A 284,054-nucleotide genomic window follows, 5' to 3' on the forward strand; every position below is an offset into this window, starting at 1 on the left:
CTACGTGTCCCACCCATACATACACCCTCATACTGTGTGGTAAGCAGTTTGATGGGAGAAGCTTCTAATACTGCTTCAGGGCTCAAAGAAAACTTGTTAGAAATAGGGCCCTTTAGACTGGGCTTTGAGGGATGCCTAGAAGTTCACTAGGAAAGACTTTACAGAGGAGGTGACATTTGGTCTGGGTCTTGAGGGATGCATATAAGTTTACCAAGAAAACAAGAGAGGAAACTTCTCTGGGTACTGGGTTATTTTTAGGGACTTGTGTAGGCCTAGTAAGACCTAGGCCCTGCGCATCCATGCCAGCCTCTCCCATATGACCTGTGTGTGACTGAATGGGACAGAGTGTCTCAGTTGCCCTGTCCTAGAGGGGTGAAGATTGACCCAGTTCATGTGTGTGCTCAGCATATAGCAAGTACTCAGCCAGAGTGGGGGGCAAACCTCAGAAATGATTCAGCTTCAGGCCATGTCCCTCTTTTGGGCCTCTCGTTTGCATACCTCCAGTGATGTGTACTCACTCCCTTGTAGGGAAGCCCTTTCCCTTTTCAGACCCAGCAGTGTTTTCAGAAGACGGGCATCCCTGCCAACCAAGTGGTGAGGTTTGGAAGCAGCTGGAAGGCTGGTGGGGAAACGGGCTTGCTTGGATTTCAGCCCTTAGCTGCCTGTCCATCAACAGCTCTGATGCTTTCAGAAATGGCTTCATCCCCACCACGGTGTCCCAGGGAGCATCAAAGGTGGGGAAAAAGTTCTCAAAAGTTTATTGGGACATAAAGGGGGTGGGGCTTTCGCAAGGATTGGCTGGGGAGTGTCCGGGGCACAATGGGTGCTCAGCCCACGTGACTCCCCATCCTCCTCAACTCTGGCTTTCCTGTCTCCCTGTGGCTCCCATCATCAGGGACATTCATGGAGCACCTACTGTCTGCTTAGGGACCGCCTGCCCCTCAGCCCGCCCTGGGTGCTGTCCCCTGGAGATGGCGGCAGCCTGGGAATGTGGGTGGGGATCCCTGGGGCGGAGGCTGCTGGACAGAGGCCTCAGTGTGGAGCTGCGGGGTCCTTTCCTGGGCCCAGACCCATGACTGGATGTCTGAGAATGCCTCCCATTATCCAACTCACAGAGCACAAAGGGGCCACGCGGGGGCTTGGCAGGCCAGGCGCCTGGGATGGGTGCACGGGGCCTCTGGTTCCCCACCATAGAGGGCAAGGATGTGCCCAGAGTCCAGAGGGCAGCTCTCACACGCAAGAATGAGAACCATTTCCTCCAGCCTTGGGGGAGACAAAGACAGAGAAATGACCAGGGGACTTGTCCCCTCAGGCAGGGCAGGCCACTCCTCCTGAGCCCTGAAAGCAGACCTAAGAGGCCACTACTCCCTCCTCACCCCTGGGGGGAATCCAACAGAGGCAGGGGAGAGAACACTCCAGAACTCTAGAGGAGGCAAAACCCCCTAGCTTCCTGTGGCATATGCAGTGGGGAAATGCCAACAGAGCCATACTAGCAGCACCAGTTGTCTGTAATTTAAACACATTAGTGTGATGGGTGCCATGTCTCCTGTCAGTGCTTCTACTTGAGGGTCACCCTGGCTCCTCCTGGGCCACTCAGTGGGATGCGGTGGCAATGACAGGATATCTGGTGTGAAGGAGCAAGGTGGGCTAGAGAGGGAGTAGGAGTGACTTTGGGCCACTTATTTGCTGTGTGAACTCAGGCAGACCTCTAGGCCCCTCTGAACCTGGATGTCCATGCTTACAAGAAGAGAGGAGGGAGATCCAGTGGAGGTTTAATTAAACAGGTGATCTTGTGCATCTGAACCCTTAATGGGGGCGGCACTGACAACTTGCCCCAGTGGCAGCTGCCATGAAGATGATATCATTATCTGTGTCCGGGGGCTCTCCTGAGGGGGTGCAGATGATGAATTTCAGGAGTGTCGGGGAGAGGAGCAGTGTTTCAGAGCTGGAAAGACAGTGGATGCCACACTTCCTGACATGCTGGGTGCTGTGACATGTGTATGTTTTCCCCTCACAGCAGCCTTGTAAGGTGAATTATACTCCCTTTTTTCCAGATAAGGAAACTGAGGCTCAAAGAGAGGTGGGGGTCACCAAGGCCACACAGGTGGCCAGAGGCAGAGCTGGGCCTGGAGCTCAGGTTTCAACTCCAAGGCAAGGAGTGGAGGGATGCAGTGGTCAAGAGCAGGGTTTGGAGGCCAGTGAGCTGTGTCCCTGCAGCTAAGTAGTGGCACTTCCCTGATACTCAATGTCCCCATCTGTAAAATGGGCTGATAAAACCCACCTCTCAGGCTGCTCCCAGGAGGAAACAACAGGAGTAAAACCTTGAAGAAGCCTCTGTGATGGCTCCTGGCACTGTAGAAGCCCAGGCTGGGGTGCTGAGCTGTCTGGGAGGATTCTGTTTCTAGCACCTTCCTGTCACCAAGGTGGTGCTCAGAACAGTCAGTGTGTCAGGAGCATTTTCTGCAGGAAAAGCATTCTCTGATGCCAGGCCTAAGGGCAGGAGTCTCCTCCTTCCAGCACAGCCCTGGCCCCGCTGTTACTTTTTCCAGTTGTAGAAGAAAAACATTTCCTCCTCCTCACAGCTCTGCTCTGGGCAACCAGAGAGCTGAGGATGGACAGGGCAGGATGGGGAGCCCCCATGCAGGCTGGGGCAAAGGCCCAGGCCTGTCTTCTCTGGGCCAGCGTGGCCACTGACCCTTCAGTGCCCAGGCAAGGTCCTGCCCCATCTGAGCCGCCAGGTCCTCATCTTCAAAGGCACTATATTGAATCAGTGTTTCCCAACTTTCAGGCGTTTCATACCACCTGGATTATGACCTACTTCATATTTGTCTTTAAATTAACACGCATTTTAAAAACTTCAATACATGCATTTATTAAGCAAACTTTACAGCAGTACTTTACTTGCCAAAACCAGAAAATAACTGCAAATATAAAGAAAACAAGAATCTACGAGTAAATTCTAGAAATCTGATGTTGACATCGATGAGCTTCAGACCTTCCTTCTATTAAAAATGGACAATGACAAATGTTAGAGAGGCATTAAAGACACATTAGCTCCAGACAGAGACCTTCTCCTTGATATAATCAGAAGGCCTGAACAAAAACTGAAAATGGCCTGAATCACAGTGTGATCCAAGGTTAGCTAGTAGATAATCCAGGGTTGGATAATCTGAGTTAATTCAGAGTTAGTTAATGCTGGGTGCCATCTAACCCCACCTCCCCAGTACCCTCCATCTCTTCTTGGTTCCCTCTTAAATTCTTTCTGAGAGGACACCCCACTGCATCTTAGCCAGGGAAGATGTGGGTTCCTTCCTTCCTTCCTTCCTTCCTTCCTTCCTTCCTTCCTTCCTTCCTTCCTTCCTTCCTTCCTTCCTCCCTCCCTCCCTCCCTCCCTCCCTCCCTCCCTCCCTCCCTCCCTCCCAGAATTATCAGCACCTCCTCTGCCCAGCCAGGGGTACAAGGTGCTGCCACCATGACCCATCCTAGTCTGAAGAAGCTCCCGGCGCCCAGCCGGGCATGGCTCAGCGGTTGAGCGTCGACCTAGGATCCAGGCGATCTGGGTTCGATTCCCGGTCGGGGCACATGCCCAGGCTGTGGGCTGCAGCCGATCAATGACTCTCTCATCATTGATGTTTCTATCTCTCTATCCCTCTCCTTTCCTCTCTCTGAAATCAATAAAGATATATTTAAAAAAAAAAAAAAGAAGCTCCCAGCTAATGGACAGAGAGAAGAAAGCACGGGATCTAGAGACAGATCTGAGTTTAAATCCACACCTTGCTAATGCCCCTCAGTTTCTCCATCTCTAAAATGGGTTCAATAATCCCAGTTTTGTCAGCTGGCTGTGAGGATGGCATGAGATTGCACAGGGCAGTACTGGACTCCATTAACTGCTGAGAAGACTCATGGCAGGAAGTGGAGCCCTGGTGTGCCATTGCTCAGTGCAAGGGGAGAGAAACTGGCATTTGCCCAGTGCCTGTGATGTGCCTGGCACTGTGCTTCCTGGTACATTATATTCCTCACGCCTTACAATCTCCCAGGGACCAGTGTGCTATTATGATTGTCCTTATATTGCGGATGAGGAAACTGAGGCTCAGAGAGGGCAAGTGCCTTGTCCTAGGCCACATAGCCCTTCAACTTCCAGCTTATGCCAGGATACTTGGACCCTGGCTGAGCTCTTTGTAAACTAAATTGGTCCTGCATTCCCCCAGCCTGGGGTGGCTCCAGTCCTAGTGCTTAGTTTGGCAGGTAGATTTGTGTTCTAAGTGCCCAGAACTATCTTCCACTGTGTGCCAGGCTGAGCTTCGAGGACACAGAGCATTATCCTCAGGGCTCAGTGGGGGGAGCTGCAGGATTCTGCAAGATGAGCTGGAGAAAGGAAGGAAGCTAGGAGGGGCAAAAGAGGGAGAGAGGAACGGGGGATAGGGAGGGAGAACAGAGAGAAACACAGAGAGATAGAGAGATACACACAAAGAGACAGAGAGTGAAAAGAGAGGGGGTTGGGAAGAGACAGACAAAGAGAGAAACAAACTGGGTGGAGCAAGAAGACAGAAACAGATGGGGTGGGGAAGGCTAGAGAAAGATAAGACTGAAAGGAGACAGACAGACAGACTAAACTGGGAGGGCGAGGAGGAGGGGGTGGGGCGGGGTGAGGTGCATTGGAGCAGGCAGCCTCCTGCACCTCTGCTGGGCTCCCTAGTCTGCTTCCACAGGTGGTTCAACATGAGCCCTGGAGGTGGGGACATGGGTCCTTCCCGGCTGTCCCCTGAGTGGCCTTGAGCCCAGGGGGGTGGGGCCAGAAGCAGAGCCTCTGATTTCCTACAGCTGAACACTCCAGGCTATCAAAGCAATGGCAGGAACCGGGGATGGGGGAGGGGGAAAGAAGAGGGTTGGAAAGGCAGGAGTGATGGGCAAACACTGATGGCAGGAAGGCAGGAAGGCGAGGGTGCTGAGCTAGGGAAGTAGGGGACTGCTGTGGGCCTGGCTTTTCCTGCCTACCCTGTGGGGCCCAGAGAAATGCCCTGCCCTTCCTGGCTAGGTGCGAACAAGTGAGGTGAGGCCTGGCCCCCCTCAGAGCAAGGGCCACATGGTACAATGTGGCAGCCAGAGGTCTGATAGGGGCCTTCCTTCCTGTTCTGAGAGGCTAGTGCTGGCCTGGGACTGGGGGTGGTTGGGGTGGTTTCAAAGCCAACAGATTTTGCCTTTCAAACATTGCAGTCCTGCTCCTTATGAGCTGTGCCTCTCTGGCCAGTCCCTTCACCTCTGAAGCCTCAGGTGCTGTATCTGTAAAGTGGGATCATTACAGTACCAGCCTCAGAGGGCAGCTGTGAGGAGGAGGAAGTGAATCTATTCATATAGAGCTCTTGGCACAGGGCCTGGCACAGGACAGCCCTGTTTGAGCGCCCACCATTGCGAGGTGCCACGGAGGCCCTTCTTATGGGCTCCGTGACCTGGGAATCATGGCTGCCTGCCTCCCAACCCAGTGCCTACCTGCTCCTTCCAGGTGAAAGTGGCCCAGTGCTAACTAAAGGGGCTGATCTCCCACTAAATCTGAGAGGATTTTAGGTCCTTCCAGAGTTCCCCTGCAAAGGGGAAGTGCCTCCTGGTGAACTGTAGCGGGCAGGAGAGCAGCAGTCTACAGGGCTGGGCCTCCACAGGAGCCTATTCACCCTAAGCACCAAGGCCTCACTGGGTGTGGCCAGTGCAGACCAGGCTGCCCCACAGCCTGGCACATGCTTGAAACAGTTCCTCTCTCCATTTTCCTGATTTGTCTGTCTCACCCTTGAGCTCTGTCCCTCTGTCCTGCCACTTATAAAACCCCTTTTATGGGGCTGGGGTATGGGGGAACAGGTCTTGGGGACTGAGGGGGTGGTGTCCCTGCCTAGCTGGTCCTGGAGATGCCCAGGCCTGGGGGCCTAAGGCCTGGACAGAGCCCTGCAAAAGGAGGTAAAAGGGGGGTGGGTGGGTACTGTGAGGTGGGGAGAGGGAGGGCTGTGGATCAAGAAGGCAGAGAGAGGGAGAAGGGGGGCAGACAGAGATGGAGAAGAGGGGGGTCCGAGGGATGAGAGAGAGACAGAGAGTTCCAGGGGGAGGGAGCGGAGGGAGCCACGGAGAGAGGGAGAGCGAGCCAAGGACAGAAAAACAGAGAAGGGAGAGAGAGACAACACACACCGGGAGGGGGCTAGAGACGGAGGCACTGAGAGACGGAGGGTGAAGAAAGAGAGGAAAGAAAACAGAAAACCAGCCCGAGCGGCCAGGAGGAAGGAAGGAAGGAAAGAAGAATAAACGGCGGAGGCGGAGGCGGCGCCGGGAAAGGGAACCTGGAGCCAGGGACGCCCCGCGGGTGGGCCCTGGAGGGCGCGGGGCGGCCGGACCCTCCGACAGCGCAGCCAGGGCCGGGCGGCCGGAGGGCGGGGCGGGGCGGAGGAGCGGCCCCCGGAGCGCGCCCCGGAGCCCGGGAAGGTGGGCGGGGGCGGGAGGGGGCTCGAGGGCGGGGCGCGGCCGGGCGGGGCGCGGCGCGAGGGCGTGTCCGCCGCGGAGCCGCCCCCGCCCCGCCCCCGGCTTGCGCTGCGCCGCTGAGCCCGGCCGGGGCGCCGGGGCCGGGGGCGGCAGGCGCGGGCAGGAAGCGCCTCGCGGCCCGGGCCCGCCCCCCGCCTCCTGCCTCCTCCGGGCTCCCGGCTCCCGGCCGCGCCGCGCCCCATGCACTCGCCGTGCCGCGCAGCCCGCGCACGCCCGGATGGCTCGCCGCGCCGCGGGCGGCGCACCCCTTAGCGCCCGGGCCGCCGCGCCCGGCCCCCTGCCGCCGCGCCAGCCATTCCGCGCCCCGCTGCCGTGCCCGCCGCTGCTGCTCCTGCTGCTGCTCGGGGCGGCGCGGGCCGGCGCCCTGGAGATCCAGCGCCGCTTCCCGTCGCCCACGCCCACCAACAACTTCGCCCTGGACGGCGCGGCGGGCACGGTGTACCTGGCGGCCGTCAACCGCCTCTACCAGCTGTCGAGCGCCAACCTGAGCCTGGAGGCCGAGGCGGCCGTGGGTCCGGTGGCCGACAGCCCGCTGTGTCACGCCCCGCAGCTGCCCCAGGCGTCTTGCGAGCACCCGCGGCGTCTCACCGACAACTACAACAAGATCCTGCAACTGGACCCCGGGCAGGGCCTGGTGGTCGTGTGCGGTTCCATCTACCAGGGCTTCTGCCAGCTGCGGCGCCGGGGCAACATCTCGGCGGTGGCCGTGCACTTCCCGCCCGCCGCGCCGCCCGCCGAGCCCGTCACGGTGTTCCCCAGCATGCTGAACGTGGCTGCCAACCACCCGAACGCGTCCACCGTCGGGCTAGTGCTGCCGCCCGCCACCGGCGCGGGGGGCAGCCGCCTTCTCGTGGGGGCCACGTACACCGGCTACGGCAGTGCCTTCTTCCCGCGCAACCGCAGCCTGGAGGACCACCGCTTCGAGAACACGCCCGAGATCGCTATCCGCTCCCTGGATGCGCGTGGCGACCTGGCCAAGCTCTTCACCTTCGACCTCAACCCTTCCGACGACAACATTCTCAAGATCAAGCAGGGGGCCAAGGAGCAGCACAAGCTGGGCTTCGTGCGCGCCTTCCTGCACCCGCCGGACCCGCCGCGGGGCGCGCAGTCCTACGCGTACCTGGCGCTCAACAGCGAGGCGCGTGCGGGCGACAAGGAGAGCCAGGCGCGGAGCCTACTGGCGCGCATCTGCCTGCCTCGCGGAGCTGGCGGCGACGCCAAGAAGCTCACCGAGTCCTACATCCAGCTGGGCTTGCAGTGCGCGGGCGGAGCGGGCCGCGGCGACCTCTACAGCCGCCTGGTGTCGGTCTTTCCCGCGCGCGAGCTGCTCTTTGCGGTCTTCGAGCGGCCCCAGGGGGGGCCTCCTGCCCGCGCTGCCCCGGCGGCGCTCTGCGCCTTCAGCTTCGCCGACGTGCAAGCCGCCATCCGTGCCGCGCGCACCGCGTGCTTCGTGGAGCCTGCACCCGACGTGGTGGCGGTGCTCGACAGCGTGGTTCAGGGCACCGGGCCAGCCTGCGAGAGCAAGCGCAACATCCAGGTACGCCCAGGCACGGGGGTGCTGGGGCCCAACTCAGGGCGCCGAGGAAGAGCGGGCGGGTCACTCGGCGGGTTATGCGCTAGCAGGTTACTGGCGCCAGCGTACCGGGACCCAGATGTGCCCGTGTGGGGACACAGGTGTGTACTCTGGGCCACACTGCATTTGCGGGGACTTAGGTGTACTCTCGAGGATACAGGTGGGGGCACTAGCGCGAATATGGCCCAGATGTGCGTGAGAAGTCATTCAAGTGAGTGCTGGGTTACAGGTGCGCTTAACTAGTTGTGTGGGAGGGGTCCAGGTTGTGGATGGGTAGGTGCTGAGAGCTAAAGGTGCATATATAGCTCAGGTGCGCACCTGGGGGTAGGCCGTAAGCGGTGAGCTGAGCACACAGCAAGTGAGTGCCTGTCTGACCAAAGGCCATGGCCGGGGGTGCCAGGGCCAGGAGGGTGTGCAGGGAGTGGGACTGGGCCCTGAGGCTTGGGAGGGAATGAGGAGGGACCAGGTGTGGGGGCACACACCAGCTGGGTGGGAAGGGGACCCAGGTGTGCCTGGGGCTGTGTTGGGGGATCAGTGTGTGTTGAAGTTGGGACACAGAGTGCTGGAGGGAATTTTGTGCAGTTCTCTTCAAGGAATCACACCAGCAAGGGGTCACTTCTCCAGAGGGCCTTGGGAAGTGGACCCCTGCACCTTTTCCATACTCTGCATCTGGGTCTGAGTCTGGGGAATCCATTTGAACTCCAGGCTCTGCCACTGCCCTAGGAAGCCTCCGTTTCTCCCTCCGCAAATGCCAAAGTCAGACTTCTGGTGATTACAGAGCCCTCCTTGGGGTCTGGCCATGGGTGGCCCTGCCCCATTCCTTTTCTCTTTGGTCCTCAGGCTGTGGCAAGAATCTCATGAACCTAATTATTCTCCTGTGGGTGTGCCCAACACTGGGGCTTAGAGAAAACACAGATTCCTTCTCCTATAGTCAGGCTCTCCCGGCTGCCCACCACCCGGCTGGCTGGCTGCCCTGAAAATAAAGGTCATGGTGGGTGAGGAGGGCAGGGAGCAGCTCTGCCACCGGTAGGGGCCAGCCAGATCAGTGCTGGCTGCCCAGCTCCGTGGTTGAGACGTCTGCCATTCTCCCCAGAGCTACATACCCCAGTGGGCTGTGTTTGAGGGGGTGAACTTTGTTTCTGGGGGTCTCAGGGCTAGAGGAGTGAGTTGGGAGTCAGCCCCACTCTGTGGAGGGAAGACCCTACTGGGGGGCTAGGGCCTTTCCTCCACCTTTCCAGGCCCTGTGTGTCCATCCAGGCCCTCGGTGAGCCTGTCCCCTCGGGCCTCCGCAGTCTCCCCGCCCTCTGGCAGGAACCTTTCCAGTTCCCAAGGTCCCTTATTTTCAGCCTGGCCTCGTGTAGTGACTCATTCTGCTACAGGGGGCTGGAGCTTCCTTCTTTTAGGGGAACAGGGCCTCTCCAGGGACACAGCCCCAGGAACAGAGTGGCTCAGGACCTCCTCCTCACCCCAAGGTGAGGTGGATTCTCAGCCCTCCTCAGTCACTCTCCCTGTGTCCCCCCCACTCCTCTTCCCTTCCCCATACCCAGCTATAGGCACAGGCCAGTATCACTGGGTAGGATCTCCAGATATGTCCAAGGCCCCATGGTGGGGTTGGGGAGGGTGGTCATTATTCTTGCTCCAGGCTGTTGCCAGCTCCCCAGTTACAGCTTAAGGACTTGGACTTTGCACCCTGGGTTAAAACTCTACTCTGTCACTTCCCAGCTATGTGACCTTGGCAAGGGACTTAACCTCTCTGAGCCTCAGTTTCCTTATCTGTAAAGTGGGAATAATAAAAACATCTCTGAGGACTAAGTGAACTAACATAAAGCACTTTGTACCTGGCACATAGTAAGCACCTGGTAGAGGTCTGCTGTTCTTGTTATTACTCCAGGGGACAGTATTAGCATAAATCTGGGCTTGGTCCTGAACAGCAAAGAGTGACCTATTTTGACTTATGCAACAGTGAAGACTCCAGCATATCCCACCTCTGAGTACCAGATAGAAACCTTAGTAAACATTTCCTAAACCTCTGCTGTGTGCCCAGTCCTGTGCTGTGCACTGGGGGACAATGGTGACTCAATTTTTGCTCTTGTGAACCATGCAAGGGAGCAGAGAACTGACATATAGCCAGGCTCTTACAGCCCAGGGGGATGAGGGAGCCAGGAGAGGGGCATCAAGGCTTCCTGGGGGAATGATATCAAAGCAGAGATGAATGGATGAGCAGAAGTTAGTAGCCACATGAGGCCCACAGAAGAGGAAAGAGTCCAGGCAGAGGGAACAGCTTGTGCAAATACCTGGAGTTAGGATACAGCAAGGCCAGCTAGAGCAACTGAAAGGTAGTCAGTGTGGCTGGGGGAGTGGGGAGGTGGGTGGGGCCTGTAGGATGCAGGTTGGCTGTGTTATGGAATCGGGACTGTATCCTGGGGATACAGGGGGCCATGAAGGGTTTTAGCCAGAGTGATATGACCTGAATGAGCATCTGTGTGTCTTCCTCTGTGGAATGGGAATGATAATAAAAGTACCTACCTCATAGGACTGTAGTGGAAATTCAATAAGATAATACATGTGAAGCTCTTAGTATAGTGGCCAGAACATGTGCTTGAAATTACAATGATTATTTTCATTTATTTTATTTTTATGAAACACTTTTTAAATTAAATTTTATTTTTTTTGTTTATTGATTTGAGAGAGAGAGAGAGAAGAAACATTGATCTGTGGTTCCACCTATTTATGCATTCATTGGTTGAGCCTTATATGTGCCTTGACCAGGGATCAAACCAGCAATCTTGGCGTATCAGGACAACGCTGTAACTAACTGAGCTACCTGGCCAGGGCTTACTATGATTATTTTTAACATAATTATCTTAGACAGTCCCTAGGTGAGAAAGACTGGTGAAAAGATGAGAGGCAGGGAGAGTAGTTGGGAGGCTGGTGCCATCTCCCAGTCAGGAGGTTCACTCGTTCATTCGCAAATATTTCTTGAGCGTTTACTGTGGTGGGCACTGGGCACGGCAGTGCAGGCAGTGAGCCAGGCCTTATTTTTGGGCATGTGATGGGCCATCGAGGGAAGCAGTGGATTGGGACAGATTTGCTGCCAGGATGTAGCCCCAGAGGTGGGGGCTGACAGGATGGAGGGGGAAGGAAGCTGCCCAGTTTGGCCCAGCATTAGATGGAAGTTGGTGCCATTGGGCTAGGGGACAGCACCTTGTTCTTCCATCTGTTCTCTAGGGACATCTGACCTCCAGGCAAGGGAGGTGGCTTGGCCAGGCCTCTGGAAACCCAGCTTCCCAAAGTTGTGGGGGTGTTTTTCTTTTTTTAATCCTTACCAGAGGTTATGTTTTTATTGATTTTGAGAAAGAGAGTAAGAGAGAATCATCAATGTGAAAGAAACATCAATCAGTCGGTTGTCTCCCATATGCACCCTGACCAGGGATCGAACCTGCAACCTAGGCATGTGCCCTGACTGGGAATTAAACCCGCAACCCTGTGGTATACGGGATGACACTCCAACCAACTGAGCCACCAGGCCAGGGCCTGAGGTTGTTTTGGGGGCCTCTCAACCCCATAGCCTCTGTTTGGGTGACCTTGGACATCCCAGCTCCTTACCTGGCAGGTTGCCTTCTGCTCTTCATCTTTAGGACAATGAAGTCTCAGTATCCGTTGCCACCTTCCATCTGGGGGTATGGCAGAGAGGGGAGGAGCTGCTGAGGTGTGAGGTCAGTGGCAGGGAACCTCAGTTTCCCCTAGCCCTCAGAGGGCCCCAACTTTGTCCCTGATTGATTTTGGCATATTTGGGGCTGTTGGACTATTTTGAGAGAGAAAGTGAGAAAATTAGCCTTCACTGTGTGTAGCTTGGATCCCTTTCGTCACCTAGTGTTTGAGGTGAAAGCAAGTTGGGAAGTTGCCACAGCTATCAAGAGGGGAAACTGAGGTACAGGGTTACCCAGCAAGGCAAGGGGAGGCTTCCTTCCTTCCCTGATCTCCCCCATGGTCACCTTTGAATGACCATAGTATTTGAATTTTTAAATAAAAAAGAAAACTGACAGGGAAATGTCAGTGCTGCATTTTCAAGGTGTCTTTTTATAGTAAAGGTGGAAAAAAAACCCTCAGGCAGTTTTAAACTGGCATGTGGTGGGTGGGTGCTCGTTGTCAAGAAGGCGTTTTTTTTCTGAACCAATTTAGGGGCTGAAATGCTGGGTGGAGGTGGAGGTAGGCAGAGCTTCGAAGATGGGCTTCACATTTGGAATTGGGATGGGACTGGGACTGATCTTCCCGTGGCCAAGGGTACAACCAGAGACACTTGGTAGGACTTAGGGAAGGGGTTCCCATGGGATTGGCCAGCATGACCTTCTAACCTAGAGAGACAGACAGGGCTTGGGCCAGGAGACTGTTAACATCCCTCCCCACTCTGGGAATGTCATCCATTTGGATTCCTGAGTAGGTGAGGGTAAAGCTGACGTTGAGTTTTGTTCTCCTGCCTGTATGCTGTGTGACCCAGGTTAAATTATTTACCTTCTGGGTCTCATACTTTCTCATTGTAAAATCACCAGTATCTTCTTCTGAGGATGTGGGCAGAGTAAAATCTCACATGCAGTGCCCAGGAAATAGCAGGGAGAGGAAAAAGATACACCCGGGAAAAGTGTGTTCAGTGTGTGAAATAGCCAGTGGGGCAGGGAGTGCTCAGAAGAGGGAGGATGCTTTAGAGCAGAGGTGGGGAACCTTTTTTCTGCCAAGGGCCATTTGGATATTTATAACATCATTCACGGGCCACACAAAATTATCAACTTAAAAATTAGCCTGCTATATTTGGTCAAACATTTAATTAACTCACCCCTTTGGTGAGGCCTTGGCAGGGCCAGACCAAATGATTTTGTGGGCCATACACAGCCTCCGGCCGGAGGTTCCCCACTCCTGCTTTAGAGGCTCACATGGCCCTGAAGGTGAGCAGGCATGGGTGAGACAGAGGGGTGAGGCAAAGGCAGGTCTGGTGCTGGGGGGACCCCAGCCAGCTCAGAGGCAGGAGAGCACAGACTAAGATGGGAAGGGTGGGCCTGTTGTCACCGCTGTTGGTGGGGTTAGATGCTGAGCTTCTGGTGTACCTGAGGGTGTGTGGAGGGTAGGTGCCATCTTGGTTCTCTGAGGTCTGATTTCCGAGCAAGTCTGATTGCCTGCCCTTCACAAACACCAATGCTTTGATCTCACAGTCCTCTGCCCTCTTGAGGCAGGAAGTGCTATTACCCCCAGTTTACACATGAGGAAACTGAGGCCCAGAGTCATACAGCTGATTAGCAGGAGTGGGCATCTGCAGACTGGCTGGCTGACTACAGAGTCCACGCTGGGTGATGGCTGCTGTTAGCTGTGAGCTCTCTGCTGCAAGTTCTGCAATTACCCCTCCCCACCATGCAGATTTGGGTGTTGCCCTTCCTACAAACCCTTTTCTGTGATAGCACCTCCAAGCAGGCCATGGATGGAGCTGGGACTGAAACTGCAGTGACTCGGATCCAGAGTGGGGTGTGGCCGCCTGGGGCATCTGCAGAGGCCAGGCCATAAGTTGGGGGCTATTGCTGATGAGGCCTCCTGCGGAAATGGGTGAGGCAGGGGAGTACCTGGTTGCATTCAGCTCTGAAAATGGGATTGTCTGGACTCTGGAAGGAATGAGCCCCTGGCCTTTTGGGTGTGCAAATGAGGGATGTGGTCAATTTGAATGACTTGACACATCCCTTTCACCACTGGCCCCAGCCCTACCTGGTACAGACCATGTTGGGGACTGGGGCTGGGCAGGCTTCCTCCTTCCCTCCAGGGCAGCATCTCACTGGCATTTGCTAGGAGAGTGGATGGAGGATCTGTCATGGCCTTGGGCATGACCACAATTAAGACCTGCCACACCCAGGCAGGCCCAGAGTGTTGGTTGAGTGCTGGACCCTGGATTTCCCCATCTGTAAAGATGACTCAGCACAGGGAAGAATGGGGCATCCTGGCATTTGGTGGAGGCCATGTGTGAGTCGGTGTCAGCCCCTGCAGAATACCCTCTACAGGAGTTCATTTTGCCTGCCCACTGCTGCTGGTTTTCATGGAGATTTAGGAAGTAGGCTGACTCCAAGTTCTGGTTGCTGTAAGGAGAAAGGCATGGTGTATATGGAAGAAGCATGAGGGCCTGAGCCTCCAGAAATGAGGGGTCCCTTCCCCTTTCTCAGTTTCCTGACCTAAGTTGGGACATGAGGTGGCAAGGAAGCCCTCACTGTATCACCAGAACTGTTCCCATCAGCATCATTTTTATTCTTATTGTTGTTTCTTGGGAACTTATTCTGTGTTGGGCACTTTCCAAAGCACTTTATATGTAGTATATCTTTTAACACCCCCCAAAAGCAGAATGAATTGTTATCCCCAATCTACAAAAAGGAGAAATAGAGGCCCAGAGAGACTAAGTGCCTGGCCTGAGGTCACACAGTGGGTAAAAGGTGGAGCCGGTGCCTGGCTGCAGAGTCTGTGTTCATCACCTTTAATCTTTGGGTCCTCTGAAAAACACTGACCTAAAGGAGTGGGAGCCAAAGAGATCCTGATGTCACAGTGAGGAGGAGTGAATGGGTCCATTTTAAAGGTGGAGAAACTGAGACTCAGGGAAATTCTGCTCCTGCTGGGGCTGCTCTTGGGAGTATTGAGAGCTTCCCAGTGGGGCCTGTAGAACTGCCCAGCCCCAGGGCCCAGCATGGTCCCAAGCTTGGGTCAAGGCCCCCCAGGTGTGGGGCTCCTGTTCCCCAGGACTACAGCTGTCTCCACCTTCACCCACCAGAACCCAGCACCTTCTAGGCAACATCTCTTGCCTGTTTGTTCTCCTGGTGGAGGGTGCTCTGTAGTGTGGCAGTATGGGGGTAGGGGGCTCAGCTTTGTTACATGGCAGCCCCCCAAAATGGATGAATCAGACCCTGTTCTTACCCTCCAGATGGTCAGGGAAGAGATCGTGACAGAAGACATGCTGTAGCCAGAGCTGCATACTGACCAGCCTCATATGAGGGAGTCAAGGGGAAGGCTTCCTGGAAGAAGGTGACATTGGAGCAGGACTTTGATAGATGGGACTGGGAAGGTATTTCAGGCAGAGGACACAGCAGGGGCTGAGGCCCAGAGATGTGGTAGAACATGGCTTGGGTAGCAGGCAGAGATGAAGCTGAGAGTGTGTGGGGTCTGGGGTGTAGGCCAAGGACTTGGTACACTGTCCTGTGGGCTGTGGAGAGCCAGCAAGGCTTTGGGGGAAGAATGAGACAGTTAACCTGTTTCTAGAAGGGACCCGTGGGTGCTGTCCCCGAATTAGTCCTGCCAGGTGCTGGCAGAAGCAGGAGGCTCTTTCTCAGGGCCCCCACTGCGGCTGGACCAGGTGAATCCCCAGGGCCTCTCCAGCACTGACAACGGTGTGGGAATTGCCATGGAAACCAGCAAGTCCCCGCATGGGGACAGGCCCGGAAAGTCTCCTGGCGCCAGCCACGTGGATTTGGATCCTGGCTACTACCTCTGGAGTGAGGTTGTTTTCTTCTTTCCAAAGCCCATGTTTGGGCCAGGGTGGATGCTACAGGCCACCAGGACGGGCCCTGCACTGCCCACTCTCCTGCTGATACTTGATGCCACCTGGATCTGCCTATCTCTGAGCCAGTGACTCCCCCCACCCAGTCCACTGTCCTTTACCCTGAAACACGATAAATCACGTGCTGGAGGAGGGAGGAAGCTCTAAGCTCCATTACGAGGCCCAGCGAGGCCCCAGTGGGGCGTTAATCATGTAGCACTTTCTGCTGTGATCGGTAAATAATGGGGGGGCAGTGGGCAGAGGCCTTGAAGTGGAGGCCAGGCCTGGGAAGGGAGCTAAAGGGGATCAGCATTCACCCTTGCCCACCCATGCCCCTCTCCAGATGCGTCCACTATCTGTGTTTGAGGTGATCGAGCCCTTCAGAAGTAGCCATCTCCTTGATGGGCATCAGCCTCCCCAGCTTCCACCCAGGGCATTTCCAGCTCCAAGTGGCCACACTCCCAGCAGCTGTTGGCAACGCCCAACAGAGCAGCAGAGAGGCTGTGGTGAAGGGTGAGGACTCTAGAGCCTTCCTGCCTAGGCTTGAGGCTCCCATCTGGACATAATGGCTGTGTGACTTTGGGCAAGTCACTTCACCTCTCTGTGCCCCAGTTACATTTTCTGTAAAGTAGCATCAACTCATTAGGGTGTGGCGAGGGTTAAATAAGGTTATAGAGGCAGAGATCTCTGATCAAAGTAAACAGTACTGATTATTATTGTTATTGTCATGTTGTTGATACTACTGTATTGTTACTATTCAGCTGTCACTTCCCAAGTTGGGGTTGGACTCTGCACCGGGATCTGGGTAACTAGAGAGAGGGACCCATGTGTCATCCCCCAGCACATGGGACCCAGCCCAGAGATGTTTCCTGGGGGCCCCAAGCCAGCCGTGTCCTCTCAGCTGTGCCCACAAGCAGTTGTACAATGACTCTGGGGCCAAGGCCAGCACCCCCAGGGGAAGAGAGTGTGAGTTCCAGTCTCTAGGGCCCCTCAGCCCCAGGAGGAGGAAGGCGGCCTGTGCCGGAGAGGCAGCTGCTGCTCTCAGCTTCTCCTGGCCGGCATCCCTTTCAGGGAAGAAGCTGGGACAGAAACTGTTCCGAGTAAGGAGGGGCCAAAGCCACAGCACTCACCACCCCGCCCCCCATTAGAGCTGGTGGGAGGGAGTGACTTTTCACTGGGGCCAGGGCCCGTCCCACACGGTGCTCCTCTGGGACCCTGGGGGGAGGGCTGGAAATGGGGCCAGGCTGGGCTGGAATGAGAAACAGCTTCGAGAAGGGGCAGCTGGGTGTCTGGGGGGCCACGTCCAGCTAACAAAACAATGGCTGCTTGAGTCAGTGGCTGTGGCCTTAGTTCCCAGGCAGGCCCTGAGCAGAGCAGGCCCGGCCTAGCTCCCAACATCCTGCTGATCTGGCCGCAGATACTTCACTTTGGGAAGTGATAGAGTGGCTCGTCCTGGGGGCTCCCCAATCCTCAGGCATCCCTGAGCTTTTGCCCTGTGGCCCGCAGAGCTAACGGGGAACATTTGTTATGGGGGTTGCTGTTACTGTCCCTACTTTATAGATGAGGAAACTGAGGCTCAGAGAGGATGGGGCACCCCACCATATTAAGAGCCATGAAGCTTGGTAAATTAGGAGCCTTAGTTTCTGTCCGTAAGGGGCCACAACAAGAGTGCGTGCAGGCTCCCCAACCCGCCTATCCCAATATAGCCAAGCCTCTGACCTCAGCCTGGGGGCTGTTCCTCCCGCCTGTTGGCAGGGCCTGGGGTGTTAGTTGTGGGTGGGTGGACATTTCGTGTTCAGCCTGGTTAGCTGGTTCACATAGCTCTTCCTGATGGTGCCCAGATGGCCTGGATAACCCCAGTGCCCTGAGACTGGGTGACTTGCCTCCTCCAGAGAGGGGTTTGGGGAAACCAAGGCAGACCTCTCTGAAGCTCTGGAAGGGTCTGCCTGAACTCCTGTGTCCATTCCCATTTGCCAGTTGATTCTGCTTGATTCAGGCAGCCCGGGGCAAGGTGGGGAATTATTACTCTGTGTGTCCTGAGGAAGCCTCTGCCCCTCTTTGCGCCTTGGTTTCCCTAAGACATTGCTTTTCCTCTCCAGCTCAGGGCTAGGCCTCCTGTTGTTTTCTGGCCTGTTGGCCATCCTTTCCAGCCTAGCCCCTCCAGGAAGTGAAAATCTTGATCACCCACAGGAAGATGCTGGTGTTTCCTCTCTGGCAGCAGGCAGTTTCCTCCTTGGCATGGGAGCCATTGCCAGAGGGCCACCAAGATGGAGTCCATTCTGACCCCTCCTAGGGCCAGAAAACGGTAGGCCCATAGCTCTTTCCATGCCTCAGTTTACCTTCAGTGCAGGTATCAGCTCAGTGGACCCATAGCCCAGTAGCTAGTGTTCAGAGAGGCCCCACAGACTGAAGTGGGAAGGTGGAGTTTGGGTTTGGGAGTCATAGGTGTGCCTTCAAATCTTGACCTGACCGTGTGCCCTTAGGTGACCTTGAGAACACTTCCTCCTTTAACCTCAGAGCTTCCTAAGATGTGGTGGGGAGGAGTTACTCTATTGGGCTTTGCAGGAAGCAACAATCTAGGCCGTTTTGTCTAGACCTGGCTCTTGAAGCTCCTGCAGACTGTACCAGTCAGACCCCATTACATTGTACCCTGCCTGGTCCCTGCTGGCCCCTTTTCCTCTACTCCTTGTCTCTGGGGCATCTTCTGGCCCCTCCTCAGCTGTCCAAACCAAGAAAGAAGGAGTTGGCCAGGACAGGGGGTTGGGGGAAGCAAAGGGGCTGGCCAGATCCAGTAGGGCATTGAGGGCCCAGGAGCAAACTTTGGGTTTATGTCAAGGGCACTGGGGATCCATTGAAGGCTGTTGAGCTGTGGAGGGGGTACAACCTGCTTTGCGTGTGTTTTTTTTAAATTTATTTTTATTTTTAAATATATCTTTATTGATTTAAGGGAGAGGAAGGGAGAGGGAGAGGGAGAGAGAGAGAGATAGAAACATCAATGATGAGAGAGTCATCATTGATCAGCTCCCTTCTGCATGCCCCTGACTAGGGATCGAGCCCTCAATCCAGGCGTGTGCCTTGACCAAAAATCAAACTAATCTCCTGGATCCTAGGCCTATGCTCAACTGCTGAGCCACTCCTGGCCGGGCCGTATTGGGTTTTTTTTAAATAAACTTTTTATTTTGGAATAATTTTAGATTCACAGGGAAGTTACAAAGATAATTCCTACATACCCTCTCTCAGTTTTCCCCATTGCCAAGGTCTTCCATTAACATAGGACATTTGTCTAAACTAAGAAACCAACATAGGTAATTTACTTTCAACTAAACTCCAGATTTTACTTCATGAATGTCCTTTTACTTTTCCAGGATCCCCCTTTGCATTTAGTGCTTTGCTGTTTTAAAGGTTCCCTTTGGCTGCTGTGGAGGGTGAGTGGAAGGGTGCTCACCTAGCCCTCAGCCCAGGAGTGGTGAGAGGTGGGCTGTCTGCAGTCGGCCACTTAATACTCAGTGTGCTTTCCATTCCTGGCAGTGAAACCTTACTTGCCCAAAATCACAGTTCAATAACAATTGAAAACTTGAGGCAGGAAGGTGCACAAAGTCCCAACAGCCAGTGTAGTCTCTACCTGGGACGGAACCACTGGGTCTTGCAACCTGCCATGGTGCCCACCATCGACGCCTCATCCTTTGCAGAGTGCCACCTGCACCGGTGGGACTGAGGTTTGGTGGGGTATGCGGGCAGGATGTGGGAGGCCTAAGAAGCCAGGCTCTTGAAGCTCTTACTCCAGCTGGCTTCCTGGGGAGAGAAAGTCAACACAATTACAGTTGGTAGTGAAATCAATATGTTAGAGTTTTAATGGGAGAGTGGGCAGAGCTGAGCTTTGGCGCCAGGAGGCAGCTAGTTGGAGGGGTCAGGGCGCATCCTACTCTCAGAAAAGAGTTGAGACCAGAGGCTGTTGCTCATCCCATTTTAGAGATGGATAAACTCAGTTCTTAGAGGAATCAAAACTAGCAGCCAGGTATTGTCTGGGCCTGAACCCCTGCCTCCCTTGTGTTGCCACACGCAGAGTAGGCATACAGTTGACCCATAGTTTTCCCTTAGTTCTCCAGCACTCAGCCTTGGCAGTGTTGCTCTCAATCTGTGCTTGGAAAGGAAGCAGCCCAATACAGTTGCTCACAGTTTAGTCAAAATTAGTTTTCTTTCTTTAGTAAACACTCAGCCCAGTCCAGTCTCTGCCCTGGAGAAGCTCATGCATATGCTGTCGTGATAAATGAAGGTGATGACGAGCACGGAGAGCCTTCACGGAGGAAGGCTTTGAAGGCTGGCTAAAAGCTTACTGCCTGGGCATGCCTGGCAAAGGGAACAGCATGGATAAAGATAGGGGACGGAAGGGCCAGGGGAAGTATGAGTGGCTCAGAGGTGTGTGGGAAGGGCACTAACTGCTGAGGAAACAACATTATGAAGGTTCAGGAGCCCTGGCTGGAAAATGTGGCCACATTTGAGGAAATGCAGAGATTGGTTTCTTGCCGCAGAGGATGGGATAGAGGAAAGAAGTGAAACTGGAGGTCTGACCAGTTGGCAAGAGCTAGATCACAAAGGCCTTCAATGCCGGGCTTGATCCTGAGGACAGCTGGGAGCCAGAGAAAGGTTTTAATCCGGGAGAGGCTGACTAGTTTTGGTCTCGGAAAGGTGGCCCTTGTGGATTGGAGGGAGCTGCTAGGACAGTCCAGCTACCCCACCCCCACCCTCAGGGGAATTATTGTTTCTGAGAGACCAACGCTGAGTGAGACTTGAAGGAAGGCCGGTGCTAATGAAGGAATTTCAAGCAGTGTCATTTGGTCAGAGTGGTATTTTGGGCCTGTGGAGCTGACTGCCCCAGGAGACCAAGTTCGGCTGAGGCCACACTTGGAACAGCTGCCTGGTCCCCAAGCCCACTGTCTCTGTGTCCCGGGCCTGCAGCCCCCTCCCCCAACAGGGGAGGCATTTCCCGCCTGCCCAGCTTCCATTCTTGAGCCAGTTCAAAGCCTTGTGATTTCCCCTGGTGGTTGGGGAGTCAGCTTCTCCCTCAGAGCACAGATCATTTGGAGCAGCCGACGGGTTACTTCTCCTTTAAAAAAACTTTTTTTTAATTTTATTTTTAGGATGAGAAAAAAAAGCTGGAGGAAAGGCTTTTTAGAAAATTCCTTCAGCACAGAATTAATGGCTTGTGAACGTCAGGGCAGGCAGGCGAGAGCCGAGTTCCCAACATGCTCCCCCCTCGTCGTCTCTGCCGCCCTGGCCCACAAATCACCCGGAGCTGGGCGCCTGTCTGGCTTTTCCCAGGACCCCCCAACCCAGGCTGGCTGGGGCCCCCCATCGCAGGACCCAGGGCAGAAAACCCCAAAGGTGACATCAGGGCCTCCCAGGTCTCCCTTCCTTTCCACGCCTCCTAGAGCTCAGGGAGGAAAGTCACGTCCTCTGGGCAATGGTTTACAATTTTAATTTTAAAACAACTTATTGTTTAATGATGCTAGTAATCTATATTCAATGAAGAAAAGTTATATAACCCCTAGGAAAAGAGTCCCTCCAGAGCTTGAGTGCTGACAGAGCCCGCCTCACCTCCTCCCTGCAGCTGAAGGATTGCTGGGAGGAGGGCCTGGGACTGGGAGAGGCAGCTGGGGAGATGGTACAGAGCCCTCTTTCCAGGGCTGCCCTCAGCTCAGGCACACACACAGGATGAAATCGGGAAGGGTAGGTCTGAAGCTGAAGGACGAGAGGGAGCCAATTACAGTTGACCCTTGAACAACATGGGTTTGAACCACACAGGCCCACTTATATGCAGATTTAAAAATATATATATAGTTGGCCCTCTGTATCCCCAGGTTTTAACCAACCACGGATCAAAAACACTATTTTCCATCTGTGTTTGGGAGCCTGTGGGTGTAGAGGGGAGACTGTATGCATTATTCTATGCCATTTTATATAAGGAAGTTGAGCGTCCTCAGATTTTGTAATCTGCAGGGTGTCCTAGAACCAATCCCTTTCTGATACCTAGGGACGACTTGGGAGTCAAAAGTTATGCAAGGATTTTCATCTGCACAGAGGGTCAGTGCCCCTAAACCCTGGGTTGTTCTAGAGTCAGCTGTATATGACAATCTGGGAAATCACACTTCAGGCAGAGGGAACAGCAAGGGCAAAGGCCCTGAGGCAGGGCTCAGCTTGGAATGTTTGAGAAACAAATGAGGCCTGTGTGACCGGAGGGGAGGAGTGAGGAGGGGAGGGTGTGGGATGGGCTTGAAGGTCCCAGGGGCCTGATGAGAGGATTTGGATTCAGGGTTTATTCTGTGTCACCACTGGAGGGTTTTAAACTGGGAAAACCTGCTTTGAGTTTTGTTTATTTACTTATTTATTTATTTATTTTTTTAATATATCTTTATTGACTTCAGAGAGAGGAAAGGAGAGGGAGAGAGAGAGATAGAAACATCAATGATGAGAGAGTCATTGATCGAGCCCACAACCTGGGCATGTGCCCTGACCTGGAACCAAACCCCGATCACCTGGATCCCAGGTCGACGCTCAACTGCTGAGCCATGCCTGGCTGGGCCTACTTTGCGTTTTAAAGGGCTCACTTGGCAGCTGTCTTCAAGGGGAAATGTGGGGGATGAGGGTAAACCCAGAGAAGAGGGGACTGGGAGAGACTCCTCTGTGAGAGGATGGCCACCTTAAGGTGGTCAGAGGCAGTCAGGTTCAAAAGCTTTTGAGGTAGGCATGATTTGCCCCAGATTCCACTTTATAATGATAATTGTATTGACAATCATATCAAAAACAGCAATAGTATCAGCTAACACTCTGGAGCATTGACCGTAGGCCACATCCTGTGTTAGTACTTTATAATGAATGATCTCATCCCAGCCCCTATGAGGAAGGTGCTATAGATGCACCCATTTTATAGTTGAGTATACTGAGGCTCAGAGAAGTGACTTGCTCAGGTCACCTCCAGTCATTCCATGGAAGACTACCCCCACTCATGGGTTCTTACCCAGGGCACCCCCAGCTCTACCCCATCTCTAGGCTGGGGGCTCTACCCCTCAGGGTTGCTCTGGGAAACTGCCCCCGCCTGGAAGCCCATCAGGCCACAACCATGTTTATTTGCTCAAGTACAGAAGGATCCAGTATTTATTGTTTTCTTTTGAAAACTAGCTGAGCTTTTGTGCAAACACCACAGAGGCACACAATCAATGGCTTAGGTTTGCAAAGAGCACAGATAAGGGGGGAAAAAAGCCTCACTAAAGCTGCACCTTAAAGCCAGATTTTTTTTGTTTCTTTAAAAAATATTGTAATTATTGATTTCAGAGAGAGGAAGGGAGAAAGGGAAAGGGCGAAAGAGAAACATCAGTGATGAGAGAGAGTCATTGATCGGCTGCCTCCTGCAGGGCCCCCACTGGGGACCAAGCCCGCAACCCGGGCATGTTCCCTGACCGGGAATTGAACTGCGATCTCCTGGATCATAGGTCGATGCTCAGCCACTGAGCCATGCTGGCCAGGCTTAAAGCCAGTTTTAATGCTATATTCTGGTGACCTTTCGAGTCCCTGTTTGGAGCCTCCAATGCCCACACCCTGGCATCTGAAGGCCAGTGTGGGCTCAAGTCTGCTGCCAGCTTCAGTCCTAGAGGCATGGCATTGCAGCTGATGATCTCAAGCAAGCCCCTTCCCCTCTGAGCCCCAGGTTACCCATGTAAACTGACATGTGACCTCATAAGGCTTCCAGGATTCAGGGAGTTGATGCCCAGGCCTGGTCCACTGTCTGTTGCCAGTAAACCTGGCCTGTTACTATGTTTACTGTCGTAACTTTTACTTTGTTGTTTATGCATCTGTTTTACCAAAATGGCCCCATGAAGTCCTGTGACTTTTCTCAACCAGATGTCTTACTTTCGTAATCAGTACAGATTGGTGGTGGTATTAAGGGGTGGGAGTGACTTTTCTGGACAATGTGCCATAATTTATGTAATGTACGTGCTCAGTCCTGTCAGATATGAGGTTGTGTCCCCCGTCTGCTCTTCTGAACTGTGCTTGTGTCTGCGTCCTTGTGGATTTGCACAATCATCTAATCAAAGGTGCTTCCTGGGGGGTCTGTTTTGTATTTTTGGAAACTTTGAAAGAACCACCAAGACCCGGACAAGGGTGGGAAAGGTGGGAACAAGTCTGGGAAATGTCCGGGGACTGGGATCTGCAGCCACAGCCGTCACGCTCCTGTGAGGTGGTGCCAGTTTGCTACTGGAGGTGGCACTGGGCCGATATGGATGATGGGACTGTGGGTTTGGACACACCTGGCCTCCCTTTGCCCATCAGTAGTGTGGGTAGCTGAGGGGATGTGTGCTTGAGGTGAGGGGAACGCCTCAGTTTGGGGAGGCCTCAACCTGGAGTCCGGTGAGCTGTTGGGAATTTGGGGGTGGTTCTGGGGTCAGAGGAGGGAGCCTGGGAGGAGGGAACCTCATGGCTGTGGAGACATAACCGAGGCAGGAGGGATACCCCTTGGGTGTCAGCAGGTAAGTTGAGGCAGAGGATGGGTCTGGTGTAGGCTAATCTGCTCTGCCAGGCTGTGCCCAGCCAGGAGGAGCAGCCTGTTATTGCAAGGGTGTGAAGGTATGTAGGCTTCACCCTGTCCCACCCTCCCTGGACCCCTACACACCTGACCTTATCCCCTTGCCAGCCCTTGTTACCCCCAAGCCACAACTCCTCCTGTGTGGTTCCTACATACCTGAAACATCATCTTGGGGCAATTCTTTGACTAAAGCCAAGGTCAGGAGTCAGTCTGGAGTTGGGGACGGGACCCTGCTTGTATTTGGGTCTCAGCCCAGAGCTGGGCCTGTAAAGCAGCAGCAAGACTCTAAGGCTCTGATGCTGAGCCCTGAGATGCACACAGTGCAGGCAGGGAGCGGAAGAAGGTTCTGGAGCTGAGGTCTGATGTGCTGTTTCTCTTCCAGCTGCAGCCGGAGCAGTTGGACTGTGGAGCCGCCCACCTGCAGCACCCCCTGTCCCTCCTGCAGCCGCTGAAGGCCACACCCGTGTTCCGAGCCCCGGGCCTCTCCTCCGTGGCTGTGGCCAGTGTCAGCAACTATACAGTGGTCTTCCTGGGCACAGTCAGTGGGCGGCTGCTCAAGGTAGGGCTGGGGGTGATGGGGAGGCTGAGGTCCAATATTAGCCTTCATTTGCTCCGATTTGCCTAGCACTTTACGGTTTACAAAGCATTTTCCCATCTGTTTCTTTCCTTCCTGCTCATGACAAGCACCCCATCATGCAGAGGGGGGAACCAGTTGCCAAGGTCCAGCCCTTCTCTCAGGGTCTCTGGGACCAGGTCTTTGAGGCACATGGAGCTGAGCTCAAGTCTCTGGGCTCTGCCACTTTCAGGCTGTTTCACTTTGGGCAACATACCTTCTTTTTCTGGGCCTCAGTTTCCCCATCAGTGAAGGGCTGTAAGCCCTGCCTCTTGAGGCTGTTGTAGGCCTTTGGCAGGGGGAAAGCCACATCCTGGCAAGTGGAGGCACTCATCCCATTTCCTCCCCTACCCCACCTGCTACCCTCTGAAGAACCCCTGCCCCCCCCCACTCCCCCCAACCAAGCTTACTGGTTTTTGGAGGTAATAATACCTGGACCTGGGAAGGTGAGAGGAATCTGATTCCCACTATGGGGCAGGACGGACAGGGCCTGTATCGGGCCCCCAGATGAGGGCCTAGACCTGCCCCCCTCAGCCATTTCCCATTCCCTCCTTGTCGGGAAAGTCAGCTGCTTGGAACAGCTTCAGCTTGCACCAGGCCCTGGCCTAATTGACTCGGATCTGATAATCCAATTCCCTCAGCTTCCCAGGCAGGCACCACAGGCCAGGGGTAGGGCTGGGTGGGGGTCGGAGCCCAGCCTACCTGGCCCAGGGACCCTTGCTGTACCACTAACAGTATGGGGGAGATGCCAGGTATGGGAGTGGGAAGGGGTGTGTGTCATCCTTAGCCTTCAAAGCCCCCGTTAAAGGTCCTTAGACAGTGGGGCTCATGTTTTGGGGTCAGATACTTGGATCTGGATTCTGGCTTTGCCACTGCCATCTGTGTGACCCAGGGGTGGTTGCTTCTCACCCTGACTGAGCCTCAGTTTCCTTGTCTGTTAGGGGGAAAATGAACTGGGCCATCCAGAAGTGTGGTCAGAGTCTCCTGTGATGATGCCTGTGTGTGTGGGAAGCAAGGAATCTCCCCACCCCCTGCCCATGAAGCTGCAGTTATTAGGTACCCACTGTCTACCCAGCCTCAAAGGGCATATCATAGGCATTATCTTGTTTGATTTTCATACCCCTGCAAGGGAGGCAGAGCCATGAGTCCCATTTCACAGATGGGGACACTGAGGCTCTGAGATGGAGAACAGTTGCCTCAAAGTCACAGAGTAAGAGCTAGGGTTGATTTCAGGTCCATCTGGCGCAGAGCACACACTACCCCTCAGCCCAACCTCTTCACCCACCATCCTGTGCTGTGAGGACTCTATCTCCTGCCAGCTTGGGGCTTAGATCATAATACCCAGCCCAGGCCCTGGAGTACAGGAGGTGCTCAATAAACATTTGAAGGAGCAGAAATGAATTGAGTGTCTGCTGGATGCATGGGGGTGGGGCTGGGGCAGCATATTGAACCTGGGCCAAGCTGCCTGGGACAGACTCTGCCAAGAGGCCACCTGGGACTGGCAATGTCTCAGGGGCTGTAACAGAGCCTGTGGGAACCTGGGGAGAGAGTAATTTCATTTTGGTGTGTGGAGGGCTTGTGGGCAGCTTTTCTGGAGGAGACGTTAGGAGAACAGAGCTTGGCCTCATTTGCACATGGGTGGGAGGGGGAGAGATATTCCAGAAGGGAACACAACTAGGACAAAGGCCTAGAAGTGGAATTTGTGAGTTGGGTTGAGTGAGTGGAGATGAGGCTGGCAGAGTAAGTTGGGGTCAGATCATCAGGGCCTTGAATGCTTGCACAAGTTTATTACATAACCAGGAAGGAGCTACGAAAGGTTTTGGAGCCCACAGAGGAGGGGTGGGCAGTAGGAAGCCTCAGGAAGGCCCTGGCCACTGGTTCCAGCTCAGGGCCTGCTGGGCCTTTACAAGGAAGCATGCCGGGAATGTGTGAGGCCCATCAACAAGAGCAGTTTGATGGGGACTCTGAAGGACATTCAGAGGGGCCGTCAGCCAGAGAAGCTTCCAGGCCCCAGCTAGTCCTCGTTGTCTTCCTGCCTGGACATTGGACCATGACCCAGCCCCAGCCTTGGACTGTAAGGTCACGCAGGCTGAGGCTTGTGTCATGACCCTTAGGCATCTTCATTTTATGACCCTTGCCAAGTCCCTTGGCCTCCCTGGGCCTCAATTTCCTCATCTGCAAAAGGTGTGAGGGGGGAGGAATGTGCATTACGGCCCCATTAGCACTTCGCATGCATCTTCTCATTCAGTCCTCTCCACAGTCCTGCGGGACAGGTACTGTCATTAGCCCCGTTAGCTCAGGAAACTATGGCTCAGAGAGGGGGAGTGCCTTGGACAACTTGTCTATTTGTATAGCTTGTAAATGTCAAAGCCAGAATCCAACCCAAGTTCTTGCTCTTAGGAGGGATGCCAAACAGCCTCCCAGAGAATGTTTATAAACTGTAAAGCCCGCACATATTCACAGGGTGGGATGTGCTGGCGAGGAGCAGAGAGGGAGTTCCTAGTAGGAGCACAGCAGAGGCAAAAGTGTGGCGGCTGAACCCATTGCCCTTCCATGTCTGTGATTTCCCACCAGTCCTGGAAGGGCCTGAGAGGGTGAGGAGACTGAGCCCCCAAGCCTGGGTCAGATCCCCTCCACCAGGTGACAGCTCCCATGTTTGGCCTTCCCCTGCCATGGGCACCCGCCCGCCACACCATCACCCTGACAGCCACCCTGCCCCCTTGCCCCACAGATCAACCTGAATGAGAGCATGCAGGTGGTCAGCAGGCGGGTAGTGACGGTGGCCTATGGGGAGCCTGTGCACCACGTCATGCAGTTTGACCCAGCAGACCCTGGTTACCTTTATCTGATGACGTCCCACCAGGTAAGGCCAGTGTCCTGGCCTGACAAGGTCCCCGGATGAGCTGAGCTGTCTTGCTTGCTTGGCCTTTGCACACGCTGTTCCTCCCTCCAGGAGCACCCCCCTTTCCCCCCTCCTTTTCCTGCCCATCCTTCACTTCCCAGTGTAGACATCACCTCTATAGGGAAGCCTTGTTCCCATGTTACCCCTGTTATAGTGTTGAGCCTCAGTTTCCCCATCCTCTCATGGCCCTCACCAGGCCAAGTCCCCAGAGAGAGGCTGGCAGTCCCACTGAGCTGGGCCCCTGCCTCTGCCTCCAGATGGTTAGGGTGAAAGTCGCTGCGTGTGCCGTGCACTCAACCTGCGGGGACTGCGTGGGTGCGGCCGATGCCTACTGTGGTTGGTGTGCCCTGGAGACACGGTGAGGCCCTGGGCAGGGGCAGGGGCTGGGCCTGGGAGGCTGCAGCAGGGGAGGAGCCCACCTGGGTCCTGATGTGTGTCCTGCCGCTCCAGGTGCACACTGCAGCAGGACTGTGCCAACTCCAGCCAGCAGTATTTCTGGACCAGTGCCAGCGAGGGCCCCGGCCGCTGTCCCACGATGACAGTTCTGCCTGCCGAGATTGATGTGCGCCAGGAGTACCCAGTGAGTTGGGGTATACAGATTGGGCCCACTTCGGGGGTATACAGATTGGGGAGCTGCCCTTCACCTGGCACCCAAGCCCTGAGAGGTGGGGACTCCTGCCCATAGTGCCCCAGGGACCTGGAGACAAAAAAAATGATACAGTGAGAATGACGGGCTTTCCTGAGCACCTACCAAGTGTCAGAACCCACTATGTGCATGATGTTTGCCTCTGTTCAGCCTCACACAACTCTATGAAGTGGATGCTCTTAACATCCCCATTTCACAGATGAGGAAACTGAAGCACAGAGGTAAAGTGACGAGCTCAAGTTCATATAGCTAGGGGGTCGCAGAGCTGGGATTTGAACTCAAGTGGGCAGGCTCTGGAGTCCCAGGAAGGATGTTGCAAGTTGTAGGATGGGAGAAGAATAAGCCCCCCTACCTCACCTTTTTGTCTTTTCCTGACCCCAGAACAAGTGAGGGGGTGGGATGGAGGGACCACCAAGTACCAGGCTGCTATTTCTCGTTCTCAGAAACAGATGAATATGTAGCGTGGGGGCAAGTGGCTCCCCCTCACCTGTACCCAGGAGGGCCTAGAACTGCCTCAGCCCCCTTCCCAGCCATAGCAGGCAGTGTTGGTTCCAGACCCTGGCAAATGGCTGGAACAGAGGGACAGACAGGCCTGAGGCCCACCCAGCCCTGCCCTCAGTGACTTCTCTGAGGCTGGGTGTCCTCATCTGTCACCTGTGGGAGATGATGGTTCTGATGGGCCAGATGGGGCCTGGGGTTCCTCTGCACCCCGTCCATTATTACATATCACAGAGTTCTTCACATGACTTATCTTGTCAAGCAAACTGGGCATAGATTTATCCATCCATTCATTCATTCATTTAGGGTATTATTAAGCACCTACTATGTACCAAGAGCAGTTCTAGACTCAGGCACAGCAGTGAACAAGACAGACAAATCCCTGGCCCTTGAGGGGCTGACATGCTTACGGGGTCAGAGAATAAACGAGATAAAATGTCAAGATGGTGGTGAAGGCTACGGAGAAAAGGAAAGCAGAACAGAGAGAGGGGTGGAGATGGAGCCGGGGGGTATTGACGTTTTAGACCAGGCCAGGATGGGGGGCTCACTGCAAGGGTGACATTTGAGCAAAGATATGAAATAGGTGAGCCAAGTCAACTATCTGGGAAGAGTATTCTAGGTAGAGGAAACTGCCAGTGCAAAGGCCCTGAAGTGAGAACAGGATTGGTGAATGTGAGAGAGTAGTAGGGGATGGGGTCAGAGGTCATAGGCCTGATCATGCAGAGCCTCCTTGGCTACTGTAAGATCAGTTTCATTTTGCAGATAGGGAAACTGAAGTCCAGGGGGTCACATGTAGGCTGCAACCTAGAGTCCTAGCCACCGGCCACAACCATAGGTTCTCCCAGGGTTGCTAGGCTGGGGGCGGAGCTGTGAGGGGAGGGCCTGCCCCTCAGCTAAGGGTCCTTCGTCTCCAGGGCATGATCCTCCAGATCTCTGGCAGCCTGCCCAGCCTCAGTGGCATGGAGATGGCCTGTGACTATGGGAACAATATCCGTACTGTGGCCCGGGTCCCAGGGCCTGCCTTCGGCCATCAGATCGCCTACTGCAACCTCTTACCAAAGGACCAGTTCCCACCTTTCCCATCCCACCAAGGTAAGCTCTCCATTCACTGGCCTGTGGATTCAGATGCCCAACCCCGAAGGGGTTAATAGTGGATCTCAGGCATGGGGGTCCTGATATCACAGCCTCTGATGTCAGTGGAGACCCCCTGCCTCCTTGTCCTTCTCTTCCCGGCTCCCCTGATCCATTCCAGACCATGTGACTGTGGAAATGTCTGTGAGGGTCAACGGGCGGAACATCGTCAGAGCCAATTTTACCATCTATGACTGCAGTCGCATTGGACAAGTGTACCCCCATACAGCGTGAGTGGGTTGGGGTCTAGCGTCCAGGTAGTGGGAGGAGGTTTTTGCTCTTGGGGAGGCCTTTGGAAGAAAAATGATAGTGTCCTAGAGTGCAGATGGGACTCTCAGTTGCCAACTCATTTATTCAGGCAACAAACTCTTAATATGCAAGTGCCTGGACTCTGTGAGTACCTAGGCGTAGAGAAAAGTGCTTTGGTTACACTTAATTTAGTCTCCTAAAGGTTCTGCTTGCCTTTTTCCTCCTTGCATACCTCTTGCAGTGGGGAACTCACTACCCAACAAAGTGCACAACCCTTCCTGGCAGCTCTGATGATGAGAAAGGTCTTCCCTTGTGCTAGGATCTGCCTCCTGGGTTGCAGTTGCAGGGGGAAGGGGTGAAATGAGGAGTAGGGAGCTGAGTATCTGAGGGGCCCCTTGTCTTCCAGCTGCACCAGCTGTCTATCAACACAGTGGCCCTGTTTCTGGTGCACCCAGCAGCATGCCTGTGTCTCCAACCAGTCTCGGTGTGAGGCCTCACCAAATCCCATGGTAAGCCAGGGCTGGGGGATGCCCTCTGCCTCCATTGTTTCATTACCGGTGTGTTTTTTATTATTATTTAATATGTTGACATTTCCACATCATTAAATTTTCTTCTTTGGCACCAGATTTCATAGCTGTGCTGGGCTCGTCACATAGCAGCACATTTAACCAATCCTCTGTTGTTGGACATGCTGATCACTTCGCATTTCTTTTTTGCGTGCTGATGTAGCCAGGGCACTCTACACGTCCTTATTATTCCCTGCAGACCAGTTCTTAGAAATGGCATTTTGGGTGAAAGTGTGGCTGTTTTTTTATACCTTTAACTTAGCTGCCCTCCAGAAAGCCTGAGCCAATTTGTACTCCCACCTGCAGTTGGAGGGCCCCTTTCCACACATTGTGCCAGTATTGGCTAGGTTTTAATTTTACCTTCAATATTTTCAGTAACCCTAGGGAGTCAGTGCGTACCAGACAGGGCCTTGAATTGAAACCCCTCTGTCACCCAGCTGGCGTGGCTCAACGGCTGAACATTGACCTATGATCCAGGAGATCTCGGTTCGATTCCCAGTCAGGGCACATGCCGGGGTTGTGGGCTCGATCCACATTGGGGGGCGTGCAGGAGGCAGGCGATCAATGACTCTCATCATTGATGTTTCTATCTCTCCCTCTCCCTTTCTCTCTCTGAAATCAATAAAGATATATTTTTTTTTAAAAAGAAGCCCCTCTTTCAAAGCCTATATTGTTCCTGTTTCCCCCAAAGAGGAGATGGGCTGAAAGGTCCCTGCCTCGGTCTCCCCACTGGCACTGGGGACACAGGGCAGGGCATGCCAGGCTCTCCCTGGATTGAGAGGACATGCTGCCTTGGGAACCACATGCTCCCAGGTTCTTCTGCTCATGTTGGTCCCTTGGGCTCTACAGGCTGATTCTACACTGGCTGTGGGCCAGGCCCTCCCAGGTGCTGTGGGACAGCTGAACTTAATCAGTTACACCAGGACCAAGTGTGGTGGTAGAGTGGGGAACAGAAGGACAAATATAAACAGAAATGCCACATACTGTCTGTTGGTTGTTTCCAGGGTGTGTTCACTTGCAGGGTGACCTCTCATCTTTGCCAGGGATGACCAAACAGGATTCCTGAGACTTTGGCTGGAGTGGTAATAACCAGCCAGATGGGATGGCTGGGGGGTCCCAGGGTCCTGAGACCACAGCTCATCTCCCATCAGACCTGACTGCTGGGCCCTCTGTTTTTGTTTTGTTTTGTTTTATTTTTTGTTTTTTTAAAAAAATATCTTTATTGATTTCAGAGAGAGGAAAGGAAAGGGAGAGAGATAGATAGAAACATCAATGATGAGAGAATCATTGATCGAGCAACCCAGGCATGTGCCCTGACCGGGAATCGAACCCCTATCGCCTGGATCCTAGGTTGATGCTCAACCGCAGAGCCACACCCGGCTGGGCGGCCCTTTGTTTTTCATCAGAGCTTCAAGGGGTCAGAGTGAGGTCCTTAGTACCTGCCTGCAGCTCATCTCTCTAGGAAAGGGATGTTTCTGCTCATTTTCCAGATGGCACAACTGAGGTAGTCAATATGACCCAGAGGCCCTGGCTCCCAGCAGAAGGAGGTCACTGGGGCCCCAGGAAGCAGCCCCAGTCTCTTGGCACAGCTCAGAGAACCTTGTCAAGAATCTTTCAGTGTCAGCCCCTTTGCCTGAGCCTCAAAAGTGCTTTGAGACGGGGAGGCCAGCAGGAGCAATGCTTAACTGAGAGCAGTGAGGCAATGTGAATTTCTGGTGCTGGGAGGTGTGGCTAAACATACGGGAGGCCTCAAGCTGCTGCACTGGACGTTGGGATTTCCAGCTTGGGTCGAACAAGACTTCTGCTCTTGTTTGGGGTCCACATCTTCCAACCTCCGGCCCAGAGTTGTGTACACAGGGACTCAATGAATGTCAGCGGGAAGCATTTGAGCTGGCAGCCTGCCTTCTGCGCTCTAACCTAGAGGGGTGGTGGGGTGAAGGGGACCCAGTCGCATCACAGTGTGTCCAGCATTTATTAAATACCAATTGTATACCTGAGTCTATGTTAGGCACTGGGAAAGAACCCAGTTAGACATAGTTCTGCTCTCCCTATCATGAGCCAGGACCTGAGTTGTGAGTTGTGGCACTATGGTTCTGGGCAAGCCACCAAACCTCTCTGTGCCTGTTTTCCCATCTGTAAAATGGAACCTTTTTCAAAGGCTATGGTGGGGATCTAAAATTACACGCATAACGCACTGACCTCATACTTGGCACATAGTAGGTGCTCACTAAAAGGCTAGGTGGGACAGGAGGACTTCTTTGGGGAAGGGCCTATGCACCAGGTCCTGACATGTATAGGAGCTCACCAGCCTGGAGGTGTTTCTTTGGCTGTGCCCTCATAACCCACTCATACCCACTCTCTCCCAGGGCTGTGGCTCTGTGGGTCAGGAGTTGGGGTGGGGGCACAGAGAGGGCCTGTCTTAAAGGATTATGGTAATCCAGCAGGAGAAGAGACAGCCCCCTCCCTGGGCCTGCGGGAGGCTCTGACCAATGCTTAATTTGCTATTTAATTGAGTGCCAGTTAGCTGTCGAGGCGCCATGCCTCTGGTAGGGCGGCGGGCAGTGGGGTCTAAACATCTTCCTGGACCCTCAGGAGCTGGGAGAGGTGGTGATCTTGGGCAAGGCCAGGGCAGTGCCCCCCAGGAAAGGCACGTGCTGGGGCCTGAATCTTGGGTAACTTCCCTATTTCCTCCTAGGCCCCAGAGAGCAGTAGTGGGGGCATAGAGGATGCTGCGAGCTTTTCCGAGGAGGGGAGGAGAGTGAGGAATGTGGCTCTATCTTCCGCTTTTAGTTGTCTAAGGGATGGTGTGGCCTTCCTGAGGGTGGCTTCCCCAAGGAAGTGTGACTTTAGGCCTTAGAAGCAAGGAGCGTTTGGCAGATGGAAGGGCGGGCTCCCTTGGTGGGGAGCCTGGATGGACACCTCCAGGTCAGCTTCATTAGGAGCCAGTGGAGAGAGTGGTTTGGTAGGAACGTGCGGGCAGTTTAGAGGGATTATGGGGGTGAGGAAAGGTAGGGAGAGGGAACAGGTCAGGTGGTTCAAGGTCCCTGGGCTCGTCAGTGCTCCCCTTGATTGGGATACCAGTTCTCTACCCTTGAACTTGGTAGAGAATGTGGTAGAGTCTGTGAGCTCCAACATAGGGGCAGGACAGTCCCTCTGTGAAGCAGCACATGCTGGGCTCACATTGGGTTTATTGTGGCTCCCCGCATTGCTACCCTGGCATCTGTCCCTACTTCCTGTCTCCTGAGCCTTCAGGCCATGCCCCGTACCTCCCTCCAGCAAAGGGAGAAGCCACTTGGCTTGGTTTGGTTGCAAGTAGGGAAGCCCTAGTTCAAAACGGCCTCGGCACCAATAGAATTAGTTGGCTCATGTGAATGAAAAGTCTGGTGCGTGTGACATCACCTTCAGGCACAACTGGATCCAGGGGTTCCAGCAGTGTGGTCAGGGTCCTCCCCACCCCCCTGGGTGGGCTCCATGCTCAGGCAGACCATCCCTCCTGGCAGCAAGATAGGCTCAGCCACTTCAAGCTGATCCGATCCCCTGTTAGCCCTGGGAAACAAGAAGAGCTTTCATTGGGCCCGGCTGGAGTGGCTCAGTTGGTCGAGCATTGTCCTATGCACTGAAAGTTTGCTGATTCGATCCCCAGTCAGGGCATGTACAGATGGGAACCCATCAATGTTTCTCCCCCCGCCCCTCCTCTCTCTCCCTTCTTCCCTCCAAGTATGTCCTCAGGTGAAGATTAAAAAAAAAGAAGAGTTTTCATTGGTTCTGCAGAAGTTCCGTAGTTGAATCCACTGGTTGAACCGGGATTCCATACATACATTCCCCGAACCATTTGCTGAGGACAGGCACTGAGGCCAGCGTGGTGTGGGGCACCCGCCCATCCCTGGCCCTAGGGTGTCGAGTCAGTCTTCCCAAACCAGAGGCCTGGGGTTGGGGGAGGTTGCCTAAAGGCCAAGCCAGAGTTGGAGGCAGATGGTAGGGGCTAGAGACCAACAGCAGACACACCAGATGCCCCCATGTAGGCTTAGCTGACCCTGGGAAGGCATTGGAGGGGGCAAAGTTGTGCCAGCACTCTCAGCCTTGGCTCTACTCAGAATGGGTATAAACATCCAAGTGGCCATGGATTATAAGGGTCAAGAGGAGTCAGGGGGCCCTCAGAGGTAGGCCCACATCATTCCCTCTGGGAGGCCTCTTATGGGAGCCCTCTTCCCTTGACCCCCATCCCCCCACTGTCGACCACTTACCCACTGGTAGGGAGGAGCTTGGGGGACAGAGCCACTGGGTCTCCAGCCAGCTGCAGAGCAGAACTGCCAGCGGCTGTGAAATCTAATTGAAAACATGTGGGTTCCATTCCCTGAAATTCCATGGCGTTCACATGAGATGGCACGGGACAGTGGCTCAGAGAGGGACAGCAACTTGTGTGTGCTCACACAGGGGGCTGGACACCAGCTCCTACCTCCCACCCCTGCACTGTGGTCAGCTCAGGAGGCCTCACCTGGGTTTCGCTGTGTTGCTTCTTTAGCCAAGGCCCCTGTGCTCTGCCCCAGGTACTGCTCCCAAGGAAACCCCTCATCTGGGCAACGTTTCTGGCCTGGTCAGCAAGAGATCTAGAGCCCTCTTTTGCTGCACATTCCATCTTGGGCAAACCATTTTGCTTCTCTGTGCCTTGGTTTCCTGTCTGTCAAATAGGTGTGATGATACTACCTACTTCATAGGGTTGCTGGAAGGAGGATTTGGTGAATTAATACAGGGCCAAGAGCTGAGAACTCTCCAGGTGCACAGTGAGGGCTGTGTGAGTAGTGACTGACACTGTCATCAGCATGATCATTAGTTATTGGCATTGGCATCCCCTCGAGGTCTGGTTGGATGGTAGACCCTGAGGTTCCCCTCAAGAAGCTCCCTGTCTAATAACAATAAGGAGAAAAGACCCTAGGAAGGCCTCCATATTTCAGCCCTAGACACCTCTGACCCTGGCTGGTGACCTCAAGGTGACAGATGGATCATGGTGTTTCCAAACCCTTCCCTGACCAGACTTGGGCAGGAGGAGTTCAGAATAGGAAGCCCCTGTGTTCAAGGGTGGCTGGCCCCTTAGTATGGCTGTGGTTGCTCCAGAGTCCCCAATGCTCCCCTCTCTCAGGGTCCCAGCAGGTCATGCTCTCAGAGTGTGAGGAGGCAGGACATGGCCCATCAGGAACCCAGGGCAGGATGGGAGCTCCAAATTTTCTAGCTCAGAGAGGCCACTAAGTTGGCACGGTGGGCACAGCCCTGCCTCTAGCTCTGGGCCTCAGTTTCTGGCCCGAGAGTCAGACAGGTGAGAGTTCAAAGACCTGGTCTGCCCTTTGACCTCAGGCACCCCTGCCTATCTGAACCTCAGGTTCTTGCCTGCCCAACCTCCCTCCCTTCATTTTTTGAAGTAGCCTCAGTAGCTCCACCTCTGCCATGGGAATGATGATGCCTACGCTCTCCCCGGGGACTCTCGGAGCTGGTGCCTCTGCCCAGGGTTGTGACTTGAACCCAGGCAGTGGGAAAGGCTATCCACTGGAGCCTGGTGGCACCAGGGCCCTCACAGCCCCTGTTTTTCATGGGCCATTCGGAAGTCAGGTTTCTTTTCTCCGAATCATTAACCTGTGTCATCTGGAAACCGGCATTCCAGAGCCGGGTGAGGTCTTGGAGAGTGGGCGCAGCCCTCAGCCTCCTGGCCTCCTCTAAGAGGCACGGGAGGGATCCAGTTCTACCACTGGGCAGGTTATTTCATCTCTCTGTGCCTCAGTGTCCTCATCTGTAAAATGGGGTCAGTAAACCCCCCTGCCTGTGGAGTTGCCATGAGGATCAAATGAGATGGTTGGTGTGTGGGACTCTCTGGCACATTGCCCTCAGTGCTGGTGGATCTTATGATTTCATCACTAGTGTTTTCTCACACCAGCTGACTGACACCTCCCCGGGAGGCAGGACTGCATGGTCAGGCTGGGGTGGTCATGAAGCCTATCTCTTCTGAAATCCCCCCTCGGTCAACCCCACCTCCTTGTGTTTTGACTGCAGAGCCCTCAGGACTGCCCCCAGATCCTGCCTTCACCCATGGCACCCATGCCCACAGGCGGCTCCCAGACCATCCCAGTGCGTCTGGCTAACGCCGCCTTCTTCCAGGTAAGTAGAGGTCAGGCCCAGGTGGGATGGGGGTGGAGGGCTGGGGGAGCTAAGTCCCAGAGGGGGCCCTGTGCATTGGGCCCACCACCTGTGTTTTGGTTTCCTTGCTCTGAGTTTCCAGGTTCTGTTAGAGAAAGCCCCACTCTGGTTGCATGGGAAAAGGGGGAAAGGGAAGTGGGTGGTGAGTACTAGCAGGGGACAGTAGGCCACCAACAGCCTAAGGGAAACCCTGTCCAGGACCCCCTGGGTATCAAAATACTTTGTCTAGGACCTCGGACTCCCCTACCCTTTTAAGATGTCCTGGCAGAGCTAGGCCCCAGCCCATCATGGACACTGCCCATGTGTACCCCACCCTGCCCCACCTCCAGGCTGAACTGTGACCCTGGACACATCTTCCCAGTTATGACTGCCAGGTCTTCCCTGGAGAATGGCTAGAGAACCCCTTTGCCATCCTACGCTCCATTGTCCAGATGGGAAAAATGAGACCCAGAAAAGGGAAGTTGATGCCTCTGGGTCACACTGCGTTGGGCTAGACTTGCACCTTAGCCCTGGGCTCCTGATCGAGTGCTCTTCCCTACAACCGGCCTTCCCTTCCCCCACTGCCCATCTGGGCTGGGGGAGGGGATATCACCCCTTTCTGGGTCCCTTCTGGGTGGGAAGCGTTGATGAGTCCTGGAAGCATGCCAGCCACCCCCTTCCCCAGCTCCTGGGTACTCGCCATCTGTCGCTTTCACGGGGAAGCTGAGGCCTGTTGTCACTTGTGGGGGCCACGTGGGGCCACGTGCTGGGCATCTGGGATGTGGTTGGACTGGAGCTGTGGGGGGTAGGGGGGGCCCTGCCCTTGGCCCTCAAACTCCACCCTGCAGTGGTTGGGGCTGAGCCTCCCAGAGCTTCCAGGGGTCTAGGTCCATGTAGAGGGCAGTGCTGCTTCCCCGGGCTGCAGGAATCTGGCATCAGGAGGCCTAAGCCCTGGGTTTGGGTCCTGGCTGCTGCTTTCTGGCTGTGTAATTGGAGGCATGTGTCTGCCCTCACTGGGCCTCAGTGATCCTGTCCCTCCTGTCTCCGGGCCTGCTTCTAGAACACTGAGGGTGGGCATGGGCAGAGCCCCTTGCCTGGGATCTGCAGCAGCCCTGTTTGCTGAGCCTACACCCTGGGGACCCCAAGGACAGGCTGGACCTGCCGTCCCCAAGGTGGCCAAGGCCTGAGCTCAGGGACTCAAAGGACAGACCCACCTCTCAGCTCAGCATGGCAGGGGACAAATGAGCTTTCAGCCCTGTCAACACCCACTTTCCTATGTTAACTTGAGAGCAAAGAGGGGAAGGGGGCAGGGTAGGGGAAAGGTTGCTGACCTGCTTTCTCCTCAGGGTGTCACATCTGCCAATGATAGGGTCATAAACAGGAAGTCCTGCCACGTGGCTGGCCTAACACTCATGAAACCCGAGTTTGTTCACTCAGCAAATATTTACTGATGCTACTCCCCAGAAGCCCCATGCTGGGTCAAGGGCAAGATGAGACTGGGGAATTGGGCCCTGTTTACTTATTCAACAAACATTTATTGAGTACCTTCTGCGTACTAATAACAGCCAGCATATATTAGGCACCCAGAGTGTGCAACCTACTAAATATACATGAACTCCAGTTTTCTCAGCAACCCTGCAGAACAGGGAAGCTTGTTTTGTTGCAGAGTTTAAGAAAACCAAGGCTCAGAGAGCATGGACCACATGCATAGGATTGCACAGCTAGGAAGTAGCAGAGATGGGATTCAAACTAGGGTCTGTGTGAGGTAGAACCCGAGCTCTTTCAGCTGCTGTCAGCTGCCCTTGGAGGTGTCAGAGGGGCCAAGACTCAGTCCCAACCCTCTCTAATGGGTGAGGGGACAGGTGAGAACAGAGTCTGGGCATCGAGATAAGGGTAATCCTTGGCAAAAAGGGGGGGGGGGCACACTTTCAGAGCTTAATAGAGCCTCAGCACACACCCAGATATTTATTGCTGAAGGAGTAAATGGGTGAATGATCAAACGAGGGTGCCCCCCTGATCTGAGGGGGGTCTGGGAAGGCTTGGAATGTGGGACATTTGTGCTGGATTTTGAAGACTGTGTGGTTTTGCTGGGTGATGAAAGGAGAGACAGGTTTTTGGGTGGAAGTACCGGCTTGGTCAAAGGCCTGAGGGTGAGACAGTCCATTCTGTGTCCAAGTGTCCTGGTTTATCTGTGGCATGGGCCTTGTGGGGCAGAGGTGGGGGGTGTTAAGGTTCAAAGAGCAGGTGGAGTCTCACTGGGATGAACCTTTAATGTCGGCCATGCTAAAGAGCTAGCACTTTATGAGCTGAGTAAAAGGCATTCGTTTTGGCCATTAGGGATGGTGGAGAGGCTTTTGTGACACAGAGTGCACAAGGCCAAAGTTCTAGGTTTTCATGTACTCCTTGCCTCCTTCAAGCATTGGACATCGAGGCAAAAAAGGACATTCTGGAGGAGGGCATGGCCCAGGCAAAGGCCTGATAGTAGGACCAAGCCCTTTGTCCAGGGCAGCAGTCTATGATGTCCTGATGGGAGATGGAGGGCAGTGGGTGCTGACCTGACTCTCCCTATCTGACCTCCTTGTTTCCCACAGAGTGCATCCCTTGAATGTAATTTTGGGCAGGAGGAGATCTTTGAGGCAGTGTGGGTGAATGAATCCGCTGTATTCTGTAACCAAGTGGTGGTGAGTGGGATGGCTCCAGCGGGGGGGCTTGGGGAGGCCTGCACAAGTCCTGATGCTGCACTGCCTTCGTCCCATCTAACCTTCCTCCTCCTTTTGGTCCCCCCATTCCCAAAAGCCCTACCCTCATCTATCTCCATGACATCCTCTCCCCTAGCAGAGACCTGAACATCACCTACACCCCTCATGCTTTTTCCCATCCTTTCGCAGCTGCACACGACCCAGAAGAGCCAGGTGTTTCCACTCAGCCTCCAACTAAAGGGACGGCCAGCTCGATTCCTGGACAGCCCTGACCCCATGACAGGTTGGAGCCCCCATCCACCCAACCCAGGGGACTCAGCCACAATGGGTAGGGCTCAGCCTTGGAGAGGGGTCTCATTCCAGTGCTCACTATATAGTCACAGATGTCCCACCTCGCCATTTCCTAATACACACAGACTCTCAAATGCCAGTCCTGCCATTCAGTACCTGGTCATTTAGTACATATTTATTTATTTATTTATTTAAAACAACCCAAAGATTTATTTTTTTACTCAATTTACATACTCATCATAGGTTGGCTTGGGGCTCCACTCTGTGCCATTCTTTCTTTTTAATTAATTTATTTATTTTTGTTGAATTTATTGGGATGACATTGCATTATGTATGTATTGAGCAGCTACTCTGGTCCAGATACTGTGTTCTTGTGGGGCATCTCCATGCCAATGCCTGTGCAACCTCGGGCATATACTTACCCTTCCCTTTCTGAGCATCAGTGTCCCCATGTGAAATGAGGGCACAGGCCCTTCTGCAGAGGGCTTGGTGAGTATTTGCTGAGATGATGCACACAATGCCTTACGAGGATGCCTAGGGCACAGTCAGCACCCCAAGATGGTGGTTGGTGCCCTTATTGCTATCATATGTTTGAACTCTCCAAGGGCCTGTCTGTTCATGAGGAGTCTCAGACATCCCTAGTGAACATGGGGCTCCCCACACCCCCACCATGAAGGCCTCAGACCCAGCCTGCACACTGAGGCCCTGGAGAATCCTCCCTGTATGCCTCCTTGGGCCACTCTCAGGGTCTGTGGCCCGCAGAGCCCACGTTGCTTAGTATTTCCCCAGCATCCCGGAGCTCCGCTGTGGGGTAAAGAGACCCACTCAGGCCTGGGTGTGAATCCCAGCTCTGCCACTCATAGGCTGTGTGACCTTGATCAGTCACTCTACCTCTCAGCTTTGTCTCTTGCCTGCCAAATGGGGCTAATAAACAGCTCCCATCTGATAGAATCATGGTGAGGATGGTGATATTAATGAGGCTGTGGCTGCACTGGGCTTAGCACATGCCCCAGAGGGTTTGGAGAAAGTACTAAGAACCTCATAGGGTCCTGACCTTCAGAACCAGGACCTGCCTCTGGGTGGGACACCACAGTGACTGGGTGAGTATGGAGGGGACAGCAGTAATGGAGGGGTTGACCCATGCTGCCTCCATGTCTTTCCCAGTGGAAGTCTATAACTGTGCCATGGGCAGCCCCGACTGTTCCCAGTGCCTGGGCCGGGAGGATCTAGGCCACCTGTGTGTGTGGAGTGACGGCTGCCGCCTTCGGGGGCCCCTGCAGCCCCTGCCTGGAACCTGCCCTGCCCCTGAGATCCGGGCGGTAAGCACATCCCCCCCTGGAAGCCCCTGCCTGTGCACCTGCAGAGCACGTGTGCTTGCACACACCCAGGCACACGCATGCACTATTACCTACTGAACACCTGGGTGCGAGGCTCCTGTAGTGGAGACTTAGCTGTGAACAAAACAAAATGCGTGCCCTCATGGAGCTAATGTTTTAGTTAGGGATAAGTAAGGAAATAATTTTTATATAGAAGGTGGTAAGTACTATGGAGAAAAATAGCAGCGGCACTGGGAGTCAGGTGGAGGAGATGCTGGATTGAGTGTCTCTAGTTTTATAGTGAGGGCAGGGACCCTTGCTGATACGGTGACAACTGAGGATGCCAGTTACTCCCAAGCCTCTGTTTTAATTAAGAAAAATGTCTCAGGGAAGGATTCTAATTGACTTAGCCTGGGTCATGGTAGGATTCTGATTATCTTAGCCTGATCAGGGCCAGTCAGCTTTGGCTGGGAGGCAGGATCGTGTGGTCAGACGTGACCACTGAGAATGGACCTCAGTGTCCTCAGGAGACCCCCCCATACCAAATAGCATTGACTCTGTCCATACACTCTGTGTCCCCATACCCTAGTGGGCTTAATCACTCAAATCACTCACATACACACGCACATCCTCACTGGCAGTCCCAGTGACCTGCCAAGTGACTGGCAGTCCCGACATTCTCAGAGCCTCCCCTAAGTGGCGGTCTGCATGGCCCTGCCTCCCTGTGGGTGCCTGTGACACTGGCAGGAAACCTTGCCAGCATCTCAGCCTCAGAACCCCATTTGCCCCTCTCTCTTCGGTCACCTGGCAGATTGAGCCCCTGAGTGGCCCCTTGGACGGTGGGACCCTGTTGACAATCCGTGGCAGGAACCTGGGCCGGCGGCTCAGCGATGTGGCCCATGGCGTGTGGATTGGCAGCGTGGCCTGTGAGCCACTGGCCAACAGATACACGGTGTCAGAAGAGTAAGTAGCGGGCAGTCCCCGGGGCTGTTTGAGTGACCTTTAGGCCCCACCCCACCTGGCAGTGTCAACCACATCTCTGCCCTCCCTTCTTCCCTTGGCCACCATGCCCTCCTCAGCAGGCACCCTTCTGCCCCCCAGAAGTTGCTCACTCCCAGGTCTCTTGGACTTTGCTCAAGACATCCCCACCATATATCATGCCCTTTTCTGCTTGGGGCACCACTCTTAACCTTCCAGTGCCTTCTCCCCTGGGAAGCCCTCCCATGTTCCCCTAGACCAGCTCAACTTCTACAGAAGCCTCACTCTGATGAAAACAAATGCGCAGTTAAGAAAGTGTGGGGGCTGCTGGTGAGGTACAAAGATCTAGGCCTATAGCTGTGGGGCCTGACCCAGAAGGGCTCCAGGAAACCTTCGGGAGCAGGGAATGAATGAAGTGGATTTCCTTTCAGGAGCCTGTACGTCAGGCTTGCAGATAAGGCTACCAGCCCAGCAAATCTTGTGGTCACAGAACTTTCAAGTGTCCTAAGAGACTATCTTGTTTAACCTCTTGTCTCATATTTGTAGAATTGTGGGAAAGTTGTAGAGTAGGGGGTGGTCCCTGGGAAGAGCCAGGATGACATTTGGGGGACTCAGTGGTTCTTTTCCAGGTGATAGGGAACTCAGGGTGTAATGCCTCAGGCGTGTCCCAGTTGAATGCCAGCCCCAGCTGTGAGTGGGGGGGCAGGTGGTTGGACGCAAGGATGGGGAGCTCACATACCCTGGGGTGCAATGGGGGCATTGTTCTTGGGAGAAATAGGGTGGCGCCTGACAGGCCCCCATGATCTACTAGCTGCTCCCCTGACCAAAGCTGCCTTCTCCAGGATTGTGTGTGCCACAGGGCCAGCCCCAGGGGCATTCTCAGATGTGGTGACAGTGAACGTCTCCAAGGAGGGCAAGTCACGGGAGCGCTTCTCCTATGTGGTAAGGAAGGCTGCAGCCCACTGTCCTGCCCACCCAGCCAGGCACATACCCAGGGGCTGACCTGAGGCCTCACCACCTCCCTTCCCCCCCACAGCTGCCCCTGGTCCACTCCCTGGAGCCTGCCATGGGCCCCAAGGCAGGGGGCACTAGGATCACCATCCACGGGAGCGACCTCCACGTGGGCTCTGAGCTCCAGGTCCTGCTGAATGACACAGAGCCCTGCACGGAGCTCATGTAAGCCCCTTGGCCCCAGCTGTCCACTCTAGCCCATAGAAACCATGGGGCCAGGAGGCTGGAGGGGTGGAGGTGCTATCCTGGCATCAAGCATCACCCCTTGGCCAAGCCCTTTCCCCTCTTTGAGCTTCGGTTTCCTCTTCTGGTAAGAACAGTGCCAGTGGGTTTTAGGAAGTACTCTGTGCCCAGTATATAATAGGTGTTCCATAAGTGACAGCTGTAGTAAAAATAGTGATGATTGCATATGCTCTGAGATCCTTAGCCCTTGGTGAAACAGCTCTATCTTAATTATGCACTTTCTGTGTACCAGGCTCCATTGATGGGCATTGCTGGGGACACAAAGATGAACCCAACACAGTCTCAGCCCTCAGGAAAAAGCAGACACTCCCATAGGAAGTGGAAATTTCCAGTGGGGTTAGAGTTGGGAGAAAAGTCTGGACTTTCAGAGCCTTGACACAGGGCCCTCACCAGGGGCAGAAATTGGAAGGGGGGCTCTGGGAAGGCTTCTTGGAGGAGGTAGGACTAGGCAATTGGGAAGTATAGGCAGGGTCAGAGGGGAGAAGGGAAGATATTCTAGGCAGAGAGGACAGCCCAAGCAAAATGTGGCAGTGGGAATATGGAAATAGATTTATGTACAAAGGGGCAGAAAACCACATTGGGGCCAAGTGAAAAGGCCTTAAACCCAGGCCAAGTGCACAGGCCTGTGCCCCTGGGCATTGGGGCCAGAGCATGTTGGGCAGAGGCAAGCAATGGGAGGTGGAGGACCTGCTGACAAAGCCCGCTGCCCTCCCACAGGCGCACAGACACTAGCATCGCCTGCACAGTGCCCGGAGGCACCCTGCCAGCCCCTGTGCCTGTGTGTGTGCGCTTTGAGCACCGGGGCTGTGTGCGTGGCAATCTCACCTTCTGGTACATGCAGAACCCGGTCATCACAGCCATCAGTCCCCACCGAAGCCCCGTCAGGTGAGACCCTGACCCTGACCCCCAGGCAGGTCTAACTCTGGGGCTGCAGGTGGGCTTATGGGGCTTGCTGTCCCCACAGCGGTGGCAGGACCATCACAGTGGCTGGTGAACGTTTCCATATGGTGCAGAACGTGTCCATGGCTGTGCACCACATCGGCCGGCAGCCCACGGTGAGGGGGTCAGGGACTGAGGTGGGTGGGGGTGGCCTGCAACTCTGAGTGACCAGGCCTCACTCTGCTGCATCTCCCCATCTGTCTCTCCTTATCTTTTTGCCTCTATCTCTGTCTCCTGCCTCCCCATCTCTTCTTGTCTCTCTCTCCCTGCCTCCACCTCTTCCCCTCTGCCACTTTATCTCCTTAAACCTCAATCTCTCCCCATTTCTTCTTGTCCATCTGTCCATCCCCCTTTCCCAACCTTGGCCCATGGCCCTCTCCCACCAGCTCTGCAAGGTTCTCAATTCCACCCTCATCACCTGCCCATCCCCTGGGGCCCTGAGCAATGCTTCAGCACCAGTGGACTTCTTCATCAATGGGCGGGCCTACGCCGACGAGGTGGCAGTGGCCGAGGAGCTGCTAGACTCTGAGGAGGCACAACGGGGCAGCAGGTTCCGCCTGGACTACCTCCCTGACCCCCAGTTCTCCACAGCCAAGAGGGAGAAGTGGATCAAGCACCACCCTGGGGAGCCCCTGACCCTAGTCATCCATGTGAGTGCCAGTGGGTGCTGGGTGGGGGCAGTGAACAGGTCGGGCTCAGCCATGGACCTTGGTGAGCACTCCCTTCCTCCCCCACAGAAGGAGCAGGACAGCCTAGGGCTCGAGAGCCACGAGTACCGGGTCAAGATAGGCCAAGTGGCCTGTGATATCCAGATTGTCTCTGAGAGAGTCATCCACTGCTCGGTCAATGAGTCCCTGGGCACAGCTGAGGGGCAACTGCCCATCACGGTGAGTGGATGGGGCACTAGAGATAGAGGTGGACATAGCCCCCAGCCCAATCTGCATGGGTACCTTTCCTTGACTTAGCACATTGGATCTGAGCATTTTCATGCTCTATAGCTTAGGCAAGCAGAGCAAAGGAGAGCTTTACATCCCCACTTGACAGATGAGGAAACAGGGCCAAGAACTTAGGGACCTGCTCAATGTCAGTGATTGGTCTCATCTGGCCAAGGTCAGTGATAGGCCTGATGGGGCTGGACTCCGAAAGGCCATAGAAGTTGCCCCTGTTCTACTAGGTGCTCCACCCAGAGTCTGGGCTGCCAGTCACCACACAGAATCATGGAGGGAAGGAAGCAAAAAGAGCGGAGAGAGGGCCCAGAAAGTGGGACCTTTTCTGCACTGTACCTGCTTGCATGCATCCCGGGACGGGGAGCTCACTTTCTCACAGGCAGCACTTACCACCTCCAGACAGCTCTGACTGGGAAAGCTCCCTTTCTTCTGCACTTCTGTCCCAATTCTGCCCTTTGAGTCCTTAGACACCACCTGTTCCCCTGTTCTCAGGACAACCCTACAGATACTTGGGGACAGCAGCTATGCCCCGTAAACTGCCCTCGCTCCTCCTTCACTTCTCCCAGGCTGTAGTAATAATCACAGCCCCCTGTACTGAGTTTCCCCTCTGTGCCAGGCCCAGGACTAAAAGCACGACAAGCATTATCTCGTTTAGCCCTCAAGCATCCCCAGGAGGTGGGTGTGTTATCTCTGTGTTATAAACATAGTATCTGAGGCTCAGAAGGTTAGGTGACTTGCCCCGGGCCACACAGCTAGTTAGAAGAGCCCAGGCATAAGTCCAGGAAAGCTACAACCCCCTCCCCCTACCTTTGTGCAGATCCAGGTAGGAAACTTCAACCAGACCATTGCCACACTACAGCTGGGCGGCAGTGAGACCGCCATCATTGTGTCCATCGTCATCTGCAGCGTCCTGCTGCTGCTCTCTGTAGTCGGTAAGGAGCCCCGCCCTTGTGACACCTTGGAGGGCAGACCTACCCCACCTTGCCCCAGCCCCTCTGAAGATGGGCAGATAGAAGAGAAGGCATAGTGGGCTGGGGTTACAGCTTGAACATAGGCTTGGGGGTAGGAACAGGTTCCACACCCAGAGGTGGGGTGAAAGGTGTGCCCAGCACAAATGGGTAGAAGAAAATAGATGTTGGGAGGGCATGCTTTGGGCCCTAGTGCCAGGCAGAGGAATTTGGAATCTTGCTCTCTAGCCAATAGGGAGCTATTGAAGATACTCAAGAGAGAGTTATTTAGGGAAGTTAACCTAAACTATACCACTATTAAAATAATGGTTATAAAAGTAATATATTCAATGTAGCAGAGAAATTGGGACCCTCATACACTGCTGGTGGGGTTAGAAAATGGTGCAGCTACTTTGGAAAATACTTTGGCAGTTCCTCAAAATGTTAAACAAAGAGTTACCATGTGACCCAGCAATCCCACTCCTGGGTGTCTACCCAAGAGACATGAAGACATGTTCATACAAAACTTGTGCATGAAAATTCAGAGCAACATTATTCAGAACAGCCAAAAAATAGAAACAATCCAATGCCCACCAACTGATGAATAAATAAAATATAGTATATACATACAATGGAATATTATTCGGTCATTGAAAGGAATGAAGGTACAGACTCATGCTACATCATGGATGAACCATGACAACATTATGCTAAATGAAAGAAGCCACTCACAAAAGACCACATATTGCATGATTCCATTTATATGAAAAGTCTAGAATAGGTAAATTCATAGAGACAGAAAGCAGATTATTGGCTGTCAGGGGCTGGGGGAGGGAGGATGGGGAGTGACTGCTAGTGGTTATGGGTCTTGAGGCAATAACAGTGTTCTCAAAGTAGATAGTGGTGATGGATACACAACCCTGTGACTATACTAAAAGCCATTAGAATTGTATTCTGTAAAGGGATGGAATACATGGCATGTGCATTGTATCTTTTTTTTTAAGTATATCTTTATTGATTTCAGAGAGAGGAAAGGAGATGGGGAGAGAGAGATAGAAACATCGACGAGAGAGTCATTGACCGGCTGCCTCCTGCATGCCCCCGACTGGGGATTGAGCCCACAGCCCAGGCACGTGCCTTGACCGGGAATCGAACCCCGACCGCCTGGATCCTAGGTCGATGCTCAACCGCTGAGCCACGCCCGGCCGGGCATGCATTATATTTTAAAGCTGTTTTTAAAAAAGATTCAATGTAGAAAGTTTTAGGGAAAACTGGATGAAATGGAAAAATAATCATTAATACCCTGTATATTTTGGTATATTTCCTGCCAGTCTCTTTTCTTAAAATTTTATACATATTATATGTATAACATATACAAATATATGTTGTATATAAAAATATAAATATTTTAATATTACATATATTCCCTCTCCCACCCCAGAAAGGGATTATAAGTATAATACTGCTTTGTAATCTGCTTTTAAAAGTTTCTTAATTCACAACACTTGGTCATTGGAGAAATAATTGAATATGCTAAAAAAACAACAACCAGAAACCACCCATAATTCTCTCACCAAGGGAAAGCCACTGTTTTACATACACTTCTTTTTATAAGAATGGGACATTGAGCCTTATTTTACTGGTCATTCTCCCAATGCTTTGCCCCGTAGGAGTTTGTCAGCCCACTGGGAAAGGGAGGCCCGGGAGCCACCTTCCCACACCTTCCCCACAGGAGGTGGAGCTGAGGCGAGCAGGCAGGACCTCTCCCTCCAGGCCCAGGCCCTGCACACAGCAGGTGCCAACAAAAGCTTTCCAAAGGGCTTTCAAGGCCTGACCCCTCTCCAATGCCCACAGCCCTGTTCGTCTTCTGCACCAAGAGCCGCCGAGCCGAGCGCTATTGGCAGAAGACGCTGCTGCAGATGGAGGAGATGGAATCTCAGATCCGAGAGGAAATCCGTAAAGGTAGCGGGTGGGGACCATGCAGGACCATGGGCCTCGGCTTTCCCAACTGGGGAATGGGCTTGAGATACACTCACCACCACCCGCCTGTCACCAGGCTTTGCCGAGCTGCAGACGGACATGACGGATCTGACCAAGGAGCTGAATCGCAGCCAGGGCATCCCTTTCCTGGAGTATAAGCACTTTGTGACCCGCACTTTCTTCCCTAAGGTTAGCCTGTGACCTCATCTGCCACCTCAGGGGCTCTGAGACCTCTCTAGGTTGTGCCATGCTAGCGAGCACTTTTATGCATATGGAGAAACTTGGCTAGTGCAGTATGGGTCCCTTGACCAGTGCAAAACCTGCCCATAGGGCCTTCCAGGGAAGGGCCCAGTTTTCCCCCCACTTTCCTTCTCTACTCACTCAATGTTTAACTGTCTATATAGAAGCTGGCTGCCAGCCTCTCTCCCCTCCTTGGGTGCTAGGCCTGCCTCTCCCCTCAGTGATCAGGCGAGCAGAGGTGGCCCAGGTGCTCCCATGCTTCACATGTCCTGCCAGCCTCTCTCATCTCTGGCTTCTTAGCCAGGCTTCTCTTGGTCTCCACATCCCCTCTTCCTGCCCACTGGACTCTGCCTCACCCCTTCCATGCCTCCCATGCCTCTTTCTGTTCCAGGGGCTACTGCCCTGTCCCTGCCTTCCCTGGCCGTCCAGAGCATTTGTACTGATGGTCAATGCCCTCCTGTTGACCTGTTTACACCATTCTCCATGCAGCAGCCTCTCTGCCTCAGTTTCCCTTATTCCACACCAAGCTGCTTTTGTTTCCTTTTAAGCCTTGTGCCCTCTTGCATTGCCACAACTTGGCTTATGCTGGTTCCACTTCTTTTCCTCCAGGAAGCCCCCTGGGACACACCTCCCCACTCCTCTGGAATCCTATGATTCTGTGGTTGTGGCCCATTGCCTTTTCTTCCTCTATAAAGTGTCCCTTTGCTTTTGTTGAGCGACTCTTGCATGCCAGTCGGGGGAGTCTGTAGCCCTGCTGAGACGCTGGGGTCTGCCTCCACAGTGTTCCTCTCTGTATGAAGAGCGTTATGTACTGCCCTCCCAGACCCTCAACTCCCAGGGCAACTCCCCGGTGCAGGAGACACACCCGCTGCTGGGAGAGTGGAAGGTGAGTACCCTTGACATCCCTCCCTCAGGCTCTACTTTCCAGCTCATCTGATCCATTGATTCTAATCATGGGGGGCTGGGAGGCATCTGCCATTAGAAGGTAGTGAGTACTTCATACCAGGAGGCATTGAAGCATCCCTTCAGGGTGTAATAAGTGCTGACCCACAGGACAGGTAGAGAGGGGAGAGGAATGGGCCTCCCTGAACATCCCACTCTGCCTGCACCTTAGAGAGTGGAAGTTGAGAGGGTCCCTCACGGGGATGCTGGGTTATTCTAGGCACCCTTGCCCTTCTTTGTGCTCCACTTTTCAATTCAGTTGAGCCATTGTTCACAGTCATGGGGAATTAGGAGGCATACACCATTAAAGGTAGTGAACTCCCCATCCCAGGAGGCATTCAAGGAGCCATTCAGGACATTATAAGTGCTGACTCCTGGGCCAGCCAGAGGCACTGGACCTCTGTGGATACCCTATCACAGATTACTTCTGCAGATCCCTGAGAGCTGCCGGCCCAACATGGAAGAGGGAATCAGCCTGTTTTCCTCACTGCTCAATAATAAGCACTTCCTCATTGTCTTCGTCCATGCCCTGGAGCAGCAGAAGGACTTCGCAGTTAGAGACAGGTCAGGCTCTGAGGCTCTGGGGGTGGGTAGGGGCTTGTCTGAGGTCATAGCGCTGGTCCTGGGTCAGCCTGGCTGGACCCTACCTAGGCTGGGGCAATTTGCAAATCACCATGTTCTCTGGGCAGCTGGCTGGCCTCCAGTCTGAGGCCTGGGCACTGGGGGTTCTAAGACTCCGCATTCCTCCCCTTCCTGGGCCTGGATTCTACCCTCATGGGCACAACAGTGATAAGGCTGCCCGTAGCCCCCACTGTGTGGTCCCCAGATCCCATGGCCGTGAGGTGTGGCCACAGCTGACGCCCAGTGCTCACCCACAGGTGCAGCCTGGCCTCCCTCCTGACCATCGCGCTCCACGGCAAGCTCGAGTACTACACGAGCATCATGAAGGAGCTGCTGGTGGACCTCATTGACGCCTCCGCCTCCAAGAACCCCAAGCTCATGCTGCGGCGCACGGAGTCTGTGGTGGAGAAGATGCTCACCAACTGGATGTCCATCTGCATGTACAGCTGTCTGAGGGTGAGGCAGGCGTGAAGGCGCCACCCATACGGCAGGAACCACCACCTCCCAGCCTTCCCACGACAGATGGAACTTTGTTTTTTTCTTCCGCCAACTCTTCCAGGAGAGTTATCACCTCGTTTGTGCAGATGTGGAGAGAGGGGCAGAGGAGGGCTGGGATAGGCCCAGAGGATCCATTGTACAGATGGGGGACTGAGGCTCAGTGAAGATTTGGCTTCCTGTGAGGGCTCAGAGTCAGCTGGGGACAGAACAGAGGCTATATCAGGGACCTTCTGGATGATTGTCCTTAGTCATCAAACCCTCCCTGGTCTACCTTTGGGCCTCTGCTCTGAGTTCAGAAGATAAATGAGACCCAAGTCCAGCCATTGAGCCTCTCCCAGCTTTAGTGGAGAGAGATATGGAAACATTAAAATACAGCGGAGCTTGCCCTGGCTGGTGTGGGTCAGTGAGTGGTTAGGGCAGCAGCCAGTGCATGGAAGGTTCCTGGTTCAGTTCTGAGGCAACCAATTGATGTGACATTGATGTTTCCCAGACACTCACTCTCTCTTCCTCCCTCCTCCTCCCTCCCTCCTTCCCACTCTCTCTAAACATCAATGGAAAAAATATCCTTAGGTGAGGATTAACAAAAACCAAAAAAAGTTGGCATGCCACCTTCATCATGCCAAATCTGCCTAACACTATTATGTACTTAATTTTTTCCTTAAATCAGCCTACCATTTTTACCTAAATTTCTACCATCAGCGCAATACTCGGTCACTTGCTATAAAATGATCATGAAAATCAGCTCATGGCTATGGATAGCAGCCGAGTCCCTTTCTGGCTGTGCACTTTATGGAAGGGAGACTACCAAGGGCAGGGGTATCTGAGGCCCCTGTTAAGCCCAAGACTCTCCGCACTGACCAGGCTGTGATTTGGGTTGAGACCGTGTCCGTGTTCTGCTTCTATCTGAGCTTACCTTGGGAGGCTTAGCAGAAAAAGTCATAGGCTTGGGAGTCAGCCAATCCAACATTCAAGTCCAGCTCTGCCACTTCCCTGCTGGGTGACTCTGGGCTGGTTGCTTGCCCTCTCTGAGCCTCGCAGTGAGGATGATATCTGGAAGGGTTTTTGGGATGATGAAATGAATGTGCCTGCCCACAGCCAATGGTGTTCGACCTTAGAGTCCATGGAGACTTCAGGAGGGCTGGGGGAATGGCACCAGGATCCAAAAGGAGGATATTAAACAGGCAGCCACGGAGGTTTTGGTGGAAGGGGGCAGTGAAGGTGTTCCAAGGCTGCAGCATGGCCAGAGGCTTGGGGGCTGGAATGTGGAAGGTGGGCAGGGAGGCTGTGGGGATCAGGCAGGCTGGGCTTCAGCCCCTGACAGACCCTGCCCATCCCAGGAGACAGTCGGGGAGCCATTCTTCCTGCTCCTGTGTGCCATCAAGCAGCAGATCAACAAGGGCTCCATTGATGCCATCACAGGCAAGGCGCGCTACACGCTCAACGAGGAGTGGCTGCTACGGGAGAATATTGAGGCCAAGCCCCGGGTGAGCCGGTGTGCAGGTGGGGCAAGGGCAGCTGGGTAGTGAGGTGTCTCCATTTCCCAGACTGGGAGGGGGTCCCCACATGCCTGGAGGCTATGATCTTGTCCAGCTTCCTCTGGTAGGTTGTCACCCTGCCAGGGCCCAGGGTAGTGATGGTAAGGACTTGCTAACCCTTCCTCCCCTTCTCGTGCAGAACCTGAACGTGTCCTTCCAGGGCTGCGGCATGGACTCTCTGAGCGTGCGGGCCATGGACACCGACACGCTGACTCAGGTGAAGGAGAAGATCCTGGAAGCCTTCTGCAAGAATGTGCCCTACTCCCAGTGGCCTCGCGCTGAGGACGTCGACCTCGGTGGGCAGGGGTGGGGTGGCACAACTTGGTGGTGTTGGGCTGTTTTGGTAGGAACCAGCCCCTGCCTTAGTCATACACTCCTTTCACTCAGCAAATGTGCACAAATTTTGGGGACATGGAGATGGTCAGATGAAGTGTACCCAGCAGCAAAGAGCTCCTATTCTGGTAGAGAGACAGTGTTCAGGAAAGGCTTTTCCAAGGAGGGAATGTTCGAGTGGGTTTTGAAGAATGCGTAGGAATTTTGGTTTGGCCAAGAAACTTGGGCCATTTATTTTATGATCATGGGCCTTTCCTGAGCACTTGGTCTGTGTGGGGCTCCCTTATAAGCACCAGGCTGTGATGGTGAACATGGAGGCTCAGTGACTATTTCTTCAGAGCAGGGAACTTCCGGTGGCTCACCAGGGCTGTCATGCAATGGGTGGGGCAGGCTGTGAGATGATCTGGGCAGGTGCTCAATCACCCAGACGCTGGAAGGGCAGAGGTGGCATTTGGGCTTTACTCTGACAGTGGGGAGCCATGGAAAGTGTGTGACCCTTTCACAGGTGGTACCTCTTTTTTTTAAATTGATTTTTAGAGAGAGGGGAACATTGATGTGAGAGTGCACCCCCTACTGGGGATCAAGCCCGCAACCCCGGGCATGTGCCCTTGACTGGGAATCGAACCGGCAACCTCCTGATGTATGAGATGATGCCCAACTGAGCCATACTGGCCGGGGCTCGTGGTACCTTTTCTTATTTCATCAGCAATAACAATAGTAACAACCCTGAGGATGAGAACATTTCTAGAGCTCCTGCCCTGTGCCCACCACCATGGCACCCTGTTCCCCAGTTTTCTCCCCTCTCCCCATTTACAGATGGGGAAATAGAGGCTCAGAGGGAAGCATGGCATGCCCCAGGTTCCACAGAGGGCAAGCAGCCTCTCCCCGTGTGGCCAGGCTGGTGCTCTCCCTTTGGGCCGGCTCCCTGCCCCAGCCCTGATACCCTGCTCCCTGTCCCCAGAGTGGTTTGCCTCAGGCACTCAGAGCTACATCCTCCGGGACCTGGATGACACCTCAGTGGTAGAAGATGGTCGCAAGAAACTCAACACACTGGCACACTACAAGGTGGGCTCCCAGCTGCACCCAGCCCCCACTTCCAACCTCCCTAACCTGACCTCTGACCTCAGCCTCTCCCCTCCTGTCAGATCCCTGAAGGCGCCTCCCTGGCCATGAGCCTCACAGACAAGAAGGACAACACACTGGGCCGAGGTAGTGCTGGTGGACATGGGGAGGGTGTCTAGCGCCCCTTCTGAGCAGTCCCAGTGGGGAAGCTGAGGCTTCAAGAGGCAAGTCTGAGCAGGGCCAGGCCAGGCCCCTCTGACCCAGTATTGCTTGGCAGGGCCTGTGGCCAGGCCTCTCAGGCTGATTTCCTGTGGGCAGCCAGAGAGAGGCCCCAGGAGGGCGGGACATGGTTCCAGTAGGTCTGGGCAACTGCCAGACCAGAGGGGTGGTTGGCATTCCTATCTGGGCTTTGGGTTCTGTTTCTGCCTCAAATCTTACCATCGACACCCTCAAATGCCCTAGACCTAGCTGTCCAGCTGCCAGATCTGAAGTCCTAGGCTCCTCTGGGTCTCAGGCTTCCCTCCTGAGGTCAGGAGCAGGATCTTTGGTCTCTCCCAGCAGCTTGTGAGGTCTGGTAGTTCTGAGGTCGGGTGATGGAGTGAGGGCTGCCACACTCCTATCTGGGCCTCTCCTCTCTCCGTGTGTGACCGTGTCTCTTTCTCTCCATCTCTTTCCCTGTTTCTTCTACCACTTTGCTTTGCATGTCTCTCTCTTAATGCCTCTGTCCTTTTCGCTGTCTTATTCTGTGTGTCTTTCTGGATCTCTCATCTCTTTCTTTGCATTTTTCTCTTTGATTCTGTCTCTGTCTCATTTTCTCTGTCTCTTTGGAACTCTCCATTTCTCTTGGTTTCTTTCAGTCTCTATTTCTATTTCTCTCTCTCCCTCCCTCCTTCCCCTCTCTTGTTTATTTATTGTGTGTGTTTTTCCTCTCGTAGTGAAAGACTTGGACACTGAGAAGTATTTCCATTTGGTGAGTGCCCGGCCTGAGGCCCTGGGGCCTCCCGCCCCTCACTGGGTGTGGACTTGGCTTCCTGCCACCCTGGCCCTCTGAGGAGAGTGCTCCCAGGCTCTGGGAAAGGCTGGGGGTGGGGAGCGGAGATGGGACCCAGAATCAGCAGGGAGCCTGGTCATTTGCAAATTGTGTGCAGAGCTAGTGCCTATGGGAGGAGGACAGTACCTTCCCTGGGATGGTGGAGGCTGGTGCCTGGCGCCAGCACTGACCACCACTCCGATCTCCCAGGTGCTGCCCACGGACGAGCTGGCAGAGCCCAAGAAGTCCCACCGGCAGAGCCACCGCAAGAAGGTGCTACCAGAGATCTACCTGACCCGCCTGCTATCCACCAAGGTAGGCCTGGCCTCATCTCCTTGTCTTGGAAGGGTCAGCTGTGTGCACATGCCTGGGTGGGGTCTGGACCTCTTCCTATGTGGAGCCAGATGGGCTCCCAGGGTGAGAGACTAAGGGCTTAGGGTCCTGCCCAAGGAGTTTTTGCTCACAGCCATGAAAGGTATGACAGACAACTTTTATATTAGCCAATGTAACAGAGAAGACAGCAGAGGCCCAGAGGGGTCAATGATATCCCCAAGGTCACACAGCATAGGTAGCAGTCTGCACCCCAGAGACCACGTCCTGGCTCTGATTTCCTGCTCTATGCCCCATACTTTTCAGCACCCCTATGAGGTAGGTTTCACTAACCCATTTCACAGATGAGAAAACTGAGACCCAGAGAGGTTAGGTGACTAGCCTGATGCCACATGGCTTCCACATTCACCAGCTTGAGCACCGCAGGTTCCCCAGAGCCACAAGAGGGTCTTGCTTACTCTCTACACGTGGTCCCGGGCTGATGGTGGCCACCCTGCTCCCCTGCAGGGCACGCTGCAGAAGTTTCTGGATGACCTGTTCAAGGCCATTCTGAGCATTCGTGAGGACAAGCCCCCTCTGGCCGTCAAGTACTTCTTTGACTTCCTGGAGGAGCAGGCTGAGAAGAGGGGGATCTCAGATCCTGACACCCTGCACATCTGGAAAACCAACAGGTGGGCGGTGTGCGTGTGGGGAGGGCTGTGCAGCTTCCACGTGTCAGTGCAGACAGCAGTAGTATCTCAGAGCACCTGCCAGGGTTCAGTCCCTACTCTGCCACATCTGTGTGATCTTAGGTGATTTAACCTCTCTGTGCTTTAAGCCCCCCCCAGCTGTAAAACCAGGGCAATAAAAGTAAGTTACCTTCATTATAAGAATTAACTAGAAGTGAGCTTTATGTAAGTGTTGCCCTTACTTCATCCTCCCTCCATTTTTCTCAGGGTAGAGCACTATCAACTCCATATTACAGACAACACCGAGGCTCACAGAGATGTGACTGCCCAAGATCATGCAGCCCTTGTGATGGCAGAGCCAGGCTCAAAGCCACATAATCTGACTCCCATACCCAGTTTGTAGCCTTCTCTTGAGGCATGGTTTAGCTTTTGGGGGGTCACAGATCCCAACAAGAAATTGAAAACCTCAGCCTGACCCTCAGAAAAAATGCCACAGGCCCAGATGTTTCTGTGTAGTTGTAGGGGCTTTTTGGAGCTCTGGGGGTCCATAAGCCCTGGGCTGCTGAGTCACTGGGAGGCCCTGGGGTAGGGGTGGGGGTTTTACCAACCCTCTGGCTCTTGAGGCCAAGGCCTAGCATCCAGGCCCCGCCCTCCTTCAGCCCTTGCCTGCTGCTAATGGTGGACTTCCTGCTGCCGTGAGAGGCTAAGGGAGGAGCCGAGGGCTGCCAGGCAGGGTGGGGGTGCTTCTAATGAGAACCAGGACCTGGCTCAAAGCTGCTGCTGGAGGCTCTAGGGGGATGGGGATGGGGAAGGCAGTAAGGATGGACTCAGGCCCTGCCACCCCAGCCAGGCCTGCAGCTCCTGATTCAGCCTCCTGCCCTGCTCCACGCAGGAAACCTGGCTCCTAGCTTCTCTTGGCCTAGTCAGCAGGGATGGTCATCAACCCCATTTGTGGGTGAGCACACCAAGGTTCCTAGAGGTTTCCCTTTGTGAGTAGGCTACACCAGCCTTGAATGGTAAAGCCAGCCTATCCTCTTGGCCTGGCTGCCCTACCCTTGGGGTGGGCTCACACTGCTTCTATTGCCCCAATCCCACAGCCTTCCTCTCCGGTTCTGGGTGAACATCCTGAAAAACCCACAGTTCGTCTTCGACATAGACAAGACAGACCATATCGATGCCTGCCTCTCGGTCATCGCACAGGCCTTCATTGATGCCTGCTCCATCTCTGACCTTCAGCTGGGCAAGGTCAGCTGCTCCCAGGGGCAGGATGGGTGCTAATGATGATTCTGAGATCTTTCTGGGAGGGGAGCCATAGGAGCTCAGGTCTGGGAGACATGGGGATGAACTGGGACATTCTGACTGGGGGAGACTCCCAGACGCTGGCACCTAGTCAGAAACTGCATCACTGAAGACCAGCTGCACCTGCCTTAGGTGTGCCCAGCACCAGCTCCCAACATTTAGGCCATAGAGCCAGGCCTAGGAAGCCAGTGGGAATGTGGAAAACCTGCTTGGTTAAGCACAGCATCATCTGAGAATCAGTCAGGCTCCAGGCAGCAGTCTTGATGGTCAAGAGCCATCTGAGTGGGTACTGAGTGAAGGGGTGTGCAGAGGGGATAACAGGTGACCAAGACCTCTGAAATACACACAGGAGGAAGCCCCCTGAGGCATCTCTCTTCAGGGAGAGGAGAGAGAATGCAGTTCCTGACAGGGGGAAAGGCATGGGCAAGGCAGGGAGGCATAAAAGAGTACTGGTTGCTATGAGTATTAAGGAGATGATATAAGCAGATCTGGTCGGGCAGGATGGAAGCTTCATGGCCCTGCATTTAGCCCGTGACTTTCAGAAACGGGCCATGAGAGATAGTAAATGCCATCACTTCTTTACACTATCTCAGAAGGCAGGATGCCTGTGACAAAGAACTGGGAGTGTACTTGGCACATTTCACTTTCGGGCGTTGGAAACATGTGGTGGGAAATATTCCACTGAGCCAGCAATCAGGCTTCCAGAAACCTTAGCCACCAAGACCTATAACCCTAAGCAAGGATGTAAACAAAACAGCCTGTGTGCAACTAAGAGCTGGCACAAAGCCCATGCACTTTTCCCCCTAAAGGAAGTAGGTCCCCTTTCAGGTCATCACCCTGACAGTCCCATAGAAGATAAGGCAGGGGTTCAATATAAAAGAACAGCAGAGGGAGGGGGGTGAGGAGCCCTGTCTAAAGCTGGCAGAGTGGGAACACTCAGTGATGGGGCCATTAGTGTGGCCATATGGACAATGGCTCGTCCAGAAAAAGACAAATCCTTTCTTTCTTATTCCCTCACTCCTCTCTATGCAGGATTCACCAACAAACAAGCTCCTCTATGCCAAGGAGATCCCAGAGTACCGGAAAATCGTGCAGCGCTACTACAAGCAGATCCACGACATGACGCCACTCAGTGAGCAGGAGATGAACGCGCACCTGGCCGAGGAGTCCAGGGTGCGGCTGGGCTGTTGGGGGTCTGGAACTTGACTGTCCAGTGAGGGGCTGCAGGAAGCTGTGGGGTTTGTTTATAAGCAGCAAGGCTGGGCCCAAGTTTGACAGGTTAACCACCCTTCCCAACTCCTGCCTTTTTCTTTGCTTGCAGAAATACCAGAATGAGTTCAACACCAATGTGGCCATGGCAGAGATTTATAAATATGCCAAGAGGTATCGCTCACAGGTGAGTACCCCCAGTGTGAAGCACCCACCCCCATTTCACCCAGGGAGAGGTTCCCACTCCAGCATTTACATCCCAAGATATTGGTGCTTTAGGGGCGGGTCACCAGCATTGGAAATCCAGGCAGGGTGTTCTCCCTGAAGATCTGCAGGGGGACACACTGGGGCCCAGGACTGGGGTCCAGCTGCCCCTCTGCTTCCCCCTCAGATCATGACTGCCCTGGAGGCAAACCCCACGGCCCGGAGGACCCAGCTGCAGCACAAGTTTGAGCAGGTGGTGGCTCTGATGGAGGACAACATCTACGAGTGCTACAGTGAGGCCTGAGCCCGTGGGAGACGGTGCTGGGAAGGAACCAGGCACCCGGCTTCAGCTTCATTTGGTCCCCAGTGCCTCTGACTCTGGCTGGGCAATGACTGAGCCGAGTCATTGGAGAGAGGGGAATGAGGAACCTCTCTGAGCCAGGCGGAGGAGCCCCCAGCCCTGGCTCCTTGGGCACCTCTGTCCCCTCCTACTTGTCCCCATACCCAGCCACGGATGGGGACTTGAATGACACAGCCAGTCTCTGGTAAGGCTTCCACCATCCACCAGCACAGCCTGGATGGTGCCCCCACTTGCTCTGTCACAACCAGCTGCTAAGAGCCCCACCGACTCGGCCCAGCAAACAGAGAAGAGGCTGCAGCCGGAAACACTACCTCAGCCATTCTGACGGAGGGGAGGCCTCCTTGAACCAGCCCTTGATTGGTTTCTGCTTTAACCACCGAAATGTCTCCATCTCCCCTCACGCAGGGAGGACCCTGGCCACGCACAGTTTCAAGAGGTGTCAGATTTTTGTTGCTTAAGCAGCTACTGGTGGAGTGGGCAGCACCCACTGCCTGTGGGGAGGCTCCTCGGGCTTTCCCTGAGCCAGGAGGGTGGAAGACAAGGGGACCGGTGCTGGGCGAGCCTGGTCTGGGGGGGGGGGGGGGGGCGCTAAGTTGCATCAAGGCTGTAGCTGGGCTACTTGATCTTGCTGGAAGTGTTTCTAAAGATAGCACCACTTTTTGTTTTTTTAAGAAAGCTTTTATATTTTAAACTTACCACGCTCCAACTGTGAATAGCTGCCGCTTGCGCGGAGGACCTGGGGAGGGGACAGAGGGGCTCCCAAACGCAACACTGGAAATGACTGTTCCAGAGAACAGGCAGACCTGGCGGAGAACCCCCTCGCCACCCTGAGAAAATCACCCATTCTGTTCCTGTCACAAGTGACCCTCTGGCTGACCCGAAACCACGCCCCCCTGGCCCCCCAGCAGCAGACCCAGCCAGCGCAGTGCCTGGCTTGGAGCCTTGGGGACTGGGCTGGAAGGGGCGGCTGGGATGCTCTGGAACCTTCTTTATAATAAAAGCCTGATGGGGAAACCTGCTGTGGGCTCCAGCCTTTATCCTGAGATGGCCAAGGAGGGAAAGCAGTGCTTGTAGCAAGAGGGAGGGAACCCTGGCTCGGAACCTGCCGCAGCCTTTTGAGAAGGCTGTCGGCAGTGGGACAATGTGGCTGCCTGCTTGCCCTGGGCCTGACCCACAGCTGACATTCCCTAGGCTCTGAGAGCACCCACAGGACCTCCAGGAAGATGCTGTGTGCCACCTACCCCTGGGCAGGCCCTGCTCCTAACTCACCTTTATTTAACAAGCCCCTGAGGAATGTAATATTGTCCTCATTTTACAGATGTAGAAACTCAGCACATAGGAGGAATATCCCCAAGTCACAGAGCCAGGGAGCAGCAGAGTTGGGGGCACAAACTAGGTTATCTGGGCCCTCATTCCTAAGTTCCAAGCTCCTGCCAGGCTAGAGTCTCCACAGCAGCCTCCAAATGCGAGGGGAGGTCCAAGGTGACCACCCTGGAAAGAGAGTTGACATTTACACACTCACCCTGAATGCTTCATCACTCTTAAAAAAATAGGTATCATTAACCCTTTTTCAGATGAGGAAACAGTTTCCCCCAGGCCAGCAGGGCAGGCTATTCCTCACTGTGGCCCATGAGGACAGTTATCCTGCCTGAAGGTCAGCAAATACCCCGAGACCCCCAGCCCACCCAGCTGGGCCTGAGCTGGGGGTGAGGTTCACCCCTGACCCCCTGGGAAAGGTCACCAGAAAGCAAAGCTGCCTCCAAATTAGAAGCGACTCAGGTTAAATGTTTCCCTTTATGAAAGGAAATAAGCACACACATTTATCAAGGGTAAGAGCTAGGACAAAAATTCATACAATTTAAACAAAATCCCACAAATACCAGTTTTAGAATTAATGAGAACAGAAAAGTGAGAAAAGTAAACAATTTTTTAGCTTTAAAAATAGCCTTTTCCTGTAGTGGCTTCTGGGTAGAGAGAGATTATCTTTTCAAACTTTCTATTCTGAGCACTGATTCCTTTTTATTAAGCAGATTTTCTAATTTAAGTTATTGACACATTTGACAGGGATTTTTTTTTTTTTTTTTTGGTGTGATGCTGGAATTAAATACATTTCCTGCAGAAACATCAGGAAGTACAAAAGACATGAAGAAAATAAAAGCTACCCTAACCCACCCGTAGTTAATAGTTCAGAGAACGACAAATCATGTACTTGCCTGGGTTGGGGGCAGAGGAGTGAAAATCGGGAAGAGTGCGTACACACCATTTTGAAACCTGTATTTTCCCCCATGCAACAATATGTCAGTAACATCTTTCTATGTCATTAAATATTCTACAACCTGTTTTAATGCCTAATTAACATGCAATTCCTTCTTGACATTTAGAAATGTATTTGCAAATGGAAGAAATCTCTAGTTTCCAGGGTCATTTCTCAGCATGGAAGGTGGCCAACTTCTGTGAACCACCCACCCACAATCCTTATCTGGGGCCCTGAAGACTTGCCTTGCAGCTACAGGCATCCCTTCACTCTGAGGTGGGGGCCTTTGGTGTGTCATCATGCAGAGGAAGAGACTTGCCCGCCTTTCCTGGGTGCCAGATTATGTCCAGCCTCTACCAGGTCGGGGTACTGGCCTGCCCCCAGCTCATGGAGGCAAGGTGCCCAGTGATGCCCACCCCCTGAGACCCTGCCCAGGTACCTCCCATGGCCCCTGGCAAAGCCATGAAAAGAGCAGTGACAAAACCAGACCCCTCCACCCCTGTGAAGTGCCAACCCAATCTCCTGCTGTCAGCTCATGGTGTCCCTTGAGGCCCTAATGGCAGCCACATTACAGACACACGAAGGAAGCTGTTGGTACAACTAGACAAAGGCTTGTGAGAGATTTTGAGAAGAGAGACTGGGGTAGAGAGGGCAGGTCTCTGCTCTCATGCTGGGCCGCCTCAGTTTCCCTTGGTGTGCCATCTGCTCCCATAAGTCCCGTCCAGTTAACCCCTGGCTCCCTTCAAATCCACCCTTTACTTCTCTGTCCCCAGCCTGACTAAGCTGTCACCCTGCATCTGGACCATCTCTCAGCAGCCTCCTAACCAAGCTGAGTCCTCACACCAGGGGATGGTTGCCATGCAGTCACCTAGCTCAAACTGATTCAAACTGATTCACTATTAACTCCATCCTACATTCAGTCCCTCAGCAAATCCCATCCGTCCTGCTTCAACATCTATTCACATTCCACCCCTCCTAACCCCTCCCTCCGTAGCCACCTTTCACCATTGAGAAGGACCAGTGCAGGGGCCTCCTCACTGGCCTGGTGCTGCAGCCCATATCCCTCTGAAGTCACCCTGCTGCTCACTGTCCTCTAATGGTTCCTTATCACAATAAAAACAAAGCCCAAAGTTCTTACCCTGGCTTATGGGACCCTTCAGGATCTAGCCCTTGTCTACCCTGCAGCCCTTGTTACGGTTTTCTACCACTAAGTAACAAACCACCCCAATACTCAGTGGCTTAAAACAACAGCAATTATTTACATTGCTCAAGCACCTGTGGTTGGGGCATGGCTTAGCTGGGAGGCTTGTCCCTGTTATATGTGGTGTCAGTTGGAGCAGCTCAACTAGGGCTAGAAGATTGAAATCCAGAATGAATCAGTGACCTGGAACACAGACTAGTGGAAATCAACCAATCAGAACAGCAAAAAGAAAAAAATTTTAAAGATGAGGATAGAGTAAGAGACCTTTGGGATACCAAAGTGCTCAAATATTTGTTTTATAGGGATCCAAGGAGAAGAAAGGAACAGAAACTTTATATATAAGGCAATAATGGCTGAAAACTTTCCTAACCTGGGAAAGAAAACTGGCATCCAGGTCCAGGAAGCACAGAGAGTTCCAAACAAGATGTACCCAAATTGACCCACACATAGACATACTGTGATTAAAATGACAAGAGACAATCTCGAAGGAAGTAGGGGGTAAAACAACAAATTACATACAAAGGAAACCCCAAAAGGCTATCAGATGAATTCTCAGGAGCAACTTCACAGGCCAGAAGGGAGTGGCAGGACATCTTTGAAATACTGAAAGAAACAAATCTACTACCTAGAATGATTTACCCAGCAAGGGTATCATTCAGAATTGAAGGAGAGATAGTTTCCCAGATAAGCAAAAACTAAAGGAATTCATCACCATCAAACCAGTTTTATAAGAAATATGAAAGGGTCTTTTTAAAAAAAATCCTCACCCAAGGATATTTTTTCCATTGCTTTCCAGAGAGAGTGAAAGAGAGAGTGAGAGAAAGAAACATTGGTTGCCTCCTGACTAGGGCCAGGGATTGAGCTGCAACTGAGGTATGTGCCCTTGGCCAGAATCAAATCCAGGACCTTTAAGTCCACGGGCTGGTTAGGGCTGAAAGAGTCATTTTTGTTTTTAAAAAAATATATATCTTTATTGATTTCAGAGAGAGGAAGGGATAGGGAGAGAGATAGAAACATCAATGATGAGAGAGTCATCATTGGTCGGCTACTTTCTGCACGCCCCAGACTGGGGATTGAGCCCTCAAACTGGGCATGTGTCCTGACCAGGAACTGAACCTTGATCTCTTGGATTCTAGGTCGACACTCAACCACTGAGCCACACCAGGCCGGGCTGAAAGACTCTTCTTTAAGCAGAAAAGGAAAGGCCATAAACAGAAATATAACAATATGAGAAAGATAAAAATCTCACATGAAAGGCCAAATATTTAATAAATATAGCAAATCAGACATTTAAAAGCTATAAAGGTCAAAAGAAAAAAGTTTCAAACTACAATAAGTAGTTAGGATATATACAACACACAAAAAAAGATCTAAAACATGACATCAATAACATCAAGCATGGAGGGGGAAATAAAAATGTAGTCCTTACAGAATATAATCAAGTTTAAATGCCTATCAGCTTAAAATAGACTGCTATAGATATAGAATGATATACATACACCTCATGGTAACCACAAACCAAAAATCTACAAAAGGTATACAAAAAATAAAGAAACCCAAATGAAACACTAAAGAAAACCAGCAAACCACAAGGGAAGAGAGAACAGAGGAGAACTATAAAAACAACCAAAAAGCAATGAAGAAAATGGCAATAAGTACACAGTTATCAATAATCACTTTAAATATAAATGGATTAAATTATTCAATAAAAAGCCATAGGGTGGCTTAATGGATTAAAAACCATGACTCATCGCCTGGCTGGGCATGGCTCAAGTGGTTGAGCACCAACCTAGGATCCAAGAGATCGAGGTTCAGTTCCCAGTCAGGGCACATTCCCAGGTTGCCGGCTCGACTCCCACTGTGGGGCATGCAAGAAGCACCCGATCAATGACTCTCTCATCATTAATCTTTCTCTCTCTCCCTCTCCCTTCCTCTCTCTGAAGTCAATAAAGATGTATTTTTTTAAGCCCCCCCCCCCAAATAAAACACCCGTGACTCATCTATATGCTGCTTACAAGAGACTCACTTCACATTGAAAGACACATACAGACTGAAAGTAAAGGGATGGAAAAAGATATTCCATGCAAATGGAAATGAAAAGAAAGCTGAGGTATCATTACTCATATCAGACAAAATAGACTTTAAAACAAAAATATGTAAAAAAACAAAAAAAGACAAAGAAGGACATTGCATAATTATAGAGGGGTCAATTCAAGAAGAGGATATGACAATCATAGGTATCTATGCACCCATCAGAGGAGCATCTAAATATATAAAGCAATATTATTAGTGGACACAAAGGGAGAAATCCACAATAATACAATAATAGCAAGGAATTTTAATACTCCATTCACATCAATGAATATATGAACACATCCATAACGAACAGAAGATTAATATGGAAATAATGACTTTAATGTTACATTAGATCAGACCCACTTAATAGACATCTATAGAACATTTCATCTCTAAACTGCAGAATACATAATTTTTCTCCAAGTGCACATGGAACATTCTCCAGGATAAGTCACAAATTAGGTCACAAAATAAGCCTCAATAAATTCCAGAAAGATTGAAATCATATCAATCATCTTTTCTGACCACAATGACATGAAACTAGAAATCAACTACAGAAAAAAAAAACCCCACACAAATATGTGGAGACTAAACAACATGCTACTAAACCATTGGATCAAAGAGGAAATCAAACAAGATACAAATACATGAAAGGATATATCTTGCTCATGATTTAGTATGATAAATATTGTTAAAATGTTCTCATTACCTAAAACAATATACAGATTCAATGCCAGCCCTAAAATACCAATGACATTCTTCTCAGAATTAGAACTAATCCTAAAATTCATACGAAACCACAAAAGTCCCCAAATAGCTAAAGACATCTTGAAAAAGAACAAAGTAGAAGGTATCACACGCCCTGATATCAAACTATACTACAAAGTTACAGTAATCAAAACAGCATGGTGCGTTAGGGTGAGAAACACACAATATACAGATGACATATTGTAGAGTTTTATACCTAAAACCCGTATAATTTTATTAACCAATGTCACAAATAATTGAATAATAAAAAAAAACCCAGCATGGTACTTGCTCAAAAACAGATATATTGATCAATGAAATAGAATAGAGAGCCCAGAAATAAATCCTTGTTTATATGGTTAATCTATGACAAAGAAAGCAAGGATATACAATGAAGTAAGGACAGTCTCTTCAGTAAGTGGTGTTGGGAAAAATGGACAGATACATGCAAAAAATGAAACCGAACCACTTTCTTACACTATATATAAAAATAAACTCAAAATGGGTTAAAGATTTAAACGTAAGACCTGAAACTATAAAATTCCTAGAAGAAAACACAGGCAATAAACTCTTTGACATCTCTTTTAGCACTATCTTTTTGAATATGTCTCCTTGGGCAGGGTAACAACAGAAAAAATAAACAAATAGGTTTATATCAAACTAAAAGTTTTTGTACAGAAAAGGAAACCAGCCTGGCAGGGCATGGCTCAGTGGTTAAGCGTCGACCTAGGATCCAGGCGATCAGGGTTCGATTCCCGGTCAGGGCACATGCCCGGGTTGTGGGCTGCAGCCGATCAATGACTCTCTAATCATTGATGTTTCTCTCTCTCTCTCTCCCTCTCCTTTCCTCTCTCTGAAATCAATAAAGATGTATTTAAAAAAAAAAAAAGAAAGAAAAGGAAACCATCAACCAAATGAGAAGACAGCCTATTAAGTTGGAGAAGATATTTGCAAATAATACATCCAATAAGAGGTTGGTATCCAAAATATATAAAGAACTCATACAACTTAACACCAAAAGACCAAACAATCCAATTAAAAAATAGGCAGAGGACCTGAACAGACATTTCTGCAAAGAGGACATAGAGATGGCCAATAGACATATAAAAAGATGCTCAACATCACTAATTACCAGGGAAATGCACATTAAAACCACAATGAGATATCAATCACCTCATACCTGTCAGAATGACTATCATCAATAAGTCAATAAATAAGTGATGGTGAGGAGAAAAGGGACCCCTAGTATACTGTTGATGGGATTGTATATTGAACATAGTATGGTGATTCCTCAAAAAATTAAAGCTACAGCTGCCATATGATCTAGCAATTCCACTTTTGGGTATTTATCCAAAGAAAACAAAAACACTAATTTGAAATAAAAGATATATGCATCCCTATCCTATGTTCATTGCAACATTATTTACAATAACCGAGATATGAAAGCAACCTAGGTGTCTATCGATAGTCAAAATGAAGAAGAAGATGTGGTATATATGCAATGGAATATTATCCAGCCATAAAATAGAATAAAATCTTACCATTTATGACAACATGGATGGGCCCAGAGGGTATTATACTAAGTGAAATAAATCAGAGAAAGACAAACACTGTGTGATTTCACTTACATTTAGAATCTAAAAAAAACAAAACAAATGACTAAACAAAACAGAAACAGACCCATAGATAGATAGGACAAGCTGATGGTTGCCAAAGGGGTATGGGGGTGACGGAATGAGCGTTTATTTATTTTTTGTTAATCCTCACCTGAGGATATTTTTTCCACTGATTTTTAGAGAGAGTGGGAGGGAAGGGGGGAGAGAGAGAGAAACATTGATGTGAGAGAGACACGTTGATTGGTTGCCTCCCAAACGAGCCCAACTGGGCCAGGGGTGGAATCCAACCTGCAACTCAGGAATGTGCCCTTGACTGGGAATCAAACTGGCAACCCTTCGGGGCAAGGGCTGATGCGCTATCCACTGAGCCACACCAGTCAGGGCAAGGAATGGGCATTTTTAAAAAAACACATGAAGTAGAAGCTGCCAGTCTCTTAAGGCCTGGGCTCAAAAACTGTCGTCATGTCATTTCCACTATATTATATCGGTCAAGCAATCACAGAGCCCAGATTCAAAGGGCAAGGACACAGGCTCCACCTCTCCATGGAAAAGTGTCACAGACATTTTTAAAGCACCCCAGGCTTCATGTCCCATTACTGTTCTTCCTCATTGGGCTGTAGCCACATGGGCCTCCCTGAAGCTCCTTAAGCCTGCCAAGCATGTTCCCACCTCAGGGCCTTCACATGTTCTCTTCCTTCTGCTGATCAGAGCAGGGCCCACAGTAGTGCTCAGTAACTAGGTGTTGAATGGTCTCGAACTCCTCTTAGCTCCTCTGCTCTCTCCTCTCCACAGCCAGAGGACTTCTTCTAAACATACACACCATTCTTTCCCCTGCCTATACCTCCTTGGCTCCTCACTGCCCCTGAGAGAAGGTCTACCTTCCCTAGTCTGTCCCATCCCCCATGGCCCCGTGGCTCATGCCAGTCCTTCCCCCATGCTCCTCTCAAAGCCACAAATCCCCCCCTTTCTACCTCACCACATGCTGCTCCTTCTGCCTGCAAAGCCCTTTCTCTCCTGTGTCTTGACAACTCCTGCTCATCCCCTTAAGAACAAAAGGCACCTCCTTCAGGAAGCAGTCCCGGATCTCAGGCTGCATTCGTTAAACACCTCAGCTGTGCTCTTGGATCCCTGCACCAGTCCTTTACATTGTACAGTCTGTCTCCCCCGGGGAGGGAGCTTCTATCTGGGCCCTGGCCCTGAATGGCCAAATCCTTAGGCCTCAGTCTCCATCCACACCAATTTGTGAGGGGGAAAAAAATTCTTTATTGATAAATAGGTTACAATAAAATAAATAGAGTGATAGTTTGTTGGGGAATAAAAACTCCAACAGAATCTTAGTCTCTCTCCACCCCACCTCTAGCTCTTGGCTTCTGCCTTCGTATTGGTCCCTTTGGATGATGACACCTTGGTGGGCATGCCAGGCTTTCTTGGGCCCTTGGGGACCTCTGTCTTCCTGGGCAGTGGTACAGGTATCATCTTCGACCCACTGTCCTTAGCCTTAGGAGCAGCAGCAACCTCGGCTTTCGACCCTTCCCTGGCCCCCTGGGCAGTGGCCTCTTTAAGAACCTTGGTCCCTGTCTTCTTTTTGGCTGCGGAAGCAACACCATTCTCACCCTATAAGAAAGCAAACCAAGGAGCAAGGCAACAAAGCTGGGTGGGGTGGGGCTCAGAGCCCACAAGCATACAGTTGAAATCCCAGCCCTGGGTGGCTTTGGACAAGTGACCTCACCTCTCTAAGCCTCAGCCTCTTACCTGTAAAATAAAGATAGTGATTCTCAGGGCACTGGAGGGCCAGAGAGGAGGAGAAACTGAACTGTGCTTTGTAGGAAACTAAATGACCCTCTTCCCCAGCTGACTCTTCCAGGGGCTGGGAAGGAGATGCCCAAACTCTGGCCTGTGCAGGGTGAAGGCCCAGACCAGGAAAGTCACACCTACCTTGGTGACTGTGGGTTTTGAACTCTGAGTTCCAGTTTTGGTTTTCCTGTGGGCCTTGGCATCTGCTGGAAAGTAGGGGAGGGTATGTGGGAAGGACCCCTTACAGGAGGAGCTGCAGGTGGGCCCAAAGGTTCAGGGGCTCCAGAGCCCTTGTTCTGCCAGGGCCCGACCTGGGGCAAGTGGCTTAGTCACTGAGCCTGGTTGCCCTAGTCCGCAAACTGGGAATGACAGTTTCTCCCTCATGAATTGTTGCAGAATCAACTGGACCGTGGATGACCATCCCTCACTATCAGCCCAGCACCAGTGTGGACCCCCTGCTGTTCACCCACCCACAACAAAGGCCCCTAATAGGCTTATTAGCCTATAGTCTTTAGCTCATCTTCCACATGGCAGCCGAGATATATTTTTACAAATACCTCAAACCCTAACTGCTCCCTGCTCTGAGTCCTTCCATGGCTCCTCATTGCTCTCCAGATAAATTCCAGTCTCTGGGCTGCCCTTCCCAGTCTTGTTGTTGCCCCCCCCCCCCCCCCCCCCCCCACTGCACACAGAACCGTTTTCACTTCCTCAAAAGCTTTATCTTCTTCATGTCTCCAGGCCTTTGCATAGGCTGCCTTTCTGCTTGGGACACCTGCTCCAGGAAGCCTTCCCTGACCCCTCTCAGAGATGAGTCAGTCTCCTCCTTCCCACCCCCATCAGCATGAGTTCTGTCTGTCCAGGTCAAGCCTAATGCTCAGGGCACATTTACCAGATAGGAAATCTCCCCAGAGTCTGCCTCTCCATCCTCACATCTGGTAGCTGCCCACCCCCTCCTCTCACCTCTCACACACCTACCTGGGCTGTTCTTTCTGCCTTTAACCTTTGACTTCCCATGGGGCCCACTGGCACCAGGAGGGGCCTTTGTGGCTTTGTCTGGCTGTTGGGGGACCTTCTTGGCCTTGCCCACTCTTGCCTCTCCATCCTTGGTCTGGCCACCTTTCTTGGGGGCCTCCTCCTTGGCCTCACCAGGTCTCTGGCGGGCCGACAGGGTGGACGTCTTCCTAGGCTGGATTTTTTTCTTGTGCTTGGGAACTAACTGGCAGAGGAGAGAATGGGGTGGGATCGAGAGTTGAGGTTCTGGGTGCTCGTGTCCCTATTTCCAACATAAAGCTCAGGGAAGGAGATGGTCGAGGGCATGGGAAAAGATACATGACCACCTGCTGCCAGAAACACATTTAATCCTTTCTTTGCTCTGCAAGGGAGGGCTGTTGCCACTTAGGAGCTGGGGGACCCGAGTCTCCCAGACTCACCCAAAGTGTTCTTCCTGCTTCCTAAGGCCACAAGCACACCCTTCCCACCCCAAATCCTACATCTGGAAACATTAAAGCCACGCTTCTGGGAGCAAATGGTGCACACTGTGAGCCCTGACCCCATCCTAAGAAGCTAAGCTCTGAACTTCTTTTGGCATCCTCCCTGCCCACACCTTCCCATGGACTGTGGCTCTGACTCTCCCCGCTTCTCCCCAACAAAGCCAGCCCCACCTCACACCTCCATGTCTCCAAACTCCCTGCTTTGCCTGTTATACCCACCAATGGAACGTGGACTTCAAGGTCACATAGCCCAGAGTTTATAACTTCCTCCAGCCTACCCCAGCTGTGCAACTTGGCAAAGTCTTTTCTGCCCCAACTAGCCTCAATCTTCCCATCTTTACAATGGAGCCATCAGAGAGGGTATGAGCATCAGGAAGATGCAATTGTCCCTGGCAAAAAGGTGGTCCTTGCCCTTCTAGAGCCCACCTGTGACAATGTTGTTCCCCAAACCCCAAGCCCTCATGGCTCCCCAATTCCCAACCAGACCAGAAACAATCCCAACTCCCAGTACACACACATCCCTAACTCTATGGGTGTCCTAGGGCCCCTTCCTTGCCTCCCATCCCCTCAGCCCACTTTCCTAACGAGTTCCCAGGCCCTGCAGCTTAACCCAGCACCCCTCTCTTGCTCTCCTCACCCCACCCTAGCGCAGGGCCTTGCCATGGCTGTGTCCAAGCTCTGAACCACGTGCAGGAGTTCTACAAAGATGGGACTTCCTGTGCTCAGCCACCGATTACCACAGGGACTAGAACGCAGTAGGCTGAGAATGTTCCATGGCAACTGTCAGAGCAACTGCTACATGCTGGGGCACAGCAATGACAAGACAGACCCCATGTCTGGTTCCTGAGATTTCCCTGGTGGCAGCTGGCAGTCATGACGCTGGAGTTCAATGTTGTGACAAATCTGACCCCCTCTGGGACCCTCCCATTTGAAAGAAGAGGACATGGTGCTCTGGCAGGTGCCAGCCCTGATTTGGAGCCAGACAGCATGGGGACTGAACCCCAACTCTGTGACCTTCCAGACCCCAAGGATGGGCCACTTCGCCTGTGGTGAGGAGTTCCAGGAATGGGTCGTGGGCAGAGAGAATACAGCTGAGATGGTCCCTGGTCACTGAACACACCCAACAGGGATGAAGGTGGACACAGAGGGTGACCAGAGCTCTGTGAGGGCTCAGATGAGGCAGGCACGCCAGCCTTCCTGGAAAAGAGTGTGTCTCTGAGAACACACAGGAAAAACAGGAAGAGGAGACAGGGAGAAAGCCTTCTGGCAGGTGATGGCACACAGGCCAGGAAGAGAGAGCCGGAACTGAAGTTTAAACCCTGGCCAAGTCTCCTCACCCTGTGGCCTTCCCCCCGCCCCCGGTAGGCTCACCTTGAAGCTGCCAGTGGCCCCCTTGGCCTTGGAGTTGGTGGGCCTGCTGAGGAGGCCGCGTTGCATGCCCGTGTCCAGGGCCCGCTTCAGCAGGTACTTGAGCCGCACGGCGTCGACCGTCGGGTACTTCTGCAGGATGTAGACCTTGATGGCCGCCACCGAGGTGCCCCGGCGCTGCTCTCCCGCCTGCAGCGCCTCCAGCACCATGCGCAGCATGGGTGGGTTGCGGCGTGGTGCTGGGCCGGCACTGTGGCTCGGGCCTGCGGACGGACAGCAGGACATTAGCCAGGACCCAAGCCGCCCTCGGGCCCAGCTCACCACAAGCATGCCTCGGGGAAGCACACTCCAGGCCCCAGCCAGGCCCCATCGTGGGTGGGCAAGGGGCCTCGGGGATCAAATATCCCCCGTGTCAGTGCCTGCGAGCACCCCAAGGACAGGACACGCTGCTTGGCCAGCGACTGTGTCCCAGTGCCCGCCGTGGGGCTGGGCGCACACCAGGCACTCTATGGAGGCTCATGGAAAGAATTCAGTATTCCTTTTGAAAATCAACCTGAAATAGGGTCAGGTGTCTAGATCTAACTCCCAGTCTGCAGGGAATCCAGGGGCTCTGTGAAAGGGCCACAGGGATAAAATCAGCAGAATCCAGACTGGGAGGCTCTCTCCAGGAACAAAGTCCAGCTTCATCTACACATAAACAAGGGAAACGGAAAGGGGCAGCGGTCCCAGGACGAGAGATTCTGGAGAGACCTCTTAGCCAAATGCGACGTGGGGCCCTTGCTCAGATTTGGGATGTGATTTGAATGAGCCAGCTGGGAAAAAGAAAGCCAACTAGATAAATGGGAATACTGGAAACATTTGATGATATTAAGGAGGCTATTGTTTCAGGTATGCTAATGGTATTGAAATTCTTTTGCAAACAGTTTTTTTTTGTTTTTTTTAATCGTCACCCAAGTATATTTTTTCCATTGATTTTTTTTAGAGAAAATGGAAGGGGGGAAGAGACTGATGTAAGAGAGAGGCATTAATTGGTTACCTCCAACCCAACTGGGGCTGGGATTTGAACCTGCAACCCAGGTGTGTGCCCTTGACTGGGAATCAAACCAGCAACCCTTTGGTCCACAGGCTGATGCTCTAACCACTGAGCCAAACCAGCCAGGGTAAATTTTCTTATTTTTTTTAAAGATACATACTGGTGATTATAGATAAAATGGTAGCTCTGGCACTTGCCTTGAAATAGCCCAATACATGAAACAAGAGTAGCCATACACGAATAACTGTTGAGGTTGGATAATGGGTGCTGGGGGTGGGTCTGGCACGGGAGTCACTGTACCACTCTGTCTACTTTTGTATTAATTTGGAAGTTTTCACAATAAAAAGTTACAAAAGAATTCCACTCCTAAATATATACCCAAGAGAAATGAAAACATATGTCCACACAAATATTTTTATACAAAATGTTCATAGCAGCATTATTTATAATAGCACAAAAGTAGAAACAACCCATATGCCCATAAACTAATGAATGGGTAAACAAAATGGGATAGCAATAAAATGGAATGTCATCTGGCCAAAAGAAAGAGTGAAGTGCTTCCTTGAAAACTATGCTGAGTGAAAGAAGTCAATCACAAAAAATTGCATAGTGTGTAATTTCATTTATACAAACTGTTCTGAATGGGCAAATCATAGGAATAAAAAGTAGGTTAGTGATTACCAGGGGCTGGGGGCGTACAGGGTGGGGATGGGAATGACTGCTAGTGGATGCAGGTTTTCTTTTGAGGTGATGAAAATATTCTAAAATCGACTGTGAAAATGGATACACAGCTGTGCATATACTAAAAGCTGTTGTACACTTTAAATGGGTGAACTGTATGATATGTTAATTATTGACATATCTCAATAAGCTTGTACAAAAAAAAGTTGCAGAAGAGCATAGGATCAAGGGGTGAGCAGGGAGGAAATGTGAGAAATTGTCAGTCCCTATAAGGTACATAAAAGTGGTTTAAATATAAAACCTGATTTAAATATGGAAATTAGAAACGTTGCCTTCTGATCAACTTGCAAAAATTAAAGATTCAAAAGAGAATCAGTTGGCTAAAATATATATATTTTAAAAACACCCCAAAGCTCTAGATCTTGAGCAAAATTGTAAAGAGAACTAATCCAATTGGACCACTGCTGCCTCCTAACCAGGAGAGCCCAGTTTGTCTGGGAATATTCATTTTGGGGCCAAAGCCTGTGAATTGGTGGAGTCCTGAGTCAGCCACCCCCAGGACCTTGGGAGTTTTCCCCTCCTCTCTGGGCTTCAGTCTTCCCATCTGTACAGCAAGGATGGGGGCCTCTAAGGAGGTCTGCGCCATCCCAGCTGCAGTGTTAGAGGGTTTCCAGAGGGGTACTGAGGCCTGGCCTGGTCTGACACCTTAATAACCCCTCTCCTATCTCCCCCAAACCATGCCCTGTCCCAAGGAGCCACCCTCAAGTCTCCTCCCTCCCCAGCCCCTCCAGCTGAATTCAGCTCCTCATTTGGCAGTTATTCAATACTGGGATGTCCAGAACTCACACCGCCCCCACACCTGCCCTCGACTTTTCCTTCCCAGGAATGTCACCTCCCCCCATACCTACCCAGACACCCCAGCTAGAACCCAGGGGACATCCTGAACCCCCTCCCCTTCACCACCGCACCTACTCCACCCCTCCCCCTAGGCTTCTCTCCCTCCATTCTAGCCTCTCCTCTCCATCTGGGGCCCCAGCCTCCTCCCTGCTGCCTCCTTTCCCTTCCAATCTATTTTCCTCACTGTACCTCACACCCCCCACCTCCGTATTACCTTCAGTGTAAGGGCCAGCTCACCTGACCACAGCCTGGGAGGCTCAGTCTGGTGGGTCCCGCTCACTCACCTGTGTTCTCCTGTCTCTGCCCCTAGCCACACGACTTGCAACTCCCCAAATGCTCCACCAGCATGCCTACCTTTGGGTTTTTGGGCCTTTGCCTATATTGTTCCTTCCGTCTGGGTGGCCTTCCACCTTAGTCACCCAGGCAGCTTTTGCTCGTCCTTCAGGGCTCAGACAGCACTGTGATTTGAACACCTGCCCCGACTTCCCAAACCAGAATGAGCAGCTCTTCCCTGTGCTCTCTGAGGCACCTGGAACCCACCCCCCTGCTCCAAAGGAACCTTTGCAAAAACTCAGAAAGATTTCCCTGCCCAATCCTCTTTCTCTTGGGTGAGGTTTATCCTTCCTTCAGGGGTCACCTCCTCCAGGAAGCCTTCCCCCACCTCCCAGGGTGTGTTAGGTGACTTCTCTGGGCTCCCTCAGCCCTCTGGGTTCCCTCCATTAAAGCCCATGCCAGATCATCAAATGTCATCTATTAATGAGACAGGTTTGCCTATCAGACTGGGAGCTCCCATAGGGAATGAACTAGATGTGTCTCAGTGGACCACATATCCCGAGAAACCCAGAGGCGTTGTTTATTGAAATTTGGGATGCAGCCCTAAATCCAAAGCCCAGCCCTTTATCAAACACTGGCTACTCTAGCCCCTTCAACTAGCTGCCCTGCAGCTGCAGCTGGGCTAGTAGCCCTCCCAGGAAAGAAAAGGAGCTCCAGCTGGGGAGGCCTGCTCTGGCCTCTTGCCCTGAGCTGGGCCAGCCTCAGCTCTCAGGTCCTGCCTGGCCCCTGCCACTGCTGGCATCTGCCAAGTGGGCAGTTGAACTCAACAACCTCTAGGATGGGTTCTGGGGCGAGGCTGGGAGAGGAGGAGGGTGGAGGAGGAAGGGTCCGGACACCCAGGGAATGTACTTGCAGGGATGAGGGAGGAGTTGCCTTTCTTTGCTCACCTGGCTTTTGAGCCCCAGACCACCCAGAGGTGGAGGTCATGGAGGTCGTGGAGGTCGTGGAGGTCATGGGGGTTAGGGAGGCCGAGGAGATCAAGGTGTCACTGGAGGCTACGCTTCCAGGAGCCATTGCACAGGTAGACAGACGCAGAAGTGAGGCTGCCAGGCCAGCCTGCTTGTCTTATATACCAGTGGTCTGGCCCCATGACGCCAATTAGTCCCTGATTGGGCTGGGACGTTCTGAGCTGCTGATTGGGGCGGGAGGGTAGGATGGGGCACTACCGCCCTGCCTTGGGCACTGACACCCCAGCTTAGTCACCTACTCCTGTGTGACTTTGCATGAGTCACTTGACTTCTCAGGGTGTCAGCCCCTGTGGTGAAATGATGGGGACTGAGACTCTTGGTCCCTCTTGCACCCTCTGCTCACCAGGGGCTGGAGATGCTGATGGGGCATTGGGCACAGCTGGGTCGTACAGGCCAGGCCCTCCAATCCCACCACGAGTGCCTCACCCTGTTCCCTGGCCACTGCTTGCCTAAATTTCTCAAGAAGTAGCAGCTGGAGGCCCACCAATGGGGTTTGCCTGAAGCAGATACCCGTAGGTCAACCTGTGGCCATCCTTGTGTGTGTTTTTTTGTTTTGTTTTTAAGAAAGAAATATTTATGGGATGAAAGAGCAATTTTAAAATAAAATTGCTTAGCAAAAGTCTCCAAAAAATTTGACAATAGCCATGGGAAAATGGACAAAAAAATATAAATAGGCAATTCACCAAAACAGTTGATAAACACAGGAAAATATCCTTAACCTCCTTGGCATCCAGGAAAATTCAGACTGAAACAACGATGAGATATAATTTTCCCATAAAAATGACAAAAATTGAAGACAAAGTGTTGGCAAAAATTCAGGGAGCTGGATGCAGAGGCTCTCTCTGCCCCTGCCAGGGGTGTAAATTGGGGTGCAGCCAACTTTGAAAAGGTTTTCCCTTGAGCCCAGCAACTCCACTTTTCTGTCCTAGAAGTGCATTAGCTAGGAAAAGAAAGTAAAATAGAACTAACTTCCAAGTGAATCCCTTGGGCCTGACTAAATTACTCCCTTACTGTAGAACACTCTGCAGCCATTTAAAGTGATGAGGTGGATTACAACAAAGATGAGGTTGTATTTCACACCCAGTAGAATAACAAATATTTAAATGTCTATCAATGCTGACTGCTCAGGACATGAAGAAGTGGGTAACCATTAGGAGGATCAGTTGGGAGCCACTTTAGAAAGCAATTCAGTGGCATCTACTATGGCTAAAGATGGACTCATGCCACATCCCACCCATGTCACTCTAGGTATGAATTGGAGAAACTCCTACGTTGATATACAAGGGTGCTTACTGCAATCTTAGTAAAACTTCAAAGCAACCTAAATGCCCATCAGGAGGAAGGTGGACAAATAAACTGTGGTCTATTCATATGTGGAACAGTACACAGCAGTGAAAATGAAGGAGCCAGAATATATCTGAGAAATATGCTCTCCACTTCTGAGAAAACGTGTGTGTGTGTGTGTGTGTGTGTGTGTGTGTGTGTGTGTGTGTGTGTTGAAGGCACAAAAGGCCTGAAAGGATTTACACCAAGGTAATAGCAGGGATTACCTCTGAAGAGGGCACAGAATTTGGAGGGGATGGATTTAAAATAGATTTAAAAATTTCTTTCTACAGTCTATTTTTGGAATTTTCCCAGGGGACTCTCCATTGCCAGAGTTCTGGATCGAGGGAGGCAGTGGTCACCAAAGTGTTCTAAAGTGAAACCAGAGATCATTCACCTGCCTCCTCTGGACTGTTTCCCACTCATCCTTTTGGCCTCAGTGTAGATGTCACTTCCTCAGAAAAGTCCTCCCTGACTCCCTAGGAGGTTATGGGCCCCTCCTCTGGTTGCCCAGCAGCCCCCGGACTTGCTGTCTGGGAGCCTCCAGCATCCTGAGTTACAACTCTGACTTATTTCTCCTTCATTAGCTCTTGAGCTTGGTGGTAGTGTTGGGGGTGTTGGGGGGAGCAGGGCTGTGTTATCTTGTTCTTGGTGGTATCCTTGGTGCCCAGCACAGCGCCTGGCACATAGTAGGTGCACAGCACCCATTGCTGTGGAAGCCCCAGTGTCAGAGCTCAGTTTGACTGAGTGTAAGAAGGCCTGAAGACAGGAGGCAAAGAGGCACATGGAAGCTGGTGCAAACGGAGGCAGCAATTTTTATCACATTGTGGGGAATTTCCAAGAATTGAGAAATAGAAAAAGACTCAGTAATACAAACATTCCCACGAGCTTACTCTGAAACCTTGCTTCTGGGCTGTGCCAGGATAGAGGTTTGCATTTGGAGGGAAGAAGTTCTAAAATGTACTGCGTGATCTAAAAATTCTTTTAGAGGATTGCCTTTTTACAGGGAAATAATCATTGTGAGGATCAGCCCGCTGGAGAGGAGCGGTGGCTTGGTGTGCTGATGGGACTCTTTTCCTGAGGCCTGTATGGAGTTTAAGTTTTGTCGAAAACTTCTTTTACCATCTTGGAACATTGAAAAGGGTCCACCCGTGCGGGAACTTTCTGATGGTTCTGAGGGTTTCAGTTCTCAACTTTCTGAAGTAGTGATAGGGTGGTTGTTTTGTGTAACTCTAGCCTCTGTAGCAGCAGGATATTTGTGATTTTAGGTCAATAAATGCATAGAGGGCAGAGAAGAAGTAGTAGTAGCTGCTACGTTCGATATCTATGTTAATATTTTATGTCCACTGTTTTATTTACACATGAAGAAGCAAAAGTTCTGAGAGGGCCTGCTCTAGATCTTCCTGAGTCCAGACCCTGGGCTGCAACCTGAAAGCCCTCTGTGTTACTTAAGAAACTAGCTACGATTCCAAAGTAACAATGGCTCAACAAGAAACCATGAGACCATTTCTCACAAAACTCTTCAAGAGTAAGTTGTACAGGCTGGTAAGGTAGCCTGGGAAACCCAGGGTCCTTTTCTTGATACTGTGCTGTTCTCTGACCATAGATTCTACCTCATGATCCAAGAGAGCTGCTGTAGCTCTGGTCATCATGACCACATCCCTGCTTTCAGAAAGAAAAGAAGAAAGGAAGTGGAGGACACCCCCATTCTCTGAAATGCAAAAATGCAAAAGAGGTTGCAAACATTACTTCTGATTATTACTTCTGGCCAGACCTTAATGTCATGCCACTGCAGGTGCAAAGGAAGCTGGGAGATGCAGTCTGGTGCTGGGTGGCAAAGTGACAGCTAGAACTTGGGGTGATATTACTAAAAAAAAGAAAGGGTCTGGCTCAGTGGTTGAGCATCGACCTATGATCCAGGAGATCGAGGTTTGATTCCCAGTCAGGGCACATGCCTGGGTTGAGGGCTCAAGCCCCAGCAGGGGGTGTGCAGAAGGCAGCCGATCAATGACTCTCATCATTGATGTTTCTATCTCTCTCCCTCTCCCTTCCTGTCTCTGAAATCAATAAAAATATATTTTGAAAAAAGAAAAGGCAAAGAAAGAAAGAAAGAAAGAAAGAAAGAAAGAAAGAAAGAAAGAAAGAAAGAAAGAAAGAAAGAAAGAAAGAAAGAAAGAAAGAAAGAAAGAGGAATGAATATTGAGGTAGTTAGCTCTTGTTTCCCGCTCTCCTGAGACCCCCTCCATTATTTTAATCTCTTCAATGCCTATCTCGACCACAGCTGGGGCTGCTCCTTTGAACTTGATTCAGGTCTCTGGGAAGGGAACTCACATTTATTGACTACCTACTATGCATCGCATCTTTTATATCAATAATCTCGGTCCCTTTAGACAAATCTACCAACTTGGATAATTCTCCCCTTTTAAAGCTGAGGGGCCTGAGTCCTAATGAGGTTCAGAAACTTGGTATGAGGTCACACAGCTGGAGAGGACACCCACCATCTCCCTGGGGGAAACGGGGTGTCAGGAATGCACATCTCTACTGCGGGGCAGAGGGACAGGCTGCCATCAGGCCCTGCTGCCTTGGGGCCTGGGGTAGGGTTCACACAATCTCCTCCCAGAGGCACAATCAGGGGTGAGAGAGCTTTGTGGCCCTGGGGCTAGCTAGGTCATAGCCCAGAGATTTGGTCCCTCCAATCCAATTCTGGAATTTCCGGCATGTCCTGGCCTAGGATCCACCTCCTTAGATTGGGTTGAGTGGAGACACGACTGTATACAGCAGGCATTCCATAAACGTGTTGGCTGCCAGGAGCCTAGAGATGAGGTGGATAATAACCTCTTCTCAGGCTGTCAGTAGCTCTTGCCTTCCTATGGCAAGTACCCCACACATAGCTGTCAAATCAGTTGTAAATTAAGGAATTAAAGAGGTTTTCCTCTCTACCAGGAAAAACCACAGGATGTTCTGGTTTCAGAGTAAATTTTTTTTCTCTGGATGTGAGGTTGAGATAAACATACCAGTCTTCAGAATATGTGAAGTCGGGTGGGGGAGTCCCTGTAAGGCAGGGCAACTAAAATGCCACTGTCCCTCCCACTGCCATGCCTGGCCCAATTCAGCACCTGAAATGGAGAGTGACCTGCAGGACCAACCATGGGAACCTTATTTCTTGTGTCCCCAATGTGGGAGGGAGGCCTGGTCTAGTCAAATATCAGTGACTTAGAGTCCATCCTTGCTGGGCCTCTGTGTCTCTGCCCACCCTGCCTCCCGCCCTCCTACTTCTGGGAACAACACTCCCAGGGTTTCCTTTGGGCCCCTTTCTGTCCCCTCTCTCAGACCATCTGGTTTATGTGGGGTTAATATTGGGCTGCAAGGGCAATCAGGTGACCCAAGCCTGGCCAATGAGGGCGCTACCTGGAAAATCTGCTGGAACTGAGGGAAAAGAGAAGCCAGCTCTCTGCAGGGCTTACTGGGCCTGAAACAACTGGTTGCCACCTTCTGCCACGTCTTGGAAACGGCCTGTGCTTGAAGCCAACACAGAGGAAAGTGTAGCCAGAAGAGACACAGAAGCGCAGTAACATCATCTGAGCACCAGTCTCTAGCTGTTTCTAAAGCCCTGGGCTTTTCATTTATTGGAACCAATGATTTGCCCCTTTAGTTTCAGCCCTAAAGGGAATTTCCTGTCATTTGCAGCCAAAGGAATCCTGACCGACATCACCCAGGGAGACAGAGTGAAGAGGGACAAGGGCAGAGAGCCCGACTCTTACCTGCCCCAGCCCCACCCTGGCGCTAAGGATCTTCCTGCCATCCTTTCCCACCTTGGAGAATGAGGCTAACTCTTGGGGGCTATACCTCCATCCTGTTTCCCTTGCAGATGGGGTGCCCAGCAAGGTGAGCACTGAGCTGAGGCCCCAGTAATGTCAAAAGTCTCCCACCATCTGCTGTATGTCAGGAAGCGAACTGGCTACGTAGTCTGCAATCTCATCTAATCCCCTCAAGGTCTGTTTTAACATTCTCTTTTGCTGATAAGGAGGCTCAGAGAGGTGACAAAACTTGCTTGCAGTTTCGCAGGTCATCTGGGTCTCTGTGACTCCAAAGCTGGGGCTTTTCCCATTCCTGGGCTGGCTCGCCCCTCCCCTCCCCTCCCCTCCCCTCCCCCGCACCTCTGCACCCCAGGAGGCTCTGCTGATTGCCCAATCCAGGCATCCCAGGGTCAGGGACCAGGTGGATGCTGCCCAGTTTCAATCCATCCTGCCGAGAAAGAGCCTGAGAATGACAAAAACCACCACCATTAACACCAAGTACAGGAGCTGAGCTTTTAATGCCCCAATTTGCCTTAGCCTCCGGTCAGGGCTGGGAGAGCTAGAGCTTCCGGCTTTTGTTATGTGAAGAAGGGCTCAGTTCAATTCCGATGCCCCAGAGTTCCAGCCAGCTTCGGAGCAAGGACTCTCCAGAATGGAGAATGCACTGGAGCTGCTGAAGACAGGCTCATCCAGGCAGGGAGTAGGAATCTGAGACCTGTGAAAGTCCCCAGGGAAGGTGGGCCCACTCTTTGTTTCTAAGCTATTCTAGGCAAGGGTGACATTGGAGACTCAGCTCTTTATTAAATGTGGACTGGTGAGCATGGCTTCTAGAAAGCTCCATACTGGCCCAGGTATGCTGTGGCCCAAATGCCGGGGAGGAGAGCACATGGTTTCTGGAAGTTGAAAGGCCTCTCTTCACAGGTTGCACTGGGGAGGAGAGGCCCTGGGCCTTGGCTCCAGACTCCAGTCTGATGTTGTTCTGTCAGGTCTGATGACTTCATTCTGCATTCACTCAACTGTCCCTCCCTGCAGACAAACCCCCAGGTCTGGCTGACACCTGGCTAATTTTTAAAAAACCTGCTGAGGCTGGATACTCGGGGGTCTGTCCAATCTCAAAATAGTCACTATCAAGAGGAGATGATAATAGTAATTAATTAATTATATTAATTGATGTTATTCATAACATTAACTGCAATATGTACACTCTACCATTTACAAAGTGCTTTAACACACACACACACACACACACACACACACACACATCTCATTTGATCTTCACAGCAGCCATGTACGGCAGGACCAGGGACTCGGGATTCCCATTTTATAGGGAAAGAAGGTGAGGCCCAGGGAGGAAACAATTGCTCATGGTCATCAGCCATGGAGCTGCTGCTGCTGCTGAGGTGGTTTTGAGAGGATAAATATGCTCTCCCTGCCCATTCATCCCTTCATTTATTCCTTCCTCCATCTAGCATTTATTAAGCACCTACTGTGTGCCCCACTCTGTGCTAGACACTTATCCCTAAGCTGGGACACTTTTCCAGACAGCAAGAGTTCTTCTGTTCCTGAGAGACGAGTCAAGGGAGGAGGGGTACAGCTCCACCGGCCCCTGGGTACTCAAGACTCCAGGTCGAGCAGTCCTCGTCGAGTAGGGAGCCTCATTTTTCTCTCATTAATTCTTTGTTATAAACTCACGGAGCCTGTGAGACCCGGTTCCGACAGGCACAGGTCCTGGTGGGGCAGCTGTTGCTGAGGGTGAGTGTTGGGGGATGGGAGACTCCTATAGTCGGCAGCAGAGTCCTTGGCAGGGCTTAGGCTGGTGCCACCTGGCTGGTCTCCGTCTTGGAGGCAGTGGTGGATGCTTCGTCATCACCCAGTGGGTTCTTGCCACAGCAGAGGGTGGTGAGCATGCAGTTCCGAAACTGGAAGGCAAGGGGCATGAGTCAGGGTCAGGGTCCACTCAAAGGGTGTGCAGCAAACTGGTGTGGTTGGCAAGATTCGCCTACAACCCCTTCCCGCTCTGGCCCTCACAGCCCTCACTCCCATGTCAGATCTGTCTCTCTGGAGGGAAGTTACTAAACATGTGACCCCACGCAGAGATGCCAGGGACCAAACCCAAGGGGGCTTTGTCACTAATGACATTCCATGATGCCTTCTGTGTGCGAAGGGCTATTTGTAAATTATCTTGTTTAACTCAAGAGTTTGGAATTTTACCCCTTCTATGGATGAAGAAACTGAAGCCCGGAGAAGGGAAGTGACTTGCCCAAGGTCACACAGCTAGTCAATAGCAGACCTGGGATTTGAATCCAATATGCCTGACTCCAGAGACCACATTTTCCCCACTGGATCATGGATTCTTCAGAGAAACTACTGGTCTATGTTAAAGGTCTGGTTTATCCCTTTATCCCTCAGAATAATACTTTTTAGCTCCCCCCCCCCCCCTTCCTTGATGGAGACTGGCACCATCCCATTTCCAGGCTTGGGACTTTGACCACTTGACTTTTAAAGTGAATCTCCACAACCATCTTATTTGAGCCAGCCCCAGAGTCACCTGGAGGGCTCATTAGAAATGCAGGTCTGGGTGGGGCCCAGGAATCTGCTTTTCTCCCAGATGACTCTGATGACCTGGGGGAGACCAACTGCCCAGTCCAATTTTGCAGATGGGAAGATTGAGACCCAGTCAAGGATGTGGCTTGTCCTCCACAGGCAGTGCCTGTGGCTTGAGGGACCTGGACCCTCCCGCCCCGCCACCTGGCACCTGCTTGTTCATCATGATATAGATGACGGGGTTGTAGATGGAGGATGACTTGGCAAAGAATGCCGGGAGGGTCATGAAGATAGGGCCAAAGTTAGAGCCCTGGTGGGTGAAGATGTAGAATGCCACGCTGGCGTAGGGCAGCCAACAGATCAGGAACGCGATGACCATGATGATGACCATGCGAGTGACTTCCTTCTCGGCCTTCTGGGTGGTGGCTGACTCCTGCTGCTGGGCAGCTGCCTGCAGAGATACAGAGCCTGGTGTCCAGACTGGAGTAACTCTGGGCCAGGGGCTGGGCTCCATCCATTCAATGCATGTGTCCCCGGCACCCAGCACGAGGCCATACCTCCTTTACTGTGAAGACCAGCTGTCCATAGCAGAAGAATATGACGATCATGGGGATGGTGAAGTGGACCACGAACATGTAGATGACGAAGGACTCGTTGTTGACCTCTGGTTTGAGCGTGTAGTAGTCAATCCCACACGAACACTGCAGGCCCTCTGGGATGTACCTGATGACCGGTGGAGAACAGGACAGGAGGGGGCATAACAGAGACCCACGTGTGAGGAACTTGGGAACAGGCCTCATAACCAGAGTGACCTGCCATGTGGCTGGCCTCGCTCTGGTCCTCACTTTCCTCTCTGCACAATGGGGGTAATAAAATGTCTGCTTGGCTGTGTGACAGTGAGGATCAAATCAATGGAGAGAAGGGACTCAAATGCGCCTTGTGAAAACAGTGTTGTTTCACTGCTGTTTAGTGGCCTTGTTATCAGGACACAACTCAGTCTCTGGCCCCACCTCTCCCCTGGCAGCACCTGCATACACTGGCCGGTGCAGGGTTTCTCACCAGACCCAAGCCAGGCCTCAGGCTATGCAGGGCAGAGGTGGTGGGGGAAGGGAAAGAACCCCAAACTCTGTATTTGAGGTAGTTTGTACAAACTGGGGTCTTACTAACAACAAGGTGAGAGTATTTTCTAGCCCTAAGATGGGCACGCAGGGTAACAGAGATCTTTGCACAAAAAAGGGGGAAAGGGGGAACAAGAGACCTCTGGGGTATGTGGTTAGGATTTTTCAGTAGTTCTAGAGAGGGGGTGACATCAGACCAACCTCAGAAAACATGGAGTGTCCGTTGGCTGCGCCTATGGGATGTAACTGGACCAGACTGGAGCAGACAGGGAAAGAGGCTGGAGGGGGGTGGGCTCGAATTTAGCAAGGGGCAGAAAAATGACCCTAGGGAGACTGAGGAGGAAAGGGAAGAGAGTGGGAATTTCCTGGAAGCAGGGGAACACGAGGCCTCTGGGAACTCATAAAGTCACCAGTCAAGTTTCCCAAACCACTTCCTGCCCTTTCCACGGATCTCTCATCTCAGACAGTGGCCTGCAGACTGCACAGGACCTGGGTCCCAGGGACTATAAGGTCATCACCTGCACTAGGAAGGCTCAGTCTCCCCAGGTGCTGAGGCCCAAGGTCAAAGGAAGCTGCCCACAGGGCACTGGACCAAAGAGGATTGGAATCTGGCCCTGGCTTAGTTGAGGATTAGGGGCACAGCCAAGGTGAAAGGTTGGGCTTTTGGGATTCTCCTTGACATGGGGACTCAGGAGGTGGGACCAGCCCCACAGCAACATTAGGGTCTGATCCTCTCTTCCCCTGGCCTAAACGCCAACCCCAGAAGAGTTGCCAGCTTGGTGCCTGGAACCAAACAGCCCCAGGTTTGAGTCCTGGCCGGGGGACCCTAAGAAGACCCCCCGAGACCCATCCCTTCTGCTCAGTGCCATTACCTGGACCAGCCGGCTAGTGGGGGCGCGGCACAGGCCAGTGCCATGACCCAGGTGAAGGCGAGGCCCATGATGGCGTGGTTCTCCCCAAAGCGGAAGTTGCTCATGGGCTTGCATACCACCACGTACCGCTCGATGGCCAGGACCACCAAGGACCACAGGGCAATTTCACCTGCAAGGCAGTCAGCTGTCAGTCAGCATGCCACTAGCCTGGACTCACTCTGTCTAAGGCGGCAGCAGCGCTCCTCCTACGTGGGAGAGGGCAGCTAGGAGGGTAGCTTGGGGTAGGCCCGGAGTGAAGCCTCAGGCTGGAGCGGGCTGAGTCACGGAGAAGGAGAGGGAAGGGGGTGCAGGGCCGAGGGACCGGCATGCCAGGGAGAGTGGAGTAACACTCAGAAGTTTAGCTCAGTTAGAGCTCTGGGTTCATGAGGGACACAGAAATCAAATTAGGGGTCATGATTGGACTGGGAACCCTGAAGGGAGTTTTTACAGGAGAATGTGTCCTTCCTGGGACAACAGGCAGAGTCCCTGCTGAGAGGCATTGCAGAGGCAGGGGAAACCTGGAGTTGGAAGTCCTTCCCTCCCTCCAGAGTGATGGCCTCTCCCCCCGAGGGAAACAAAATAACCTGGGCATGTGGATCCCTCTGCTAGGAGCCAGGAAGATGAATAATGTTTGGCTCAGAAGACAAAGGAAGAAATAGTGATGGAATTCAGACATTTATGCTGCATATCACTACAGAAACTCATAGAATTTATCAACCTAACTGGGCCACTTCTCAGAGTGAAAGGAACACTAGTAATTATTCCAGGACAATAGTTGTAAATTAGGACCAACACTGCAGAGAAGTGCCTGCCTGTATGTGGCACCCCTGTCTCACCCCTGGCTCTGGCCTGAGAATGGATGATCTGTGGTCACTGAAAGTGACACCCAGTGATGGCCAGAGATTCTGGGGAATGGGGCTGAGGCAGCAACCTGGACACACAAGGGTGAGAGAAGACAGGCAGCAGAGCCATCCTTGTGGCTGGTGCTAGGCTCTCCCCATCACCCTGGCTTTGTAATAATGACCACTGGTGTCTCCTGCTTGCCTGGCTGGCTGTGTGTCCCGGGGGGACATTCTTGGGTCTGAGCCAGGAGACCTATGCCCCGGTCACTGCCCTGCCACATCCCTAAATGAGTCTTCCCCTCTCCATGTCTCAGTTTTCTCATCTGCTAAATGGGATCTATTGTCTCTGCAGCACTCTCATTAGTTTTCCGGTCAAAGAAATATTTAAAAGCATCTTTCAAAGCTACAGGTCACACAGCTCTCATGCCTCCTTATGGGAGGGGTTTTTTGAAGCAGATGAGTTCCTCAACACAAAAAGCATTCATGTATGGCAGAGAGGCTGGAGGTGGGTTGGGAGGGACTGAGCCCATGGCCCCGCACAGGTAAAATCCAGTGACTGGAGACTGGGAATCTGCATCCCTAAGATTATGGGTCGTGAGCTGGGAGCCCTGAGCACAAGGACCTGTCTTGTCCAGCACTCTCTCCAGTGCCTCGCATGGGTCTGACCCAGGGCATCTATTCTGAGGGAAATTGAACATGGCCTGAGGGGCCACATAGAAGTGGGCTTGAAACACAGCTTTGGCCCTGCCACGATGTGACCCCTGCAAGGCCCTTGACTTCTCTCATCCCCTTTCCTTGCTGTAAAGCAAAACAATGGCACCATTCCAAATGAGATAAACAGTGCTCAGTGCCTGCCCTCCCCAAATGGCAGCCTAGATCATCATCAACGAAGTGTTTGTTGCTTGAATAAGTGAGAGCTTTAGATGATGCCAATGACTGCAGAGGGCAGGAGGCCTCTTAACCCCATCCTTAAGCCTGGGCTGTCCCCAGACACCTCCATGACCCCGACTCCTGTGCCCCATGCCCACCCGCACCACAGCTCATACCGCCCAGCGTGGCAAAGAAGCCCTCCAGATTGCATCCTGTGGGTCCAAAGATGAAGTATCCATGCAGAGAGGTGTAGAGGGTGGTGGTGAAGCCTCCAAAGACCATGAAGAGGTCAGCCACGGCCAGATTGAGCAGAATGTAGTTGAGAGGTGTGCGCAGCTTCTTGTGCTGGACTGTGACATAGAGAGTGAGGAAGTTGATGGGGAAGCCAAGCACAATCAGCAGAAACATGTAGGCGGCCAGCATGGAGAACTGCCAGGGCTCAGCCAGGTAGTACTGCGGGTACTCGAAGGGGCTGCGCACCACGCCTGTCTTGTTGGAGAAGGGCACATAGAAGTTGGGGCCCTCCGTGCCGTTCATGGCTGAGGTCCTTGTGGCTGCCCCACGGGCAGCTCTGACCCGAAAATGCTGCTGGGGCCTGAGCTTGGCCACACAGGGCTCTGGCTGAACGACTTCAGGCTCTCACCCTCCCATAGGCCTTTATGAAGACACCTCCCCTCCCTAAGCTCCTGGCTGAATCAGCACCTGGGAGATTGGGGACATTATTAATCATATTAATTCCCAGTGCTACAACTAGGGGCCTAATTGGCTTCCCAAGAGGGGCCAAGGTGACTCCAGGTGGAAGCCTGGGGTTGGGGAGGGGAGGTGCTGGGGGCCCTAGGAAAGGGGAGGATGCCTGCCCCCACACTTCTGTCCCCCAGGAATTTCAGCCCATCTCAGCCTGATGGCCTTGGCCTGGCATTGGGACCTCAGACTTCCAGGCCATTACTCTCTGGCTTAGTGTGAGCTGACTTTGTCTTCCTCCTGATTGGACCATGAGCTCCCAGAGGGCAGAGGCTCTTGTTATACTCTGTCTCTCATCCCCTCACTCAGCCCCTTACCTATGCCTTCCCCACCTAAGTCACCTCCTGGCTCATCCAGTTGCTGGACACTGACACTAGCCCATCTTGCCAACTTCATGAGGGCTGGGGTCACATCCTGCCAGACACACAGCCTGGCATAGCCCAGGAGCTCAAGAAATATGTTGCATTGAATGGGAATTCACTTGCTCAAGTGTTAATCAAACATTTATGTGTAGGCCACTGGGGATACAAAGATTGAGAAAGGAGGAACTTACAGGCTGAGGAGGACTCTGATATGGGAAGAACAAATCCCAGCCCAGGGAGGGGAGTCAGCCTGCTTGGGGGAGGCATCAGGGAGGTGATGTTTGGGTCTTTGAGAGCACTTTGCCAGGTTGCCAAGTTGGGAAGAGAGCACACACTGAAGACAAAGGCCGGGCAGAGGCCTGAGGCCCACCTGGGGTGTGGCTGCACATGGGCTGGGGCCAGCTCTGATGCCAAGCTGGGGAGCCTGGCTTTATCTGAGAGCAGTGGTCAGTGGTTTGGGTAGATCCCAGGGACAGAAATGTGGCACGAATGCCCCCATAGATGGATTGGAGGGAGTAAAGATGGAGGAGGGAACAGGGAAGGGAGTGACTGAAGCAGGGAGGGGACAGAGGCTCTCAGGGATCCTGAAGCAAGGCCTGGCATACAGGAGGCAGATCATGTACCAAGTCCTATGCTGGGCACAAGATCACTGCAGTAAGCGAGGCAGGTATGGTCCCAGCCCCCTGGGGGCTTCAGTGTGAAGGGGAGGCAGACCCTGGAAACAGAACTGGTTGGATACTGCAGCACACAGGGCATGTCTGAGGATGTCTGGTCAGGCTGGGCTAGGACAGTGGTCTTTGGATACCGTGTGACAAGTAACCCCACAAAGGTGGGTCCCAGAACAGCAGGATGAGCTTTGGGGCTAAATGGAGGCCTGATATTGATGGGCTCCCGTTATCTGTGACAGGAGTGCTATGACACCTCCTAAGAATAAAGGTAGCTGGGAGTGTCTGGCATGCAGGGTACTTGATGACCATTGTCCAGCCACAATGTGTATTGACCAATTTTCTTGGTTCTGGGAGACACAGTGGACAAGGAGGACCAAGGCCCTGCCTGCAGGAAGCGTTTCATTACAAACAAGCAATGAAGCAAAAAATACATATATAGGAAAAGTTCAGATCATGATCCACTCCCAACACACTGTTATCTAGCAGCCCAAAAGTTCTCTTTGAGAAGGTAAAGTTTGAGCTGAGAATTCAATGATGGAAGGAGCCAGCCCTGCCAAGGTCTGGGGCTGGAGACATCTAGGCAGAGGAAACAGCAAGTGCAAAGGCCCTAAGGCTGGAAATTCAAGGCCAGCAGGAAAGTGTCCTTATCTCTGAAACTTTTATCCCTTAAGCTTTCTGACACCCAGTCACTCTTCCCACCTGGGCTTCCTAGACCCCTCTGCTCAAAAAAGTGCCCCCTTCCCTCCAGCCCTCCTGGGGCTCCAGACTCCTGCCTGTCCAGTGGTGTCAGGGCGCACACGAAAGGCTGATAAAATGTGTGTTGGTGGGATGAACACAGAGGGTGGCATGGCAGGGTGGGTAGGGTGTGACCTCTTGTAGTTTAAGGCGCTTGGCTGAGTGATTAGGCCCAATGCTAATGAGGTCAAGGTGGAGGGTTTGATTCTGACCCGGCCTGGCCCCCGATAGCCAGATGGAGGGAGGAGCTCTGGATGCCCTGAGTCAAAACTAGCCCCCACACAGCCCCACCCTGGCTGGGCTGAGCCATCACCCCTCCACCTCAGCACCTTCCTGTCCCATCCTTATGCTTATGACAGCCTGGGAGCTTTTAATCATGTTCTGCTCATGTGTTTTTGGTCCATCTCCCAGGTGTAATGTGAGCCCACAAGCGTGGGCTGGGGTCTGTCTTGCTCACCACAGGACCCTCAGAACCCAGCACGGTGCCCAGCATGTGGCAGGAGCAGAATCATTTCCCTGGAACTAGAGAGAGCTGGGGTTCCTGTCTGTGTTGTTCACTGATGTATCCCCCAGGGCTTGGCAGGGAGTAGGTGCTCAACAAATATTTCTGGAATAAGTGAATGTGTCTAGGTTACCTCAGGAAGTACTTCCTCTCTCTAAATCTCAGGTTCCTCCCCTGTAAGAGTTGAATAACTCCCCCCACATGGCGAGGTGATGGGGAATTAAAGGCATCCCTGAGGTGATGGTGCTCTGTATCCCATAAGGCATGACAAAGAATTTTTTTAAAAAACAAAAAATGCTCTTTGTTCAGAGCAACAAGCTCAGGGAGTGAGCTGAAAGGTCATTAGAAGTCACGTACTCTGACCCTTCCTGCTGCATTTTCCATGTGGGGAGACTGAGGCCCAGAGTCAGCAGTGAGTTGCCCAGGTCAAATGACAGATCAGTGACAGCCCCAGCTATAAATGCCTGGGGACTTCTCCTCCAGCGCCAAATACAGCGCTCAGGAAAGACCTGCCAGTTCTTCACACCATGGTATAAATGACAAAAAGAAGAGAAAATGTTGTACTGGGTGGTGAAAAAGGCCCTGAACTGAGCCACACAGGCCTGGAGCAGCAGTGGTGGCCCTGAGGGCAGGGGGTGCCACTGGCTGTGTGTTACCAGGAGAGCCTGGGAAGTTCACTTCACCCCCTCTCTGGGCCTCAGTTTGCTGGGCCTAGGAAATCTCAGGGATCCACACCTGTCTACAGGGTAAGGCCGAGCTGCTTTCCCTACTAGGGCCTGGCTCATGGACCTTCAGACCTCACAACTTAAGGTTCATGATCCTCCCTCTTTGGGCACAGCCCGTTTATACCTACCTTTTCATTCAGACTGAGGCTCTGCAGCCACACAGCCAGGGTGCAGCCCAGCCTCCTCCCTTCCCTGTGCCTCAGTTTCCTACTCTCGTGCCTGTCAGTGATCAGTGAATGCTGCTAAAAGTGTGATCCTCTTCTGAATCTCACTCAGGTCTCAGCTCATGGATCACATCCTTGGAGAGCATCTCCCACCCCCAAGTCTACAAATGAGCCCCCTCCACACCCCTAGTTCATTTTCTACTCACTACTCGTTACTATCACCAACAGTCCCATTTGTCTTCTCCCTGACTCTCTAGAATGCAGAGCTGGCCCAGTCTCTTCTTTGCTGTATCCTGAGCTTGCAGCCCAGAGTAGGTACTCAATAAATATTTGTTGAATAAATGAACAGCTCCTCCTGGCCCCTGTGGGGAGGTCTCACTTCCCTTTGAACACTGAGGAAATATGCTCAGAGGGTTGAGGTTCCTCATCAGAGCTGGAATTGAACCCGGGCCATCTAATGCCTCAGCCAGAGCTCTTTCATCTACATGTCAGGCGGTCCAGAGAGGGACACAGAGCACGCCAGTGGAACAAGCCTGAGTGTGGGTGACTTTCTGAGCCACTGCCCCCTTGCCCTCTCTCTCAGCCAGGCTGAGAACAAGCTGTGAGGAGCTGTGAGTGATGGGAACAGGGGGCCTGGGTTTGGCTGTCTCTGAAGACAGACGTAGCCACCTCAAGGGCTTCCTGGCCCAGTCCCTCTGGGAGCCCAGAAGCAGGGCTCTGACTCGGCCATGGAGGATTAGGGTTTAGCAGGTGGGGCACAAATAGCTCTTAAGCCTCTGCATGGAGGTGCTGCTCGGTCAGCAGTTTCCTCTTACTCCTTCCTGCCTCCCCTCACTGTCTTAGCCCCACCAGGCTGGGTGAGGCCTTAGACTGACCTGAGAGTGTCAAGAGGGAAGAAAGGAAGGGGACAGAATAACTCTCCTCCCCTTTCTCCCTCCTTTCTTCCTCTCTCCCTCTTTTCCTCCTACCCCAACATTTGCCAAACACCTCTGTGCACCAGGGCTGGGTGCTTGGGACACTGAGATGAATCCTACACAGTTCCTGCCCTCAGGGAGCTCCTCAGGAAGCAGCAAACAAGGGAAAAACTAATAACCATAAGTGGGAATTTGCTCTCAGCCCCAAGTGCTGTGGGGACACAGAGAAGCAAGATGTGGACCAGGAGGGAACCTGGGAAGCCCTTCAGCCTAGACAGTGGGCTAGCTGGGCCAAGCCCCAGGGAGGGAAGGGCCAGCTGGTGTGGAGAGGCTGGGGCCCCAGGATGATGGGTGGCAGGGGAAGAAGGGAGGACCAGGAGTAGGGTGCTAGCTGGCTGGCAGCAAGGGACCCTGATGGTTGCAAGCAGGAGAGGGGTGTCATCAGGTTTCCATTTTAGGATGATGTTCTGAAGTCTGGGTGGAGGAATATCAGGGACTACTGGGGTGAGTGTCTGGCCCAGGGTGAGAGCCCTACCCAGTGGTAGCCTCTTTTCTGGGGCTCCTACTTTTCCTAATGGCAGGACTGGCACAAGTGGAAGGTCACCTGGTATTTGCAGTTGGCAGCAACCTTGGAGAAGGGGCATCTGTCCACCTGTTCAAGAGCCACAAGAGACTCCTGGCTTCAGTAGCCTTGCTGGGGATAGATGGAGACACACAGCTGGCTGAGGTTAGGCTAGAGCCAGGCCCACTTAAAGTCTGGCCTGGGGCTCTTTTTGGGCCACCCAATTCTCCCTTCCCTACTTTCTCCTTCCAAGAATGTGGGAACAGTGTTGAAGACTGGAGACAAGAGGTCAGGACAAGGTTGTAGCCTCAACCACTTCCAAGAGGTGCAGCCTCTGGCAGCCACTCCTCCCTCAAGGCCTGTCTCCTCTTAATGAAATGGGCACCTTAGGATCCCAGTACCTCCACCCACCCCCATGGCTGTAAGGATTAAATAAGATGATGTGTGGAAAGTACTCAGCACAGGGACTGGCACTCAGTAAGCACTTGATTTAATGGGAGCTACAGTGATTGTTTCTCAGACTCAGGCCCCTATAGCTCAGCTTCTCTGTGGCAGCAAAACCTGGCACAGCATTCAAGTGTTATTCGGCTGAAAGGATGCATGCTAAAGTCTCAGTCTGGGCCCCCTCCCTCTGCCTTTAGCCATGGACCATCTGATGTGTCACTGTGATTGACACCTGCCTCTTGAGTGACTGGGGCTGTTTTCTCTCTCTCTCCCCTCTTTTTCCTAGCCATATGCAAATGATTTCAGGTCAAGTAATGCGCTAATGGAAATCCTAACACTTTAATAAATGTTTAGTGAGAGAGAGCATGCATGATCGTAAGTAATTAGACACTCAACGAAGGAGTTCTGTTGGCACAACTGTCTGGCTCCCTTTCTTCATTTTCCTTCATCATCTCCAAAGAGAGATGCAGAGGGAGGCAGGGAGGAGGGGGTGGGGCAGGGGTCCAGCTCCTGCACTCATCACTGGCTGGCCTCTGCAGCTGCTCCTCTCTTTATCCTTCCAATTGGGACCTTTGTTGTACTCTGCCCACTTCACAGGTGCCCTGTAAGGTAACCAATATCTAATCACAAGGGTGGTTTTTGGCATGTCCCCTTTCTCCTGCTGTGAGGACTTTACAGGATGTGCTTGCTTACTCCCTCCTGGGAAGGTAGAGTGGAAGCTGAAGGGAGTGGGGCCTCAGGGATGGACAGATCAGGGCTTCCCACTCAGGGCTGGGTGAGCTCCGTGGGCCCCAGTACCTCCACCCACCCCCGTGGCTGTATAATGAAAATCATAACCCTTCCTCACAGAGATGCTGTGAGAACTGAGACAACATATAAAACATGCCTGGCACAGACAAGGTCCCCAATAGATATCAGCTCTCCCTCCCCAGCTTCCCATCTGCTACCCACCCATGCGCTTGAGCTCCAAATTGGGCATCACTGATGCTCAGGGGAAGAGACATTAGTGGGATCACAAATGGAACCCACTCGCTTCAGGAGCTGGATGGAAGAGGAAAGCCTCAGGTTGGGTTGGGGCCTGGGTGTGGATGGGGGGAGGGGGCAGAGCCTGGCCTCGGATGGGAAGTGTAACCTCCAGGGAGGGGCCCTCTTTGTCACCTTCTTTGGAGCCAGGTATCTTACTTTCTTGTCAAAATGGAGCCCCGTTAAACCAAAATATATAAATAAATAAATCCTGTTCCCCTACTTACTCCCATATTGCCATTTCAATTAGATTAAATTTTAAGAGAACACAAATATAATGTCCCTCTCAGATCAAATTAGAAACAGGTGCACTTTTGCATAAGGAAATTAAATTGCAGACAATATGAAGATTTGCTAAAATGCAGACACTGATGAAAATAAGTAGCCCCTTTATTTGTAATTATTGAGGCAATCTGTTTGCAAAGTGTACATGTTAATGGTCTGACAGATCTGTGGGCTCCAGCAGGCTGCCATGAACAACTCAGAGCCATTCTGAAAGTAACAGACTTTTTTCTTAGAAAATATATGTACATTCTCTTCTTCATCTCCTGGTGCTATTTACAAGGTATGAAATGCCATAAATAGGAATTCTGTGGTTACACAAGGCCCCTCCCTAAAATATAAACTTCATCTAGGGAGAGCATACATTCTAACAGTTTAATTCTTTCTTCCTTCTACTGCTGACGACAGGAAGCCCAAAGGGAGAGGGTGGTTCCCAGGATGCCAGTCATGGGCTGGGGTCGTCGATGTGCCTTCGGCAATAGGGGCAGCGGGTGTGCTGAAGTACCAGGAGCTCATAGTCCTCCGAGTGGAACATCTGAGGAGAGATGACATGACTCTGGGCAGCACCTCTAGGTGTGCATCAGCCCCAAGCCTGGCATAGACTGTTGCCCTCCCAAGAGGAAGTGGCTTGGCAGTGAGTCAGGGATAGAACACCAGATCTAGGACACCTTTGTTCAAGGACTGGGAGGAAGGGAGAAGGGTCTGTGGCCCCTATTTTTCTAAATGAAGTTGAAAGGTGAATCACACTTTCCTGGCCCTCCCAGATTAAGGGCAGGTGCAGAAAGCCCAGGGTCAGTGCCAAGATCTTTCCAGACAGCACATGGGATGCAAACTAGAGGAGGGAGGAGCCGAGTCTCTTCTTCCAACTGGGCCTTGTTTGCTCAATCACTTGTGCTCCTCCCAGATGCCTGGCCTCCCCAAGGGGACATTTGGGAAATGGAAAAGGAACAGAAAGGAGAAATTGGACACGACATATGAGCTGCAAGCAGTGGACATGGTACCTGGAAGCAGGAAGGGCACATGGTGATGGAGGCGTCTGGCAGGAGTGAGCGGAAGTACTGCCACTGCAGGGGTGGGGGCCAGCGCTTTATGAGGACATCCCGGCGGCTCATGGAACGCAGCACCGACCGGTTCACTACCACAGGCACGAACTCCGAGCCACCTTGCTGTAGGGTAGGCGGGTGGGAAGCAGGGGGCACTGGTGCCTTCAACTCAGCTACAGTGACACGTTTATGTGGGCCATGATCCCAGAATCTTTGGGTGTAGCCAGTAATGACCCCAGAGATTTCCCTGCCCAGTACCTTGACAGAACCCCGCCAGGTCACATAGCCCCTGCTGGCCATCTCTAGTGACAGAAAGCCCACCTCCTCCTCCTCCCTGGCAGCCCTGACAGGAAGCAAATTCTTCCTCACACCAATGAGTGTATACAGAAGAGACCTAAGACCACCCTCCCAATAGGCTTTGCTGGCCTCAGCAGCCCATCACTCACAAAGGCACCCTCACCTCAAAACTCAGCTTTGCCGTGAATGGGTCGTCATCTCCCATGGAGTTCATGGTCTCGTCCAGTCTCAGAGTCTGGGAATCTGGAGGAGTCTGGTCAAGGATAAAACCTGAGGCCGAACAGGAAACAGGTTCCACCCCCCACTCAACAATGTTGAGACTCACAGGAGCTCCATCTAGGACCCATGTGTCACCCTATAGCTCTGGGGAAGAGCAACAGGGTTGGTGGGACAGGTTTCCAGGTAGAGGAATGGAGGGAACATAGACCAGGGAGCAGAGAGCATGATCACAGAGGGTGGGACTAGGCCTCAGTGAACAGGTAAGGTGGGAAAGGAGAGAAATGGGCTCTGATGGGCTCTCTGCTGCCCCACAGGGACTGTGCCATGGCTCATGTGGGCCTGCCAGCCAGAAGCACAATGTGAACAGAGGCAAGTGGGCCTGCTGTGTGTGGCTATAGAAATGACAGGCCAACAAACTGGCGGTTCCTGGATAAACAGTCAGCAGTAGCTGGGTGGTTTGCAAGTACTTGAGATGTCCTTGCAGGTCATATTTCATGGAGAAGAGGGTGAGAGTTCCTGTAGATCCTGAGGCTGGTCAGATTAGGCTGAAGGCCCCCAGGGAGCGGCCACCTCTGCCAGGCAGTGGTGGAGCAGCTGATGTGAGGCCAGGGCAGAGGGGTTCCCATGAGAAAGGACCCCCAACCTAGAGGCTGCTGGTGCTGAGTCAGGTACAGGATGTGGCCTCACACGGCAGCAACAATCCAGCCTAAGCAGATGTGTGTGTGCAGAGGACTGATGTGTGGACATAGTTTCTGTCTCCCTTCTTGAGCTCCTTGGGTTCCCCTCCGTCCTCTGCTCTTCAAAATGTGGTTCATGGGCCAGTGGCATTGGCATTACCTGGAAGCTTGTAGAAACACAAGCTCTAGACCACCCAGACCTGCTGACCCAGCTGCCATGTGCTAGCAAGGCCCAGGTGAGGAGGGTACACACAGAAGCCCTCCTCCTGTGTTAAGTGGGACAATGAACACATTCCAGACCACAGTGAGAAGCTGAGGTGTGGCCTTTGGCCCCAGTTGTTCCAGCAAGGGTGCGCTGAGAGTTTTGGCTGACATGCTGGGAAAAGTTTTGGTTGACTCTTGCCTAGGCTGTTACAAGGCTGATGGGATGAAGGCTGGTACTGTTAATGGGGATTGGTGGGTGCTGCCTAGGAATGAAGCCACCCAGAGGACAGCAGAGCCAAGAGGACAGGAGATGGCCTCCCGCCAGCACCGAGTGAGCACCTGAACCTGACTCAGTGTTCATCTATGGCTAGGCTTCTTCACACCATTTACTCAGCCTCCCTGGGTCATGCTTTCTGACCCTTGTACACAGAGTGACCTGACTAGCCCTGGCCGGTGTGCTCAATGGTTAAAGCATTGGCACCGGCACCGAAGGGTCACAGGTTTGATTCCCAAAGGCATGTACCTGGGTTGCAGGTTAGATCCCTGGCCGTTTGGTCGTACGCATGCGGGAAGCAACCAATCAATGTGTCTCTTTCACACTGATGTTTATGTCTCCCTAACCCCCTCCCTCCCCCTCCATCCCCTTTCCTCCCTTCTACTCTCTCTCTAAAAAAAAAAAAAGGAAAAATATCCTTGGGTGAGGATTAAAAAAAGAAAGTGACCTGACTAGAAGAGTTGGGGACACCAATACAGGTGCCATATGCCATGTTAGTTGCTCCTTAGCTCCGTATGACCAGAAGCATGGACGGTGCCTTTTAGGAACCAGGAGTGGGTGGGAGGCCCTCTGGGGGATGAAGTACTGTTAAAGGCCAGGGTGCTGTCTTCTCTCCCACATGCCACTTCTGAACCTGTGGGCATACAATGTCCCATCATGTACCCATCTGTATCTTGGACAGCTTTCTGCCCATTGCTGGCCTGTCCCTGCTGCCATGTGGGCCTCTTCTGCTGCCATGTGGGCCTCTCCAATCACTAAGCCCAGCCATCCTCCAAGGCCCTCTTGCCTTCTCCTCACACCCAGGCCCTGTGCTCTGCTGGCATACACAGGGGTCAAGCCCAGTGCCCAGGATACTGTTGCTTGTGATCTCCTGCCATTTGTTCTCACGCTTGTGTCTTGGTGCCTCCAGGTTAATGAGGGAAACGGCTTCGTCGTCAGTGATCCCCTCCTCTAGGTAGAACTCGACCAGGTGCAGCACCTCTGGAGGACACAGGGCACGGGGAGGAGCTGGGGGATGGCAACCTGCAGGCAGCTGGGGGCTGGATGCTCTCATCAGGCAGCATGAGAGGAGGTGGGAGGACCACAGAGTTCCCCACCCAGCAGCAGTCTTCTCTGAAATCAAGCAGACAAGCAGAGCAGCAGGGCCACCTCTCCTGCCTGACAAATGTCTGGGGGCAGGGGTGGTATGAGGTGTGTGTGTGGGGGGGTGTGCCTGTGTGTATGGGGGTGAGAACTGGGGCCTTTAGCACCTCATTCTTCCCCCTGGTAGCTGGATGGGCTCCTCTCTGAGGGAAGAGGCAAGGCCTCTGCCCAGTACTGGGAAGGGGCTTCTGATCCTACATCAACATAGAAGGAACTGAGACCTGAGAGCCCATCTCAGTCTCCCAGACCAAATGCCTGACCTGTGGTCTCTATTCCTGGAGCATTTATGCTATGCAAAGCCTCACATGAGGTTCTGAGGAATGGGTGTTTCAGGTTTGTGCAGCACTGTGGGTCCTGTCTCAGAACTCTGAATGACTCTGTGTGTCAGGTAGGATGGCTGTCACACTGTCCCCAATTTACAAATCAGGACACATGTGGCCAACAAGCAACGGAGTGAGCCCAGCCATTCACCGGCCCCATCCACATGCGCTGGACTCACCATAGGAAGAGGCGGAGAAGACAAAGGGCTGGCGGCAATTGATGCAAACGTTGCCCAAGTTGTTTAGCAATGGGTTGTTGGTAGAACAGCGGTAGCACAAAGGCACCAGCTCCTGCAAAAATATAAGCACCACAGACTGGGGCATGGCTGCCAAGAGGAAAGGCTACCTGGGTGGGTGGGGGCACTGGGCCTGGGGCTCTGTGCTATGTAAAACAGAGTAAGAGCCTACAGAGATGTTGGAGGCCTTGTCACTTGGGGCCTGGATACCTCCTTCACAGGCAGGGCTCAGCAGCTCTGTTCTCCTGGCAGGAATGCCAATAACCACGGCCACATTTACCGGCTACTTACCATGCTCCAGGTACTGTGCTAAACACATCACCTGTACTGGCTCATTTATCCTCTCAGCCACTATGGGAAAGCTATTATGCATATCCCCATTTGAGAGAGGAGGAAACTCAGACTCACAAAGACTGAGACATAGCTAGGAAATGGGCCTGGGATCTGAAGCCATGTCTGCCTGATACCAGTCTCTGCTATAAGCTTGAAGGAGGGGATTGTGAAAGGCAGTGGCTACTTGGGTTGGAGAAAAGAAGGCTGGGGCATAGATGGGGCTGCAGATATATGGGGTGGATTTACTGAAGAGCAATAATCTGGTTCCAGAAGGAAGGGGGGCTAAGGCAGGGGCTCCGAGGATGAGGAGAAGGCAGAGCCACGTGAGCATGGAGGTGCAGAGGGAGGCTAGGGACAGAGAAGGGCTGCAGCAGAAATGGAACCTTGAGAGGGCTAAGAAGAAGAGAGGGCAGGGTTGTGGGATTCAGGGGAACTGAGGGCTGCAAGCAGAGCACAAAGGGAGAACAGAGGAGGCAGAGAGGAAAGAGCAAGAGTTGGTAAGCTAGGGCTTAGGCAGGAGAAGGGGCACAGATACCTGAGAGCAATGTGTCAGATGTCCAAAGATGCTGCAGAGGAGAAAGAGCCTGAGGGGTCTGCACCCTTACCTCACTGTCATGGAAGGGCTTGGAGCGGATGGTCAGGCTGCCCAGCTCGATGGACTTCTGGAACCTGGCAGGGATCTGCAGGCCCTGTAGCTTGTCATAGGCGTGCCGGGCCAGTTTGTAGGCGCCCAGGGCCTTGCTTTGCTTGGCCAGAGTGAAGAGTGTATTCCTGCCGATGACAGGGTTAAGGACAGCAAAGGCTACCCTGGGGCCGAGAGTTTGGCACTGCTACCCTCAGAGTAAGCCCAGTGCCAGAACACAGCTCATACTGGTGCCAGGAAGGCACAAGCAGAAGCCTGAGGAGTAGTTTGTTCTTTTATGGGATGTAAGTATATTTCTCGGATATCAAGACCCAGAGATTTTTTTCAGAGATAAAAACAGTGCAGTTTCCATTAATATTTTAACCTTCCTTAGGTTCTCTGGGCCTGCTGATGGCTCATCTTGTACCCTGACCACGACAAAAAGGCTCTCTGCACCTTGCCCTACCTACCAGCCAAGCCCTCCTGCTCCAACCCTGCCAGGTGGAGCCTGGTCCTAGACTGCCTGGGCAGCTGCCCTCAGGTCCAGCTTACAGAGGCCACTGGGTACAGTACACTTCTCTCTGCCTATACTTCCCTAAGGGCCATGGTGATTTCTGACTGGCAGCCTCCTCTGCTCTCTGAGGTCTTCCCCTGAGCTCCTCAGTCTGAGGCTGACAAGACTTTGTGTTCAATCTCTGATCACCTCAAATGTTGGCTATGCCCAGGCCCAGCCTGCCCTTCCTCCTCACCCCACCTGTGAACATCCTTCCCCACTTCCCCAGTCTCATGCCTCCTCCCCTTTCTCCTGCCCCTGAGGTTCCTGCTCCCCAGTCCCCCAGTGTGGCACCTTCCACTCAAGCAGTTACATAGAGGTAAGTTTCCTTGTCTGTATCTCTACTGTGACTCCCCAAAGTCTGGGACTGTCAGAAGCCATTCCTAGGTCCCCAGTGGACAGCACAGGGTGAAGCTCAGGGCAGGGGTTTAATCAAACTCTGCTGACTTGAACGGAATTGCTGGAAAGGTTAGGTGCAGGTGCTGAGACCCAGGAAGGTATGGACTTGGCCACTCATTTGCAGGGGTTTCAGTCAATGAAGGCACCATTTGATTTGAGGGAGTTTTCTCTGAAAGGTAAAGGGCGGGCCTGGAACTCTTTAGAGACACCTTATTAACACCTCTGAGCCCTCTTCTGGGAAGGCCAGGTTGGAGCTGGAAAGGGGCTGAGAGAATAGTGAGATTTAGAACAGGAGGGGATATTTATGACCTTTATGACTTTCTGGAACATAAAGATTTTAGTCATTTCCTGGTAGTTTCTGGCAGCATAGGCCCTCTGCCTCTTCTCTGTTTACAGCCTGCCCTGTGGATTACACCAGTCAGAGAAGGAAGGAGGCCCTCAGTCCACTGCCTCTCCAATCTGGCTCCCCAGGGCAGTCTTCAGCTCCTCCTGCACACCATGCTTACTTCACTTAGGGGCCTTTCCATGTGCTGGATGCTCCCCTGGAACATCTACTCTACTGTTGTCCCTGGTTACTTTAGCTGTAGGATGGATATCATCTCCAGGTAGCCTTCCTTTGCCAAGAACCCAGCCTTAGCTGCTTCCCACCCTTGGAAACAGCATGCATCCCACTGAACCAGGCCCTGACACTTGTCACCTCCCCCACTAAATGGCAGTTTTATTGCCTACTTCCTGGCAAGGTACTTGGGGTACAACAGGTGCTCCATCCACTGACTGGCCTTCTCAGGGAAGTGTCCAAGATTTCAAACCCAAAGGTGTGGTGCTTCCTATATTTCAGTCACACCCGCATTTGGGGGTTCCAGGAGGGTTTGGAGAGTGTGTTGGCTGGAGACCCAGTGCTGGGTCTAGCACAGAGAACCCTGAAAACTAATCTTCTCTTGGCACTAGCCCCTTGGCCTCCCTGGCTGAGCCTCTTCTACAGCAAACAGCAGCAGCCAGGCAAGCTCTCTTCCCTGAGGGCTGCTGGAGAGAGGGAAGCTTCTGCCAGCAAAGTGCTCTGGAAAGAACTTCTCAGGGCCATTAACAAGAGGGATGGGACAGAGAGTGGGGGTAAGAGAGAGGATACACTTTAGAGATGCCCAAGGGGGTGTCCTTGGTCAGGCTGTGCAGCAGGAACCTGGAGATGTTGAAGAGGGTTTCGGGAAGATGGAAACTGAATGGCTCCTCCTGCAGTAAGAAAAGCAATCAGGAATTAAATTCCTCAACTGAGCCACTGCTGGGCCAGGACAAAAGGCCAACGCCAATAATTCTAAGATACTTTAGTAAATGAGCAGATCTGCTTAATTAGCACCTACTGTGTACGGGGCACTTTACAGCCACTGTCTTACGTGGTCTTTAACACAGTACTTTAAGAGATGCATTTTCATCCTCACTGTACTGACAAGCAAACCAAGGCCCAGAGAGATGATTGCCCAGGTCACCCGGCTAGAAAGGAGTAGAGCTGGTATTCAAGCCTAGATCTGATTCCAAAGCCCAAGCAGGTCTTCTGAGTGGCACTGCTTCTGGGGTTGGTAATGATTCCATTTCCCTGAGCTCAAGTTGTCTCCAATTAGCTCTAAAAGAGAAGACCTTTATGCAATTTAGGACATGAAAACACTATAAACCTGTCTTTAAAGGGAGGTAGTTAACCCATAGCATAAAATCGCATACCTCTTCTCTGCTCTCCAACAGTGCCTGCCCATTCATTCCCACCAAATGTACACATGTGGTGGAGCCCTTCAAATGCTCATCCCTTGCCCGAGCACCTGGCACAGGCCCTAAAAGATGAGGCACTCAACAATTAACCGAATGGCCCGGCCGGGTGTGGCTCAGCGGTTAAGTGTCGACCTAGGATCCAGGCGATCGGGATTCGATTCCCGGTCAGGACACATGCCCGGGTTGCGGGCTAGGCAGCCAATCAATGACTCTCTCATCATTGATGTTTCTATCTCTCTCTCTCCCTCTCCTTTCCTCTCTCTGAAATCAATAAAGATATATTTAAAAAAACACACAAAAAAACCCAAAAACAATTAACCGAATGAATATGTCTTCTGTACCTAGAGGCTGCTAGAAGCTCAGCACAGCAGATCAGAGTGAATTTTCTATCAGAAAGGGTCCATAACAGGTTAAGAATACCGTTTTGAAGGAATCTGGCACAGTGTGTGCAAACTGAGACTGCTTTAGATGAGAATGCTTAAATCAAACCAGTTACCCCTCCCTCTCAAGCGCTTAAATGGCAATAAACTGACATTTCCTTAAAGGTCTACTAGACCACTCTCATCATGGAGCCACCAGGACTTAGCCCCTAATTGGTCTAAATTCACTAGGACTCACTTTACACTACTTCAGTTCAGAACCTAGCTTTCTCTCTTCAGTTCTCACTTAAATGTCTACAGCCTCTGCTAGTTCCAAGAACCCAAGAAAACCCGAGACTGCACCCTTTTCTGGGTGAGAGCCAGGGAGAAGCCTGCCTCTGGTTACATTGCACTAGGTGTGGAAACTATGAAATATCCCAGAAAGAACAGGGGTTAGGGGGAGTTCCTCAAGATTAGCACCTCTTCTCTGGGAAAGAAGCCACTATGTCAGGGAAGGTCTGCTGCTTCCCTTTCCAGTCTGCTCTGAATCAGAGCTGCTCTGCTGGGACCTGACTGCCAAACCCTAAAATACCACCTACCTCCAGGCCTTTGTATATCCTATGACCTCTGCCAGGAATGCTCTTTCTCCTCTTCACTTGCCCCATCCTTACTTATCTCTCTCCTCTGGGCTTAGGGGTCACCTCCTCAAGGAAGTCTTCTTAGTCCTCTAAGCTTTTCCCTTGAGGGAACTGTACTGCAATTTCTTGTTGCTAGACTATGAACTTCTGAGGGGCAGGGACAATGTCTTGTTTACTGCTGTGTCCTGAGGCCTCAGAGCAGGGCCTGTCACACAGCAAGAATTTGTTAGATGAAGGAATGGCCCAATGAAGAAGCCTCAGCTGGAATACACAGCCAAGGTCCCCAGCTGGTATGAAGTTGCCACAAGCTCACAGATGTGCTACATACGTCCTGCACATAGGCTCAGGCATTACAGAGAAGAGAATCCCCTACCCCAAGCCCACGCCCCAAGGTGTAGAGGAAGAAGAGCAAACAGAGAAAGAGCTGGGATCTGAAGTGGCTCAGGCAAACTGATATTGAGCTGGAGCCTTGACTTTTGAGCCTAAGTTGAGTTTGGGGTCTTCTGGGGGAGGGTGGCTTCTTTCTAGGTAAGCACCTAATAGATACAAGGAGCCCTGAAAGGACTGCAAGGGCAGATGAGGTCCCTTGAGCCCACTGACCGTGGTGTGGGGAAGAGATGAGATGCAGGCTTGACAGCTGGCTCAGGTAGCACCTATCAGCAGAGTCTTTCTTGCCAGATTTTCCCCAGAGGCAAAGAATGTGCCAAGAGTTCAGCACAAAAGAGGGGCAAAGAGGAGTCCAGGTGGAGAGCAGGACCTTAGAAATGGTCAAAGAACCATGACATACTCAGCCTGGGAGAGCAGGCTGATGGAAAACTCTTTTGAAGCCTCTGCACTGGGAGTTGGAACAGCTGACATTCATGTTGGATAACTCTGTGCCAGAACTCTTTCAAGTGCTTTTGTAATATTAACTCATTTAATCCTTACACCAACCCTATCAAGTAGGTACTATTATTACCTCCCATTTTATAGAGAAGGAAGCAGAAACACAGAGAAGAGTAAACAACTTGCCCAACATCACACCCTGGAGCTGGGATGTGTGGCCAGTGGTCTGCCTTCTCTAAGTTAGAGGGAGAAACTAAGAGCACAGGTTGACTGGATTCAAGTTCTGGCTCTTCTACTTACTAGCTGTGGGATCTCTCTGTTAGGGACCTCAGTTTCCTTATCAGTAAAATGGGAATGATAGTGCTTATCTCACAGTGTGGTTGAAAGGCTTTGAATTAGTTGATACAATGAAGCCCTCAGCACATTGCCTATATGTAGTAAGTGCTCAATAAAAGTTGGGTATTGATATTACCCTCCAGGCTGATCAACACAGGATAAGCTAACATTGTAGGAGCTTAATCAACATTTGATAAGTGACTGAGGACACACAAAATGAGGAGGCTAATGACAACCTATCACCTGTTCCCCACTGTCAGGAGGTAGAATTTAAAGTGGCTTAATCAAAAGAATCAGGGAGTAACTTAAAAAAACAACTGTTTGGTTCTCTGTAAATCAAGCCAACCCTCCTGTTTTATAGAAAAGGAAACTGAGGGCCAGAGAGGGAAAATAAATTGCTCAAGGCCACAATTTGCAAGCCAGTTGTAGGGTTAGGGAGGGATCATGGGTCTTTGGTTAGAGCTGGGCCTTCTTTACCCATCTAGAAGTGAGGAGGGCCCCATGGAATGTTCACCTCTGATCACTTTAGATAGCCCTTTGTCTAACTAACCTAGAGTCTGGCTGAGTCATCCAAACCTGAAGCAAGCAACTAGAAAGGCCAAATCTAGCTCTGGCTTACTAATTCAGAAGCCCACAGCTTGCTACATGTCAAACAAGTAGCCAATCAAGGAAAATCAGAGTTCCAAACTTTGTCTCTCAGGAGAAGAACAGGATTTCTCAGCATGTCACCCTGCCCAATAGGTTTACTTAAGACAAGTCCAGTGCCCCTAGCTCAGGCACCCGTCTCCTGGCCACCTTACCGTGTACCGATGAACGGCATGGTAGCCATGGTACAGCTCAGCCAAGTGCTGGAAGTGGTGGAACTTGCTGAGCATCGTGTCCTTCTGGGCAGGATCTGAAGTGTGCAGAGGGAAGGGAGCAGGGCAGCAAGGAGAAGATGTGTCAAATTGTGTCTAGAAGGAAGGGTTAGGCAATGGCACTGTTGCCAGTGTCAGTTCCTCCCCAACACCAGGTCTATGCCGGGAAGAGTGGCAAAGAGGTGCAGTGAATGGAAAAGGTGCTCTGTTTAGGAGCTGGGTCATCCCAAGACAGGTAAAGTCTCAGCCTGGCAGAGCACATGGCTAGGAAGAATCTGGATATTTCTTGCAGGTTCTCCCAGATCCCACACTATACTCCATCAGGTCATTCCAGTGGGAGAGCACCAGCTGGGGCAAGAGGGTGATCACTGGCACTCAGACATACCAGAGGAGCCTGGCGGGGAGGGTAGGCAGGCGTCAACTTCATTCGTGCTCACCTCAAGCCTCTTTCCACTGTGCCGCTCTTAACAAAATCACAGACCACTGGCCAGAACAGAAAAATGCCAACCTACACCTGGGCTTGACAGTTATCAAACTATAACCATGGCTTCTGTGAGGCTCATAGCAGTCTTAGGAAGGAAACAGGGCAGGATTACCCCCATGCTAGAGACAGGGATGTAGAGCTGAGGAAGGAATTGTGACTTATTAGGAGTCACCTAGCTACCCTCAATTCCATTGTTTTTCCCATTCCTGCACGCTGGCCTCGGTCTACTAAAGAACATCTCCCTGACTCCACTGCTTTCAGAAATCCCTCAGTGCATCATGGGAAGTCTTGTGAATGAAAGCAACATTGAAACTATTTTCCTGCCTGGGATGAGTGAGAATCTGAAGTGCTTTATTGTAAAGTGATCTCTTCATCTTTTCATTTGATTAAAAATTTTTTAAAAACCAGAGCTCATCCAGGTCCAGTTATGGGCTCCCAGGTAGCAGGGGAGAGATATGTTCTGAATTAGCAACACAGGGCAGGACCCCCCCATTTGTAACCCCAGGATGGTCTTCATACCATCTTTAAACTTATGGGCAAACTGGAAAAAGATGACACACCAGATTAGGATGCTGCAAGGCAGGGTTACGGACAATACACCCAATAAACAAGCCCAGGGCTTTAATTAAAACGTCCCAGCTCTTTCGATGTTTATCTTGGTACCAGAGCGGGACTTGGGAAAACAAGAAGCATGGTGGTTGTTTACTTACCTTGAGCTATATCGAGGCACTGCATGGACAGCATCCAGTAATAATAGGCAGCGTCATTAAATCTGCTTTCTACCACAGCATTGTGTGTGAGCTGCTCCAACACCCTGACCGCTTCCCCCTGCCGCCCAGCCTTGTGGAACGCTGGAGGGGTACAAAAAGCACATGCAATTCAGGGAGTTGGAAGGAATTCTGCAGGGCTTGCAAGGGGCTGCTGAGAAGTAGGGCATTCATCAGAGCATCTGCAGCACTTCGTTGCTGGGATGCGCCTCTCAGGCCGAAGGCTATAAATAACCTAGGCTATATCCTGAAAATACTACAGTGAGATATGTTCCTTTTTTGCTGGGAAAAGGCAACCAACTTTGGAAAGGCATGGTAGCAAGAAAAACTTGAGGGGGCAAATTGCAGGGCAAAGTCGGAGGACAAAACTGTTGTTCCTCATCAGTGAGGTTTTGCCCCCACCTCACTCCAGGGCAAAGCCTTGTGACTGCGGAAGTGACACTAACAGGACCTGACACTTGAATAGGCTTGGTGGTTTAAAAAGTGCTTTTGTTGCTGATTACCTCACTTTTGTTGCTGATTGTCATCACAACAGACTTATGAAGACTTTTTTAAATGGGCTCCGAAAAGTGGAGGTAAAGTGGCATGCCAAGGTCATATAACCGAGCCCAACTCAAATCCTTAGTCAGTCTTCAATTGAGTGCATTTTTTTTTTAGAGAGTGAGGAAGGGAGAGAGAAACATCGATGTGAGAGAGATATGTTGATCACCAGCTGCCCCCCGAATGCACCCCCGGCCATTATGGCCGGGGACTGGGAACTGAACCCGTGATCTTCTGGTACATGGGATGACACCTCCAATCAGCTGAACCACACAGGCCAAGGCTCTACTAAGTGCTTTTTGATGAAAACCTTGAAAAAATTTCGGCTTGGTTCTAGCAACCAAACATTTGTGAAAATGAGCAAAAAAAATCTCTAAATTGTTCCTATTCCATTTAAGAGAAATTTCCTGTACCTACTAAGTGCCAGATCCTTGGGATGTTGGGTGCTCAGGGAAGCACTTCTAGCTGTGACACTTGCCCACATATGGGCACTCAGATAATCCAAATCCTCAGCTTTAAACAAGGAAAAGGTCTGGCCTTTGTTCCATTCTCATCTCCAATCTCTCATCTGAGTACTGAGTTACTATGGCAATGGATTCTTGGAAGGGCAGACACAGACAGATGGATAGGTTGATATGTTTTGCCCAAACATGCAGATACTTTAACAACTGGGTTCTCTGGAAATGCTGAAGCAGTAGAGAAGACACTGTCTTTCAAAGGGGGCTTTAAGCTGAAGAGTTCCAACAGGGAGACATTTGTTCCAAAACGTGTCCGGAAGTGGCAACCATGTAGACGTGTAAATGAGATGCTATGGAATATGACATACCCAACTTCAATTAGAAGGTTTCCTAAAGAGGCAGCAAAACCTAGCAGAAAAATCAGGTTCCCTAGCCAGACAGAACCTGGTCCAATTCAGACTTTGTCACTCTCTGGCTTTGTGACTTTGCAGGGCACAGTTAGTCTCTGTGTCTCTGCAGGGCTGCTGCCGAGATTCAAGGTTATGTAGTTAAGTGCCCAGCCAGAGCCTAACACAGAGGGCAATAATTTTAGAATTATTATTACCAGTTAAAGTTCTATACTCCCTTTCATTTCTATTTCAGATACTGCTATACCTAGCATGCAGCCCACTTTACCAGTGGAAATGCTGAGGAGCAGAGGATACCCCATTTATCTGAGCCAGAAAAAGAACTCAAGTTTCTATCCATGGCTGAGGGAAGTGGCAGGTGAGACTGTGCTAGACACTGTGGGAGTCCTCTCATTTTGTTCTCGCCCGAACCTGGCTGAAATTCCCTCTCTACCACTTCCTTGCTGTGATACTTCAGGCAAAATTCCTTTATCACTTCCAACCTCAGTTTTCTCATCTATAAAATGGCACCTACATCATAGGGCTGTTGTGAAAATTAAATGAAGAGATACATTTGAGTGTGTGGTGCTTTGCTTAGAGAGGAGATAGGACCTGCCTAAGGTCCTGAGGCAGGTGAGTGATAGACCCAGATGTGTCTGACGCCAAAACCCATGTTCTTTCCATTGCTCCTCAGTCTTTCACCACTAAACACATCACATACCCAGATAAAGTCTACAAAGGGAAGGGCTTAGCAGCCTTCCTGAAATGTGTGTCTGGGCGGTGCCTTCTCCTGCTCCTTCTGCAAGGTGCCAGTCTGTGTGACCTACCTTTCTGGGCTTCCTCAAAACGATCGTTCTCTGCTAGCCACTGAGCGTAGGGCATGTAGATGTCATCTTTAAACTCAGGATGCTTCTCACCCAGAGCAAAGGCCTGGAGGAAGGAATGAATGCATTCATAATAAAGCAGCCCCTGCAGCCCCCATGACAACATGGCATTTGGCTGAATCCATCAAGGATGTCATATTTTGCCAGCCTGACAACTCAGAGGGGGAGAGTGCTTCCCCCCCACTACCCCCAGAAATGCAAAAACAAATCAGCTCTTTGAAAACAAAAGGCAATTAACAGCAATATGCAAGCGACAGGATTCAATAACAACAGTCTGTTTCTGGACTACAGAAGCAGCACAGAATCGGAAACATTTTATTTTGAGGGTTTGCGTGGGCTCCTGTAGCGCTGCAAACAGATTTCTTTTAATTGCAGGCGACACCTAAGGAAACAGAATTGACATTATCATCATCTTGCGTATTAGCTGTCAAAGATGATGGTACATTGATGCTGTATGGGACCTAGTGACTGCTTTATCTAAGTCCCAGAACCACCTGTCAGGCCAGGAGAATAGGAAATGAGTCACGGGGGACAGTATGTGGCAATGGGAGAAAGTTTGCCTGATATACAGCCAGGACTGAGTGGTTCCAATATGTTGTAATTTATACTGCTTGAGAAATCTCCTGAGAAATTCATCTTGAGAAGCCATTGTTACCTCTGTCCCTGACTCCACCTTTTCTCATCAATGACCATGTCACCTCACCAAATGGAGCCACTCAGAGGGAAGACAGGAGTCAGACAACTCATAACCAGAAAAGGCTTACACTCGGGCTCTGTAAACTAGACCATGGTGGACAGGTGGAGTAGGGTAAGGACCCAGGGTGCAGCCTCTAATCCTCTTGGGGATGAATTTCAATTCAGGATACAGGTAGCCAGTGAGCTGGAGGGCGAGTTCAAGCCAGAGGGGGCAGCACATCGCTGCTCTGCATCAGCATCCCAGTCATCTTTCCTGTTGGCTTGGCTAATTCTTCTCACTTGCCTTTCATGAGAGAGAGCCAGGTAGGCAAGGAGGAGGAGGAGGAGCTGACCTCTGAAATAGTTCTGGCAGCCTGCACCAGGAAAGTATGGGTGACCTTTTCTGCCACCCAGCAGGTTTTAAATGTCACACAGGTATCTCTCCAGGTCAGACATGTGTCAGCCTGTGGTGCTAGTCAGACCAACCGCAGGCAATGGGAACTGTCATATTAACTTTCATATCCCCAGTCTCTACCACAGGGCTGGCACAGAGCCAATAGTCCATAAAGATGCTCTGATGAATGAATGAACAAACAAATGGAAAGCTAGTATCAAAATGAGGGCAGCTGTTTTCCATCCAAACCCTCAAAAGTCTCCTGTGGCCTAGGGCTCAGAGAGGACCCCCTTACCCATGAAGTGTGCTCTACCCTCACCTCATCCCAGCGCTGGGTCTCCACATGAAGCTGAACCAAGGACTTCAGGTCACCAATCTTCAGGTAGGTCTCAGCAGCATAACCAGGGTTATCCAGTTTCTTGAAGTAATGAGCACACATCAGCAGGGGCTCCCGCTCAGCCTTGTCCAGCTTACGGGCAATGTCAATTAACCTGGAGAGGCAAACACACAGGGAGGAGGTGGACTCCTGTGAAAGGAGCCTGATGCAAGGAAGTAGTGTGGGCTGTTGGGTCTTCTTGAGGGCAGGTTCTGGATCAACTGATGTTGATGTCCCCAGTGCTCAATATAGGCTCCTGGTGCTTGAGGGGGGTTAGTAAATGAGTGAATACACACTCCAGAAACACTGCCCAGTGACCAGGAGAGGCTGCCTGCTGAAGGACACCATTCCACCAGCCAGCCCCCTTCATGTGCCTTTCACAGGAGTTACTAATTTATCCAATAGGATCTGGGGACAGAAATGAGCATCTACTGATCACCTACTGTACCAAGAACAATGCCATGAGTTTTCACATGTGTGATCTCATTGAATCTCCACCATCCCTCGAGGTGGTACTTTTATTCCCATTTTACAGATTAGAAGACTAAAGGCTAGGGTGGAAGGTGAAGCAACCAGCCTAAGACTCTGCACCCAGGAAGTGGCAGAGGGCTATTCCTACTGCTTTGGGAATTCTCATGGGAAAGTAGAGGGAGAGGCATGAGAATTCTTCAGCAACAGAATCTCTAGAGGAAGAGGCTTATGTGGGGCCTGCTCTGAGCTCTGGAAAAAAGGCCTGCAGGAAATCTTGACTGTGCCTCTCTTCCTAGCCAAGGTACTAACTACCAGTGAGGGGCCACAGGACCACTGGCTCACCACTTCTTCCCAGTAGTGTCCGGCTCTCCCACTGCTTGTGGGGACATAGGGGCTGAATGAAATGTGCTTGTTCCCTCTGGTCAGGCCAGGATTTGGGGTAAAACCAGCTTTCCCAGGGGAAAGGCGTCCTACCCAGCTTGCTCTTTGTGAGAAAGGAAAGGGAAGCAGCTGTAACAGATCCCTGCCTCAGAAACAGGCAAGCTCAGGGAGGCCTGTCAATCTGTACTTAGAATAATAATGGAATCTAAAAATAACACTTCTCAGGAGAGAAACAACACATTTTTAGGGAAAGGTGGCACAGCCAACCCCTTAGAGCTCCCCAGCCCCACCCATCAAACCAAATGTCCCTGGAGGAGAGGCACCTTTTACAGCCAGACCTGGAAAAGGGCAGAACACGCTGAATGTGTCTTTCCTGAACAACTTCGCTCTCCTCAAGGTAACCCTGGTACATATCAGTTGCAAAAGAAAGTGACATGAAAAACTAGAGGGGAGAGGGACTTAAATCTGCCTGGCTCTCTCCTGTACCATCTCTTTTGGGAAAAGAATAATTGGAGGGGGGGGAATGGATGTGTGCCTCTTTCTTCAAGAAACTTTATTCTTGGACACATGTCAACCACATAGTGGGGTTCACAGGGATGACTTACTCATTAGCCAGCCCCTCTCCTTCCCCAGGTCCTGTCTGGGCCACTGTTACCTGTGGACCACAGTGTGGCTTCCAGAACAAGCCAATAGGGTTCAGACTGAGCTGACCTCAGAAGCTACTCCCTCACCGGCTCTCCTTTAACAGCCATACATGTATGCACACACATGCACATGCATGAGCATGAAGCCTACTTTCTTTGACCTTCCCCTGGAGATTTGATGCTCTAAGAGTCCCAAGGCTGAATCCATCCCCTTTCCAGAAGCCCCACCCAAGCCTGTTTCTCTTCTGTTCTCTACCTTGGTGAGTGGCATTACCGACTACCAGTCCCAGACCTCAGAATCAGCCTGCAATCCCCTCACCCAGCCCTGCCCCAACACCCCCATTCAGTTGGATTCTGTCAGTTCTGCCTACTCCACATCTCTCATTCATTCCTTCAGCCACCATATTTCTCCCTGGTCTACTACAGTGACCACTTACCTGGTCTCTCTTCCTCTAGTTTTCCTTCCATTCTTTATCCACTGTATGGTGGGCTTCCAACAGCACAGTCCTGACCAGCAGTCCTCACTATCTACTGCTAAATCTAAATGCACCCGAGGCCCTCCCAGTATGGCCAGCCCAGATTGTACTGCGCAGAGCCAGCTGTCCTTCACTCTCCTCTCCTACACCTTTTATTCCAAGCACAGCTGACGCATTTGGTTTGTGCTGTTCTTCTGGCCTGCATGTCCTGCCCCTTCCTACTACCTCTGCCTCTTGAAATTCGTCAAGGCCCTTCATGCAAAGACTCCTCCTAGGGGAAGACATCCATGGCTCCTCCTATGAGAATTCATGTCTCCTTCCCTGATGTGCTAGCAAGTTTTCTTGTCCTTTCCAGTTCCTACCATGATGGGTATTATGGGCATTGAAGTAGGCCGTATCAGTTTGAAACTCAGCTCCACAATTTCCCAGCTATTTGGCCTGTGTGATCACTTGGTCCTTGAGCCTTGGTTTCCTCATTTGGAAGATGGGCATGGAAACACCCATGCTTAGGGTGTGGGGGAGAACCAAATGTCTGCAAGCTATTACAGTGCCTGGCTCATAGGGAGGGCTTAGGGCATGGCAGCTCCAATGCCTGGCTGTCTCCTACCCCTCACTCTCTTCCACCCTTTCCCCAAGGAATTTGCTAAGCTCCTCAAAGGCAGAAAATGCTTCATCCAATCTGTGTCTCAAAAACCTAGTCACTATCACATTCGGATTAAATCTTTAGAGAAACACTATTTTTTTCCTTGTCAGTCAAAACTAAGAGCTGACAAGACACGACATGCTGCCAAATGCTTCTTGGGGCAGGGACTGAAAACCTACATGTCAACCCAGCCATGGTCGCCACTGATCTCTATGGCCTTGACATGCTCTCCGGCTGAGATGTACATCTCCACAGCAGCTTTGGGTTCGTTGATATTTCTAGCCCAGTCAGCCTGTTTGGTAATTAGCATCTTTGTTTCTTTGGGGTCTCCAGATCCAAGGAAATCCTGAGGAAGCACAACAAACAAAAACACTCCGAATTAGAACTTCCTGCTACCAGCATTACATCAGGCAGCTGAAAGCTGGAGTAAGGAAGGGCCCATTTGGCTGAAGCAGGTGATCAGGATGCAAGTGTGAGCCCATCCCTACACAGCTGACTAGGAGGCAGTCCCAGGTGTCAGGGAAGACTACTCATAGGCTGCCCCACAGGTGCTCCTGGGAGGTACTGGGGACAGTGTCAAAGACTATGGCCCTCAATGTTTCCTGCCCTGCCCACTAACGCACATTTGTTCTTTAGGTTTGATGTATGTGTGATTATTTCTATATAGTGACTCTACAACCTGGTTGCACAATTTCAAATACTCAGACTTACAATCTTTATTTAGATAATAGGGATGATCCCTCAGAGTGAGGCTGAGCATGTAGTCCCTTAAACAGACAAAAAAATTTAGAGTTTAGAAGAGCCCCTTTGTGCCCTCCTCCCCACCCCCACCACACTGGAAGTACTATTCACATCTGTTTTCTGATTCTATTCGTGTTCTATTGCCTGAACTTAGGGCATCACCCATTGGCTTTGCCCCCAGGTATTTGCCTAGGGCAGATAAGGAGCACAAATGTTACTTATTACTTCTCAACTGGATAGTATCGCATTGACTGGAGAGCAAGTCTGCAGAAGTGGGGAAAGCAGGAGGCCATGGGGGATGTGAGGCAGGGGGAAGGGGCCTGGAGAGAATCCATGAAGGAAGAGAGGCCTGTGGATCCACAGGCTCAGGGTCAAGCTTCAGGGCCTGTGTTCCTTCCACCACAACAGGGGGTCATGCCCAGCTTCCCTGGGTTGGCCCTAGGATGCATGAGAAACAGCCTCAGAAAATCACCTCTTCAGGATACAGTTACCTAACATATAGACGTGGGAGTCTACCATAGCTGAGGCAGCTTTGGTGCTGACATTTTAAAAGGTGGGGCTTTTCAAAAAAGAAAATTGAGAACTCTGAGAGCCCAGATCTGCATAACTAGTAAGAAGTGGTTTGTCTTAGGAATAATGTACCCTGCAGAGAGTGCACTGTGTCAACCTCACAAAGTATAAAAAAAGCACTCCTTTCCCCATGATTAGCACTCACTTGTCAGGAAAGTACAGTCAATGTATGCTAAAAACCTACCTGAACAATTAGCTCTTTTTTTCCATTTGCTTTCAGGGTAATTGTGTAGCCCCTAAAATAATATATTAGATTGGCCTAAGACAACCAACTGTTTTAAGGGGAGGAAAAAGCATCATTTACCCTGATGCTGGGGATCCAATAAAAGATAGGTCAACCTCACTGGCCTTTGGTCCCCTGGAGTTCACAGAGGGGAAGGGGCTTGGAAAGCAGCTATTAACTATCTGAAGTTTGGACCATTACAGACACAGTCTTTACTCTTGGCAGTTACTGCAATGTGTGCTCTTCATGCCAATGCAAAGCTGGAAACTCTGCTAACCTGGTTGGTAAAGTGAGGTTAGCAGCTGGGGAAATCAGGTAAAGAGAACATAAGACAAGAGAAATAGCCTTCAAAGTGAGTACTCAGTGGACTCAAGGTGACTGTAGTGAGAAGGTTCAGAGGCCAAAAGCAAGCCATAAATGTGGGTCGTCAATAAAGAGACCAGCCAAGGGCACAGTTCACAGGCTTGAAGGAACCTCCTCTAGCCCAATGGCCCAGTCCTAGGAGCTCTGACCTAATTGAAGCTGAGTCTAACTGATTCCTTCAAGGCTCAACAAACTGGGTTTTCAAAGATTCTTTGGTTCCATGAAACTAATTTACACATTATCTGGGGCCATGGCAAAGACTTTGCCCTGGAGTGGACAGAAAGAGGCTGTGCTGAGTGATGAATGAGACTAAACAGTGTTCTCATGCTTGGTGATTTTGATAAGGACATACTACATAAGAGTTAAGAGCATTATAATTCCCTTTATCACCATATAAACATGTCACTTATCTGGAAAGCATATAATTTATTTGTACGTGGGAATGTAATTTAAAAATTTTCTGAAAACCAGATTGAATCTTGGGAAGCAATTTTCAAATAAACAAAAACATGCCATGTTAATAAGTACTGTATCCCTCCCCACCCCCGACATAATGTGTAGTAAGTACACACTTTCTCAAATTCAAACCATTGGGGGGAGGGGAGAGGACTGAAACAGAACCAATCTACTTGGAATTGTGACCAAAAACTACAACCAAAAACAACCCCCAGAGTATTTACCTTCATAGAGAGGCAGACCAGATGGAGTGTGTAAATAGGCTGCATTTCTGGGTGGGAGACTGTGGGTGCACAAAGCCCACCCAAAGTGTGAGGAGCCTCAGTGTAGGAGCAGGAGTGGGGCTGACTGGGGAGAGGTCCGAAGAACAGCTGCTCTGTGGTCAGGCTTGGCCCATTTCATTTTCCTAACCTTTCTACAGCTTGGCTGTTATAAAGGGTTTTCTCGTACATTATTTTGTGCAATTCTCAGAACTAAGCTGAGATGCAACTATGTCACCTCCAAGAATATGGAGGGTTAGCAAAGTGAAAAGCCTTTCCCTAGGTTACCAAGAGGAAGGAGCAGGACTCACACCCACTCTCTGAACACCAAGGTGAGGAGGCATCATCTGCTGCATCACAGCTGCTTGCTGGAAGGTTTCAGAAGTTCCAAAGAACACCCAGAGCCAGCTCTCCTAATGCTTAAATTCCACCCCTAGGATTCAATCTTTTAGTTTAAGGTTTTGGCCTCGATTTAGATGTTGTTATCCCCAGAAAGAGAAACACTGATTTAGGTGTTCTCAGTACGAATGCAATGTTAAATCCTGTGTCTCTGTGTGTGTGGTGGTGGCAGTATGAAAGGGGGCAAAGTGGGGTACCTGAAGCAACTGGATAGGAGGGATGGAGTGAAGGAACCAACAAGGAGAAGAGACAGGCTGGGGACCAGGTGCTTGTCCAGGTATTGATGACAGTGACCCAGACATAACCTTTGGCCCCTGGAACTCACAGATGGTGGAAGATAAGAGTGCAGCCACCTTCAGGAAGAGCAGAAAAAAATGGGGAGGATTTTCCATCTTGAACTTGTGAGCTAGATAACTGCCATTAATAGCCACTAATTGGTTGTGGCTGATGACTCACTTAATAACATTCTGAAGCTCTTGACACTACCAGGAAAGGCAGGTTAGTTAACAAAGGCACCTCCATGGAAGGAAGAGTGTGGTTGCTCAATGTGCCTAAGGCTCTTTTCACCTTGCATTAGGCTCAACTGCAAGTGTCCTGATGGTCTAGGCTCCTCAGTGGTACTCATGCTCACATGAGCCTGCTCCAGGAAGATCTCCCTCATGTTGCGTCCCTCCAAATGCAAGGGGAAATCTCCACCATCAACCATGCAGATGATGTGGGAGCCATGCTGTACCAGCCCAGGCAGAGAGGAACACCGTGCTAGCACCAGAGAGCAGGGACTGTGTCATAGTGTCTCCAAGGCCCAGTGTGAAGGCCAGTACCAGACAAACAGGAAGCACTAAGGAAACCTTGGCCGGAGTGAACCACACTATCCTGTATTGAAGATGGTAGAACCATTCATGCCTGAGGATACTGATTCTTGGTGACTTCTAATAAAGTTTTGAGAGAATTTGTGGGAGACAGCCCTGATGCCCTGAACCCTGAAGGAAGGGACATTGCTGGTTCATACAGTCTATCTAGCTATGATAGCTGACAAAGATATCTAGCTGACAAAGTTATGAACCATTGTATTCTGTCCCTTTGATGTCACCCTGGTGGGTAAGTTTTAAGTCAGCTTCAACCAGTGGCCACTGATGGTTCCTTTGCTTACCAGTTAGCCCACACTCTTTCTGAGGCCATTGCTATTTTCTGTATGCGCCGCCTCTTGGGGCAGTGTCAGAACGCTGGTGGGTTCCACATGGCAGCTTGGGCCAGGATGTGGGGAATTACCTTGGCATACTCAAACATGCGGAGGTCAGTGTACATGTCGAGTGCGAGGTTCTCGTGCCCACTCCTCTTGTACAGTTTGGCGGCCTCATGGAACTTCCCCTGGTAGGAAAATACATCTGCCAGAAACAGGTCATTGTTGGTCTCTCCCCGCTTCTTCCTCTCCTGGAAAAATTAGAAGCACAGGAAATGGCCTCTCCAGCCATGGCAGGAAGCAGTCTTTACAAAGGTTAGATGCTGCTATTTCAAGTTAAGTCCCTGGGCCTTCCTACGGGAATCTACACTTGGCTCCTGGGCTGTTGTGTCTCTCACCTAGGTTTCTGTTGGGAATGCTTGACAACAAAAGCAGATCCCCACCCCCTCGCCCCATGGATGAAGATCAAAAGAAATGCAAACTTTTGTTTAATGGAAATTCCTCAGGGCTGTACATTCTTCCAAGGAAACAACTACTTAGGATGGTCCATTCTTTGGAGGCCCCCAAGCTCCCAAGATCCCCAGGCTTGGTTTGGCAGAGTTGACTCATGATGATGGTAGACAAGGAGAAAGTTTAGGGTTTCTTCCCCAGAAGGAAACTAACAAAATAATATAATGAATCTCACTAAGTCCCTAAAGTGAAGGTGACGATACCACATGCTGAGCACCCATTAGGCACCAGATATACACTTCCCACATGGGCCCAAGGGTGGGTGGTACCAACCAAGTGTCACACTGAGGAAAGCTGAGATTCAGAAGAGGAGCAGGTCGAGGTCATACAGAGCTGGCATTTGGACTCAGTCTGTCTGACTCCAGATGCTCTTTGTACCACAGAAACAAGTGATGGTCCCCAACACACGCACATTTGTGAACACACATGTACTCACATACACACGCAAACACATAGCAGTGCTGAGGATGAAGAGAAATAACTGGCACACGCCTTTCTCCCGTGTTAGAGAACAATCATCAGTCTACAGCTCGAGTATTTGTAAACACTCAGTAGCACCCAATCTCTCATCCCCAGCAGTTTCCTTTTGCTTGTTTTCTAGCAAGTGTATCATAGTGGAAGAAGATGAGACATTGAATCAAACTTCCAGACAAGCTGGTGAAAGTTTTAACAGCTGGAGGCAACATGCTTCCCCACTGACAGAAATAATTTTTAAAAACAAAAAAACTACACAGTTTAGGCTAACCAGCCAAATAAACTAACCCCTAGTTGTAGGAAATGAATTGGAATCCTGCAGTGAGATAAAGGAATAGGTTTTCACTAGGCATGGAATTTAGGCCATATCCATTCCAGGCCACAGAATATCACCATGATCAAGAAAAACGGTTTACGTATATTCAGTATGTGTGAAGTCACATGGGCAGATTCTCTTCCCCCTGTTATCAGTACAGTTACATCTCACCTATCCAAAAGGAGCCTAGTAAGGAATCTCGGTTCCCTGGAATAACGCCAAATGCCTAAAAGCAAGCAACTAAGACCTCAGAGCAGCCAAAATGGATTCTCACTCGAAGGCACTTTAGTCTTTCGCAAGAGACAACTCTTACAAGTTTACTTTAACCGACTCCCCAGCTTAGAGCACACTAGATGAGGCAGTAGTACAACAGGAGCTACAACAGGAGCTTAGTAAGACCTGGTAAATGACAAGAAGCGATCCCCACAGAGGTCAGTTACCTTTGTATAGATTAAGACCCCTAGATCCAGACAAGATGAATTACAAATGCCACCCCTAATTGTAAGCGATACTAGGCATTATGAACAGATGGCTCAGAAAAAACCCTTCACCATGCAGGTAGGGTAAGCGACAGAAAACATAAGTGCTCCTTATGATGGTGCTGGGGAAGTGTGTGGGGAGGGGGAAGTTGGGGGGTGCACTAGAAGCAACTCTTGTTTTTCTAATCCTCACCTGAGGACATGCCCATTGATTTTAGAGAGGGGAAGAGAGAGAGATCAATTGGTTGCCTCCCATACATGCCCCGACTGGGGGTCAAACTTGCAACCTAAGTATGTGTCCTGACCGGGAATTAAACCTGCATCCCCGTAGTGTAAGGGACAATACTCCAACCAACTGAGCCACACCAGTCAAGGCCAGAAGCAACTTTTTAGATGGTCCCATGGCCTAGAGTAATGACAGCTTGGAAATAAAACTGGCTTTGAATTCGAAACTGAGCTTTTGTCTGTGGACCCTTGGGGATATGACCTAGACTTTCTGAGTCTTTGTGTCCTTATTTATCCAATAGGGATAAAAACAGTGTCTAAGTTATGAGGATTTAAAATAGTATACACATCAATCATGATCATGTGTGGGGCAGAGCAGGCACTCAGCAAATGGCAACAATTATTAGGCTTAGCAGGCTGTGTGTGAGCTCCTGCAGTTTTCTTCCACTCAGCTCTGCCCACTGGACTCAGCACAAAGCTTGGCCCACAACAGGTGTTTATTATGCTGAATTGAAGCAAAGGGACAAGACATTTGCTGATTTCCTCACTGCTTCCATATGGGAAATTCAAATTTATCTCACATTCCCATAGCCTCACAATAAATCTGTTCAGAGAAAAAATATGTATGCCTTTTTTACAGACAGTCAGACTGCACTAAGATACACAGGAATTAAGAATATGGTCTACCGTCACCTAGCAAATGGTGCTCGTAGAACCCGCCTCTTTAGTCCACCACAGCCCTCTCTGGGTTTGGTTGGTGAGGCTGATTTTCTCAGCTAGGAATAGTGGGCTGGAAGGAGGGCTCCAGAGTCTCCAGGTGCCCAGTTCAGACCTCCATCCCCAGGACCCATTGCTACAGTGGGATGTAGATGATGTGCATTTGGGAAGTGCCTCCTACACTGGCACGTTATTGAAGCCCTAGAGGACGGTAACCAGCTAACAACCACTGCAAGGATAAAAACCAGTTACTGAGAACCCATCTAATCCTCCCAGCAACCCTATGAGATAGGTCTCATCCCATTTTACAGACAAGAAACCAAAGCGCAGAAAGATTAGGAACCCACCAACCTCCCCCAGCTGCCAAATGAGAGACTGCACTTCTTGCCCCCATGTGCTGTCTCCCCCCACCACATGGCATTCTGCACCCCAAGGGCAAGGCTGTGGCCCGGATACCCAGACACCAGTGGGCTCTGTTCACATGTCCTCAAGGCTCTCGCCTTCTTGAAGAGCTGCTTGTAAACCACTGACAGCTTTCTGTGCCTTCCTGAGACGAAAGAACACTTTACCTCAATGCTGTTGATGAGCTCTAAATATCGGAGGTCTTGTACTCTGGTGAAGGCCTACAGAGGAAAAAATAAAAGAATAAAATCATCTGCCGTCTGGGCTTCAAAAGTGGGTGACTGGCTGGGGGTGTGAAGTCAAGCTTTAGAAAGTGAGCCAGTAAGGAGGGGAAAAAAGAAAGCATTGACTAATCACTGTGTGTCCAAGAGGGTTATACCACCCAGTGAGGCTCAGCTTTATCCCTGGGATTAGCCCGTATAAAGAAGAGCAAAGAAGCCCTGGTTGCATCAATCACTTTGGGATTAGGTGAAACAAAACTATGATACTGAGTCTGCGATGGTGCCTGCTTAGAGGAATCTCTATGCAAAAGGAAAGAACAAGCCAGTCTGACACTCTGAGGCAGTGGCATCTGAGCGGAAGTGGAGAAAATGTACTGACTGAGGAGAGACTGCACGTACATCTTGGTGACTTGGACGGAAAACAGGAGACAGCTATGCTTACCAACAGTGCATAAACACAGGGCATCCAGAGCCTACAGTACCATCATGAAGGGAGAAAAGGAGGGGAAATTTGAGAAGGAATAAAGATGGTTTCTAGAAGGAAGGGGGAGGTAGGGAATGAATCACTCCAAGTCCCTGGAAGGCAAACTTGTGTAAATCCTGAAAGGGTAGATCTTGCCTGGACTCCCAGTAAAGCCAGAGACTTTAACCCATGGGCTGCTGGAAGTTTCCAGGCATCCATCTTCATGCAGATTGATGTTAACTAAGCCTCTTTTGTTGCTTTCAGATTCTGCAGGGGGTTTAGAGGAGCATAACTCGCCATGTAAAGATGATCTTCATGTGGCTTTGCTGTCAACATTTATACCCAGCTGTGCTCCTTTACACTGTCCCATCTGAAATGGGCGGACACACACCTAGAGGAGGCATCAGGTCCAGGAGGCCTTAGAATATGAAATGCAGAACAACAACCCTGGCCACTTGCAGCCTCTATTTAGTTGCATGACTTCCTCCATTCTATTTTTTTTTTTTTAAAAATATCTTTATTGATTTCAGAGAGAGGAAAGGAGAGGGAGAGAGAGAAAGAGAAACATTAATGATGAGAGAGTCATTGATTGGCTGCCTCCTGTACGTGCCCCCGACTGGGGATAGAGCCCACAACCTGGGCATGTGCCCTGACCAGGAATCCTAGGTCGACGCTCAACCGCTGAGCCATGCCCGACCGGGCGACTTCCTCCATTCTAAAAAGACTTGTGGAAATGAGCAAGTCACCCAGCCTCTGGCTGCCTCACAGGTGACCACAACGTGACTTCATCTTTTCAGCCCGCATGGCCAGGGGACTGAGAGATGAATATGACTTGGCTCCTGTTCCCCTCCCCAATGCGGGGGCTCATATTCTAAAAGAGGAGGTGGGCAGATTAAATAGATCAATAAATCTCCCTGAGTTATACAAGTATGAACTAAATGCCTTGGAGAACACAGATTCACTGTCTGAGCACAGGCAGTAGCAGGTGGAAGGATTAAGTAAAGCATCAGAGTGGGAATCTGGAAAATGGGTATTCCTGGAGAGAAATTCCTTGAAAGGGTAAGGCAGGTATCACATGAGTAAAGGGATGGAGAGCTAAGGGCACCTGTATTCTTTGCTGGAGGTCTTATAAATAATTTTCGAGGTCTTGGCTTCCTTAAAGCAACATGAGAGGGAAATCTGAAATGTCTGGCAAAGTAGAAGGGAGGTAAGAAGGAGCTTTCTAGGTTTCAGTCCTAGCTCTCTTTCCATTTGGGGGGCCATGAACCTACTTCTTCCTCACCACTGAGAGAAATTTGTTTCTGAGTTCCTTCAGACCTGACATTCTGCAGAGTCAGAGGTACACTGGTCAGAGTGGTCACAGTCACAAGGCCTGTGAATAACCTCAGAGGAGAGAAATGTGGAAACAGAGAAGCTTTTGCAGTTCTGCTCAAGGCAGTGGTCCAGGGTGCTAAACAGCCCTCCTCTGCCATCTAGTGGGGACAGCAGTCTATCACCAGGAACCATTCCACCTCCATGTGTGCCATAGTGACTTGGCAAAGCAGAAAAAGAAAGGCTGGGGATTAGGGATTTGGATTAAGTGATTAAGTTATAGTCTGTGGTCAAAGTCTTGTGGCTTTAATACAATAATTTCTATTCTCAGGGAGTGTTTGGGGGGATACAGAATTGGGGAAGGGTATTAAGCAAATGGAAGCTCATTCCAGTTTAGTTTTCATTCATTCAAACATTTGCTAAGCACTTAACACAGTGATAGGCACTGCTGTCTAATTTCATTCCAGGCTAAAAACAAACAAAACATATTCTAGGAATCCTTTGTTATTCTTCATCCTCCTGGCATTTCGGGGTGGAACAGGAGAGGGAAGCTCCTTCCATGAAAATGTTTCCTCCCTCCTCTGAATTCTTAAAATCCTCCTCTACCACCACTTTTCTGACACAGTCGATACAAAACTATAATCTAGATAATTATTATATAATTATAATTGTACTTGTTTTAATAAGAGCTAGCATTTGTACAACCATTGCTAGTTTTAGAATCCCTTTTACAATGTGACAGTTAAGCCTGACGACACTATGTCAGGCAGGGTTGGAAGTTAGTGTCTTCGCCTTCCCCACTGCAGAAATGAGGCCGGAGGGTCCAAGAGAAGTAGCTTGCCCGGGGTCATCCAACTGGTACACGGCAGAGCTGGCTCTCAACCAGGCATCTGAACCCTAGTCTGGTCCTGGTCCACTCTCTTTTTGTGCTTAGAAGTCTTGATCTAGTGTGGAGATGGCATCACATACTTCTGAATGTTCCCTACCAGTTCAAGGCAAAATGAGTATCTGATTAATTGGCTATGGGAAGATAAAGACAGAAGAGAGAAGAAGTAGGGGAGAGGTTGGAGGCCATTCCTTTCCCCTACACCTCAGGAGACAGAGCTGGGCTCTTTCTAACAATGTGTGGAAAGGGGTCAAATGTTTTCAGCCATTTCTGTAATTTTAATAGACTGAGCCAGGAAATAATACCATGAATCAAGGTCATGAATCATGCCACGAAGCTATGTGGGGAGTGACACTGCTTCAGAATCAGAGAACTCAACCATCTCTTCCACCATACTTAGCAGAGTGCCAAGAAAAACAGCATTGTGTAATAAATGACCTAATACCAATAAGTGCTTATACCAATAACAAAAGCTACCATTTACGGAGTTCCTATTATGTGCCAGGCTTTTAGCTAGGTGCTTTACATAAACGATAGCCAATAAGAGTGACAGATAGAATCTATCAGATGCTTCTCCTGTGTCAAGCTTTATAGGCATTATCACGTTAGATCCTTATAACTTTTGAGGATGGGGCCTATCATCACTCTAATTTTACCAATGAGCAACCTTAGAAAGGCTGTTACCTGCTCAGGCTTACAGTTAGGAAGTGGCTGAGCTGAGAGCTGAACCCAGGTCAGTCTAATTCCAGAGCCCACTGCAGTATGCATTTCCCTCTCCATATGTCACCTGGACCCCCTTCTGCCTCCTCAAAGAACCCTCCGAGGACCGGATTCTAGCTCATGCTGACTAGATGCTTACCTTCTTTGCTGTTTCAAACTCTAATCCTTCTAAAGCTTCCATGGCCAGCTCACGCCAATCAGTGTCTGTCACACCCAAGCAAGCAATCTGGTAGGCTTCTTTGAACATTTTCCTATCCAGGTACTGGTACATGGGAGCAGACTGTAGGATTTCATCAAAAGGAAAGAAGATGGTTTTCAGAGCAATGGAAAGAGTAAGATTCATACAAAGCCTTACTCCAGATGTATGCACCAACTTAATTACAAATTCCTGCAGAGCAATGCTGCAATGGTTAATCAGTACCCTTCTCAGCCACACCCCAGCCCACTACATGCCTTCCACTCTGCCACCTGCTTTCATAGCCAAACCATCATATTCAGCAACACAAACCTCCTGCCCATCTTTCCCTCCACCACCAGCTTTCCCCACCTCCAGGCCTGCCTCACCACAGGTGCCACCATCATCTGGGATGCCTTTGCCCCTCCTCACCCTCTGGAAAGTACCTATTTGGCTTTCAAGGACCTGTTAAAATGTCACCTGTTCTGTGCATGGTTCCTAATAACTTCTATTTGTAGGTTTACACAGCGCTTTTGGATCTGTCCCAGTAGTCCTAGGCATTATCACTCCGGATTATAGCCCGAGACTGAAACTCAGGGAGGGCAACTGGCTTGCCTGAGGGCACATAAGCAGCATGTAGAAGATATTGGGGCTGGAGCCTGGGATGACCTCTTGGGTGGGCATGTGCGTGCGCGCGTGTGTGTGTGTGTGTGTGTGTGTGTTTGTGTACATGAACTGGGCCTGAGTGTCTTTCATAATAAAAGGCCTTGCCTTGTTTTAGGCCAGTCAATGTGCTGAAGGGAATGGCATCTTTCCTTCTGGATTCCTGGGCAGTGGAGATCAATCAGCCAGTACCTCTGTGCTAATGGTTCCCAAATGTGGAGCCGAAAGTGCTGTTTTCTCCATTTGGGGCCTTAATCTTTGAAATTTCCTGTCTCAATTTTTAGCTTTAGAGTTGAAGGAAATTTTTTTTCTTTTTAAGCCATTCTACTCTCTGACAGCAAGATGTGCCTGCTGCTGAGCACTCATTTTTCCTACTGTGCCACTCACCCACCTTCCCTCCCTTTAGGTGGCAGCAGGGTATGAACGCAGGAGTTGGGTTAGAACCCAGGCCTGGCTTAGCCACATCCTAGCTGTGTGAATTTTTGGGTAAATTAACTTCTGTTTAGATGCCCTGGCCAGCTCATAGGCTACCATGGGCAAATGAGAGAAGTGTTTTGAAAATTGATCAAGTGCTAGACAAAAAATGAGCATGCTCATTACAACCACAGTATTTTCTCAGGGCCAGCTCCTCCCCACTTCCCAAATTCTCCAGACTTGTACCCACTCTCAACTTTCCCTCTGTTTGAAACACCCTTGCTGCTCCTCTCTGCCTTTCCAGGCCTTCCAGGGCTCAGATCAAGTGTTACCACCACCTGGAAGCTTTCTCAAACTCCCCATGCACAATCAGCTTTCCTTTCTAAACTCCTTTAGTGAGCACCTTCTATTCCAATTTAGTTCTGTTTTGTAGTGTTTGATATTTTAAGACTGTTAATAATAATAACAATAATAGGATTTGGAACAGACAAAACCTGAAAGATGGGTATGTTTAACCTCATTGCACAGAAAAGTGAGGGCCCAAAGAGTGAATGGAGTTGCTCAAGGTTGCATCTGGTTTAGGCGGCAGAGTCAGAAAGCCAGTACTCCTTTCCTTAAACTGTATAACTTCTGACCATGCTGAATGCTCCATGAGGATGGAACAGGGACTCAGGCCTGTCAAAATGGAGCATATGACAGTTAACATTTGGGCTTGCCTGGGAGGCACAATCTGAGAGTGGGAGTTTTAAAAATACCGTAACTGAACAAATGCCCTCTGAGCTCTACTTTATCTTGCTATTCCATTCCAAGCATGAAGTCACAATCCACCCAGAGAAGCACGACCGGGGCTTGCCGCCCTACTTGGCAGCCCTGACAAACCGTTTCTTGCACAAGATGATGTAAATTTCTAAAGGAAACCAGAAATCCCCAGAGTGGGTCTGATGCTTTCTCCCTCCTCCCTAGGCCAAAACCACAGGATGGCTGGAGGCAGAAACAACAGATAAATAGCCTTTGTTTTGAGGCTGCCTTTCCTAACCCTTGGCAGTTCTGACCTGCTGCATCAGCAGGATAGCCTTAGTGCAGCCATGGGGTGGGAGGGGGGTCTGGCTTCTGAATCTTAAGAGCTTGGCAGAGGAAGCCCCAGGCTGTCCCTTCAGCTCCTCCTGTCCAGCCAAAGTCAGGGAGCAGTAAACTGCATTTATCTTGAGGTCAGCATGGCAGTTTTGGGAGAAAAAAACTTTCAATCAGCATAGCATGTTTGGCGTGATTGAGGAAGACTGGGTTTCTGGTGGATGTGGTGCATGGTTTGGTATGGGGAGCAGATGAGGACTGCAAGGAAACAGTCCACAGGGGCTGTTCTTATCCCTCCTGCTGCTGCCACTTCCATCCACCTCTCTCCCTTCTTTCTCTGGTTTCCTTTTTTTCTCTTTCCTTTTCCTTGGGTCTGAATTCCACTAACATTTATTGAATAACTGCTCTGTGTCAGGCACTAAGAATTCCTACAGCAATAAGTAACAAGGCTATCATCAGCTAAGAGGAAGAAATGAACTCCAGTCCCACCCTTTACAAAAAGCCAAGCCAGGGCAAGGTGTGTGGAGGGAACGTAGATTGATGTAGCCTAGCTGAAAGGCAGTCTGGAAACATGTTTAAAAATCTTTTAAATGTAGCATAAATAGACCTTGACCCAGGAACTTCACTCCTAGGAATTGATACCAAGGAGTTAAGATGGGATGGGGGCAAAGACTTAGCTCACTATCTACAAGAACAAAAAGCTGCAAACAGCACAAATGTCTAACAACAGGCACTGGGTTGAGTAAGTTGTGGAAGATCCACAAAATAGGACAAAAAACAGTCATTGAAAACAATATAGGGTGGAGGTGGGGCAGTAGGGAGGAAGGTATGGCAATAATAAAAGGTTAACCCAACACTGGGGATCTCATGGGTTGTTGGTGTGAATATACCAACCTATACAGGTGACAAATTTGTACTGCACTATTGCAAAACTGTTACCAGTGGGGGAAACTGGGTAAGTCGTATCTCTGTATGATATCTTACAATTATATGTGAATCTACAATCATTTTAGGATTTAAAACTGCTAGAGATGGACATTTATTGACATGGAGTCATGTTTCCAGTAGATTGCACAGTGAAAAAGCCAGATCACTGGTTGATAGCCAACAATTCATACAGCGTGATAAGTCTGCAATATGTAAATGTTAGGTTAAATTAGAAGAAGAGGGAGCTAAAGGAAGGCAATTAAGTCTCTCTTAGTTATAATCTACATTCAGTAAAGTAAGTGCAGTAAATCTGAGGTTTCATCTGTGGTAGCAATACTTATAGATAATAAAAGTCAAACATTATTTACAGTACGATTCTATTTTTGTTTAAAATTTTATATACAATAATATACTCCTAATTCTATATTATGCATACATTACACATACATATAGAAAAGGTCTGGGTGGTTATTTTCCAAAATGTTTAAGCAGGATTCTCTTTTGAGGATGGGATTCTGAGGGCTAGTCTCTCCTTGTCCTTATCTTTATTTTATAACAGGTCTACAGTGGGCATGACTCACATTCCAGCCTCCCATTTCTATACCAGCCCCCTCCCAGTTTGAGAGACTTGTGCAGATGGTCCCATGCTTCCTTTTTGGCTCATAGACCTCAGCCCCCACACCCCGTCCCACCCATATTCTCTTTGTCTCACACACACCACCCGCTTCATATGCCTGTGCATACACCCTGCTGGACTCCAAGCGTTGCTGGCTTGCTACACTCTGCCCCAAGTACAGCTCTCAGTGAAACATAACTGTCTGCTGACAGACAATCCTGCATACCCTCCCCATCCCTACCAGGAAGGAGGGGTCAGAAAGAAATGGAGACTCAGTGATGCTGAGCTTTTTGCCCAAAGACACACAGGTTGCATGGGGGAAGAGACATGATTTTAGGTTGAAGGAGAGTGCCTTCCATGACATTATAGCTACCATTCTTGCCTCTCTTCCCTCTCTCCTCACCATTCTCTCCCCAAAGCACTAGTGAGGGGCCTGGCTTTCCTGGTCTTGCCTGCCCTGCCACTACTGAGAGCTGACAGGTGTCCTGGGTTACCTGTGGCACCTCCACAGCTGATATGGAGAAAACATGAAGGCAGAAGATCTTGGAGCCGTTGTAGCCTACCACAAAGCCCTGCAGCTTCTGCTGGTGCACAGGGAAGGTGCTAGCTTTGATGTTGAGGTAGCCTCCTCCCGAGAAGCAAAGCATGTCCTCACACTGGGTGTTCCAGGCCACACTGTTGGCGTTCGGTTCCTGAGGGACAGGGATGGTGAGAATCCTGTAAATACCACCCTGGACTTTGGCACCATTTCTACACTCAGTTAAGTTCTCTTTTTAAAGCCTGAATAACATGAAATTGCTAACAGTGGGATAGAGGGAAAGGGAGGAAAAGGGGATCCAAAGAAATGGATAGCGGTATAGAGGCAAGCACCTCTATGCACTTTTGTATGTTTTGAATAAAAAATTATTACTCCCAAATATTAATCATTTCATAAGTGAGAAAATCAGCAAAGTGGATTCTACTTCTGTATGAAAGAAGGTTTAAAGGGATATATTCCAAGGAATTAACAGTGATTATCTTTCAGTGGGTGAAATTGTGGGTGCTTTATATTTTCTGTTTTTTCTTTGCCTAAAATTTTCTTTTGGTCATGAACATCTATTTTTTTTATAATAAGAAAAAGAACAGTGAGTTATTTTAAAAATTAAAAAATAATATATTGGCTCTACACTTATAATCTGCACACTGTAAAAATACAATCACCCTGTCCTGGCCAGTTTGGCTCAGTGGTTAGAGTGTCAGCCTGTAGACTGAAGGGTCCCAGGTTCGATTCCAGCCAAGGGCATGTACCTTGGTTACAGGCTAGATCCCCAGCCCTGGTCAGGGTGCGTGTGGGAGACAACCAATCGATGTGCCTGTCTCATATCAATGTTTTTCTCTCTCTTTTTCTCTCTCCCTTCCACTCTCTCTGAAAAGCAATGGAAAAAATATCCTCAGGGAAGGATTAAAAAACAAAACAAAAAACAATCACCCTAGGAGGTACCCCCTTCCCCCACCTCCTCTAAGAATTTTCTGCTCAGCTTTAGAGACCCAGGGACCAGCAGATGGTCATACCTTTCTGTCTAGAATCTTTTACAATGTCTAAATCTTTTATAATGAGGACAGATTATTTTTATAATGAGAAAAAAAACCCCACAGCTGTTTGCATTTTCAGGGGCAGAGGCAGTGGAGAGAAGAAAAAGATAGCTGGGAATGTTTATGACTCCTGGCAAGGGCTGAGAATTACCTTCCCCAGCCTACTATAGAAAACTCTCAGTGGGGATAGGGAAGGACACACACCTTTCCCTCCTATATGGTTCTAGGCTGGACACAGATTCACAACTGGGGGCTGCTAACCTACCTAGAGGGGTCTGTGTTGAGGCTGGGGAGAAGAGAAGTAACACTGAAGGCCCTATCTTGTAGCAGGCTAGCTATGATATCTTATCTAGTCCTGTAGCAATTCTGTGAGGTGGAAATTACTAGCTTCATTTTAGATGTAAGGAGAAATTGAGACTCAGAGAGGTTCACCAACTTGCTTGAGATCACATAGTAAGTCATGAAGGCAGGGCTGGAGCCCAGATCTGTCTGAAGGCAAAACCTATGCTCTTTCTTTCCCCTAAACCACTCTGCTTCCTCAGTTATGAATAAGATGTTATCAAGTGAGAGTCACTGGGGCTAGTGGTAGCCAAATAGCTCCTTTCAAGTGACAGAGGCAGCCCCCTACTGCAGCACCCCTCCACCCTGCTGATTCTGCTGCTGAGGACAAGGAAAAACCCTGATAAGGGAACCTCAATCTGCCCATTATACTGGGAAACCTGTAGTGGCTGAGAAAGTTAATTAGGGAAGGTTTTAGCTTTGGGGGAACACACTTCAGACAAATGGGCCCTGACCACTTGCAAAACCCTAAAGAGGCAAAGAGCAGCGCTAAGTCCAGTAGAAAACCAACCAGGCACTGGCATGGAGCCTTTGGCTCTCTTCTCCAGTGACACACTTCCTCCAGCCACAGGACGAAATGATGTGTAAACAATGCCTATCCCCAAACCGTTCACATTTTGCTGGCTGTTACCGTATCCTTGTGAAATAAATAGAAGGGAGGGCTTCCCCCATGCCTCTCCTTTCAGATGACAAACTCGTCCTGTTTCCTTACTGTCTTAGGTCACTCACAGATGCAGGCAGCCTCCAGTAGGTGAGAAGCAGACTTTTTCAAAAGAATCATCATCACATTAACCCATATACTGACAGCCTACAATATGCTCCACTTAAATTTATTCATTTACTGCTCTCTGTAACCCTGTAAGAAAATGTTACTTGCTCATCTTACTTGCAAGGAAACCAAAGTTCAAAGAGACTCACTCAGCTCCTGCAGATTGCGTGTGGGAGGGGCAGGCTGTGTCTGGGGGCCTCGTAGACTCTGCACCCCTGCTTGATCCCTATACCCTTACACCTCACTGTTCCTCCCAGGGACCCACCTGGAAGCCAGAGCATGAGTACCTCCTGTCAGGACTGGGAAGCTAAAGGAGGGTCTCTAATCCAAGAACCATGTCCTGGGCAGTCCCTGGAACTTCACCTGAAAAAGCAACTCCTTGGTGTGGATGTCATAGACCAGGCATGTGTCATTTTCATCCACCACAGCCAGCTTGTTTCGGGAGGCACTCATGTCTAAGCAGCGCACGGCTGTGGCCTGCTTCAGCAGGACGATGGCGAAGACATTGTCCACAAAGATCTTCAGGATCTGGCAAAATTTCAGATAAAAAATGTGAATCACCATGGCAACAAAACCCTGGAATACTGCCAGGCTGTTGGAATCCCATGTGTTCTACAAAACCAACTCCCACTAACTTCATTAGAGGCTCTGGGCAGAGAGAGGGACTCATCAAAAGAAAGGGAGCAGGGCTTATCCTTAAAACAGAGTGTAGTTCACCTGAGGTCACCAAAGTAATGACATGTCGGCTCCAAGACATGACAAACTCACTTGAAAGTCTGCTTGACTGGGGATTTGTTAATGACATTATCCAACTGCAGGGTTAGGAAACATCATCTAGCAGAGATCTGAGTAACTAACACAGGAAGAGGCTGCTGTAAACACTGACAAAACATCTGGTATAACCACAGCAAAATAATGATGATAACGATGATAATGGTGAAAGCAATCACTCATTAACTATTTTTGATAGTTTTGTAAAACATTATCTTCATTTGTAAAACCTGAGCCTCAGAAAGGTGAAGTCACACAGCTTAGCACAAATATGACCCCAGGTCAACCTGCCCGCAAAGTCCATCCTCTCAGGCCTCACACTGGAAGTGACACTGACAAAGAAGCAGGCTTTCCTCTTGCTTTGCTATTCTATGGTCCCTGCTAACTCATACTCCATGACTTCCTTCCCTGGGAAAGGCCTGAAAAACCTCCACCACAAGCCATCTGCTAGACAGCTTGGCTCTCAGGCTAATGTAATTACATTTTCACTTTCAAATTTCCATGTAGCCCACTTAGAACTTTTATTTTGAGCAAAGAATACACACAGAAAACTGTTCAACTTTGTGTAACCTAGATTTTCCACATCTATTTGAGCAGAGGACCCATTTTTCCTATAACATCTAGTAATAGCCTGCAGACCAACACCCTCCAGGGCACAAGCAAGAATACACTGCCTTAATCCATTCACTGCTCTAATAGGGATCTGACCTAAGGAGTGATCTCTGCCTCCCTTTCTAGCAAGCCACAGAACCTGAACCTCTAACAAATCTCCCACCTTCTGCGTGACTTTTAGCCCACTTATCTACTCAATGTGCAGCCCAGAGGCTGCAGCGCCAACTCTGCCAGAATAGGGCATGCTATGAGTCTGAGGGCCACCTCTTCTTTGGCCTGAGGCTATCCTCATAAAAGGAAGCTCTAATGTGCCCATGAAGGGAAGAAGCCTTTTCTTGCCCTGAAAACCTATCTCAGGGTGATTACTTGACTGGCTGTCTGTATCTGCATACAGATAGTCAGACTGATGGGCGACCTGAAAGAGCACTCACCTGTCCATTCTTCAGGCCCACTAACAGACCTTCCCTTCCTGGAGGGCCACCAATCACCTTGATGTAGCGAATGAGAGACTCCATCTGCCACTCCCGCTCCTTCACTCCACTGAAGGACAGGCACTGCAGTCGTTTCTCCTAGAAAGCAAACCTACCTCTGCATGGATATTCAATAGAGTAAGTGTTCCCCAGCCCTCCCAAGGAGGTCTTTCTGCCTCTGAGAGATGAAAAAATTTCACATTCATGATATATCTAACCTAGTTCCCATGACTGGTATCGTTCATTCTTCATGAGTCTTCCCACAGAGCCTAGCTCAGCCTTGGGTCTTTCGTGCAGACCCCTAAGCAGTCAAAAGCACACCGTTTGCCACTTCTACCCTAGAACCTGTGGCACCCCTAAAACTTCTTAAAGTTCTAGACTTTCAGAGGTATTTTAACAGTATTTTATATCCAGTGATTCCTAAAGGAATCCATTTTATTACTTCCAATAGGCCAAGTTTCATGAAACCAAATCCACCACTACTTCCAAGAGAGATGCTAGGTTGGCCTTCTCTCCAAGTCTTTCCAAACTTCTCTTGGTATTGCCCTAGACATTTCCTAGGACGTTCTAAGTTGAGAAATTTTTTTCTGTCAAAAAAATCTATCAGAAAGTAAAAACTTCCTTTACTGTTTTGAATTAAAATACATTTTGTTGTTGTTTAACTAAACGATAGCATGAATTTTTATGTGTATATGTTTACCAAAAAAAAAAAAAAAGTCAATCTTCATTTTGTGGGATATCAATTTAGGCTTTATAACAAAGTACTTTGCAATGCAAAAAATAGATATTCTCCAGTTTATGGCCCATGACTTTCTAGTAAAGTCTGACTCATATAGATGTCAATAAAATAAAAGCAATAACCAATTCCTAATGACCAAAAACCCTGAGTTGGGTACCCTATCTTTGGAGGAAGCATGAGACAGATTCAGCCCAACCTGCTACTGCTTACCTGGCAGAGGATGATGTGATCAGCGCACACCACCAGGAGGTTGCACTCAAACTTCTTGACAATCCTCTCCTTTACCCGGTAATGCATGTCTGACGAATCATCTGAATACAATTCATAGATGAGGATTTTCTCTGGCAGTTGGATAGCTAATCGATTTTTGTAGATCGCAATTTTCTTGACAAGCTCTTTGCATTTAATCCGAACTGTCAAAGAAAAAGAAAAATACAGTTCTAGCAAGAGGTTAAGTAAGGTAGAAGGCAGAGAAATGAAAAGCTATCATTTACTTAATGCTACTGGCAATTAAGGAGACACTCTCATCAAAAAAATCTTTACAGAGTGTATAATATGTACAATCAGCTCTGCTAAACACCAGGATCCAAAGTCATAAATAGTCTTTGTGGTCCAAAGCTTACAAATGGGTATGGAAAATGAAATTCTTAGTACTACCATCACTTGCTGAACATAAATCTAAACTCCTCTACATGGCACTAATGGCCCCTGATGATTGGGAGCCTGCCTGAGTTACTGCCCACAACTCTGGCCACTCCCCAAACACCACCCTTGACAACAGGGAACCATGTGTATTTTCTGGGACATACTAGGCTCTCACACTCACTACAGACCAGGTTGAGAAAATGTCTCCAGAAGTGATTCTATGGAGCTGGCCAAGTGGCTACAACCTCACCATCACAGTTGGGATCTTCAAACAGAGGTGCTCCCAGATGGGGACCAAAGGATGTCTGTCATCTGAATCTGTAAGACAACTCCCAACCAGAATCCCTACGCACAGGCATCCGGCAGTAAGATGTGTCCAATACATCTGAATATGAATACACTTGAAACAAATGGATTCTCAGCCTATTTAACCAGCCCAGACACCTGGGTGGACAGAAGAGAAGACTGAGTTGGACTGACTGCACTAGGCCAGGAACCCTGATCTGACTGAGCCTATGGTGACCCACTGTCCCTGCTTATCTCTGGGGCAAGGACCTGCCAGAAGGCAAGTACAGATGGAGCTGAGCGGAAAGTACCCAGAAGTGCCTCTGACCAAGAGGATACAGGTCCACAAAGACTCATGCATATCAACCACCCTGGCTCTGACTTGTTATACATTATCCTCCCTTAGTTAGGTAGTCCATGTTCCTCTGGAATTATTTGCAGAATTTTGTGAATCTGTGTGTGGGGTTTTTTGAGAGAGGGTTTCTTGCTTTCATTCGATTCTCAAAAATATCTACATCCTCCCCTCACCAACCCTCCCAAGAAAGCAAGATCCGGTGGTCTAATGCGTTTCCAAAAGACCAAGGAGAAATATTTCCTACCATTTCACTTGCTCTGTCAGCGGCCCTCTCAACCTAACCCTCTTCCCAGTGTCTGGAGGGCAGAGGGGCTCTACCTGCCTTTTACCTTTCTGCTCAGTGATCAGGTGCTGCACAATGACATCAGTCATGCTATCCCTGTACGCATACCGATCCTTGTAGAGCCCATGGACAGTGCTGAAAATAAGCTGGTAGAAGGAAATGGTGCCATCCTGGCAGCCTACCACCTGCAGGGAAAGAGAGTTGTCAATTCCTAGCTCTCTGTGGAGAAAGAGTCTACTCTCCCCTTTGTCAGAAACAAATACCAGTGACTTGACTGGATAACCATGCCTAATGTTCAGTGCCTACTCAGGCAATGGCACAAAAAAATAAACTTCCTCTTCTTACCACATAGTTGGAATCGGGTTTCACTTTACACGTCCACACCCAGGAGTTCTGCTCCCCAACAGTCCCAAGCCGCACTCCATCCTTGGTGAAAAGAGATACTTGCTTGTCTGACCCCCCCAGCAAAATGTACTCCCCTTTAGTAAAATAGCTGATGCAGCAGGGGTCAAAGTTCAGTGACCGATCCTTCCCAATCTGAGAAAAGAAGGGAAAACCACTTCTGAATCCATAATAATTACAATACAATTAAGGGCTTTTCTTACCGACTTTAATGGGGGGAGGTGGAAGACAGTGGAGAGCTGGCCAGCCTTATTTCCAGTGATTCCATCATGAACACAGGCCAGCCTCCTTTAGAGCACCCTACTTCTCCCCTCCATACAGCTGAATCCTTGACCACTAGAGCCAGCAGCATCTCCCCCAGTCCCACCTAACCATTCCAGGAGTGTGTGTCTTTTGCTCCTTAGCCAATGTGAACCCAGGGATAGTCTTTCTCCCATAGGCCCTCCTTCACACATAGTACTTGCTGGGTTCAATTGTTCCCCTCAGCTGCTTCTTTCTTTCTCTTTCTCTCTTTCTCTTTCTCTCTTTCTTTCTCTCTCTCTCTCTCCCTCCCTCCCTCCCTCCCTCCCTCCCTCCCTCCCTCCCTCCCTCCTTCCCTCCCTCCCTTCTTCCTGTCTTATCTTTCCTGTCTGTCTGTCTCTGTCTTTCTGTTTGTCTCTCTCTGTCTGTCTCTCTGTCTCTCTCTGTCTGTCTTTCTCTCTCTCTTTCTTAGTATTTCACAAAGCTTAATTTATTTAATTTAAAAACTGTCCTTGCCAGGCTGGTGTGGCTCAGTAGTTAAGTGTCGACCCATGAACCAGGAGGTCACAGTTCGATTCCAGTCAGGGCACGTGCCAGACTGTGAGCTCGATCCCAGGTAGGGGGCATACAGGAGGCAGCCGATCCATGATTCTCTCTCACCATTGATATTTCTATCCTTCTCCCTTCCTCTCTCTGAAATCAATAAAAACATATATATTTTTAAAAATTATTCTAATATGGATTCTACCACCAGTCTGCCTGGGTTCCAAAACAGGCTTGGCCACTAACTAAACTGTGTTGCTTTGAGCAGTTACTGAACCTCTCTGTGCCTCAATTTTCATACATGTGAAGTGGTGATAATAGTATCTACCTCACAAAAGTTGTTTTAAGGAATAAAAGAATTAGCCTTGTAAAGAGTTTATATAATGCCTTGAAACTCAATAAATGTTAACTATTATTATTATTATTAAGCCAGATCCCTTTAAATATCACAAACACTTAAAATGCCAAAAATACACAAATTATGCCTAAGCCAAACACAAAAGCACAGGTTTGATTTACTTCATCATCCCATATTTAATTCTAAATCTTCTCAGAGTTAAAAGATACTTACACCCTAAGAAAACAATTTTACTGTCCCAAACAAGTTGGGGGTTACTTTCTCAGCAGACTGAGGTTGCTTATCAGTCAAAAACTCTGGGCCACAACATGAACTGTGGGGCTGCATACATGCAAGATATTTCCCATAACCCAGACTACCATGTTGAGCTCTTTTTTATTGTCACTATAGCAACAAGACCCCATTCCCTCCTAATATAGTGTGGTTACTTGTTCCAGGGAACTTCTAATACCCTCCCTCAGTGCCTGGTACACAGTCGATGTGCCAATAAATATTTGTTAAGGGATGATGGACATACATTAAGTATGCCAGATAATTAAAATGATGGTTCTGAGAAAATAGCCACAGGAAACTGGGAAAATTCTTTATTATCCAGAATCTTTATCTTTACTTGACTTCAAAAGAAATGACCAATGGTAAGGAGAGGCAGAAGAAATGGCTCCAAAGCTAGGCAATGCATATCTGAAACCCCTACTTCTAGCATGATATGTTTTGAGAAAAAAGGATGCTGTTAAACAAAAGGCTCCATTGAAACGACTGCATTTCTCATTTGCTTGGCTGTGGTAGTAAGCCATCTCTACTACCTTCGCTATAATCCTCAGTGTCTCCTACCACCAGGCTCTATTTTAATACACCCTCCACAGAAACAAAGAATTCTTCTGAAACAGCAATCTGACCAAGTCGCTCCCTACCTAAATCTATGGCTCCTGAATACTCACAGTATATGATATTCAAATTCCTTATTCACACTACAATCTTGTCCCCATCTTCCTTTCTAGTGCCATCTTCTCTTCACAAATCTTGGATCCAGTCACCCTGAACAACTTACTGTTCCCTGAGTTATCATCTATTTTCATTCCTCCCTGCCTTTGCAGATGCTATTTTCTCTGACTGAAACACCATTCCCAGTGATCTCTGCCTAGCAAACTCCGCTTATCCTGCTCAAAGTCACCTCTACAAATGCCCCATCTCTACCAAGCAGTGATGTCACCCTCTTTTGTGTCCCAATAGCTAGCTATCTGTACAGTTCTCTATCATGCTATGTATCACACTGCACTGGGACTGTTGGCTCTGGAGTATGTCTCCACCAGCCTGTGAACTCTGGCAGAGCAGAGGCATTAACTGACATAGCTCAGCATCAGCGGCTCCTAACACAGGTGAAGGGCTGGCCTAAATGGCACTTATAAATGCGGGCAGGATGAATAAAGCAAATATAGAAAGGCAGGCTTTACAGTCAGGCCAATCTGGGTTTCAATTCCAGGTACCACCATTTACTAGCAGTGTGGAGCTTTAGGCATAATACTTATTTCACTGCTCTGAGTCTTGTCTACTCATTTCTAAAAAAGTTGATAATCAAAGTACCTACTTCACAGGGTTTTATTAGAATTAAATGAGATAAAGGATGCACAGCACAGAGCCCAGTGCCTGATATCACAGCAAATGCTCAATAAATAAAAGCAAACAATAAATTATAATTATTAATAATACAGTCTCAGAAAGTAAAAAACTATTAACAGGCATGTTGTACCTGTATCTCCCACTGGGTTTGTACAGAGCTACATACCTGTTTTCCACTCAGTTGGTAGAAGGAAAGTTTCTGCCCCCAATCAGCTACAGCCAGGATGTCATTATGTTCCTCTCTAATCAACAGAAGACAAAAGAGGTTATGTGAGGCCACGGTCTGCTGATGAGTTAGCCTTAAGTGTTTAATAAACAACAGGAAAAAGAAAGCCCTGGCCAGCCTGTCATATTGCCAAATGTTGTACAGCAGTACTGAGGCCAAAAGTTGTAACGTGGGTCAACCCATCAATCAGTCTAACAGGATGAGGCAAGGCTTGGTTCAGCCCTCCTGGGATCTGTTATTTCACTAAATGCCCTACCATGAGCTTGTGGTGCTGGGACACTGCCACAGTGAAGAAGCTAAACCCATCATTTCAAAGCTTCCTGTGGAGTAACACTAAGAAAGGGCAACGCTGTAGATTCAAGAGTGCTTTATTCTTATGTACTATAAAATATAGGAAGATGGAGGAGAAAGGTCTTTCACAGTGGAAAGGCATAGATTGTCTGACTTTTTTAATAGACAGAGGAAACCTTGCTTGCTCTTCTTGAAGAGAGAAAATTAATACCTAAACTAGGTTCTCTTACAATTGGGGTGAAATAGTTTCTAACTGGATCTAATAAAAAAAAAAAAAAAAAAAGAGTAATGGGCTCTTTAAAGATCAACAACTGTCTTTGAAATGGAGTCTCTATCAAGACAAGTGCCTTGGGACTAGGGCTATAGGACCAACACACAGGAGAAACCTCCTCAGCTGAGGCTGGGGATCAGGCTACTTGGGAATCTAGTTTGAGAGAGAGATGTTCCCTGCCCTTGAGGCCTGGTCTTAACCCACCTAATGTTGCTTCCTCTTTGTTTATTAAGTCCAGCTTTTCTGAGCCTAAGCCCCTGTGGTCACCTAGCAGCACCATTAGATATGCAGGCCTGAAATGGTACAACCTTTTCTGCAAAACCCAGCCAAGAGTGGCAAAGTGGCAAATACCACAGGCACTAATTCACAACTAAGGGGGGAAAAGACAAAGACCAAGGGCAATATTAACAGGAAAGGACCTACAGGTAAACTTTGTATGACTGGCACTGAAGTCCAAACACAGTCTAGGAGCCCAGCTTGCAGTGAGCCCTCTTGGGCATGCCATATATGCTTCTGAGTTGGGTGCAAGCCCCAAGAATTGGATTGGTGGTTTTCAAACTCTCCCCCCGCCCCCAGCAGTGGGTCTCTACCAAAACAAAACTCATGTCAAGCAATAAGGGGTTACTCTGTTTGGAGCACAGATGGGGACCTGAAACCCACCCCTTCCTCCTTTCCTTATCCCCCAGCTGCCACTTCCGTTTTCCAAAGAACCTCAGGTACCACAGAACACAGTTTGGGAAGTTCCAAGCCAGATCGCTTTTGCCCAATCAGAAAATCCTGGCTATCCCAGCTTTTCTACTCCAGAAAGAAAGAATGCCTGGACAGCCAAGATTTGGGAGGTGAGGACTGTGGGTAAGTTGAGAGCTTCTTCTCTGATATATGCAAGGTAAAGTACAGTGTAGGATGCAAGGTAAGGTACAGTGTAGGAGCAGGGTAAGAAAGATGTCCAGTAATAGAGGGAGTGTTAAATGAATTATAGTACATCCACACAGGGGCATACTATGTAGGCATTCAAAATCATGTTTTCAAAGGACTTCTAATGTTACTAGAAATAGTTCACTCTATGATGTTAAGTGGAAATAAAAAAGTAGGATATGATTTAGTTAATTATATGAATACACTGAGGGGAAATACAATAAAATGCTAACAGTGGTTTCCTCAAAGGATGGAGTTTTACAGAGTTGAACTTTCTCCTTTAGACTTTTTAGTATTTCCCGAAGTTTCTCAAAGGATAATTTTATAATCCACACAGGAGTTTTAAAAGGGTCTGTTTCCCCCTTGTTGGAGGAGATTTCACCACCAACAACCTCAAACCCTCTTAGAAAGGAGCTTAGAGCAGCATCTGCCCCAGGAGGTCTGCTCTGGGGTCTTGTCCCTTCCCAGGAGGGTTCTTGCTCCTCAGGACACACTCACAAGTTGTCGTCCCTGAGACTGTCGTCCTCTTCCTCTGGTTCTTCCTCCTCTGCCTCACTACCCTGACTACTGTACACTGCTGACTTCAGAGTGGAAGGGATTTCCTGAAAATATCTGTTGACAATGACTTCCTCGGCATCCTCGTTCTCTCTGTTCATCCAGAAACTCTCCCACCGGCTGTAGACAGTAATTGGTTGTTCACAATCACAATGCCTAGAACTACACTAAAGCCATAATTTCAAAACCTGTCAAGAAGCCCTTGAACCCTGCCGGAAGAGGACAGCAACCAGGTACACTGGGCATCCTGCTTCTCATGAATTAAAAATGGTACCCTGAAGCCACAAAGTCATCTGTAGCCACAAAATCAAACAGCAGGAACTCTGGGGTAGGCTAATGGCCTTTGAAGGCATTAGACATGCATGGTACAGCTCTGGGCTGGACAAAATTATTCAGGAAGAAGCATAATAATCTGGTGCAGAAAAGGCAGTGGAATTAAACAACCTTCTAAATCAAGTAGGCACCACCTGTAAAGTGACAATTAAGTCCTTTAATTTACCTTCAGAGGGCTCTGTGGGAGACATTGGTGGTTTAATATTATAGGATTATACAAAGAGCATATAAAGATATTAGTCCACATTCAAAGTCACATTGGCATAGAAAGAAAAGTATGTGTAAGGTTTGAGAAAGCAGATGCCAATTGTTTGTGGTACTATAGGACTTGGGGACACTTGTAGACAATTTAAACTTTTTTTGGCAAGGGCAGCAAAAAAGACTCATGAAAAAGCTATTTATTATTGGGTGGGCACATGTTCTGCCCAACTTAGAGGAAAGAGCTGAAAAAGGGAAAAAGACCAAAATAAAGTCACAGTAAAGAGGTGAGCTCTTAATTCATAAGAAAATGGCCCTTCTGTGTCATGTGTGAACGCGCACACAGACACTTTGAGCTGGCCTAGATAGCTCATCTGCTTAGCGAAAGCTCTGGGATTCATTCCAAAACACAAGATGGGCTCTTAAAAAATTCCATTCAAATGGAACAGGTTCCAAAACATATCAGTCAAGTGGGCTAAAAAGCCTTTAAATACATGGAGAGACCTTACGGGAAAAGAAAGAGTGTTTGCCCTAGAAGGAGGGTAGCTGTAAGAGCACCTTGAAGGGTTCCAGCAGATGGACCATATCGGGGAGAGGGAGCCCCCTGGCCGCTCAATCTTCACTTTTTCATCGCCGTTTTTGTTCCGTAGGCTGATGATTCCATTGAACATCCCCAGAGCCAGGTACTGACCATCATTTGTCCAGCTGTTCACACAACCAGCAAAGGGCACAGGGAGAGAGAAAGGAACACAGAAAGTAAAACCAGTGAGGATGATGCCTTGGTTGATAGTCTGATGAGGTAGCAATGGCTAGGCTAATCCTAGTCATAACATAAAAATTAGAGGACCAGACTTAAAATCCCATTATTTCAGGGATCAACAGACATGTGAAGGCAGGAGCACCTTTTTCTGAGCTCTCATAGCTCTCTGTACAGACCTCCAGGATAGCCCTTAGCTTGTGCCTGTATTGCTGGGTCAGCCTCCCACTCACCATTTCAACACCCTCCCACTTTAAGAGCACATTAAGAACAAAATCTATGTCTTTGTGTATTCCCAGCCTCTAGAACAGGTGCTTAACAGATGTTGAATGAAAGAAAGGCTATACTCAGAAGCTGAAAAGCAAGAATAGCTACCATTTATAGAGTGACTTTTGTATGCCAGGTGCTGTACTGTATGCTTTTAGACTCATTAGTTTGTGGCATTTCACAACAGCCCTATCAAATCAGTATTTTTATCCAGTATTATAAGATGAGGAACCTCAGGCTCCAGCTCCGAGAGATTTTGTAATTTTCCTAAGGTCGCAGAGCCTGTCAGTGATCCATCTGGATTTGAATCCAGGTCTAGCATCAAAGCCTGTGCCTGCTTTCTCCAGTGCACATGCCACCTGGAAAGGACAATCTTGCATATCCAGAGAGCCTCCATTGATGACAGCTGCAGGCTGAGGTTTGTAACTAGATAACTGCATGAAAGCAATTTATAGTTTTCTTTTGCTTGATGATCAAAGGCAGGCACAAGTCCTTCCCACCAAGGAGACCAGAAAAGAAGAAACGAGGAAATACAGGAGCCCAAACCAATGAGCTAACACAGGCTTTCTCTACTATGTGAATTACCTGGATTTTGAGTCTGTTTAGAAGAGGACAGAACATAAAGCCGACCTTCAGAGCTGTCCCTAACTCACCTACAGCAGGTGATCTTGCTGCTGGATTTGTTCTTGGAGACAGACTTCTGTTCAGGAGACCATAAGCCTTCAATGCAAAATATTATAAAAAAAGATAGATCAGTTGGAATATTACTCAGCAATAATATTCCGTAGGTTAAGTGATACAGATAATTGATACACACACAACTTAGAGGATCTCCGGGTCTTTATGGCTGAGTGAAAAAAGCCAATCCCAGGTCACATACTGTATGATTCTACTTTATAAATTCTTGAAATGACAAAATTATATAGAAATGGAGAACAGATTAACAGTTACTGGGTACCAGATGTTAGGGATAATAGGAGGTGTGGGGGGTAGATGATGATAAGGAGTATCTTTGTGGTGATGGTAATCTACACAGGTGATGAAATGACAGGACTATACACACAGATTGCCTCAGACCCAGCTTTCTGGTTTTGATATTATACAATAGTTACATAAGATGTATCCATGGGGAAAACTGGATGAAGAGTACACACAACTTTTTCATTATCTTTGCCACTTACTGTGAATCTATAATTATTTTTTTAAAAAAAAAAAGGTTAATGAATTTCCAGCCAACTTTTCAGGGGTTTTACTCAGAGAAATGGCAACTTCAGTGTAAATAATTGTTACCAGCCCAGCTGGGAGTGGCTCAGCGACTGAGCATTGACCTAGGATCCAGGAGATCACGGTTTGCTTCCCAGTTAGGGTACATGCCCAGGTTGCTGGCTCAATCCCCAGTCGGGGGCGTGCAGGAGGCAGCCGATCAATGACAGCTCTCTCATCACTGATGTTTCTCTCTCTCTCTCCCTTCCTCTCTCTGAAATCGATAAAGATATATTTTAAAAATAATAATAATAATTGTTACCAAAGTATAACTTAGCGTTTAAAGTAATGAATAATGCTTTCTGGGAATCCAATTTTCTCTCCTCACCCACATGACATGATCCTATACAAGCTGTGCCTTGTCCAAGGCACATTGGTCACCTTCAACTTGCTCCCTCCTGCTGCCAGATGCTCTGGCTCAGGGTCCCACAACAGATATAATGTCCAGGCAATATAAGCAAATTCTACCCTTTGCCTGAGTCATAAAGCATAACCAAGAAAGTAAATATAGTTCAAAAATATATTTATATTCAAGATGCAACATCAAATGATTTTTTCACCCTTCCCTGGTCCTGAATACCTACCTCTCCAAACATTTCCATCTGCACACATATCATCTGTGCTCCACTGAGCCTGGCCAGACCCTCTACTGAAAGAAACCCCTCCCTCCTTGGCCTCCAGTGCTTACATGGCCCAAGTCTAAGCCCTGATTTGACCACTACTGGTTGGGTAACCTCCAGTGAACCACTTGCTCTAAGCCCCAATTCTTTTTCATCAGTGGAGTGAGAGTAGGAATAACCTGACCTCAGGAGTTGTCATAGAGCTCAAATAGGAATTCATTTTTAACCCTCAGCACAGTGCCTAGCACATCACAAACATTCAATTAGTACTATTATTACTCACTCTTACATTTTTACAAATTCTACCTCTCCTCCTACTCCCAACCACAAGCTCTTTGAGGTCAGGGATTCTACTTTGTCGTCTTAATCCCCAAAGCAAGCACACTGAACCAGTGCCTCACTTGGAGAAAATGCTGTATTTTATTAATGAATGATAGTCCTTTCCTCTTTTGTTTATACATTCTCTCTTTTGAAACTCAGAACTTTATCAGTGAGATAGAATGGTGGGAACATGTTTATCTAGATAAGGAAAGTCAAACACTAACAGAGATTAAGTCTGACTCCTCAATAGCAGCTGTTCCATTGTACCCACTAACTCTTAGCAAGGAAAACAGAACTGAGTAGCTGAAAGCCAGAAGTGACCTTGAATAGAGATAATCTACAAGCTTCTGCTCACTTTCTCCCTGCCTTGATGGACTTTACACTGATCCCTCCTCTGTGCCAGCACCATGCCAGTGCTGAGGCAGGGTGAATGCCTCAAGGTATTCAACCCCTCAGGGAGGATAGCTACAGCACCACACCAGTAGTAATGGTGAAACACTGCACCAGAAGCATAGTTAAAATGGTGAAGAATTTCACACATACAAAGATGTTGGAGGACACGGAAGTGGGGACAACTGAACTGTCTGTAAGGCAAGGAAGGCTTCCCAGAGGTGGCAACACCAAGTTATGCCTGTGCCCTCCGATCCCTCTTACCATTTTCCTTCCCTGAGGCCTTCTTGCTGTTTCCCAGATTTCTTACCAGACTCAATGTCATCATTCACTCTCCTGGTTTCAACACAACTTAAAGAATAACTATCGTTTTCCCACTCCTGCCCTCCCTCACCCCCCAGCCATTGAAGGGACAGAAATATCATAACTCTCTCAGGACAAAAATCACCACATTTTGGATGGATTTCAGTATTTTTTGCTCATATCTGCAGTTATTCCAGGACAAGACATCAGGAACCTACCAAAGTCACTGGAGGAACAAGATGCAAGTTGGTGAGTAACAGGATTATAGGAGACACACTGGATAGAATCGTTGTGCCTGGGACATAAACAATTATAGATTATTACGCAGCAAACCACAAATGTTTTTGATGGCTACAACTGAAGATTTAAATGATGAACCCACACAGCCTCTCTGACTACACACCACAAGCTCTTATGCAAGTAACTAACAAAAAATGCACAGGAATTAATTCTTCTTCCCCTGCATTGCCCCTCGCCCCATTTTTATCTCTTAAACGTTACCCACCCATCAGCCTGGCCTAGCTTAAATGCCACCTCCTCCAGGACTAGCATGCTGGAAACCTCCAGTTTGTGAGCTGCTAAGCTAATGATGTAAAGCACTTAGTCTAGTGCCAGCTACATAGGAAATGCTTTATTAATGGCTGTTACTCTGTTTTGTCGAGGCCTGGAAATATAAGATGGAGGTGCAATGAAGATATTACAGGCTAAAATCTGGAAACATGGCAAATCCTTAGACAACAATGAAAAGTGAGTGAGTCATGTACCACACATTGCATCTCAGCCTCAGTTTTATTCCTTTACTTCCAGGTAATAGCTTACTCACAACTTCACTTATTCGTTCATTTATTCATTCAAAAGTTGTTTGGTGATTTGTACACCCATGCTCATAGAAGTATTATTCAAAATAGCCAAGAGGTGGAAGCAACCCAAGTATCCACTTACAACAAATAAGTGGATAAAGAAAATGAGATCTATACATACACTAGAATATCATTCAGCCTTAAAAAGGAAGAGAATTCTGCCTGGCAGAAGTAGCTCAGTTGGTTGAGTGCTTTCCTGTGCACCGAAAGGTTGCTGGTTCGATTCCCAGTTGGGGCATGTACAGAAGGCAACCAATCGATGTTTCTTTCTCACATCGATGTTCCTCTCTCTTCCTTCCTCTGTCTCTCTAAGCATGTCCTCAGGTGAGGATTTAAAAAAAAGGAAGAGAATTTTGACACACGCTACAACATGAATGAACCTTTAGGATATTATGCTAAAAGTAAAATAAGCCAGTCACAAAAGGTTAAATACTGTATGATTCCACTTAGATGAGGACCCTAAAACAGTTCAATTCATAGAGACAGAAAGTAGAATGGTGGATGTCAAGGGCTGGGGAAAGGGAATGGAAGTTGTTTAATGGGTATGGAGTTTTCGTTTTGCAAAATGAAAAGAATTCTAGAGATTTGTTGTACGACAACATGAATAAATTAACACTACTGAACTGTACACTTAAAAATGGTTAAGAGTAAATTTCATCTTATGTGTATTTTACCACAACTAAAAAGAAAAAAAGCATTTGTTGACTACCTACTATGGGCTAGGCATTGTATCAGGGACACTGGGTGAGCAAAAACAGATGCAGTGTCTGCCCTCCTGGAGCTTAAAGGCTGATGGGAAATAGCAATCAATCACCAGATAAATGTAAAACAACAACTGTGAGAAATGTCATCAAGGAACCTGACCAGGTCTAGTGAGGCAGGAAAGGCTTCACAGAACAAACAGCATTTGAGACTGAGAGCTGAAGGGTGAGTAGTACTAACTAGGTAGGGGCACAGGGAAGACTGAGCAGAGCCTCTGTAGAGAGAGAAGCCTGGAGCACACCAACTCCAAGTTTCTGGCTCTTGCCAGTGGGTGGATGCAAGGCCATCTGATCCCTAAGACAGAAGGCCACTGGAAGAGGGCAAGTTGGGGCGGAGCAGAATCTGCGAGGTCAGATTCACTAAACTTAGCTATACAAAAACACTCAGCCCAGTGCTGGCCAAACTAGTAGTGCTCAAGAAATGTCCATTCACTTATTCATTACCCAACCTTCCTATACCACCACAAACCCCAAAATTTCACTTCAAGTTCAATTGCAGAGAAAAAAGTTATTCCTTATATCTTTTCTAAGGTGCTTTTGCTACAGTCGCTCAATAAGATAAGAGTCAAACTAATAATACAATACACCTAAATGGTTACTTACGTGTACTTCAGAATGCCTTCCAATTTTGACGTCCAGATAATAACACTTTTGTCAGCTGATCCAGAAGCAAAGCGTTTGCCTAAAGGTATTTTTAAAAAGAAAATTCTCACATTTATTTTAAACCAGCATTTGCCAGAATATTTCTTAGAAAACTGGTTCTTTTAAGGTATTTAACAAGTGTCAGCTGCTTCTCTACTCCTCCTCCTTGTTAGTACTGGGCAGCAGTACTTTGGAGTCAGGAAGTTTGGGTTCAAATCCAAACTGGGTCTATAGCAATGTCCTATGGCTCACCCTAATACCTACTGGCAGGTAGCTAATACCTACTTGGTAGGTACCTAATACCTACTTGGGTCTGTCTGGCACCAAGTAAACAAAGATGTATTGAAAGCCTACTATCTGCTAGGAATCATGTTCTGTGCTAAGAATCTAGTAGTCATTAAAGCACACATAATCCCTACCTTCATAGAGTTTAGTGTAGTGGGAAAAGTAAGCATTGAATTAATCCAATACAAATACAATATAACAAAAGAAGTGGGACCTATGAAAGAGAATAACTTGGGGCACCTAATTTAAATAAGGGAAGATTTCTCTGAGGATGAGATCCTTCAGCTGAGACCTAAAGGTTGAGCAAACCTTAGCCAGGTGCAAAGAGAGGAGAATGCACTATCCACATAAAAAGAAATGACGACTGTGGCATAGCACATCTGATTACAAGGCAAGAAATTAGTGTTGTCTTGCCCACTAGCACTTGCTGCATGAACTTAGCAAGTCATTTGACTTCTCTAGGTCTTTATGTAGGTTTAAAATGAGGAGACTGGGCTAGATCAGACCAAAGCTGTATACAAAAAATTGTGTGTATATATTAAATATGTGTATTTTTCTATAAAGGGGTCTACAGCTTTTATAGGACCCCCAGAGAGGTCTGTCATTCAAAAGAAAATAGCCTGGAGCCTGAATGATCTCCAAGGTTCATTCAAGCACTATAACACTCTAATTCTATGACTTCTCAGCAATGGTCACAAAATGTTATCTTCCATATTACATTCATTTGACACATGAGGAAATTGAGACTCAGAGAGATTCAATAACCACCTCAAACTCATAGAGCTTTTGAGGTTGGAACTTGGAGCCATCTCATTCCAAAGACTGTGTTCTTTCCACTAATCCCATACTGTGGGTAGCACAGATTTATTTTTAACTCTCAGTATCAAATGCATGCACCCATTCTCTGTCCACCACCTCTCCTCTTTCTCATCCCACCTGGTACCCCAACTCCAATAATCTTTCAACCCCACCAGAACCTACTGCCTCTCCACTGTCCCTCACCCCTTGCAGTCCTTTCACCCTTCATTACTCAGCTGACAGTTCAAGGTCAATGTATATAATCACTATTTTGCATACATCTTCAACTCCCTTACCCTCTTACTTTATTTTCAGAGGTGCTTGGAAATCCACCACTCAGTTAAATCCAACTCTCCACCTCCTCCACCCTTGCATCTATGCAGCTCAAAGTGGTGGAGAAAAAGACAATCAAACCAACTGATCTCACTTTCAATTCATGATCACCAGCTTCAAATGAGCCTTTCATGTCACTGGGGATCTCACCATACCTCCTGGGTCCATTTTAAATTTTTTCCTTTCTCCTCAACTCTCTCACACCTCCTTCCCCATCCTCACTCTCAGCTGATGTTGCTTCTTATTTCATGGAAAGAATGGAAGAGAACTTCCATTAGAATCCTATCACCACATGCCCCTACCTGCCAGCACCTGCAGTGACATCCTCTACCTCCCCACCATGCCCCATCTATGCCCTAGATCCCTTCTCCTCTTGCCCACTTGATGACTCTGTTCTGGCAATGCCCTCCCCTCTCTCTTACAGCACCAACTTTTCTCAAATTCAACATGTCCAAAACTGAACTCCTGATCTCCCACTGTAAGTTTCTCTACCTGCAGTCTTCCCCATCTCAGTGGAGGGAAGCTCCATCTTTCCAGTTTCTCAAGTCAAAAACCTTGAAGTCACCCCCGACTCCTTTCTTCACACCCCACTTCTGATCTGTCAGGCAATCCTATCGGCTCCACCTTCAAACTATATCCAGAATATGACCACTTCTCACCACATCCTCTGCTCCCAAAGGTCACCAGTGTTATAAAACTTGCCTGGATAATGCTTCCTCACTCATCTCCCTGCCACAACCCTCTCTCCTTGCAGGCTATTTCAGCAGCCAGAGGTGTCTTTTAAAAATGCAAGTCAGATCAGACCTCTCCTGCTCAGAACTCTTCAGTGGTTCCCTATTTTCACTGAGCATCAAAGTCAAAGTCCTTAGGACAGCCAACATGATCTGGCCACCCAATGACTATTACCTTTCTACCTTCATCCCCTACTGCTCCCCCTGATTCTCGCTGCCCCAGCCCCTGGAAGGCATGCTCCCATCTGAGAGCCTTTGCAAGGAACTCTCTTCCTCCAGATGCCCACGGTCAGGGTCTCACTGTGTCCACTTTCAAGTCTTTGCTCACCTGTCCTTGACTCAATAAGTCCACCTTCACTATCCTATTCAATACTATAACCAATCCACTACCCCACCCAACACTCTCAATCCCCTTATTCTGATCTTTTTCTTCTTCCCTGACACTTACCTTCCAGATACTGTTTAATTTACTTATTTACTATGTTTATTATATATCATCCCTCACACTCTCTCTTCTTCTTTCTCCTCCCCCATAGATATAAACTCTATAAAGGTAGGGACCTTTGTCTGTTCTGTTTTCTGAAGTATCTCAAGCAGCTAGAACAGTGGCTGGCACACAGATGGCCCTCAATAAGTACTTGTTGAATTGAATGACTGAAATAAAGTCTAAGAGACTTAACTATCTTCTGAACCTGCAAGTTGTACTTTAGCTTACTAAAAAGAATTAAAGCCCTAGCCGGTTTTCTCAGTGGTTAGTGCGTTGGTCTGCACACTGAAGGGTCCCGGGTTTGATTCCAGCCAAGGGTACACACCTTGGTTGCAGGCTCGATCCCCAGCCCCAGTCCGGGAGTGTTCAGGAGGCAACCAAGTGATGTGTCTCACATCAATATTTCTATTTCTATTTCTCTCTCTCTCTCCCCCACCCCCACTCTCTCTGAAAAGCAATGAAAAAAATATCCTCAGTTGAGAATTAAAAAAAGGAAAAAAAGAATTAAAGAGTGACTAAGGAGAAAAATGAAAAGCTATGAGGCCATTACAGAGCATGTAAACCCAGAGCAGCCTCTTACCATCCTTCGCATATGCCACACAGTACACAGTATCTTTGTGTCCCTTTAAGGGCTGAAGTAAGGTGCCATCAGAGGTGTCATAAACCTGGCAAAAAGGGGACAAAAGTACACATTATCCACATGGCACTCATTAATTAGAATTCCTAGAGGTTGCTGCTGCTATTTTTGTTTTTTTAACAAAACACTTGTCAATATTCTAAATGTGTATCAAGTAAAAACTACACTGAGAAACCAGAAAGAATGTGACTTAATATTGGGAAACCCAAGAAGTAGAGGTCCCGATTCTATGCATTTTATTACCAGAAACTTACCATTAATCCTCAAGAAACAAAAGTTTACTCTGTGGACCTTCTCCACAAACTTCACTCATACTTATGTGAAGTTGGATATATTTCCAAATAAAGCCAGCACACAGAGCCACGTATAACATGATTAAATTTTAGTGCTAGCCCTGCCCCCAATATCAACATCATAGAGGATGTTTCATATTTGCTACCAAGAGTTTGAAAGTCACAGACCTGAACTCTGGGTTTGCAAATCGAAGGGAGTGTCATAAAATTCAGCTGTAATGTGGATTTAGGATATTTTATAGCTGTTTAAGACCTATTAATATGTGATTTAAAAAAAAAAAAAAAATCCGAGAAATCAAGGAAAACCCCTCCAAAAACGATTAGTGTTAGAGAAAATAACCTATGAAAAAACCCAAAAACTGAAAGGATTTGGACTGTTTACCCTGGAGAAAAGAAGTCTACAGAACAATTTAACCATGACTTTAAGATTATGTAGTTACTATAAAAGAATAGAGATCAGTCAGTCTGCATATCTAGAGACAACAGAGCAAGAGGAAGTGGACTTACGCAGAAGGAAGGAGACATCATAGAAAGGTTTTTAGGTCAAACATAAAGAGTTCTCTGAAAATTACTTTTATACACTGGGATAGATTCCAGAGGGAGCTTACATTCTTTGAAAATATGAAAAATAGCACAACATCCATATGGAGTTGTTTAGGTAGGCCAGTACCTAAAAGTCAGGGTCAGACTATCTGGCTTCTCATTAAGGGAGCCCCTTCAATGCTGTAGCTTGAATTTTTCAGGGGGAACAAAATATGAGCTGACACCAGCCCAGTTTCAAAGGCATTTTGATTAATTGGTTTCAACCTTTCATGGGTGTCTCAAAGTAAAAAGGGAAAGATTAATGACTCCAAAGGAGTTATTGTTCACAGGTTCCTATGTGATAGACAGTTTACTTACCTATTTTAAATAGCACATTTCCTTCCCTATTAAAAAGTAATGACTGGTTTTTCCGTCCTTGCTTTTTTTAATCTCAAAAAAAGGGGGGGTGTCAAATTTCAGTGTACTTACAAGAGGGAAAGGAAAAAAAAAACGGAAATTCATACAAAATCCTACCAGTAATCTGTTTCCTGCAGCCAAAATCAGTTGGGTTCCATCAGGCTTAAATGCGAGGTCATATATACTAAACAGAAGAAAAGACAAGACAAAAGGACAATTAGGAACCAAAATGATGAGGTCTGCTACTCGCCAGAAAAGCAAACTTTACTTCCATTATAAAACACTACTTGCGGATAAGGGAGAAAAATAATGGCTAAGAATTGCATTTGGTTGCAAATTCCACTCAACCACCATACCTTGGTAGCCCCACTGGGCAGCTAGCTTTATGTCCCAGTTTCCACTTGTCTAGAAGCCAGGCACCAGATAGGATTCAAATGGGCAGCTAGCTTTATGTCCCAGTTTCCACTTGTCTAGAAGCCAGGCACCAGATAGGATTCAAATGGTCAACAGTCAAGGGCACTAATTCTCCTAATAATACCATAAAGGCTAGACAACCTGAGAGAATATGTGAAGGCTAGTAAATCCACATGTCTCTGAAAAATTGGTCCTTTATTAAAATATCATAACTGCCCTGGCCAGTGTGGCTCAGCTGGTTGGGGGGTCGTCCCATGCACTGAAAGGTAGCTGGTTCAATTCCCAGTCAGGGCTCATGCCTGGGTGGCAGGCCCAATCCCCAGTAGGGGGCATGTAGGAGGCAGCCAATGGATGTTCTATTCTCACATCCATGTTTCTCTCTTTCTCTCTTTTCCTTTCTCTCTCTCCCTTTCTCTCTCTCTAAAAATCAATTTTCAAAAAATCATATCTATTTCTAATTAATCAGATACTTATTGAATGACTCTGAAGTGCTAGGCACTAACAGATGCAAGATGCATAAATCATAATCCCTCTCTGCCTTCAAAGAAATTGTCATCCAGTGGGAAGGTATGACTCAGATACATTCACAAAGAACTACCACATGTCATCAATTCTAAAGCATCCATTTTCATATTTTAGCATCTTTAAGGTTGGGATGTGTCTTATAATTGATGATGTGTCAGTTCAACTGGTAGCATTTTTTGCTTTCTTAATGGTATGTAAAATAATGGTATTTTAAAATCAATGACCTCTTAGGTTAGATGAAATACAGAGTAATGCTGTGATAAATGCTTTAGGGGAAATAAACCAACACCTTTATGGTCAATTAATATTTGACAAAGGAGGCAAGACCATACAATGGGATACAGATAGTCTATTCAATAAATACTGTTGGGAAAAATGGACAGGTGCATGCAAAAAAATGAAACTAGACCACCAACTTACACCATATACAAGAATAAACTCAAAATGGTTTAAAGATTTAAGTCTATGATTCAAAACCATAAAAATCCTGGAAGAAAACATAAACAGTAAAATCTCGTGGCCACACTTTTTCTGATATATCGCCTCAGGCAAGGGAAACAAAATAAACAAATAAACAAATGGGACTACATCAAACTAAAAAGTTTTTGCACAGCAAAGGAAACCATCCTCAAATGAAAAGAAAACCCACTAAATGGAAGAACATATTCGCTAATGATACATCTGATAAGGGGTTAATATCCAAAATACATAAAGAAGTTAAACAATTCAACATCAAACAAACAAACAAACAACCCAATTTAAAAATAGGTAAAGGACCTGAATAGATACTTCTCCAAAGAGGACATACTGATGGCCAAGAGACATATCAAAAGATGTTCAATGTCACTGATTATCAGAGAAATGCAAATTAAAACCACAATGAGATCTCACCTCACACCTGTCAGAATGGCTACAATCAATAAATCAATAAACAACAAGTATTAGTGAGGATGTGGAGAAAAGGGAACCCTCATGCACTGTTGGTGGAAATGCAGGTTGGTGCAGCCACTGTGGAAAACAGTATGGAGTTTCCTAAAAAAAATTAAAAATGAAACTGCCTTATGACCCAGCAATTCCATTGCTGGGAATATATCAGAAGAAACCAGAAACAGTAATTCTAAAGAATATATGCACCATGTTCATTGCAGCACTACAGTGGTACCTCGGTTTTCGAATATAATCCCTTCTGGAAAACCATTCAAGTTCTGAAACGTTCGAAAACTCAGGGATCAATAGCTGACAGTTAGGCCTCAGGATCTTGCACTCAGCGGAAGCTGGGTGGCATGTTCAACTTCAGAGGTGTGTTTGATAACCGGAGCATTTAGGAGCATTTACTTCCGGGTTTACAGCGTTCATAAACCGCAATGTTCATCAACAGAGACTTCTGAAAACCGAGGTACCACTGTATTTACAACAGCTAAGATTTGGAAGCAGCCCAAGTGCCTATTAGTAGATGAGTGGATTAAAAAACTGTGGTGCATTTACACAATGGAATACTACTAGGCCGTAAAAACAAAGGAAATCTTACCTTCTGCAACAGCATAGATGGACCTGGAGAGTATTATGCTAAGTAAAATAAGCCAGTCAGAGAAAGACAAATACCATATGATTTCACTTACATGTGGACTCTAGTGAATAAAATAAACAAACAAAATAGACACAGACTCATAGATACAAAGAACAGACTGACAGCTGTCAGAGTAGAGAGGGGTTGGGGGCTGGGTGAAATAGGTGAAAGGATTAAGAAAAAAAAAACAAGCCCTAGCCGGTTTGGCTCAGTGGTAAGACTGAAGGATCCTGGGTTCAATTTCAGCCAAGGGCACGTACCTGGGTTGCAGGCTCAATCCCTGGCCCTGTCAGGTCGCGTGCAGGAGGCAATCAATCGATGTGTCTCCCTCACATCGATGTTTCCCTTTCTCTCTCTCTCTCCCTTCCACTCTCTCTGAAAAGCAATGGCAAAAGTACCCTCAGGTGAGGATTAAAAACAAAAAAAGAGAAAAAAACACACAACTCACAGACACAGAAAACAGTATGGTGACTACCAGACGTAAAGGGGCGTGGGGGCAGGTAGAAGAGGGTAAAGGGGGATAAACGGTGACAAGGAGACTTGACTTTGGGTAGTGAACACACAATATACAGATGATGTGTTATAGAATTGTACACTTGAAACCTATAATTTTATTAACCAGTGTCGCTCCAATAAATTTTTTAAAAAAATTTTAAAGGCTTTAGGAGATACATTAGAACATATACTATAGGATTCAGAGAGGAAAGACACAGTATTCTGATTTGGAAAGAGGATCAGAAAAAGCTTCATGAAGAACAGTATTTGAAAAAGGTAGAGCTTTTGAGACACATAGGAGATTGAGTAAGTGCAGCATTTCAGGAAGAAAACAAAAGCAAAGACATGAAGGGGGAATATGAAGTATCTAATTTGACTAAAACATTTGTCTATGTGCAAGGCAGTCAGGAGAGATAGGGCTAGAAAAACAGGCAGGAGCCACATTACAAAGATTCTTGAATGCCCCAGAGCATTTCATTGGTTCATCTGACTCTAGTAAGAATGTGTCGGAAAGCACTTCCAGGATCCCATGCTGAGCTCTTCAAATGCTTTATTTTATTTCATCCTCACAACATTTTTCTAAGGTAGGAATTATCACTTGATTTTGCAGTTGACACCGTGGCTCAGAGAAGTCAAGTACCTCCCCCAACATCACATGACCAGCAAGTCAAAGGGCCAGAATTTCGACTCAGGTCTGACTCGAGTCTGTGCTATACTGCCTGCCTTTCACTCTCCAGAATTATTGCCAAATGTGACAAATTTCTGTTATCCTTGATGTTTTAATAATAACAACACTGGCTAACATTTATTGAGCATATTTATTAAGTACAATTTAAATCCCCACAACCCTACACCTATTTTGTAGATGAGAAACCTAAGCCACAGAGAAGTTAAATAATTTGCCCCAAAATAAACTGCTACTGATTGGAAGTGGAGCCAGAATTCAAATCCAGACAGTATGGCTCCAAAGCCCAGGCTCTAACCATTATGCTTCGTGACCTTCATTATCATTATCATTAGCATATGCCATAGCTGACACAATAATTAGCAACCGTTTCCATGCTTTATCAACAGCACCAAAAAAAAAAAAAAAGGTATTATCACCCACTCAACGCATTTACATGTAGAATTCACAAAGTTTCAATATAGGCTCTGCTGACCTCAGGCGTCTCTTAAAGAAAACTAATTCTCCACACATATTCAACAGTTCAGAGTTGTTAAAGACTGTAAACTTATATTATCTCATCTGATCCTATGGTAACATAATGCAGTAGGCAGGCCAGACCCCATTGGCCCATTTTTATCAGTGAGGAAACTAAAGAACAAAGGCAAGTCTTGTGTCTGCTGTCGCACAGCTGGCTGATGGAGAAGCTGGAACAAGGGTGATTGTTAGATCCTTTCCAGTTGGGCATCCCTCTTGATAAAAGCAAACACAGACCCTGAGTTCAGTTTCCTCACTGTTACATGGTAACAGACTGGGTTCCTGTTTCTCAGGCTTTCTTTCTTTGAGTCTAGGGGAAAACGTACGTGGTACATTTCACACTGAAGAGAAGTGGGGCAATAGAGTGAAAAGTAGAGAGGAGCTGAGCCCAGAAAAGCTAACTTCCTGTCTGAGTTTTAGTCCTCACCTACAGTACAAGGAGAGAGCTGTGCATAAGCCAGCCTTGTGCAAAGCACCTGCCACCTGTGGGTTGTATGATAAGGTATTAGATTTTGGAGGGGGTCTGCACCTCTCTTTTACAGTAATCCTAGAATATGTGGCTCCCTTTCTGCCTTGTATATATCTGAGCTCTTCAAAGTGGTTACTGTGTGGCCTGTTCTTCATAAGGATCATTTTGGGTTGAATTATCAGAAAATCATTTCTGAGTGTCTCACTTGAGCCAAGGCTTAAGTTATATTCCCTCAGATGTGAAAATTCAATTTCTCTTAATTTCTTGAAATTTGCCTTCCTAAAGTATAACATATATGTCTGATTTACTCCAATCTACACTCTTACTGTGCTATACAATCCAATTTAGCTCTGAATTATATAATCTTCTATATTTTACAGTTTCAGATACTATCTCATGTCCTTTGCATTAGAGTCATGCTATTTGAGGGAAATTACCGTTATAAACATTTGTGAACCCACATGCATGGTCTTTCTTTTTTTTTTTTTTTTTTAATATATCTTTATTGATTTCAGAGAGAGGAAGAGAGGGGGAGAGAGAGAGAGAGAAACATCAATGATGAGAAAGTCATCATTGATCAGCTACCTCCTGCATGCAAGCCCACAACCTGGGTATGTGCCCTGACAGGGAACGGAACAGCACTCTCCTGGATCCTAGGTCGATGCTCAACTGCTGAGCCACGCCCAGCTGGGCCACATGCATGGTCTTGTCCTAGACACATTGATCTTGTCAATCAATATAATCGACAAACTGACAATATTTTATCTTGAATCCCTTGGACTTTAATTACATCATGAAATCACAGAAATTCAGAACTGGAAAAGACCCTAGACTTTGTCATGTAGTCTAACTCCTCTGCCAGGGCAGGAATTCCCTATAGATGGCCATCCAGCCTCTGCTTGAATACTTCCAGGGCTGGAGAGCTCACCCTTCTATAGGCAGTCTATTATACTGTAGAATGTCCCTCTCTCCCACCCTGCCCCCTTTTATGAAAAAGATATATCATCAGATTCCATTGAACAGAAACAGAGGGGGGGGGGAGTCCTGCAACTTGTCCTCTGCCAACCCTGTGCCTACCCCACTATAAACTGAAGTCCCAAGGAGCCTCTCTGAATCCTGCACAATCTGACCCAGCCCCACTTACTTGCTTTGGTATCTTAGGCAAATTATGTCACCTTGTTAAGTCTCAGTTTCTTCATCTGTAAGTAGGATAACAATTCTGACCTTATAAGTTGTTGTGTAGGTTGAACAAGGTAACACATGTAAACAGTCTGGCCTACAGCAAGTACTCAGTAAATGCTAAACTAGCTGGTGTGAATTAACTCCAGGAAATACTAGGTTTATAACAGATGCTGGCCTGACTGGAATAAGTTGGGCTAGCCAAATATGGCATCCTAGTAGAAATGAACCTGAAGCAGATCTTTTAAGGGAGAAAATGAGGGAGTTCAGAGTAGAATTATATAGCATCTGGGAAGGGCCTTTGGACAGGAAAATGGAATTTTTAGCTGAACTGAAAAGCATAAATTTAAACATTAGCAGTCAGGGGTGGGGAGTAAGTAGGACCACCTAATAAAGTGCACAATTTGATGTGGACGGTAACTGGGAGTTACTGTAGGTTTATGAGAAGTAAAGTAACAGATCACAGTAACAACTCAAAAAAGAGAATTCCTGCTGATACTGATGGTTAGACTGGAAGCAAAAGATCAGAGCAGCTAGTTTATTGTGAAGGACTTATCTTTGACATCTGGGATTTTTTGGGTTCTACTATCTATCTGTTACAGTTTTTTGTTCTGTTTTGTCTCATTCTGCACCATCAGCTGGCATATGTAGCTGTTATCAGGATTGCTGATCTACAGAACCCCTACAACCCATACTCTAATAGGTTATTTCAAACCTGTAATGGGCCAAAAACTAAATAACCAATCTTCATTCATCATTCATTCACTCACACATTCATTATTATATCTATCCATCTATTCACCAAATAGTCGCAACAACCACTGATTTATTTGACTTGGCTCTGGAATAATTTGGAAATGAATAAAACATAGCTGTTGTCTTTAAGGGTTTTATAGACCTCTGAGATAAATAGAATCACAAAAAGCTCTTACACTAGACCAGCGACTTTCAACCTTTTTCATCTCATGGCACACATAAACTAATTACTAAAATTCTGTGGCACTCCAAAAAATATATTTTTTGCCAATCTGACCAAAAAAAAAAAAAAAAGTCATTCACACTAGATGGCTATTATTTTGTTGGCTGTTGTCATTTTTTTATTTGACAATCTAAGGGAAAAGAGGTAAGTGCCCCTGATTAGTCAGGTATTACATGTTTTAAAAATTCTTGTGGTAAACCGGTGTGCTTGCCATGGCACACTGGTTGAAAATCACTGCACTAGACAAATTCTAAGTACCACAAGAGGAATGATCAAAATTCTATGCCAGAGGTTGAAAACTGGGAGCAAATCAGGCTGTATTTGGCCAGCAAATGTTTTATTTGGCCCACATGTGTTTTTTGTTGTTGTTTTTAAGATTAAATTCCAACTTTTAAAAATTAGGACATTTTGCATAAAAACCCAGAAAAAAGGAAGATCTGAGCAAACTAGGCCAATTCCTGCAGGACAGTATTTGGCAGGATCTGAGCAGCAGCTGCCCCTTTTAGGCAGAGCATGAGCTCTCCAGTTTGCCACACTCTTTGCCACTCCTTATTACTCTCTGGCATCAAAGCCAAATGTTCAGTTGCCAGTTATTATCATCTTGTGCTGTGGGCACTTTTATAACAGAGTTAAGAGAAAAGTAAAAAGGAATTTTTTAAAACTCAAATCTCTATTAAAAACAGAAACGATAAGCTATGTGTTTCACGAAAAGTGGGTTATAGAATAGACTAATACTCAGGGAAAACAGATAATTCCTTGTGTTTTAGATGCACACAAACATCTCCCATTGATATTGTCTTCCTGACTCCTGCAGGCATTTGAGTTTGCAGCCTCAGTAACACAAAGAAAAATTAATGTAGTGGCTAAAGGCATTAGCTTTGGAATGAGGAAGACCTGAGCTTGAAAGCTGGTTCCAGCACTTAACTCACTGTGTAGCCTTGGCAAGTCATATACTCTCTCTGTGCTTTAGCTTCCTCATATGCAAAATAGAGGTAAACACAGTACCTACCTCAGAGGGCTGTGATGAATTTAGGTGATAAAAATGGAATAGGACATTAAATAACATTGAATCATAAGGTGAGGATGTCATTCTCTTTTCATTCTTTCAAACCTTCTAATTGAGCATAGGAGAACGTCTCCATTCTATGCTACTCATCTCAAGCACCTCTCTGACCATACTTGTTAAATCTCCAGTTCTAGAGACATCCCACCTCAGCCTTAAAGGCTCCATAGCAACAGTATCTAGCTACAACTTACTAACAGTTCTGCTTCTCCTTGCTGTAAGGTTGTTGTTTTTTAAATCCTCACCAGAGGGTATGCTTTTTATTGATTTTAGAGGGGGGGGGAGAGAAACATCGATGGGTTGCCTCCCGTAAGCACCTCGACCCGAGATCAACCGGAAACCTAGGTATGTGCCCTGACTGGGGATTGATTCCTCAACCCTTCTGGTGTACTGGACCACGCTCCAACCAACTGAGCAACCCGGCTAGGGCTCCTTGCTTTAGGTTTTACAGTTATCTTATTACAGTAAGTGATACTGATTTTTAAATACGGAGCTATGAGGCATATAGAATATGCTTTTATATATAAAATATATTTTTTACATAAAACATAAAAGCATACTGAGGCGAAAATAAGTGAGACAATTTAGAAAAAAAGTCAAGTAAATAAGGGTATGGGCAATATGTGGATATGGCAAAAAGTCTTAAGTTGAAGAAACATTATCGTGGATGTAAAAGGAGCCCAGGGCGGAATGTGAGTAAGGGAGCGACAAGACCAGATTGTGACTATGTAATATGTAAAACCACCTCGACAGGCCACTACCTCACGCGTTGTACATCCCTTTGCCCCCTCTCCGGGGTTCAGTTTCTCCGCCTGCAAATGGGTGGGAGAGCGACCTCGCAGTCGCCCAGTCCCGGGATTCAGTGCCCTCAGCCTAGGCCGCAGGCCCGTTGCCCCTAGCAACCACAGGAGTTGACGCAAAGGCTCCCGCCATCCCCTCCAAGTCTCGGCCTCCCGCTCCTCCCCGACTGCCCGGCTCCTCACCACTGCTCGGCTTTATCTCTCCACGTCAACACGGCCCTCATCGCGCCTTCCCTCACGCCTCGGGCCCCTCCTCCCCGCCTCAGCCACCAAGCCCTCTCCGCTAGCCACTTTGGCTACCTGAGCTACCCCTGACAACGCACATGCGCAATGAGCTACGCGCGCGCAGCAGAGTTCCGACTGCGCATGTCTTAAAAGGAGGGCTGGAAAAGTGCAAAAGCGAATATGGAACTAGAGCCTAGCAGGCGTCTGCGCAACTGAGGCGCGTGCGATTGGTCAGGATGGGAGGAGGGCGGTGCGTCTTCCTCGACAAAGGACCTGATTGGCTGAGCCGTGGAAATTGGTGCGGCGGAGTGGGCGGCTGGAAAGTGGCCGTGGAGTCTAACCCATTTTTACTGACCTCAGCTTTTGGTTTCAGCGTAGCATCTGAGCCGAATAAGTTTTCATATTTTACTCTCCTCCACATCTAGGGCGTCGCACCCTGTCAGCCCATTGGTGCAGTCGGAGCCCGCTTGAGGGACACGGCTGGGATGGAGAGTCCGAGCCTGTGGGACGGTGGAGCTGCCCCCTTCGTCACCTCCAGTGAGAGCCTAGTCCCAGACCCGCCTTGTGATCTCTGGCAAGTTACTCTCCCCTTTTGGTCCTCAGTTTCACCATCTGTAAAGTGGGAGCGGGGGAATAAAAGGTGGGTGGGCCTTTCTAACTTAGAGTCGACCGAGACCTCGATGCTCAAGGGTTAGTGACTAGGAGTTAAGGCTGGAGCTTAGTACTATTGCGGTTGGGTCAACCCTGGGGTGCTTCTGACTTCCTTACCCAAAATGACGAGGGAGCTGGGAGGAGCAGGGAGGTGGTACAAGGAGAGGGCTGCTTGGGTTGGAGGATCCTAGGAGGACCTTGGAGATGTCATGGTAAGCAGCCGACAGTGCCCCCCAAATGGGTCCTGTGATCAGTAACAGAAGAAGCTACCGTCTTGTATTGAGTACCTGTATATGTGTGATCTGGAGCTAAGATGAGCTACCTACTTTTCTTTGAAAATGTAATCCTCAGACCTACCTTAAAAGGTATTATCTACTTTTTACAGATGAGGAAAGGAGACTGAGGTTAAGTAACTTGCTCCTGGACACACAGCTAGTGAATGGCAGAGCTGGGATTTGAACCCAGTATGTTGACTTTAAAGTTTGTGCTCTTTACCAGGTTTCAGTTTCCTTATCTATAAAATTGTGGACTATATAATTTCTCAAGATCCACCAAGCTCCCCAAAATTATATAACCCCAAATTATGTTAGAAGACCTCGATCCCTAATTTTAGTTAGTCACTAGCTGTTGTTTAGTTTCCCTATTTGTAGAAAACTTGTGTTAGACATCTTTATAGACCCATTCAATTTTTGAAACTTGTGATTTAGTGATTAGGATACAATCTACTAAAGTTTTTAGAACAAGGGGAGAAGTATATTAGACCAAGGTTTAGTAGACCTGGGTTCTGATATCAGCTCTGCAAGTAACTTAATCTTCCCGTTGCTCACTTTTATCAGTAAAATTAGAGTAATCCTTGTCCAACCCACCTCATAAGGTTATCATGAGGATCAAGATTGAAAGCAATTTGAAAATTCTCTGTCAGAAATTACCTTTTGGTAAGTAATCTGATGAAAGTGATACTCTCCCCCAGAAAGTTGCACATATATATATATATAACATTTTTACATAACTTATTTGAGGAAGAGGAGGGTTCCTCACTGACTCCTTTTAGCAGGTCTGTTGATCTCAGGTTAAGAGCTCAGTGTTTGGTTCATTTTTTTAAAGTTATGCCAGTGTCACCAGAAGTCTTTATAATAGCCCCAATTTAATGATTAATTTTTAAAAAGTTTCTAGCAAATAGATTGAGCCTTTCATTGTGTAGAGAGTTTCAACCCTTTTTAACCCATGTTGGAGAACAGGAAGACATTGGAGGGCAGGGAGATATTCCCATAGCATAAGACTGGTCCATATTGATTTTAATCTCTCCCATAATCCAAATAGTCTGTGTGGTTCCTGCTCTGTCATAGATTAAAATTGAATAAGCACTAGAAAATCCATGTTAAATGACTTAATCACTTGTACTTTGTTTTTTCAGCAAGGAAAGTCTTGTTCTGGGATCAGAAAGAGTAGAAGATGAAAAACAAATGGTGATAAAAAGCAGCAGTGAGTGTAATCCCCTGGTACAAGAACCCATTGCTTCTGCTCAGTTTGGTGATGCTGAAATGACAGAATGCCGTAAGTCTGTCCCATGTGGATGGGAAAGAGTTGTGAAGCAAAGGTTATCTGGAAAAACAGCAGGAAGATATGATGTATATTTTATCAGGTGAGCATGCAAGGTGGTAAAGACAGTGCAGCCAGATAATTTTGTCTAAACAGGTAGTGGGAAAACATAGCAGGTATCTTGACTTTTTTCTGTTTTAACCACAAAACCATTATGTATTCTGTTCCTTCAGTTTTATCTAGTGATTTAGGGACAAGTACATACATTTTCTCCTATTGTGAATGCTTAATGGTAAAGTTGCATTTAAGTTATATTTGTAAAATTATTTTATAGTATCATATTCCTCCTCATAGAGGAAATTATTTAAAAATACAGTTTTATCACTATTTTTATTTTAAATGACAAATACTTGTGGCAACATTTGGAAATTATTAATTAAGCATCTGAAATGTGGCCCGATTCTTTTTAAAAGTCACTTTTATTTACTCAGTGTTTCCTTTAATATCATTTTTAGCCCACAAGGACTGAAGTTCAGATCCAAAAGTTCACTTGCTAATTATCTTCACAAAAATGAAGAGAATTCTCTTAAGCCAGAGGATTTTGATTTTACTGTACTTTCTAAAAGGGGCATCAAGTCAAGATATAAAGACTGCAGCATGGCAGCTCTGACATCCCAACTGCAAAGTGAAAATAGCATTTCAAACCGGAACCTCAGGACAAGAAGCAGGTGGAAAAAAGATGTGTTTCCTCTGCCAAGTGGTAGTTTGGAATCACAAAATAGCAAAGAACTATCTAACTTCACTTCCATGCATTTGCTATTGAAAGAAGGTGAGGGTGTTAATGATGTTGACTCCAGAAAGGTTAGAAAGTCCAGAGGGAAGATGACTACTTCGAAAGTAATTCAAATTAAGAAAACTAAAACAGGGTGCTGGAAAAGTCTTCCAGATTCTGTTCAAAGAAATAGAAAAAGAAAATCTGTGCATAATAAGGCAAATGTTGAAAGTGAACCTGTTGTACAAGAAAGTCAGCTTGATAGAACTTTCTGCATTTCTGATGCCACAGCAAGCAACAAGACCCTCAGTGTGGCCAATGAAGAAAAGAGACTTGTAAAAGAAAAATCATTGAGTTCACGATCAAATTTCAATGTTGAACAAGCAACTGTTGGCATCATAAACAAATTATGTTCAACCAAAGAAGCAGAACACAACAAGAAGAGAGAGGATACCTTTTTAGACTCTGAGGAAATAACAAAAGTAGAAGTTGGGGAAAGGAAGGAACATTTGCATATTGACAGTTTAAAATGTGGCTCTGAAATGGACAACAACTGCTCACAAACTGAGAAAGACTCTACTGCTGTGAAAATATGTCAAGGTATTTAGTACATTAAAGTTCTATTAAAAATGTGATGAGGTTTATACTCCGGGATACTGTATTTTATGCCTATAACCGGTAAAGATAAGGGAGTAGAATGAAGAAATAGGGCCAAAAATCAGATACATTCTACCAATTGATCTTATATTTGTCTAACTGATCTTCAAACCCCTTCCTTTGTCAGAGGGAATCAGCTGGCTACAGCCTTGATGCCCCCTGCAAAGGAAAATTGTGCCACTAACAGCTGCTACCATCTCTCCCTGGTGCAGCAGCTGGGAATCTCCTCAACAGTGCTTTCCTTTCCAGCCATTAATCTTACAGCTTGAGGGAAATGAAAAGACTTCACTTGGAAAAGGTTTGGGGAAGACTCCTTTTATACATAAACTGGTTGAGAATAGTCAGTGCTTTCTCTTCACACCACTCCTGTTACTTATTACGGATATGTGACTTCCCATTTAATTTTGTATATATCATAGTCATTTTTATCATCCATGATAATGTAATGCTTCTCTAAACTGTTTTAGAGCTCTAAATAATGCAAAACTACTCACATAGTTCATCTATTATTTGTAATGTGTTCTTAATACAAAGTTTAGAACTGAGTACTTTTGCCTTTATAATACCTCAGTGAATAAGAGATAAAAAGGAGACCATTTGACAGCCCTGATATTAGTTATTCATTATGCCATTATGGTATAATGAATAACTCCTTTAAAGAACAATAGTAATTTTACTTAAATCCTGTGGGGAGACAGCCTGGACAAATTGGTGGAGCAGGGGGTTAGACTTGATTCCTGCTCTCAGGCCCACTCATGATTTTATGTCTTTGCTGTACCTAGAATTTTCCCCTTTCATAGAAGGTGGCCATCTATACCTGTGACCTGCATAAGAATTCTTCAAGTCTGTTCTTTAAAGACTTTGAGCTCTTTAAATCCTTGAGGCTTATGTAAATTTATTGCTAGTATAATGGTCAAATTAAATATTAAAAACATCCTTTTGCAATTGCAATGGAAGTATCTATTTATCCTATACGTAAAGTCTAGTTCTCAATGTAAGATGAAGTACCCTTAGGTTAATGTGCATTGGAATAGTAAAGACCATTGGCTTAAGTAGAAATTTCCCAGTTTCCAAATAATAAAGGAAGCTAGTTAATAATTATTTATAGGAACTCACAGAAAAAATTATCAGGTAGCTAGTAAGCTCAGTTTCCTTTTTTCTCTCTTTTTTACTTTCTACTAGGCTTTACCTGTTTAAACTAGATGGCAAAAAACACTGAACTAATTATCTGGAGACTGGATACTTATCCCAGTCTCTAGTCAGTCCCACTATCATTTTGGGATGGTAACTTAATTTCTAAGGCTTTTTCTTCATCTGTAAAATGGAGGTAAGAACCCTCACTAGTGCTGTTTTTCATATCAAGACTATTGTAAAGTAAAATGAGAAGTGAAAAAGATGGCTTCATGCTATACAAATACAAGGTATCATTAACTGACATTCAAATTTAAAGGATATGGTTCAAGGGAGTATTAAATGTGATGATTTTTGAAATGGGAAGCCTGATAACGCTGGTCAAATAGTCTGGTAAATTAACTGAGCTTCCCAGTAGATAGTGATCTTAGGTTTTTTCTGCAGGTTCTGTTTTGTTTATATCCCGCGCACCCCCCCGCCCCCCTTTTTGGCAAGTGTAAAAATATTCACTGCAGAAGTTTTGGAAAATACAGAAAATTAAAGGAGAAAAATTACCATTCAGAAACAACCATTATACCATTTTGGTTTATTTTATTCTAATCTCTGTATACACACACACACACACACACACACACACTATTTGTTTGTTTGTTTATTTTTAATTAAATTGGGGTCATATGTAGAATATTGCTTTTTTTCACCTGAACATTAATGATGTGAGAAAATCTTCATGTTATGTTCTCAAAAATATTTTAATGACAACATTGTACAAATGTAATAATTTTAAATATTCCATATTCCAATTTTTCAGAACTGTGAACTCTGAACATAAGTCATAAAGAACTAGTGTAACAGAGTGGTTAAAAGCCTGAACTCAAATGCCAGACTACCTGGATTTGACTTTCAGCTCTAATAATACTTACTTAGCCTTGGGCAAGTTATTCAACTTCTTCCTACCTCAATTTCCATATCTATAGAGTGGAGATTAAAAAGTCCCTTAGCTCATAGGTCATTAGTAGGATTAAACTGGTTAATTTTTGTAAAGTGCTTAGCATAGTGCCTGGCATACACTTAATGTTTTATAATTGTAGTTTTTATTATTATTACTATTATTTGCATCCCTGAATATTTCTTTAGGCTAAACCATAGATTCTATAACCAATGTTTACTCTTCCTTTTCAGAAGATACCATCCCACTGACGCAAGTAGAGAAAAGGAAAACAAGTCTATATTTTTCCAGCAAATATAACAAAGAAGGTATTCTTTTCCCAATCAGAAAATCAGATTTTAAATCTATTTCAGATACCCAACTCTGATGCAGTGTGTTTGTTCAGCTCTTAGCCCCCCACGACGCAAAGCCTTTAAGAAGTGGACACCTCCTCGGTCACCTTTTAATCTTGTCCAAGAAACACTTTTTCACGATCCATGGAAGCTCCTCATAGCGACTATATTTCTCAATCGGACCTCAGGTTTGTGGATTATTTTAATCTGTGCCTTAGTAGAGACAGTGTGATAAGAAAGAGCACTGAATTGATGGGAAGCCTGTGTTCAAGTTTGATTTTGAGTCTATGTGTGACCTCCGGTAAAGGCCTTCCCCGCTTTCAGCCCTCAAACTCTTCATCCATGAGAAAATGAGGCTATCCTTTGTAGCACTAAGGAGCAAATTTGCACTTATTTTCTACTTCCAGATTAGTTTTGGTCATCAATGAGAATCAGTTATATAACATCCCTCCACCATTAGTCATGTATAAAAGCATTTTTTTTCATTGAATGCTTTCTTTAATGTCATTGACACCTTCTATTCTGTATGCTTTTATACTAGTTATCTGATGATCTGACTATTTAAAAACTAATACAGGTGTTGGAAAAAGGTTTACAGCTGTAATGCAAATAAATAATACAATAATTAATAATAATACAAGAATAAACTCTTTCCTGTACTCACAACTGTAAACCTACTTTTTTGGCCCCTTCCCCCCGTATTACGTAGGGCCAGGTCACAGCATAATCTGGACTGAACCAAATAGGTTATTGGTGTTGGTTTTTTACTCTGAAAGTGGTTATTGGTTTAGGTAATGACTTCTCATTAATGGCTTAAAAAGATAAAAGAAAAAAAAGCTCTATATGAGATTTCTAGTTGAAGAAGTACCTGATTAGCCCATCCGGAGGCTTGTAATCACATAGTTATCTTTACATCCCAGGTAAAATGGCAATCCCTGTGCTTTGGGAGTTTCTGGAGAAGTATCCTTCAGCTGAGGTAGCAAGAACCGCACATTGGAGAGATGTGTCAGAACTTCTTAAACCTATTGGTCTCTACGAACTTCGAGCAAAAACCATTATCAAGTTCTCAGGTACTTTCCCATATACCCAAAGGAAAACATAAACTGTGCCTATTTAAGAAAGCCACACCTTAAACTTTTATGTCCACCAATGCTACATTAATAGAGGTCATTCACCTCAAGCACCAAAGGCATTTAAAAACTTGCCCCAAACCATAGTCTCCCATCAACACAGGCAATAAATCTTTGCCCAGTACTGGGTCAGGTCATGTGGGCATAATTAGAGGAAGAAGTCATGAAGCAGAAAGCCCTCAAGACAGTACCTCTTTGAGTTTGCACAAAATAATAATGGAAAGTGGCAGATGAGATGTTCAGACAGAGGTGCTTCAGGAACTCAGGAGAAAGAGCAATCACAACTAGGGTTTTTAGTAAAGATTCTTTTCTCTCCCTTTCTGTTCTCCCATTTATCCCCTCATCACCACACATTTGGGGAAAGTATCTTCCTAGAGGCTGGCCTGATATGTGGGCTGTTGTATTCTCAGATGAATATCTGACAAAGCAGTGGAGATACCCGATTGAGCTTCATGGGATTGGCAAATACGGCAATGACTCCTACCGAATTTTTTGCATCAATGAGTGGAAGCAGGTGAGGTCCACTTGCAGCTAGAATGTCTCCAGCACATTTTGTCTCTGAGACAAAATAAGTTCACTACTATGGGTAAAAGTGTTTCTTGGACACATGCTATTACAGTCACAAAATCCAGGCTTGAGGCAGCGGGTGGCATGCGGTTATTGGCAGCAGGGAGAGGATCAATAGACACAAGTCCATAAGTACTCCTGGTGTGACTTCCGACTGACCTGCAACAGTTGTCACTTGGCCCTATTCCAGTCATTCCATTCATGTAATGTCTCTAAGACTGATGTAGTTTTCTTGTCACAATCCTGCTAGTCTTCAAAAGTACACCACAGGAAAGCAGGCAGGTTTGAGCTTGGAATGCTTACTAGGGTTTTTCCTAGTAATCTATTTTTGTGGTAATTGGGTTCTACTTCATCTGCCCATTCTGTTGAGTGCCTAGCACATAGGCAGTTGGGTTGTGTCCTGGCTGTTGGGCACTGCCAGGTAGCCTGGTACACTGCCCTCTTAGTGTTTCACCACCCTAAAGCATTTAGCTAATAGGTCTGGCCAACCCCATTCCTGCTCCACCATTTGTTGTGACCTGAGCAATTCATTTAACTCTCAGGGTTAATAACCTCCTACTGGAAAATGGTATATTAATGCTTGGTCATGTTATCACTACTTCACACCCCAGGTTCTGCTGAAGATCGGTACTAAATTGGAAAGTACTTTATAAACTGTAAACTATTACCTTAATGTAAGATATAATTTTAAGCATTTGTAAATCCCATTAGGTTAAAGGTTATAATTTCCAGGTATATTATCATAATGTGTGTTCTTCCACCATATCTTTAAAAAGTCAATTTAAAAAACGTGTTTATGACTAACTTACATAAGGCCTTTGTCTCCTAATTTCTTCCAGGTGCACCCTGAAGACCATAAGTTAAATAAATATCATGACTGGCTTTGGGAAAATCATGAAAAATTAAGTCTGTCTTAAAACTGTGAAATTTTTAAACTCGTTTTTTTATGCACCGCTTTGATTCTTCAGAGCTCCATTAAGCCAACCAACTACTTTTCCAGGCGTATAGATTTTAATCAACCCAACTAGAGACCTAATTACGTTTTCTTAATGTGTGTGCCACTGGTCTTTGCTACTGAACATGCTATAACATGTTTTGAGATTTCTTTAAAAAATAAGTTGTGATTTGACAACAATCCTAAAAATGTATATGACTTTTCCAATAATGAAATGTGATTTGAAGGGGGAAAAAATTTTTCTAAACTATCAATATTACAAAGCAAATTTCTGTCAGTCTTACTTGAGGAAAGATTAAACTTTCTGTTCTCTTTCTATAAAGATATATAATCGTTATACAAAGCAGTAATCTAGAGAGCCCTGGCCGGGTAGCTCAGCTGGTTCAAGTGTTATCTTGATATGCCAAGCTTGTGGGCTCAATCCTGGGTCATGGCACAAACAAGAATCAGCCGATGAATGCATAGATAGATGAGTGGAACAACAAATCGATCTCTCTCTCCCTCTCCCTCCCTCCCTCCCTCCCTCCCTCCCTCCCTCCCTCCCTCCCTCCCTCCTTCCCTCCTTCCCTTCCTCCCCCTGTCCCCTTCCTCTCTTTCTCTAATACCAATTAAATCAATTAAAAAAGAAGTAATCAAAGAGTTTGCAGCCAAACATGTAAAAAGATAGTACAATGGGTATCAGGCAATTAATTTTTAAAATATGTTTACTAAAAGAAGCTAACCCCTCAAAGAAAATTAAGATTTTCATGTGTTGGCTTTTAGGAATTGGAGGTTTGACCCCAGCATCCATTTGATAACCTAATTGAATATCTGCCTTCAGCTCCATTTCAGTACTGTCAGCTTCTAGCTCATGCATGTTACTTTGATCCCTTTGTGAAAACTCAAGCATTTAGCCTGGCCAGTGTGGCTCAGCAGTTGAACATTGACCTAGGATCCAGAAGATCGAGGTTCGATTCCTGGTCAGGGCACATGCCTGGATTTCAGTGCACATGCCCTGCAGCACACTGCATTCTGATTCTGTGTGCTGATTCAGAATGCAGTGTGCTGTAGGGGGTGTGCAAGAGGCAGCTGATCAATAATGACTCTCATCATTGGTATTTCTATCTCTCTCCCTCCCTCTCCCGTCCTCTCTCTGAAATCAATAAAGATAGTTAAAAAACACACACAACCTCAAGCATTTACCTATCTCTCATCTTCCAGCTGGAGGACAGGAACTTTTAAGTATTATGTCATTTTTAATACAGGTTCTATACTGTTATAGCTCAAATACTGAAACATTTGCCTGTGAAAGAACTCACAAGCCAAAACAATCCTATTAGCAAGTCTCAATGACCAATCACCATTTTCAGGTATTAAAAATTAAATGGCCTGGCGGGGTGCCACTCATCGGTTGAGCGTAGACCTAGGATCCAGGCAATTGGGGTTCGATTCCCGGTCAAGGCACATGCCTGGGTTGCGAGCCAGGCAGCCGATCAGTGACTCCCATTGATGTTTCTAGCTCTCTCTGTCTCCTTTCCTCTCTCTGAAATCAATAAAGATATATTTTTTTAAAAAAAATAAATGGATTGAATAAATTAAAAATAAAGAAATTGTTAAAGAAACTACCTTTGTTGTAAGGTGGTGTGTGAACAGAATCAGAATGCAGTGTGCTGCAGGGCTAGTTGATTGTTTCCATTTTAGTGAGCATGTTTGTTTTTAGAGAGGGGTGGATTTTGACCAGAGAACAGGAAAACTGGCCACACACACACACACCGAAGGCAAACATCACTTCATAACTTCCCATAACGTTTTTATTTAATAAAAATCAAAGTAGCATTCACTAAGGGCAAAGCTGTGTGTTGTGGAGGGGTACAAAGATGAAAAGGCTCTATAGAGACCCTCACAGGGAGAGACAAATGCACGCACAATTAAAGGGAACAAAAAGGGTAAGGTGTGGAGACAAGATGCCCAAATACTGTAGCTAAGAGAATGGAGAGGCCTCTGGAACCTTGGGCCACAGCTGCGGTTGGAGGGTAGGTCAAGCTCACCAAGCTTAGGGCATTGGGTGGCAGGGCCTGCTGTCAAATTCCCTCCCCTAGAATCTCCATCAGGAGTGTCACAGCCAGGCCTGGCTTTTCCCCTTTGCTGCATGTGAGATTGCCTGACCCCTGTACCCGTTTCCTAATCTTTAGAATGGGATAGTGGGGCCTATGATGATTAAGTTAGTACATGTAAGTACTTAAATGGAGCCTTACAAAAGTGCTACATTAATGTGGCCCATAGAGATGATCTGAGTGTCTACCGTAGGTTGTCGAGAGAGTCGCAAAGATGACTCTCAGTAAAGGTGAATACACAGCATAAGCACTCAGTGTTTGTTTAATTTTTTAATTTAGACAAAATTCACAACATAAAATTCATCATATAACCATTTTTAAAGTGTACAATTCAATGGTTTTTAGTACATTCACAGAGTTGTGCAACCATCAAATTCCAGAACATTTCCGTCACCCCAAAAAGAAACCCTATACCCCACCACCCTGGGCCTCTGGTAACTATTAATCTGCTTTCTGTGTCTATAGATTTGCCTAGTCTGGGTATTTCTTATAAATTGAATCATATGTGGCCTTTTGCGTGTGGCTTTTTAGCACAATGTCTTCGAGATTCATCTGTCGCAGCATGGATCAATACTTCATTCCTTTTTATGGCTAAACAATATTCCATTGTATGGATAGGCCACATTTAGTTTATCCATTCATTAGTTGATGGGCATTTCAAATGTTCATTAGTAATACTCCAGTTCTCAGATTCTGTAATTTTAAACTGTGGCATGCTGTTTTGCACTGGCAAAGCATACCAAGAAACGCTGCCTCTATTTGACCTTGACTCACCCGGGTTCCTACAACAGGACCTGTTCTTTGGGTGAGAACACTGAGATGGAAAAAGAGAGACCTGCTGAAGACCCCATGGTTTACTGGAAAATCAGAGATTTATTACTCCACATTCAGGGGCCACTGGACCAAACTAAGAAATCTTGCCTTTCTCCACGCCGAGAACTCCAGTGCCACGGTTTCCTAGGGCCCCTCCCTGGGCAGGGGAAAGGAATCCAATCCCCAGGATCGCGGTCCTCCGCCGGTGCGCTCCTGGCGCCGTGGCGGCGATCAGCCAATCAGCGTGGGGCGTCCGTAGTCCAGGCAACAGACTGTTTCTAAGCTCAAAACCTAAATTTACTGTTTTTCAGGTATCTCGATACCCCCACGAAGCAAGTCCGTGCGTGCGCGCGAGCGCGCGCGCTCACACACACACACACACACACACACACACACACACACACACACCTTTCTCTCTTCAGCGCCTCGATCATGAACTATTCCTATGAAGAGTCAGAGGCTCTTAACCTGTCGCTCCTCGGTAAGGTCCAGGGAAGCAGCGCTGCCTCCAGGAAGCCCTCAGCCCCATGGGGGGGGGGGCAGGGGTGCATACCTCATTGTGCCGTCCCCCCTCTAGGTGAGGAGTTGCCAAGGAGTTGGGGGCGGGTCCTACACATTTCTCAGATTTCCATTCCCAGGGTGGAGGAGTGGGCCAACTTGCCTTGGCTTGGAAACCAGAGGCCCACCCCTGTGTGCCTGGAAAAGGTATCCAGGCCTAGGCTCACTCCATTTCTCCACTGGACGTTAATGCATTTGGTACCAGAGAGGAGGCATGAAGACCATCAATCTTCAAACTTTTGGCAATAGACTGCTGTGGGACAAGTCCTCAGCAAAGCACTACAACATCAGAGGTGAAGGATAGACAGATAAACAGATGATTACAGAAGGAGTGAATGCTGGGTCCAGGGTGACATCCAAGAGTAAGAGGTCTGCTAAATAGAGGGAATGGGGAGGAACAGTTGCAAGGTTCTGGACAAGATATTTACATTGGAGTTTAACAAGGAATTCTCCAAGCCAAAAGGGGGAGAAAAGGCATTCCAGGTCAAGGGAACAGCATGCACAGAGACCTGGAAACACGGTGTCTTCAGGAAACTGCTGGTAGTTTGAGTGTTGCTGGAGATGAGAGGCAAGAGATCAGAAGGGATAAGATCATGAAAGATCTTGTGAGCCAGGAGATGGAGAAGCCACTGGGAATGATGGGATTGGATCGAGAGTATCAGCAAATGCAGAGACTGAGTTGGCAGACTCAGAATGTTGGGAGTGGGAGATACTGGGAGGTGAGGAAGAGGGGCCAGACTAGAGGGGACTACAGGAACTTGGGGGCTGACTGGATGGGGAACATGGAAAGATTAATCAAAGATAATGCTTAGGTTGGTAATTAGGGTGACCTGGTAGGTGGAGGTGACTTTCACATGATTGAGAACCTACCAGGAGGACCAGATTAGGTGGGAGCAGGGACATGGACAAATGTAGTCTTGGTTGGGTTTGAGATCCTTGTAAGCCATTGAAGTGGCCATGCTTTAGGAACAACTGTATGTAGAAAATTAGAGATAATTTCAAGTCATAAATGTTGATATGCTTGTCCTCAGCATATAGAGGGCTACAGAAACAAGAGTGAAGGAGATTGGTTTTTTAAAAAAGAAGAGAGCCCTGGCCAGTATGGCTCAGTTGGTTGGAGTGTCCTCCCATGCACCGGAAGGTCGCGGGTTCTATTCCCGGTCAGGGCACATACCTAGGTTGCTGGTTCAGTCTCAGGTTGGGGCACGTATGGGAGGCAACCGCTCAATGTGTCTCTCTCACATCGATGTTTCTGTCTCTCTTCTTCCCTCTCTAAAAAATCAATTAAAAAAAAAAGAAGAGAGCCTGGGTGTAAGCTTGGAAGGCATCAACTTTTAAAGGGTGGGTAGGAAAAGAGGGACCCAAGAACAAGTGGCCAGAGTAGTAGGATGAAACTTAGGGAGAGATTTGAATCAGAGCCAAAGGAAAAAGGGAGAATTAAAAAAAGAAGTTGAATTGTTTCCAGACACCTGAAGGGCTGCTCCAGAAAAAGGGAATAAATGTGTTTTCTGAGGCATCAGTGGGGAGGATTAGGACTGGTAGAAATTCCAGGGAAACAAATTTTGGGTCAATATAAGGAAGTCTTTTCCAGCAGACAGAATTAGACTTCCCCAATGTTAAGCAGGGAACTCCCTGTCCCCAGAGGTGTACAGAGGCAAAGTGTGCCAGAGGCATTATAGAAAGAGTTCCCCGACCTGGGTAGGCAACAGGACTACTTAGCCTCTGAGAGCTTTCCTCATCAGTCTCTTGGGAACATTTTCTCAGTCTCTACACACAACTAACTACATAGTGACCCCTTTTATTTTAAGAGCCTGCCTCACTTACCTATCAGTGGACACAGGACCCCAAAGACCACTAGAATGCAAGCTCCATGGTGTGGTAGGCACGCAGACCTTCAAGAGGCAGTCAGGGTGACTGTGGGTGGGGATGACACTTGGGCTGAGAACTATATGATGAGAAGGACTCAGCCAGGGGGGAAACTTGGGGAATTCCATGCTCTTCAGAGGGCATAGAAAATGCCAAAACTGAAACCCAAGACAGAGCTAGGAGAGTTGGACAAAGAGAAAGGAGGCCAGTGCAGCAGGATCAAGTAATCAAGGGGGAGGGGAGGGGAGGAGATGAGGGAGGAGAGTGGAGCAGGGCCCCAGCAAGGGTAATTTTGTAAGCCACTGTTAGGAGGGAGTTTTTTATTCTAAAAGGACTGAAAAGCCATTTCAATGAAGCCATTGGAGGGTTTCAGATGGGGGATGACTCTTCTGTGGTAGATCATGGATTTGGGGGTCTAGGGAGGGCACAAGTGGAAATAGCGAGACCAGTGAGGAGCATATTTTAAATGTGTCCCCATGGACTGCAAGGTAAAATTTAAACCCTTTGACCTAGCATTCGAGATGACTCCAACTTTATCTCCCATTCACCTCCTACTTCATACACAATGTGTTTCCAACTTGGGAAAATGCTGAGTAACTCTGAAATCCTAAAATCCCATTGCCTCCCATGTTGCCCATACTGGCCCCTCCACCCCTTGAAACCGGACTCATTCTTGAAGGTTCACGTCATCCCCCTTCTCCATGATGACCTCCTTGGGTGTCTCCATCTGTGTTTCTCTCCCGACTGAGAGCACCTCATCAGCCCTCTGGTTACCCTACCTTATTCTGTGCCAGTGCACTGCAGTTGGGCACCCAGCCTTGCTTGGATCTACACCAGGCCAGTACCAAGCCCTGGGTGATTCTCAGTAAAAGCCGGCCTGATGAATAACTAAATTCTCAGTGTACCCAGCATCTTGTCCTCAAGAAATGATAAATGGATTGTTGAGAAGCATTCACTTATGTCCACATTGATGAACACTCATTATTTTCTGACTATGAAAGGTTCATCTGGGCATTGTAAAGAGACTTGAACAAATGTACTGCATGTTCACTTTATGTCAGGCTGGGTACTGGGAACATACGGGAACTGAGACACATTCCTTGCCATTGAGAAACTCACAGGCTGTTGGGAAGGAAAGACTCAGAACGCATCTTCATCCAGAAAAATATGATCAATTCTATGATGGGGCTAAGCATGGGGGCTGTGGGGATCCAGAGGGGGTGCGAGGGAGGGGTTGGGGAGGCTTCAGGTGATGATGATGCCTGAGCTGAGTTTGGAAGGATCAGTACAAAATACTCAAGTGAAGCAGGGAAGAGAGAAGAGCATTCCAGGGGGAGAACAGTATGGTTTTGGGGGGAGTAGAGAGGATGAACTGAGGAACCACAGTCAGATACAGTTTGGGTGTAATACAAGGTGAGGCAGAAGGAATGAGAAGGAGAAATTAGAGAGGCTGGTAGGGCTGTGTTAGGCAGGTGGGATCAGGTTAAAAAGACTGAACCTTATTCTGGAAGCTAGCTGGCAGTAATGGAGTAGAGGAGTTTTGGTTTTAGAAGAAAAATGGTGACAATATTTTTAATAATAGTGTTATATCTCTTCTGAGTTTTAGAACGCTCCGATATCTATTATGCATTTGATCTTCATAACAGCTTCAGGAGATATCTAGAGCACAGTTTATATCATTTTAGGCACAAAAGAATTGAAACTCAGCAGAAATCAGTGACAGCCTGGGATAATGGCTACGAACAGAGCCCTGGGGCCAGTCAAACCAGAGTTCATGTCCTAGCTCTGCTACTTATCTGCAACTGTGTGACCTTGGGCCTCTCTGGGCCTTAGTGTCCTTATCTTTAAAATGAGTATAATCATAGAGCCAACCTGCTAGGTCTGTCCATTTGTCATTCACTCATCCACCAAATATCTACTGAGCTCCCACTTGGCACTGTGGAGATGCTGGGGCTTGAGAGGTGAGGGAGTAAGAGAGATGAGGACCTGGTTCACAATCTATCAAAAAAATAAACATCAACCAAATAATTGAATCAGGGGTTTCAAACACAAATGTCTTCCTGAACCAGACACATTAATGAAAGAATTGAGCTGTATATGAGACAATAGGGAACAGTGGGGACCACGGCAAGCTGGAGAGGGCATGCCCCAGCCTAAAGTAACTCAAATTGGAAAATTTTAAAGAATGTCAAATAAAATAGGACCCCAAGCCTCATTAAGCATGAGGATTGCCAGTTTGCAACCTTTCATTTACATATTTGTGATAAGTGGTCTGAAGGAAAAGTATGGGCTGTGTTATGCAGAGATAACATGAGGATGTAAGAGAGCCTGGGAGCCAGAGAGGTAACATTTCGTCTGAGATCTGGAGGATAAGGAGGAGATGGATGGGGGAGGGAGCATTCCTGGCAGATGGAGTAGCATGTGCAAAACCCGCAGGCAGGATGGGGCCTGGATGATTCAGAGAGAAGGTCAAGGCCTGTGGGACATAGTAAGGAAAGCTGGGCAAGTAATGAGTCAGGAAAGGATGGCAGAAGAGGTTATGGGACTTCATTTTGGAAAGTCATGGGTTTCAATATGGGAGAAGAGTGAGTACGGAAAAAAAATAATAGCACACTTAATATGAACAAAATAATGCCAAAATGGACTGATTCTAAACATCACCACTCAATAAGGTGGGTACCATCCCCAGTTTACACATGAAGAAACTGAGACACAGCGAGGATAAGGGACTTGCCCAAGATCGTGCTGCCAGTAAGTGGCAGGGCCAGGACCCAGACTGGAGCATTCTGGCTTCAAAGCCTCTGCTCTTAACAGTGCTATGCTGCTTTGGATGACCGGAGCAGATAAGAATGGCATTTTAAAAAGGTCATTCTGCCTGGCCGGGCATGGCTCAGCGATTGAGCATTGACCTAGAATCCAGACAATAAGGGCTCAATTCCCGGGCAGGGCACGTGCCCGGGTTGCGGGCTAGACAGCCGATCAGTGACTCTCATCATTGATGTTTCTATCTCTCTCCCTTTCCTTTCGCTGAAATCAATAAAGATATATTTTAAAAATAAATAAATAAATAAATTTTTAAAAATAAAATAAGTAAATAAATAAAAAAGATCACTCTGATTGCCGATTAGGAGTACTGGGGGTGGGGAGAGGGTGGGGTAAGAGTAGAATCTGAGATGATTAAATCAGAGAAAGCTCATAAAGCCCTTAGCATAGTGCCTGCCCTTGGGGGTGCCACATCAGATGTAACTATCTTCACCATTATAGGAAGGCAGTGATAGACCTGGGCCTGGAACCTGGGGGCCCCAGTGCCCGGCCCAGGGTTAATGCTGACTCCAACCCCCTCTTCCTGAAAGAAACTCACCTTTTAACGTTCTTCCCTCAAGGGCTCTGGCAGTCTGAGACCTCAGTCGATGATGAAAATGCCAGCAGGGATCCCGTCTTCGACCCTGAACTGGTCATTGCCCATTGCTTCAAGCAGTTCAAGCAGGAGGACTTCCACCTGCCTCAAAGCCGCCGGCGGATCATCATCTTGCCTCAAAAGGAAGATCCAACCCCCACCAATCCAACACCACAACCTCAGGCTCTCCCACAACTCACCCCCAGCTTCAAAGCCCTGGAAGCAGGGGACATCCGAGAGCCGCCGGAGGACTTGAGAACCTGGCTGAGCAGGAGGTTGAAGTTTCGGCAGGAACTGGAGTCATTTGGCAACGTAAACAGGTGGCTGCAGAACAAGTCCAGCCTCACACCTTCAGAGGCCAGGATATTACACATGATCCACAAGGAGCGTGAGGCCCAGATGGTGACCCATCTGACTACTAACGGAGTCACCAAAGTGAGCAGCCCCATTTGCCAGATGAGGGTGTCAGGAGCAGGATGGAGATTGTTCGCCCCATTTCACAGAGCATCAAACAGAAGTCCTTAAAGAGAGTTGTATTAGTTATCTATTGCTGCATAGCAAATACCCCCAAATGGCTTAAAGCAGCAAGTGCTGCTTTCTCATTTTTTCTGAGTCAGGAATATGGGAGGAGCTTAGCTTGGTGGCGCTCGCTCAGAGTCTTTTCATCTCAAGATGCTGGCCCCGGCCACAGACATCTGAAGGCTTGACTAGTGTAGGAGGATCCACTTCCAAGCGGTTCACTCACAAGGCTGCTGGCAGGATGCCTGAGTTCCTAGCCACCTGGAGCTCTCCATAGGGCTGCTTGAGTGTGCTCACCACATGGCAGCCAGCTTCCCCCTGAGCGAATGGTCCGAGAGAGAACAGGAGGAGTGCCTTCTATAACCCATCTCGGAGCCTCAGTTTTGAAAACTTCACACCATTACCTCCACTCTATTTGTTTGTCAGAAGGAAGTCACTAAGTATTGCCTACACTTGAGGGGAGGGGAATTACTCTCCATCTCAGAGGGTAGGAGAGTTGAAGAACTTGTGGCTATATCTTAAAACCACCCTAGGAGGTATAATGACTACAGTTTGCTACAGGCCATGAATAGTTGTGGGTCCCAATCCTCCTGGAGCACAGGGGAGGTATAAGCTAGGAAATAGGAAGGCCCTTTGTAAACTGTCAAGTGCTGCGTCAAGGTAAGGGAGTGTTATTTCTGAATTTTCCCACTCACCTGAAATTGGAGGAAGAGGATTTGCACAGGTAAAGAAAGAAGGAAAGGTATTTAGGCAGAAGGCCCAGATGGGGCAAAGGCTGGGAGGTGGGAGGAGCGGGGCACCTCATCTGGCTCTAGGCAGGGGCATGTATTTTGGTGCCCTGAGAGCCCAGTGGGACTATAATACTGACTGATCTGACAAGAGAGATGTGGGTAAGAATGAAATTTTAGTTTTCATATTGTTCAAACCTCTTGTTTCTGAAGGGAGACGAAGGCCCAGCAAAGCAAAGTCTCCCAGGAGTTCTGTGGCAGAATGCAATTGTCCCATGGCTGCCTGAATCCAGTGTTCTATGCATTCATCTTGCTATCTGTTCAGAGCTGCTCAGCCTCTCTCTCCCATTTCTCTCTAACTCTGGGGATCATGTTCCATTGGCCTGTCTCCCCTTAACTCTCCCTTCTGCCCCACTTGCTTGCCTCTTTCAGAAGAAATGCCTCCAACCTGCCCAAGAACCGGTGCCCCAGCTCCGACTGCCCAAGCCCTCTGCCCTGTTGGCCTTGTACTCTTACCTGCGCAGCCACAGGATCAAGATCCAGGATCTATTTAACAAGGTAGACCAGAGCAAGAACAATAGGATCTCCAGGGAGAAGTTCATTATGGCTCTGAAGACAGTAAGTACCTCCAATGCTCCCTCTAGGCTGGCCTGAGTGGGGGAGGTATCCATGCTGCCACTTCAGGTCCTGGACCAATTGAAAAGGAGGCTCAGGGAACTCAAACTACAGAATCAATCTTATTACTTATAAAGCCAGATTGGAAAATGTGGCTTAACCTGCAGCCACATCAGACCCCTAACACCTCCCCTGCACGGGTCGGACCCTGAAAGTCTGAGTGGAAATTCTACAGAGCTGATCCCATTACCAGCCAGCTGCCCATCAGACCCCAGAACTGAACTCTGAGATTGCTGGGCCTTCAGTCCTGCCTCTAGAACCTTCTAGAGCTTTTCCAGCTGTCACTGGCATATGAATCACATAGAGGTCTTATGAAAACGCAGCTTCTAACTCAGTATCTCTGTGCAGCTCCCAGTGATGCCCATGGTACTGGTCCATGGACCACACTTTTCACTGGCTATTCCACATGTAAATTAATTATAAATAAAATTAAAAGTCCAGTTCCTCAGTCACACCAACCACATTTTGAGTTCTCAGTAGTCACACGTGATAAGCAGTTCTTCTATCGGACCACACAGATTGAGAACATTTCCATCATTATAGAAGGTTCTATTGGTCTTGCAGGGGTCTGCTAACTATGGCCCAGGAGTCAAATCCAGCTGCTTCCTGTTTTTGTAAATAAAGTTCTATTGGAACACAGCCACACTTATTCATCTATGGATTGTCAGGGCTGCTTTCATGCTATGATGGCAGAGTTGAGTAGTTATGACAGAGACCATATGGCTCATGGAGCCTAAATATTTACTTTCTGGCCCTTTAATGAAAAAGTTTGCTGACTCCTGGTCTGATTGAATTAAGTTTTTATATACTTCAAATCCAAGGTACCTTATAAATAATTCTAGGAAGCTGACTACCACACCTTTTATGGTTTTAAATCACCACAGTTTTCACATCATCATTTTATAACATGTACTTATCTGAACAACATTTCAAAGCATTAAGACAACAAAAAGATAAATGGTTTTTAATCATCATAACCAAGAAGATAAAACATTGAATCCTTTCATACCTGAAGAATTCTGATCTGCTTTAAAGAAAGCTCAATAACAATGACTGCTGTCTAAAGAAGCTGAAGAACAAATTTATATCCCCTTTAAAGCTTTTCTTTTTAAAAACAAATACTTTTTTTTATTGATTTTAGAGAGAAAGGGAGAGGGAGAGAGAGACAGAAACATTGATGTCAGAGTGAAACATCCATCGGCTGCCTCCTGCACACCCCCTACTGGGGATCAAGCCCACAGCCTGGGCATGTGTCCTGACCAGGAATTGGACCGGTGACCTCTTGGTACATGGGATGACACTCACCCAGCTGGGCTAAAACTTTTCTTCTTGAATATTCAGTATGGCTGGCAAGCTTTTTATACTCCTCCAAAGTTGCTCAGAACTAAAAAAAGTAACATGTATCATATTTCTAATCCTATTTTCTTTCAGTTAGGGAGGCTTATGTGTCCCTCATGGGCAAGGATGATAGACATGTGAAATCCTTCAAATCCATCATGTGAAAGCTGGCATTGAGACTGGTATGAAGCCAGGTGGGAGCTCAGAGTACAAACTAACAGACTCTGTAAAGATGATGGCATATCTAGACCAGGTTTTGAGGGAAGGATAGGAGTTTTTCAGGCATTGAAAGGAAAACATCTGAGTAATGGCAGAGGGTGAGAAAGCACAGAGTGTGTTCAAGGCCAGGAAAGGGCTCTGAGCTCCTGTGGTAGAGACCTTGGATGTGAGCTGGGAGTGGCTGTGGATAAAACCAGACTGAAAGGTGGAGCAAGGCTGACAAGGCCTTGGCTGGCCTGGTATGATGTTTGGATTGGAGCCTGTCCACTTTGGGGCTTCTCTTCTCCAGGTTGGTATCCCTCTGGAAAACCAGGAGGTAGAGGATATTGTGATCTATCTCAGCTCTCTGGGAAAGCACAACAGCATCACTATGGATATCCTGGCCAACACCTACAAGCAGTGGTCTTTGACCCAGCAGAGAACCTCCCTGTCATCTACAAAGGATTGTACGTATCCACCCCACCCCCATGCCTCCACTTCCCCAGTCTTGGAACAAGCATAGTAGATGCAGCCTTGGCTCATTTCCTGAGTGTGTTCTCTAACTTTGGCTTACTGTAGGTAGGCCAAACCTCTGGAATTTCCAGGCCCAGAGATCAACTAAGGAGTAGGTATTTTCTGGAATACCAGGCTACCTTATCCATTAAAAATTAGATTAGGTCCAGCCGTTATCCTTAGAGGATGATTCTCAGAGGGTAGTTTCAGCCCACCAAAGCCCACTTGATAGGCTGAGAAGCCAAATGCCACGCCTTTCTATTTGTATGTGGTCCCAAGGCCTTCTTACTACTAATCTGCACCTTATTGATAAAAAGTTAACTAAAATTCAGAAACCAGAATTTACTGGAAAGTTTACTTTGATATTCTAGAGGTATCTAATATTATCAGAGGTATTAGCAGGGCTGCTGTGAACAGTTGTACAGGTTGTGCACAGCTCAAGTTCCATTTGCCAAGCCATGTGCTTCTGGAGCCACATCTGTCCACACAAAGCACAGAGGCAAATTAGAAATGTACTTGCCATAGCTCTGGATATGAATTCGCAACACAAGGGTGCATCATGCTTCTTTATAGTTTAGTTGTAAAGAAAAACTGAACACCTACAGATAACAATAAAACCCTCCTTTAACTACCACCCACCATATATAACCACATCTTTCTTTTTCCAAATGAAGCAAATCTTGCTTTGCCCCCACTTGCTGGGTTGGCAGAAATTTAATTTCAGACATATTTGGGGAGGAGGAGCTCCTTGTCCTCCCTAAGGTCATGTAAGAACCCCGGGGGCTAGTAGAAGGGGTTCCTTACCTTACATAGGTGAAGATTTGGGGCAGGGCCTCTGAAGTTCCCAGTCACACTGAGCTGGGTGCTCAGCATCCTCACTGGTTGGTTCTTTTGGGGACAGCAGGCAGCAACCTGAAAGCAGTCATTCCTCAGTCCCTGGGAGCTTCACTCACAACACAGCATGCAGATTTCCAACCTCTAGTCTCAACAAGCCTCTGGGCAGAGGCATCCTCACCCTCAGGCAGGGTCTCTGCCCTCTCAGAGTCCCAGGGAACCTGCATGCTTCCACAGTCACCTCCTGGGTGTTAACACCCTCACAGTAGTAATCTCCCGCACCCTTCTTGTCCAACGCATCCTCAGGGTCACCTTGAGTTGGAGGTGCTTTCCGACCCATGCTCTTTTGGCCTTTTCATTATAAATCACCAAAGCTAATCGCTATCCATGTAGTTGGCTGCAAGCCATTGACCACAGTGTGCTGCAATGCGTATTTGCAGCAAAGGTATTTGGAGCCTATTATTTCTCAATAAATAGACTTGAAGCCAAGCAATAGGTATTTTCTTAAATGGTGCTGTCACAGCTGTCATAGCTGAGTTTTTTCCTGTGGAGATCCTCAGCAAGTAAGGTAAGCACACTTGCTTTGCCTAAAGGGGTAGCAGTGTCAAGAGTCTGGGTGCCTGGCTCACAAGAGAGAAGGTGGTAGCTTTTGGGGGCACCCTCTCTAGGCTGGGTAACTTTACCCACAGCATTCACGCAATTTGATCTTCAAGTCCCCAGATGTCAGGGCTGCTATTCATGCTTTTCAAGGAGGAAGCTGAAGCTCAGAGAGGTTGACCACCTTTCCACTGTCTCAAAACCAGAAGGTAGCAGGGCCTGAGTTTCATTTCAGCCCGGGACAATGCAGGCCTGAACCAAGGCAGGAGCAGTGGTGTGCTCTCATTCATTTGGATTTTTGTTGAGCACCTACTATGTGCTAGACTATTCTAAGAATGGGAACATAGCAGTGAAAAAGCCAACACCCCTGCCTTCAATGAGTTTCCATGGAAAGGGTTACCCAAGATGATGTCCAGTAGTGATTAATGCTTTGAAGACAATAGGTTAGAGTGAGAGGGTGCTGGTCAGAGCAAGCCTCTCTGAAAACTAGAAATCAGAGCTGACACCTGAGTGACTGATGAGAAAGGAGCCTGCCTGGGAAGGACATCTTAGGCAGATGTAACTGCAAAGGCAAAGTCCCTGAGACAGGAAAGTCTTCGGGGGACAGAAATAAACGAGGGTGGCTGTATGGAGTGAGTGAGGAGTGAGCAGTAGGAGATGGGTCAGGTGGACGAGGTGAATGGTCGGCTGAGGCCAGGTCCTGCAGAGCCTTGCAGACCAGAGAGAGGATTCTGGGTTTTAGTCTAAGTGCTGTGGGAAGCCCAGAGAGAGTTCTAAGCAGGGGAATGAAGTGATGTGGTTTATATCTTTTAAAGGTCTTGTTTTGTTTGGTGAAAACAGGATGCTAGAGGATAACAACAGCAACAGGAAGGCTGAAGCCATGGTGCAGGAGAGGGAGGAGGCGTCTTGTATGAGGGAGGCCAGAGTGGAGATGGAGAGAAAGGGCACCTTCAAGGTGCACTTCAGGTGGCAGTGACTGGACATATGGGATATGAGCAGAGGGATGGCCTAGCGCTTGCTTGGTGACACTGTTTAACTGCTTGACAGATTTCATGGCTGGGCAGCCTCTCAGTTCTTCCTTTGTCTCTTCTCTCCAACCCCAGATTATAGGTCTGCCAAGCACAGAGTTTCCACACAGCATCTGTCCAAGAAGCAGGTAAATTTAGCCCCACAGTCTCCCAAGATGGACCTGCTGACTGTACCTGTGGTTGACACCCAGATGGAGGCAAGGCCCTTGACTCTGGAGGAGATGGAGGACGTTGGCAAGCGGTACCGGGAGAGGAAGCGGCAGAGCAAGGTACCCCTGCCAAAGGGGGAGGGCACTGGGCAAATCCTCTATACCTGCACCACCTTCTAGCTGGGGGAACTAGGGAGCAGGTGCTTTACATTTTTGTTCCCTCATTTGGATAATAAGAACCATACCTACCCCACAAGGTTTCAGTGAAGATGAAATGAGATGATGTTTCTGAAAGTATCAGGTTCTCCTCCTCCCATTGTTTTGTTTTGTTTTTTAGATTTTTAAATTGATTTTTAGAGAGAGAGTAAGGGAGAGAGAGAGAAACATTGATGTGAGAATGAAACATTGATCAGCTGCCTCCTGCACACACCCTACTTGGGATCGAGCCCACAGCCCATGCATGTGCCCTGACCAGGAATCTAATCTGCAAGACTTCAAGTGCACAAGATGATGCCCAACCAACTGAGCCACACTGACTAAGGCCCCTCCTCCCATTCTTTAATTATGACTTTGCATCCTGAGACCAGGGCTGTGTCTTCATCACAGTGGGAACTAGAAATACACGACCAGTAAGGAAGGAAGAATTGATTGCCTGAATTAATTCATCCAATAAATGTTTTTTGAGAGCCTGTGACATACCAGGCACTCTTTTAGGTGCTGCAGACAACAAAAGAGCCCCTGTCCTCAAGAAGCTGCCAGTCTGGGGAGTCTAGCCATGGAGGCAGACAATATTAATATAATACTACATATAGATACATATTTTAATGTTTTATATATAATAAAATGTTAGGTATTGATAAGTGCTATACCAACTAAGATCTGATTCAGTTGCATGACAAGAAAACCCAAAAAATTAGAGCAGTGAGTGGCAAACTTTCCTAGTTAGTGGCCAGATAATAAATATTTTAGGCTTTTTGGGCCCTATTGTGTCTGTCACAACCAGTCAGCTCTGCCATTGGAGCACAGGAGTAGCCACAGACCACAGCTAAACAAATGAGTGCACTTGTATTTCAATAAAACTTTATTTAAAAAAACAGGTAGTAGGCCCTAGCTGGTTTTGTTCAGTGGTTAGAGCGCCAGCCCGCAGACTGAGGGGTCCTGAGTTTGATTCTGGCTAGAGTTGCAGGCTCGGTTGCAGGCTCTACTCCTAACCTCAGTCGGGATACATGCAGGAGGCAGCCAATTGATGTGTCGCTCTCACATCGATGTTTCTCTCTCTCTCCCTCTTTCCCTCCCTCCCTCCCTTCCACTCTCTCTAAAAACCAATGGAAAAAAATATCCTTGGGTGAAGATTAAAACAAACAAACAAAAACAACAGGTGGTGGGTCAGATTTGGCCTATAAGTTGTACTTTACTGATTCTGGCTTTAGAAGTTTTAATAAAATAGATTGTATTTTCTTATAAATAAACAAATAAGAAGGCCAAAAGTGACTACACACTGCCCAGGCCTCTCCTACCTCACTCTGCCATCCTTGACGTTTGGCTTCCACCTCAAAGTCACAGATGGCTGCACCTAATTTAAATTCTCATGCAACTAAACCCTTGAATGTAATGTTTCAATGGGACACATTTGGGGCAGTTGCACTACACACTATTGTATATATTACACAATCACGTGTGCAAATCTTTATACAGGGCTGCATGCGCTGATCATTCAAGTGTTCTTCAAAGGTAACCTTGACCGTGTGTGACTTTTCTCCGGAGTCGCTGACTTCAAAACCTGAACTTGGTGTCCCACTGTACATTCTTTGCCATTGCCCCTCCTGGGGCCTAGTGGGGAAAAGTAGATTGTCAGCCTTTAGGCCAGGAGGAAAGAGGCAAGGCGAAGGGAAGTGTGTGCCAACTTCTGTTCTCCTTGCAGCTCACGATCCCCTCCATCCAGTACACAGAGCGGTGCCGCCTGGTGCGCAGTGGGAATAAACATTTTGACAACCACTGCCTCCCATCCACCATCGGTAGGAAGATGGATAGACTTATCAACCTGTTCCGCGGGAACACCTTCCTGGTCTACCTGCAGTGCCAGAAGCTCTGTGAATACTACAGACTCCCACTGACAGAAGACATCCTCATAAAAGGTAAGGGCCTTGGGGACTGGCCCCAGAAAAATGCCTCAGGTGTCCACCTGAGGTTTGTTCCTCCCCAGCTGACATGCACCCAGCCAAGCTGCTGCAGCCTGTGGTGAGGACATTGGGAAGGAGGGGGAGGAGGGAAAGAACAGTCAAGCCTGTTTTGCTGTTAGATGGGAGTTTTAGAATCCTGTACATGCCTGGTTCCCCAGTTGAGCTTGGTGAATTGGCATTCTAGAGCAGGAAGCTCCAAGGACAGAAGTCCTGGGCAAGGCAGCCCTGAAGTTGAGCATAAAGGAACAATCCCAATTTCAAAGAGAGAGATTTGATAGAAGTGAAACTGCTATCAGTTCCCAAAACCACCTCCCTAGGTCAGACCTGTTTTTTGGTTTTTCTGCAACACTGAGACAGGAATACATCAGGAGTCAGGTTTTGCTGATGCCCTTTGCTCTCTGCTCAGACAAGAGGCTCAATATGGAGATTTCCATGCTGGTTCCACCCTCTGCTTGAGGGAAAAATTGTGTTTTCATACATCCAAACGGACCTGAACCCTCCATGTCTCTGGGCAGAGTGTGTGCTTCTGAGAGGTGGGGGCAGGAGGTGTCTCCATATTTTCCTGATGATCACAGAGCAATGCTGGCATCCCAAGTTGATGAATTTATAAATGTAATAGGTAGGTTCCTCTCTGTGCTTAAAAAACGTGAACGGCAAGCTGCATGAGGGCAGAGGTTTTCCCGTAGGAACTTTGCAGAAGCTGTGACCATACTGGGAAATGAGTTTTTCTGAGAAAGGGCACACAGAGAGTGGTGAGAATTACCCAAGAACAAGAGTTAACAGTCACACCCTGGCCTGCTAGCTCAGTTTGTTAGAGTGTTGCCCCTATATGCCAAGGTTATGGGTTTGATCCTCGGTCAGGGCACATATAGGAGGCAACCAATGAATGCATAAATAGGTGGAGCAGCAGGCCGATCTCTCTCTCTCTCTCTCTCTTTCTCTTACTCTCTATCTTAAAAATCCAAAAGAGAAAAGTAACAAAAGTCTTGCTTAAAAAAAACCAGTTAACAGTCACAATTTATTATTTCCATCCTTTCCCAAGGGGAAGGGAAACAAGTGCTAAATGTATAAGACCTAGGGTCTTGTATTAGTTTGCTAGCGCTGACATACCAAAATACCTCGGACTGGGTGGCTTAAACAACAGAAAATTTATTTTTTCACAACTCTGGAGGCCAGAAGTCCAATATCGAGGTGCCAGCAGGATTGGTTTCCTCTGAGGCCTCAATCCTGGGTTGGCGGCCTCTGCACATGGTATTTTCTCTGTGCACATATACCCCTGTGTCTCTCTTAGTGTCCATATTTCCTCTTATAAGGACACTAGTCAGATTGGATTTGGGTCCACCCTAACAGCCTTATTTTAGCTTCATCACCTTTTGAAAGGCCCTATCTCCAAATACAAATTCTGAGGTTCTAGGAGTTAGGGCTTCAACATATTAATTTGGGGGCGGGACACAATTCAGCCATAACAGGTCTATCCAGGAGGATGTGACCAAGGGCCTTCAGGAACAAACCAGCCTAAATGGTCACTGTTTCCTGCACATGCTGCACATCCTTACTGGGTGGCCACTTGCTGCCTTGCCTCAGCCGGGGGGGCAGAGACAGGAGATCCTGCAGCTCTGAGCACTGACTTTTCACCAAATCATCCTCCCTTCCTCCTTCCTCAGGGAGCCTTGTCTTCCCTAATCTTTACATCCCTTCTTCTGGGTTAGTGGTGGAGCTGCAGCTGTCTTCTGAAATGTAGGCAGGCTTGCCATGCACCACAGACTACTCTTGTGGGTCAGATATTTCTTCTGGATGTGGATTCTTTGTCCTGCCAGAACATCAAGCAACTACGTATTCTCTCCATGGTGGCTTTTGCTAGCTCCTGGGTCTGTGAGCTTCCCTTTTTGCCAGGATCTCATATTCATGGGGACACAGGAGCATCTGTGGTGGGCTTCCTTTTGCCTTTGATTGGCCTAGATGGAAAGACCAAGTTCCATCTGTGACTAGAGCCACTGTGGCCTGTGGTGGGGACACTGGGAAGAAGGAAGGATGGGAGGGGAAGAACAGCTTGGCACGTTTTGCTGTTAGATGGGGTTTCAAGAATACTGGAAGTGTACAAGTTCCACTGTCCTGGCCACTATCTGTTGGCTGTTTTTATGACAGAGGCTTGCTTTGCTATAGACAAGCACAAGCATCGGGACTTTCAAGGCTGTGTTCTAGACTAGAACTTGGTGAGCTCAGACTCCAGGTCTCAAGCTTGTGGGCCAGAATTCTAGAACATTGAGGCATTTCCCCTCTCCCCAGCAAATATAGCTTCATTGTTTTTCTCCCCCATACTTTATAAATAATACTTGCTCACTTAAATTTTTTTGAAAACAGCCTAGCTGGTGTGGCTAAGTGGTTGAGTGTCAACCCATGAATCAAGAGGTCACCGGTTTAATTCTCAGTCAGGGCACATGCCTAGGTTGCAGGGTCAATCCCCAGTAGGGGGCGTGCAGGAGGCAGCCAATGGATGTGTTGCTCTCACATTGATGTTTCTCTCCCTCTCCCTTCCTCTCTAAGATCAAATTTTTTTTTTTTTTTAACATATCTTTGTTGATTTCAGAGAGAGGAAAGGAGGGGGAGAGAGAGAGAAACATCAATGATTAGAGAGTCATTGATCGGCTGCCTAGCCCACAACCTGGGAATGTGCGCTGACCGGGAATCGAACCCTGATTGCCTGGATCCTAGGTCGATGCTCAACCACTGAGCCATGCCCGGCCGGGCACTAAGATCAATTTTTTAAAAAACATTAAAAAATTCTTTTGAACACAAAAAAATAAAAATCCCCCTCCAGCCTGAGTTGACCACCATTAATATTTTAGTGACTGTCCTTTCACAAACCTATTTTTCTTTTCCATTTACACAAAATTATGCAATCACTTTTGAAAATCATGTATATATTTTTTTACTGTAGTTTTTAAAAAAACCTATATACTTTTTTGAAGTGGTGCTACATATCTCCTTCCCTCTTCTCCTTTTTCACCTGCACTCCCCACAAATAACCAACATTAATAACCAGGAGTGTAACCTTTCACTAATTTTCTAGAACATGGGGTTTTTGGATGTTACCAACTTTTTAAATTTTTATTAAATTATTGATTCGAGAGAGAGAGAGAGGAAGAGAGAGAAAAAGACATCAATTTGTTGTTCCACTTATTTATGCATTCATTGGTTGCTTCTCGTATGTGCCCTGACCAGGTATTGAATTGCAATCTTGGCGTGTGGGAACGATGCTGTAAATAACTGAGCTACTGGGCCAGGGCCCCAGGTGTTACCATCTTAGAACAAGCACTGCTCCATAGTTGCAGGAAGATGAAAACCCTGGCCCAGCATTTTTTATGTACTGCACTTCTTAGAAAAGTCTCCCAAGGTTGTCTGTGAGACTAACTCTAGGTAAAGAGAAAACTGCCATCAGCTAGGTCTAAGTTAACCTATTGAAGTCTCAGGTGAATTCCTCACACACACCTCCTCCTCGGACTCCTGACCAGGACACCCCTGCAGAGTGGGATATGGGGTCTCGTGCTCCACCCTAATTACACCCCAGCCCCAGGGCCATTGCCGACCTGGTTATAAACAAACTCCCTTGTCTCTAATCCAGTTAGCAGTATTCTACCAACTCCATTTCCTGATCTGCACTACAGTTACAGGCATTCCTTGGAGATACTGCGTGTTCAGTTCCAGACCACCATAATTAGAAGCCAGTATCCCAATAAAACGAGTCATAATCTTTTTACTGGTAGACGGCTTTGCTTTCCACTTGTAAAAAAAAAAGTACCATTTGTGAAGCATAATAAAACGAAGTGCAATAAAACAAGGTATGCCTATATATGTCATGTCATGGTTGGGGGAAGCTGGGGAAAGGGTCTAAGGGACCCTCTGCACTATTTTTGCAATTTACTTTGAATCTATAAAAATAATTTAAAAATTAAAAGTTAAAAAATGTATATAAAAAAATCTTTTTAAACAAAAGGGGGGGGCGGGGCATGTCTTGGGCTGGCAGGCCATGTTTCTCTTGCTGCTCACAGCCCTGCTGTATCCGGGGGACAAGATCATTTTCCAGAAGGACCAAGTGCGCCCAATCCGGCAGCCAGGAGGCTACTACTCGGACTTTATCTTCGGCCCAACTTCATCCCAGCTCAGGTCTCTGGGCTTCAAAGAGCCTGTGGCTAAGAAGACCGACAAGCTGAGTGTCAGACCCCCTTCCCCTTTCCCTTTGCCTCCTGCCCTGCTGTTGTCTTTTAGTTACAGGAGCTGGGTTGCTGACATACTTGGGATGTCATATTGCACCAGTGTCTCTATCCTAACCCTGCATGTCCAACCAAGTCACCAAGCCTGGCCAGTCCTCAGTGTCACCCCCGGCATATGTCTGAGGTCTGCAGCCATCTTGCCTCACTGTCACACAGCTACTCTCCTGGCCACATCCTACATGATCTCAAGCTCCCTGGAAAAGATTAAAAAAGAGACCCTTCTTAGAGAATTGGGAGGCCCCTTCACCAATTATGGGCCCAGTGTCAGGGTTGCTACAGACCACAGGTGGGAACCTAAGAAAGGGACTCTTGTCCATGTTTAGGTAAGCCACAAATATAAAAGATAAAGAGAGGTCACTTAGGGCAGGGATGGACATGGGTTTTGTGTTGCTACTTAGACTGTGCCGTATAAGATTCTGAGGCAGAATGCAGGCTTGCTGGGAAAGAGTGCTGTGGTTGATTGGAGATGTCTGCCAGGCCCGAGGTTTGGAGAGTTAGTTTTTACCATCCTATCTCCAAGGCTGGATTCAGCCCTGGCAGGGGAAGTAGAAGCCAGGGGCCTAGAAATGATTTAGATTATTGAGCATCTCTCATAACTTAATCTCCATTCTGGGAAATTAGAGACCTGAGGCTCTGAAAGGGGAAGTGACTTGCCCAGAGTCACCCAGCCAGTCAGGTTATGAGCCCAGGTCTGGCTGACCCAAGCCCACTATGTGTTCTACTGGAGCATTGGAGGACAGAGTCAGGGCCCCAACCCAGAGAGAAAAAATTCTCCTTTCAAAGCTCTGGTTTGAACTCAGAGATGGACCAATCCCTGAGGCCCCCAACCTACTCTCTGAGGCACCATCAACCTGGATTTCCCCTCTCCTGACAAGGTACCTCTTTGTCTCTTACCCACTAGGAAACCACCAAAGAAAATGCACTTTAAGGAGTTTGAGGAATTCACCAGGTCAGTACAATCATCTAACTCTGGAAGGGGGGGGGAAGGGGGAGGAGATCTAGCCTCACTTTGTGGAGGTGCCTGGGACTCTGCATGTTCCGTGGTACTCTTAGCACAGCATCTGGGGCTCAGTGCTCAAGAGCTGAGAGGCAGAAACACAACTTAGAGGGCCAGGCAGACTCTGCTCTGGGTGCTTTCCATGTGTTAACTCATTTAAATCTTCTCAACAACCCAATAAAGTTACTTTTAACATACCCAATTTACAGAAGAGGAAACTGAGTACAGAAAAGTTAATTTCTTCTTAAAGTCACACATCTGTTAAAGTAGTGGAGCAGGGATTCAATCCATCTATGGTGGCTCCAGAGGCTGTACTTGAACACCATATTAAAATGCTTCTAGAGAATAGATAGCGTACCCTTAAGAGTTTGGGTTTTAGAGGCTGCAGATTGGAAGTCAAGCCTGTGCTCTACCGCTTGGTCATTGTGTAGCCTTGGGGAAATGACTTATCCTCTCTAGGCCTCCAGATCCTCACTGGTAAGGTAGACAGAGTAACAGAACCTACCACATGGAACTGTGGTGAACACTGAGGTATTGAAACATTTAGTGCAATGCTACACCTCCTCTAGGGTCACAGTTGGTTTGCTCTGCTGAGGAGCCCCAGCCCCGGCCTGTCCATCATGAAAACCTTCCCTGTGTCTTCTCATTTCCCAGGAAGCTGAAGGTGAAGAGGCCCCGTGGTCCACAGCGAACCCACCCCAATTTCTTCTGGCCGGGACACCTCCTGGACAAGCTGCAGCTCTACCTGCCTACTGTGACTATGGACCGGAGTCTGGCACTATTCAGTTGTGTCCAACAGAAGCCCCATGCTTACTCAGCCACCTACCACTGCAACCACTGGTAGCCCATTAGGAACTGGAACTACATGACCTGTGCCAATTACGATGCCCCCAAGTTCTACTATGTCAATTGGAGTGGCCCAGATTATATCAGACTCAGCCATCCTGGGGCTGGGGACCAGCGCAGCTAGCAGCCCATAGCTGTAGACACCAGGAGTGTCAAAGAGCCAGACAGAAGAAATAATTTCAGTGGGGTGGCCTGAGGCTAGCTGTCTCTATAGCAAAGTGTCCAGGGTCTCAGAGGCAGCTGTGTCCAGGGAAAGATGTGCAGTTTTTCAGTGTTTCCCTGCCCTTTTGAAATAAACCACGTTGGAGTTTTTCTCATGTCACCTGTGATCTAGCTGATGTGATTTCTTGCTCAGAAGCTGTGGCCAGAGGAGTGTTTGGAAAAGTTAGGGTCCTAGGCCTGGGGTAATACAGCAGGCACATTCCCTGGGATGTTGACAGACGCCTGCCTGGCACCCCCAGCCTCTCATCCTGGGATCTCAGTGCCCATGGGGAAGCAGCAGGCAGTGTAAGGAGCTCTGTGCCCTCCTCTGAGAAACACCGTGTCTCTCATGCCCCCAAAACGGAGCCATTGGATTACTACTTCAAAATCTCTTGGGTCTTTTGCAACTGGAAGTATGCTCTCTGGTTCATTAGCTCTTTATCTGATTAACCCACCTGATCCTGTCAAGACCTTTTCCTTCATGACAGGCATCATATGGGCAGCTATTAGCACAGTGTTTCCATGCTCCCGATCACATGTGTCTTCCTACAGACCACAGGGTAAGCAGGATTCATGAAGTGTGGTGCAGTCACAAACACAATGGGGTTTTAGTTTCAACTCAACTGTTTGCCAGCTGTGTGACCTGGAACAAGACACTTGACTTCACATTTCACGTTTCGCTTCTCTGGGTCTCCTCGAACCCCCCTTCCCTTCACAGTCAAAATCTCATGGGGAGTTGTCAACACTAGCTCTCCTCCCTTCTCACTTCTCATTCAGTTGAAAACACATGCAGTTTATCTTCTGTCTCCAGGAATTACTCCTATCAAGATCACTAATGACATCAGTATTGTGGAATCGAGGGGCATTTTTTTCCCCTTCTGAAATTTTATTTTCGCACGAATCTTAAAACCAAAAGCTAAGAACAACAATTAATTACTTGGCAGTTTTGTCTAATGGTTAGAAGTGTGTGTGTGTGTGGAGAGGGTAGCCGAACCTCCAAATTTCACTTTCTACATATGTAATATGGGGAAAATAATATACCTACTTCATAGAATTGTGGGAAGGATAGTAAATCCCATTGAATGATAGCTATTATACATAGGCACATTGCTATTTACTCTGCAATAACTCACGTAAGTGAATATTAGGAAATCTGTTTTGTTTCCTCCTGGCCACCAAGAGGCGCGCTTTGCAGCGAGGGAGAAACGAGGGAGAAAATAATCTAAAAGCTGGAGGCGGAAGAGCGGCTTCAACTTCTGGCGGAAGTGGGTTCCCCACCCCCGCCCCGACCAGGTCTTAGAAGCTCAGAAAGAACTCAAAATATTCTACGTAGTCCCAACAACAGGTATGAAAAAATCCAGTACTACTCCTAGATATCAACGTCTAGTAAAACATAGGTAACCCTCGGCTTTTTTCAGTATTATTTCTCTGACGTTTTTTTGTTTTTGAATGCCCAAGAGCCGGAAGTGCTCGCCTTTTCCCTGCCAGGACCCAGAGGTCAAGTCCCAGCAGGCCTCTCGCGCTACCTTCCCCTCTCTTTCTCGGCGCTGCCTACGGAGGTGGCAGCCATCTCCTATTCGGTGAGTTTTAATCGTTCGTCATCTGTATCTCTGCGGTCTCCATCAGGCCCCATCGCCCCCTGGTGAGGAGGCTTGTCCTTCCGATTGGTCTCTCGGTGGGTAGTATCCTTGTCGCCTGGCTGGATCGCGTACAGGAACACAGCGAAGTGACCCGGCGGGTGATGGAAGTTTACTTACCAGGGCCGCTTGCTCTCCTACGAAGGCCGCTTGGGGTCAGTCAGAGCTGCGGGCAGCTTGTTTGAACCCTGGGGGCGCAGGGCGTCGGTTGGGGCCAGATTGAGAGGGCTCCTGCTGGGCATGGAGCGATCGGAGATTTGCGGCCTCACTGGCCAGGGCTCGAGTAGTTGGGTTACTTAGGTCAGCGATATCTGCCCATGTGTTACAGGCATAAAAAATCTATTCCTGCTGTGCGACGCTCCCTTTCCTCCAGTTTCTGGCCCTGGGGTTACTGCTGCGGCGGGACTGCAAAGAAAAAGAAAAAAAGAAACGGAGTTGCGAGTGGACTCGTTCAGTTACCAGAAATTTTATTAGCGAGACAGGATCTCTGTGAATTTGAAACTGCTTCCTTGTCTTTGAGGAAATCATGGGGGGGGGGGGGGGCGTTCATTTAGTACCTAGTGTGTGCAAGGGTACTGATGTCTGTGAAGAAAACAAAGGGTGCTGCAGCAAAAAAAGGGAGGGTTACCAAAAAGGACACCTTGAGGAAGGTAACTTTTGAGTTGATCTTCAGGTAGAATGGTATGTTCAAAGACCCAGAGGCGTTTTAGAAGTACATCTAGAGGTTTCTTTTTACTAAGCCTCTGCTTTGGTCTGGGCACTGCAAGCATTCAGTGTGCAATAGCATCTTCATTTTTACAGGTGAGAAAACAGTCTCCAGCCCATGCAGTTTGCCAACCGGCATAACTAAAAGGAAATTGTACCATCTGGGGGTTGGGACACTGTGGAGTAGGGTCTGCTACCCCTTTGCAGGCTGAGAACGTTTGGGGGCCAGTTTGGTTTAGGTCAGCTATTGGTATTCTTTCTTGGCTTTGAGGGGGTGAGGTGGCTCCTAACCTCCCAGGATCGCGTCTGGAGAGTGGCTTGTATTCTGCCAGCTTCGGAAACGGGAGGGAAAGCAGGCCTGGCAGAGGTACCCATTCCATTCCCAGCTTGCCCCGTAGCTGGTGATTGGAAGACACTCTGCAACAAGGTTAAAGCCCTGGGGAAGGAAATCCTCTTTTCAGGATTGTTCTTTGTTATATGGTATCTGTCTCTTTTAAAGGCACCATGGCTGCCCTCAGACCCCTCGTGAAACCCAAGATTGTCAAAAAGAGGACCAAGAAGTTCATCCGGCACCAGTCAGACCGATATGTCAAAATTAAGGTATGTGGTCCTGGGATGGAAGTGGAAGTGTGTGTTGGGGTGAAGAAGAGGGTTCCTGAATTGGCTGTTAGATTTCTAACATTACCTAATCAGATTACCTTTGGTAGATGAACCATCCAGTATGGTTGGTGGAAGAGCTTACTGTAGAAACCCAGGTATTTATTGCCACTCAACCTCTTGAAGTGTAAATTGAAATTTAAATGACAAGGCACACACGGCTGTTTTGAGGTGTCTAGAGGCTCATATGCATATTTCAGGTGGCCTTATGAAGGTATGAGACGTAGATTATCCTTATAGATGAGAAAACTTGGGTCTTGAGTGCAATGAGGAAACCCATGCTTTTCATCTTTCTATGTGCACAATCCCCTCACGTTCCTTTGGTGTGTAGTCTGCTTTCCCTTTGCTTAGAAGGAGTGTGGATGTGGATCTATATTCCTGGTTTGCAAATACGATTCCTATTTATCTTCCTCAGAGTAATATATAAAGTAGTGAAATCCTGTTACACAAACATGACTGTCTGTCACGTTTCCTTTTCATTTGGTCCCCTTTTTTCCTGCAAAAGGGTTAGTGTGCACAGGCACTAACCCTCTTGTGTGGTTTTGGTTTTTTTTTCCAGCGTAACTGGCGGAAACCCAGAGGCATTGACAATAGGGTGCGCAGAAGATTCAAGGGCCAGATCTTGATGCCCAACATCGGTTATGGGAGCAACAAGAAAACAAAGCACATGCTGCCCAGTGGCTTTCGGAAGTTTCTGGTCCACAATGTCAAGGAGCTTGAAGTGCTGCTGATGTGTAACAAGTGAGTTGGATCCCAGCTCTGGGTTCATGTGTCAGAAGTGTGCATCTGTGAGCATTTTTGGAAGGGACTCTAGACCTTTCAAAATGTATGTGGAGAAGTTGTATATTTTCTTGGGAACTTAGTGAATGCTTGTTGGGGGTGGAGTGGGTGTCAGCTTGTCCAGAAAAACGTAGAGACCCAAAGAGAAGGACTTTGACACTACAAACACTGCAGGGTTCTTTTGGCATTCATTTCCAGAACGTTGCTTTATGTGAGGGGTAGCCTCACACCTAAGGAGCACTTAAACTGTGGCCACAGTTATCTTCAGACTGCTACAAGAATGGAGTCACTGATGTAGAGCTCAGTGCCATCAGAGGTGGAGAAAAGGAGGAAGACTGCAGGCAGAGGGCACTTACACAATGTTGTATAGATGCAAGAGTGAGTGGAGGGGTCACAGCATTGCTTTCTTATTGTTTTAAGACTTAAAAGTTAGACACTTAGTGAGCTCTGTGTGAGGCTTTATGGTCTGCTTAGGCCAAAACTAGGGCAGTGGGTTGAGAAAAGATTGCTTGTGGGAAGTGATTTAGACACAACTGGTATCTCTGTGTATGTATGTTTACTAAGATCTTTTAGCTATAGTGACTAAAGACACAGGTAATAAAAATGAACAAAACCGTTTTTGGTTGAGTTTTCTAGGTTGGAGATTTAACCAGGCATTGAAATTTTCTTTAGAAAGGATGAACATAGCGATTAATAATGGTGGATGCCCAAACTGTACTAAGTAGATTGATAGAGAATTGTAACAGAAAGATGCAATCTAATACCTGTTGTGTAGCAAAAAATGGTGTGGTGCAAATGTTGCAGTGTCAAGAGCCATAGAACACTCTGAACCCATGGCTTTTAATCCACAAGCTCCATTTCTGGGCATTTATCCTTAATTAAAAAGCAGGGAAACTTTATAAGCTGATCATTGCAACAATAACTGAACAATTATAAATATAATTGGTGGACGGTGGGAGTGCAGCACTGAGTGGAATGCTATACTTACGTACATTGAAAATTGTCACATATGGAAAATGCCCAAGCAGAGGGGGAAGTATTTAAAATGCACAGTGTGATTGTGATTATTAAATCCATATGGAGAAAGACCTGAGTTGTTTTGGAAAAATGAAGAGGAAAAAAGCCAAAAAGTGTGGCCACAAGAAACTTAAAGACTTAGTCTCCTTAAAAACAAAGATTATAGAAACGCTTTTAAAATACAGCTACTTTGAGCTTGAGTGGACTCCTTTATGTAAAATTTAAAAATTGTTTATTCTGCTTGTCTGCCTGTTAAGCTATTTTCTTACAGAGATCTTAAAAACTATGTATACCCACTGCTTTACTTAATCATTCCTTAGTCTTTTTGCTGAAATTCCCAGGGGTAGTGTCTTTTCTTTGTCTTTTATGGCTTCAGATCACCTCCTTACTGAAATGTATTCAATAGACCAGTTTGTTATCAAATTGGGGTCTGGTTTAACTGTGAGGAATGGATGAGACTAGTTCCTGGCATACATATGCTTGGGAAATGTTAGGTGTTGCTACTTACTAGGTGGCTTGAGGCAGCGTTACTTTTGACTTGGAATTTTATCTGCAGCAAACAAGTAAAATGTCTGTGGTCTGGATTAGGGAGCCCTTGGATTAATCAGACTGTTGGAGTCTCCTCTGCTACTTGCAGTTCCAAAACTTTTCCAGAGCAAGTCTAAGCTCCCTGAGATTTCCTTGAACTGGGCAGATTGGCCAGAAAGACTGAGGGAGAATCTCTGAACCTGGAGTCTAAGGCTGAGACATCCTGGTCTGTCCATTACTGAATATGTGATTTGGAAATTCATTTCCACCTCTGTGGTCCTTGGCTTCCTTGTCTGTAAAATGAAGGTGATACCTGGATTACAAGGCTGCTGTGAGGATTAAATAAAAGGGATAGAGAGAGTGATCTTTGTCACAGCAAGTATTTTAAATGTCTTGCTAATACCATGGAATTTGGGGAGTTGGGGTTTGGGGATGTGCAGATGTCACTCAGCAGCCATTTACCTGCACCCTCTTTGCTCAGTGCTATGGCTCTGGAGGTGAAGCGACCAAAGCCATTGCCTTCCCAGTAGAATACACAAGTATGTTCTCGTCTGACTTGCTCCTTACTTACTTATGGATTCTCTTCCAGATCTTACTGTGCTGAGATTGCTCACAACGTCTCCTCAAAGAACCGCAAAGCCATTGTGGAAAGAGCAGCCCAGCTGGCCATCAGAGTCACCAATCCCAATGCCAGACTGCGCAGCGAAGAAAATGAATAGACAGATTGTGTACACATTGTATTTGTGTTAATAAAACTATAAAATTCTGCCATCTGGCATTTCCACCCTTGGTTTTACTCTCCAGTTTCTTACTTTGACAGCTTGTCACAGAGATTGTTCTTTTGCCTGTTAATGTTCTGGAATCTGTCATTTGGAAGGGGTTTATAAAAGATCCTCGATCCTTTACAGGGCACCGGCCTCAGGTGCCCAGACCAGCCTTGGTCATCTCTAGTTAGAGCTGGAGAAGACTTGGCCCTTAGATCAAGGTAGGTTCTGAAACCCTTGATTTGAAGTCCTTGCAGCTTGGAGCAAGTTGTTCTTAGCTTCAATTTTGTAAAATTGGATGACAGGTTACCCTGTGTAGTTCTTGTGAAGATTGAGAAAATGTGTGAAAAGATCTAGATGAATTTCTTCTTTAAATTTTTATTTGGTGCTGAAATAGCACCGTATAGCTTCTGTCCAAGAATACAAATTAGGATGACACACAAGTCCCTCTATATATGATAAACCTTGGATATTTGTAGATGGCTTTCAGTCTAATCCCGCTTATATAAAATCCCCCAGTTTGCTGCTTTAGGCATAATTTCTACAGGTGTGAGATCCTTAACTGGTGATAATTGGGCCTCTTGGGACTCAGATTTAACACCCAAAACTCCTTTTCAACTACAACAGCTAGAATCTATGTGTTTTTGTTTTTAAAGAATAGTTTCTTGGTTTTTAGAAAGAGGAAGGGAACGAAACATCGATCAGCTGCCTCCTGCACGCCCCCCAACGGGATCAAGCCCGCAACCCCGGCATGACCCCTGACCAGGAATTCAACCATGATCTCCTGGATCCTAGGTCTATGCTCAACCACTGAGTCATGCCCGGCCAGGCTATTGTCATTTTTTGACAACAGGAGAAAGCAGTCAGTGCCCCTGCCCCAGCTGATGTGGCTCGGTTAGAGCATCGAAGGGTCTCTGGTTGGCTCTGCAGCCTAAGTTGGGGCACATGTGGAAGGCAACCAGTCATGGCTCTCTCATGTTTCTCTATCTCCCCCTCCCTCCCACTCTGAAAAAGCAATGGGAAAAATATCCTCAGGTGAGGATCAACAAAAAAGGTCAGTGTCCCTGACGGTATTGCATGCTTTAAAAACTCTTGCAGTACACCAGTTGAAAATCACTGCTGCAGTTTAAGACCTTAAACAGCATGGTTTTCTTTTCACCATCCTGCGTCAACTGAGCCAAAAACAAATGCACTGGTTATCATTTTCCTGGTGTGCTAGGACTGGATTTAAGGCTCTTAGTTTGAGTAGATAAAATGTCTTACAGGTTGACTGTCCTCTGTCCAAAACCTAGTGTGAAACATTTGTTAAGTAAATTATTGGTCATTTTCATGATTTCTTTAGATTGACTTGGGACATGTACTGACTAGAAGAATTGTGCAGAGAAATAGTTGTAATTTAGGACCTCTTTTATTAGCCTGGGATAGCACAAAGTTCTTTGGCCTGTCACTTAATTCTGTGTCCTCAGTACTAAAAGAGACATGTTCAAAACCTTCCTCAGAAGGACACAAACCATGGTTTGTACTTTCATGCTTTACTGTTTCCCAGTTTGCTCACAAGTTTTGAAATTTAAAAAACACAGTAGCTCTAATTCACTACCCACTCTACCCCCTGCAAGAAAACATTTCTGGTTCATCACTGCCAATTAGAAATATATATGTTTTTTTGAATTCTAAAAATGTGAAAAACTCAGAAGTAGAAAATGAGTTTTTAAGATGTCCAGCCAAAGCATTAATTTTTGGTGTATCAATTCGATCAAGTGAATCATGAAAATGAGTGGGAAGAAAGGCCAGCCTGCTGCCTCCTAACCTCACAGCTGTGAACACAAGAGTATATCTAAATGCTAAGTATTTTGTGAGGCAGGGCCTCCCCAGCTTGAAGGAACCAGACAGACCAGTGTGAAGTCTCATCAATTTTGTGAAAGGCTTGGAGAATTTGCTGTTGCTTTGAATGGCTGTCCTGAGTTAAAGGGCCCAACTGTTGGCTTGGCAGCCTTACAGGTTCTGGTTGGGGGCCGATGAGTTGGAGTCCTTGGAGAAGGCACTGTAAAGCCCAAACTGGAACAGGAGGTCCCCCAAGGAGAAGAAAGTTTGGAATAAAGGCCAGTGGCCTTTGGTGGTGGGACAGTGAGACTGAGACCTCAGGCTTGGGTGGGTCCCCTTTTCTTGACTGAGGACCCATCTAGGGGCTGGAGTAGGACTAGCTGAGCTCCATTGAGTCTGTGCTGGGGGCTGAAGCAGAATCCTTCTGGATGCTCTCAAAGAGGGCAGCAAGTTCAGGGTTGGATCTGATTTGGGAAGAGAAGTCGGCCATGATGGGGCTTTTTCCCACTTCTGGGATGGTCAGCAAGGCGGCCACTGCCCTCATGGCAGAGCGCTTCAGTTCATCTTGCTTCTCAAATTCCTGCTTCACCGAACCAGCTTTGACCTAAAGTGGGAAACAATGAGCCATCCTTTACTGAGCCTGTCCTTGCACCACAGCCTCTTCGGCTTCCTCTCTACCACCTGCTTCACAATCTCCTATGGTTCCAGCCTCCTGAGGGTTTCTTCCACCTCTGGGCTTTTACACTGGCTGATTTCCCAAGAGGGTTCTTTGTCATTCAAATTAGCTTCAAAGTCACCTAAAGCACCTCCAAACAGCCAATCTAAATTACCTTTATTTTTTGTAATAAATTGAAGGTGACAATTGGTATAAAGTGTTCACATAATCTTCCCCTGACAAGAAGCATTGACCTATCTCTTTATTGTGCTTAAAAGAAACTCTTGGTACCAGAGGATATCACTGAATGGATGACTGTGACAGTCTTCTAGGCTGTCATCTGTCCATTCTGCAGAGGTAGCCAGAGAATAAACATCAAAGGTGCCTTGTCTGCTTTCTGTTTCCGCATCCCTCACCCTCTCCCGCTTACTCAGAGAATCTCAGGAATTCCCCCATTGCTTATAGAATAAAGGTCCTCCATGACTTAACCCAGACAACTAGTCTCTTCCCCCTCAAGAATCTGATTGTCAAGAGCTTGGTATTGGGGTTGGACAGTCCTGGGTTCGAATGGCTCCGCCAGGTCAGAGCTGTGACTTCAGGTAATCACCTTTTTGTCCCTCACTTCACAAACTATAAATAGGAGCCTCCTTTTATAGGGCTGCTATGAGGATTAAATGACCAAGCAGGTCCACATCCCTTGTCCGAAATCCTTGGGGCCAGGTGTGCTTTTGAAATTCAGGAGTTTGGGGGTGTTAGAAAGGTGATAGTGTGCAGATAACGTGGGTCTGGTACAGTACCATATAATCAAATACACTAGTATTTCCCCCTCTAAGTTTATGAAAAAAATGTAAGAATATTATGAATATCACAAAGAGGGAAATAAGGTCAGGTTTCAATTACTTACCAATTTTATCTGTGTTATCCACATAAACAGATTTTTTTTTTTTTTTGAAAAGATTTTGCTACATGGAAATTACTGCTCTATGGGTGTCTCTCTTCTTTAAGCTCCAATCTCAAATACTCTGCCCTCTTTGTGACTAATCTTTTTACTCGTTCAAAACCCAAATTAGTTCTTTCATTCAACAGGTATTTACTGGTGTTCCACGCTCTGTTTTCAACACTGCAGCTTTCCATGCAGCCTTCTGTCCCAGATCCCTACCCTGGACCCTAAGGCATTCCAGTCTAGCAGCAACGCTGCCCTATATCAATCAACCCGTCAATCATTGACTACTAAGAGTCTGCCTCAGTTTCCCAATTAGATGTGAGAGGAGGGAGCCCATCATGTTCAATGTTGTATCCCTAGTACCTTGCACAAGGCCTGGCACCCAGGAAATATTTAATGAGCGACAGAGACAGAGCTGGATTTGAATTCCAGCTCTGCAATTTGCTAGCTATGTAGCCTCTGCCAACAATTTCTGGTCTGTTCCCCTGTGTATACAAGGGTAAGAATAAGAAGGAACAAGAAGAATTTTATAGGATGATGATTAAAATAAGCACTTCCCATACGTCCCGTGCTGCAGGAGGTTCTTGGTAAATGGTACCTATGAGCGAGCTGCAGAAGGCCCACAGGTGTGCACGGGGCTGGACAGGGGGCTTACTTTGGCAATGCAGGTGGCCCTGAGTGGTTCAATGAGCCGGTCCACCCTCTGCAGGACTGGTGCAGGACACAGGGTAGCCAATCGTGCGAGCATGATGAAAGTCAGCATCTGCCCAGGAGGAAGGAGACAGAGTTCTTGGTGAAATGGCCCCAGACCGGACGAAGCAGGCCCTGGGGAACAGCAGAGACTTTGGACCCAACACCTGGAGCTCAAGTTCAAACTCTAGCACTAATTCTCACTCAGGCCCCTGCCAGAGTCTGGTAATACCAACTATGCCAACTATACTTGCTTGATCTGAAGAGAATCAGATCAGAAGAGGCACCAGGGAGGGGGCAGTTCTCAAGCTCAGATGCCCCCTGGGCGAGGCAGATACTGCCCTTGAGTGAAGGGGGCCAGACGGGAACTGGGAAGGAGTAAGGAGTCTACGCCAGACAGCAGCTACTAAGCTCTACCCCATTGTGGCGGGTGGAATATGCCCCAGACTTGACGGATTCTTTTCAAAAGAAACCCTGATTTTCATGTAAAATCTCTCCATTTTTAAATGTTGGTACCTGATTTAAACAAAAACAAAAAAACTATGTGAGCTGGCCCTGGCTGCGTAGATTAGTTGGTTAGAGTGTTGTCCCAGATACACCAAGGTTGCAGGTTTGATCCCTGGTCAGGGCACATACAAGAATCAACCAATGAATGCGTAAATAAGTGGAACAATAAATTGATATCTCTCTCTCTCTCTTCTCCTCCTTCCTCTCTCTAAAAAAATAAATAGAAAATAAAAACTTTGTGAGACAATTAAATATGTCTACAGGCCTGGATTCAGCCTGTTTTAGAAAGGGTGAAGTCCCTACAAATGATAGATAGTATAAAGGGTGGTTGTTTGAAATCCATACGCCCTACCCATCCCCACCAGCCATCTACCCTGCCCTGATCCCCACATGCCCCACAGCAAAGGAAAAAGACTGGGGCAGAGCAGCAAAGAGCACGGCATTAGACATCATGAGCTATGACCCAGGGCTCCTCCACTTCCTGCCTTGTGCCCTTGAACTAGCCAGGTCTCTGGTTTCTCCCCTGTAAGCTGGACATCTAAACTCTCTCTCCAAAGGTTAATGTGAAGGCTTGATGAGATAACCAGAAGTTGCTCAATAGATGTCTCACCCACCCTTGTCAGTACCAAAAGGGGCCTGGACACAGCTTATGGTATCTAATGCCATATACTCTTTGCTGTTTTGCCTTTCTTCCTCCTCTGCTGTGGGGCATGTGGGATCAGGGCAGGGTAGACAGCTGGTGGGGGTGGGTAGGGAGTGTGGATTTCAAACGACCACCCTTTAAACTGTATCATTCGTAGGGACTTTACCCTTTTTAAAAGAGGTCACCATTATTCTCCAGGCTGAATCCAAGCCTGTAGACGTATTTAGTTGGCTCACACAATTTTTTGTTTGGTTTTGGGTTTTTTAAATCAGCCCAAAGTTTGCACTGATGCCCAGGCCTTGTCCTGTGCTCCCTGGAGGGCAGGCAAGAAGAGCAATGGCCAGAGAGGAAGAGAAGAACAGAAAGACATGCTCAAGCATGGGAAAAACCCATTAAAAATAACTCGATTTTATCAGTGAGTCTTGGCCATCTTTCACATCAGCACACAGAGATCTAGCTCATTCTTTTTAATGCGGTTAGGATTCCATGACTGGTGGTATTCAGTTTATGGAGCCAGTGGAGTTTATGGAGATAAGTGGAAATTTGGGTAGCTGCCAGATTTTCCCAATTCCTAGAAATTAGTGAAGAACAGTCTTTTTTTTTTTTTTTAATTCTCACCTGAGGATATTTTTTCATTGCTTTTCAGAGAGAGTGGAAGGGAGAGAGAGAGAGAAACATTGATGTAAGAGAGACACATCTATTGGTTGTCTCCCCAATGAGCCCTGACCAGGGCCAGGGTCGAGCCTGCAACCAAGGTATGTGTCCTTGGCCAGAATTGAACTCAGGACCTTTCCAGTCTGAGGGCTGACGCTTTAACCACTGAGCCAAACTGGCTAGGGCTGTGAAGAACAATCTTGAACATAAAACTCTGAACATATGCAGAAGTCAGTCCAGAAGCTCATAGACGTATAATTGCTGGGTCAGTGTGTCTGAGAATTAAAAGTTTTTCTAGTTATTGCCAAACCATCCTTCAAAGAGCTTGCCATCGTAGAACCCACCAAAGGTGTTTGAGACATGGGTTCTTTTACTTATCAGAAAAAAAAATAGAGCTATTTTCATGGGGGTTTCTGGGGTAGGGAGTGCAGGACAAGCAAGCAGTAGGTCCAGTGGTGCCTGGCTGTCTCCTCGGTATGAAGTGGGCATGGGTCCCGCAGGTGGCTCATCCTACCCGGATATCATAGTGGTCCTTCAGGCCGTCCTCCACGTGATTCAGGAACTCGCAGATGTCCAGCTGGCCCAGACAGCTCTCAAGCAGTGAGTACATGCACTCAAAGGCCGCCTTCCGCACATCCAGCCCATCATCCACTGTGTGCTTAAAGGGCCCCATCTCCACCTGCAGGAGGGGAGAATGACAGATTAGGGGATGTGACCTTAGATTGTAGGAACACCTCCCCTAGTTCCTGCTGCATACCCCACATCTGTTGTTCAGTACTGTGTCTCATGCTTTATATTCAAGTCTGCATGCCTTTGCTTAGCCGACAATGCCCTTTCATGATGATAACAATAAGAATTACCATTATTATAATCTACTGAGCAGTTATGATGTACCAGGCACTGTGCTGAGTGTTTGACAGATCATTGTATGATGATTTAGCTGTTCAATAACCTTTAATCTCTGCCCTTTAAATCCTTACTTCACCAACTGGGCTATAACTAAATTAAATAATCAGCAGAGTGGGTGTTTCCTTCAGGAGGCCATGAGCTCCCTGGTACAGAAACCATGTCTGGTCCAGCTCTGAATCCTGGCACTCAGACACTGGGCTGGTGCTCCGCAACCATTTGCTGAATGTTGAGTGATAACAAGAGTCACCAACATTGACCGAGTGCCCACTGTATACCAGGAGCAGTTCTGAGCACCTACAGGACTCAACTCACTGAATCTTCTCAATCACCCTATGATGCACACATGATCATTTTGCACACTTTGCCTGTGAGGAGGAACTGAGGCTCAGAGTGCGTAAGGTTGCCCTGGCAGGGTCACACAGCTGGGAAGCGGAGGAGCAAGACTTGACTCAGTCCATGGGACCTGGTCATCCGATGAGCTGGACCCTGGTCCTCACCACAGCCCCACCAGTCAGGCCCAAAGGCTCCCACTCAGCCCTCCCCCAGCCTCACCTCTCGGATGAGGTCCCGGCGGATCTTTGTCTCCTGGTAGAGAAGGGGCAAGATGTCACCCAGCAGGTCCCGGACCAAAGAGGGCTTGTTGTGCACAGCAGAGTTGAAGAAAGTCAGAGTGGCCCGGCGCACGTTCAGGTCTGGGTCCTGCAGGCTCTCCATGAGCTCTCCTGGCAGAAAGATGAGGGGGGTGTGAGGGACGGCACAGTCAAGACACAAACCACTTCTACCCTTCCCTCCATTACCTGGTGCATGTGAGTCAAGCATACCTGGCTGAACGGGGTCAGACATGTTACGAGCATCTACTTTGTACCATGCACAGCAAGCCTTCAAAGTCCAGATAAGAATGTGGACTCGAGCCTTGGCCAGTGTTGCTCAGTGGTTATAGCGTCGGCCTGCACACCAGGGGGTCGCGGGTTCAATTCCCAGTCAAGGGCACGTACATACCTGGGTTGCAGGTTCGATCCCTGCCCCAGGTCGGGGCACGTGCAGGAGGCAACCAATTGATGTGTCTCTGTCACATCAATGTTTCTCTCTCTCTCTCCCCCTCCTCCTTCCCTTCCCTTTCTCTAAAAATCAATGGAAAAAGTATATTCTCACTCCTTGGGTGAGGATTAAAAAAAAAGAATGTGGACTGGAGCCTGGCCTGGGTTCAAATCCAAATTCTACCACTTCCTAACTCTGGGACCTAGGAGAGCCTCGATGTCCTCATCTTTGTAAAATGGAGGTAATTGCAGTATCTATCCTGTAGCACTGTGTTTATGATTTAAAATGTGGTAGTTGCCCTAGCCGGTTTGGTTCAGTGGCTAGAGTGTTGGCCCAGGGACTGAAGGGTCCCGGGTTTGATTCCAGCCAAGGGCATGTACCTTGGTCGCAGGCTCTATCCCGACCCTGGTCAGGGTACATGCGAGAGGCAATCAATCGATGTATCTTTCTCACACTGATGTTTCTTTCTCTCTCTCTCCCTTCCACTCTCTCTGAAAGTCAATGGAAAAAATATCCTCAGGTGTGGATTAAAGAAATAAATAAAAATAAAATAAAATGTGGTAGTATATAGAGCACATAGCAGAGGACCTGGCACAAGGCAAAGATCCTACGAATGTTAACCTGATACTATAGATGAGGCTCCTGAAGATCAGAGAGGTGAAGAAACTTACACCAAGTCACACAGCACTTCCCTAAGTATACCTTTTTGTATAGTTTAGACTTCTTAATAACTGTGTTATTGTTTTATATATTCAATAAATAAATAAAATCGAGAATTGGGAGAGCCCCCCCAAAAAAACAACTAACTGTATTTCAAATGATTAATATAACTGCCTAGGAAATGAAGGAGAAAACAACTCACCCAAGTAACTTCCAAACAAAGAATTCTGATTACATGCTCTCAGGCTAAAGACAAAAGGACTATAAACAAATACTGACTTTTCACAGAGATAAAGGTTACCAATTCTCAGACTACTTTCTGCGTATTCCAAAATTAAGTGAATAAATATCTTTTTTTCCCCACTGATTTTTTTAGAGAGAGTGGAAGGGAGGGAGGGAGGGCGAGAGAGAGAGGTAGAGAGAGAGAAACATCGATGTGAGAAAGACACATTGATTGGTTGCTTCCTGCACGTGCCCCAACTGGGGCCGGGGATCAAACCTGCAAGCTAGATACGTGCCCTTGACTGGGAATCGAACCCAAAACCCTTAGGCTCGCAGACCGATGCTCTAACCACTGTAGATAATAGGAGTTAGGTTTTTCCCTGTAAGAGAAGGGTATTTGGAAAAGGAGGCTAGAACGAACCCTTTGGTGGTGGAGAAGAATAGGAGGTAAAAAATGGATACATGTGTGTCTGTCTGCATACATATATCCAAATTCTACCACTTCCTAACTCTGGGACCTAGGAGAGCCTCGATGTCCTCATACATATATTTCCTAGTACGTCCTATCTGCTGAGAGGGCCTAGAAGCAATGGCACCCAGTAGCAATAAGCATATATAGTATTCAGATCTTGGACTCTCAATACCACTCTCCACTAAAAGCAATCTTGGCTGCTTGGATAAATGGCTGATTCTAGGGCTGGGGCAGAAAAGATGAGGCTGGAGCATCTTATTGTGCCAAAAAGTAAGGACATGCTCAAAGAATGACGGAAACGTGTCAATGAACATGGGAACCAGCTTGAAGGGCTCCCATGTGCCAAATCTGAGACAATCTTGAGAATCAAAATAAATAAAGACAGTAACCCACTGAACGAACTAGGACTCTATGAGTCTATAATGATATGGATAAAACAACAAATAAGTAAATACATGGGGGAGAAGAAAACGTTTTTCCTGAGAATAAAATGCAAACTAATGAATATAGAAGGAATGTTGGAATTAAAAAGTTGCCATCTGGCAACTGTCAGTAATCCCTGATTCAGACAAGAGAACACAATGGATACAAAACATAGTGGGCAAAATTTGATAAGGAAGAGGTATTTCCATAGGCTAACACATATTTATTCATTCCAAAGGAAAAAGAGTAACTTTAGGGTGAAGAAACCTACAAATCTCCACCTTAACGAGGTGATCGGAGTTACCATCACTAGACACAGGACAAACTGCCATCATGTGCCTCCTGATGTCACGCACTGGGGAAAATAAAGTCTCCCAGCACAGTGGGATTCTAACCCAGGGCCTTAGTTTTCTCGTCTGTAAAATGGGGCCAGTCCTACATTTCACACAGGGGGTTTTGAGAATTAACTGTGATGAGTTATATTGAAGGATCTAGTGTGGTACCTAATACACAGTGAGAGCTCAAAAACTGGTTCAAACATACAACAACAAAAACCAAACACCCAGGTGGAGGCCGCTGGGGTCGCAGCCATGGGCAGCTTGGGCAAGATGAAAAAAACAGGGCTAGGGGCAGTGTGCACCCACTGGGTGAGGACACAGGATGAAGTCACTGCTGATGATGTTGCTGTAGCTTCTGGACATGTTCTCCAATTCTAAGCGTAGTCAAATCTGCTGACCCCTTCCTTGGTTTCATACAATGGTGCCCCAGCATGTGGAGCTTAGCACCCCCATTTTATGGCTGAGGATGAGATGATCCATCCATATTCACACAACCAGGGAGTGGCAGAGCCAGGATTTGAACCCAAGGTTGGCAGACTCCAAAACCTCTCCACAGTCCAGTAGGCTGCCCAGTTAAAGACCCATAGATGCCCTGGCTGGTGTGGCTCAGTTGGTTGGGTATCTGAAAGGTTGCTGGTTTGATTCCCAATCAGGGCACATGCCTGGGTTGTGGGCTCGATCCCCAGGAGAGGTATTCAGGAGGCAGCAGATCAATGTTTCACTCTCACACAGATGTTTCTCTCCTTCCCTCTCCTGTCCTATCTAAAATATCAATAAAGATATAACAAAAAAACAAAAACAAAAAGAGACCCACAGGTTTGGAGCTCTGAAGTGAGCCTAGTCTTGCAGAGGCCCAAAGGGAGGGGGGCTAAGCCTCCTCTCAACAAAGTCTGCTCTGGCCCCTCAAGCTAAAAGGCCCCTCGGACATTGACAAGTAAGTCAGGGAGCCACTCTCTCCCGTCCCAGTGCAGCCCTGCCTAGCTTGGTGCCCACTGAAGCCAGTACATTTTGAGGGGTTGGTAGCTTTCCACTTCTAAGAGCCTATGTGTTCATGGAACACTTTCCCCCTCAACTACACATGGAATCTCCAAAACCTTAGAACTACTGATTTTCATGTCCCCATTTTACAGATAAGAAAACTGAGGCTCAGAGGTGAGAAAGGGCATGCTGGGCTCACCCAACAACTCAGTGGCAGCACAGGGACTTGAACCCAGGCTCTGCTGCTGTCATGGGAGTGAGGTGGCCTCCTGAGTCTCCAACTCCCTTCAGTTAACGTGTAAGAAAAATCAGCCCAAGTTCAAGGGCTGTGGAGGGGACTGAATGAAGCTAGGGGCCAAGGGGATGCTCTGCTCACCAATAAAGCTCTTCAGGAGGGGGTCAATGGGATGAGGCTGGTCCGAGATGAGGAATTTGACCGCTGTGATGACAGTGCTCCGGGTGTGCGGCTGACCTGCAGGATAAGAGGCAGTAGCTTGAAGAGGGGCGGTGCCAATCCTGGATACCCACAGGTCAGAAGGTGCCAAGACTGTCCTCTGCCTCCATGGAAGGCAGAAATATACCCCACCCCACTTGAAACTCCCCTCAATCTTTGGGAAAGTCAATGCTACCATTTCCCTTGGTAGCCTAGAAACTTCCCTGAATTCTTTCTGCTGTGGCCGAGAGAGTAAAAGTATAAGTGTGCAGGTAACCACACTGTCAGATACAAACCGAGAACCAAGAACTCAAGAGCCAAGAGCCCAACCTAAAGAAACCTTTACTCAGGCCTTGGGACTGCATTCTATTTTTCAGACACATTATTTCAGTTAATTCTCAGAATTGTCCTATTTATTGGTTGATAATAATATATATTAATTAAAATAACTAATAAAATTATTAACCTGTTTTATATATGAGGAAAGAGAGACCCAGAAAAGATAAGTCATGTCTAGGGTCACACGACAGATCCAGAGTTCTGAGCCTTGGCTGGGCTCTCCTCCCCAGCCCTGCATTCTCCAAGCAGGGGGCAGCTGTACTTTAGGCAGGCTGAAGGCCAAGGGGATTCCAACAGAATTCAGAGCATCTCCAAAGTTTGGGAATAAAGAACTCGCTTAGTTTTGCTTTTCTGCTTGCTTTCTGAGTGGAGAAGCTGAAAAAAGGGAGGGAAATACACTTCCCATTGGGTGAAAGAAATAAATCAGCAGCTGCCCCACATGCTTCTCAGTCTCTTCTCTAAACTGCTCACATTCTACTGGCATGTTTTGCAGAAATAGAAAAAAAAAATCCTAAAATTTGTATTGAATCACGAAAGACCTCAAATAGGCAAAACCATCCAGAGAAAGAAGAAGAAAGTAGGCAGCATCACACTTCCTGACTTCAAACTATAGTATTAAGCTATAATCATCAAAACACCATGGTACTGGCATAAAAACAGACACATAGGACAATGGAACAGAATCAAGAGCCCAGATATAAATACAGGCATATACGGTCAATTAATATTTGACAAGGGAGCCAAGATTATATGGCACTGATAAAATTGGATATTCACATGTAAAAGAATGAAACTAGGCCCTTATCTTATAGCACTCAAAAACAATTAACTCAAAATGGATTAAAGACTTAAATGTAAGAGCAGAAACCATAAAACTCCTAGAAGAAAACATAGGAATAAAGCGCCTTGACATGGGTCTAGGTAATGATTTTTTGGACATGACACCTAAAACACAAGCAAAAAAATAAAAAAACAAGTGGGACTACATCAAATTAAAAAGCTTCTGCACAGCAAAATAAACCATCAACAAAGTGAAGACAACCTATGGAATGGGAAAAAATATTTGCAAACCATGATAAGGGGTTAATACTCAAAATATATAAAGAACTCATAGAACTCAATAGCAAGTAACATAATCCAATTTTAAAAATGGGCTAAGGACCTGAATACATTTGTTTGTTTGTTTGTTTTTTTGTTTGTTTGTTTGTTTGTTTTTCAAAAAAAGATACTCAAAAGGCCAACAGGTACATGAAATGGTGCTTGATATCACTAATCATCAGGGAAATGCAAATCAAAACCACAATGTGTTAGCACCTCGCACCAGTTGAAATGGCTGTCATCAGAAAGAGAAATGTTGGCCAAGATGTGGAGAAAAGGGAACCGTTGTGCACTGTTGGTGGGGATGTAAACTGGTGCGGCCACTATGGAAAACAGTATGGAGGCTGATCAAAAAGTTAATAATTGAACTACCATAGGATCCAGCAATCCTGCTGCTGGGTATATATCTAAAGGAAATCCCATCGCTATCTCAAGAGTTATCTGCACTCCCGTGTTCACTTCAGCATAATACCATAAGACACAGAAACAACCTAAATGTCATCAACAAATGAATGGATAAAGAAAATGTCACACACGCACACACACAGTGGAATATTATTCAGCCACAAAAAGGAAGGAAATCCTGCCATTTGCCACAACATGGATGGATCTTGAGGGCATTATGCTATATGAAATAAGAGAAAGACAAATACTATATGATCTCACTTATATGTGTAATCTGAAAAAACCAAACTCATAAAATCAGAGATCAGATTTGTGGTTGCCAGAGACTGGGGCGGGGAGAGGGGGGGCAAAATGAATGAAGGTGGTCAAAAAGATACAAATTTCCAGGTATAAGCTAAATAATTTCTGGTGATGTAATGCACAACATAATGACTGTAGCTAACAGTATTGTTTTGTATATTTGAAAGTTGTTAAAAGAGTAGATCTTAAAAGTTCTCACCACAAGGGAAAAAAATTTTATAACTATGAGAGTTGATGGATGTTAATTAAACACACTGTGGTAATCATTTCGCAACATATACATACATCAAATCATTATGTTGCATTCCTTAAAACTAATATGATGTTCTATGCCAATTATATCTCAATAAAACTGGAAGAAAAAAAATAAACTGCTTGCTTCTCTCCACGTCCCCCCACTATTGCCCAGCATATAACAGTAAGTGGGTTAAGGCTGTTTCTATCACAAACTTTATGTTCGAGACTCAGAAGAAAGTTTACAATTTGGTGTGAGTGAATTACAGAATTCAGACTTTTGGTTTTTCCCTCCTTCTCTTTCTATCCTGACTGGCTCTTAAGATGACTGGAGTTGGCTGATGAAGATACGCAAATAGAACAGGATTAAGTGAATTTAAAATAAGAAAAACAGGACAAGGCAGGGAAGTGAGCTGGAGACTAGAGTAAGGGGCTTGCAGAGAGAGGCAACTGAGAAGTCCCATGAACTCGTCAGAAGCAGGGCTAATTTGGCTCTGAATTTTCTTTCCTACTATGTGACTGGTTAGCTGGCTCAACAGAATGCATGAGGTAGAAACAAATCAGAGCTTAGAAAAGGCAGGGCTGCTCCTCAACCCAAGACTCGCTTCTCAAGGGTCCTTGTGAAGAGCCCTGTGAGTGTAATGGGGAATGTCCTCAGGGAATGTTCTTCCTGTCCACACAGGAGTGAGAACCACACAGCTGCTTCTTGTAAACCCAGCAAGGGCTCACCATAATCACCAGCACAGCAATGGCAGCGGTTATTCAGTGTCGATCAGGTACCACAGACTATACAAAGCACTCTGCCTGCACTATGTGAACTGACACATCCACTGACCCTATCAGGGACCAGCTAGCTGACCAGCTCCAGGCCTGGAGACCTTTCATTCTCAGGGGCCCAAATAACCCCACAGGTACACCTATATGCTTTCTTTCTCCCCGAGCTGTGGAACACCCCGATGTCCCTGATCTGACCACACACAACCTGCACCCTGGTTACTGCCTGGCCCTCTCCAAACCCCAGGGCATGGCATCCAGTCTTAGCCTACATTTCCATTTGCTCCTGGCTCAAGCTAGCCCAAAAGAGCTGCACTCTGCAGCTGCAGTTTCTGGCCCGAGAGAACTACTTTTATTACCCTTCGCCTGGAACATGAAGCTGCTGTCCACAACAAGGATTCTGAAAGTGGAATCATGAAAGGTTTATTTGTTGAAGATCAAGGATTCTGTTCCCTCCGTCCCAGAGCATCCCACAGGAGGAAGCCTGTAAGTCTCAGGAAACAGTGTTTAATGACTCCTCTGCCCTTATCTTATACACATCACGGCTCTCAGACCTAATCACTGGAACTAGCTCGCTGTGTGGTATGCTCAGATACTCAGGGGCAAACTGCCCACCAATGACCTGGGCCGCCTCTGCCCACACCTGTGCCCCTACCTGCAGCAAGTTGCTTCCGGAATCGGGGCAGAAGGAATGGAGGGTTCACGAGAACAAGCTTTCCAATGCACTCGGCCACTACCCCCCGGGTGCCCTCCTCGGCACTCTCGCAGTGCTGGAACAGCAGAGCCCAGATGTCCTCTGCGTAGGGCTTCAGGCTGTCGGGCTGGGCAGCGCCCAGGGCCTCCCTGAGCGAGTGCAGCAGCAGGTACTGCTTTCGGGGCTCAGCCTTGATCTGTCCCAGTAGGAAGGGCAGAAAGTCGGACAGGTTCCCAGCTCCCACACGCCCTAGTGCGAAGGAGGCTGCAGCCCTCACGTCCTCACTGGGCGACCCCAAGGCTTCCAGGAGCACTGCCTTCAGCTCCCGCTGGGGGCCAGGCCCGGTCACCTGGCCCACCTCAGCCAGCGACAAGAATGCCAGGACCTTGACCCCCGTGCTGGAGTTGGGTGACTTGGCATCGCAAACCAGGCGGTTTGCCATGCCTGCTGCCTCCTGGGGACAGGCAGCTGTGAGGGCTGCCACACACCGAGCCAGCGAATGGAACACCTGCTTGTGCAGGCCTGGCCCACCGTCCACAGCCTGGTCATAAACAGGGGCAGTGAGCAGGTCCATGAGCTTAGCGTAGTCCACACACGGGGGCCGGGTCCCCACCAGAGCCTGCAGGAAGCCTTGGGCAGCTGCTAGGACACCTGCTGGCAACAGGGGTGAGCGCAGCAACCGCAGCAGCTCTGAGAGCACAGGGCCACTGACCTCGGCCAAAGAGGCTGGTTGGGCCTGGGTCACCGTGGTTAGAAAGTCCACAGCCAGCTGGGCCACATGCATGTCACTCTCACTGACCAGGGCAGGCAGCTCCGCCAACACGACCCGAACAGCAGCTGGAGGGAGGCTGAGTCCTTGGCTCTGGGCCAGGGCATCCAGGGCAGCCAGCGTGGCCAGCCGCAGTGCCCGCTGGTTCTTGCGCAGGAACGAGGCTAGTATGGGCAGCGACTCGGCCAGGATAGGCTGCAGATCAAGCTGCAGTGGGGACAGAGCCACGAGGGTCAGGGCCTTGACAGCAGGCAGCCGGGTGATCTCATTCCGCAGGCGGTCCAGGAGGAGCAATAGTGATGGCTGCAGGTCATTTCCAAGCCGGTCACCCAGGTGGCCCACAAGGTGGCCCATGCAGGAGATGGCCCGCTCCTTCACCTCCTGGTCCAGGTCGGTGGCACGGAGCCGTGCCAGGGTGGCTGTAGACATCTCTCCAATGTATGGCTCTGGGTCCAGCATCCGAGGCCTATCCAGGGGCCACAGGGCCCGCACCAGCTCCTGTAGCACCAGCAGGGCCTCGGCCGCAATTTTGTAGAAAGGGTCAGACACACAGGCCATTACAGGTGGCAGGAGGGTGGGCAGGTGTGGGTGGAAGGCCTCAGCGGGCTCTGTACCTAGCAGCCCCTGCAGGAAGGCCAGGGCATCCATCCGAATGGTGGAGGAGCTAGAGCGGTCCGCCAGTGAGAAGACGATGCCTGCGGGATGGGTGCAAAAATTATGGGCCACAGACCCTGACCCAACACAGCCCTCCCTGGGTATGCAGGTGGAATACCCACAGGTATTAGAGTTAGATCCGGGCACCTGGGCTCTTATGCAGCAGATTCTAAGAGGTCAGGGTTTGGCTGGGACCAGAACTGAGGGACACAATGCCATTTGAAACCAGGATGTAGGGCCTGCACTCCAGCCTTGTTCTCACTGCTGGCAATGGGGAGCCACCGTATGTTGCTGAATAGGGGCATCCTTGAGGATTGGGGGCTGGATCCTGGAAGAGGCCCAGGACAGCAGATGCCAGGTTCCAGTCCATCCTACCTGCTACCAGCACAGGCATGTGCTCTGCCAGGCTGCCAGGGAGGATGCCCGCCAGCTCGGTGAGGAGGCTGAAGCATCCCTGGCGGGCCCTGACACTGCGATCTTTCAGCTGCCGCTGTAGGGCCTTGATCACAAGGGGCACCTGTGGGCAGGTGAGGGGAGGTCAGTGACCACCCAGGGAACTTTCACACCCCACCCACTCTTGAGGGGCTGTGCCCAGGCATGTGCCCATCAAGGATCCTAGCATGGAGAGGATCGCTCTATCCTAACCTTTTCATAATTTGCTCTGTACCGGACACCTGATTCTATACTCAGACCTTCTAAAGTAGGTACTACTCCTAGGCCCATTTTACAGATGGAGAAATAGGTACAGAGAGATTAAGTAACTTTCTCAAAATTACTCAGGCAGTCTGGGTCTCACCACATACCCCAAGGGAGAGGCATTGGGCTCATTCCCTTCCCCATCTGGGTTCTCCCCAGATGAACTCATCCACTCCCCAAGCTTCAGGTGCCAGCGTAGCAATGACTTCAGATCTACACTGTCAGCACCAGACTTGAGTTCTGACTGCCCACCTGATGTCTCCATTTGGACATCTGAGGACCTTGAACACAAATGTTCAGAACAGAACTCTAAACATTGCCCTTTTCATGCTCTGCCACCTCAGGGGACTGCACTCCATGCTTCAGCCAGAGCCTGGAACTCACATGCCACCTCCTTGTCCCTCCCTCCACATCCAATCTGCCAGCAAGATCGGAAAACTGTGTGGTCCAGGGGCAAGGCCTTTATTTGTCTTGTTCCTTGCTGTGCCCCAGGACCTGATACACAGGGCCGCGCACACAGTGGGTGTGCAATATGCACTCTTTAGTGGATGGATAGATAGTGGGGTGGGTGGATGGGTGGAAGATGGATGGACGGATGTGAGAAGGTGGGAGGGTACCTTGTGAGTGGAGGGTAGAAGGGGAGAGGGGTGAAGGCGTGCCCACCTGTTCTTGCAGCTTGTGGAGATTGCTGCCAGTCTGGGTAGGCTCCACGGCCTCCACCCATCCCTTTGGGGGCCGCGTTTGCCGCAGCAGCACGATGTAGGCCCCAAAGACATCGGCCTTGACATTTTCCTCACGTTCCTTGAAGCGGCGGATGAGCGCTGGCGCCAACGTGCAGTGGAAGTCGGGCAACAGGTCAGGCCGCGAGCCGATCAGGGCCGCCATGCACTTGGCTGCTGCTCGGCGCACCTTCCAGCTCATGTCATCGTCGTCACTGTATTCATCCTCGCTCTCTGGGGCAGGAACCAGAGACCCATGGAGCCCTGTGCTCTGTAGCAGATGGATAGGGAGCTGCCTGCCCCACCCAGGTGGTTTCCCAGGATGGAGAGGTGAAGAGGGAGCCAAGCCTGTGTTTCACCTTTTGATGATCATTATTTACACACTACAGGGGTGGGCAAAAGTACGTTTACAGTTGTGAGTACATGAAACAGAGTTTATTCTTGTATTACTGTTTATCAATTATGGTATTTTCCATCTGAACAACTGTAAACCTACTTTTGCCCATCCCTGTATTAGGAATTTTACCTACCATGTAATGAACACTACTGTGTGATAGGGGTGGCATCAAGCATGTCAAATCCACAGCCTCATTTTAGCCTCACAACGACCTTGTGGGACAAGGATTACTTCCCCACTGCAGAGATCAGAAAACTGGGACCCAGAGGGAAGTGACTGGCCCCAAGTTACATGAGCAGGGAAATAGCTGGAATTAAATCAGGGTCCTCCTCCTGCCTCATACCCTTCTCTGTTTTGACTACACCAGGGAAAACACTGACTTCCAAGTCTTCAATGAGGCCCTAGACAATCCATTTGGGGTACAAAACCCATCCTTTGGTTTCAGGGCTGGCTGTGTGATGTTTCATTTACCGGGATTCTAGAGGGAGATATAATAGGGCCTCCTTTTGCATTGTCCCACCCTGCCTTGCCCCAGCCTCTCAAGGGTCCTGATTACTCAGCTTCCAAGCAGAAATGCTGTGTTTGTGTGGCTTCCTACTCTCCCAGCTCCCCTGAGAGGCCAGAGCTCACACAGAGCCTTGAGCCCCGTTTTACAGATGAATAGATGTCTAGAATAATGATCAGATATGGTGAGAGCCCCTCCTGAGGGCACACAGCTAGGGAACTAGAGAGCTGAGATTCAGGCCCACGAGGCCCATCCATATCACCTGTGGAGACACATGAGGCTCAGAGGGGGATGGTCCTAACTAGGAACACCCCAGTCACAGGCTCAGAGGCGAGTATGTGCTTATCCACACTGCTCTGCTGACAACTCAGACTCTCAGAACTGGCATCTGGACAAGCCACAGTGGACCACAGGGATGGCCCCATGTCAGTTTAGTACATGTCCCCTCTGATGGACCATTATTTGTTGCCTCTACCCTATACCATCCATGAAGAAACATCCACAGCTCCCTGTTATGGACAAGAAAAATGCCTGATCTCCCTGGCTTGGCATTCAAGGCCCCAACATGCCTATCCAATCTCATCTCCCACCATCGCATCTCATTCCAAGTACCCCATCAGACCCTAAATCCCTTGCCTCCATTGATGCCCTGCTTTTAGAACCCAGGGGCACCCATCTGAGTTACAAGCCAGATTCCTGGGTAAGTGCCTATCATTCTACCATTCGAGCTTCACTTTGCTGGATTAAAGCATTATCTCCTGGAAGCCATGACTAAAAGGGTAGAGATGGCAGTGTCTGACAGACATGCCTCCAAGCCCCAGCTATGCCACTTCCTAGCTGTGTTATCTCAAAGCTGTGTTATCTCAGGCAAATCACTTCGCAAAGTCTCAGTTTCCTTGTATAAAATATGGGGATACTAATGCCTGGTTTTCTAGGGTTACTGTAAGGAACATGAAATAAGAGAGTGCTCGGGACACCAGTAGATGCTCAATAAATGTTAGTGATTACTACTATTCTTACTGAGCAGTCAGAAAGGATGGGGACATTGGTGAACCCAGATTATGGAAGGCAGGGTTTGAGGAACCGCTGGAACCAGGATAAGGGCACTAAATGTGGGCCATCTTTGGCTGGGGAAGGGGGTCCCAGTAAGGCTGCACTCATTTCCACCCTCCAGCTCCAATGACAAGTTGGCCACCCACCTTGCTCACTGAATTCACTGTCTTCTGTCTCCATCTGCTCCTCCTCCCCGTCACTGTCATAGTTATAGTTGGGGTCATGCTTCATGTACTGGAGGCACAGGCTGGTTACATTGGACACATGAGGACCCATCTCCTTGGGGCACCTGTGGAGTTGGACAGGGAGGCTCTGGTGGACCCAGGCAGGACAGGGTAGGCAGTGGGGCCCAGTGGCGAGTCCTGAGATCTTACTGCTCTGAGGCCAGCATACTGCCCCCAACCCCATCCCACCAACTTCCCAAAGAAACTCTGGGGCCCCATCTTCCAGCATCCCGCTGCACCTACTTCCTCAGGAAGGCCTCCAAGGCTTGGAGGCAGGACTCCCGGAGCTCATCATCATCCAGGTTGCAGAACTCCTCCACCAGGGGCACCAAGCGGTCCAGGTGGGCCCCTGTAAGGCCAGGTGGGTCACTGTGGACAGGAAAGACCCTCCCCCAGGCTTCCCTAGCCCACAGCACTCAATCTGTCCTTGCATCTGCAGCCGTGACCACTGCAAATTCAACTCAAGAGGCTCCAGAATCAAGCAGACGTGGGTTCTAGCTCTGACTCTGTCACCTATGAGCTCTGAGATCTTGGGCATGTCACAACACTTCTCTGACTTTGGTCTACTCATCTTCACAGTAGAGATAACAATGCCTACCAGACAGAGATTTTGTGAAGATTAATATGATGCAGATAAAGAGCTTCGCCCAGGTCCTGGCACAGAGTAGGCACTCAATAAGTAGCATCTGCTGTTGAAACTGTTACTCATGTCCTTGCCTTATTTCCTGTACTAAGTTGTAGCCCTGGATGGAAAAAGGGGAGAAGTAGGTACTGCCCTTATAGACCAGACAAGAGGGACCCTTGCCTGATCCTTGGGCTTTAGAGGGTTCCACCCTAGCCCTTCTCCAGCAACACCCTTCCCCACTTTCCTGCCCAACTGGCCCTGAACCTTTGTCTGGGTCCTGTGCAGGCCTCATTCCCGAGGCCACGCTCCCAAGAGTAGCCAAGGGGTGGCTGCAGTTTGTCTTGAGAGGGTGGAGAAGAGAAGGGCATGGGAAGTAGATAGAATGTGGATTGCAGTCTGGGGTCCCCATGTGTGCTTCTAAGGTCACTTTCACTGAGAGAACCAGAAGGAAGAGAAGGGCAGACCATGGCCAACTCCATCGACACTGCCTTTTTCTAGCCTGGAACTCCAAGGTGTTTGAGAATAAATTCAAATCTGATTGCAGGATTCCGTTTCCATAAAATTAATTTATGGTCACAGAAAGCAGATAAGTGGTTCCTGGGGTGGGGCAAAGGAAGAGATGGACTATCAAGGGGCACAAGGAAACTTCTGGGAGTAATGGAAATGTTTTGCGCCTTGACTATGGTAGTTTCATGGGTGTACGCAAAGGCTGAAACACACTGAATGGTACTTTAAACAGTGTGGTTTATTGCATATACGTTCTTCCAATAAAAACTAAAAAAAATTCAAACCTGGCTTGCAGGTTGTTATTAAGGTATACCTGTCAAAGTAGGATAGGAAAGCATTTTTTTTTTTTAAATTTTTACTATATGTGCTGCCAAAGCGAGCACTTATTTATTTTTAAAACATGTTTTATTAAAGTTTGGTGGAATGATTTATAATTATCTGATGTTCAGACGCAGATGGCTCTCAGGGCCCGCCCTCCTCTTCCAAATTCTTAACTGCCAGCCGCCTTCTAGAGGTGGCCCGCCTCCAGGTCCCGCCCCTCAGCCTGGGCCCCCACTCCTTTCCCCAGCACCTCCAGACCTAGACCCCACCTCCTTGCCCGGGAACCCAGTTCCCTTACCCAGGCGGTGGCCTGCCTGGCGGCCTACGCTGCCCAAACACTGGATCAGGGTGCGGATGGCAGCAGGGCTGGCAGGTGCGCGTGGGCCAGGCAGCCGGTCCAGCAGGTGATCCGCGAGCTCCACGAAGAGGTCGGTGCTGCAGGCGGCCGCCAGGTGGCCTAGTGCCCCAACAGCTCGCTTGCGCACTGCCAGGCGTGGACTGCTCAGCTGGGGCAGGAGACAGTGCAGGAGGCTGGCGTGGAAGGCACCCAGCGGGGCGCCCAGCCTGGGGAGCCAGAGGGGACATCAGGCAGGCCCACCGGGCAGGCACCCTGGGCCAGGCACCTCATCACTCCCCATCCTCTCCTGGCCTCCTCCCAGGAATTATGACAACCCTATTGCTCTTGTTAAACGAAAAGGCACCCTGCAACTGTGTGGCTGAATATTTATTATTATTACACAAAGAAAGCAGAGAGGGAAGGGACTTTCTCAAGGCCACCCAGCCAAGAAATGCAAGGCCAGAACTTGAACCCAGGTGTCCAGGCTCCCAGCTTGGGAAGACCTAATGGTAATAGGTACAGGGGGCTACAGTGGGGCTGTCTTGATTTCCTGGGGTTCTGGGTCTTGCCTCAATGTCCAGCTCCCCACACACCACTGAGACCAGAGTGGTCTAAAATTTACCTCTGACCTGGTCACCCCTCTGCTTATCTCCCTCACACTCCTTCAATGGCTCCCCACTACCCTTTGGATAAGCTGAGCTCTGGGCTCAAGGCAAGAGGCAACACAAGAGAACGGTTTCTGTACAGGTAGAAGACAGCCCCTGACCACCTTAACAGCTTCTATCCTCACCTTCAGACCAGGCCTGTACATTTTCTGTCCCACACATGTCCTAAGACCTTCTCTCACTCTACACCAAGAGTGGGGAACTTCCAGCCTGTGGGCCGTATATGGCCAGCGAAATCATTTGGTCTGGCCCTACCAAGGCAACTGTAGGCAAGACTCGGAATTTAATAAATCTAGATTTGTTCATAGCTAATTTTTAAGTTGATAATTTTGTATGGCCCGCGAATGATGTTATAAATATCCAAATGGCCCTTGGCAGAATGAAGGTTCCCCATCCCTGCTCTACACTAACACACTGACCTCATCTTCCCATATCTTTCCATCCAGCCCAGATCGCTCTTTTGGGTTTCATTTATTTATTTATGTGTTTACCTACTTGTGATAGGGCCTGTGCTGGGAGCTGAAGTGAGCAAGACAGACTCTGCCTTTAGAACCTGCCCTTATGGAGTTTTCAGTTGAGTGAGGGCCTCCCAGGCACCTCAAATTCAATATGCCCGAAGCTGAATCCATTTTCTTCTCCACACCTGCTCCTGCTCCCAGAGGTCACCCCACCACAGCAATGGCCCTGGGCATCATTCTTGAGTCTTTGCCTCTCTCACCCACTCCAAGCCCTGTGGAGTCTACTTCTCAAATACAGTCTGAATTCACTTGCCCACAGAAGCCTCCAAACTAGTCTCCCTGCCTGTCCCACCCCTTCCCATCTACCGTACACACTGAAGATAGGACAATTAATCTAAAACTCACAAATATGCACACAGCATTCTTCATTCCCTGCCACAAAACGCTTCACGGGCTCTTCACACCTCTGGTATAATTATTAGTCACCCACCCCTGGCTCCTTCCCAGCCCTCAGGCCTCATCTCTCCATACCGGCCCCTCCACAGTACACCCCAGCCCATGACTGCCTTGCATAACCCCTGGGACCCCATGTCTCCTCCTGCCTCTGCTCTCTGGGCCAAGGGCAGTTTCCTCCTCCATTGTCCCCGATACTCCTGCCCATGCTGGCCAAGTCCTGCCCATCCTTGAAGGCTTATCTACCAGGACTCTCTCTAGGAAGCCCTCCCCCCCAAGCTGGGTTGGGGCCTCCTCCTCTGAGCTCCTACAAGCGCTGCTCTTATCCTTATTGCTGTTCTTAGTCTAGTCACAGTTGAGGTGTCTGAGAGCTCCTTTCTAGGAAGGACCACGACTGAGCCACTCCACATTTGCAGCACTAGTCCGGCACCTGACATTTCTCTGGCCACAAAATAGGTGCTCAAATCTTAGGAGGTTGAATAAATGAATGAATGCTTTTAAAATGTGCAGTAGAATTTAAAACAAAGGCCCAACTATATTAGCTCAAAAGAAAGAGAAAGAAAGAAGGGGTTGAGGGATAGGATGAACCCACCTGGGTTTCAGCTATGGAGAGGCCTGAGTTTAAATCCTTGGAGAGACCCGAGTTTAAATCCTAGGTTCCTTTTTTTTTTTTTTAATCCTCACCTGAGGATATTTTTTCCCATTGCTTTTCAGAGAGAGTGGAAGGGAGAGAGGGAGAGAGAGAGAGAGAAACATCGACGCGAGAGTGACACATCAATGTGACAGTGACACACCAATTGGTTGCCTCCTGCACGAGCCTCAACCAGGGCGGGGGATCAAGCCTGCAACTGAGGTACATGCCCTTGGCCGGAATCGAACCTGGACCCTTTCGTCCATAGGCCGACTCTCTAACCACTGAGCCAAACTGGCTGGGGCACAAGTCCTAGGTTCTGCCATTTACTGACAGTGTGACTTTGGGCAGGCCACATCATCTCTTATAGCCTGTAAAATTGTGACAAATAAGTTCTCCTTTGCAGGGCTGCATGGACAATTAAGGAGCCCTGAGCACAGAGTCTGGTGTGTAGTAGGTGGGCTCTGTGGATTTAAATCCTTCCCTGTCCCCTTTGCTCCCCCTTCTACCCCAGTCCTCCTTGCCTGGGGAGGCCTCCCGCACCTGCTCAGCATGTCAGAGAGGATGTCCAGGGCTTCCAGCTGCACAGCCACGTCCTCCTGCTGGGCAATGGCACTGGTGAGTTGGCCGGTGATCTTCCGGCACACGTTGGTGGCCAGGCCGGAGCCTGCACAGAGCACAAGGTGGGCATGGTAAGGTGCAGGGCTGGCCTCTACCTATGGTCAGCCTTTGCTCTGCTGACCCAGGGAAGCTAGGGCCTGAGTGGTCCCATGCTTGACCCAAAGTCCTCACCAAACTAAAGGTGGCAGTTTGGGGAGCTAGAACTGATGACTAACCTGCCGGCTGGCTCACCCCATACCCGACCCCTCCTTCCACTAGGGTGAAGGGAAAAGTTCCTTTCCTGGACTCCCTTGCTGCTTAGAGGGACCAGATGACCCCATTATGGCCAGGGAGATAGAGGTCCAAATCTTCTGGAGGCTTCTGGGGAAACACATGTCTTTCTTATAAAGGGCAAGAGACCTGGGCAGAGATCCAACCCTTGCCATTCCATTGCTGCAAAATTGGAATGGCTGATCCCCTATTTCTTCAAGATGCCATGAGCTAGATTTTGTAACTTGCAGCTAAAAGCATTCCTGACACAGAGCCATGAACTTAAGTAGATAGGGGTCTGAATTCTCTGCCACTGACTAGCTGGTTGACCTTATGTAAGTCCCTTCAACTCTCTGAGCCTCTGTTTCTTTAACCATAAACTAGGACAAATAATTATAGCACCTAGTCCCTGGGACCTGCGTACCTGTGGCTGCAGGGGGTAGCTCTGACAGGACGGTCTTGAGGCCAATGCCAGCAATATCTCGGAGCTGCTCCTTGTCTGACCGCATGTTGGCACAGAGAGCGTCCACGATGGTCTCCACCTGGTACTCCTTCACTTTGCCCACCAGAGGACCCAGGCTGAGCAGGTAGGGAGGGAGGGGGTTGAAAAGCCCCAGGCTCAGACTGAGTCAGGCTGCCCCATATGTCCCCTCAAGCCCATGGGGCTACATGTACTGAGGAAAAGGCCCTGGATCAACATGAGACTCCCATTTTGCCAGAAGGATAGGCACTCTCTGGTTATGCCACTGTCGTTCCTGGCACCTCCATCTCCTCCTGTGTTTTGCAACTCAGTATACGACCAAAATATCAAACCCTGTAACCTCAGCTGGAAACTAAGGAATGCCCAAAAGCAGTGGTTCTCAAACCAGAGCATGTATCAGAACCCCCTGGAAGACTTGTTAAAACACAGATGGCTGACACTCCTCGCCCCCCAGATTTTCAGATTCAGAAGATCTAGGTGGGGCTCAAGAATCTGCATTTCTAGCAAGTTGCCAATAGATGCTGACGCTATGCTTTATAGCCTTGCTTCTCAAAACGTGGTCACAGATCATCAACATCACCAGAAACTTGTCAGAAATGCAGACTCTCGGGTCCTACCCTAGAGCTACTGAACCAGAAGCTGCATTTTAACAAAGTCCCCAAGTGATTCAAATGTGCATTAATGTTTAAAAACAGCTACACTATGTGCACTGGTGATTCTAGCATGCAGTCAAAGTTGAGCACCTCTGACCTAAAGGAGTGGTTCTCTGATGTCAGTATGCATTAGAATTCAAATTCTCACCTGTCTGCCTCAGCTCCCACCCTCCACCCCTCTGGATCCTGAATCTGAATCCCTGGATGAGGAATACACAGTTCTAACAAGGGTCCCATGTGACCCCAATTCATGCCAGTTTGCAAATCTTGGCCCCTCCATTTAAGTCATGGGACCTCCCATTCTACCTCCTACAGCGTTGGTTCACAATAGGGTGTGACACTGCCCCAAGGGGTGTTTTGAAAATTTATGGATCATTTTTGGTCATCATAACTAATGAGATGGCACTTCTGGCTTTTATTGAAGGTGGGGGGAGGTGGCCAAGAATGATAGAAAGACAACATTGCAAAGCAAATCACATTCCAGGTGCTGGTGTTTCTAACATCCCTCTGGACATTTGTACAGTTAAAAAGCCTATCTATAATCACCTGAGTCCAGAACCTAATTTCATTTTACATATAAACATAAAGTACTTTTTGCACTATTTTAATATACCCTACATTTTCCAAGAATGTAATTATCAGATAAACTGAAGGAAGACTGTACTTTGTTTTCTGGGAAACTTTACAAGGCGATAGTCACCATTTCAGAAAATCTTCACTAAGAGCAATGCCACTTGTGGTATCTGAGTCCCCAACATCTCCACCTGTCCCCACCTGCTACTGCCATGGCACTGACAGTAAGCCTACACTGAGGTGCAGGCTCCTCATGACTTCATTATCACTCTGCTCTCATCAGGCCCGAGCACTTACTGAAACACGTGCTATTTTACTATGAACTACATTCCTTCTATATCTTTCTGTTACAGCTGAGGGCATTATATATATAACTTTGAAATTGTGTAGAGGCAGGTTATAATATGTATGAATTTTACTTCATGAGAGGAAGAGGGTATTTCAAACTACCTGTTGTAAAAAGGGGATATTGGTTGTGCTGATGGGAAACCACAGCCCACCCTATCTCTACTCCACACCACACACCTGACCATGTCACATTCTGGCATAAAACTCTTTACTGAATTCCATTTGCTCTTGAGATCAAGTTGAAATCTGTTAACATGGCCCAGAATGCTTGGGTCCAGTTCCCAGAGTAATACTATAGAGGCAGTGCCCCAATTCTCTGTTAATTATTGACACTACCCACCCCCACCCCCCATCATCCTGTACATACCCCATCTTGTTCTTTCAGCTCTGGAGGTAAGTAGCCAAGATCTCAGGACCACAGCCTCATGATGCCAAAGGCAAAGGCTTCTGGGACAACCATGTCCCTTTAGCTCTCACCACTCTGGTACATGCCAACCTGAACTTCCAGTGCCAGCACCTGCATCTGTGCCTGAGGGCTTTCTCTGGCTGGAGGTGCCAGGGAATGCATCACCCATCACCCGACCCAGAAGCAGCCCTCAGCCAAGGACTGACAGAGAGCTGGCAAGTGGAAACACTCTAAGGGGCCCTCAGTAGGGTTAAGCTCTGCTTGCCCACAGCAGTAACTTGCTTGATGACACAGGCTTTATTGGCTTTCTTCCTTCCCTGCCTCGCTTCCCTATTCCTGTACTGGATTTTCCTGGGATCACCTCTCAAATAAACTTACAACTGAATTCTTACTGTTGAATCTACTTCTGGGCTAACCCAGACCAAGTCACTGTCCAACTCTACTGGGACTCCAAGAGCTGCTTAGCAATTCTTCTCTCAGAGACTGTACCCCAAAAGGGAGCTCCCACACTAAGGGAGCATAGCCAGAAGGTGACCAACGCCGACACTCACCACTTGACTGCCAGGTTCTGCACCTCACCATTCTTGTCCTCCAGGAGCCTAAGCAGCATCTTTACTACCTTGCGCTCACTGTCCTCATCAAGCTGGATGGAGTCCTTCTGCAGCTCTGACATCAGGTCACTGGTGGCCATGAACCTGGGCAGGGAGGGCAGAGGAAGATTTTCAAGCAGCTTCTGGGCCCTAGTGATTTGGGAAGATATTTGAGTTCCCCCAGAAGCAGACCTTGATACAAAAATTTGAGGGAAAGCAGATTATCAGGGCTGTGGGTACAGTCAGGCGACCGCCAGGAGACCCGTGTATGAGTGACACCAACTGCCACATTGTGGCCAACTAGGAGTGGCACAGCATACTAACTAAATGGTTAGGGCTTCAAGGTTGGTGGCTCTTGCTTCTGCCAGTTACACAAATGTGAACTTGTGCAAGCTACTTCACATTTCTGAGCCATAGTTTACCTGTCTGAAAAATGGGGATGAGAATAGTACCTGCCTCATGGGTTATATGGAAGATAAAAGGAGATAATGCATGTGATGTGCTTAGCACACAGTGAGCACTCAGTAAATAAACACTCAGTAAGTGGCACTGACATTATTACAAAGACACTGTACAGCCCAGCAGGTGTACCTCAGTGGTTGAGTGTCGACCCATGAACCAGGAGATCACAGTTTGATTCCTGGTCAGGGCACATGCCCAGGTTTCGGGCTCAATCCCCAGTCAGGGGCATGCAGGAGGCAGCCAATCAATGACTCTCTCTCATCATTGATGTTTCCATCTCTCCTTCTCCCTTCCTCTCTCTGAAATCAATAAAAACATATAAATAAAAAGACAGTACATCATTCACATCTCACTCATGCTAGAAAGTTGAACAGACACCTTTCAACCGAGTCAGGTGTCAACAAGAAGCCTCTCTACCAGACAGGTGGAGGGGGCTAGCCCTGCCCACTTCCATTTCAGAGAATTGACTCGGCTCCTCCCCTTACACCAGCGGTTCTCAAACTGTAGCCAGCATGAGAATCACTTACAGGGCTTGTCAAACACTTCTGGCCCCACCTCCAGAGTTTCCCAATCAGTAGGACTGAGCTGGGGCATTCCTACTAAGTTCCTGGATGTGTTGAGGGGCAGGGACCACACCCTGAGAATCACTATCCCTGGCCATGCTGATGGGCCCGAGCATATCTTAAACACTGATGTCAACAGCTCACCAGTCCCCAGCTGTGGCTCCTGACCCAGACTGGGCATCAGAGTCAAGGACTACCCACCCCCAGATAGGCATATCCATGTGGCCTGATGCCCTGTTCCAGGCATTTGAAAGTGCAGTGGCAGTCTGAGCTGGAAAGCCATGAAGAGTTGGGGTCGTAGGGGGAAGGGTGAAACACCATTCTTGCCAAAATTCAGAAAAGAGGGCAGTCTTAAACTGGCAGTCCTCAGCTGTGTCCACCTTGCAAATGTTTTTCGAAAAATGTGAATTATTTGTCAATATTTGAAAATTGGGAGAATTGACATAAAAGTAATGATTTCCAGATTATTTTGAAAACAGAATATTTGAATACAACTGGGCCTACAGTCCCTGGTGACAGTAACTGGCTCTAGGTAAGTCGTAGCTGCCCTCTTTAGGTGGGGCACACACTCTCCAGGCCACCAGGTTCCCACCAAGCTCACTCCACCTGTTCAAAGGCTCTTGCAGGCATTTGAGAGTGGAGACTGGAGGAGAAAGCAGGACAGAGCAGCAAGGAGAGATGCCATGAAGTTGGGAACAAAGAGCAGTGGCCCCAGAAAGCTTCCAGCTTTTGTTGACCCACCAAGCTACCCCACCTATTCACACCAGCCTTGCTTTCTTGCTTGAGCCAGTCAACCAAAAGCCTCCCCACCAGCACCCTGCAAAATCAGTCATAGTCAGCCTCATCTTTGCAGGCTCAGACCTGCTGCTGGATGCCATGGTGGCCCACACTGCCCTGTTACCAGGAGGGCACCTGTTGATGTCATAGCTGTTTATTTTTAACAGTTGGGATAACCTTAAGCTGCTGAGAGGACGAAGGAGTGGCAGGGCTGACTGTGACCACCTATGGGCCTGGCCATCGCAGGAGAAGCAACCAAGGTAAGGTGAAGGAAGAGGTTTGGATCTGAGTTAGGCCAAGGCCTGGGTTAGGTGCATGCACTCCTAGGTCTGTCCAGCTGAAGGGACATTCTCAGAAGGCAGGCAGGGTCTCTAAGCTGCATTTCTGCTGCAGTCCATGGAGACCCAGATCAGCATGGCAACCCAAGGGATGTGCACCTTTGCCCAAGATGGGCCTCCTGCCCCCTTCTTTCTTCTCCATCTATTGAACACCTATTCATCTGTCAAGGACCCATCTCAAATCAGCTTCAGGGATGACCCCTCTGACCGCCCTGCCCTATCCCCCACCCACACTCTCAGCACGCTTGGTTCTTATGGACAGGACTTCTCAGACAACTGTGCACTCCTCCAACATAGCACTTCTCACACTATGCTACACGCTTGGTCACCAGTGTGTCTCCCCCATTAAACTGGGAACTCACAGGAGCTTGTCAGTTTCATCTCTGGAACTCCAGGCCCAGCAAAAAGCGGGTCCAAAGAGGGCCTGGGGGGCAGGGTGAGGGCAGGAAGGGAAGGTTAGAGTCAGCCTCTAACAGGGCTCAGAGCCAAACAGCTGTGTGAAAACCTGAACTCAGGAATCAATCCTTCTGAAATGTGCCTCGGCGTTGCAGACACCCCTGAGTTCCTGGAAACACTTAGCTCTCTGAGAAAGAAATCCCTATTGTGTATATGTGTGTGGTGGTGATAGTGAGGGTGTACAGGAAAGTGTTTAATTTGGTAGATAAGAGCTTGAGCACCAAAATTTGGCTTTAAGTGAATACATTGGTCTTGTCACTTATCAACTGGATGACCCTGAGCAACTAACTGACCCCTCTTTGTGTCCCACTTTTTCCATCTATAAAATGAGAATTTTCTTTGCCCTACTTCATAACATCCTTGGGAGGATTGAAGAGGACAATGAGTTCTTAGCAGATGAGGAAACTAGGCTCAGAGAGGTTGCAGCAACTGCCCAGTGTCATACAGCAAGTTGGGATAAAAATCAGCCCACCACCAGTCAGTTCTCCAGGCTCCTCAACCAATGCTGTTGTGTTTTCAAGAAACGATGTGGGAATTCCTGCCAGGCACCCAGTTTACCCTTTTTACTGCTGGAGTCTGAGTGGGAACAGGGCAGCCTCTTGCCCACAGAGTAACAGGGATCAAAGACTTCCTCGGCCCTGCCTGGGACTTCCATTTGCAGTTACTGCTCGCCTCCAAGAGCCAGAGGACACAGTCTCAGCTTCATTCCAGAGAAATCTGAGAGGCAACTCAGTTGAAACACTGGGCCACATGGGTGCCTGGACAGCTGGTCAGCAGGACCCAGCCTCCCTGGTATTTGGACTTTAAAAATAGACACCATCCTCATATGCTTGGGTCATTTTAAGTGTTCTCATGGCCTCTGGCAGAGCTGGCTGAAAGGGCTTCTTAGGCTGTAGGTGGCAGGACCAACTCCTTCTCCGGGAGACTAGACCTAAGGTCCTAGAGACAGTGGTGCAAATACCCTCAGCTGCGTAATCTCAGGCAAGTCACTTCACCTCTCCAAGCCTCTGGAGAATAGGAAGAACAATCATTATCACCCAGGTGGGTAGGTGGACTGATGAGATTACACTGCAGAGCACAGCAGGGAGCCCGGGACACAGAAATCATTCACAGAACATCTACTGTGTACACAGAACTGGCTCTGGGAGGCAAACGGGAAGTATACAGCTCCGTGGTCCAGGAGCCCTGGGTCTCCCAAGGCTAAGATGTGACTTAGCAGAAACATGGGCAGAAGAGGTGTGGGAGCTCAGAGTAGGTGCCTAACTCTGTCTGGGTGTCAGGAGGCATCCCAAACAGGTGACAATTGAGTAGGAGCTAGCCAAATGAAGGGGGAAGTGAAGGGAGGCACAGAACTTCCAGATAAAGGCCCAGAGTGGGGAGAGAGCACGGCAGATTTTTGATGCACACCGAATCATACATGTCCATTTATTAAGTGCTTACCTGGTACCCACTAATCTAAACATTCCACATGCGTTAATTAACTCATTTCTTCCTCACACCAACCCTCTGAGGTGGGTTCCATTATTATCCCCATCTTATAGAAACAAAAGCTGAGGTTCATGAGGGGTTAAGCAGCCTTGTGCATGGTCACACAGCCAGTAAGTGGTTGGGGCCAGGATCCAAAGCCAGGACTATGGCTCAAAGGCTCTACTAAAGCTGTATTAGAGGCTCTTGAGGGGTGTTGAGAAATGGGTTTCAGGAGAAGGCAGAGGGTCAATCTCCTCACCTGTGAGGGGGCTGGAATCAGATGGCCTGCTAAGATCTTGGCCACTGTATTAGACTGACCTGTATTTGGACCCAAAGTCCTCCACTTCTTAGCTCTGTGACTGCACCTATCCCTTTCAAGCCTCTAGGCCTCGGTTTTCCTATCTGCAAAATGGGAATAAAGTGATAGAATGTTCAATAAGTGGATGCAGCTATAGTGGTCTCTGCGGGCTCCTTTCCTCTCAGAGGGTACAGAACTGGCTGTATGACCATGGGACATACATCCCTTCACCTCCCTGGACCTCAGTCCCCCACCCTCACCCCACCTTCAGCATGAGGGAGCTGTAACCAGAGGTTTCCTCCATTCTTTTCAGCCCTGTTCCTGTGTGGCTCAGTGATGCTGGGAGAAGGAGGAAGAAGAGGAGTGGGCACGCAAAACCTCGAACCCCTCGCCCCAACCATCGTCTACCTGTGCCTGCAAAGCCACTCAACCCAGCCCCCTCCTTCAAGCTGTCTGGGAGCAAGCCTGGGATGGGAGGGGAGGGGACCGGGTGCCCAGATGTGCAGGGAGGAGGCCCGGAGTGATTCTGAGAAGAGCGCGGAGCTAAGGGTGCTGAGGTTATCAGAGAAAAAGTCACCCCCGGGATGTGATCCCGGGAAGGGGCCTGGTTTCAATGCGAGAAGGCACAGGCAGCGCCGGGCGCTTCAAACGCGCGGCGAGGCGAGGGCTGGGCACGAGGGAAGCTAGAAGAGGCGAAGTCAGGGTGCAGGGGCGGAGCAGCTCCGATGGGGGACACGAGGCAGGGGCTGAAGTCCGCTCGGCCGCAGGTGAAGCCGGGATCAGCGTCGCGGAGAGGTCAGGGCTGCAACGCGGGGAGAAGCCGAGCGGGAGCTCCCGCGGGGGCGCGGCGGCCGCGGGGACGCGCGGGGGCCGCGGGGACGCGCGGGGGCCGCGGGGACGCGCGGGGGTCGCGGGGACGCGCGGGGGTCGCGGGGACGCGCGGGGCTGCGGGGTCCTGCGGGTGGCCGGCGCCTCGGGAGGCGAGAAGGCCGAGGGTTCCCACGGGGGCGGGGCAGCGGGGCGCACCTGAAGTCCTTGTCGCTGGACGTCATCTTCTCCAGGAGGCTGGAGATGTGAAAGGCGGCGGTGCTCATGGTGGCTGCTCGCCGCTGGCGGCCCGCGCGAGGGAATATGGCGGCGCGGCGCCCCCCGCCCCGCCTCGCCGCTCCGGCCGCGCTCCGCGGACAGAAATAGCACCCCGCCCGCCCCGCCCCGCGGGCGCAGGGCCCCAGCCTCGGCCGCCGCCGCGGGAGGCAGAGTGGGGCCCGCGAGGGGCTCCGCCGCCGCTCCTGAGCGTCCGGCCGGGCGTCAGCCTCTGCACGGGGACTGTCGGCGCCGTCTTGCACACTCTCTGAGACGGGGAGGTCACTACTTACGACGGGACAAGTCCTTCCCGCGTTCCTGCGGGTCCCGGCTTTTCCCTCTGTGCCCTGCAGCCTGCTCGGTAGCGCAGGCCTGGTATCACAGCCTTAGGCTGGAATCCCCTGCTGTGTAGCCTTGGCCAAGTTACTCTACTCCTCTGAGCCTCAGCTTTCTCCTCTGTAGGCATTCAGGGAACAGGAGCTGCTATCTGTAGATTAAGCCAACCCAAACACTTCTACTCCCACGCCACTCCTCATGCTGGCCTGCCCCGGAGCCAGACAGGATCTGAAGAAGGTGCCCAGTCTGACTGGGTCCCTGCCTGCAGTCCCCATCCCTCAGGCCATCAGGGTGGGTTACTTCATTTTATAGTGATGCAGCTGAGGCCTAGAGAGACGAAGGGACTTGCTAAGGGTCACCCATCTGGGATGTAATTAGTACTGACCCCAGAACCCTTAATGCCTTGAGTGACAATTTTTCCATGAAGCTGCTCACAGTTAGGCACAAGCTCAGTTTGGAAGGATCTGTAGGAGGACAAGGAGAGCCCTCTGTAAATAGTCAGGAGGCTGCTGGCTCTTGGGAAAGGGAGTTGCCGGTGCTTTGGAGCAAGACAATCCTGGGTTCAGATCCCTGCTAGGTTACTTCTTGGCTGTGTGGCCTTGGGATAATGAGACAGCCTCTCTGGTCTATGTCCATCTGACCCAAAGATGGGGGTAAAAGAAATCTTTATTATATAACCACTAATTGCTTACCTGTTATTACAGGTACCTAGGTTCCACAGCAGTGCTGTCCAACAGAACTTTCTGCAATGTTGGAAATTTTCCACATCTAAGCTGTCCAGTATGGTAGCCACTGCTCACAGTTAGGCACAAGGTGACCGTTGAACACTTGAAATATGGCTAGTGTGACTGAGGAACTGAATTCTTAATTCTACTTTTAATTAACTTAAATAGCCACCTGCGGCTAGTGGCTACCATGTTGGACAGTGCAGTTCTGGATAGTAGGGACACAGCAGGAGACTAGACACACACAACTCTCGTCCCTTGGGACTTTACATTCTAGTGGAGGACAAGAACATTAAGAAAGTAAATGATTAGATAAGGAAAATTAAGATCTATACAGAAACTAAAAGGTGAGGGGATAGAGAGTGCCTGGGTGTAGAGAGCCAACTTTAGCCAAGGTGGTCAGGGAGGGCCTTTTTTGAGGAAGAGACATTTGGGCTAAGACCCAAACAGATGAAAAAGAGGCAACTGGGCAAAGATTTGAGGGGAGAGCTTCCCATACAAGGGAACAGTAAGTGCAAAGGTCCTGTGCAAAAGTACAAGCCTAATGTATTTAAGAAAGGTGGTTGGAATGTAGTCAGTCCCCTAAGGTAGGAGGTGAGGTTAGGGAGGAGGGTAGAGGCCAGATTATTCACAGCCTTTCAGGTCTGGGCGAGAAGTTGGGATTTTACATCAGAGCCACTGGAGGACATTAAGCAATGAGGTGACATGATTGGTGGTGGTGGCTGTTTTTTAAAAGAAATACCGTATCCTCCTGGCTGCTGAGCAGTCAAGAATAATGGTGGTTTGCATTAGGGGAATGGTAGTGAAGATGGGAAAAAATGGACAGATTCTGGATGTAATATAGAAATAGAATACAACAACTTTTCTGAAGGATTGGATGTGGAGGTGAGGAAAAGGAAGGAATTATAGGTTTTTAGCTGGAGCAGCTGAGTAAGATCATAGGAAGGAGGAAGTCAGGGAAAGGAACCCTTTGAGAGGAAAGAGGACCTGAGAGCTCTGCATTGACCTGCTATCGTGGAGATACTGACAAGACATCCGAGGAGAGATGTCATATTGATGACTGGATACACTAGTTGCATCAAGGGAGAGTACTGCATCGGAGATAGAGGGAAGGTCTTCATATGGAGGTAACATTTAAAGTGATGAGAGTGTACAAGGATGGACAATATTAACTATTATTGAGGACGTGGAACAAACAAAACTCTTCTATGGTGGGAGCTTTAAATTGGTACAACTGGCCTTGTCTTGTGTGGCTTAGTTGGTTGAGCACTGTCCCCTGCACCAAAAGGTTGCCAATTCCATTCCCCATCAGGGCACATGCCTGTGTCGTGAGCTGCATCTCCAGTAGGGGGCATGCAGGAGGCAGCTGATCCATGTTTCTCGCTCCCTCTTCCTTCCTCTCTCTCTCAAATAAATAAAAACATTTTAAAAGTTATTTAATTGGCACAATTACATTGGAAAACTTCTTGGCAATATTTACAAAAGCTAAGCATATACCTACCTTGACCTGCTCAGATAAGCAATTCCTCTCTCAGGTATGTATTCAAGATATGTGAATGCTTATGTGTTCAACAAAAGACTGGTTAGAACAAGTTTATTCAGAATAACCAAATTTAGAAACAACCCAAGTATTCATCAACAGGTGAGTGGATAAAAATTGAATACTACATGGCAATGAAAACAAACTGCTACACAAAGTAACATGAATGGATCTCAGAGATGTTCTATTGAATAAAAGAAGTCAAGCTCAGGAATGTATACTGTGTGGTCCCTTTTGTGTGAAGTTCAAAAACCAGGAAAAACTAGTCTAAAGGTGATAGAAGTCAGAATAGTAGTTACCAGGGTAACTAATTTGGAAGGGTCAACAGTAACCTTCTTGAGGTGCTGAAAATATTCTCTATCTTGATTGGGGTGATGATTATGGGTATATACATAGGTAAAAATTTATTGAGCTGTTCTTTGCTACATGGAAATGTGTCTCCTTGAAAAGGAGGGAAATGAAATAAATATGCAGCCCTGGCTGGGTGGCCGAATTGATGGGAGCATCATCTCATGCACCAAAAAGTTTGAAGGTTTGAGTCCCAGTCAGGGCACATATCTAGGTTGTGGGTTCAGTCCCCAGTTGGGGTGCATGCAGGAGGCAACTATTGATGTTTCTCTCTCACACTGATATTTCTCTCTCTTCCTTCCTCTCTCTCTCTGAAATCAAACATATCTTGGGTAAGGATTAAATTTTTTAAAAGTATGCAGTTTAACAAGTTTTTTTCCATTGAACAATATTTTGTAATAATTTTAGAAGACAGTGAATATATTTTTACAAGTCAAAAATAATGAAATAAATAATAATATGGCCACTTTGAAAAACGGTTTCCATTTCTTATAAAGTATACTTGTCATACGACCCAGCAACTCCACTCATAGGTATTTACTCAAGAAAAATGAAAATCTATGCTCACACTAATACTTGTACATACATGTTCATAGCAGCTTTATTTATAATCACCAAAACCGGGAAACAACTGTCCATCAACTGGTGAGTGGAGAAATAAATTGTGACACACCCATATAATGGAATTTTTACCTAGCAATAGAAAGGAATGAATTGCTGGCATACACAACAAAGTGGATAATTCTCAATTATGCTAAGTGAAAGGAACCAGACACAAAATTTTGCATATTATTTGATTCCATTTATGTGAAATGTCCAGAAGAGACAAAACTACATTGAGAGAGATGAGGTCTGTAGTTGCCACGGGAAAGTGAGTGCAAAGAGGTCCAAGGGAACTGTTTGGGGTGATAGAAATGTTTTGTATCTTTATTCTGATGGTGATTACATGACTATATACATTTGTCAAAACTTCTCCAGCTGCCCTGGCTGGCGTGGCTCAGTGGTTAGAGTGCTGGCCCACACTCTGAAGGGTCTCGGGTTGGATTCCGGTTCAGGGCCCGTACCTCGGTTGTGGGTTCACTCCCTGCCGCTGGTCAGGGCGCATGTGAGAGGCAACCAGTCGATGTGTCTCTCTCACATCGATGTTTCCCTTCCTTCTAACTCTCTCTGAAAAGCAATGGAAAAATATATCCTTAGGTGAGGATTAACAACAAAAAACCCACACACACAAAAAAACTTATCAAGCTGTACTCTTAAAATGGACTTCCTATATGTAAATACTCCTTCACAAAGGATAAAAGTCCATGAGAGGGGCATATGGAGGGCTACACCTGGGACACATAAAAAAATCCTTGGGTGAGAATTTTTTAAAAAGTTACAATGCTTCTCTTTGTAATTAGTACATTTATAATTTTGTAAATTTGCATTTAAATTTTATTTTAAATTAAATTTATAAAATTAAATATATATATATTAATTTTAGAGATAGAAAGGGAGAGGGAGAGAGAAACATCGATGTGAGAGAGAAATACTGATGCCCCCAACTGGGGATCAAGCCCAAAACCCCAGGCATGTGCCCTGATGAGGAATCAAACTGGTGACCTTTTGGTGCATGGGATGGTGCTCAACCAACCGAGCCACACTGACCAGGGCTAAATTTATAAAATTATATACATTGAACTTGATAAATATCTTAAGGTAGATCCTTTGAGACTATGAAAATATCCTGTTTCTCCTCAACTTGCACCCACTAATTTTAACATTCATTGGTGGACCTTTCTGTTATGATCATTGGTGCTAAATGACGATCTTCTGTTTTCCTCTTTTCTTCTACATTTTTTAATTGACATTCTTCTGAAAGGAAGATCTTTCTCTTCTCCTTCATTTGTTTTCTTCCAATTATTAATTTATATCTATGGTTTTATGTATATTCATTTTATACTTTGGGTTATCATCCAATACTATTACTATGTATTTGCTCAGATTGTCCCAGTTTTGGCCATTTGGAGCTCCTTCGGGTTGGTTCTTATGTTCTTTTGAAGCCCCCATACTTTTCTAAGCACTACTTTTTGAAGGCGTGCTGGTTTCTTTTACTGAAGAATAGTGCTTAGAAACCAAGATCTGGGTGCTGGGTTTGCTCATTGCTACTGGGATGTCATGTCTTCTAGGCCCTCTCAGAAGACAGAGCTATGATATATATATTAACCTTCATATATACACATTTCTACCTATATGCTGTAGTCTGTTTGCATGTCCTGCAAATCATATGTTAAATTCTTAATCCCCAAAGTGATAGTATTAGCAGATGGGGGCCTTTAGGAGGTAATTATGTCATGAGAGTGGAGCCTTCATGAATGGGATTAATGCCCTTACAAAAGAGACCCCAGAGAAATCCCTTGCCCCTTCTACCATCTGAGGACACAGTGAAAAGGTATCTTCCCTGAACTAGGAATCAGGCTCTCACCAGATACTGAATCTGCTGGTGCCTTGATCTTGAACTTCTCAGCCTCCAGAACCATGAGAAATAAATTTCCATTGTTTACAAACCACTCAGCCTATGGTATTTTGTTATAGCAACTCTAATGCTGTATCTATAATAAAACCCACAAGTAAGTTCATACTGATACCTCTGATTTCAATTCAACACCACAGGGTTCATTTTAACCTTTCCCTTTTCCTTATTTGTAATATCTTTCTTTAACAGGGATAAATCTCACTCTCAATATCTACAATATATTTATTTATATATTCAATCCTAGTATTCTAAGTGTTGACACCAAATGTGTGGTTTTTCTAACTACCCATAGTTAGCACAGGCCCCAGAGTTTAAGGGCTTATTTCCATGATACTTCCTTCACTGCAGGCACCAATTGCAAGTCTGGGCCTCCAACACTTCTGACTGACCTGCTATTAATTGAGGATTCCCACAACCTCCTCCTCAGGTTCAATAATTAGCTAGAAAAGCTCACAAAACTTAGGAAAACGTTTACTGGTTTATTTTATAGATATAAAGGATACAAATGAACAGCCAGATGAAGAGGTACATAGGGTGAGGTCTGGAAGGGCCCCAAGCACAGGAGCTTCTGTTCCCATAGAGTTGGGGTACACCACCTTCCTGGAACATGGATGTGCTTGCTAACCTGGAAGCTCTTTGAACCCCATAGCTTAGGGATTTTTATTGGAAGCTTCATCATGATTAAATATTAGCTCAATCTCCAGCCTCTCTCCCTTCCCCAGAGGCTGAAAGTTCCAAGTTTTTAATCACTGCTTGGTCTTTCTGGTGACCAGCCTCCATCCTGGAGCTATTCAAGAGCCTACCAAGAGTTGCCTCATTAGAACAAAAGAGGTTTCCATCACCCAGAAAATTTCAAGAGATTTAGGAGCTCTGTGAAAGCCAATCCTATCACCTCCATCAACTAAGGAAATTGCAGGGTCTTAGGAGCTCTTTGTCAGGAACTGGGTGCTCATAATAGGTGCACATTCTTTCCCCCTTGCAACTAGAGGGCATAATTCTCAGATCTAAGAAGTCATTGGGGAGTTCCCATCAGCTGGAGGGATCCCATAGCCTCATCACAAGAATGCCAAGGTGTGGTGAGGACTGACTGTCCAGGCACTGATCTGAGCACTTTATACAAGTAATTTCACCATAGATAGGGGCTGCCTTCTCCCCATTCTTATGGATGTGGAGACTGAGGCTGAGCTGTCTGTTGTTTCCAGAATGTATGTACTTGTTGAGTCAGGTGGGCCTCAGGCTGGCAGTTCTGGAATGCGGGGAAGCCGGATGCCATGCTCAGCTGCTGAGCTGGCTCCCCAGGTCTGTCAGCTGTGCCCACAGGACAGTGGGAGGTTGTCTCATGAATCAACCTTCCTCCACCCCCCACACACTGGTAGTGAGGTCACCTTGGGATGGAGTTGAGCTGGGGCCTCCCTTATACTTCTGGCAGCTCTGTCATGGCCCTGGAGATCTGCCTGGGGCAGAGACAGGAAATGCCCTGAGACTGTGCCTCCATCCTGTGCCAAGTTCATATACAACCAGGTGCTACAGCAGGTAAACTATGCATTTGCTCAGAGGGGGAAAGTACCTTAACTTGGGACTAGAAGGCCAACAGAAGGTAGTGGCTGATTTTTTAACTTTTTTTTAGCACCTACTATGTGCCAATCATTGAAACCTTCAGATGGTAGGAAGTATTATTTAGTCCAGTAGTTCTTAAACTTGAGCAGGCATCAGAATCACCTTGGGGACTTGTTAAATTACAAATTGTGGGTGCCACCTCCAGAGTTTGTGATTCAGTAGGACTGAGATGGGACTTGAGAATTTGCATTTCTAAAAGGTGCTGTTGATGGTGCTGGTCCAGGTACCACATTTTAAGAACAAACTAATTAGTTCAACTTCTTTCCCCTGCTTGATGATGGTCTTCAAGTTTCTTCTTATATACCGCCAGGACAGAGGTCTAATTGCCTATTCTGTCAAATGATTTCTAACTGTGAAGATATGAATCGTTTGTGTGTGCTTAGGTTGAGATAAATCCTAATTCTGTTGGCTCTCCCATGTGGCCCATTTTTTCTGCCTCTAGACCATGCTGTTACCACAAAGGAGCAATTGGAGGGGGGTGGAGACTTGCAATTAAAACAAGGGTCTCACTCACTCCCACGGTCCATTGACCACCTAGCCCTGTCCATTCTACCCTCTAAATCAATGCTGTCTGATAGAAATGTACTGTGAGCTCTATGTACGTATGAAAAAATTTTAATTTTCCAGTAGCTATAAAGAAGCAGGTGAAACTAATTTTAATAATATATTTTATTTAACCCAATATACCCAAAATATCTTTTTAATGGGTAATCAATACAAAGATTGTTAATAAGCGCTTGTATATGTTTTATTTTCATACCACGTCTTGGAAATCCAGTGTGTATTTTAAACATACAGCACATCTCAATTCTGACCAGCCACATTTCAAAGGCTTCATGGTCACATGTGGCTGGTGGCTACTGTTTGGACAGTGCGGTGACCCTGACCCTCCTATTATCTCCCTGCCATGGCTTGTGCCCACCGGATGCCTGCCTTTCACAGCTTCCCCACCAGTCCACAATATGGCAGCCAAATTGTTGTCCAAAACATAAATTTGATCATGTCCCTCTTGCGTGGCTCCCCATCACTCTCAGCATAACATCCAGCCTCCTTGGTCTGGCTTCTGAGGCCCTGCCGCTCTCGCTTTCCCTTCTCCCCTCCTCCAGCTCCCAAGGCCCCTACTTTCCCACTGTACTGAAAAAACCTCAACACAGCAGTGCCTCTTATCTGTAAGCCTTTATGGTTGCGCACATGGTTGCCTCTTCCTAGAGTGCCTTTGGAATGCTTCTTGGGCTACCTTTTCAGGTCACTTATTTGTTCAACAAAATTTATTGAGCATCTGCTATGTATCAGACACTGTCCTAGATCCTAAAACAAACAAATACATAACATGGAAATATGCATTATAAGAAAATATGTAGTATGTCAGATGGTGAACAATAAGGCAGGAGGATGAAAGGGAAAGGTGGTGCTGGCAGTTACTACTTTACTCAGGGTGGTCAGGGAAGGATTCTTGGAGAAGGTCACATTTGAGTACAGACCTGAAGAAGTGAGGAAAGGAGCCAGGTAGCTGTCTGGGGGAAAAGCATTCTAGGTAGAGTGAACAGCCAGTGCAAAGGCCCTGAGGAGGGAGCCTAACTGGAGTGTTTGGAGCACATTCCAGTGTGACTGGGACAGACGGAGAGAGGAAGTCACAGGAATTAAGGTCAGAGAGAACAAGAGGTAGATTGTAGATTGTGCGGGGTTGAATAAGAACTTGAGTTTTATGCTGAGTGAGAGGGAGCCCTGGGAGGGTGCTGAGCAGAGGAGGTACATGAGCTGAAGTGGATTTTAGCTGGATTCTTTTGGTTACTGTGATGACAACAAATGGTGGACTGAGGGCAGGAGCAGAGAGACTAGCGATTGTATTGTCTGGACCAGGGTGGTTGCCATGGAGAAAAGGGGCCAAATTCAGGATATGTAGAAGGTGAGGCCAACAGGGCTTTTCAGAGTAAAGGATGGCTCCAAGATTTTGGCCTGAGTTTAGAATCTGGATGACTCCTCCAGGAAGCTCTCCTGGGAACCCACAACTCCTGGGGCCTTGCCCTTGTGCGGCCTGTCATGGCCTGTCTCTCTCTGGCCTGGGTGCTCCCCAGGGCAGGGTAGGACTTGCTTACTGTCCTGCTTTCAGAGTGCTTGGTAAGCGAGTGAGAGGCAGAGGCAGGCTGAGCTGGGGTTACTCCTGGCCTTAGCTGTGAGAAGCTGGTCCTCATCCCTCAGGATTTGCATTTTCCCATCTGCACACTCAGTGATGTTCTAATTTTTGCCCAATTTCTTCACCAGGAGAGGGCACTGCCAGTCTGCTCACAGGAGTCCCCAGCCCCTTGAACCCCACCCCAGCTCCCATCCACTGTCTGCCCAACCTCACCAGTAGCATCAGGTTGGTCCACATGGCTGGGCCCTGAGTCAGCCTCACCAATTCAGGTAGGTGAGGTGAACCCCCCCTTCCCACATGCCTCCTCCCTGCGCAGAGCTTAGTACAGCCAAGGGTGGTTCAGCTGTCCCCCACGTCACTCCCCCCTGGAGTCAGAGGGCATGTCCATGGCCCAGGGGTAGGTCTGGGGTGTGGTTACTCCATCTGCTACTCCTGGGGTGTCACAGGGAAGAGTCAAATGAGACAGGAAGGCCTAAGGCTAATAGCACTGGCAGGAAGGAATGCCACTGGGGTGAGAGAGTGTGGCCCAGGGACACGTCACGCTCTGCTCCGCCCCTTCCCTGTCACAGGGGGTGTGGCAGGGCCTCTCCTGCTGTCCTCTTGGCCTGCCCAGCCTGGCATCAGCACAGTTCACACACAGCTCGCCTTGTACCTGACAGGCCTTGGGACTACAGGTAATGGGGTGTGGGGCAGGGTGAGGGGTTAAATTTTAATTGGCTCTTCAGCAGGGCTGGTGTTTTGTGGTTCCTAGGTGAACCTGGATTTGAATTCCAGCTCTGCGTCTTCCCAGCTGGCTGGGCACCTAGTCTCCATCTCAGGAAAAATCCAGGGAGGTTGGGTTGTTTTGAGGCTTCAGTCAGGCTTAGCAGGTGGCTAACTTCTGATTCTGTCACTCACTTGCTGTGGGACCTTCAGAAAGCCCCCTGGACCTCTCTGAGCCTCAGTTTCCCCATTTGTGAAATGAAGAGTCTGACTAGTTTTCTGAAGGCTTCTCCCACTCTGCCCTGTGGTACCAAACAGCTTTGGAGGGTGAGGGGATGCCCCCTCAAACCTTCTCTTCTCAGAGGCAGCCTTTGGGCCTCAAGTAAATATATTTTTCTTTTAAGGGGGACAAGAAAGATTATATATGGTCTCAGGACTATTATTTTATTGTTTTGTTTAGAAACTGTGAGAAAAGTTGGGTCAGCAGTGTGTGTTGGGGGAACTGTATTGAGTGAAATGTGGTGTGTCCTGTTTGGGGTCCAAACTAAGCAGATCAATAAATAATGAGACTTCCTTCTGGCTGTGAAATTCTAGAATTCAGGCTAGTGTAGCCATTTAGGAAACTAGGTACCCGTGTTTTGCAGTCCTCGAAAAGCCACTACACTGGCTCCATGCTTGGGTCCATGCTGGGCCCTGCCTTGTCAGAGGTCCTATTTTACTTTCACAACAACTCTATGTGCGAAGTACTTTTTTATTTTTATTTTAACGAGAGTAACAGCTTTATTGAGATATCATTCACATGCTATAAAATTCACCTGATTAAAGTGTACAATTCTGTGGTTTTTAGTATATCCACAAAGTAGTGCAACCATCACTACTATGTAATTTAGAACATTTTTATCACCCCAGAAATAACCCCATACCCTTTGTCAGCCACTCCTTATTTCCCCTTCACCTTGGCAAGCACTGATCTGCTCTCTGTCTCTATGGATTTGCTTGTTCTAGACATTTCTTATGAATAGAATCCTACAATAGATGATCCTTCCTGACTGCTTTTTTCACTGAGCATAATGTTTTCAAGGCTTACATGTGTTGTAGCATGTGTCAGCACTTCCTCCTCTTTATGGCTGAGTAATATTGTGTTGCATGATTATACCATATTTTGTTGGTCCATTCATCAGTCGATGGACATTTGAGTTGTTTCCACCTTTTGGCTATTGTGAATAATGCTTCTGTGAACATTCTTGTGCAAATCTTTGTGGGGATGTAAGTTTCTTTTTTTTTTTTCTTCTTTTAAAAAAATATATCTTTATTGATTTCAGAGAGGAAGGGAGAGAGGGAGAGAGAAACATCAATGATGAGAGAGCCATCATTGATCGGCTGCCTCCTGCAGGCCCCCAACTGGGGACTGAGCCCACAACCTGGGCATGTGCCCTGGCCGGGAATCGAAACTTGATTTCCTGGATCCTAGATCCTAGATCGATGCTCAACCACTGAGCCACACCCGGCTGGGCTGGGCGTAAGTTTTCCGTTCTCTTGGGTGCATACCTAGGGGTGGAGTTGCTTGGTCATGTGATAAATCTATGTTTAACATTTTGAGAAACTGTCACATTGTTTTCCCAAGCAGCTGTCCTGTTTTACAATCCCATCAACCATGTATGAAGGCTCTGATTTTCCACATCATTGGCAAGGCTTGGATTTCTTATTTCAGCCGTCCTAATGATGCGCAGTGGTATCTCACTGTGGTTTGACTTGCATTTCCCTAGTCACTAATGATGTCCAGCATCTTTCAATGTGCTATTGACCATTTGTACTATTTGTGTATCTTCTTCAAGAAAAAGCCTATTCAAATCCTTTGACTTTTAAAATTGGGTTATTTGTCCTTTTATAGCTGAGTTGTAGTCATGCTCATTTTCCCAGAGGATTCTGAGGCTCAGAGAATGGATGTGGCTTTCCTGAGGCCTTCACAGTCGGTGACGGGTAGAGGTGGGAACTGAGTCAGGCCTGCCTGACATCCAAGAGCCAGCAATACCTCCTTACCTCCTTTCTGGTTTATGTTGTTGCTGTGTGTGTGTGTGTGTGTGTGTGTGTGAGAGAGAGAGAGAGAGAGAGAGAGAGAGAGAGAGAGAGAGAGAAGAGAAAGAGGAGACAGAAAGACAGAGAAACTTAGATGAGAGGATGAGAAAGGAGACTGGACTGGCGTTTAAATAGGCACCCACCTTGGGGAGTCAGAGCCAGGGAAAACCTTTTAGGACTATTTCTTCCCATTACTTTTCAAACATTTGGGGAGGCCTCAAAAAAGTTTATTGAGTGGCACACTCTCACCTAGTTTTTTTGGTCCCTAAATCTGAAATAAATCTGATTAGACCCCAAAACCCAAACAGGGAGTAGCATCTCCTAGCGTCTAGCTGGGCCTAAGGGTCTGGAGCAGTAGTTGTCACACTTTTGGATGAACACTCTTCTCCAGAAAAATGCTTTAGGCACCCCCAACATATTCATATTTATAGATTTAGAAATTATTTACAAGTACCATGGACCATTAGCTAATGTTTCAAGGCTCAATATACACTAGGAGTGAATTTTCTCACTGATGATCGTGTATGGAAGTTTACTTTTGAAATTGTTTTCCTACTATTATTTCAGTAAGCAATTGTGTGAGAGAGAAATCCCACTCATTGTTGTTTGCAACGTGGTAACATGGGTGATGAAGGGCTTGAACTAGGAGCGGGGGCGGGTCTGTCTCCCACATTTCCTGCTGCTTGCTTGTACTTTCCAGATTAGGGTTATCTCCATTAGAGGTTCCTTTGCAGGGACTCTTTGAAGCTGCTTGTCCATGCTACAGGGGCTGATTCGGTTCAAACTGTATTGTTTAATCCTCAAATCCATCCAACCCAGCACCAGTATGCCACAACATGTCAAAACAGGCTGAATGTAGAAAATGGAAATGTGGCCACAGCAGACCTGTCTGTATTGTTGAGCTCCCCACTGGCCTCTGGGGACATGACATTTGGTGTCTGACGTATGGCCGAGTGTGCACATCAGAGTTGAACTATGTACTATTAACTAATTTTAGTTAAAAGTTAAGTAGAAATAGATGATCTAATCTTTTCCTCCTGTATTTTGGAGATTATTATTTGAGAGATTAATAGGTTCTGAGCTAAGGACGTCTAGGCCAACCCCTGCCATTCCTCAGCTTGCCATCTCTCATGGTAGGGTGCTCATGACCACCCCAAAATAGATGCCACTTTAAGAAAATTCTTTTGTATATTGTGCTGGCACTTGTTCTGGTGGCTCCCCAAGGTCCTGGCTCTTCCCCTTGAGCTTACAGCCCCCCTGTCCCCCTGTTCTGAAGGAGTCCTGCAGAGACTTGGGGATAGTGACCAGGTCTGTCCATGCAGTGCTCATCCCCAGGCTGAGCACCCTGCTCCACCGGCCACTTGGGTGTGGTCTCTGCATCCCCTATATTCTCCAAATTCTCTCCATTTGTCCAGATCCTATTTCATGCAGGACCAGGGTTCCACCCAGGATGGGGGATGGTAAGACCACCTTACTGGTCACCTTCTTACTGTAGACTCTATGCTTCTATTAATAGGACCTAAGGTTGTGTCAGCTTTGCTTCGTAGCTCTATCACCTTGTTGGCTTATATTGCACTTTAACAAACATTGATTGTGTATCTTCTATTATGCTAAACACTAAGTTAGATGCTTGCGCTAACATTTATTTACCTTTCAGAGTGTCTTTTAGCAATCATTGGTCTTTCTGTGTGAACAACCTCCAAGCTGGACCCACCCATCCTCTTTCTGCACAACTTGGTTTTGTCCCTTCGTACACTTCTGTTTCAGCCTAGGTACCACCCTGCGCTCCTCAGGGGCAACCAGAGGCCTTGGCTGCCTCCTTGGGTGTTCTGTGGCCACAGATTCACCCAGATTCATGACGGGTCCATCTAGCTTGTGGTCAGCTGGCTGGACAGTTCAGGTTGTTTTCTCACTATTAAACTGCCTGGACAAACTTGGGACAAAGTGGCCAAGGAGATGGAAATAGTGGCATCTTCCTTCTTTCCCTCATGCTTGTACTTCAGCCTCAGATCTGAGTTCATATCCAGACTCCTTGCTGCGTGGTCTGCGGCAAGTCTCTTTTCTGGGGCTCAGTTTTGACCTCTTGGCTGTAACTCTGTAGAATTCTAGCTTGGAGAAAGAGAGACTGCCAAACTAGGGGAGCTGGTGGAGAGAGGGGGGTAAGGTGAGTCTGGAGCAGGAAGGGGGAGGGTTCTGAAGAAGAAGAGGGAGGAGAGGGAGGAGGGGACAAGAAGGGCTGTGAACAAGTGGAAGATCTTCTGAAGGGAAGAGGGAGATGCTAAAGAAACTTTGCCCGCCTAACATTATTTCTCTAAGCTCTTAAATTTAGCACTTTATGACTTTTAAATTTTTTTTAAATTTTAAATTGCACATTGTTTTTGTTTTTTATTTTTCAATACAGTTGATATTCAATATTATATAAGTTTCAAACGTATGTATAGTGGTTAGGCATTTATATAACTTACAAAGTGATCCCCAGATAAGCCTAGTACCCCTCTGACAACATACAGTTATTACAATATTATTGACTATATTCCCTATGCTGTACTTTACATCCCTGTGACTATTTCGTAACTGCCAACTTGTCCATTTTTTTACTTATAGTCTGTGAGTCTTTGGATCTGTAGTGGGTCACTCTTAAGCAGCATATACATATGTGGGTCTTGTTTTCTTCCCCATTCAGCCACCCTATCTCTTTTTATTGGAACATTTAATCCATTTACATTTAAAGTAATTATTGATAGGTATGTATTTTATTCATATTTTATTTTATTCTTATTTTTTTTGTCTTTTTTACTTCTTTCTCCTAAAAAAGTCCCTTTAATATTTCTTGTAATGCTGGTTTGGTGCTGATGAACATCTCTAGTTTTTTCTTGTCTGGGAAGGTCTTTATCTGTCTTTCAACTCCAAAAGATACCTTGCTGCGTAGAGTACTCTTGGTTGTAGGTCCTTGCATTGAATGTTTTGTGCCAGTCCCTTCTGGCCTGCAAAGCTTCTGTTGAGAAATTAGTTGGGATTTCCCAACTATTATGGGAGCTCCCTTGTACTTAACTGCTTCTCTCTTGCTACTTTTATATTCTCTCTTTGTCTTTAACCTTTGGCATTTTAGTTATGATGTGTCTTGGGGTGGGCCTCTTTGGGTTCATCTTGTTTGGGACTTTCTGCACTTCATGGATTTGTATGTCTATTTCCTTCACCAGGCTAGAGTTTTCAGTCATTATTTCTTCAAATAGGTTTTCAATCCTTTGCTCTCTGTCTTCTTCTGGTACCCCCATGATGTAAATGTTGGTATGCTTGATGTTGTCCCAGAGGTCCCTTAAACTATGCTTATTTTTTTATTTTTGAATTCTTTTTCTTTTTGCTGTTCCAATTGGGTGTTTTCAGCTACCTTGTTTTCCAAATCGTTGATTCAGTTCTCTGCTTTATCTATTCTTCTCTTGATTCCTTCTAATGTAGTCTTCATCTCAGATATTGTATTCTTCATTTCTGATTGTTTCTTTTTTATGCATTCTATCTCTTTGTGTAAGTTCTCACTGAGGTCAGAGTGCACAATGGGAGGACTTGACCTGACATCATTGACTTTAAAGATGAAAGATGGGGCCACAAGCTAAAGAATGTGGGTGGCTCTAGCAGCTGGAAAAACAAGGAAAATGAAGGATAAGGAGGGTGAGGTGGAAGGAGAAGACATAAAAACAGCAGCAAGGAAGAGCTACTTTTATGATTCTCTCTTTACTCTAAGATGGTCTTTGACCTCAGCAAGGGTATAAGTCTCTAGGGCAAGATCTTCAGGGCGACTGCTGCTTGGGTGGTTACAGGGAAGGAGATGATGGGACAGTGGAAATCCTCAACCCAGCCTGGAGTTGAGATGCAAAATCATGTATGGAGAACCTCTGGGACCCTTCCCAAGTCTTGTCCTGGAGGCTTGAGTGAAATCTGTGGATCTCTCTGTCCCCAGCCCTGCTTTGCTCTGCCTAGAATCTCGGAGCCTTCCCTACACATTTGTCTTCACTAACATGCTTTGGTTGCAAGTGGCAGAAACCACCTCAGGCTACCAGAAAAGGACTTTCTTGGGAGGATATGGGGGTCTCACAGAAGAAAGGAAGTTGCTGAGGAACTAAATTGCAGAGCAGACAGTGGCCAGGAACTGAAATAAAGAGGACAGCCTCTTCAGGGCTCTGTCTCAGGGCAGACCAACACCAGTTGATTTCGGGCTTTGTGTCACACATGTCACAAGTCAGATTCCTGGGAAAGAGAGGCTGATGATCTAACCTGGGTAATGGACAGCGACCCCTCCAGAATTTCCATATCAAAGGAGCATGTTGGGGGATGCAATCAATTTGGGGGATTCTTGTCCTGGATCTGTGTCTGCCTGACCAGGATATGTTTGAAATTAGGGTGCATGCTTGTTTGGGAGGCTTGGGAAGCTAGAGGAGATTATTAAGGGCTCTAACTTGTCCCCCTGGTGTAAATGCCAGAAGAAGGGAACTTCAATGCTGGGTGGGCAAAAACAAACAAGTGCCTACCTCTCTGTCAGCTCTGTTTCCCTCACAGCTGCTGTTTCTGCTTCCTGTGCCCCTGACCCCAGTTCCTGCCCTGGGCTTGTTGAACTGAACTGGCCTTGCATTTGTGACCCCTAGGAATGTTCCTCACAGTTCACCTGTGGGAAAAGTTGGCCATTAACCTGGCATTCAAGGCCCACAACTACTTTCCCAGCCTCAGTGGGCTCTTACCCTTCCAACTGCCCACTGCCACCCTCCACTAAATCTTTCTCCAACTCTGTCTTTTGCCACCTGTTGAAATCCAACTCAAACTTAGTTGCCTCAACCCCCTCCTCCAGGGAGGGACACCAGGGAAAAATAAGCGGCCCCTGAATCAAGAGACAGGGTTCTGGAGCCAGCCTTGCCCCTGAGTTGCTATGTGACCTTGTGCAAGTTTCTCCATTTCTAGGCCTCAGTTTCCCCACCTGTAAAATAGGACAATAATCCCCACCCTGCCTGTCTCCATTCTGGTTAGTATGAGGATCGAGAGCTGGGCAGGAAAAGTTCTGTGAGGCTGTGATGGCTCAGTGTCTCCTAATATCCCTCCCTCCCAGGCCCAGGCCCTTGTGACAGTAGGAGCTTAGGAAATCTGGGCTGAATGGAGGGGGAAATCCAGTTTAGCAAGACCTGTGGGTGCAGAGGCCCTTGCACCACCTGTGACTCAGCAGGGCTGGGCTTTTTTGGAGAAAAGTCCTAGAAAGTTAGTCCATTTCCTTATAGGATGAGCCTCAAATGTGGGGCCACCTGAGAGAGGAGGCCCTAGAGGCCTCTAACCAGGGTTAGGAATGGGAGTTCTCTGTGAGAGCAAGGGTGGGATTTGAGTCCATCTGTAAGATGGAAAACCTTGGCCAAGTCACTTTGTCTAAACCTCAGTTATTTCCTGCATAAAATAAATAACATTTGCTAGAATGAAATAAAATTTCAAGAATGTGCCATGTTTCTTTTCCTCTTCTTTCTTTCTTCTTTTTACACTTCTCTGTCAACTCCCTGTGGTTCTTCTTGACTCAAAGTCATGTGAACTGAACTTGAGCTTTTAGAAGCCCCTTCCAGCAATCCCTCTGCCAGTGCCTGATGTTCTACCACTAGTGCTTTGTCCTTTGTGTTAAGTATTGCCTTGCACATTAATCCTTGAGTTTTAAATTACAAGAATTCTATGCCTTGGCTGGTGTGGCTCAGCTGGTTGAGCTTCATCCCATGCACCGAAAGGTCACCACTTTGATTCTCAGTCAGGGCACATACCCAAGTTGCAGGTTCGATCCCTAGTCTGGGTGTGTACAGGAGTCAAACAATCGATGTTTTGCTCTCTCTCCCTCTCCCTTCCTCTCTCTCTAAAATCATAAAAGCATATTTAAAAAATTTTTTTAATTCTATTTATCCTTTCTCATAGCAGAAATAAGGGTGAAGGAGGGGTGGGGCGAGGATAGGTCCTACCATTTTCTCTCTTGATGGATCAGTGTGCTGAAGAACAGCCCAAGGAAGTGACCTTGGCTGTGAGGACACTTGCTCTGGGCTCCACCAGAGGCTAAATATAAGCTAAGTCAGCATCATTTGCATAACACTCCGGTGACTATTAGTGGCTTCTTTCCTGGTACAAATGACAGGGGCCTGGGAAGATGTGGCAGCATCAGTTCTCCCAGCCCCTAACATGAACTGAGCAGCTATCCTTGTTTAGCCACTTACTAGCTGTGTAGCTCTGGGCAAGTTTCTTAGCCTCTCTGTGCCTCAATGTTCTTAACTTATAAAATGAGCACAACCACGGTGAGCCTTACTAAGATTGTGGTGAGGAATACAAGTTAATACTTGTAACACGCTTAGCTCATTGCCTGGCATATAGTAAGCACTTATTTGTTATTGTCGTCCTCATCATTATCATTTTTGGTTTCTGTCAGGCCCTGTGAAGGGTTCAGTGACACATAGATAAATCAGCCTCAGTCTCTAACCCCGCCAGGGTTCATGATCTAGTGGAAGAGATACACCCTGGGTGTGTCAGACCTTCTGCTGAGCCCTGGGCCCAGATCTGAAGGGGAATAAGAACAGTGGCTCCTGGAGTTATGCAACAAGGTGCCCCCCCTGCCTTGAAGAAGAGTCTGATACAAGGCAGAGTTGACTGTGGTTCAAGAGAGTGATGTGCTGGGGATAGGGGTGGGAGTGTTCTCTGGGCCTCCCCCAAACCCCATTTTTCTTTAACACTGCTTCCTGCCAACTGTTTTCCATGTGGTTCATGGCCCCTTGACTCTGTGCCTTTGCACATTTTTCCCTCTGGCCCTTCCAACTCACCCCCAGCATCCCCAGCATCTCCTCCATCAGGAGCCTTCCTTGACTGACTCTGATCTCATTTGGCTCCTGGGTTCCAACAGCCCCCAGGCCTACCTTGAAATTCCTTGAAGAAAGTGCTGTAACTTGTTTGCTTGTTTTTAGTATGTTTTTATTGATTTTAGAAGGGGAGGAAGGGAGAGGGAGAGAGAGAGAAACATCTATTGGCTACCTCCTGCACTCCCCCTACTGAGGATTGAGCTCGCAATTCGGGCATGCGCCCTGACCAGGAATCGAACCGGCGACCTTTTGGTGTATGGGACGATGCTCTACCAACTGAGCCACACCAGCCAGAGCAGTGCTGCAACTTGTTTACCAGTTTCCCCAGTGCTAGCATACAGGAGGTGCTCAATTAATGTAGAATTGTAAGAGAGAGAATGTGTTTCAATCAGAATTGTGTTCAGTTACAAATGCCAAAAATCCTGACTAAGCAGGCAGCTGTGAGCAAGGGCTCAGTAGCTCAACAACATCCCTGTTTGCTTTGGCTTTTCCTCAAGGTCACAAGATGGCCCCTGTAGCTCCTGCCATCACATTCACTCATGTTCAAAGAAGGAAGGAGAGGCAAGACCCAGCACCAGTCCTGTTGTCTCTTTTGTCAGGAGAAGCAAAACCATTCCTGAACCCCCAAGAATTTCTGCTAACTTTTCATTAGTGAAAATTGGGTCACATGGGCACCCTCAGCTACAAGAAAGACTTGAAAAATGAGTATTGCAGCTTTGCTAGCAAGGAAGAAGTCCAAGGGTGGTGGTGGTAGAAGGGCTAATGGAGTGGGGGTCGGGAGGGAGAGTTCTGGTTAGGCAACTAGCACAGGCCTTCATGAAGGAGATGTTATTTGAGCTGTACCTAGAAGGTCAGATAAAATTTTGACAATAGGAAAAATGGCCTAGATAGAAGTCTGGAGGCCTGAAAATGCTGTTTGTGACCAGGGACTGCCACGTGATCATCACAGCTAGGGCAGGAAAGAGATAGGACCAGCTTGGTGAACTTTTGGTATATTTGGTATTAGCCAGAAGCTCTCTTTCCCCCATATGTGCTCCATCTCTTCCTCCATTCTACCTGAAATTCCACCATTAGAGATGATCTCAGCTAATGAGCATGTACTAGACACCTGCTACGTACAAAGAGTTCTTTTCAAAACATAGATATGCCCTGGAGGCTTATGGTTATCAGTCATTCGCACCTGAATACAATCAGTTTTATTGGCTAGTGACTTCCAAATGCTTAGCTAAATTCTGCCCTGTGATATGGAAATTTTTATTCTAGGGAGAGGGTAATAGGAGATGGGGGATGAGCAGGGCTGGGGCTCAACAGTGGATGTTGGAGGATAATAGGAGGACTGGAGAAGAGAGAACTCACATTTTCTAAGGCCTCTAGGGGTAAGCACTGGCCATCTTTCTTCCCTAAGCCTCTGCCATCACTAGTTTACAATTGTGATAAATAGAGCTTAGAGAAGGGAACCTACCTACTCAAAGTCAACCCATGCACAGGTGACAGAAGTGGGGTTGGACCCTGGTCAGTCTGACCCCAAAGCACATGCTCTTGCCACTAAACAAATACTATCTTTTTGCCGTCCCCCCCCCCCCCCATCCACCATCTTAATAATAATCCTAGTAATAATCTCAGCTGGCATTTATTCAATATTTGCTCTGTACCAAGCATTGTTCTAAGTGTTTCACATGTTTGAACTCATGCTGTTTTCACAACAATACTGTGAGGTAAGCACTATTATTGTCCCCATTTTACAGATGAGAAATCTGAAGCACAGCAAGAGGTTCAGTAACATGCTCAGTTCCCACAGCTGGCAGTGTCAGATAGGATTCAAACCCAGGTGATCCAGCTCTGAGACAGAGGGAAAGATATTGCCTTGCCAAGGTCTTGTGGTGAGTCAAGAGTAGATTCTCTGCTAGAACAAAAACAACCCAACTCGTAGATACAGGGAACAGATAGACGGTTGCCAGAGGTGGGGTTTGGGGCTGGGAAAAGTGGATGAAGGGCGCAAAAGATACAAACTCCCTGTTATAAAATAAGTAAGTCCTAGAAATGTAATGTTCAGCATGGCGACTGTCATTGTATATTTAAAAGTTGCTAAGAGAATAGATCTTAAAAGTTCTCATCACAAGAAAAAGATATTTTGTAACTATGTGTGCTGACGGATGTTAACCAGACTTACTGTGCTCATTGTTTTGCTGTGTATGCAAATCTTGAATCATTATGTGGCATATGTAAAATTAATACAATGTTATGTGTCAATTATACCTCAATTCAGAAAAAAAAAGTTTTAAACACACACATACACACAGAGTTCTGGGGAGCAAAGTCCAAAATCAGGGCTGATATCCTTCCAATGGATTTATTTATTTATTTATTTATTTATTTATTTATTTATTAAATATATCTTTATTGATTCCAGAGAGAGGAAAGGAAAGGGAGAGAGAGAGAGAGATAGAAACATCAATGATGAGAGATTCATTGATCGAGCCCACAGCCCGGGCACGTGCCCTGACCGGGAATCGAACCCCGATCGCCTGGATCCTAGGTCAATGCTCAACCGCTGAGCCACGCCCGGCCGGGCTCCAATGGATTTAGAAGAGAACCTGCCTCCAGGCCTTCTCCAGCTTCCAGAGCTGCAGGTGTTCCTTTCATTCTTTGGCTCCTGGCCTTTTCCTCCATCTTCAAAGCCAGCAGGGTAGCATCTTGCTTCCATCATATGGCCTGTTCTTCTGTCCGTCAAAATTTTTTTAAAAAACACTAGATTGTCTAAGCCAGCGGTTCTCAAGTGGGAGTGATCTTTGTCCCCAGGGGACATTCAGCATTCCATTCCCGGGAGCTGGACTCCACAGTGGCCTTTGAGCAGTTTTGTGCCCCAGACCAATGTTTTGGAGTACCTGAAATAGAATATGGGTCTGGAGTCCCATCTGGAGCAAGTCACTTCATTTCTTTGACTCTCAGTTTTCTCCTCTATAAAATGGGGATAATAAAACTTACTTTGAAGGGTTTTTTTTTGTAAAGGTCAAATGAGACAATCTTTTGGGAAGTTTTTTCTGTCTAGAAACTACAATTCCAGTGTGAGCACTAGTTAATCCCATGTCTTACCTGACTGGTTTGTGATTAGGCTCAGATGGAATTATAGACACATAGTCCTTGGAAAACTGTTAAGTGCTATACTGATATAAGATGGCATGTTACATTTTTAAGTAATGAAAAATTATTGGTTATTTTATTATGACAATAATAATGTTGTTAGAAATTTAGAAAATGCAAAGTAAAAATAAGAAACTGAAAATACACATAATACCACCACCTGGAGAGAACCATGATTTATATTTTGATATAGCTCCAACAACTATTGATTGATGGTCATGTTTGTTTATCTGGATGCCCACCTCTGCCCTCCAACTACCCAACAAGTTTATTTTGAAGTCAGTGTCAGACATCATATAATTTTATCATAAATATTTTAATATTTATCTCTAAATTTAAGGATACTTTAAATAAATATAGCCTCAATATAAATATCACATCTGAAAAAATACTAGTGGAGGATGTTCATAATGGGGAAGCTATACATGTATGGGGATAAGAGGTATATGGGAAATCTCTGTACCTTCCACTCAATTTTACTGTGAACTAAAACTGCTCTAAAAACTAAAGTCATTTTTTTAAAAGTAGGGAAGTTCTTATATTGTCAAAAAATTATCATTATTCAAATTATTCAAATTTCCCTAATTGTAATTCTTTTTGGTAAATTGTTCTTCCTATATCTTTTTAAATTGGGTATTATTATTTTCTTATTTGTTTGCCAAGCTCTTTATATATTCAGGATATTAACTACTTGTTATCGATTATTAACTACTTGTGATATTCATTATAAGTGATATTAATTACTTATTATTGTTATTCCTCCAGGGAAGGCAATGGAGACTTCAGGATCCTCCTCCCAGACTCAAGACCACAGTCGAGTCCACGGAGATACAGATGTAGACAGTATGTTTGCCTTCTCTGATTCTCTGGGCAAAGCCACGTGGGAGGTAGAGCCCAGCAGTGGGTAGAACAGAAGGAGACCCTGCTTACCTCATGTGCCACAATAGTTCAAGTCACAGTGGAAACCTCTAAAGAAGCAGTGATTTTACATAATATAGACACACATATGCGCTTAGTCCAGTCTGTCCTCTAGCACTTTCTAGCTGTGGGAACCCTCAGCTGCTTCCCAAGTCTCTAGGAGTCTCTGGGGGCTTGGGCTGGCACCTAGAAGGCGGGAGAGGTCCTGCATAGCCCCGGAATAGGAGATAAGAAGGTTTAGGGCTTAATCTGATCCCACCTGCCCTGAAATTTACACAGAATCCTAAATTGGCAACTACTTATATAGTCTAGTGGTCTCGGGGCAGGACAGGAGCCTTAGAAGCCCCTCTTTGGGCTCCATATTTAGAGAAAGTTCTGCCTTGGGCCTTCCTAGAACCCCTGGGGCCCCTGAGAGCCTGGGCCTTCTGCCCCTTCCATTGGCTCTAAGGGTTTGGGAAGAGTACCCAGTCCGTCCTGCGTCCCCAAGTCCAGACAGGCCCCTGAGGAGACCTTGGTGGTCTCAGGGGTGGGAGGGTGGGAAACACTCATCCTTGCCTATGTGTTCTTCCCAGGCAGAGAGACAGATTTCCACAAGCAAGACCAGGAGGCCAGGCTCCTTCCTCAAAAACAATATAAGAGAGACAAGTCATCTTCCTCCTCCTCCTCTTCCTCCTCCTCCTCCTCCTCATCATCATCATCGTCATCCTCCTCTGCCTCAGGTATAGCAAAGATTTAAATATATATATATATATAACCTTATATTATTCAGAAAGCCTTTCTGTGGGAAACCCATCCCCCATAATCTCCCGCCTCGACACTCCAAGTCTATTTTCCCACATTCCCTTCCAGAGCCCGCCTATCCGTACCCATAACTTGTACACAGTTATATATGATCGTAGGGACAGTTTTGTCCATGGTTAAAAATACTTTGCTGCCTTCTCCTTCATATTTTGCCCTGTCATTCTGCAATATCTTTGCAGCTGTTCCTCGTGCCTCCGAATCACCCCCCAAGCGGCTGCATCTCCCGTAAAGTAACACCGAGGGTCCCTAGGGGGCGCTCTGGTGCCAGAGTCAGTGCCTCTGTCAGTCCAAGCAACCTGCCGGGTTCAAATCCTTCTTTGGCCACTAACTAGCTATGTGTCTTTGGGTAAACTGCTTAACCCTGTATGCCTTGAGGTGCTGATCTCTAAGATGGGGATGGTAACAAAAGTTGTTACCTCATAAGATTCTTGGGAGGATGACATTCTGGACATGTGTGAAGTCTTAGCATCTAGCACAAAGTAAAAGCTCAAACAAGGACTGCTATTGTTAAGGCCCACCCCACCTTACCGCCAGTTGTTCACATTCATGAGCATCCTTGCTCAAAAGCTTTTGCTTTTTAATTTTTATTTATTGTTCTTTTATTTGAGGGTCATGGTACTTGATGAAATGGTTATTTACAGTTTACATGATATAGCTATTAGAAACTTTTGACCTGTAGGATTAGGTTTAAGTAAAGGAAAAGCTCACTGGTTTAAAATAGTTCTTTAAAAGACATGGGCCGGCCCCCACCTTCCCTATAGCCCCAGGTGCCCCTCATGCTGGAGTGTGTGTTCCATACCCCTTTTCTCCCATGGAGCACTGTGCTTTTGCTTTTTTAATTTTTCATACAAATCATCTCCTAAGTATTGTCTCCCCATCAGTGTTTTAGTGGGTTTAGAGAAACGAGTGTCTCTATTTGGGTCTTGATTACAAATTGTCACATTATTCTCTAATAAACAGCAGAACATTCTTTCACTTTTATTTTTTCAATTCAAAATGTAAAGCTGAATTTATAGCAGCAGCAGCAACATCATAGCTAGCATATATTGATGCTATCGATCTATGTGCCAGGTACTGTTCCAGGCACTGCAATAAATTAATTCTCACAGCGACCTATTGAGGAAGGTGCTATTATTATTACCATTTTATAGATGAGGAAACTGAGGCACAACTGACCTGCTGTAAGAGGGCTCAGTAACTAACCTGGGATTCCCTGGTGGTCTTTCTGGGACTGGGGAGCCTAAGGATTGGCTCTGGTCTACTCCTCCTCAACCAGAGCTCCTTATCTGTTGTACATTGTGGACCTGGGTCTGAGATTTTATGTGATGAAAGAAATCTCAGACCTGGGTCTGAGATTTTATGTGATGAAAGAAAACTTTTAAAAGCGCTTGCAAGTCCTAACACTCTAGCCTCATGTCCTCATGTTGCAAATGATGAGACTGAGGGTCAAGGCCACAAAATCTATGCTTATTTCAGCAGAAGAAGAGAGAGAATGGTTAGTGGGTCCAGTGGGTTTGTGTGTAGCCAGTCTCCTCATGGGACTGGAAAGGAAACCACCCCCCTTATTAAAAAGTATACAGACCCACCCACTTCAAGGTTTAGCTCTGGAAGAAGGGCTTCCAGGTGCAGGGGGACTCTTGCAGGGGGACTCTGTCCCTTTGTTTCTCCTCCCTGGTAGGAAGGGACATTCTGTTTTCTGATTCTGTTGCCCCTTAGGGGGTGCTGCTCCCACACTAATGTTGTTCCTCAAATGTGGCCATAAAGCACTTCCCTCCTGTCTCCACAGCACACGTGGGACTGGCTGTGGTTAGCAAAGCTGAACGCTAAGAGAAAGCAACAGGCAAATAAACGCAGAAGCACAGAGCCAGACTGATATTCAGGATCCTGGTGTCTGATCCACAATGACTGGCCTGTTGCTGGAACTGAGACCATGCCCATTTTTCCGGCTTAGATGGTGACCTCAAGGCCCCAAACCCGGTGTCTCACTGCAGCCCCAAGTCTTCCTCCACATGCAGGACCCTAACTGATAGTCCAGCACCCAGCACTGCTCTCCCTACATCTTTTCTTAATATATCCTGTTATTTTTTAATTAATTTTTTTTTTATTGTGAAAGATTACTCATAGGCACATTGTACAAAATGTGAAACATATAAACATATAGAAAGAAGAAAAAATCATCCTTTGTTCTGTCACCCAGAGTTAACTGCTAAACATGTACTAGTATATTTCCCCCAGACCACACTCCTCACGAAAACTAAATTCTGAGAATGAACAGCAGAACAAGGGCATTCCAGGCTCGTTTCAGTCTGAGGTTCTCCTACAGCTTGTATTTGTTCCCTGCAGAGAGCAGTGATGAGGATCAGCACCCCAGAGAAACCCGAAAACATCGGCAGAGCCAGGGGGCTGGACATCCCCACAGGGGCGGCTCACGCGGTAGGCAATAGGCCTTACCATTTCTCCTTCCCCACTCAGCTCACTGTTGAGTTTCTCACTGGGCCTCAACATGTCTGTGCGAAGATGTCCCTCGAAGCATTGTTTATAGTAAGACAACAATGGAAAACAATCTAATGTCCGAAAACTACAAAACAGGTCAATGATGCCACACTCTGTCCTGGTTAGAGCTCCCTTCTTTATGTCTCTCTGAAGTGAAAAAGAAAGATGTCAAATCATATAATCAGTTTGATCTCATAACGCACTTGTTGAAATTCACACATATGTGGCTATAAACAAGACTAAAAGGAAAAATATCCAAATGTTAATAGTGGTTATCTCTGGATAGTTAAATTATGAGTGATTTTTATTTTCATTTCTAAACTGCTCTATACTACAAATATTTTACAATGAGCATGCTTTATTTTTAACAACAGAGAGAATTTTTTTGCAAAAAAAAAAGGAAAATAAATTTCAGCTCAAGTGGATCATGGGAAGAAAAGAGCATGAGAAAAAGAGCCTGGATTAATGCCTAGTACAAGTCCTGGAACACATAAGTTGTTTAATAAATGCTGCCCATGAAGCTGGAGTTGAACTCTGGGCTCTGTTTCTGGAAATAAAGATGATTAGGATTGCAGGCCTTAGCGACAGACCTGGGTTTGAACCCTGGACTTGTCATTTCCTGACTACGTGAACTTCAGGAAATAATTTAACTTTGTAAGCTTCAGTTTCCTTATCTGTAAAATGGGGGAGGGGGGAGACTAATACCTCCTTCATAGGATTTCCATGAGGATCAAATGAAATACTAAATATAAAGTACTTCATACAGTGTTGGTACATAGTAAGCACTCAATAAATAGCAACTTTTATCATTGACTTTGAACAAGGCCCAGGTCCTCTCAAACCCCTAATTCTTTCTTAGTAAACTGAACAGGGTCACCTCTGGGTGTGTTGGGGAAGGAGGGAGTAGGACAGAATAAAGGGAAAACACTTGTAAGGCTGTCTTGCCTCTTGAAGATCACTCAGCTTACCCCCAGCACAAGAACTGTGTGGCTTCATGCAGGTGGGAGATGAAAGCTGCCCTGGGATGCTGCTCCTTGGAAGAAATGACTAATGGGGTTTGTCTCCACCCAGGTGCTGAGCACGGGAAGCCCGACTCTTTGAAGGATGAGCTTCAACTCTATGAAGGTAATTGATTGTCCAGTGACTTTGGAGAGAACAGAATTAGACAAAGGACAGGGGGCCTAGGGGTTTGTTGGGCAGAAACGAGATCATAAGTGTGTTTGTTGAGCTAAAAGTCATGGGCAGATACAGGAAATACGACAAAGTGAGTGGTTATAACATTGGCAGATGGGGATGGGAGCAAGCATTCTGCACCATGGTGAAACTGTCCTGGGTTCTCTTCTAACCTGTAACCTTGACTTGACCGGTTCCCCAACCCTTGTGGGCCTCAGCTTCCCTAACAACAAAATGAGACATGATCAGTACCTGCTCTCCTGGAATACTTGGCTGTTTAAGCCTGCAAGAGAAAATTAAGAATCTGATCTCTACAAGACTCATATTATGGAATAATTGTCTCCAAGCATCATGATTATTACAGCAAGATCGAAATACTATGGCCCTTTGCTTCATAGCGCTCTGATGAAATGGGGGAATTTATAGGAATGAACCAGTTTGCCAAAAAGCCTGAGTAATGCACATGGCCAGATAAGAAAACCTCTTTAACTTTGTTTCATCCAACATTTCCATAATCTACTTAGTGTCCTAATTCTTGATAATGACCCAAGAAAAACATCGGGAAACGTTTATGTATATTTGAAGAAATGTAAATGAAATATTTTGATGTTCTGCAGCAAGATATTACCAATGGCTGTTTCCAGGTGGTAGCAGTGTGGGTAATCTGTGTGCTTATTAGCCCTAAGGACAGAAGAGCATACTGAATGCTTATTGTCATGTGCCCAGGGTGCCCTCTTCTGGTGTCCTGGGGCTAACTTAAAAGACTAGAAGTATACAGGAGTGGGGGCTCCTGGTGGTGGTGGTTGTAGTGGAGGTGGTTACAAGGGGTCCTACTTGCCCTTGAGGCGAGGAAGGTGATGGACTAAGAGAGAGGTCACCAGAAACTAGAATAGGCACCAAGGACTAGAAGGTGAATGGGGTGTGAAGGTCTCCCCAGACCAGATTAACGGTAAGGCTGCAATGCAGGGCAGGTATATAGGACTCGGGTCACCCAGGCAAGGGGCTTGACACTCAGGGTGGGGGGTTGGGGCTCCCATGTACAACCCAGCATGGCTCCCAGGAGTTCAGGGCCTGGTGGGGCTGGGGCTTTGTGGTTAGGTGTCATCACTGGGATCTAGATAGTCATGAACAGGCATAGATTGTAAATTGGTGACCCATGTGTCCGCAGATGTGTTTTATCTAGCTCATAGAGTGTCTTTATTTTTCTTTTATTTTTCTACACACCCTTGTGTCGAGGGCTGGCTTTCAATAGATCGCAGAGAGGGAGCTGCTCTGCTGGGAACAAAGCTCACAGAGTGCTTTTAAAAATTATTATTAATACATTTCATCAATTCTACAACTCACGCTTTTTCACATTTGGACATATCTGAAATCAGAGTGCATCATTAAATTACTGGTAACTTACAATGATAGTTGGCAGTGGTTTTCCTTACATAGTAACATATAAAAAAATGTCATGTCTCACAAACTCTCTGATTTGCTAAAATACAAGAGTTGACAACCTTTTTTATAATCAAGAAGTTTGTGTAAAAACCTGGATTTCTGGCTTCTCCTGGGAAATTGCAAGACCTGTAACACTGGGCAGGCATTCCCACAGCAGTTTTAGTGGCCTGTGGGTGGTAACTGCTCCTTTAGATGGAATAGGAGCCCTCCAGCTTGTTCCAGTCCCCACTTGACCCACTCAGATCAAATGGAAAGTCTCTGAGTGAGGGAATTATCCCAGAGGGTAATGGATCTGTGATCACTGATTTTCCTTCTGCTCAGGTGTCCCTGGGGAGGTGGTGCCTTCTGGAGAATCAGGTGAGTACCCAGTTTGGAGAGAGAGTTTGTCAGTGCTGATGTTGAATGAGGTCTGGGCATCACCAGCTGTTATCAGGGTTCATGCCTGTGAGATGGGGACTCCACGTCCCGTTGAGAGCCTGGGGCTCTGACCTGGGCTCAGCAAGCAGGCAGGGCTGGCTGTGGCATGAGGCAGGGAGTCGGTGGAGATTAGAAAGGGGATCCGGGAAAGAAGCAGAGATTATAACCTGCTATGGAGAGACAGAAAGAGCTCCTGGGGACTGGGCAATTTGACAGGAGATTTTTCATAGGTCACCTATGGCCTCCCCCAGTGTGCAAACAGCTGTTAAGGACCCAGGCTGACCTGGGGACTAATGCTGAGTTTCTAATTTCCAGGAATCCGAAGGAGAGGCTCAGACCCAGCAAGTGGTAAATACTGAAGCTGCAAGAGAGGAGAGCTGAAGGCGGCCTGAATTCCAGGGGGGTGGGATAGGATCATAGCCATCCTGGGAGGGTGGGTCTGTCCCAGCAAGGATGCTATCACCAGACAGAGTGTCACTGTGATTCAGGAAGGGGACTTCCAACCTCAGGGGAAATGGAACAGAGCACAGACTCAGGCCTGTAGAGGGAGGAGGGGGCCAGTGGGGGTCCCAAAGACAGCCATCCCCACCTTCACAGCTTGGCCCTGATGGGTCTTGCAGGAGATGTCCTCTCACTCAGGAAAAAGAACCCAGGACAGCTATTCTCAGTGAGACAGGGAAGAGAAAATCCCACCTGCCATCCTGTGTCAAAGTTAAACACTAATTTCTTGTCCCTAAGGAGAAATGGAGGCCTCTCAGTTAAGAAGACTGAATATAAAGAAAGATGGTAAGGAAATTAATGTTCCAAAGCTGCTTCTACTTCTCTTGTCCAGATTTCTATGGGTAGAAAGTTAGCTGGTGGCCTAGAACAATAGTAATCATAGCCCATCCCTGTCGTATGCCCTGAAGTTTGCAAAGTACCCAGCTTAAAATCACCTCCAGAAGGTGATACAATGATTTCCATTTTGCAGATATGGAAACTGAGGCTCAAGAATAAGGAGTGGTCTCATAATTAGTGAGTGGAATGACTTGAGCTTGCACCCTGGTCTTAAGCTCTTTCTTCTGTACGTGGAGTTACTAGGATGATAAATGCCCTCCAGGCCTTGTGGGCAGGATAGGGAGCTAGACATGGCTGGGCTGAGGAAGCTGAGTTCGGGTTAGTCTAGACTAGAGAATGGGCGATGAGAACCAGAGGGACCTCCTCCACTCCGGGCCTGGAATTTGTGGGAGCTTCATGGAGGAGAAGGGTGGAAGGGGAAACCATGGTTTTTGATTAAATAAATAGCAGTTGTTCTAGAAACATTTTAATTGTTGTAAAAGCCTACCTCCAGGGGGTGGGCACCTGGTCCTTGCCCCCTACTCTGCCTCTGTCCAGAGAGATGGCCAGTGCATGCTGTTTAATTTTCCTGGGCTAGAAAACAAGCCTTGTTAGACTAAAACTGGGATTCTCAAAGTGCAGACCATGTCTGAGTTGCTTCAGGACAGGCACTATACCCCAAAGTGAAAAGGTGAGTCCCCTCTCCACTCTCTTTTAGAGCATGGTCACAGTTTGGGGACCCCATGCCTCTAATGCTGCTGTGACCCTTGCTCATGGCCCTTCAGACACAGAGAGCAGTCTCTCCCTGTGTGCAGAGCCTTCCGCAGGCAACTGGCCAGCTAGAACTTCATCACCTTGCTTTGTATGCCGGGAGTGTGTGTGTGTGCACGTGTGTGTGTGTGTCCCACACTCAGCAAAATCTGGCAACTGGGGCATTTTGAACTGTCTGTTCAAAGAACTGTTCTACAAAACGAAGTATTACCATTGGCCTTATGCGTATTCCAACATTATTTATGAAACAATAACTGTAGTTCTTATAAATGAAAACTACTGCTGTTTTGCTATTTAGAGCAGCAAAGCTTTTAAGTATATTTGGTAACACTTATGTTTAAGTTTAAGATGCCCCTGACTTTCTGAATGAAATTTAGTTTATTTTTTAAGTTGAGATATGATTGACATACAACATTATATTAGTTTCAAATGTACAACATAATGATTCAATCTTTGTATACATTGTGATGTGGTCACCACAATAAGTCTAGTTGACATCTGTCGCCATACATAGTTACAAATTCGCGTGTGTGTGATGGGAGAAGTTTTCATTAAGACAGGGGGATCCTCGCTTTCCATTTACTGCCAGAACATAAGTTTTTCTTTTAATGTAAATCTATTTAGCTGAAAAAGGAATCTGTTTAAAGAGAAATCTTAAGTAAATATTAGAGTACAGATGGTCCTTGGATTAGCATGAAATTGTGAAGATGGGAAGCAGTGGTACATAGAAAGAGCAAAAACCACAAAGGTGATGTGTGAATGGCTGAAATTTGAGAAAAACCAGACAAGAATGATCCTCCAGGTCCCTCCAGGCTCAAACAAAACCCTGGAGTCCTTCTCCTGTCCTATCTCTTCAGCCTCCAAAACTTCTAGTTCCTAACAGCCCCTCCACTCACCTGGTTGAGCCAACCTGTCACTATTCTGGGCCCGGGCCTTGGTCTTACCTCCTTCCCTTGTGTCATGCTGTCCCCCCCAAGCAGCATGTGCATGTACACACACGTCCTTCCCGCTCATTCAAGTCCCACTGCCTTGGCAATCTTTAAGGTTCAGCTCAAACTCTCTTTCGCCCACGAAGCCCTCCTGGACTGCCCCAGCCCCAGCCATGGTGACCCCTGAATTTTTATGACATCTTAACAACTGCATAATATTTCACAGTGTGGTTACATTATTATGTACTTATTCCCCACTGGATAGACATTTTTCTGATTTTTTAAGCCATCCTACCCATCCAGTCCTCTATTTCATCTTGCATTTTGTTGATCTCTCTCTCTCTCAAACACTTATATTTTTTAAATATTCTTAAGAAAACGGAAAATAAGAAAGAATTTCTCTGTTAAGAACTCATTTTTTGTTTCTGAAAGAAAAGAGTCCACTTCACCCCAGGTTTTCACACCTCTGAAGAGAGCTAAGCCTCATGCTTTCTTAAACCTTAAGTCCATTTCTGCGTAATGTACTTTTTTTCCCCTAAAGGGTAAACTGATTTCAGAGCCAAGAAAGTCCTAGAAATGCTCGTTTTAATTTCTACCCAGGAAAACAAAACCAGAAATACCCTTTTCCTCTTCCATTCATTTGCCTTCAAAATGCCCCTTGCCAGCTGTGGTATGAAGTATCACAATGCCTTTTACCATTTACAAAGCACTTTCCCACACAAGATCCCCATCCATCCTCTCAGTGGCATTGAGATTGCTCTCCTCAATGTATCAGTGAGAACACTAAGGTTCAGAAGGGTCAGGACACTTGTCCAAAACTTCACAGCACATCGGTGGCTAAACTGGACTAAACTAAGACACATTCCTGGCAGCTTCAACACCCACTCAGGAAGCCTGCCTCATTCCCGGGAACAGTCTCTAAATTGTCCTTTTTTTCCTTTTTCTTTCTTTCTTCTTGGAAATCTTTATTTACATCTCTTCTAATCACAGCCCCTTGAGTGGGTCAAAACCCCTGTGTCCTCCCCCTTGATGACTCACACAGTGCCTGGCAAAGCGCAGGGGGGCCTCTTTCACAGACTGCCCCTGAATTCCTGCCCCAGGCAGAGGCCCAGCCTCTCCACTCCTGTCTCTACCTCTGTTTAACTACATTCTGTTAAGAGCATTCCACACTTGCAGTTCCACTTCTGGGCACCGGGCCCACAGAATGCACCGAGGTTCATGTACAGTGATGTTTGGTACAACATCAGTAATAACAACAAACATCTGATGTCAATAAATTCATCCATGAGGGACTAGTTAAAAAAACTAGGATAACTTTCTACCATGGAACACTATACAGCCATCAAAAAGTGCAGGGCAGATCTATATATGCTCTGAAATGGAAAGATGGCCCTGATCTAGCAACGAGAGGGACAAAGCAAATTATAGAGTAGCAAGTGTACAAATTGGTCCTGCTTTTGTTTTTGAAAATATGCATGTGCCTAAATGTACCTGGAAAAGTTTTGCCAATCACCACTCAATTTTAAGGAGTGGGATTAGGGAGGAAGAACGGGGCAATGTGAAGCTTTTAAACTTGATGCATTTGCATTTTTTTTACAATTACCTTTAACATTCATTCCACAAATAAAGTATCGGCGGCAGCTCTGCATGCCCGATGATGCTTCAGTCCACGGGCAAAATCTCCACCCACCGCCCTACTGAGGGAGACGGAGAATAAACACAGAGATGGAAATATAACCAGTTGAGTGGTGATCAGTGTTAGAAAAATAATAAAGTGAGATAAAGGCTGGAAAGGGTGGGGTTTGGCGCGCTGTTTTAGTTGGGCTGGTCAGGAGAAGCATCTCTGAATAAAAGCTCCGTTTCAGCAGAACAGGCATACTTTTAGTAATTAGACAAGGAGGGAGAAAGAAGTAAAAAGTGAATTCCCCACCTCCTCTGCCTTCACAGACGAGTTTTTCCACTTTGTCATCCTCTGCTTTGCAATCGGGGCCTTGCTGGTGTGTTATCACTATTACGCAGGTGAGTGGGGGCTGGGGAGCAGGGGCTGGGCGCGGGGCTTCAGGCCCACAGCCTAACCACTCGCTCCCTGGCTGTCCTTGCAGACTGGTTCATGTCCCTTGGGGTTGGCCTGCTCACCTTCGCCTCCCTGGAGACTGTTGGCATCTACTTCGGTCTGGGTAAGCACCCCCCACACACACACCCCACCCACGCTCAGAGGTTGGTGGCTGGACCAGCCACTGATGCTTGCCAAGGGCCAGAAAGCCATGACCTAAACACTTTTTAAAGATTTCCTTATGCTCCTGTTTTCTTCCTGACCACGTTCAAGGTCAACGGGAGGTCTTTGGCAAAACTCTGTGGAAAAAATGGGCAGCTCTGTAAAAATGCAACAAAAACAGCTGAAAGTGGCAAACAAACAGAATTAGGCAGATACTGAAAACAAGTTAGTTCATGGGGTTGGGTGCTGCATTCTCCGTTTCCTGGCGCTGTTTTGCTGTTCGTGGCTGTTGTTTTAAATAACAGCTCTAGTACTATTATCTAAGCTTAACCTGCTGCCTGAAATTCCACCATTAGAGCCTTGTTTGTGTGGGTTAAGCCGTGGTCCAAGTGTGGGCGGGAGGAGGTCTGACCCCGGATCCCTTGAGGAGGCACAAAGCTCAGTCACCTTTCTCTTTTTGCCTGGCCAGTGTACCGGATCCACAGCGTCCTGCAAGGCTTCATCCCCCTCTTTCAGAAGCTCAGGCTGATAGGTAACTTTTACATTCTTCCTAAATTCACTTTCTCTCGCGATCAGGATCTTCTCTTGCCAGTGAGGCTTAGCATATAGAAAAGAGCACAGGACCTGGAGTTGGGGCCTGGGTTCAATTCCTGACTCTTCCAATTTACCAGTTCTGGGGCCCTCGAGCGTCTTTTAGCCTCAGTTTCCTCAACTGAAAAATGGGTGTAATAACACCTACTGCACCAAGGATGTTGTGAAAATCATGTGAGGAATGGGTGCAGAAGTCCCTAAGTGTGACACACAGTAGAAAAGAGAAGGGAATCTGGGTGTTCTGTCATAGAACTTTACATTTCCCTAAACTCTATCTTCTCCATGATTTTATTTGCCTGATAGCACTGGGGGTGGAGGTGGGCTTTACTTATTTTGCACTTGTCTGATGAAACTGAGGCTCAGAGAGGTAAAGTGACTTGCCCAGGGTCACACAGCTAGAGTGGTTGGACTGAGCTGAAGGAGATCCTCTTTTATGACCAGCAGCTCTGTACCTACCACTAAGTCTCAAAACTCAGAGACCAGGGGGCTGTGTGTCTCTGGGCTGGGGATTTCCATTTCCTTTAAGACATTTAATTCATAACGGGGAAATTGGTTGCAATGGCTGTGGATCATTGAGACCCGTGGCTTCTGGGGTAAGTAGATTATTCCAGCTGTGAGGGGTTTTTAAGCATCTGGGGTGATGGTGGGAATGAGGCCTGGCTGCCTTCAGAATCTCATGCCATCCTTTGGGCTTTTCCTCCCAGGGTTCAGGAAGACTGACTGAGGCCAGTGCCAGGCGGGCAACCAGGCCAAGCAAGCCCCAGTGTGACCACCATGGCATCCCCTGAGCACAGAGCGACGTTCTGGGAGACACGCAGGCAGGCCAGGCTAAAGCAATAAATAGAGCCCTTTTCCTTCCGTGTGGTCCGAACGTTGGCACTAGACCTGGCAGTGGTACCATTTGGGCAGCGCTGGCATGCAATCCAGCTGCCAGGATGGAAGGCAGAGGGAGGGTGCGGGAACTGAGCACTTCGTGGTTCCTGGATCAGCAGGAAGATTCTGGGACATCACTGCTGTCAGGAGGCAGTAGGATTGGGCCCTGCAAGCTGTAATCCGTCTGGACTCCTGGTTTCTCTCAAATCCCCAGGCTATTCTGGAGTGCTCTCAGTTCCTACACAGCCATCCCAGGACAGACATATAGTCCACTGTCCTGAGACAGGGAACCACCGTGTCAGGTCCACTGGGTGAACCTGATGTGGGTGAGACATGGAAGACTAAACCACAGCATCTGGGCTCCATCACCCGATGCCAGCCTTGCGGCCCCGGACTCCATCAAGCTTCAAATAAAGGTTTTCTTCCTTGTACTAAAAAGGTCCATGAATATTCCTTTAGGTTTCCTGAGTGCAAGAATACATATGGGGACTTCTTCGGCCCCATCTATCACAATAAAGGATAAAAGGGAATAAATATAAAGTAAAGCCTCTCATTTTAGGTCCAAGACTTCAACTGCATGGGTTTGGAATGGGAGACAGGGTTTTGCAAACATTTTTATGAAAAAGATCTGGGGACTGTTAGGTACTCTCAGCTCAACAAATATTATGAAAGTGAGATAAGAGCACAAGACAAAGTCCATTGTAAACTTTGGTTGAATTAATGGAGGTACAGAGTCTGGATTGAAGGCAGTGATAGTAGGTCCTCCTTTACACAGCCAGGCCACACCAAAATCATATGTTCAGTTCTAGACTCATAGATGAAGAACAACAGTGACAAACTGAGAACACACAGAAGAGACCAGAGTGGGAATATAAAGAATGATCAGAGAAACAAGAACTCTTCAGCTTGCATAAGAGAAAAGCGGGAGCCGTCATGGAGCTCACAGACTCTGGAAGACACTTTCCCAGGTGGTTATGATGTTCTCGGTACACTCACACACATTATCTAGTTTAGTTCTCACAGCGGCCTTGAGATGTGTGAATCATCCCCATTCTGCAGCTGGAAAAACAGAGGCTCCAAGAGGTTTCAAAACTTGCTCAAGTTCCCACAGGAAATAAGTTGTCAGAGCTGCCAGTTTTTCCCAGTCATTCCCAGACTTTGGGACTCTCAGTTATAGAATATTCTTTAAAAGTGAGAGAAAGAGGGCTGTCTGCTCTTTACTGTGCCAATTGAGAACAATAAAAACAACACAAAACATCAACTCTCAGCACCATTTTATTAAAGAAAGGACGCTTTTACATCAGAAGCAGGGAAATGATCATCAGAAACAAAATGGGATTTAAAGTGAATAAACTAAGCTTTATGAGAATCTAACCATGAGTCCTCTTTCCTCAAATCACTGTGGTCTGGTTTAAAATGTGTCTTTTGGAAACCACGAGACTAGAAAATTTACATTCTCTTGTTTCTGGGATTTTCCAGCTCAGCTCGCACCCCTCAAGTGATGAAAGCCTCACTACCTCCCAAAGCAACTCCTAGTACAAGAATTTTCTACCCTTGTTCCAAGATACCTCCGTCAATGAAGCTTAGGGCATTCTTTCAGAAAAACAGTGACCTAAGAGTAGGGAACATTCTTGATAGTCACAGCTGTATTGTCTCAAACTCAGCTCTCAGCTTGGCCTTGACATCCATGCCTGTGACACAGTCCTCCAACTGTGTTCCTCTTCTTCAAGATTGTTTTGGTTGTCCTGGGTCCCTGCATTTTCATACAAGCTTTAGGATCCGCTTATCAACTTCTGCGAAGAAGCTAATGGGAATGTTGATGGGATTGCATCTTTTACAGTTTCATTAGGAAAAAAATTGTCCCAAATCTCAGCACCCCAAATCAATCACAGTTAATATGTTGGTTGTTTTCTCTGAGTCTTTTTAGTGCGTGAGTCCATTTATTTTTATTTTGGGCCCTTTTTTCTTCCACCTAGAATAAGTATCCTTCCACTACTACATACTCTCCATAAGCATCATTCCCAGCCGCTCTGTATTTCATGCTTTACATAATAATCCTTCTATATTTAAGAAGTAATATAAGTCACTAACGTTGTTCAGTACTTCTCACATGCTGGGTGTGGAGCTAAGCACTTTGCACACATCATGTCATTTAATTCTCGTTGAAACCCTGTGAAGTAGTATCTGTCATGATCCCCATGTTACAGAGGAGAAAACTAAGACAAGAATTGTTAGTTTCTGAGGTTTTGCTTTCAAGCAATTGTGTGTCACTTACTTTCATCTAAAGGGAGCCTGGAGTGCACAGATCAGATATTTATCAAATGCCTTCTATAAATAGAAGGCAAAGGGTCATTATAGAAATATGAACTTGCTGACTTAAGGACAGTGTGGTTAGCCCTCCCTGTCCCAGCCTCAGTTCCCCATCTGTACAGTGGAGAGTCACAATAGTGCCTACCTCACAGTGCTGTAGAGAGGATTAATGAGATAATCCTCTAATACAGTCTCTGGCACATAGTAGATGCTACGTAAGCAGGAGTTACTAGATTAGAGCAGAGGCACACATCAGGTGCCTTACTATCGAGGAGGGAAAGTCAGCCAGATGTAGAATAATGAGGAGTGGGGGTCAGGGGACCAGGAGAACTGAAGTCTGACCAAAGAGGGCTGCTGCTATCCAGTGTTGCCAGGCAGGAGCACCAGCCAGAGTTAGCCAGGAAAACAGAGCCATACTAGGTATTTTAACAGAAAGATCTAATATAGGGGATGCATTCAATAGGTACAGGAGGACTGAAAAGGCAAAAGGGGCCCACTGAGGTATCATAGAGCCACACAGAGGAAAGCAGTTACCACTTAGGGCTGGGGGAACAAAAGAAAGAGGTTAGAACCAAGAACAGGGCCCTGCAGAACTGGGATCCAGACCTCTGAGGAGGGGGAACTGCCTGTGGGTGCTGGTGTCCCTGAGAGGGGGCCTGATGAGGCTGGTGCTAGGAGTGTAGGACCGGTTGTGTCAGACCTTCAATTTCTCAAAAGAAGTATTAAACCCAGATACTTTTATGTTGGCAACTAATTTTCTAAAATTTCAAATTATACTGTAGAGAACAGTATAGTGGTTCTTCAAAAAATTAAAAATAGAATTACATATGATCCAGCAAGCCTACCTTTGGATATAGACCTTGAAGAACTGAAAGCAGGAATTCAAAGAAATGTTTGCACACCTGTGTTCATAACAGCGTGATTCACAAAGGCCAAAACATGAAAGCAACCCAAGTGTCCACTGATGAATGAATAGATAAACGATATGTGGTCTATATACACAATGGAATATTATTCCACCTTAAAAAGAGAGAAAACTCTGACACATGCTACCACATGGATGAACCTGGAGGACATTATGCTAAATAAAATAAGCCAATCATAAAAGGATAAATACTGTATGATTCCACTTATATGAGGTCCCTAGAGCAGATTCCTAGAAAACAAAATAGAATGGTGGTTGCTAGGGGCTGGGGGGAGAAGGGAATGGAGAGTTCATGTTTAATGGGTACAAAATTTTAGTTGGGATGAAAAAGTTCTGGAGATGGATGGTGGTGATGTTTGTACAACAATGTGAAAGTGCTTAATACCATTGAACTGGAGACTTAAGAACAGTTAAGATGGTATATTTTACGTTATGTGTATTTTACCACATTTAAAAATATATTTCAGCTTACATGTGGAATCTAAAGAACTTAATAAACTGATGAACAGAATAGATTCAATGACATGGAAGCATAGATCAGACTGACGAATGTCAGAGGGATGGAGGAGGGTGGGTGGGTGGAGGGAGAGAGAGTAACCAAAGAATTTATATGCATATATGCACAACCCAAGGAGACAGACAATGGTGGGGAGAGGAACAGGGGAGGGGGATGGGACGGGGTGGAACGGCTCATTGGGGAGAAAAAGGGACATCTGTAATATTTTAAACAACAATAAAATTAAATATATATATATATATATATTTCAGCCCTGGCCGGTGTGGCTCAGTGGATAGAGCATCTGCCCAAGCACCAAAGTGTCAAAAGTTCGAGTCCTGGTCAAGGGCATGTACCTGGGTTGCAGGGTTGATCCTCAGCCCTGGTCTGGAAGCATTTGGGAGGCAACCAACTCCCAATCTCTCCCTCCCTCCCTTCCTCCCTCCCTCTCTCTCTCTCTCTCTCTCTGTTTCTCTCTCTCCCTCCCCTTCCCCCCCCCCTTCTACTTTCTCTTAAAAGATCAATGGAAAAAATATCCTCCACTGAGGATTAAGCAAAGAAATAACTAACTTTCAGATTATTTGTGGTCAAACAAAACTGGATGCGGCCTGCAGGCCCTCAGCTTAGGGTGCAAGGGGGGCTCTCTGTAGTGTTAAGTTGAGATGGGTGCTGAAGGAGATGCAGAGAAGGGTAGAGAAAACCGGAGCAAAAAAAAAAAAGGACTCAACCTTTTCTGTTCCACTTTCCAATTTTTGGCAGCCTGACTGCATTGCGGGGACATGAATTCAATCCCAGTTCTGCTGCTGGTAATCTTGGCCTCTCTGGGCCCCAGTTGTCAGAGAAGGGGTTTAAGTGGGTCATGTTGTCGGAGCCCCTTGTGCCCTGGGAGAGAGCCCCACCCTCTCCAGATCTCAGCAGAGGGTCCATCTCCCGTGGGGCCCTGGCCCCCAGCACTGCCCTTGGACCCTGTCACTGCTTCTCTGCCCAGCTAGAGCTCAAGGTCAGTGCCAGCCTGGGTCTGGTTACACCTCAGATGTCAAGTGGATTCCTGGACCTGTTGGAGCCCCAGTCCAACATGTGCACTAAAAATAAAGTGTTGAATCCTGAGCCCAGGAAGGCAGAGTGGCAAAGTGCAGGGGGGAGGTGGAAAGGGTTTGACTTGGGGGGGGAGGCTTTTATCTCTGAATTCTCTGGACTCTGTGCACTGGATTTCTGCTTCAATCAGAGTGGACATTGGACAGGGGTATGAGAGTATTTTGAGACCATACAAAGCCAGCTTGCGCTAAGAGGAAAGGCAAGAAGCCTGAGAAGACTGTGCCAGTTGCTTGCCCCGTTCTCTTGACACAGCCCCAGGAATCCTCTTGTCTACTCCGGGGTACCTCATCCTGGACCAGAGACAGAGCCGGACTATGCTGCTGACTGACCCTGGGAAGCTGGGGAAAGCATTTGACATTGAGCTAGGCTTTGATGGGGGGGGGGGGATGGAGGAAGGGCTTTCCAGGTAGAGGGCACAGCATAGGCAAAGGCCTGGAAGAAGCAAAGAGGATACATGTCAACGGAGCAACAGGCAGCCAGTCCAGTGTGGCTGAGGCATAGAAGTTGCACCTATGAGTGAGGCTTAATGGGAAATGGAGCACAAAGGGTAAATTGTCCCCTCTCCTCCAGCAGAACCTTGAGACCTGGGATATGGAGCTGGATCTTTAGCCTGAAGACACTTGGGAGCCATGGAAGGTGTTTAAGCAGAGGAATAGCATAGTGAGATGGCGTTTTAGAAAGATGACTCTGGTAGCCTGGTGGGGCTGTGAGGGCATGAAAATGAGATTCACTGACCTCTAACTACAAGGGACTGTAACTGACCAAGGGCTGCTGGGCTCTGTTTTTGCCTTGAGGCCATGCTTCCCATGGGATGCTCCTAGTCAGTGACAACACTAAGGCAGGCCCATTCCTGGGAGACACAGGACTCCCCAGCACCTGCCTCACCTTCCTTAGACAACCTGGCAGACTAGATATTTCCACCCAACCTTCCTTCCCTTTCTTCTCCACCTGGGGCTAGACTTATGTCACAGCTTGATGGCAGCATTATTCACAATAGTTAAAATGTGGAGAAGACCCAAGCGTCCATCAACTAATGAATGAATGAATAAACAAAATGTGCTCTATCCATACAATGGAATATTATTCAGCCATAAAAAGAATGAAATTCTGACACATGCTACAACAGAGATGAAACTTAATTAAGGACATTATGCTAAGTGAAATAAACCAGTTGTAAGAGGACACATATTGTATGATTCCACTTATATGAAATTCTAGAATAAGCAAATTCATAGAGACAGAATGTATAATAGAAGTTATCAGGGGCTGGGGGAAAGGTGGGATGGAGAGTTATTGCTTAATGGGTGCAGAGTTCTGTTTGGAGTGATAAGAAAGTTCTGGAAATGGATAATGGTAATGATTATAAGATATTGTGAATTTACATAATGTCATTGAACTATATACTTAAAAATGATGAAATGGTAAATTTTATGTTATGTATTTTACCACAATAAAAAAAAAGTTTAAAAAACAAAACCTGGAGAGAACTCATGGACATGGACGACAGTGTGGTGATTATGAGGGTGGGGTGGGGAGTTGGACATGGAAGAAGGCAGAGAAGGGATAAATGGTGATGGAAAAAATAAAACAAAACAAAGCAAAACCTGTACCCAATGGATTTTGGAAGGGTTGACCCCACCTCTAGTTCTAGGGGTAGGTTATGATGGTCATTCAGCATATTTCAGTCACTGATTCAGGGAGGAGTATGTAACAGTTATCCACGCCGCCTCCCCAATCTTTTCTTCCCATTTTCCTTTTTAGGTCTCTCAGCAGCATTTGTAAACCAACTAATTTAATCCAAGCTCAGAACTCAATAGAACCCACAGTCACCAAATGACTAGTCTTTCCAGATGGGCCCCAACCATCTCTCCCCTTCTTGTATGCATGCCCTGTTTCTACCATCAGGGGGTGGAGTCCATGGCCTTGCCCACCCCCCCAATCTCAGATGGAATTGTGACTTGCCTTGACCAATGAAATGTCACAGAAGTGGCATGTGACTGTCCCTTCATTAAGAGGCCTGGCAGCTTTTGCTTTTCCTGCTGGAATTCAGCACCCACATAAGAAATCTGACCATCCTAAGCTCCCGAACTATGAGAAAGCCCAAGCTAGGGGAAGCCAAGTAGAGAGAGGTCTGGACAGCCCTCAAGTTTTTCAGGCATCCCAGCTGAGGCACCAAAAACATGTGAGTGAAAAAGTATCTTGGACTTTCCAGCCCCTACAGACACCACATGAAGCAGAAAAACCGCCCAGCTGAACTCAGACCATATTGACAAATGATGAAAAATAATAAACAGTTGTGGTTTTAAGCCACCAACCTTTGTGATGGTTTGTTATACTGCAACAAATAATTGAAACAGAGATTTTTGCTGAGCATATTAAGGTTCTCCAGAGAAAGAGAACCAATAGGAGATATATAAAGGGATTTATTATAATTAACTAGATTATGTGATTATGGAGGTCCGAAGTTGGCAAGCTGGAGACCCAGGAGAGCTGGTGATGTAGTTCCAGCTTGAGTTTGAAGACCTAAGAACCAGGAGAACAGGTCAAGAGGGAGTAAAGCAGAGATGTCCTGGTCCCAGGAGGCAAATTTAAGGGGTATTTAAGGTTTCAAAAAGCAAAGTAAGTGCTGGTTTGGAATGGTTTAGAATTCCTGTGTGTAGCTGTATGTAACTTGCTCGTCTGATGCTGCACAGCAGCGGTTCTCTAAGTGTGGTCCTGGAACCATCCTCCTCCTCCTTTAGGAACCTGTTTAAAAGGGAAAGGCTTGGGCCCCGCCCCAGACCCACTGAATCAGAAACTCTGGGGGGTGGAACCCAAAGTCTGCATGTGTGATTTTTAAACAGCTTTATGGAGATATAATTCACATGTCATTTATTCATCCATTTAAAGTGTACGATTCAATGTTTTTATTATTTTATTATTATTTTTAAATATATCTTTATTGATTTCAGAGAGAGGAAAGGGAGAGATAGAAACATCAATGATGAAAGAGTCATTGATCGGCTGCCTCCTGCACACCCCCGAGTGGGGATCAAGCCTGCAACCCGGGCATGTGCCCTGACCGGGAATCAAACCGAGATACCCTGAATCCTAGGTTGATGCTCGACCCCTCAGCCACGCCCTGCCAGGCCAATTCAACGTTTTTAGTATACAGAATTGTGCAACAATGATCACAATTTAATATAGAACATTTTTATCACCCCCCAAAGAAGCCCCCAGTAGCCGTCACTCTCCATTTCCCTTTCCTTTAGGCCCTGCAACCATTGATCGACTGTCTGTCTCTGTGAATTTGCCTATTCTAGATATTTCCTATAAATGAAAGTATACAATATGTAGCCTTTTGTGTCTGGCTTCTTTCACTTAACATATTTTCAAGGTTCATCTATGTTGTAGCGTGTGTCAGTACTTCTTTCCTTTTTATGGCAGAATAATAGATTGTGTAGATAGATCACATTTTGTTTTCCATTCATCTGCTGATGGAACACTGGGTTGTTTCTACTTTTTGACTATAATGAGTAGTGCTGTCGTGAACATTCACGAACAAGTTTTTGTGTGGACACCAAGCCCCCAAGGTGATTCCGAAGCACGCTTAAATTTGAGAAACACTGCTGTAGAGTATTCTACTGGATAAATACATCACAATTTATTTATCCCTTCTCTCACTGATAAACAGCTTGGTTGTTTCCAGTGTTTTGTCATTACGACAATGATGTAATGAGTACTATTGTGTGCATGTACTTCCTGGTGCAGGAGTTTGCGTTGGTGGAATTGCTGGATCAGAAAGTGTGCATATCTCGAACTTTCCTAGTTTAAAGCAACACTTTTTCCTAAGTGGTTGACTAATTAAACTCTGGCTCATCCAGTAGCACTGCTACCTCACTAACACTTGGTATTGAAGTCCTTTTCATTTTGGCCATTATGTGATGCATATTATGTTATTTTGTTGTGTTTTAATTTGCATAAACAGGGGTTTATTAATGAAGTTGAGCACTTTTTTACATATTTAGTATCCGTTTGGATTTCCTTTCTTAGGAAGAGCTAGATGAAGTCTTTCGTCCATTTTTTCCCTATTGGGTTGTCTGCCTTTTTTCTCTTTTCTTTCTTTTTTTTTTAAATGTATCTTTATTGACTTCAGAGAGAGAAAGGAAGAAGGATAGAGAGGGAGATAGAAACATCAATGATAAGAGTCATTTATCGGCTGCCTCCTGCAGGCCCCCGACTGGGGATCGAGCCCGCAGCCCGGGCATGTGCCCTGACCGGGAAGCGAACCGCCATCTCCTGGATCCTAGGTCGATGCTCAACTGCTGAGCCACGCCCCGCCGCGCTGTCTGCCTTTTTTTCTATTGATTTGTAAGAATTCTTGATTTTTCAGAAGAAATTTTTTTAAATTACAGTTTACATTCACTATTATTTTGTTTTAATTTCAGGTATACAGCATAGTGGTTAGACAATCATATACTTTACAAAATGATCCTCCCAATATTTAAATACCCACCTGGCACCATACATAGCTATTATAATGTTATTGACTATATTTCCTATACTGTAATTTACATCCCCATTTTTTATATCCTGTTTAATATTTGATGTCTAGTATGCATGTTTCAATGATCTTCTCATATTCTGTGGCTCATCTTTTCACTTTTTATTATGTTATAATCCCTAATATTGCACTCAATAATCACTTGTGTCTGAAAGAATAGATGAACAATGTATTAGGTTGGTTTTAGGACTTAAGATAACGTTTGGAGCATAACATCTCTTCTGTGATATTCCTGCCTAAATGCATAAGCTGAATTTGATCATAAAGAAATATCTGACAAACTCAGATTGAGGGACGTTTAAAAAGTAACTGATCCATAATCTTTTTTTTTTTTAACCCTCACCCAAAGATACTTTTTCCATTGATTTTTAGAGAGAGTGGGAGGGAGGGAGGAAAGGAGAGAGGGAGGGAGGGAGGGAGGGAGGGAGGGAGGGAGGGAGGGAGGGAGGGAGAGAAACATTCATGTGAGAGAAACACATCGATTGGTTGCCTCCTGCTCGCGCCTGACTGGGGCCAGGATTGAACCTGCAACCCAGGTATGTGCCCTTGTCCGGAAATCAAACCCCTGCTCCTTCAGTGCTCAGCCAACGCTCTAACCACTGAGTAACACCAGCCAGGGCCATACTCTTAAAGGGTCAATGTCTTGAAAAACAAAGACAGAGGAGTTGTTAACAGATTAATAAATTATCAAAAGAGATATCATAAATGAATGTAAACGTGACCTCGAATTTTCTTCAGTTATAGAAGACATGATTAGGACAACCAGCAAAATCTGAATAAGGTCTGCAGAAAAAATATTAACTTGTCACTATTAAAACACTATTAATGTATCCAGGTCAGTTTCCTGGTTTTGACCATTGTACTGTGTCTATGTCAGAGAATGTCCTTGGTTTTAGTAAACACATACTGAAAGATTTAGGGCAAAGAGGCATCATGTCTGCAACTTGCCTTCAAATTTGGGGGGGAAAGGTAGTTACAGAGAGGGGAATAAAATAACTATGGCAATATGCTAATATTTGGGAATCTAGTGAAAGGGTTATAGTTTTTTTGGTTCTATTCTTACAACTTTTTAAAATAATTTTTTAAATTACAGTTGATGTACAATATTATATTCGTTTCAGGTGTACAACATAGTGATTAGACATTTATAGAACTTAACTTCTCTGTAAGTCTGAAATTACGTCAAATAAAAAGTTGTTTTTAAAAATTCGTTCACTGAAATCAGAGATTAGCCAAGAGCAGAAACTAGAGGCTTCTCCTACAAACACAACCCAAAAGAAAACAGACAAAATTTTTGAATAGACACTTTGAATAATAGGAAATCCAACTGGCCCAATAAACATGAAAATGTGCTTGGCCTTATTAATGATCAGAAAATAAAAATTCAAATGGCAATGAAATGCCAAATTGGTGAAAATTAGTGTCTGACAATACCAACTGTATTGGCGGAGCCCCATGGAGCAGTAGGAATAAATAACCAATGCTGGGTGGGAATGTACATTTATTTGTTCAACTGCTTCACAAAGTTGTTTGGCATTACCTAGTAAAGTTAGAGATACACATTCTGTGGCCTGGCAGTTTTATCCTTAGATACACAACCTAGAGAAATGCATGCATATGCGCAGCCAAACGTGTACAGGAAGGTTCATAGCAGCACCGTTCAAAATAAGTTCAGGCTGGAAAAGAAAAATAGTTCCAAGCTGGAAACAGCCCAAATTTCCATCAACAGGAGAATGTATAAACTGTGGTGCAGTCATATAGTGGAACATTATGCAGCAATGAAAACAAATACACTATAGTCTTCTCGTATGCACCTACATGGATGAAACTTACAAACATGATATTGAGTAAAACCACAGGGCTTTTTTATATAAAGTTCCAAAGCAGACAAAACCAACGCTATATTTTTAAAGGTGCATATACAGGTAATAAAATCACGAAGGAAAGTGATAGAGGAATAACCAAAGCGACCAGGGAGTGTTTATCTGTAGAGAAGGTGTGTGATATGGTGGAGGGTACTGGCTGTGCTCTATTTCTTTACCTGGCTGGTGGTTACTCGGGGGCTATTTTATAACTATTTTTCGAGCTGTATGTAAATCTTGAATACGTTTCTGTATATTGTAGTCCACAATAAAGAATGATTGAAAACAAAAAGTAATCTTTGCTCCTTGCTCAACTGAAGGTGCTATTACAGGCATGGACGCAAGGAGGCGCTCTAACCAATGAGCCTTGGGGAAGCGGCGTTGCCTAGCAACAGGAAAAACACCAAAGAGAAAACTTCCTGAGAGTGGTTAACTGATGCATTCTGGCTCTTGCACCTGCCAGGTTAGCATGAGGTCAGCTTCTGGCACCTGGAGCATTTCTGTTGGGTCTAAGAGCGCCCTTGACCTTTCCTGATAAGAGGGGCTCTTCTTCCAAATGCAAGGTCGAGTTTGCAAAGAAGGGGAGGCTGCACCTCGCGTTGCTGAGCTTGCTTTTTCTGCTAGTGTCAGATAATGACACCCTCAAGCTTTGATGGAGGCCCTTCTCCGTAAAACTCCAGACACGTCTGCTGTTTCCCCTCAAAAAAAATAAATAAATAAAACAACTGAGGAAATTGAGAAGGGACTTTGCTCACAGCTTTCTAAGGCACAAGGTCACAAAATTTAATAATAATGCCTTCAAGAGTTCAGATGTGGTGGAAGTTTTCTGGATTGTTGACAAAACAGAGCTTTAATAAAAAGTAGGTAAGTAGGTATATTTGAGGCTAGATGGGTTGAGTAATGATATTGAATACATGCAAAATACAGCTTTCCCAGACTTTATTTCATTTGATTTCACAATTATTCTGGTGTCATTCCATTTTGTAGATGAAGAAAGAGATGTTAAATGGTGAGATGATATTAAATGGTGAGAAGTCCAGAGCTTTCCTCTCAACCCAATTTACAAAAGAATATATATTAACTATTAATTTATTTTGAAAGGTGATAAGCTGTTAATTGTCTTTAATTTTAAAAAGTGAAAATTACAAAAACAGAGATAACTTACTTTCTCCATTAAATTAGCAAAACTATTTAAAATCGTAATGCCTCATACTAGGAAGACTGGAAACTGACAGTCTTGTTCAATGTTAGTGGCAGTGGAAACTGGTAACTGCTCTTTGGGAGAGCAGTCTGGCAATACCTAGCAGGAACCATAAAAATATTTCTGTCCTTTTATCTAGCAACCACATTTCTGAGAACCTACTTGAAGGACATAATTTGAAATTTGAGAAAAGATGTATGTGTAAATATGGCAGTGTTATTTATAATGGCAAAAAATTGAAAACACAGGGGAACAGTTAGGTGACAAAGGAAACAGCCATTAAGCAGCATTACTGCTTGCATTAAAAAAATTCTGATTCTGAAGCCTTGGCATCATGGGAAACGCTGCTGTGTAATATTAAATGAAAAAAAGGAAAAACCAAAAAAGCAGCTACAAAATGGCCTAGATGCTAACCAAGCTTATAAATATATAACATCCAATTGATGGGAGCAGAGGGAGGGTAGAAGTAAAGTGGGGGAAAGAAAAAAATCATTTAGGGGTTGGGAATGCTTTTTTTTCTGTGTTTTTTAATGTACCTTTTTTCCCCCCTTTCACTGACCCTCAGAGTTCATTTTTTCTTCTTTTCTGTTTTGTTCTATTATTGGATATCTTTTTTCAAGTCAATTGGCAATGTAATGTTCACTTGCTCCAGGAAAGTCAGAAAATATAAGAAAATTAAAATACTCCCCACTCACAAAGAAAATACACTCTAGTGACACCTCAGAGCAGTGGCTCAGAAACTTGAATGTGCATCAGCAGCACCTGGAGGGCTTGTTAAAACCCAGTTTTCTGGACCCTACCCCAGAATTTCTTTCTTCTTTTTTTTTTAATCCTCATCTGAGGATATGCTTTTATTAATTTTAGAGAGAGAGAGAAACATCCATGTGAGAGAGAAACAGCAATAGGTTGCCTCTGTACACGCCCCAACTGGGGATCGAACACACAACCTAGGGATATGCCCTGACCGGGAATCAAACCCGAAAGCTTTTGTGTGTACTGCACCACGTTCCAATCAACTGAGCCACTCGGCCAGGGCCCAGGATTTCTGATGGGGCAGATTCAGGGTGGGGCTCAGTAATCTGAGTGTTGAACAAGTTCCCAGGTGATGCCTATCCACAGGCCACACTATTTATCGTGGCAAAAACTGAAAACACGGAGGAACGGTTAGGCGACCAAGGGAACAAAGACCACTGCCTTAGTGTATAGCCTTATGAAGTCTTTCTAAATTGAAAAATAATTTAAAAAAATAATAAGTAAGGATAAGAGTGAAAAAAATAATGAAAGGGGGAAAAAATCCCAGCTCTGCCACTAGTTATCTGCGTGATCCTGGGCAAATCTTCTCTCTATGCGTATTACCTCATCTGAAAGATGGGAATAATATTAGTGCTTGCCACAAAATTTGTTGGAAGACTAAAAGGCATTTCCACACAGTAAGTGCTCAGTGCCCATTAGCTCTCACAAGAAAGGGAGTCGTGTTACTTTTGGCACCTAGATCCTTTTCAGAATCCTTATGATGTTTGAATAGTAATTTTATTTTCTCCTGATATATCAAATCCATGTCAAAATTAAAATACGGTGTTTCCTTAAAAAACAAGTCTTTCTATGTGTCACACAGATTTCTCACCAAAAAATGATGGACATTTAGGCTGTTTTTCCATGAGCATTTTTGTAGCTAAATATTTGGTACATTTAAAATTATTAATTGTCTGAATAATTAAGATGGTCATATTATTAATTCATTATCTTAATTATTAAAGTTAGTAGGGCACTGGCCAGTTTTGCTCAGTGGTTAGAGCATGGGCCCCTCGGACCTAAGGGTTGTGAGTTCGATTCCCAGCCAAGGGCACATACCTGGGTTGCAGGTTTGCTCCCCACCCCCCAGGGGCCATGTGGTAGGCAACCAGGTGATCAGGCGATGTGTCTCTCTCACATCGATGTCTCTCTCTCTCCCCCCTTCCCTCCCCTCTACTCTCTCTAAGAAAATCAGTGGAAAAAATATCCTTGGGTGAGGGTAGAAAAAAAGAAAGAAAAGTTATTAGGATTAAGTTTTTCAGTTCCAGAAATAAAACTGTTGGGTCAAAAGACCTGTGTGCTTTTCAAGCTTTTAATATATATTGTAAAATTACCACTACAGAATCTAATATATGCCCCATGCTATGCATATGTATTATCTCATTTAATCTTCAAAATTCATTCATTCATTCAGCATATATTCACCAAATGCTCCTTTGTGCCAGCTATGTTAGGGACTCAGAGATGAACAAGACCCAACAATCCGATGAGGTAGACACCATTATTAATTCCATTGCATGGATGAGGAAACTGAGACCCATGAGATGTCTTGCCTGCCGAGAGTAGCTATGCCTTAGAGCTGCTTCATCGTTTGCACAAGAAGGTCACTGTTGGCTCCAGGAGGCCTCATGCTCCATTGTTCCATATGAAAGGCCACATTTTAATTTTGGGTGGCGACTCTTTCCTCTTTCTTTTTTTTCCATCACGATCCTGGAAAAATTAAATGAGGAAACATCCTGGCATAAAGCTTAGGAAATAAAGCTCATCCAAAAGCTGCCAGGAATAAAAGCTAACAAAACTCTCTCCACTGAGTTTGATGTACCACTCTTAAGAAATTAGGTAGAACTGGCCCCCTTTGATCCCAAAGTTAGACTTGTCATGAAAGCTTGTAGCAAAAAGCATGATAGATGTTGGGGGACATGGAGCAATTCATTCAGGTTGTTTTTCACTTTCCTAGATTAGCTCTAATTACAATTATTGTCTGGGTAGCTTAGTGGTTAAGTGCAAAAACTTGTGAATTAAACAGATTTGACAAAGTGGAAAGTTTACAATAAACATACTATTTTAATGACTCTCTAAGCTTTAGTTTCCTTTTTGGCAAAATGGGTCCAGCAATACTTTCTTCAGAGATCTCTATATAAGATCTAAAGGAATAGAGAGCAGTGGTCACTACCATTCCCCTTTTAATTCACTAACCTGACACATGCAAAAACCAGATGGTGGACTACTCCAAACTCAACCAAATAGTAGCTCCAATTGCAGTTGCTGCATTGGACGCGGTAGCTTCGCTAGACAGATTAAGAAAGCTTCAGGTTAACGGTATTCAACCAGGGACCTGACATACATTCTTTTCCACCTCTAATAATGACCAGAAACAGTTCACTTTGATATGGGCAGACAACAAAACACACTTATGATCCACCTCAAGGCTATGTTAACTCTCCTGTTCTCTGTCATTACATATTCTGAACGGATTGAAATATCTGGACATTCTGCAAAACATCACATTAGTTCACTTTATTAATGAAATACTGTTATTAGGACTAGATGAACAAGTCATGGTTTTGGAGAGCAGGAGATAAAACCCTGCAAGGATTCAAGGGCTCCAGGGGATGGTCAATTAACCCTACTGTTAGGTACTCACCACAACAGTGTAGTTTGGGGGGGGGGGGCAGTGATCTGGGGTATGCTGGAACAACCCCTGCAAAGTAAAGAACATATGATTGCATCTTGTACCTCCCTGGTAGACCTCTGCAGGCTGGAGTCAGCATATTTTATACTTGAGAATACTGATCCAACCTATTTTCTGAGTGACGTGGAAGGCTGCCAAGTTTAAGCAGGTCCTGGGCAGAAGAGAGCTCTGCAATAGATCCAGGCTGTACTGCAAATAGCTTTGCCTCTTGGCCAATATGACCTGGAAGACCCTGTGGTATTAGTGGTAGCTGTGGTGAGAAAAGATGTCATGTTTTTATGGCAAGCCCCAATGAGATAACTACAGTCTAGGGCAAGGCCATTCAATGTACAGCAAAGAATAATCACCTTTTGAGAAACTCCTCCTGGAGTGGGTCCTGGTAGAGATGGAGCACCTGGCTTTGGAATATTAAGTGACCCTATAGCCAAAACAGCCCATCATCACGAGCTGGGATCTGTCAGACCTACCAAGTCACAAGGTCAGGTGGGCCTAACATCAATCCAAATTAAGATGGCAGAGGGCACAAGTAAGTGGCACAAGCAGTTGGCCTAAACCTCCATGTCATCCACCAATGTTGCACTAACACCTATCCTTCATCTCACACCTGTGGCTGCATGGAACTTTTTTATGGCCAGATGACAAGGAGGGAAAATGCAAAGCTTGATTCACAGTTGCATGTTTGGTAGGTGGGTATAAGCTGAAAATAAACCTCACTCAGAAGTGACCTTTAATGACAGTGATGGGACGGAATCTTCCTAAAGGGCAAGGCTTTGGGCAATGCATCCAGGCATCCACTTTGTAGACAAGAGAAGTGGCCTGAGGTAAGAATAAATACAGACTTATGGGCAGTGGCAAAAACAGGAAAGATAAATATTAGAAGATTGGGGTCAAGGAGATCTAGAAAAGAGGGCTGTGTGGATCCATGGGAATAGGCACAAAGACTGAAGATCTTTTTGAATCACATGCTGGTTTCCACCAAAGAGCACCTATCATGGAAGAGGTACTAACCAACCAAGTAGACAGAGGGACTCAGC

General features: G+C 47.7%; 9 protein-coding genes and 1 non-coding gene across 15 annotated transcripts; 6 read left to right on the plus strand and 4 right to left on the minus strand.

The window, feature by feature from the left end:
• Positions 1-6,733: 6,733 nt before the first annotated feature.
• Positions 6,734-61,021, plus strand: PLXND1 (plexin D1). The gene is made up of 36 exons (XM_016209845.2): positions 6,734-8,053; positions 24,602-24,778; positions 27,564-27,695; positions 27,992-28,092; positions 28,185-28,314; positions 29,793-29,970; positions 30,131-30,239; positions 30,665-30,767; positions 36,864-36,968; positions 39,578-39,667; positions 39,875-39,968; positions 41,141-41,295; positions 42,104-42,255; positions 43,113-43,212; positions 43,307-43,446; positions 44,242-44,409; positions 44,489-44,579; positions 44,850-45,113; positions 45,201-45,350; positions 46,228-46,342; positions 48,212-48,319; positions 48,414-48,526; positions 49,359-49,463; positions 49,953-50,083; positions 50,398-50,596; positions 51,976-52,122; positions 52,313-52,469; positions 53,468-53,571; positions 53,652-53,715; positions 54,504-54,538; positions 54,809-54,913; positions 55,436-55,599; positions 56,694-56,841; positions 57,928-58,068; positions 58,217-58,291; positions 58,496-61,021. Exons 1-36 carry the CDS (start codon positions 6,734-6,736, stop codon positions 58,610-58,612), a joined length of 5,787 nt encoding a protein of 1,928 aa, XP_016065331.2. The 3' UTR covers positions 58,613-61,021.
• Positions 61,022-67,919: 6,898 nt separating this feature from the next.
• On the minus strand, positions 67,920-75,173 carry H1-8 (H1.8 linker histone). Its single transcript, XM_016209846.2, has 5 exons — positions 75,047-75,173; positions 71,219-71,478; positions 69,333-69,573; positions 68,499-68,563; positions 67,920-68,177 (listed from the first exon to the last, which is right to left on the minus strand). Exons 1-5 carry the CDS (start codon positions 75,171-75,173, stop codon positions 67,920-67,922), a joined length of 951 nt encoding a protein of 316 aa, XP_016065332.2.
• Positions 75,174-82,051: 6,878 nt separating this feature from the next.
• Positions 82,052-87,069, minus strand: RHO (rhodopsin). The gene is made up of 5 exons (XM_016209965.2): positions 86,709-87,069; positions 84,782-84,950; positions 83,349-83,514; positions 83,003-83,242; positions 82,052-82,166 (listed from the first exon to the last, which is right to left on the minus strand). The coding sequence occupies exons 1-5, from the start codon at positions 87,067-87,069 to the stop codon at positions 82,056-82,058; spliced, it is 1,047 nt and encodes a 348-aa protein (XP_016065451.1). The 3' UTR covers positions 82,052-82,055.
• A 6,672-nt stretch (positions 87,070-93,741) lies between these two features.
• IFT122 (intraflagellar transport 122) lies at positions 93,742-159,519 on the minus strand. 3 transcript variants are annotated; one of them, XM_016209896.2, is made up of 30 exons: positions 159,457-159,519; positions 150,699-150,765; positions 149,293-149,377; positions 146,040-146,118; positions 144,034-144,110; positions 141,572-141,638; positions 140,453-140,599; positions 139,307-139,483; positions 137,272-137,347; positions 134,291-134,482; positions 133,992-134,130; positions 132,588-132,790; positions 131,600-131,737; positions 130,149-130,313; positions 127,600-127,797; positions 123,379-123,519; positions 119,806-119,859; positions 116,605-116,766; positions 112,503-112,669; positions 109,652-109,823; positions 108,207-108,309; positions 105,939-106,079; positions 104,688-104,782; positions 101,101-101,201; positions 99,006-99,171; positions 98,011-98,122; positions 97,224-97,349; positions 95,158-95,237; positions 94,656-94,820; positions 93,742-94,189 (listed from the first exon to the last, which is right to left on the minus strand). In XM_016209896.2, the coding sequence occupies exons 1-30, from the start codon at positions 159,495-159,497 to the stop codon at positions 94,100-94,102; spliced, it is 3,726 nt and encodes a 1,241-aa protein (XP_016065382.1). In that variant the 5' UTR covers positions 159,498-159,519; the 3' UTR covers positions 93,742-94,099. The 3 variants fall into 3 exon arrangements, with proteins under 3 accessions (XP_016065382.1, XP_016065383.1, XP_087681104.1); XM_016209897.2 differs by lacking the exon at positions 139,307-139,483; XM_087824978.1 differs by lacking the exons at positions 97,224-97,349; positions 139,307-139,483 and having other exon boundaries at positions 95,158-95,264.
• A 395-nt stretch (positions 159,520-159,914) lies between these two features.
• Positions 159,915-168,703, plus strand: MBD4 (methyl-CpG binding domain 4, DNA glycosylase). Of its 3 annotated transcripts, XM_087824630.1 has the most exons (8): positions 159,915-160,076; positions 161,568-161,791; positions 162,204-163,060; positions 165,431-165,505; positions 165,583-165,717; positions 166,450-166,599; positions 167,070-167,173; positions 168,066-168,703. In XM_087824630.1, exons 1-8 carry the CDS (start codon positions 159,984-159,986, stop codon positions 168,141-168,143), a joined length of 1,716 nt encoding a protein of 571 aa, XP_087680756.1. In that variant the 5' UTR covers positions 159,915-159,983; the 3' UTR covers positions 168,144-168,703. The 3 variants fall into 3 exon arrangements, with proteins under 3 accessions (XP_087680756.1, XP_016065385.2, XP_016065386.2); XM_016209899.2 differs by lacking the exon at positions 159,915-160,076 and having other exon boundaries at positions 161,366-161,791; positions 165,434-165,505; XM_016209900.2 differs by lacking the exon at positions 159,915-160,076 and having other exon boundaries at positions 161,651-161,703.
• A 2,816-nt stretch (positions 168,704-171,519) lies between these two features.
• EFCAB12 (EF-hand calcium binding domain 12) lies at positions 171,520-191,905 on the plus strand. Its single transcript, XM_016209901.2, is given in 9 exon segments — positions 171,520-171,568; positions 176,895-177,343; positions 178,588-178,773; positions 180,677-180,833; positions 183,414-183,607; positions 185,409-185,622; positions 189,717-189,873; positions 190,840-190,887; positions 191,590-191,905. Coding segments are annotated over 9 exon segments (1,770 nt in total).
• Positions 191,906-193,478: 1,573 nt separating this feature from the next.
• RPL32 (ribosomal protein L32) lies at positions 193,479-198,077 on the plus strand. Its single transcript, XM_016209902.2, has 4 exons — positions 193,479-193,562; positions 194,824-194,924; positions 195,541-195,722; positions 197,896-198,077. The coding sequence occupies exons 2-4, from the start codon at positions 194,829-194,831 to the stop codon at positions 198,023-198,025; spliced, it is 408 nt and encodes a 135-aa protein (XP_016065388.1). The 5' UTR covers positions 193,479-193,562; positions 194,824-194,828; the 3' UTR covers positions 198,026-198,077.
• LOC148091438 (small nucleolar RNA SNORA7) lies at positions 194,613-194,752 on the plus strand. Its single transcript, XR_015715741.1, has one exon. It is a non-coding gene; the product is annotated as a small nucleolar RNA SNORA7 (small nucleolar RNA).
• A 967-nt stretch (positions 198,078-199,044) lies between the features above and the next one.
• Positions 199,045-231,707, minus strand: CAND2 (cullin associated and neddylation dissociated 2 (putative)). Its single transcript, XM_087824979.1, has 15 exons — positions 231,623-231,707; positions 226,197-226,340; positions 223,609-223,763; positions 222,858-222,981; positions 220,069-220,334; positions 218,561-218,666; positions 218,240-218,382; positions 216,083-216,372; positions 215,099-215,240; positions 213,262-214,764; positions 209,400-209,495; positions 205,445-205,614; positions 204,498-204,662; positions 202,145-202,252; positions 199,045-200,495 (listed from the first exon to the last, which is right to left on the minus strand). The coding sequence occupies exons 1-15, from the start codon at positions 231,688-231,690 to the stop codon at positions 200,268-200,270; spliced, it is 3,708 nt and encodes a 1,235-aa protein (XP_087681105.1). The 5' UTR covers positions 231,691-231,707; the 3' UTR covers positions 199,045-200,267.
• Positions 231,708-254,429: 22,722 nt separating this feature from the next.
• On the plus strand, positions 254,430-266,968 carry TMEM40 (transmembrane protein 40). 2 transcript variants are annotated; one of them, XM_016209966.2, is made up of 11 exons: positions 254,430-254,507; positions 255,155-255,301; positions 257,727-257,816; positions 258,948-259,001; positions 260,814-260,849; positions 261,225-261,257; positions 261,648-261,695; positions 265,373-265,444; positions 265,528-265,602; positions 266,110-266,172; positions 266,936-266,968. In XM_016209966.2, the coding sequence occupies exons 1-11, from the start codon at positions 254,438-254,440 to the stop codon at positions 266,953-266,955; spliced, it is 708 nt and encodes a 235-aa protein (XP_016065452.2). In that variant the 5' UTR covers positions 254,430-254,437; the 3' UTR covers positions 266,956-266,968. The 2 variants fall into 2 exon arrangements, with proteins under 2 accessions (XP_016065452.2, XP_087680757.1); XM_087824631.1 differs by lacking the exon at positions 257,727-257,816 and having other exon boundaries at positions 254,436-254,507.
• Positions 266,969-284,054: the final 17,086 nt, after the last annotated feature.

This window comes from Miniopterus natalensis, chromosome 15 (genome assembly GCF_054644295.1).
Source record: "Miniopterus natalensis isolate mMinNat1 chromosome 15, mMinNat1.hap1, whole genome shotgun sequence".
NCBI lineage: Eukaryota > Metazoa > Chordata > Mammalia > Chiroptera > Miniopteridae > Miniopterus > Miniopterus natalensis.

Coding starts and splice junctions, on each gene's coding strand:
- PLXND1 (XM_016209845.2), top strand. CDS start 6,734: ATGGCTCGCCGCGCCGCGGGCGGCGCACCCCTTAGCGCCCGGGCCGCC. Junction 53,572..53,651: donor ACACACTGGCACACTACAAG/GTGGGCTCCCAG, acceptor CCCTCCTGTCAG/ATCCCTGAAGGCGCCTCCCT. Junction 54,914..55,435: donor CCCGCCTGCTATCCACCAAG/GTAGGCCTGGCC, acceptor GCTCCCCTGCAG/GGCACGCTGCAGAAGTTTCT.
- H1-8 (XM_016209846.2), bottom strand. CDS start 75,173: ATGGCTCCTGGAAGCGTAGCCTCCAGTGACACCTTGATCTCCTCGGCC. Junction 69,574..71,218: donor GGGCCACTGGCAGCTTCAAG/GTGAGCCTACCG, acceptor CTCCTCTGCCAG/TTAGTTCCCAAGCACAAGAA. Junction 68,178..68,498: donor CAAAACCCACAGTCACCAAG/GTAGGTGTGACT, acceptor GCTTTCTTATAG/GGTGAGAATGGTGTTGCTTC.
- RHO (XM_016209965.2), bottom strand. CDS start 87,069: ATGAACGGCACGGAGGGCCCCAACTTCTATGTGCCCTTCTCCAACAAG. Junction 84,951..86,708: donor CTTCTTTGCCACGCTGGGCG/GTATGAGCTGTG, acceptor ACTGCCTTGCAG/GTGAAATTGCCCTGTGGTCC. Junction 82,167..83,002: donor ATATCATGATGAACAAGCAG/GTGCCAGGTGGC, acceptor CTTGCCTTCCAG/TTTCGGAACTGCATGCTCAC.
- IFT122 (XM_016209896.2), bottom strand. CDS start 159,497: ATGAGGGCCGTGTTGACGTGGAGAGATAAAGCCGAGCAGTG. Junction 109,824..112,502: donor GACCATGGCTGGGTTGACAT/GTAGGTTTTCAG, acceptor TTGCCTCTCCAG/GTTAATTGACATTGCCCGTA. Junction 95,238..97,223: donor GCAGGAGATCACAAGCAACA/GTATCCTGGGCA, acceptor AGACTCCTCCAG/ATTCCCAGACTCTGAGACTG.
- MBD4 (XM_087824630.1), top strand. CDS start 159,984: ATGGAGAGTCCGAGCCTGTGGGACGGTGGAGCTGCCCCCTTCGTCACC. Junction 165,718..166,449: donor ATTTCTCAATCGGACCTCAG/GTTTGTGGATTA, acceptor TTTACATCCCAG/GTAAAATGGCAATCCCTGTG. Junction 167,174..168,065: donor GCATCAATGAGTGGAAGCAG/GTGAGGTCCACT, acceptor AATTTCTTCCAG/GTGCACCCTGAAGACCATAA.
- RPL32 (XM_016209902.2), top strand. CDS start 194,829: ATGGCTGCCCTCAGACCCCTCGTGAAACCCAAGATTGTCAAAAAGAGG. Junction 194,925..195,540: donor ACCGATATGTCAAAATTAAG/GTATGTGGTCCT, acceptor TTTTTTTTCCAG/CGTAACTGGCGGAAACCCAG. Junction 195,723..197,895: donor GTGCTGCTGATGTGTAACAA/GTGAGTTGGATC, acceptor ATTCTCTTCCAG/ATCTTACTGTGCTGAGATTG.
- CAND2 (XM_087824979.1), bottom strand. CDS start 231,690: ATGAGCACCGCCGCCTTTCACATCTCCAGCCTCCTGGAGAAGATGACG. Junction 226,341..231,622: donor TCCAGCGACAAGGACTTCAG/GTGCGCCCCGCT, acceptor CTCCCTGCCCAG/GTTCATGGCCACCAGTGACC. Junction 205,615..209,399: donor CCTCCTGAAGAGCTTTATTG/GTGAGCAGAGCA, acceptor TCTTTCTGCCAG/GAGAGCTCATGGAGAGCCTG.
- TMEM40 (XM_016209966.2), top strand. CDS start 254,438: ATGGAGACTTCAGGATCCTCCTCCCAGACTCAAGACCACAGTCGAGTC. Junction 265,445..265,527: donor GTGTTATCACTATTACGCAG/GTGAGTGGGGGC, acceptor CTGTCCTTGCAG/ACTGGTTCATGTCCCTTGGG. Junction 265,603..266,109: donor TGGCATCTACTTCGGTCTGG/GTAAGCACCCCC, acceptor TTGCCTGGCCAG/TGTACCGGATCCACAGCGTC.